Below are 288358 nucleotides of genomic sequence, written 5' to 3'. Positions count from 1 at the left end.
TGGCAGGCCCAACGACTTCTGTAGAGATGTAAGTCGCTGAGCTGCGGGATGCGAACGGCGGAAGTGAGCACACAGCGACCGTGCCCTCTGCAGAAGGCCATCTAGTCTGGGATAGTGGGCTAAAAATTGCTGGACAACCAGGTTCAACACGTGAGCCATACAAGGCACGTGTGTGACATTGCCCCGGCGAAGGGCCGCACCCAGGTTTGCAGCATTGTCGCACACGGCCTTCCCTGGTTTCAGGTCCAGTGGAGACAACCATTCATGAAATTGGTTCTCCAGAGCTGACCACAACTCCTCAGCTGTGTGACTCACATTTCCCAGACATTTCAATGTAAAAACCGCCTGATGACGTTGAGCCCTACTGCCAGCATAGTAAGGAGGTGTGCAGGATCCCTTCTGCGCAGTTAGAAAGCTTGTGGCATGACCAGACAGGCTTTGGGTGCAGGTGGAAGACCGAGAGGAGGTTGAGGAGGCAGAAGCAGTGGAGGAACTTTGACATAAAGAGGATTGACGCACAACTCGTGGGGACGGCAAGACTTGGACAGCAGCCCCTTGTCCTGCTGTCACCATAGTTACCCAGTGCCCAGTCAGCGACATGTAACGCCCCTGTCCATGCCTACTCGTCCAAGTGTCTGTGGTGAAATGCACCCTGTCACACACAGAGTTTCTCAAAGAAGCGGTGATGTTGTGTGCGACATGCTGGTGGAGCGCAGGCACACCTTTCTTTGAGAAGTAGTGCCGACTGGGCATCTGGTACTGGGGCACTGCGACGGACATAAGGTCTCGAAAATCCTCTGTGTCCACCAGGCGGAAAGGCAGCATTTCTGTAGCCAAGAGCTTGCAGATGGTGAAATTCAACCTCTTAGCTTTCTCATGGCTAGGAGGAAATGGTCTTTTACTTGTCCACATCTGAGGGACCGAGGGCTGGCTATTGTGCTTAGACGGGGTTGATAAGGGTGTCCCCGGCAAACTGCCGGTCTGTGAGGAAGATGCAGGCGGACATGTTAGGTTGCCTTCATCCAAAGGTGGTGCTATCGATGTCGGACAGCGCTCAACACCAGCTGGTGTTACCACCTCCAAAGAAAATGATGACCTGCCAATCACGCTGGCTGTTGCGGGTAAAGAGGTGGCAGGTCTGCGCCCCAAAACAGGTGTGACTGCTGTCCCCCCAGTCACAGAGGATGAAGAGGCCGCGGATGCACAAGATATGGCAGACGGTGGTTGGCCCGGCCGGCTAGGCCGCATTGTAGCACACTGAGCTTCCCACTGCAACTTATGCTTCATGTCCATGTGCCGGTTCATGCATGAAGTACTCAAACTATGTATTTTTTGGCCTCTACTTAGCTTTTGCTGACAAATGTTACAGATAACACGAGTTGGGTCATCTTTATCGATCTGAAAAAATGCCCAGGCTATGCAAGGCTTAGCACCCATGCGACCTGAAGAGCCACCACGACTTGTGGTGAGAGGCAGAGTTGTGTTTGAGGATGCAGTTGTTGACGTGCTTCCAGTACTACGTCTCTGTCCAGGAAGGCGCAACCTGACCTCGTCGTCACTAGCATCTTCCTCCACCTCCTCTGCTGACCTCATCTCTTGGCTGACTGTGGGTTGACAGTAAGTGGGATCTCCGACCTCATCATCATCACCCTGTGCGTTATCACACCCGTCGTCCTCAGAGCCAACCTGTTCCTGCCCTGACAAAAAACTAAAGTTGTCGCTCCAATCAGGTATTTGAGTCTTATCATCGTCTTCCTCATTGTCTCCACCAACAGGAGTTACAGTTTGGGAATGAGGGTCTACATTATGGTCAGAACCTTCTGCGTCTGGTCCTGGATCCGACTCATAAAGATTCTGGGCATCAGTGCAGATCATTTCCTCGTCTGGATTCACAGAAGCGCTGGAGTCGACCTCTGATTCCCAGGCTATAGTATGAGTAAACAGCTCTGCAGACTCAACCATCTGTTCTACCTCATACTCAGACGGGCAGCTGGAGATTTGGGAGCTGTGAGGAAGCAAGTGCGATTTGGGTGACACCTTTGAGGACTGGAGTATTTGTGATGTTGAAGTTGATGTGGAGGAGAGCCCACTTAAAGGAGCACTTGATATCCGTTGAAGCACCTGCTGTTTTTGTGCCTCATCTGGAATTTGTAGCGATTGGCGTGGCCGTAAGAAAGGGATCTTATCACATTGTCCGCTAAAAGAAGTAGACATTTTAGTTTGGCTGGAAGATGGTCTTTCTTCTGCAGATGTTACTGTTGCTTTAACACCTACCCCACGGACACAACCTTTTTTCCCCTTCCCAACACGCCTATTCCCCTTTCCACCAGCAGCAGGCCTTTTTCCACTCATTTTGGTGGTTAACTAATTCACAACTCTGGAGTTGTTTGCACAAAAAAACAATGGATGGTAACCGAGCAGAGCTGAGTGGCCAAACTGTGGTATTAGGCCAAAACTATTGGCTGGGTTAGATGCAGAAAAAAATTATTTTGAATTTGCAACCTGATGGAGGTCAGTATAGATGGACTAATAGAGAAAGTCCGACACACTACTAGAAGGCCAAATATTTTTTCAGAGGTAGATGCAGAAAAAAATATATTCAGTTTGCAACCTGATGGAGGTCAGTATAGATGGATTAATAGAACAAGACCCACACACAGCTAGAAGCCCAATATTTTTTCAGAGGTAGATGCAGAAAAAACTACATTCAGTTTGCAACCTGATGGAGGTCAGTATAGATGGACTAATAGAACAAGTCCCACACACTGCTAGAAGCCCAAATATTTTTTCAGAGGTACTGTAGATGCAGATAAAAATTAGTTTTAATTTGCAACCTGATGGAGGTCAGTATAGATGGACTAATAGAGAAAGTCCGACACACTACTAGAAGGCCAAATATTTTTTCAGAGCTAGATGCAGAAAAAAATTATATTCAGTTTGCAACCTGATGGAGGTCAGTATAGATGGACTAATAGAGAAAGTCCGACACACTACTAGAAGGCCAAATATTTTTTCAGAGGTAGATGCAGAAAAAAATATATTCAGTTTGCAACCTGATGGAGGTCAGTATAGATGGATTAATAGAACAAGACCCACACACAGCTAGAAGCCCAATATTTTTTCAGAGGTAGATGCAGAAAAAACTATATTCAGTTTGCAACCTGATGGAGGTCAGTATAGATGGACTAATAGAACAAGTCCCACACACTGCTAGAAGCCCAAATATTTTTTCAGAGGTACTGTAGATGCAGATAAAAATTAGTTTTAATTTGCAACCTGATGGAGGTCAGTATAGATGGACTAATAGAGAAAGTCCGACACACTACTAGAAGGCCAAATATTTTTTCAGAGGTAGATGCAGAAAAAAATATATTCAGTTTGCAACCTGATGGAGGTCAGTATAGATGGACTAATAGAATGATGCTATGCCCAAAAGATTTTACTTCACTAGGTGCAGTAAAAAAATTGGTATTCTATACACAGGTGGTATATCTTGCAACACAGATAGGCTACTCCACTGACTAACACACTCTGCAATAGGCCAAAAAGGATTAGCTTTGCTAGATTCAGCCAAATGCTGTGAAAAAAACTTGCACAGCACTGGCACAGACCTGCCTGGCAAAAACTGATAGGAACTCATGTAACCTAGTCCTGAAAAGGACTGCAATTACAATTAGTCTTTACTCCCACAACCGATCTATTTAAGAGCACAGACCTCCCTGATTAAAGTCGTAGGAAATGCTGTAACCTAGTCCTTAAAAGGACTGCAATCACAACTATTCCCTACTCCCAAGCTATCTGTATATTTGTGCGAAAATTGGCTTGAAATTAACAAGGTATAGCGCACACAGCAACAGCGGTACCGTCTAACACGCAGCTGCAGCAGTGAGAAAATGGTGGCGACGGGGAAAATGGCTTGGTCTTATAGGGCAAGGACATGTGACATACACTGCCAATGACACATGCCCTTGCTTGTGTGAAAAAAAGTACTTCGCTCCGTGTGTGCGCTGCTGATAGGCTGACAGATTGCACCTCCCCACTGTAAATGCGGGAAAGAGAAAAAAAAATGGAGATCTTCATTGTTCCTGCAGAGATCCATCCCCTGCCCCTCCCCCCACCCCGCTGTACACTCAAACTGCGTATTAACATTAATTTTCATCATTACTGAGAAAAAATCCAGTTATGATTTTGGTGCACGAACAGTTATCGAACATAACCTCGAACAGCCGAATTTTTCTCAAATTGTTCGTGTTCGCCGAACGGCTCGAACACCGCCCAAAACAGCTCGAATTTGAGATTGGCGAACAGTTCGAGTAGAACAACGCTCATCTCTAGTTACCAGCAGCTCCAGAATCCAGGTGGGCGAGTTCAAAGTGACGGTTCTCTCCCCAGGAGATAGAGACAGACAAAGTCAGGGATGGAGAGGGCTTACTTTTGTCTAGGGCGACCTCTCCGAGCGGTCCTAGACACTGGAGTTACCCGGCCTCTCCGGGCAGGAACGGATCAGGTGCTCCTTACTGCCACAATAGAAACAGCTCCCCTCGGCTCGGCGTGACTCTTGGCGAGATTTGACCATCTTGGTCTGGTCGATCTGCATGGGCTCGGGTGAGTGCGCCCGGGGAGTGACAGATGAGGAGACAGGTCTCTGGAAAGTAGGAGCAAGGCGGGGAAACCTTCTCTCATGGGTGGTCTCTTTGGTGCGTTCTTGGAACCGGATGTCAATCCGGGTAGCTAGTGACACCAGGTCATCCAGGGTGGTAGGAATGTCCTGGCCGACAAGCTCGTCTTTAATCCGACTGGAAAGACCCTCCCAGAAGACGGACACAAGGGCATCGTTATCCCAGGCAAGCTCAGAAGCGGGGGTGCGGAACCGTATGGCATATTGGCCCACGGTGAGACTCCCTTGGCGGAGACTTAGCAGAGAAGAGGCTGATGAGGTCTTTCGTCCCGGTTCATCGAAGACTCTCCGGAAAGCAGTGAGGAAAGATGGCAGGTCGGACACCAGGGGGTCCCCTCTCTCTCACAGGGGATTTAGCCAAGCCAGTGCCTCCCCAGTGAGATGGGACATGATGAATGCCACTTTGGCCCGGTGGAGATAAACTGATGTGCCAAGAGTTCAAAGTGCAGGGTGTACTGGTTTATGAAACCCCGAGCTAGCGCGGGGTCGCCTCAGAAACGGGGAGGTGCAGAAAGCCAGGGACCGGGACTGGATGCCATGGTATGGGTGGGCAGCGGAGCTGCCGGAGCGGGAGTCGTACGACTCGCAGCAGACGCAGGTGGAACATTCAATGTGTCCAGGCGGGAGTTGACACTCCACAGGTAGTTCAGGATGGTCTCCTGCTGGGATCTCTGACGGGACACCTCCTGGAATAGGTCAGAGAGCGAGGGGGTTTGGGTGCCACCGGGTTCCATGGCCCGAGCAAACTGTTACGGGTCCGGGTGGTGGAACCTCTGTGCCGCGGTGCAAGGAGGGACCCAGAGGGGCGTAACTAAGTATCAACCCGAACCGACCCTGATCGGACGGCGGCTAACGACTCCGTGACCAGGGAGGATCCGGGCAGAGGAACCAGGTGCTACTCTGGGGACGACCTTGTAAGAGAGCAGGTGGCTCCCACGGGTCAGATGGCCGGGACTGACCGGTATGACGGACGGACACAGCAAGCAGGCAGAAGTCTCTGGTATAGCTGACAGGTGGTCACGGTACGTGACAGCAGAGCAGGTAGTAGTCTCTAGGTTTACCAGGCGGGTGGTCACGGCAAGGGACGGCAGGAGCCTCCAGGTAGGCTATCAGGTGGTCACGGCAAGCGACGGCCAAGCAGGGTAAAGTCTCTAGGCTAGCAGGCAGGTGGTCACGGCAAGTGATGGCAGAGCCTCCAGGTAGGCTAGCAGGCAACAGACGGGTAACAGGTGAGCGCTCCCAGGTGAGCGGGTTAGCAAGCACGGCAGGTAGCAGGCAGGTGACAGGCAGGTGCTTCCTGGTAAGCAGGTGGACTTGCCCATAGACAGACTGGCGGATGACCGGAGACAGACTGTCGGGCTGGAGAGTAGACAAGCTGGCAGACAGGACTGGTAGTCAGGCTGGCAACGGGACCTGAGGGCTGAAGCAGAGGTAAGTATACTTGTGCAACAACTTTTGCTCGGGCACCTCCATTTTGGAGGAGGTGCCTTATATATGGGAGGTCCTCCGGCAATTGGCCGGGGACTCCTTAGGACGGCCGCTGAAGGAAGAGGAGTGCTGGAGGATGCCGCACGGGGAGCGGGGAGGTGAGAGGGACGGCGTCTCTGCCTGGCAGGAGGCAGAGACGCCGATGCTACATTAATAATATTCCTTTTCACATAAACTGTTTTTCTGCAGGTTACAGCACGAGCTGCAACCGGGTGTCCTTTTTCTTTATTAAAAAGGTGCAAAGGTAGCAGCATGAGGGACCCGTCCGCAAACCCTCAACGTAGGCCCTGGGCGTGGCTGCAGGGCATAGGTGATCCTGGTGCTGGACCACGTCTTCGGCCACGCCAAACGGGTTTTTCTTCTGAGGTCATTTGGTTACGCTTATAAAACCAATAGAGAGCACTTTAAGAAGTGCAGAACTATATACAAAATCAGTTTTTGGCTGTTCACAGTCCTCAGCCTGGAGTCTGTATACCTTGACGGGTAATTATGAAAACACACTTAAATCAAACATTATTTTAAACTCCTATACCCTTACGGGTGACTATTTACAGTTTAGTCCCACCTACTAGACTAGTAGTGGGGTCCCCGCCTGGGGTACTTTTGGTTTTTGCTGGACCCAGCCGGGTCATCAGCCATGTCCTGCGGGGGTGTGTCCTCTCCTTCCTCAATCACGCGGTACACCTTGAGGGCATACCACCCGCGTTCCCCGTGATGTCGAGTGTAGGTGACACGGTCACCGGGGTACAAGTTCCGGTCGGGGTGGCCCTGTTCTAGGTGGGGCTCAACATCCCGCCGATATACAAAAATGTCTCTGTCGAACTGGGGAAGCCATTTTACTCCGGGGATGTACGGCAGGGCCATGGGTATCAACGGAGTCACAACCCATGCTGGTGAGGCAGCCGCTCCGGCCTGTGCAGCGCATCAGGAGCATTAACCGGTGCTCCGGCGGGTTGTTGGTCGTTGGCCATGGTTGCACCCCCCTAGTGAACCGTAGCCTACCTTCTTTACTTGGATCGGGTAGGCCGTAGCTCCACAGGCGACGGTCTCCTTCCAGGACCTTGCGTCTCCCTCGCGGCTGACGTCAGAGCGTGCGCTTGACAACGGTCTCCTTCTAGGACCTGACGCATCCTGGTTCTGCATCAGAGCGCGAGGCGGGGTTAGGTAGGTTAGGAGCACCTGACGGAACCTCGCTCTCTTGTGTTCCTCACTAGACCGTCTTCACGCTGGGTCTTCTCCCTCCTGCCCTGCGCTTCCCCACTCTCAGTCCCACTCGGGTGCTCTGAGGTCCCTCCTGTCTAATTGGAGTTCCCAGACCCGCTTGACCCTCACGGAGCTTAGAACGAGGCTTTGGAAACTGACTATATAAGCCAGAAGCCTCCGGTTTTTCCAGCCGAGACTTGAAGTAACACGGCTGGTCCAGGGGCCTGTCCCCTTCTTGCGGCCTACGATCCCTCTGTCTTCTGACAGATTCGGGGCGTACGGGTGCCGTCCTGCACTCGCCGTACCCCCTGGGGTCCCTTCTACAAAATGGAGCCTACTCCTCTGCTCCCCTCTGGGGCCTCTAAGACTGGGCCCTACCTGTGGAGCAGAGCTCCTAAAGAGACTCTGCTCCCAGACTGTCTGTCCTCTCTCACTCCTCTGACTGACCTGTCCTGACCTGCCACCCTAAGATGGCTTCCCTTTTATACCTACTGTAAAAGTGCTCCCCTAAACTTCTTCCTCCACCCACACCCACTACTGGTTCCCCCTACCTTTGAGTTCTCCCCACTCCAGACAGGGACAGGGCTCAGCAGGAAAAACATTGCATCTTGCCCTTCCAGCTGGCCTGGAGTAGTGTAGTGTTGGATGCAGGTGTTGGGGTTCCGGGCAGCACTCCCTCCTCACCTGAGAGAAGGAGACACCACACCTCTGGGTGAGGTGCAGTACCTCTGTGGCGACTGAACCCTCAGGGGCGCCACACTTCCTCTTCCGGAGCCGGAGCGGTGCTCACCCAGAAATCTCCGTCCGGGAGAATGGTAACCTGCGGCTTCTCCATGCTTTTCTCCTCGTCCGAGTGCAACTATTCCATAGAAGACCGAGAACTGCTAGCCATCAAATTGGCACTGGAGGAGTGGCGTTACCTGCTAGAGGGGGCTCTGCACCCGGTGGTCATCTACACTGACCACAAAAACCTGGCATATCTACAAGATGCCCAAAGACTCAATCCGCGTCAGGTCCAGTGCTCTTTGTTCTTCGCCCGTTTTAACTTTACTCTACATTACCGCCCTGCGGACAAGAACGTTAAAGCCGACGCTTTGTCCTGATCCTTCCTGTCTTCTGATCAATAGGAGGAGCCTATGCATATCATCGATCCCTCCAAAGTGATGAATGTGGCTCCCTTGGACCTGTCTCGTCTCCCACCCGGTAAGACGTTTGTAGCAGTTCTTCACTGGGGTCATTCATCTAAACTAGCCGGCCATGCTGGCCAGAGGAAGACCTTCCTGCTCATTACCCAGCATTACTGGTGGCCTTCCCTGCGCAAGGATGTTGTAGACTTAGTCATGGCCTGTTCATCCTGTGCCCGCAACAAGGTTCCCAGACATCTTCCAGCTGGCCGTCTCCTGCCTCTTCCCGTACCTGATGCCCCGTGGCAACACATTGCTATGGACTTTATTACTGATCTCCCTGTTTCTGCCGGTTGTACTGTCATTTGGGTGGTCGCTGACCGCTTTTCTAAAATGGCCCACTTTATCCCTCTGCCTGGTCTCCCGTCTGCATCTGTGCTGGCTAAGGACTTCATCCATCACATCTTTTGTCTCCACGGCCTACCCCTCCACATTGTGTCTGATCGAGGGGTCCAGTTCACTTCGTGCTTCTGGAGAGCTACATGTAAGCTGCTTGATGTCACCCTGGATTTCTCCTCTGCTTATCATCCTCAGTCCAATGGCCAAGTGGAACGTGTCAACCAGATCCTTACCAGCTTCCTCCGGCACTTCGTCAATGCTCACCATACCGATAGGGTAGAGCTCCTACCATGGGCCGAGTTCTCCTATAACAACAATGAGAGCGAATCTTCTTCCAAGTCCCCGTTCTTTGTGGTCTACGCTCAACATCCCCGGATTTCGTTTCCCGTCTCCGCTTCAGTGGACAATCCTGCCGCGGATCTCTGGTCAGCGAATTTTCCACCATTTGGGAGGACACTAGATCCGCACTTCTTCAATCCTCCGAGCGGATGAAGAGACATGCCGACAAGAGACGTCTGGATTCACCTCAATTCCGTCCGGGAGACAAGGTTTGGCTCTCCTCCAAACATGTTCGTCTCAAAATACCCTCCTATAAGTTGGGTCCACGGTTCATCGGTCCATTTGAAGTCCTCAAGCAAATCAATCCAGTGGCCTACAAGTTAAAACTCCCGGCCACCTTACGGATTCCCAACTCCTTCCACATATCTCTCCTCAAACCGGTTGTTCTTAATTCTTTTTCCGACGATCCAGGTACCTCCCCAGCTCCGTTCTCCGCTGAGGACATCTATGAGGTAGAGAACATTCTGGCCACCAAGAGGGTAAGAGGAAAAACCTTTTTTCTGGTGGATTGGAAGGAGTTTGGCCCTGAGGAGAGAACTTGGGAACCCAGGGAAAACATCCACGCCCCGCTTCTTCTTAAAAAAAAAAATTTCAGGCCAAAAGAAGAGGGGGCGTAAAGGGGGGGGGGTACTGTAGCATCGGCATCTCTGCCCCCTGACATGCAGAGACGCCGTCCCCCTTACCGCCGCGCTCCTGGTCCGGTGTCTTCCAGCTCTCCTGCTGCTGCTGCTGCCGGCGCACGCAGCTTCCCGAGCACTGTGCTTAGGGCGCGTGTGCGCTCCCTCCCTCTTAAAGGGGCCGCGTGCGCCGTCCGAAGGAGTCCCCGGCCAATGGCCGGAGGACTTCTCATATAAAAGGCACCTCCTCCAAAATGGAGGTGCCCGTGCAAAGTTGTTGCTCTGTGTTCTAACTCTGCTTCAGCCCTCAGGTCCTGCTGCTAGTCTGACTACCAGTCCAGTCCGCCAGCCTGACTATCAGTCCAGTCCGCCAGCCTGACTACCAGTCCAGTCCGCCAGCCTGACTACCAGTCCAGTCCGCCAGCCTGACTACCAGTCCAGTCCGCCAGCCTGACTACCTGTCTCTGCCAGCCAAGTACACTCTCCAGCCCGACGGTCTTGCCTGCCTACCCGGAGAACGTACCAGTTACCTGCCGTGCCTACCAGCCAGCCTACCTGGAGGCTCCTGCCAGTTACCCGTGGTGTCTGTCAGTCTGTCTACCCAGATCACCCGTCAGCCTGCCTGTCGTGCTCATCTGCTGTACCGGTCAGTCCCTGCCTTCTGACCCGTGGGAGTCACCTGCTCTCATACAAGGTCGGTCCCAGAGTAGCACCTGGTCCCTCTGCTCGGTCCTTCCCTGGTTCACGGAGTCGATTGAGCTGCCGTGCTACCTTGGTCAGTCCGAGTTGATACCTAGTTACACCCCTCTGGTCCCTCCTTCCACCGCAGCACAGAGGTTCCACCACCCGGATCCGTAACAGTTACTTTCATCCTTGTGCTTATTTTTCTCAGAAATTCTCACAAGCAGAGTCCAACTATGATATAGACGATCGGGAACTCTTAGTTGTTAAGATAGCTTTTGAGGAATGGAGCCATTGGTTGGAGGGGGCTAAGCATACAGTATCGGTCTTTACTGATCACAAAAATTTACTGTATGTTGACGCTGCTAAGTGCATGAATAGTAGACAGGCCCGGAGGGCCCTTTTATTTTGCTCAGTTTGATTTCTCTGTGACATATCTCCCTGGTACTAAGAATGTTAAGGCTGATGCTTTATCACATAGTTTTGTTCCACACTTGAGAAATGAAAATCCAGTCAAAATTTTTAGTAAAGGGGTGGTGGTGGATGCTCTGGGGATTTATCTCAGACAGTGCATTATGGATGCTCAGGTGGTTGCACCAGAGGGCTTGCAACCCAGCAAGATTTTTGTGCCATCCTCGCTTCGAACTGATCTTTTTAACGAAGTGCATGACTCTGTGTTGGCTGGATATCCTGGTTCCTCTGCCACTTGGAGAGCTGTTTCCAGGCACTTTTGTGCCAGGTGCAAAGCCTCTTGCCAGGCCCCGGCAGGGTTTTGCTATGATCTGCAACATGTACTAAGAAAAGAAAGGGGAAAGCTGTCCCTACAGTAAGACTAAGCTGAATCCCTATAATGTAGCGGGCTGCCTGTTCCTAGCAAACAGACCCGCCTTAGTCCTCGGCTAGTCTGAACGAAGACCTATAGCATAAGGGGAGGGGTCCCTAAAAGAACTAAGGACTGGAACAAAAAATGGGACACCTCCTAAACAGAGAAGTTGTTGCAGAACACTAAAAGACAAACTGACAAAAAGGTACTAGAGGTCCCAGAAGGACCAAGTGAACTGACAGAGATAGGCACCGAAGCACCTGGCTAGAAAAACAGTCAAACAACACTGAAGTCCAGCAAAGCCAGAAAGGAGCAGCTGGAATATAAAGGCAGATGGTCACGTGACCACAAAGCACAAGATGAAAAAGAACAAACAGGAGGGTTCTAACAGTACCCCCTCTTTTATGAGGATCCTCCGGATCCTCCAGGCACAGGCCTATCCGGAACCCTCTTGTGGAAAGCTCTAACAAGCCTAGGAGCAGAGACATCATCCATCCTTACCCAGGAGTTATGTTCGGGACCGAAACCCTTCCAGGAGACGAGATACTGTAATCTCCCTCTATGCCATCTAGAATTCAAGATACGAGAAATTTCATATTCGCCGTCTTCCACTAGAGGAGGAACTGTGACAATGGCATCCCTATCTGATACATCAGCCTTTTTCAACAAGGAAACATGAAACACAGGATTAATCTTCCAGGAGGTAGGGACATCCAACCTAACCGCAGATGGGTTAACAACCTGAAGCACTTAAATTGACCCACAAACTTAGGACCCAGTTTTTTAGAGGGAATCCTCAACCGCAGGTTCTTTGAGGACAACCAAACCATGTCACCCACAGTAAACAAAACCTCCTTACGTTTCCTGTCAAAATACTTCTTGGACTTTTTGTTAGCCTCTTGAAGGTTGCAACATACATTAGTCCAAACTCTCTCCAAATCACCGGAAAAATTCTCCTCCTCTGGCACCGCCGACCCCAATTTGGAGAACGAACCAAAAGACGGATGTCTCCCAGTACAACAAAAAAAAGGAGAACACCCAGCAGAGGAGGATGTATGATTGTTAAGAGCAAATTCTGAGAGAGGCCACAAAACAACGCAAAAACTGTTCTACATCCTGGTTCTTTCTTTCAGTCTGTCCATTAGACTCAGGATGATACCCAGAAGAAAATGACAATTGGACTCCCAACCTGTCACAAAAGCACGCCAAAAGCGAGCCACAAACTGAGGTCCTCTATCAGAAACAATATCCGTGGGAACGCCATGAAGCTTGACAATCTCCTTAACAAACGCCTTAGCGAGTGTCTTGGCGCAGGGCAACTTAATGAATGAAACCAAATGACACATCTTACTAAAATGGTCCACAACCACCCAGATGACAGTAAAACCCTCGGACACAGGAAGGTCAGTAATAAAATCCATTGTGAGATGCGTCCAAGGCGCACTGGGAACCTCCAGAGGGCAAAGCAACCCCGCAGCAGGAGTATGTGAAGCCTTTGACCTAGCACACACCGTACATTGACGCACCCACTTGATGACTTCTTTCTGCCATCCAGGCCACCAAAAACTGCGACTGATAAGTCTCTTAGTCTCCGAAATTCCTGGATGACCTGCCAACCGAGACTCATGACACTCCACAAACAAATCTCTCTTAAAGGTTCTAGGCACGAACAACCTCCCATGGGGAGTGTTAGATGGAGCATCATCTTGAGCTTTCAGAATCCCATTCTCCAAAATGGAGTCCAATGCCGCCACCAAAACTCCTTTCTGTAAAATGCTCTCCTCCTCCTTGGCACCGACCGTAGGAGAGAAGCTGCGAGATAAAGCATCGGATTTAACATTCTTAGTACCAGGGATATAGGTAACAGAAAAATGAAACCGAGAAAAAAAAAGTGCCCACCTAGCTTGACGGGCATTCAAGCGCTTGGCAGCATCCAGATAGATCAAATTCTTATGATCTGTGAAAACCTGAATAGGAAATCTAGCGCCTTCCAAAAAATGATGCCAATGTTCAAACGCGAGTTTAATAGCCAGCAACTCCCGATTTCCAACATCATAATTCAGTTCGGTTTCCGAAATTTTTTTTCAAAAAGAAGTCACAAGGATGTACTCCATCCCTGTTCTCCTGAGACAAAACTGCTCCTACCCCTACCGATGAAGCATCGACCTCGACCAAAAAAGGCTTGGTCTCATCAGGCTGCATAAGGATAGGGGCAGAACTGAACCTCTCTTTGAGATACGTAAACGCTTCAATGGCCTCAGTAGTCCACTGGACCGTATTCGCACCTTTCCTGGTGAGATCGGTTAGAGGCTTAACAATTACAGAAAAATTCTTAATGAATTTCCTGTAATAATTGGCAAAACCCAAAAATCTCTGTATAGATTTCAAACCAATAGGCCTAGGCCATTCCTGCACAGCCTGAACCTTCAACGGGTCCATCTCAAAGCCCTCGCTGGAGACAATGTAGCCCAAAAAACAAATTTTCTGCACAGCGAACTCACATTTCTCCAGCTTAGCAAAGAGTGAATTATCACTCAATAACTGCAAAACTTCACGTATACTCTGCCAATGGGACTCTAGATCTGGTTAATAAATCAAAATGTCATCCAAATACACAACCACATTCTTACCAATCAAAGGTCTCAGGATGTAATTAATAAGGTTCTGGAAAAATGCAGGTGCATTGGTAAGACCAAAAGGCATCACCAGATTCTCAAAATGACCTACCGGAGCGTTAGAAGCAGTTTTCCATTCACCACCCTCCTTCACTCATAACAAATTGTATGCCCCCCGGAGATCAATTTTAGAGAACCACTAAACAAGTCAGGAATTAATGGCAATGGGTAGGAATTGCGTATGGTAATCTTATTTCTCGAAAATCCAGACATGGATGTAAAACCCCGTCCTTTTTTTTAACAAAGAAAAATCCAACTTAGAAGGTCTAATGACCAGCAGCCAGGCTAGTCTGTATGTACTCCTCCAAGGCCTTTCTTTCAGGGATAGTCAGATTAAACAAGCGACTCTTGGGAAGAGTAGCTCCCGGAACAAACTCAATGGCGCAATCATAATCCCTATGAGGAGGTAAAACTTGCGACTCCTCCTCCGAAAAAACCCTCCAAAAATTTTGAATAGGTACCGGTAATTCCCCTTCTTCCACAGCCGCAATGCGACCATTACAACATTTATCATAGCACTTCGGACTCCAAGTCTTAATCACATTAGTAGACCAGTCCAGTAAAGGATTGTGCAGTTTTAAACAAGGCAAACCTAGAACGACCGGAGAGGGTAAATTATCTAATACAACCAAGTCCAAAATTTCTTGGTGAACTCCATTGATAGTGAGGGGAAATGCAGCAACCTTGTGAGTAATACATTTCAAGGGAGTGTTATCAATTGCAATTACAGAAATAGGTGATGACAAAGGTTTGGATTTCAATTTAAGTTTTTCCAAAAACCCTTTACCAATCACATTAAGTGTTGAACCACAATCCACAAATACATGAAATTCAATCAAATCTTCCTGCAAAGTAGTACTCCCAGAAAGAAATACTCCTGCAGAGAGTAAACAAGCAATACGGGCGTACCTGACCTTTTTTTTTTTCTTTACTTAAACAAAGCTCACAATACTTAATCAAATGGTCAGCTTTACCACAATAAAGACACAATCCCTCGGCGAACCTCCGGTCTCTTTCCTGAGAGTGGAGTGACATCACCCCAACCTCCATCGGTTCTCCGCCGTCTGAGCAGATTTTCTGGGGAATAGGACCTGGCATTACAGGAGTCTTTACCTCATTCAGCCTGCACCTCAGCCTCCTATCCACACGAACAGCTAACTGCATGGCATCATGCAGAGTCTCAGGTGCGGGGAATGCAATTAGCAAATCCTTAACCCTTTCACTCAGACCAGCAAGAAATAAACATTTCAGAGCAGGATCATTCCATTTGACTTCTGAAGCCCATCTTCTAAAGTGTGTGCTATAATTTTCAACATCACCTGACCCCTGATTCAAACGCCTGAGTTCTGCCTCAGCGGATGAGATTCGATCAGGATCATCATATAATAGCCCCATAGCCGAAAAAAAATCTTCTACAGACCATAAGCATGGATCATTAGGTTGGAGAGAAAAGGCCCACCCCTGTGGTTCATTGCGCAAAAGTGACATAATAAAACCAATGCGCTGTGATTCATTCCCAGAGGACCTTGGTCTCAAACGAAAATATAACAAACAAGCATTTTTAAAGGAAAAAAAAATTTGCTGTTTACCATAAAAAACATCAGGCAGTCCTACATTGGGTTCCACAAAATGCGCTCCAGAACAGCTACTCACGTGTTGCTGGAGCTCGGCCACCTCCAGAGACAATCCCTGCAAGCGTTGAGCCAAATCCTGGATGGAAACCATACTGATCCCCGAATTACTTTCCTTTTAGTTTTTTGGGCTGGACTTACTGTTATGATCTGCAACATGTACTAAGCAAAGAAAGAGGAAAGCTGTCCCTACAGTAAGACTAAGCTGAATCCCTACGATGTAGCGGACTGCCTGCTCCTAGCGAACAGACCCGCCTTAGTCCTCGTCTAGTCTGAACGAAGACCTATAGCATAAGGGGAGGGGTCCCTAAAAGAACTAAGGACTGGAACAAAAAATGGGACACCTCCTAAACAGAGAAGTTGTTGCAGAACAGTAAAAGACAAACTGACAAAAAGGTATTCGAGGTCCCAGAAGGACCAAGCGAACTGACAGAGATAGGCACCAAAGCACCTGGCTAGAAAAACAGTCAAACAACACTGAAGTCCAGCAAAGCCAGAAAGGCGGAGCTGGAATATATAGGCAGATGGTCACTTGACCGCAAAACACAAGATGAAAAAGAACAAACAGGAGGGTTCTAACAGGTTTCTTTTGCTTAACAAAGTTCTGTCTCAACCTTGGACTCATTTGTTCAGGAATTTTGTCATGAATTTGCCTAATTCTGGTGGTAATACTTTAGTATGGGTGTTGGTGAACGGTTACAGCAAGATGGTTCACTTGGTTCCTCTACTAAAATTGCCTGCAGCTAAGAGTTTAGCTACATTTGTTTATCTCTCACATCGTTAAGTTAAATGATGTTCCTAAAAACATTATTTCCTATAGAGAGGTTCAGCTTATGGCTAGCTTTTGCTCCAGATTAGGAATTAAGCTTTCATTCTCTTCAGGTTATTATTCTGAGACTAATGGTCAGACGAAGAGAATGTACCAAGAATTAGAACAATATTTAAGATGTTTTGTTTCATCAAGAGGACTGGGTGGATTTTCTTCCTCTGGCTGAGTTCTCCCTCAATAACCGCACCTCTACTGCTACCGGTACCTCGCCTTTTTTTGTTGTGGGTGTTTTCATCCAGTTTTTGGAAATGTTTATGGTTTGCAGTCTGATGCCCTAGAGGAGGAGAGATATTCTTCTCATTTGATTAAGGTCTGGAGAGAAGTTGATAAAGGTCTTTGATAACTTGCGATCAGATCAAGAGAATTGCAAACCGCAGATGTAGGAGGGCCCCTGTCTTTGAGGTGGGAGATTTTGCTTGGCTATCCTCAAAAAATCTTTGTCTTAAAGTTCCATCAAGGAAATTTGCTCCTAAATTTCTTGGTTCGTATCAGGTAGTTAAGATCATTAATCCTGTGACAGTCAAGCTCCAACTCCCGATTGCGTGGAATATTAATAATTCATTCCATTCCTCTCTTCTTAAAAAGTTTGAGGGGATGTTGAATCCTCAGGACATCATTGAGGGTGACTTGGAGGAGGACAAGGAGTATGAGGTGGAATGAGTTTTGAGTTCCAGGTGTGTCAGATGTCGACTGCAGTATCTCGTCAAATGGAAGCGTCTCGGTCTGGAGGATAATTGATGGGTTGATGTGGAATATTTGCATGTGGATCTCCTAGTGAGGGAGTTCTGTCAGAGGTTGTGGATCTCAGTGGGTCCAGTAGCCCGTCATAGATGTGGGGGTACTGTCATGCGTCTGGGCTTGAACACTTGAGCCTGTGCTTTGTAGTCTGCTTTTCTGTCCGCTGAGCCACAGCAGATACACCTTTTCTTTGGGATTTTAGTTTCTGTTATCCTTGCTTCAGTCTTTTTAGGGTAACAGGTGTTTTTATTTACTCATTTGTTTGTCCTATTACTTTTCGGGTGCGGCTTTACTGTATATACTTTCCCCACTGGTATTTCTTGCTGGTGATAGTCTCAGCCAGTCAGTGTAAGACCAGCTAGGGTTGATCTCTCGGCTGTTTATGTTCTTTAACCTGCACGTATGTTCTGCTTCTTGTTAGGAAGTAGGCTGTATATTCTCTAACAGTATGTACTTAATCCTTTATTTTGTATTTCGTGGTTTGTTTTACTCATTCTGGGATCTTTTTCTATTTCAGCACACTTTCTCTTCTGTAGGTAATGTGCACTCTGCTCTGCCCTCCGTTTTTTTATGAGGAACGTGAAGCACTCAACGGCAGAGTCAGTTGTAGTTTTTTTTAGTGTGTTACCTATTTGCTCGATTTGCTACACTTTCATAATGCGACAGCACACAGTCAAGGCACCAGGTGCCAGAGGCAGCAAACCAATACCAAAACATCTTTGAACCTCCACCATATTTGACTGTAGGTACTGTGTTCTTTTCTTTGCAGGCCTCATTCTGGTTTCGGTAAACAGTAGAATGATGTGCTTTACCAAAAAGCTCTATCTTGGTCTCATCTGTCCACAAGATGCTTTCCAAGAAGGATTTTGGCTTATTCACGTACATTTTGGCAAATTGCAGTCTAGCTTTTTTATGTCTCTGTGTCATCAGTGGGGTCCTCCTGGGTCTCCTGCCATAGCGTTTCATTTCATTTAAATGTCGACGAATAGTTCGCGCTGACATTGATTCACACTGAGCTGGCAGGACAGCTTGAATTTCTTTGGAACTTGATTGGAGCTGCTTATCCACCATCCGTACTATCCTACGTTGCAACCTTTCATCAGTTATTCTCTGCCGTCCACGTCAAGGGAGATTAGCTACAGTGCCATGAGTTGTAAGCTTATTGATTATGTTGTGCACCATGGACAATGGAACATCAAGATCTCTGGAGATGGACTTTGTTTTGTTTTGACATTGTTGATATTGTTCAACAATTTTGGTTCTCAAGTCCTCAGACAGTTCTCTTCTCTTTCTGTTCCATGCTTAGCGTGGCACACACAGACACACAATGCAAAGATTAAGTCAAATTCTCCCATTTTAATCTGGTTTCAGGTGTGATTTTCATATTGCCCACACCTGTTACTTGCCACAGGTGAGTTTGAATGAGCATCTCATCCTTGAAACAAAGTTGTTTACCCACAATTTTGGAAAGGTGCCAACAATTTTGTTTGGCCCATTTTGTTTTTTTTGTGTGAAATAATGTCTAATATGCGTTTTCTTTCCCTCAGTTTTTTGTGTTGTTCCAATACACACAAAGGAAATAAACGTGTCTAACAAAACTTGTGTAATTGCAATAATTTTCTGGGAGAAATACTTAATTTTCTGGAACAATTTCAAGGGTGCCAACACTTTCGGCCATGACTGTACATGTTTAATCACGGATCGTTAGAAAAGGGAACGCCTCACTGCTGAACCATTCATTCTTTCTAAGGCTGCAAGAAAAAACCGAGTGCAGAGGTCGGCAGCCTCATAGGAAATGAATGGAGCACATTTCATGTATGCACACTGTTGCTTCATTCTAATGGGGATAAAAGTTCCCTGTTCTGCCAATCAGTGTGATTAGACTTCCACTGATCAATAAGTTATCATTTATCTTGTGGACAGATGATAATTTGTTTTCACCAGACAACTCCTTTAAGTGAATCTTTTGACTTAAACTTAAAGTGCTTGTCCAGCATCATTCATTGTTGCATCAGGAGGTGACATGAACTGATGACATCCCATCTACACATACCTGGGGATGCATGATTTCCAGGTGTCAGTCATGTGTCTTATCAGACAGGCTATGTGTTAGTGGCCATACTGGTAACATCATTATTTGAGTGCAAAATTTTGGGCCCCACTGTTATTTTTTGCTCAGGGCCCCACTTTGTCTAAAACTAGCCTTGGCAGGGTGGAGTGCGAGGCTCCTGATTCATTGCCTCTTAATGAATCAGGAGCATCTGACAAGCGCTGTGCACCTTGCCATAAATCTTACGCCAGCCTAGTATAATGTCGCCCATCATGGGCCCGTTCTTGGTATAATGTGCCCTATCCTGAGCCCCTTTCAGTAATAATGTCTCCTAACCTGGGCCCCTTCCTGGTGTAATGTCCCCCATCCTGGCCCCTTGCTGTAACAATGTCCCTCCAACCTTGTATAATGCCCCTATCCTATAGCAATGTCCCCCATCCTGGGTCCCTTCCTGGTATACTGTCTTCCCTCATCAAGGGCCCCTTCCTGGTATAATGTTCCCCATCCTGGTATGATGTCATACATTCCTATAACAATGTCCCCCATACTAGGCCCCTTCCTGGTATACTGTCCCCCATCGTGGGCCCTTTCCTGGTATAATGACCCCTATTCTGGTATGATGTCACCCATTTCTATAACAATGTCCCCCATCCTGGGCCCCTTCTTGGTATACTGTCCCCCATCCTGGGCCCCTTCCTGGTATAATGACCTCGATTCTGGTATAATGCCTCCCATCCTGGACCCTTTCCTTGTATAATGTCCCCCATCCTGGGCCTCTTTGTGGTACAATATAATGTCTGCTCTTTCCAAAACATAAAAAACACAATTCTTCTTATCTTCCTCCACTCCCATGATGTGCGTTGTCCTCTTCTATAGCCTGCAGCTGACATCGGCGTGTCAGTCATGGGCAGTGTATGATATCTCTGATTAGCCGGCGGCGTTTATTGCAGTGCAGGGAGCAGGATGGTCTCTGTGCCGCAATACACTTCAGCTGAATGTGTGTCTTCAAATGCACATCCAGCTGAAATAGGCACTGGTGTCGGCAGGCCCCTCTCCCGCACAGGCCAAGTGGCGGTCACACACTCTGCAACAATGATCATTATGCCCCTGCTGGGACTCCTACTGATCACAGCAATGTGGGTTTCCTGTTCACTGTTCTTAAACCACTGTAGTCAGAGATTGAATGTCTATGGGTCTGATGAAGACAATTTTTTTGGTGAAACTCCTTTTTTGTACCCAAAAATATTCCTTGAAAGTCATAGGAAACCTTGCGGTAACCTGGTATTCAGCTCACCCATAGACCGAGGATCTCCTCTGCATGGATGGTCTTGTAGTATAGCAAGGAACAATGAAGAGAAAAGGATCGTACATCCAGCACTTCTTTATTGCAAATCTATAAAAACTCCAGACATAGAGTAATCGCATACGCGTTTCAGACTGTTAAGTCCTTAGTCATTGCATACAAAATAATAATAAAATAACATAAAGTAACATAATAATAAATATATTCCTGTAACAAAAAAAGTATCAATCTTTGTCACCGTATCAAATAAGTGAAGCAAAATCAATTATGATTTTAATCACTTATCTGGCAGCAAATTTATGGTGTTACTTAAAGGAATTTTCCACCACTGGACAGCACCTTATTAATGGCCCTAGGAAGCTGCATACATTTTAAAAAAAATCTATACTTACCTCTTGGACCATCTCCGCTCTTCAGGTCTCAGTCCTGTGTCCTCGCTGGTCCTTTTACATAAGCAGTGTTACGCGACCACAGCAGCTTTCACATTTATATCAAGCGGGAGAAACACAGTTCTTTTAGGATGAAACTGTTAAGTCCGCTAACTGACTTAAGCACTTAATATTGTTTATGTCAGGAGACACATGAGAGCAGAGGATTTGTGCCAGTTTGAAAGGTATGTATGCATTCTTTTATTAAATTGATGCAGCACCCTGGACCTCTTAACCCTTTCACACTGAAGCCTATTTTCACATTCCTGACCATGCCAATTTTTTGAATTCTGACCACTGTCACTTTATGAGGTAATAACTCTGGAACTCTTCAACGGATCCCGGTGATTCTGAGATTGTTTTTTAATGACATATTGTTCTTCATGATAGTGGTAAAATGTATTTGCTATGACTTACATTTATGTGTGAAAATATCGGAAATTTGGCAAAAATTTTGAAAATTTTGCAACTTTCAAACTTTTTATTTTTATGCCCTTAAATCAGAAAGTCATGTCACACAAAATAGTTAATAAATAACATTTCACATATGTCTACTTTATATCACCACAATTTTTGAAACATATTTTTGGGGTTAGGAAGTTATAAGGGTTAAAAGTTGACCAGTAGTTTCTCATTTTTACAACAAAATTTACAAAACCATTTTTTTAGGCATCACATCACATTTAAAGTGAGTTTGAGGGGTCTATATGACAGAAAATACCCAAAAGTGTCACCATTCTAAAAACTGCACCCCTCAAGGTACTCAAAACCACATTCAAGAAGTTTATTAACCCTTCAGGTGCTTCACAGGAATTAATGGAACGTGGAAAGAAAAAATAAACATTTAACTTTTTTTCACAAAAATTTTACTTTAGACCCAATTGTTTTACTTTCACAAGGGTAACAGGAGAAAATGGACCTCAAAATTTGTTTTTCAATTTCTCCTGAGCACACTGATACCCAATATGTGGTGGAAAACCACTGTTTGGGAGCACTGCAGGGCTTGGAAGGGAATGAGCGCCATTTGACTTTTTGAATGTAAAATTTGCTGGCATAATTAGAGGACGCCATGTCACATGAGAGCCGCTGATGTGTCTAAATAGTGGAAACCCCCCACAAAGTGACACCTTTCTGGAAACTAGACCTCTCAGGGAACTTGTATAGATGTGTAGTGAACCCCCAGGTGCTTCACAGAAGTTTATAATGTTGAGCCATGAAAATAAAAAAAAATCCCATTTTTCCCACACAAATGTTTTTTAGCCCCATATTTTGCATTTTCAAAAGGAAAACAGAAGATAATTGCACCATGTAATTTATTGTGCAATTTCTCCTGAGTACACTGATACCCCATATATGGGGGAAAACTACTGTTTGCGCACACGGCAGGGAAGGAGCACCATTTGACTTTTTGAATGTAAAATTTGCTGGCATAATTAGCGGATGACATGTCGCATTTGGAGAGATACTGATGTGCCTAAACAGTGGAAACCCCCAACAAGTGACACCATTCTGGAAACTAGACTCCTCAGGGAACTTATCTAGATGTGTGGTGAGCAACTTTAACCCCCCGGTGCTTCACAGAAGTTTATAACGGTGAGCCATGAAAATAAAGAAATCACATGTTTCCACAAAAATGTTTTTTTTAGCCCCAACTTTGCATTTTCACAAGGGTAACAGGAAAAACTGCACCATATAATTAGTTGTGCAATTTCTTCTGAGTACGCAGATACCCAATTTGTGGAGGAAAACTACTATTTGGCAGGGCTTGAAAGTGAAGGAGTGCCATTTGACTTTTTGAATGCAAAATTTGCTGGAATAATTAGTGGGAGCCATGCCTCTTGTGCCTAATCAGTGGAAACCCCCAATAAGTGACACCATTTTGGAAACTAGACACCTCAGGGAACTTATCTACTTATCTAGATGTGTGGTGAGCACCTTGAGCCCCCAGGTGCTTCACAGAAATGTATAACGTTGCGTGTGAAAATAAAAAAAACAAATTTTTCCATTTTTTAGCCCCAAATTTTACATCTTTTCAAAGGGTAACAGGAGAAAATGAACCCCAAAATGTGTTGTGCAATTTCTCCTGAGTATGCAGATACCCCATATGTGGTCAAAACTACTTTTAGGCATAGTGCAAAGCTCAAAAGGGAAGAAGGGATATATTAAAGTTCAGATTTTACTGGACTGGTTTGAGGGTGCCATGTCACATTGGTAGAGCCCCTGAGGTGCCAGGTCAGCCGAACACCCCATAAGAGACCCCATTTTTTCAAACTACACCTCTCTATGAATTCATCTAGGGGATCATATTGACGTCACCGCATTTTATACCATTGGGCAGTGAGGAATAAATAATAATTTTTTTCCACCAAAATTTAGTTTTAGCCATAGATTTTCACACTGGGAAATGGGTAAAAATAGCACCAAAATTTGTCCCACAATTTCTGCTGAATGCAGAAATACCTGTAGTATTGGCGTCTCTGCCCCCTGACAGGCAGAGACGCCGTTCCTCTTACCGCCGCGCTCCCGGCCCGGCGTCCTCCGTCTCTACTGCTGCTGCTTCTGCCAGCGCGCGCAGCTTCCCGGGCACTGTGCTTAGGGCGCGTGCACACTCCCTCCCTCTTAAAGGGGCCGCGCGCACCGTCCTAAGGAGTCCCCGGCCAATGGCCGGAGAACCTCTCATATAACAGGCACCTCCTCCAAAATGGAGGTGCCCGTGCAAGGTTGTAGCTTTGTGTCCTAAACTCTGCTTCAGCCCTCAGATCCCGCTGCTAGTCTGACTACTAGTCCAGTTCGCCAGCCTGACTACCAGTCCAGTCCGCCAGCCTGACTGCCAGCCCAGTCCGCCAGCCTGACTACCAGTCCAGTCCGCCAGCCTGACTACCAGTCCAGTCCGCCAGCCTGACTACCAGTCCAGTCCGCCAGCCTGACTACCAGTCCAGTCCGCCAGCCTGACTACCAGTCCGCAAGCCTGTCTACCGGTCTCTGCCAGCCAAGTGTACTCTCCAGCCTGACGGTCTGCCTACGATCCAAATCCGCCAGTCTGTCTATGGGCCTGGCTTGCCTGCCTATCCGGAGAACGTACCAGTTACCTGCCATGCCTATCAGTCAGTCTACCTGGAGGCTCCTACCAGTCACATGCCGTGCCTACCCGGAGGCTCCTGCCAGTTACCCGTGGGAGTCACCTGCTCTCATACAAGGACAAGCCTAGAGTAGCACTTGGTCCCTCTGCTTGGTCCTTCCCTGGTTCACGGAGTAGATTGAGCCGCCGTACGACCTTGGTCAGTCCGAGCTGATACCTAGTTACGCCCCTTTGGTCCCTCCTTGCACTGCAGCACAGAGGTTCCACCAACTAGATCCGTAACAGTTTGCACGGGCCATGGAACCCGGTGGCCCCCAGACTCCTTCGCTTGCTGACCTGTAGGAGGATTCTGGTCAGAGATCCCAACAGGAAACCATCCTGATCTACCTGCGGTCTGTCAACTCTCGCCTGGACACGCTGTCTGTCCCTCCTGTGACCGCCTCGAGCTGAGCGACACCCGCTCCGGCGGCGCCGCTGCCTACCAATACCACGGCATCCAGACTAGGACCCCGGCTCTCTGCGCCTCCTCGTTTGGGGGTGACCCCGTCTTATGTCGGGTTTTTCTGAACCAGTGCACGCTGCACTTTGAACTTCTGGCACATCAGTTTCCCTCCGACCGGGCCAAGGTGGCGTTCATCATGTCTCACCTCACCGGGGAAGCATTGGCATGGCTAAACCCTCTTTGGGAGAGAGGGGATCCCCTGGTGCCCGATCTTCCGGCTTTCCTCACAGCCTTCCGGAGGGTCTTCGATGAGCCCGGACGAAGGATTTCTACTGCCTCCTCATTGCTCCGTCTCCGCCAAGGGAGTCTCACCATGGGCCAGTATGCCATACAGTTCCGTACCCTCGCTTCTGAGCTTGCCTGGGACAGTGAGGCCCTGGTGTCCATCTTCTGGGAGGGTATTTCCGGTCGGATTAAGGACGAGCTAGCCGGCCGGGACATTCCTACCACCCTGGATGACCTGGTGTCACTAGCTACCCCGATTGACATCCGTTTCCTAGAACGTGCTAAGGAGACTACCCGGGAGAGAAGATTTCCTTGTCTTGCTCCTGTTTTCCAGAAACCCGCCTCCCAACCAGCAACTGAACCCATGCAGATTGACCAGACCAAGATGGTCAAGTCTCGCCAAGAAACACGCCGAGCCGAGGGGAGCTGTTTCTAACTGTGGTAGTAAGGAGCACCTGATCCGTTCCTGCCCGGTGAAGCCGGGAAACTCCAGTGTCTAGGACCGCTCGGAGAGGTCGTCCTAGGCAAGAGTAAATCCTCTTCGTTCTTGAATTTATCCGTCTCTATTTCCTGTGGAGAGAACCGCTTCTTTGAAACCGCCCATCTGGATTCCGGAGCCGCTGGGAATCTCATTTCCCAGTCCCTTGTAGAGAAGTATCAGATTCCTACCAAACCTCTGGCTGAACCATTGGCTGTTGCTTCCGTGGATGGAAGACTCCTTCCGGTGACCATCTTGCTCATCACAGAGTCCGTAAACCTGCAGGTGGGAATGCTGCACTCAGAGAGGATCTCCTTCCATGTGCTTTCTGGACTCTCTCACTCCCTTTTGCTAGGTCTACCCTGGCTACAGAGACATGAACCCGTTCTGAATTGGCAATCCGGTGAGGTGCTCCATTGGGGGCAGGATTGCCATGAGTCCTGCCTGGTCCCGATTCGCCCGGCTCGACCTCCGTCTACTCCGGCTAATTTACCTGGTCTACCGGCACCTTACTGGTCCTATGCACATGTCTTTGACAAGAAGAAAGCAGAGACACTGCTACCTCATAGGCCATATGATTGCCCTATCGACCTGGTACCCGGTGCCACTGCACCCCGTGGGCGTATTTACCCGTTGTCGTTGGCCGAAACCCGGGCCATTTCGGAGTACATCGAAGAAAATCTGGCTAGGGGATTCATCCGGAAATCTACCTCCCCGGCTGGAGCCGGATTCTTCTTCGTAAAAAAGAAAGACGGTTCACTACGCACCTGTATCGATTATAGAGGACTCAACCAGATTACAATCAAAAACAAATACCCCCTGCCGCTCATCTCTGAGCTGTTCGACCGCCTTAAAGGCGCGAAGATCTTCACCAAGCTCAATCTTCGTGGGGCGTATAACTTGGTCCGGATCCGCCAAGGAGACGAGTGGAAAACGGCATTCAATACCCGGGACGGGCACTATGAATACAGTGTGATGCCCTTCGGTCTCTGTAATGCTCCAGCCGTGTTCCAAGAATTAGTTAATGACATCTTCCGTGACCTCTTATATTCTTGCGTGGTGGCGTACACCTGGACGACATCTTGGTCTTCTCTCCGGATCTTCCCACACACCGGAGGGATGTTCGTCAGGTCCTGCTTAGGCTCAGGCAGAATCACCTATGCGCAAAATTTGAGAAATGCCTCTTTGAGCAGACCTCTCTTCCGTTCCTGGGCTATATTATCTCTAAGACAGGTCTACAGATGGACCCCGAGAAGGTCTCTGCCTCCTTAAAGTGGCCCCGTCCGGAGGGGTTGAAGGCGATTCAGCGATTCCTGGGCTTCGCCAACTATTACCGTCTCTTCATCCCACATTTCTCTTCCCGGTCTGCTCCCATCTCTGCGCTCACCCGAAAGGGAGCAAATCCTAAGGAATGGCTGTCCGAAGCGGAGGTGGCCTTCCTCTCCTTAAAACAAGCCTTCTCTTCTGCCCCAGTGCTGCACCATCCGGATAGCAACAAACAGTTCTTTCTGGAGGTTGATGCTTCCTCTTCCGGAGCCGGAGCGGTGCTCACCCAGAAATCTCCGTCCGGGAGAATGGTAACCTGCGGCTTCTTCTCCAAACTCTTCTCCCCGTCCAAGCGCAGCTACTCCATAGGAGACCAAGAACTGCTAGCCATCAAATTGGCACTGGAGGAGTGGCGTTACCTGCTTGAGGGGGCTCTGCACCCGGTGGTCATCTACACTGACCACAAAAACCTGGCATATCTACAGAATGCCCAAAGACACAATCCGCGTCAGGCCCGGTGGTCTTTGTTCTTCGCCCGCTTCAACTTTACCCTACATTACTGCCCGGCGGACAAGAACGTTAAAGCCGATGCCTTGTCCCGATCCTTCCTATCTTCCGATCAAGAAGAGGAGCCTATGCATATCATCGATCCCTCCAAAGTAATGAATGTGGCCCCCTTGGACCTGTCTCGTCTCCCACCCGGTAAGACGTTTGTAGCGGTTCCAGATCGTAAGAAGGTTCTTCACTGGGGTCATTCATCTAAACTAGCCGGCCATGGTGGCCAGAAGAAGACCTTCCTGCTCATTACCTGGCATTACTGGTGGCCTACCCTGCGCAAGGATGTGGCAGACTTCGTCACAGCCTGTTCATCCTGTGCCCGCAACAAGGTTCCCAGACATCTTCCAGCCTGCCGCCTCCTGTACATGTTTCCCCATGGCAACACATTGCTATGGACTTTATTACTGATCTCCCTGTTTCTGCCGGTTGTACGGTCATTTGGGTGGTCGCCGACCGCTTTTCTAAAATGGCCCACTTTATCCCTCTGCCTGGTCTCCCGTCTGCATCTGTGCTGGCTAAGGACTTCATCCATCACATCTTTCGTCTCCACGGCCTACCCCTCCACATTGTGTCTAATGCGGGGTCCAGTTTACTTTGCGTTTCTGGAGAGCTACGTGTAAGCTGCTGGATGTCACCCTGGATTTCTCCTCTGCTTACCATCTGTAATCCAATGGCCAAGTGGAATGTATCAACCAGATCCTTACCAGCTTCCTCCGGCACTTCGTCAACGCTCACCATACCAATTGGGTAGAGCTCCTACGATGGGCCGAGTTCTCCTATAACAACCATGAGAGCGACTCTTCTTCCAAGTCCCCGTTCTTTGTGGTCTACGGTCAACATCCCTGGATTCCGTTTCCCGTCTCCGCTTCAGTGGACAACCCTGCCGCGGAGTCTCTGGTCAGCGAATTTTCCACCATTTGGGAGGACACTATGTCCGCACTTCTTCAATCCTCCGAGCGGATGAAGAAACATGCTGATAAGAGACGTCTGGATCCGCCTCAATTCCGTCCGGGAGACAAGGTTTGGCTCTCCTCCAAACATGTTCGTCTCAAAATACCCTCCTATAAGTTGGGTCCACGGTTCATCGGTCCATTTGAAGTCCTCAAGCAAATCAACCCAGTGGCCTACAAGTTAAAACTCCCGGCCACCTTACGGATTCCCAACTCCTTCCACGTATCTCTCCTCAAACCAGTTGTGCTTAATTCTTTTTCCGACAATCCAGGTACCTCCCCAGCTCCGGTCTCCGCTGAGGACGTCTATGAGGTAGGGAACATTCTGGCCACCAAGAGGGTAAGAGGAAAAACCTTTTTTTTGGTGGATTGGAAGGGGTTTGGCCCAGAGGAGAGAACTTGGGAACCCAGGGAGAACATTCACGCCCCGCTTCTCCTTAAAAAATGTATTTCCGGCCTAAAAAAGAGGGGCGTAAAGGGGGGGGGTACTGTAGTATCGGCGTCTCAGCCCCCTGACAGGCAGAGACGCCGTCCCTCTTACCGCCGCGCTCCCGGCCCGGCATCTTCCGGCTCTCCTGCTGCTGCTTCTGCCGGCGCGCGCAGCTTCCCGGGCACTGTGCTTAGGGCTAAGGAGTCCGCAGCCAATGGCCGGAGGACCTCTCATATAAAAAACACCTCCTCCAAAATGGAGGTGCCCGTGCAAGGTTGTAGCTTTGTGTCCTAAACTCTGCTTCAGCCCTCAGGTCCCGATGCTGGTCTGACTACTAGTCCAGTTCGCCAGCCTGACTACCAGTCCAGTCCGCCAGCCTGACTACCAGTCCAGTCCGCCAGCCTGACTACCAGTACAGTCCGCCAGCCTGTCTACCTGTCTCCGCCAGCCAAGTGTACTCTCCAGCCTGACGGTCTGCCTACGATCCAAACCCACCAGTCTGTCTATGGGCCTGGCTTGCCTGCCTACCCGGAGAACGTACCAGTTACCTGCCGTGCCTATCAGTCAGCCTACCTGGAGGCTCCTATCAGTCACCTGCCGTGCCTACCCGGAGGCTCCTGCCAGTTACCCGTGGGAGTCACCTGCTCTCATACAAGGACAGGCCCAGAGTAGCACCTGGTCCCTCTGCTCGGTCCTTCCCTGGTTCACGGAGTCGATTGAGCCGCCGTGCGACTTTGGTCAGTCCGAGTTGATACCTAGTTACGCCCCTTTGGTCCCTCCTTGCACCGCAGCACAGAGGTTCCACCATCCGGATCCGTAACAATACCCCATATATGGCTGTGCAGTACTGCTTAGCCATATGGCGAGACTCGGGAGGAATGGGGCGCTTTTTGCCTCCTGAAGCACAGATTTTCCTTGAATAGTTTGCGGACTCCATATACAGAGCCCCTACATGCTAGAAGAGCAGAATCCTCCTCAAGTGACCCCATTTTGGAAATTATACCCCTTTGTGAATTTATCTACAGTTGTAGTGACGATTTTGACTCAATGGGTGCTTTCCAGAAACAAACAGCAGTGTATGTTGCTAAGTGAAGATTGCAAACTGCCGTTGTAGTGACCAGTATGTTGTAGTGCCTGTACATTGTGCCTAGCTCATGCTTCTTGAAACATGCATCAGTAAATTAGGCGTGCTCTCCTGGCTACAGGAATGCCAAACATGTGGACGCTAACTGCAGTTTAGGCACACTGGGGCTCAGAAGGGAGGGGGCATTTGGATTTGGGAGCTCAGAATTCGCTGGATTTCTTTTGGTGGGAGAGGAGCCATTTTCTTTTCCAGGGCCTTTGTGCTACCAGTAACCTGGAAGCCCCCTATATTTTCATTAACAGATGACGGACCTGAGTGGGGACTTGCTTTTTTTTGTCAAAGGAGTTTAAGCTTTTATTTTGAACATTTTACATAACATTTGGGATTACATTTGTCCTGCGCTCTACGCTGAGCACTCGCATAGGGGTTTCCATCTAAATCTCTGAGTGACGTGATTCAGATGAAACCCCAGATGATCCATTCACTATAATGAGGCGGTAGAGTTACTCTGGACTCCGTCTGGCCTCTGTTCAGCGTTGTCCATCTTTTCAGAAGTGCACAAAACTGTGGCCGACGGCACTTTTATGCACACCTAGTAAAAAGACGGGAATCTTCCGCCAGGGGTTCTATCTGAACCATATATTTCAGAGATTTACACGGAAACCCCAGTGTAAGCGCTCAGTGCAGAGCAGGATAAATGTGCATCGAGCCTTACTGCGATCTTTGGGAGGCAGAATGAACAAATAAACAGAAGGTGAAGAATTAGTTTTATTTATTTTTTACGCCATTCTTCGTGTGGTATAAGTGATTAGGCAACTTTATTCTTCGGGTCGGTGCGATTACAGCGATACCAGATTTATATCTGGTTTTTATGATTGGCAGCTGCCACACACTAAAAGACGCTTTTTATTGTAAAAACTAGTTTTTGCATCGCCATATTTTGATACCTATAATTTTTCCATATTTCTGCTGACAGTCATATGTTGTTTTTTGTGGGACAAGTTGACATTTTTATTGGTAACATTTTTGGGCAAATTACATATTTTGTTCACTTTCTATTGTTCTAGAATGAATAAAAACTAGCAATTCAGGAATTGTTTTTTGGGGATTTTTTTCATGCCGTTCTGCATGTGGTAAAATTGATAAGGTTGCTTTAATCTTAGGATCAGTACAATTGCAGCGATACCACATTTATATAGTTTTTTATGTTTTGGCGCTTTTACACAATAAAAACTATTTTATAGAAAAAATAATTCTTTTTAGCTCGCTTTATTCTGAGAGCTGTAACTTTTTTATTTTTTCATTGACTGAGCAATATGGCAGCTTGTGTTTTCCAGGACAAGATGATTGTAGCGTCGGCGTCCCTGCCCCCTGCTAGGCAGGGACGCCGTTCCCCTCACCTCTCCGCTCCGTGCCTGGCGGCTTCCTCCCGCTCTGCTGGCAGCGCGCGCTGCTTCCCGGCCTCTGTGCTTAGGGCACGCGCGCGCTCCCCCTCTCTTAAAGGGGCCGCGCGCGCCGTCCTAAGGAGTCCCCGGCCAATGGCCGGAGGACCTCTCCATATATAAGGCACCTCCTCCAAAATGGAGGTGCCCGAGCAATGTTGTTGCAAAGCCTTCACTCTGCTTCAGCCCTCAGGTCCCGTTACCAGTTACCAGTCACCTGCCAGATTCCTGCCTGTTACCTGCCAGTCACCTGCCAGATTCCTGCTTGATACCTGCCTGATATCCGCTTACCTGCTTGCAAGCCTGCGGTCCGACGGTCTGCCTTCCGACACCTGTCAGTCTGTCTATGGACCAGCCTGCCCGCTCACCTGGGAGCGCTCACCTGCTACCTGCCTGCTAGCCTACCTGGAGGCTCTGCCGTCACTTGCCGTGACCACCTGCCAGTCCAGAGACTCTTGCCCGCTCACCTGCTACCTGCCTGCTAGCCTACCTGGAGGCTCTGCCGTCACTTGCCGTGACCACCTGCCAGTCCAGAGACTCTTGCCCGCTCACCTGGGAGCGCTCACCTGCTACCTGCCTGCTAGCCTACCTGGAGGCTCTGCCGTCACTTGCTGTGACCACCTGCCAGTCCAGAGACTCTTGCCCGCTCACCTGGGAGCGCTCACCTGCTACCTGCCTGCTAGCCTACCTGGAGGCTCTGCCGTCACTTGCTGTGACCACCTGCCTGTCCAGAGACTCTTGCCCGCTCACCTGGGAGCGCTCACCTGCTACTTGCCTGCTAGCCTACCTGGAGGCTCTGCCGTCACTTGCCGTGACCACCTGGCCGTCCAGAGACTCTTGACCGCTCACCTGGGAGCGTCCACCTTCTACCTGTCAGCTAGTCTACCCAGAGACTGTCCCTGTCACTTGCCGTGACTACCTGCCCCTCTACCCAGAGACTGTCCTTGTCACTTGCCGTGACTACCTGCCCTTCTACCCAGAGACTGTCCCTGTCACTTGCTGTGACTACCTGCCCTTCTACCCAGAGACTGTCCCTGTCACTTGCCGTGACTACCTGCCCTTCTACCCAGAGACTGTCCCGGTCCTTGCCGTGACTACCTGCCCGTCTTCCTTGGGAGCCACCCGCTTCCTTACAAGGACCGCCCCCTTGTATAGTTGCTCAGAGGTTCCGCCTCCCAGACCCGTTACAATGATGTTTTCAGCGGAACCATTTTTATTTATATTTGTCTTTTTGATTGTGTTTTATTCCACTTTTTGTTCGGTGATATGATGATAAAGCTGTAGCATCGGCGTCTCTGCCCCCTGCCAGGCAGAGACGCCATCCCTCTCACCTCCCCGCTCCCCGCGCGGTGTCCTCCTGCGCTCCTCTTCCTGCTGCTGCCGGCGCACGCAGCTTCCCGGGCACTGTGCTTAGGGCGCGCACGCTCTCCTTCTCTCTTAAAGGGGCCGTGCGCGCCGTCCTAAGGAGTCCCCGGCCAATAGCCGGAGGACCTCCCATATATAAGGCACCTCCTCCAAAATGGATGTGCCCGAGCAATAGTTGTTGCACAAGTATTCTTACCTCTGCTTCAGCCCTCAGGTCCAGTTGCCAGCCTGACTACTATTCCAGTCCACCAGCCTGACTACTCTCCAGCCCGACAGTCTGTCTTCCGTTCAACCCGCCAGTCTGTCTATGGGCAAGCCCGCCTGCTTACCAGGAAGCACCTGCCAGTTACCTGCCTGCTACCTGCTGTGCCTGCTAGCCTGCTCACCAGGGAGCACTCGCCTGTTACCTGCCTGTTACCTGCTAGCCTATCTGGAGGCTCTGCCGTCACTTGCCGTGACCATCTGCCTGTTAACCAAGAGACTTCAGCCTGCTTGGCCGCCACTTGCCGTGACCACCTGATAGCCTACCTGGAGGCTCCTGCCGTCACTTGCCGTGACCACCTGATAGCCTACCTGGAGGCTCCTGCCATCACTTGCCGTGACCACCAGTCTGCTAACCTAGAGACTTCAGCCTGCTCCGCCGTCACATGCCGTGACCACCTGTTAGCTAACCCAGAGACTTCTGCCTGCTTGCTGTGCCCACCCGCTATACCGGTCAGTCCCAGTCTTCTGACCCGTGGGAGCCACCTGCTCTCTTACAAGGTCGTCCCCAGAGTAGCACCTGGTCCCTCCTCTCGGTCCCTCCCTGGTCATGGAATCGTTAGCCGCCGTACGACCAGGGTCGGTCTGAGTTGATATTTAGTTACGCCCATCTGGGTCCCTCCTTGCACAACGGCACAGAGGTTCCACCACCCGGATCCGTAACAGTTTGCTCGGGCCATGAAACCCGGTGGCACCCAAGCTCCCTCGCTCTCTGACCTATACCAGGAGGTGTCCCGTCAGAGATCCCAACAGGAAACCATCCTGAACTACCTGCGGAGTGTCAACTCCCGCCTGGACACACTGCCTGTTCCTCCTGCGTCCACCTCGAGTCGTACGACTCCCACTCCGGCAGCGTCGCTGCCCACCAATACCATGGCATCCAGCCCCAGTCCTCGGCTTTCGGAACCTCCTCGTTTTGGTGGCAACCCCGCCTTGGCTCGAGGTTTCATAAACCAGTGCACCCTGCACTTTGAACTCTTGGCACATCAGTTCATCTCCGACCGGGCCAAAGTGGCATTTATCATGTCCCATCTCACTGGGGAGGCACTGGCATGGCTAAATCCCCTGGGGGAGAGAGGGGATCCCCTGGTGTCCGACCTGTCGTCTTTCCTCGCTGCTTTCCGGAAAGTCTTCGATGAACCAGAACGAAAAACCTCTTCAGCCTCCTCTCTGCTACGTCTCCGCCAAGAGAATATCACCGTGGGCCAATATGCCATACGGTTCCGTACCTTCGCTTCTGAGCTTGCCCGGGATAACGAGGCCCTGGTGTCCGTCTTCTGGGAGGGCCTTTCCGGTCGGATAAAGGACGAGCTAGCTGGTCGGGACATTCCTACCACCCTGGATGACCTGGTGTCACTAGCTACCCGGATTGACATCCGGTTCCAAGAACGCACCAAAGAGACTCCCCGTGCGCACTCGCCCAAACCCATGCAGATCGACCAGACCAAGATGGTCAAATCTCGCCAAGAGTTACGCCGAGCTGAGGGGAGCTGTTTCTATTGTGGCAGTAAGGAGCACCTGATCCGTTCCTGCCCGGAGAAGCCGGGAAACTCCAGTGTCTAGGACCGCTCGGAGAGGTCGTCCTAGGCAAAAGTAAGTCCTCTCCATCCCTGACTTTGTCTGTCTCTATCTCCTGGGGAGAGAAACGTCATTTTGAAATCGCTCACCTGGATTCTGGAGCTGCTGGAAACCTTATTTCCCAGTCCCTGGTAGAGAGATACCGAATTCCCACCAAACCTCTGGCAGAACCTTTGTCAGTCACCTCCGTGGATGGAAGACTCCTTCCGGTGACCATCCTGCTCGTCACTGAACCCATAACCCTGCAGGTGGGAATGCTGCACTCTGAGGAAATTTCCTTCCATGTGCTATCCGGACTCTCTCACTCCCTATTGCTAGGTCTACCCTGGCTCCAGATACATGAACCCGTGCTGAACTGGCAATCCAGTGAAGTACTCCGGTGGGGTCAGGAGTGCCATAGGACTTGCCTGGTTCCGGTTCGCCCGACTCGTCCACCACCTACCCCAGCTAATTTACCCGGTCTACCGGCTCCTTACTGGTCCTACGCGGATGTCTTCAGTAAAAAGGAAGCAGAGACATTGCCACCTCATAGGCCATATGATTGCCCGATCGACCTGGTACCTGGCGCCACTCCACCCCGTGGGCGTATTTACCCGTTGTCGGCGGCCGAAACCCGGGCCATGTCTGAGTACATTGAGGAGAATCTGGCTAGGGGATTCATCTGGAAGTCTACCTCCCCGGCTGGAGCCGGATTCTTCTTTGTCAAGAAGAAGGATGGCTCGCTACGCCCCTGTATTGATTATAGAGGACTCAATCTGATCACGGTAAAAAATAAATATCCCCTACCACTCATCTCCGAGTTGTTTGATCTCCTTAAGGGCGCCAGGATCTTTTCCAAGCTGGATCTACGTGGAGCGTATAACCTGGTCCAAATCCGTCAAAGAGACGAGTGGAAGACTGCATTCAATACCCGGGACGGTCACTATGAATACCGTGTGATGCCCTTCGGTCTCTGCAATGCTCCCGCTGTCTTCCAAGAATTGGTCAACAGCATCTTCCGTGATGTTCTTTTCTCCTGTGTGGTGGTATACCTGGACGATATCTTGGTCTTCTCTCCGGATCTTCCCACACACCGGAGGGATGTTCGTCAGGTCCTGCTTAGGCTCAGGCAGAACCACCTCTATGCTAAATACGAGAAGAGCCTCTTCGAGCAGACCTCTCTTCCATTCCTAGGCTACGTTATCTCCCAGACAGGCTTACGAATGGATCCTGAGAAGCTCCCTGCGGTCCAAAAGTGGCCCCGTCCGGGCGGGTTGAAGGCGATTCAGCGATTCCTGGGCTTCGCCAACTAAAATCGTCTCTTCATTCCGCACTTCTCTTCCCGGACTGCTCCCATATCTGCGCTCACCCGTAAGGGAGCAAATCCTAAGGTATGGTCGCCCGAAGCTGAGGAAGCCTTCTTCTCCTTAAAGCAAGCCTTCTCCTCCGCCCCGGTACTGCACCGTCCGGACTGCAGCAAACAATTCTACCTGGAGGTTGATGCTTCCACCTCCGGAGCCGGAGCGGTGCTCACCCAAAAGTCTTCATCCGGGAGAATGGTAACCTGCGGCTTCTTCTCCAAACTCTTCTCCGCGTCTGAGCGCAACTACTCCATTGGAGACAGAGAATTGTTAGCCGTTAAATTGGCACTGGAGGAATGGCGCTACCTGCTAGAAGGGGCTCTATACCCGGTGATCATCTATACGGATCACAAAAATCTGGCATATCTCCAAAATGCCCAAAGACTCAATCCGCGTCAGGCCCGGTGGTCTTTGTTCTTCGCCCGCTTCGACTTCGTCCTGCATTTCCGCCCGGCGGACAAGAATGTCAAAGCCGACGCCTTGTCCCGATCCTTCCTGTCCTCCAATCAAGAAGAGGAGCCTATGCACATCATCGACCCCTCCAAGGTGATGAAGGTGGCTCCCTTGGATCTAACTCGTCTTCCACCCGGTAAGACGTTTGTAGCAGTACCAGATCGTGAGAAGGTTCTTCGCTGGGGTCATTCATCTAAACTAGCCGGCCATGCTGGCCTAAAGAAGACCTTCCTGCTTATCACCCGGCATTACTGGTGGCCTACCCTGCGCAAGGATGTGGTAGACTTCGTCTCAGCCTGTTCGTCCTGTGCCCGCAACAAAGTTCCCAGACATCTCCCTGCCGGTCATCTCTTGCCTCTTCCCGTACCTGATGCCCCATGGCAACACATTGCTATGGACTTTATTATAGATCTCCCAGTCTCTGCCGGTTGTTCAGTCATTTGGGTGGTCGCTGACCGCTTTTCTAAAATGGCCCACTTCATCCCTTTGCCTGGTCTCCGGTCTGCATCAGAGCTAGCTAAGGACTTCTTCCTTCACATCTTCCGTCTCCATGGCCTACCCCTCCACATCGTGTCAGATCGAGGGGTTCAGTTCACCTCACATTTCTAGAGAGCTACATGTAAGCTGCTGGATGTCACCCTGGATTTCTCCTCTGCTTACCATCCACAGTCCAACGGTCAAGTGGAGCGGATCAACCAGATCCTTACCTGCTACCTCCGGCACTTTGTTAACGCTCACCATACTGATTGGGTGGATCTCTTGCCATGGGCCGAGTTCTCCTACAATAACCATGAGAGCGAATCATCTTCCAAGTCTCCGTTCTTTATAGTCTATGGTCAACATCCCCGGATTCCGTTTCCCGTCTCCACTTCTGTGGACAACCCTGCCGTGGAGTCTCTAGTCAGCGAGTTTTCCACCATTTGGGAGAGTGCTAGGTCCGCACTTCTTCGGTCCTCCGAGCAGATGAAGAGACATGCTGACAAGAGACATCTGGATCCGCCTCAATTCCGTCCGGGAGACAAGGTTTGGCTCTCCTCCAAACACGTTCGGCTCAAAATACCTTCCTACAAGTTGGGCCCTCGGTTCATCGGTCCTTTTGAAGTCCTTAAACAGATCAATCCAGTGGCCTACAAGCTAAAACTTACAGCCACCTTACGGATTCCCAACTCCTTCCACGTATCTCTCCTCAAACCTGTTGTCTTTAATTCTTTTTCCTACAATCCAGGTTCCTCCCCTGCTCCAGTTTCCGCTGAGGACATTTTTGAGGTAGAGAATATTCTGGCCACCAAAAGGGTAAGGGGGAAAACCTTTTTTCCGGTGGATTGGAAGGGGTTTGGCCCAGAGGAGAGAACTTGGGAACCCAGGGAGAACATCCATGCCCTGCTCCTCCTAAAATTTTTTTTGTCTGGCCTAAAAAAGAGGGGGCGTAAAGGGGGGGGGTACTGTAGCATCGGCGTCTCTGCACCCTGCCAGGCAGAGACGCCGTCCTTCTCACCTCCCCGCTCCCCGCGCGGCGTCCTCCCGCGCTCCTCTTCCTGCTGCTGCCGGCGCGCGCAGCTTCCCGGGCACTGTGCTTAGGCCGTCCTAAGGAGTCCCCGGCCAATAGCCGAAGGACCTCCCATATTTAAGGCACCTCCTCCAAAATGGAGGTGCCCGAGCAATAGTTGTTGCACAAGTATTCTTACCTCTGCTTCAGCCCTCAGGTCCAGTTGCCAGCCTGACTACTATTCCAGTCCGCCAGCCTGACTACTCTCCAGCCCGACAGTCTGACTTCCGTTCAACCCGCCAGTCTGTCTATGGGCAAGCCCGCCTGCTTACCAGGAAGCACCTGCCAGTTACCTGCCTGCTACCTACCGTGCCTGCTAGCCTGCTCACCTGGGAGCACTCACCTGTTACCTGCCTGTTACCTGCTAGCCTATCTGGAGGCTCTGCCATCACTTGCCGTGACCATCTGCCTGTTAACCATGAGACTTCAGCCTGCTTGGCCGTCACTTGCCGTGACCACCTGAATGCCTACCTGGAGGCTCCTGCCGTCACTTGCCGTGACCACCTGATAGCCTACCTGGAGGCTCCTGCCGTCACTTGCCGTGACCACCTGATAGCCTACCTGGAGGCTCCTGCCGTCACTTGCCGTGAGCACCAGTCTGCTAACCTAGAGACTTCAGCCTGCTCCGCAGTCACGTGCCGTGACCACCTGTTAGCTAACCCAGAGACTTCTGCCTGCTTGCTGTCCCCACCCGCTATACCGGTCAGTCCCAGTCTTCTGACCCGTGGGAGCCACCTGCTCTCTTACAAGGTCGTCCCCAGAGTAGCACCTGGTCCCTCCGCTCGGTCCCTCCCTGGTCACGGAGTCGTTAGCCGCCGTAAGTATCTGAGTTGATACTTAGTTACGCCCCTCTGGGTCCCTCCTTGCTCAATGGCACAGAGGTTCCACCACCCGGATCTGTAACAAAAGCATAGTTTTTTGCCTTGTTTTTCATTATTTTTTTTTACGGTGTTCACTGAAGGGGTTAACTAGTGGGACAGTTTTATAGGTCGAGTCGTTTCGGACGCGGCAATACCAAATATATGTACTGTTTTTGGTTTTTTTGGTTTTTTTACACATATAAATGTATTTATTGGATTAATATATAATATTTTTTTTTTGTTCTTTATTTTGTGATTTTTTTTATATTTTTATCATTTTTATTAACTTTCTTTTTACTGTTTCACATTGTCCCACTATGGGACATCAACTTTCCCTGCCCTGATCGTTGATCTAATACTCTGCTATGCATCTGCACTGCAGAGCATCAGATCAGCGTCTGACAGGCAGGAAGGAGGCGTCTCAGCTCCGGCTCTCTGAGCAGGCGCTGACAAGCCACCTTCCTGCTTGACCCTGAAGGATCCGTGGCCATCGCATCACGTTGTGCTGATGGGAGCAGACAGGGAGCTCACTCTGCGATGTCGCTGTCACTATTGACAGCGGCATCAAAGGGGTTAAACGCCCGCGATCGGTGCTGGCACCGATCGTGAGTGTTGCTGCGGGGTGTCAGCTTTCACATAGAGCTGACACCCGCACTGGATCGCGGTGCCGTATTTGCAGGAACGCAGCTCCCACGGCGCCGTATATATACGGCGCATGTCGGGAGTGGTTTAATAAGGGGTTGTAAGGTAACAGACAACCCCTTTATTACCTAGCAAACAAAACAAAAAATATGTAATCTGAGATATCAGACTTTAGATACTGAGCTAATCTTCAATTAAATAAGTTCTAAAGATGAAATTTTATTTTAGTAAATACAGATGTGCTCAAAAGTTTACATACCCCAGCAGAATTTTTGCTTTCTTGGCCTTGTTTCAGAGAATATGAATGATAACAAAAAAAAAAAATTCTCCACTCATGGATATTGGTTGGGTGAAGCCATTTATTGTCAAACTACTGTGTTTTCTCTTTTTAAATCTTAATGACAACCAAATGACCCTGATCAAAAGATCACATACCCTGGTGATTTTGGCCTGATAACATGCTCAGAGTTTGAGACAAATGGGTTTGAATGGCTACTAAAGGTAACATCCTCACCTGTGACCTGTTTGCTTGTAATCAGTGTGTGTGCATAAAAGCTAAGTGAATTTCTGGGATCCAGACAGACTCTTGCATCTTTCATCCAGCCACTAACGTTTCTGGATTGTGAGTCATGGGGAAAGCAAAAGAATTGTCAACGGATCTACGGGAAAAGGTAGTTGAACTGTATAACACAGGAAAGGGATACAAAAAGATATCCAATGAATTGATAATGCCAGTCAGCAGCGTTCAAACTGTGATTAACAAATGGAAAATCAGGGGCGCTGTAAAAACCAAACCACAGTCAGGTAGACCAACAAAGATTTCGGCCACAACTGCCAGTAAAATTGTTCGGGATGCAAACAAAAAACCACAAATAACATCAGCTGAAATTCAGGACTCTCTGAAAACTAGCGTTGTGGCTGTTTCAAGATGCACAATAAGGAGGCACTTGAAGAAAAATGGGCTGCATTGTCGAGTCGCCAGAAGAAAGCCATTACTGCGCAAATGCCACAAAGTATCTCGCCTACAATACGTCAAACAGCACAGAGACAATCCTCAAAACTTCTGGAACAAGGTAATTTGGAGTGATGAGACCAAAATTTAACTTTTTGGCTACAACCATAAACATTACATTTGGAGAGAGGTCAACAAGGCCTATGATGAAAGGCACACCATTCCTACAGTAAAGCACGGAGGTGGATTGCTGATGTTTTGGGGATGTGTGAGCTACAAAGGCACAGGAAACTTGGTAAAAGTTGAAGGAAAGATGAATGCAGCACATTATCAGCAAATACTGGAGGCAAATTTGCACTTATCAGCCCGGAAGCTGCACATGGGACCTACTTGGACATTCCAACATGACAACGATCCAAAACACAAGGCCAAGTCGACCTGTCATTGGCTACAGCAGAACAAAGTAAAGGTTCTGGAGTGGCCATCTCAGTCTCCTGACCTCAATATCATTGAGCCACTCTAGGGAGATCTTAAGCGTGCAGTTCATGCTAGACAGCCCAGGAATTTACAGGAACTGGAGGCTTTTTGCCAAGAAGAATGGGCAGCTTTACCATCTGAGAAAATAAAGAACCTCATCCACAACTACCACAAAAGACTTCAAGCTGTCATTGATGTTAGAGGGGGCAATACACGGTATTAAGATCTGGGGTATGTGAACTTTTGATCAGGGTCATTTGGATGTTTTTGGTTGTCATTAAGATTTAAAAAGAGAAAACACAGTAGTTTGACAATAAATGGCTTCACCCAACAAATAACCATGAGTGGAGAAAAAGTTTTTTTTGTTATCATTCATATTCTCTGAAACAAGGCCAAGAAAGCAAAAATTCTGCCGGGGTATGTAGACTTTTGAGCACAACTGTATATAGAATAAAATTACTTCTAATTTTTATGTAATTGTTCATAATCCACTCTTTATGTTTACTATAGTTGTATTTTGCCTTGACTAAAAATTAGACTATTAGGCTATGTGCCCATGATGCAGAAATGAAGCAGAAAATTTCTGCAGCGTTTCTGCATCTCCCTTGCCAGAAAAAACGCATGCGGATTTGGCATGAGTTTTTCCTGTGGAATACATGCGGATTCACATGCATTACTGCATGCGGACTGACAAGCACTTTCCAGGCGATAGCATCACTTGGAAAGTGCTTGACAACTAGGTCACACTATATAAATCCATGCAAACAGCATGGATTTATATAGTGTGACCGTAAAAAATAAAAAAATAAAGCTATACTTACCCCCTATGCCGCCGCGTGTGCTGTCGCGCTCGTCCTGGCTTCTTCCTGGTTGCCGGGCTATCGCGAGACAGCCTGCGGTCACATGACCGCGATGTCATCTCAGGTCCTGGAAGATAAGCGCTGCAGGGGCCGTCGGAAAGGTGAATATAAACTTTATTTATTATTTTATTCTTTTTTTTACAGGTACAATGGTACCCAGGTCTGGATGAGAGTCTTCTCTCCTCCAGAACTGGGTACCATCCGCACATTGAGACGCATAAAATCCGCGTGTACAAATGTACAGACACGGATTCTATGCGTCTCAATGCAAGTCGATGGCGGCGTTTCCGCAAAATTAATGAACATGCTGCGGATTTATGAGCGCTGCAGAAACGCTGCGGAAAAATCAGCAGCATGTGCATTGACATTGCGGAATGCCATTGGGGACCATGGGGTGCGGATTACCAAGCATTTTTGATGCGCTTCCGCTGCGGAAATTCCGCAGCGGAAACACATGAAAAACGCATCGTGGGCACCCAGCCTTACACATACTTACCATTACACAATTACTATATAAATGACAAAACAATGACTTTTCTTGGGATAGTGAAATTATTTTATTTTTGTTTCCTCCCCTGCCTAAGAGCTGTGGTATGTTCAGACCATGTTCCTGTATGGTGAGACACAGCAGTTACGCAATTACACAGTACACCGCAGGAACACATACTGTAAGATTATCTCAACTGTGATGTAGCAGACATCCCTTTAATGGTTCAGTGTGTTTGAATGACCATGTACCTTCCCCTTTAATTGACGGGTTACATGACCGTGACATCACACAGGTCCTTATGCACACAGAGGGTGTGGACACATGACTCTGACATCAGTTAAGGTCCTATCTGTGGATGTGTGCATGTGTGCTGCAGTATATATAAACCCTGTGTGTTCCTGTGTGGGTGTGTTCTGGTGTGTAGGAGTTCCTGTGTGTTGGGAGTTCCTGTGTGTTGGGAGCTCCTGTGTGGGCACCGTGTGTCAGGCATGAGGCTGTTCCCTGTGTATGTGGGGAACACCGCTCCTGTGAGGCCTGGTGGACTCCGGTGGAGGTGAAGCCTGGATCCCTGTGTGTGTGTGTGTGTGTGTGTGTGTGTGTGTGTGTGTGTGTGTGTGTGTGTGTGTGTGGGATGCCAGTAAGCCTCGGAGTGCCACACAAGCATCCTGGAGGGTGAAGCCTGGGTATGTGAAATATGCCAGTAAGCCTTAAGGGGTGGAGGGCTGGAGACCACGTGTGGTCAAGCCTTAGAGTCACAGTGGTGGCGGACTAAAAGCAGCTGAAATCCGATAAAGGTAATACTCTTTATGTTATGGACATTTTCATGGACATTGTTTTATTACCTTGCGGGAGGCTGTAATTAGAGCCAAGTGGGCGGTCTGCCACTTGGGCTCGTGGACATGTTGTATGGCATACGGTTTATGACGTGTAATAAACTGTGGATTGTGAAAAACGGCAAAGTAGTTGCTGGTGTGCAGTGATTGACGCAGCAAAGCGAGTATCCCCCAGGATAATGACAAGTGCTGCCTTACACAACATATTCAATTGTGGAACTTATTATTATTCCAAGATCTATTCAATAAAATGTACTTTGTTCATGGGACAACCCCTTTAAGGACTTTCCAGATACTTTTTATTAACGGTATATGTTATCCTTTCCAGCAATACATTACTCATAAACATAATAATAAACATCAATATATAAAACTGTATAAATAAAATAAACACATTCATATTCCAGGGTGTTACAATGTGGCCCTGACTCAGGGCCTGGGTTGGACTGGGGTGTCTGGGGCTCAAAGGAGAAATTAACTCTAGAGGCCCACCCTACAACTATATGCAAATACATGTTAGCCATTATCTCCATTGTGGTGGAGCATAAACTGTAAAATGCAGGTGTCTCCTACACATCTACTGTGCACAGACCATAACTGTAATGTACAATTACAGTAATTTGCATTAAAGGGATTCTTTGGTGAAAACAAGTTATCACTAATACACGTTATCTATAGGATAGGTAATAACCTATTCATTGGTGGAATCTGACCATTGGGAACAGCACTGATAGGAAGAATGGGGATCTTTTATCCCTGACTGGACACTTTTATCCCTATTTTAAAGTAGAGCGGCAGATTGGATGTCTGACCGCTGTTCTATTCATCCTCTTTGGGGCTACCAAAGAAAGCCAAGTGCAGCACTCAGCAGCCACTTAGGGGATGAATGGATCAGTGGTCAAGTCGAACATGCCGCTCAAGTCTAATGGAGATAAAAGTTACACATTCTGCCTATCAGTGTGGGTTCTAGCAGTCGGGCCCCCACTAATTAATAAGTTACTTGTCTTCACCAGAGAACCCTGTAAGTGCATCTTTGCCACTGTACAATAGTCAGAGGACAGGGAGGGGTTAAACCTCCAAGTATTTAATCTGTAATGGAAATAAATAATCTTCTCCTTATTCATATCAGAAAGAACAAGTGACCTCCATACAGTACAGTATACCAAGACCAATATACCAATAACACCACATACAAGAGAGAAGTATCGCTACATCATGACCAGACCAAATATTACCATTACATAGTGACCAAATAATACCACATACAAGGGACTAATACCAACACACAGTGACCAGACCGCATATTACCACTGCATAGTGACCGAATAATACCACATACAAGGGAGAAATACCACCACATAATGACAAGACCACATATTACCACCACAGTGACCTAATAGTACCACATACAAGGGATAAATACCAGCATACCATAACAAGACTGTATTACCACTACATAGTGACAGAATACCACATACAAGGTACAAATACTGCCACACCATGACCAGACCACATATTACCACCACATAGTGACCAAATAATGCCACAAACAAGGGAGAAATACCACTACACAATGACCAAACCACATATTACCACCACATAGTGACCGAATACTACAATACTGAACATTGTTAAAAACCACAATAATAACACTAATATCACAAGTGACATTATACACAGGAGCTCTGTAGACAGTATATTGTGTAAGTATACAGGTAATACAGTGATGACTGATGACATTATACTTAGGAGCTCTGTAGATAGTATATAGTGTAAGTGTACAGGTAATACTGTAATCACTGGTGACATTATACACAGGAGCTCTGTATATAGTGTAAGTGTACAGGTAATAAAGTGATCACCAGTGACTTTATACACAGGAGCTCCGTAAATGGTATATTTAGTAAATAGTATAAATAGTATATAGTGTACAGGTAATACAGTGATCACCAGTGACATCTCTAGTTGAAGTCATTCAGCTTCACTTTTCTTCTTCATCCGGCTCAGACCGCTATCACTTCTTCCTGCTAGGACTTGTCTTTGCAGGAAGTAACACCCAGACATCTGTAGCTGTGTAAGGGGGATGAACGCCACCACCTCTTTAAGAAGGGCTTTTCCCTGTTATTATTCTCACGTGCAGCAGTAGTTGTCCCCGTGTGAGTGTAATGTTGATGCTTTTATGTGTTCTCCCTGTATTGTACAGTGCAGTAGTTGCCTAGTTGCCTAGTTACAGCAGCATGGCAGAGCTGGCCGGGGGAGGAGTGTAGCAGGGAGGAGCAGAGGCAGTGAGCTTAACCCCTTAAGCCCCGCGGGTGGTTTGCACGTTAATGACCGGGCCAATTTTTACAATTCTGACCACTGTCACTTTATGAGGTAATTACTCTGGAACGCTTCAACGGATCCCCCTGATTCTGAGATTGTTTTTTCGTGACATATTGTACTTCATGATTGTGGAAAAATTTCTTCGATATCACTTGCGTTTATTTGTGAAAAAAATGGAAATTTGGCAAAAATTTTGAAAATTTTGCAATTTTCAAAATTTGAATTTTTAAGCCCTGAAATCAGAGAGATATGTCACACAAAAGAGTTAATAAATAACATTTCCCACATGTCTACTTTACATCAGCACAATTTTGGAACCAAAATTTTTTTTTGTGAGGGAGCTATAAGGGTTAAAAGTTGACCAGCGATTTCTCATTTTTCCAACAAAATTTACAAAACCATTTTTTTAGGGACCACATCACATCTGAAGTCACTTTGAGAGGTCTTTAAGACAGAAAATACCCAAAAGTGACACCATTCTAAAAACTGCACCCCTCAAGGTGCTCAAAACCACATTCAAGAACTTTATTAACCCTTCAGGTGCTTCATAGGAATTTTTTGAATGTGGAAGAAAAAAATGAACATTTAACTTTTTTCACAAAAATGTTACTTTAGACCCAATTTTTTTTATTTTCACAGGGGTAACAAGAAAAAATGGACCGCAAAATTTGTTGTGCAATTTCCCCTGGCCACGCAGATACCCAATATTTGGGGAAAAAACACTGTTTGGGCGCACTGTAGGGCTCGGAAGGGAAGGAGCGCCATTTGACTTTTTGATTGTAAAATTTGCTTGAATAATTAGCGGACACCATGTTGCGTTTAGAGAGCCCCTGTGTGCCCAAACATTGGAGCTCCCCCACAAGTGACCCCATTTTGGAAACTAGACCCTCCAAGGCACCTATCTAGATGCATAGTGAGCAGTTGCAACCCCCAGGTGCTTCACAAATTGATTCGTAAAAATGAAAAAGTGAAAAAAAAACACTTTTTCATTGTTACGAATCAATTTGTGAAGCACCTGGGGGTTCCAACTGCTCACTATGCATCTAGATAGGTGCCTTGGGGGGTCTAGTTTCCAAAATGGGGTCACTTGTGGGGGAGCTCCAATGTTTGGGCACACAGGGACTCTCTAAATGCAACATGGTATCCGCTAACAAATTGAATGGAAAATCGGCTCAAATTGTTAGCGGACACCACATTGCGTTTGGAGAGCCCCTCTGTGCCCAAACTTTGGAGCTCCCCCACAAGTGACCCCATTTTGGAAACTAGACCCCCCCAAGGCACCTTTCTAGATGCATAGTGAGCACTTGGAACCCCCAGGTGCTTCACAAATTGATTCGTAAAAATGAAAAAGTGAAAAAAAAAAACACTTTTTCATTTTTACGAATCAATTTGTGAAGCACCTAGGGGTTCCAAGTGCTCACTATGCATCTAGATAGGTGCCTTGGGGGGTCTAGTTTCCAAAATGGGGTCACTTGTGGGGGAGCTCCAATGTTTGGGCACACAGGGACTCTCTAAATGCAACATGGTATCCGCTAACAAATTGAAAGGAAAATCGGCTCAAATTGTTAGCGGACACCACATTGCGTTTGGAGAGCCCCTCTGTGCCCAAACTTTGGAGCTCCCCCACAAGTGACCCCATTTTGGAAACTAGACCCCCCAAGGCACCTTTCTAGATGCATAGTGAGCACTTGGAACCCCCAGGTGCTTCACAAATTGATTCGTAAAAATGAAAAAGTGAAAAAAAAAACACTTTTTCATTTTTACGAATCAATTTGTGAAGCACCTGGGGGTTCCAAGTGCTCACTATGCATCTAGATAGGTGCCTTGGGGGGTCTAGTTTCCAAAATGGCGTCACTTGTGGGGGAGCTCCAATGTTTGGGCACACAGGGACTCTCCAAATGCAACATGATATCCGCTAACAATTTGAGCCGACAAGTTGTTAGCGGATATCATGTTGCATTTGGAGAGTCCCTGCGTGCCCAAACATTGGAGCTCCCCCACAAGTGACCCCATTTTGGAAACTAGACCCCCCAAGGCACCTATCTAGATTCATAGTGAGCACTTGGAACCCCAGGTGCTTCACAAATTGATTCATAAAAATGAAAAAGTGTTTTTTTTTTTCACTTTTTCATTTTTACGAATCAATTTGTGAAGCACCTGGGGATTCCAAGTGCTCACTATGCATCTAGATAGGTGCCTTGGGGGGTCTAGTTTCCAAAATGGGGTCACTTGTGGGGGAGCTCCAATGTTTGGGCACACAGGGGCTCTCCAAACGCAACATGGCGTCCGCTAGCAATTTGAGCCGATTTTCCATTCAATTTGTTAGCGGACACCATGTCGCGTTTGGAGAGCCCGTGATGTGCCTAAACAGTGGAGCTCCCCCACAAATGTCCCCATTTTGGAAACTATACCCCTCAAGGATTTTATTGAGGTGTATAGTGAACATTTTGAACCCAGAGGTACGGCACAGAATTTGTTTACATTAGGTCATCATATTGAATAAGTTGTCATTATTCTTGAGCGCAAGTGCTCGCTACTTGTGTTTGCATCGGGTACTCAGGTATGCACCATGTACAGCGTGTGCTCGAGTGACATGCTCGAGTCCCTGCTCCGCATGTTTCACGGTTATTAGACACCCAAAAAAAAACATGCGGGGATCGCTCGTGCATGGCAGGCAATCCCCGTAAAGTTTTTTGGCCGCGAAGCATATGGGGCAGAGACTCGAGCATGTCACTCAAATACCCACGATACTCAATGCATACCAGAGCACCCGATGCAAACTCAAGTAGCGAGCACTTGCTCTCAACACTAGTCGCCATATCGTCATCTTTTTTTCTTACTTTTGAAAAAAATCCCTAGCACAACCCTAGCCCCAGCACAACCCTAGCCCCAGCACAACCCTAGCCCCAAACCCAGCCCTAACCCTAGCCCAATCCTAACCCAAGAGTTTATTTTTGACGCCGTTCCTTGTGCGGTATAAGTGATTAGACGACTTTATTCTTCGGGTCGGTGTGATTACAGCAATGCCAGAATCATATGCGGTTTTTATGACTGACAGCTGTCACACACTAAAAGACGCATTTTTTTGTAAAATCTAGTTTTTGCATCGCCATATTTTGAGAGCTATAATTTTTCCAGATTTTGGCAGACAGTCATGTGACGGCTCGTTTTTTGCGGGATGACTTGACGTTGTTATTGGTGCCATTTTCAGGCACGTGACATTTTTTGATCGCTTTCTATTCCGATTTTTGGGAGGCAGAATAAACAAAAACCAACAATTCAGGAATTGTTTTTTTTTTTTTTTTATTCTGTTCCGCGTATGGTAAAATTGATGAGGCAGCTTTATTCTTCGGGTCAGTACGTTTACAGCGGTACCACATTTGTATCATTTTTCTATGTTTTGGCGCTTATACACAATAAAAGCTATTTTATAGAAAAAAATATTTTTTAGTATCGCTTTATTCTGAGAGCTATAACTTTTTTATTTTTCGGCTGATGGAGCTGTATGGTGGCTTGTTTTTTGCGGGACGAGATGACGTTTTCAGCGGTATCATTTTTATTTATATGCGTCTTTTTGATCGCGTGTTATTCCACTTTTTGTTTGGCGGTATGGTGATAAAGCATTGTTTTTTGCTTCGTTTTTTTTTTTTTTTTTTTTTACCGTATTCACTGAAGGGGTTAACTAGTGGGACAGTTTTATAGGTCAGGTTTTTCCGGACGCGGCGATACCAAATATGTGTACTTTTATTGTTTTTTTTTTATTTTTTTTATAATAATATTTATTGATGGGTACATTATATTTTTATTTTTGGTGTATTATTTTTTTTATTTTTTTATAATATTTTTGCACTTTTTTTTTTTTCCACTTTCACACAGTTTATACACTTTATTACTTTGTCCCACTCTGGGACTTTCACTTTTTTTTTTCTGATCGCCTGCATGGCACAGGAATGGAGCACCATCCCTATGCCATGAAGGCTGTCAGAAATGCACAGTGTGAAGATTGCTTGGAGATGCACTGCGCATGTCCAAGCAATCTTCCTGCTCTCTGGTGACCCGGATGTTGTCATGACGACATCGGGTCGTCATGGCAACACCCGGGAAGCCTTTGCAGACTGCGCTGGAAGCCGGAAGAGGAGGTGAGTATCGCCGATCACCTCCCCTTGCCCCCGCAATGCCGCGATCGACTTCGATCGACTTCGATCGCAGCATCGCGGGGGTTAATGTGCTGGGAGCGGTGCAGGACCGCTCCCTGCACATAGTACCGGGTGTCAGCTGTGACAATCAGCTGACACCCGGCGGTGATCGCGCCCGCACAGCCTGTGTGCGCGCGTGATCGCGATGACGTACTAATACGGGTCTGGCTCTTAAGTCCCAGGGCACAGACGCGTATTAGTACGTCAGATGTTATTAAGGGGTTAAAGACAGGAAGTCAAGGAGCAGTGTCCGGGCGGCCATGCCCAGGACAAGGTGTCAGAGAAGAGCTCCAGAGAAAGGGAGCTTGTGTGAAGACGGGGGTGTCCCCGCAAAGAAGAAGTTGAGGCAGTGGGGGTCGTAAGCCCACAAGTGAGGACCTGCTCGTGACAGGTCGGGACTGAGGACAGGTCGAAGCAGTCGGGCCGTAAGCCCATTAGTAAGGACCAGTGATGGTGTAAATGCACTCAGAGAAGAGGCCAGTACACGAGACATCAAGGGTCCATGTGAGTACCAGAGAGTCCAGCAGCCAGAGACCTGAGCCAGGGTTAGAAGGTGCGCGGATCTGAGGACAGAGACTAGGCACTAAGCAGAGTCCGGCAGCCATAGACCCAGGCTAGGGTTAGAAGGTGCGCGGGAGAGAGAGAGTGCCGACAGCCCTCAGCAGGAGCTGAGGACAGAACAGAAGCTCTGGAAAAGGGATGTACATATATATATCTATATCCGAGTAGCACAGCGAGAGAGAACAGGGACTGTGGAAAAGGGATAGGAGCCTTATCCGAGTAGCACAGCTTCCCTAGGACAAGCGGCAACCAGGACAGAGGGTGTGCTGAAGTTGAAAGTCTGCCTGCTGTGATAAACTGAGTCGGAAAGTAGAGAAATGGCTTATTATCCCTGCATAAGACCTTGGCCTGAGAATATCTGCTGCACCTGCCTGTACACTACAATCTGTCAGTAAAGTTGGTTTTATTTAAAAGCACTGACTCTGTCCGTTTATTCATGTGCGGGGTGCCGGGGTGCTCACTGAAGGTTGCTCAGTAGACTCGCCCACGACTACCAGCCCGTGCCACCTCATTACAGCTGATCGCTTCCTGACTTCTACACTGCACCAAATGGAAAAAAAAAGTGACATAGCGCACAGTAAAAGGACCTCCCTTTTGTTTGCACATGCACATGTTGCATTTATGTGACAAAATCAAATAAATTTATTTCAGCCGTTACAAACAAAGATCATAATATTAAAACATACAGTATATCAACTGCAATACTGCATTTGTAGTATACCTTATTTCATGTACAAGCTGCAACCTACAATATGTGGGCTGCACTACAGGACTGCTAAAAATCTGAATGAGAAGGCATAGCTCAGATGCAAACAATAAACTAAGATTAAAAAGTTCTGCAGCTTCCAAACATTTTGTTGACCATCACAATAGAAATACTGATAGTTTTAAAATAATTGGTATAGAATGAGTATTCAGACCTGTTCGTGGGGGAGATCACAAAAGGAAACTAATAAATAGGGAATCCTGGTGGATATATGTATTGAAAACGAGAGTACCGCTAGGTATGATTATGAGGCAAGACATAATCCATCACTATGAATAATTATTACAAGAATGAAGATAGGATTAAATATATTGGGATTATATTCTTGTGTGTGTGCATATATATATATATATATATATATATATGTAATTGTTTTTAAGTAGGAAAGAGGGAAGAAAAAAAGGATTTTTTTTTAAAGAATTTTGGAAGGTTTTTTTTTTTTTTTTTTTTTTTATCGCATGTGCATTTAAACAAGTTTGTCTACCTAGGGGTTAAATAACCTTCCCGATTGCTCAATGGGTGTGGTATATGTGATTTCCCCAGAATGCATGCTGTATATAAACTTGGGATCCCAGTTAGTAATTCTGTATGCAATGAATAAGGACATCAGTCAGAGATGCATCTCAATTATTAATATTTGTGGATTTTAATGGACTTTAAATAAAGAAAAATATTTCATTGGACCCTTTTCTGGATTTACACATTTTCTTCATGGTGGCTCTCTTTTGTTTCCCCCATGGAAAACAATATCCTGAAGAGTAAAATATATTACAGCTGTAATAATGTCCTCTAATTGGCCCCTTCAGTAATTATGTCACTAATAATCTATGTTCCATATTCTGGCCCCCATACAGTATTTATTTCTCTCATCCAGGCCCCTTCCAGTAATAATGTACTCCGACCTGGCCCCTTTCTGTAATGTACCCATCCTGGACCCTTCCTGTAATAATGCCCCCCCAACCTGGGCCCCTTTTATTTTATAATGTCCTCCATCCTGGGCCCCTTTATTTTATAATGTTCCCCATCCTGGGTCCCATTTATTTAATAATGCTCCCCATCCTGGGCCCTTCCTGTAATAATGTCCCCCATCCTGGATTCCTTTTATTTAATAATGTTTCCCATCCTAGGCACCTTCCTGTAATAATGTCCCTCATCCTGGCCCCTTCCTGTAATACTATCACTCATTCGTGGTTCCTTTATATAATATGGTCCCTCATCATGGGCTCGCACGGCGAGTGGAGTTGAGTTCTTGGAGTTGTGCTCATCCTTCATCTTCCTCCAAAGAGTGAAGTTGATAACAAAAACTTCTATTTTTGGCTCATTTGACCACATGACCTTCTCCGATGCCTCCTTTGGATCAGCTAGATGGGCATTGGCAAACTTCAAACTGGCCTGGACATGTGCTGGCATGAGCAGGGGGACCTTGCGTGCCCTGCAGGATTTTAATCCATGACAGTGTAGTGTGTTACTAACTGTAATTTTTTAGACGGTGGTCCCAGCTCTCTTCAGGTCATTGTAGTTCTGGGATGATCCCTGACCTTTCTCAGAATTATCCTTAACCCGTGAGGCGAGATTTTGCATGGAGCCCCAAACCGAGGAAGATTGACAGTCATCTTGTGTTACTTCCATTTTCTAATAATTGTGCCAACAGTTGTTGCCTTCTCAACAAGCTGCTTGCCTATTGTCCTGTAGCGAATCCCAGCCTTGTGCAGGTCTACAATTTTCTCTAGTGTCCTTAGACAGCTCTTTGGTCTTGGCCATGGTGGAGAGGATGGAGTGTGATTGATTGAGTGTGTGGACAGGTGTCTTTTATACAGGTAACGAGTTCAAACAGGTGTAATAATACAGGTAATGAGTGCAGAGTAGTAGGGCTTCTTAAAGAAAAACTAACAGGTCTGTGAGAGCCAGAACTCTTGCTTGTTGGTAGGTGATCAAATACTTATTTCATGCAATAAAATGCAATTTAATTATGTAAAAATCATACAATGAGATTTTCTGTTTTTTATTTTTAGATTCTGTCTCTCACAGGTGAAGTGTACCTGCGATAAAAATGACAGACCTCTCCATTACTTGTAAGTGGGAAAACTTGCAAAATCGGCAGAGTATCAAATACCGTATTTTGCGGATTTTAAGACGCACCCCAAATTTGGAAAATAGGAAAAAATGTTTTTTTTATATAAAATGGTGCACCTTATGATCCGTTTTACCTGGGGGGGCCCGCAGCATCGACCCACTCCTGCCGCCGCCACCGCCCAAGTCATCCTGAATTAACGACCCTTCTGAGAGGACGGGGTCCACAGCATCACCCGACTCCTGCTGCAGCCGCCGCCAACCTCCTGTATCTGTGACCCCGCACCACCAACGCCACACTCCAGGTAAAGACGCATGGTACTTATTTTCCCAATTGTAGTTGCACTGGTGGTAAAATAAAAAAGAGCATTACAACCTGATCATTTTTCTAACATTGCTGAACTGCTCATAAAGCCTATTCTTTATGTAGCATGGACAATATACAGTTGAAACCAGAAGTTTACATACGCTATATAAAAAGACACATATGCATGTGTAGCGCCCCGAGGGTTCGGCCACTACAGGGGTATTGCACCTCTGCCAGAGGTGTGATATTCCACTCCCAGGTAAGAATGGAGTGTGGACCAGGGCTCGGTAGGCTGCATGCATCACACACACCCCATTTCCGGGGGACATCTCAAGGGTGCTCCCATTAGTACAGTAATGCTGGCACGACAGAACATGTCCCTGGCTGGAGTGGGGATGGGGGAGGAAAACCCAGTGATGTAGGAGCAGGAGGGGACGGTTTCTGGGCATAGGTAGGAGCCCATTGGTTGCAAGTCACCTGGGCTCATACACAGAGAGGGAGGTATATAAGGTGGGCACCATCTTAGTTCTGAGTCAGTTCAGTCAGTAGAGAAGAAGGAGAGTTCAGTGAGAGAAGGAGTTCAGCCAGAGAGGGCTGACAGGGAGCTGTGGCTCAGTCTGGGCCCAGCTCCACGAGGCAGGCCTAGGGTGAAGGCCGAAGCCAGAAGGAAGGAACAGAAACAGAAAGGAACAGGAACAGAAAGGAACAGCAAAGAAACAGAAGTACCCAAAGTGGAGAGAGGCCCAGAGACACGAAGGTAGAAGGAACCCTAAGGACCCAGGAGATTACGGGTGACGGGTTGGCAGAACAGGGTACCGGATCCCAAGTTGGTGGAGGCGACTAATCCTCAGCCAAGAACCGGAGGTCGTGGCCATCTCTTGGTGCGACCCCTCACTACACCTACTAGAAAGGCACACCACATAGGGTCAGGGAGGTGAGCACGAAGCGCTCCCAAGAGAAGGCCCGCGGGAGCTGGACAGACGTAGTGTCACTGGTGAGGCACGGCCAGAGAAAGGAATAGAAGGGAGACCTGTGCCACACTCTGGAATTGCCTGGGGGTTGACCGAGCCCCGCACCTGGTGGACGCAGCACGGCTTGGGCAGTCATTGACGGCGGAGTGACTGGGAATATAAAGAACTGTGAGTAAAGAACTTGAACTGCAACCCCACGTCTCTGTGCTTCATCGCCGCACCAGCACTACTAGTGCTGGGACGCCCGTGCACCACCACTCCCATCATCCACATTCCCTGCCCTGAGGCCATACTCTTCCCGTGGGGGGTTATCCCATCTTTAGCTGCACACACCGGCCTCAGCGGACTGCCTTGCAGCGGCGGTACACCCTGACCGCAATCCACGGGTGGCATAGTCGGACATTAAACCACAAAAACCCTATAAAGACTGCCATTTGGTTTGACCACCCTGAGCCACGGGACCGGGTCGCCGCCACGGTAACTACAACCCCCAGCATCCCACAAAAGGGCCCGGTTCCGGGTTCCCCACGCGGCCCAGGGGGCGCGTCACATGTTTTTCTCAATATCTGACATGAAATCAGAATACACCTTTCCCGTTTTAGGTCAGTTAGGATTACCATAATTTTTAATATTTGCCAAATGCCAGAATAATGAGAGAGAGAGAATGTTTTAAGACATTTTTATTACTTACTGCAAAGTCAAAAGTTTACATACATTTCATCACTATTTGGTACCATTGTCCTTACACTGAATGACTTGGGTCAAACGTTTGGGATATCCTTCCACAAGCTTCTCACAATAGTTGGTCAGAATTTGGGCTCATTCCTCCTGACAAAACTGGTGTAACTGATCCAGGTTTGTAGGTCGCCTTGCTCGCACCGGCCTTTTCAGCTTTGCCCATAAATTTTCAATAGGGTTGAGATCAGGGCTTTGTGATGGCCACTCCAAAACATTGACTTTGTTATCCTTAAGCTACTTTGTTACCATTTTGGCAGTATGCTTCGGGTCATTGTCCATTTGGAAGACCCATTTCCTCCCAAGCTTTAATTTCCTGGCTGATGTCTTGAGATGTTGCTTCAGTATTGCCACATAATCTTCTTTTCTCATGATGTCATCTATTTTGTGAAGTGCACCAGTCCCTCCTGCAGCAAAACAACCCCACAACATGATGCTGCCACCCCTGTGTTTCACAGTTGGGATGGTGTTCTTAGGCTTCCAAGCTTCTTCCTTTTTCCTCCAAACGTAATAATGGTCATTATGCCCAAAAAGTAAAATTTTAGTTTCATCAGACCACAGGACATGTCCCCAAAAGTTAAGGTCTTTGTTGCTGTGTGCAAACATTAATCTGGCTTTTTTATGTTTCTTTTGGAGTAATGGCTTCTTCCTGGCAGAGTGGCCTTTCAGCCCATGATGATACAGTACACTGTGGATATTGACCCAATCTTACTAGCTTCCACCATCATCTTCACAAGGTCTTTTGCTTTTGTCCTTGTGTTGATATGCACATGTCGGACCAAAGCACGTTCATCTCTGGGACACAGAACCCTTCTCCTTCCTGAGCGGTATTATGGCTGGACATTCGCATTTTGTTTGTACTTGCGTATAATTGTTTGTACAGATGAACGAGGCACCTTCAGGTATCTTCAAATTATACTCAAGGATGAGCCAGACTTGTGCAAGTCCACAATTCTCTTCCTGATATCTTGTAAGTAATAAAAATGCCTTAAAACGTCCTCTCTCTCTCATTATTCTGGCATTTGGCAAATATTAAAAATGATGGTAATCCTAATTAACTTAAAACAGGAAAGGTTTATTCTGATTTCATGTCAGATATTGAGAAAAAACATGCATATGTGTCTTTTGATATAGTGTATGTAACCTTCTGGTTTCAACTGTACATAGAGGAAATGGTTATCAATCTACCATGACACTGAAACACTCTGTAATGTTAAAGGGATATTCCCATCTCCAAGATCCTATCCCAATATGTAGTAGGTGTAATAAAAATAATATTAGCAAATATCTCCAATTATAAATGTAGAATAGTATTTTTGATTCGCGATCTCTCTTACCTCATGTGCAGGCATTGCAGGACCTTAGGTATCCATGGTTATGTCCACTGATATAGTGACAGTTAGTTAGCTAGTTGCTAGTAGTCGTAACCATGGATACCTAAGGTCCTGCAATGCCTGCCCATGAGGTAAGAGAGATAGCGAATCAAAAATACTATACTACATTTATAATTGGAGATATTTGCTAATATTATTATTATTACACCTACTACATATTGGGATAGGATCTTGGAGATGGGAATACCCCTTTAACTATAGTAAAACTTCATTCTAGACTGCATTTCCCCTAACAAATACAATCCGGCCATGTTCCTGCAGAAATTTCTACAACTAAAATGTAGTTCCTTACATCTGAACCACGTTTGTTTCATCAGCATGAGAATCACAATTTTTTTCAACAAATCTACTATGTGACATTATACTTTAATAGTTAAAGGGGGTTTCGTGGCTCTAGATGCATTTCTGCAGTCAGACAATATAACTGCAGATTGCCAAATTGTAAATTGTGAAAGTGTGCGATGAATCTCGTCTATCAGAATGTCATCCTCTTTCCTCAATGTTCTATTGAAAGAAACGGTTGGGAATCTAGTTGCCACATGACTGCAGATATGCAAAACGCAAATTTGCGATCATGCGGCTGCCCACTCATGCGGGGAATACAGGGGTGTCATAACAGTGTACGCATTGCACACTGCCACAATTCGGTAATCTGCAGTCTCATAGAGTGACTGCAGAAATTTGTCCAGAACGCAGGAAACCCCTTTAAAACTCTATTGTATTCTTAACACACCTTTAAAAAGGAGATACAACAACAACAAAAACATGATTTTTCAAATGTCAGCAGCTGCACCTTTGGGATTTTACCAGATCATGTTTCATTACTACTTGTTTGAAAAACCATTTTTTTTTTCGTTATTCTTATTGCATCTTCCTCATATTCTCAATATTCTAGCATACCATTCTTTATGAATAGCACTAAACGGAGAGGTCTAATTTTATGATATAGTGCTTATAAAAATATCCAATTATTCCACTGTAAATAGATTACTTGAATGCAACAGCACAGGCAATGAGGAGACAGTGGTACTTAACCAACACTATTTATTCAACTAACACGAAAAATTTAATTATAAGTGTGTGTATATATATATATATATATATATATATATATATATATATATATATATATATATATATATATATATATATATATATATATATAGTACAGACCAAAAGTTTGGACACACCTTCTCATTTAAAGATTTTTCTGCATTTTCATGACTTTGAAAATTGTACATTCACACTGAAGGCATCAAAACTATGAATTAACACATGTGGAATTATATACTTAACAAAAAAGTGTGAAACCACTGAAAATATGTCTTATATTCTAGGTTCTTCAAAGTAGCCACCTTTTGCTTTGATGACTGCTTTGCACACTCTTGGCATTCTCTTGATGAGCTTCAAGAGGTAGTCACTGGAAATGGTTTTCACTTCACAGGTGTGCCCTGTCAGGTTTAATAAGTGGGATTTCTTGCCTTATAAATGGGGTTGGGACCATCAGTTGTGTTGTGCAGAAGTCAGGTGGATACACAGCTGATAATCCTACTGAATAGACTGTTAGAATTTGTATTATGGCAAGAAAAAAGCAGCTAAGTAAAGAAAAACGAGTGGCCATCATTACTTTAAGAATTGAAGGTCAGTCAGTGCGAAAAATTGGGCAAACTTTGAAAGTGTCCCCAAGTGCAGTTGCAAAAACCATCAAGCGCTACAAAGAAACTGGCTCACATGAGGACCGCCCCAGGAAAGGAAGACCAAGAGTCACCTCTGCTTCTGAGGATAAGTTTATCCGAGTCACCAGCCTCAGAAATCGCAGGTTAACAGCAGCTCAGATTAGAGACCAGGTCAATGCCACACCGAGTTCTAGCAGCAGACACATCTCTACAACAACTGTTAAGAGGAGACTTTGTGTAGCAGGCCTTCATGGTAAAATAGCTGCTAGGAAACCACTGCTAAGGACAGGCAACAAGCAGAAGAGACTTGTTTGGGCTAAAGAACACAAGGAATGGACATTAGACCAGTGGAAATCTGTGCTTTGGTCTGATGAGTCCAAATTTGAGATCTTTGCTTCCAAGCACCGTGTCTTTGTGCGACGCAGAAAAGGTGAACGGATGGACTCTACATGCCTGGTTCCCACCATGAAGCATGGAGGAGGAGGTGTGATTGTGTGGTGGTGCTTTGCTGGTGACACTGTTGGGGATTTATTCAAAATTGAAGGCATACTGAACCAGCATGGCTACCACAGCATCTTGCAGCGGCATGCTATTCCATCCGGTTTGCGTTTAGTTGGACCATCATTTATTTTTCAACAGGATAATGACCCCAAACACACCTCCAGGCTGTGTAAGGGCTATTTGACCAAGCAGGAGAGTGATGGGGTGCTACGCCAGATGACCTGGCCTCCACAGTCACCAGACCTGAACCCAATCGAGATGGTTTGGGGTGAGCTGGACCGCAGAGTGAAGGCAAAAGGGCCAACAAGTGCTAAGCAACTCTGGGAACTCCTTCAAGATTGTTGGAAGACCATTTCCAGTGACTACCTCTTGAATTTCATCAAGAGAATGCCAAGAGTGTGCAAAGCAGTTGTGGCACCCCAGGGGTCTGGTTGCCACAGTAATAGAAATATTACGTCTGAGAGCAAGTGGGAGGTTTCTCTGGTCAGGAGCCCTTAAGCATGCAACATCTCCTGCCCAGACCTGGGAGGGGAGGAATCTGCCCTTATAAACTGGGTCTGGGGCAGGATCAGTCAGTCAGACCCTGGAGACAGTTCCAGACGCAGGGAGAGTTACAGCAGGAGCTCTTTAGGAGCTAGGAGCAGAAGACCAGGGGCTGGAAGCTAAGCAGAGATATAGCTCGCCCTGGCAGAAGAATCTGATAACCGGACACCGGAGTCCGAGGCTGTGGGGACTGATATCCACCCAGCAGCAGAAACCAGCTGGCAGGGGATTCCAGGTCCTCTGGCCATAGAAGCCCGGAGGCTCAGTCACAAGGAAGGGACCAGCACCGCCATCCAGGAGCGGAGGCTAACAGAAGGCCCCAAGTCACCAGCCATACGGGTGAGCACCACACGGTATACTCAGGGACGTGGGCTACTTCTACCCGGTTACAGCAAGGTAGCCAGAAAGAGTGCAGATAGACGGGGAGGCCTACAACTCCACCTGGCCAGGGGAACTCCCGTTTGCTCGCAGACTGACCAGGCCCCTTATTCTAGCCAGTACTCCCGGGAGGGTCTGCCTTAATATCACCAGTAAAGACCCTGAACTGCACTGCAAAGACTCTGAGTCATTCCTGCTCATCGCCGCACCAGCACTACTAGTGCTGGGACGCCCGCGCACCATCACTCCCATCATCCACATTCCCTGCCCTGAGGCCATACTCCTCCCGTGGGGAGTTATCCCATCTTTTGCTGCGCACACCACACCAGCCTCAGCGGACTGCCTCGCAGCGGCGGTACACCCTGACTGCAATCCACGGGTGGCGTAGTCGGACAATTAACCTAAAACCTCTAAAAGACTGCCATCGGCCTGACCAACCTGAGCCACGGGACCGGGTCGCCGCCACGGAGACTACAACCCCCAGAGACCCGGCTCCGGGTAACCCACACATGTCCACACTAGGCCCAGGGGGCGAGTCACAGTCATCAAAGCAAAAGGTGGCTACTTTGAAGAACCTAGAATATAAGACATATTTTCAGTTGTTTCACACTATTTTGTTAAGTATATAATTCCACCTGTGTTAATTCATAGTTTTGATTCAGTGTGAATGTACAATTTTCATAGCTATGAAAATACAGAAAAATCTTTAAATGAGAAGGTGTGTCCAAACTTTTGGTCTGTACTGTATATCTATAATATAATCATAGATGTGTCCCTCTGTCCGAAGCCTTTATAGACTGCGCAAGCTAGACGCACCTGCGCAGTCTGGCTCCAGACAGAAGAATGCATCAAACAGTTGCAGGTAAGAGGAGTTTATGGCGCCGGAGATCGCGGTATGCGTAGACACTGAACGCATACCGCGATTTACGGCACCCTACCTGCTACCGCAAGACCGGACACATCGCCCAGAATTGTCCTTTAAACGAGAAAACCCTGGGTCTGAGGACCGACACCCAGGAGTAAACTCACCAGGCTCATCAGACTGGTACAACAGGTTCGTCGGAGGAAGACCTTTCCTGTCCATTGTACTGGATGGGATCCCGATGCACGCCCTGCTGGACACAGGATCTCAGGTAACCATCATGCCTGACGTCCTCTACAAGAGGTTCTGATCCATGGACGACCTACGTCCACCAGCTCCAAATCATTCTGTATATGCCTCAAATGGACTCCCCCTTAACCTACTCGGGATTAAGAATGTGACTGTAAAGGTGGTGAGAGTGGAGCTGAAGGACCAGGGGCTAATTGTAGTAGAGACTAATCCTGATGACACCAATCCGTATATGGTACTTGGCACTAACATTGTTGGTAACTGTTTGGGAGAGGTTGTGTTCTTGCTCCAACAGATAGCCGACACTGCCAGACCAAGACAGAGGAGGGCGCTGCAGAAGGAAATCCGAGTCCTGATGTATCAACAGCAAGTAAGGTTAACAGACGGTGAAATCGGTAACGTGTGGGTAACGGACCCAATACCCATTGTCATCCCCCCAATGAGTGAAATGCTCATCTGGTGTAGAGCTGCTATAGGTCTTAGAGGACAGAGCTACCAGGCGGTAGTAGAACCCCTTTGCTCTGAGCACAGACCCACGCTCTTAACCGCCAGGGGAGTGGTAGATGTACGTAATGGGAGGGTGCCCGTCCGTCTTCTCAACTTAGGGGAAGATGAGGTCAGACTGCCATGTTATGCCACTGTTGCCAAATTACATGCTGTAAATAACAACTGCATTCACGAGGCGGAGTCCTTAACTTCACCAGACAAAGTGGAGGATAATGACCCTGCAACCCAGGTGGAGGATTGGTGTCAACAGCTTCATGTTGGGACAGACACCACTCCTGCCCATCAAAAACAGGGTGTACACCGGGTGGTTCAAGAATACTCGCAGGTGTTCAGTAAACATCCACTTGACTTCGGGAGGGTTAAGGGGGTTCAACATCATATCCCCACAGACGACCATCCCCCAATCAAAGAACGTTACAGGCCTATACCACCAGCACACTACGAGAAGGCTAAGGAAATGCTGCAGGACATGAGGAAGGCGGGAGTAATAAGGGACAGTTGTAGTCCCTGGGCAGCTCCCCTAGTGCTAGTTAGGAAAAAGGATGGGAGCATGAGAATGTGTGTAGATTACCGTCAAGTAAATCGCATTACACATAAAGATGCATACCCTTTACCTCGCATAGAGGAGTCCCTAGCTGCCTTAAAGTCTGCAAATTACTTTTCCACCCTTGACCTCACTAGTGGGTACTGGCAAGTAGCTGTGGCTGAGGGGGATCGGGAGAAGACGGCCTTCACCACCCCGATGGGACTCTGTGAGTTCAACAGTATGCCGTTTGGACTCTGCAATGCCCCCGGAACATTCCAGAGATTGATGGAGTGCTGCCTGGGACACCGCAACTTCGAGACTGTGTTACTTTACCTGGACGACGTAATAGTGTACTCCAGAACATACGAGGACCACTTGAACCACCTGGCAGAGGTATTTGAGTCACTGTCCCGGTACGGGATGAAGTTGAAGCCCTCAAAGTGCCACCTGCTCAAGAGAAAGGTACAGTACCTGGGGCACACTGTCAGTCCGGAAGGGGTAGCACCAGACCCGGAGAAAGTCACTGCCATCCAGAAGTGGCCGGAGCCGAAGAACCTCAAGGAGGTGCGTCAGTTCTTGGGACTAGTAGGATACTACCGGAGGTTTGTAAAAGACTACACCAAGAAAGCAGCTCCTCTGCAAGACCTCCTGGTAGGGCAGTCCCCCAAAGACAGAAATCCCCCATTCCACTGGGGTAAGGAGCAAGCCGAGTCATTTCAGGAGATGAAGGAGATCCTCACAGGTGATGAGATCCTAGCCTACCCTGACTACAGCCAACCGTTCCTGCTGTATACAGATGCCAGCAATGAAGGGCTGGGCGCTGTTCTAAGTCAGAAGCAGAATGGCCAAGAGAAGGTAATCGCATACGCAAGCAAGAAGCTCCGCCCGACTGAGAGGAACCCAGAGAACTATAGCAGCTTTAAGTTGGAGTTCCTGGCCTTGGTCTGGGCCATCACTGAAAGGTTTAAGCACTATCTGGCCTCCAGCAAGTTCACTGCCTTTACTGATAACAACCCCTGGACCCATCTTGAAACAGCTAAGTTGGGGGCACTGGAACAACGACGGATGGCTCTGCTGTCAAACTACCAATTTACAATTAAATACCGGGCGGGCCGCAAGAGCGCCAACGCCGATGCCCTGTCTAGGATGCCTCACCAGTCAGACACAGAAGAAGAAGTGGATGACCTGGAAGAGCTAGAGCTACCTGCCTTTCACCGGAGTGGGATGATCCACGAGCAACGAGCCTCCAGGAAGCAGCGTGAAAAGACGTTAAACCCCCTGCCTCACCACAGCTGGAAAGAGACCCAAGACAGTGACCCGGTTGTCAGCCGTATCAAGGAGCTGATAACCCAAGAGGGTGCCTCCCTGGAGAAGGAAGCGTCTCTGCAAGCAAAGCAGCTGTGGAACGAGAGAAGCCGGCTGTTTATCTATCGTGAGAAGCTGTGCCGGAGGTACGTCAATCCAAGAACCCATGAGATGGTATGGCAGATAGTGGTCCCGAAGACAGACATCCAGATGGTATTAGAAGCTTACCACGATCAGGCGGGGCACTTTAGCTGGAAAAAGCTAGAGACCCTGCTGAAATGTCGATTCTACTGGGTAGGAATGCGTAGCTCCATTGAGAGGTGGTGCCGAGACTGTGGACCCTGTGGCCTAAGAAGAAAAGACTTCAGCAGCCTGAAGGCACCCCTGCAACCCATCAAGACGACTCAACCTCTGGAGATCGTGGCCCTGGACCATGTCAAGCTGTCCCCCAGCAGGTCAGGGTATTCCTATGCTCTGACCATGGTGGATCACTACTCACGTTTCCTGGTGGTCGCCCCCGTCAAAGACCTGACGGCAAAGACAGCAGCAAAGACGTTCCAAGCATATTTCTGTAGACCCCATGGTTACCCTGAGCAGGTGCTGACGGACCAAGGCCCGGCCTTTGAGGCTGAGTTGTTCAAGGAGTTCTGCCATTTGTGCGGGTGTAAAAAGATCAGAACTACACCGTACCATCCACAAACCAACGGTCTCTGTGAAAAGATGAACAACATCATCATCGACCTGCTAAAGACCATACCACTTGAGGAGAGAAATCAGTGGCCAGACCTACTACCTGACCTAGTGGATCTGTATAATAATATACCAGTAAGTTCCACCAATTGCACTCCGGCATATCTCATGCAGGCAAGGCCAGGAAAGCTGCCCATGGATCTGGAGTTTGGTGTTGTTGAGCCTGAAGCTGATATGACCACTGAGGACTGGGACACGACCAGACAGGAGCAGTACAGAAGAGTACAAGCCTGTGTCGAGGACAGTCTCACTCGGGTGAGAGAAAAGCAGGAGACTCAATACAACAAAAACGCACCCGCAGAACCCTTCACACCTGGTGAAACAGTACTGAAAAGGAAAAGATGTAACCACAAACTTGATGACCAGTGGGAAAAAGAACCCTACACTGTGTTACCGTCAAGATTTGACAACAAGACGACCTGCAAAATCAGTTGAGACGGAGGAAGAACGTCTACAACAGTGTCCAGGGACACCTAAAGTTATGTCCAAATCTACTGAAACCCCAAGATGAAGTGCCTCTCACAATCCAGGAAGAACCTGAAGAAGCAGTGATACACACTGACCTAGGAGACTTCCCAGCAGATTGGCCTCAAATAGGAGGTGCAGTAATCATCCCAGTACTCCAATTCTACGAACAGCCAGAAAACCCTCCACAACAAGTTGAACCTGTAAGCGCTGCAGAAGAGCCAGCTCAAGAAGTATCCCCGGATGAAGGATCCCCGGTAGGAGGAGAGCAAGAGGGCCCAGCCAATGGAGAACTTGCCAGTCCAAGAGAAAGGTTAAGGCAGTTTTCCAACTTAGTCACACATAGAACTGGTAGGGTAACTGACAATGCAGACTCTGATACCCCACAGACCACCGAACTACGCAGATCCATACGTAGCACGAGAGGTAAACCCCCTGCTAGGTACACTCAGTAGATGGTCAAAATTTCTGAAAGTGTAGATAGTTACCCCTGGGGTATTAAAATTGTAATGTACAGTATTAATTGTGTACTTTCTCATATGTATATTACTTTGTGTTTTGCCTGTTTACTTCCTTAATTATCTAAGAACTCCGTGGCTGAGGACTATGTGCTGTTATGATCTGCTACAAGCACTAAGGAAAGAAAGGAGATCTGTCCCTACAATAGAACTAAGCTAGATCCCTACGATGTAACGGGGAACCTGATCCTGCGATCAGACCCGCTAAAGTCCTCGGCTAGTCTGAACGAAGACCTATAAATGCAAGGGAGGGATCCCTACAAGAACTAGGGACTGGGATAAAGTTGGACACCTCCTAGCAGAAATTGTAGCAGTAAAAGACAAACACACAACATAGAACATAAAGGTCCGAAGACCTAGCTAAACTGACTGAGAAAGGAAACTAAGCACCAGGCTAACTTAAGAGTAGAAATTACAATGAAGTCCAGCAAGGCCAGGAGGGCGGAGCAGGATTAAATAGGCAGAAAAGGTCATGTGACCAGCAAGATAGGAAAAACCTAACAGGAGAGTTCTAACAGTACCTCCTCTTCTATGAGGATCCTCCGGATCCCCTAGGCCCAGGCTTATCAGGAAACCTCTTGTGAAACGCTCTGACAAGTCTGGAAGCAGAAACATCATCCGCCCTCACCCATGAGTTATCCTCGGGTCCGAAACCCTTCCAAGCGACGGGATACTGCAAACTCCCTCTATACCGTCTAGAATTTAAGATGCGGGAAATTTCGTATTCCCCGTCCTCCACCACCGGAGGAACAGTGGCAGAGGCGTCTCCATCCGACACATAAGCTCTTTTCAACAGAGAAACATGAAACACCGGATTAATCTTCCAGGAGGTAGGAACCTCCAACCTAACAGCAGATTGGTTAACTACCTGAAGCACCTTAAAGGGCCCTACAAACTTGGGACCCAATTTTTTAGAAGGAATCCTCAACCGCAGATTCTTAGAGGACAACCAAACCATGTCACCAATAGCAAACAAAACCTCTTGCCGTTTCCTATCAAAGTACCTCTTAGATTTTTTGTTAGCCTCCTGAAGATTACCACGCACATCCGTCCAAACTCTCTCCAAATCACCGGAAAAACTCTCCTCCTCAGGCACAGAAGATACCAATTTGGAGAATGACCCAAAAGACGGATGTCTCCCAGAACAACAAAAAAAAGGCGAACAACCAGCAGAAGAGGATGTATGGTTGTTAAGAGCAAACTCAGCAAGTGGCAGAAACTCAGACCACCCCTCCTGATTTTCTGCCACAAAACAACGCAAGAACTGCTCAACATCCTGATTCTTCCTTTCTGTCTGGCCATTAGACTCAGGATGATATCCGGATGAAAACAACAAATGAACTCCCAACCTGTCACAAAAAGCACGCCAAAAACGAGCCACAAACTGAGGTCCCCTATCTGAAACAATGTCAGTAGGAACGCCATGTAGTCTGACAATTTCCTTGACAAAGGCCTTAGCGAGTGTCTTAGCGCAGGGCAGTTTGATGAAAGGAACCAAGTGACACATCTTGCTAAAACGGTCCACGACCACCCAGATGACTGTGAAACCCTCAGAGGGGGGAAGGTCAGTAATAAAGTCCATAGCCACATGTGTCCAAGGTGCACTAGGAACCTCCAGAGGGCAAAGCAACCCCGCTGCAGGAGTATGTGAAGACTTAGATCTAGCACACACCGTACATTGACGCACCCACTTAATGACTTCCTTCTGCCATCCAGGCCACCAAAAACTGCGACCCACAAGACTCTTGGTCTCAGAAATTCCTGGATGACCTGCCAACCGAGACTCATGACACTCAACAAACAAATCTCTCCTAAAGGTCCTAGGCACAAACAACCTCCCATGGGGAGTGTTAGATGAGGCATTCTCCTGTGCTTTAAGAATCTCATCTTCCAAAACGGAGTCCAATGCAGCAATCACAACACCTTCTTGTAAAATGCTCCCCTCCTCCTCAGCACCGACCATGGGAGAAAAGCTGCGAGACAAAGCATCAGCTTTAACATTCTTGGTACCCGGGATGTAAGTAACGGAAAAATTAAACCGCGAAAAAAAAAGTGCCCACCTAGCCTGATGGGCATTCAAGCGCTTAGCAGCATCAAGATAGATCAGATTTTTATGATCAGTGAAAACCTGAATGGGAAATTCAGCACCTTCCAAGAGATGACGCCAGTGTTCAAATACGAGTTTAATAGCCAGCAATTCCCGATTACCAATATCGTAATTAAGTTCAGTCTCAGAAAATTTTTTTGAAAAAAAAGCACAGGGATGTACTCCATCCTTGTTTTTCTGAGACAACACCGCACCGACCCCCACCGAAGAAGCATCAACCTCAACTAAAAACGGCTTAGTCACATCAGGCTGCATAAGGATGGGAGCAGAGCTGAACCTCTCCTTTAGAAACACAAAAGCTTCAATGGCCTCAGTAGTCCACTGAACCGCATTAGCACCTTTCCTGGTGAGATCGGTCAGTGGTTTGACAATAGAAAATTTTTTAATGAATTTTCTGTAATAATTGGTGAAACCCAAAAACCTCTATCGATTTCAAACCAATAGGCCTAGGCCATTCCTGAACTGCCTGAACCTTCACAGGGTCCATCTCAAAGCCCTCGCTGGAGATAATGTAGCCCAAAAAACTAATTCTCTGTACAGCGAACTCACATTTCTCCAGCTTAGCAAAAAGCGAATTGTCAATTAATAACTGTAATACCTCACGTACGCTCCGCCAATGAGACTCCAGATCCGGTGAATAAATCAAAATGTCATCCAAATACACAACCACATTTTTGCCGATCAAAGGTCTAAGGATGTCATTAATAACATTCTGAAAAAATGCTGGAGCATTGGTAAGACCAAAAGGCATAACCAGGTTCTCAAAATGACCCATAGGAGTGTTAAAAGCAGTCTTCCATTCATCACCCTCCTTCATGCGCAACAAATTGTATGCCCCCCGGAGATCAATTTTAGAGAACCACTTGGCCCCCACTAACTGGTTAAACAAATCAGGAATCAATGGCAGTGGGTAAGGATTGCGTACAGTAATTTTATTAATCTCACGAAAATCCAGACAAGGACATAAACCGCCGTCCTTTTTTTTAACAAAAAAAAATCCAACAGCCACAGGAGACTTGGAAGGCCTAATGTGACCGGCTGCCAAGCTTGTCTGTATGTATTCCTCCAAAGCCTTTCTCTCCGGAATAGTAAGATTAAATAAACGACTTTTAGGAAGAGTCGCTCCAGGGACAAATTCAATGGTACAATCATAGTCTCTATGGGGAGGCAAAATTTGTGACTCCTCCTCAGAAAAAACTCTCCAGAAATCCTGAATAGGTACAGGTAATTCCCCTTTTTCCACCGCAGCAATACGTCCGTTACAACACTTGTCATAACACTTAGGAATCCAGGACTTAATTTCATTGGTAGACCAATCCAGTACAGGATTGTGCAATTTTAACCAGGGTAACCCCAAAATTACTGGAGAAGGCAAATTATTTAATACCACCAAATCCAAATTTTCTTGGTGAATACCATTAATAGTGAGGGGAAATTCACAGACCTTGTGAGTAACACTCTTCAAGGGGGAGCCATTGACAGAAACCACAGCAATAGGGGATGACAAAGGTTTGGGTTTTAATTTAAGTTTTCCCAAGAATCCCCCATCAATCACATTCAGAGTAGAACCACAATCCACAAATATCCGAAATTCAATTAATTCTTTCTGAGCAGCAGTAGTAGCAGAAAGAAATACCCCCTTAGTATTTAAACAGGCAATACGGGCGTAACTGACCTTTTTTTTTTCTTTGTTCATACGAAGCACACAGTTCTTAATAAAATGGTCAGATTTCCCGCAATAAAAGCACAAACCTTCAGAAGATCTGCGGTCTTTTTCCTGAGAGCGGGGTGCCTTCGCCCCAATCTCCATTGGCTCTCCAATGTCAGTACAGACCCTCTCAAGACTCGGAGCTGACATGGCAGAGGATTTACTCTCATTAACCCTTGCACGCAGTCTCCTGTCCACCTGTATAGCTAATTGCATTGCCTCCTGCAAGTTTCCAGGTGAGGGATAAGCAATCAGCAAATCCTTAACCCTTTCACCTAGCCCCGCAAGAAACAAACTTTTCAAAGCTGAATCGTTCCACCCCACCTGGGCAGACCACCGATGGAAGTGAGAACAATATTTTTCCACATTACCTGATCCCTGCCTCAAACGTCTCAATTCAGTCTCAGCTGATGAGACATGATCAGGATCATCATACAACAAACCCAAAGCAGAAAAAAAACTATCCACTGATCTAAAGCATGGATCACTAGGTTGGAGAGAAAAGGCCCATCCCTGAGGTTCTTTGCGCAAAAGTGACATTATGAACCCTATGCGCTGTGATTCATCACCAGAGGATCTGGGTCTCAAACAAAAATACAACAAACAAGCATTTTTAAAAGAAAAAAATTCTTGTTGATCACCAAAAAATAAATCAGGCAAACGTACCTTTGGCTCCACAAAATGTGCTCCAGAACAGCTACTCACGTGTTGTTGGAGCTCGGCCACCTCCAGAGAGAGTCCCTGCAGGCGTTGAGCGAAATCCTGAACCGACACCATGATGGAAACGGGAAGTCTTTCCTTAGAGATATTTTTGGGCTGGACTTACTGTTATAATCTGCTACAAGCACTAAGGAAAGAAAGGAGATCTGTCCCTACAATAGAACTAAGCTAGATCCCTACGATGTAACGGGGAACCTGATCCTGCGATCAGACCGCTAAAGTCCTCGGCTAGTCTGAACGAAGACCTATAGATGCAAAGGAGGGATGCCTACAAGAACTAGGGACTGGGATAAAGTTGGACACCTCCTAGCAGAAATTGTAGCAGTAAAAGACAAACACACAACATAGAACATAAAGGTCCGAAGACCTAGCTAAACTGACTGAGAAAGGAAACTAAGCACCAGGCTAACTTAAGAGTAGAAATTACAATGAAGTCCAGCAAGGCCAGGAGGGCGGAGCAGGATTAAATAGGCAAAAAAGGTCATGTGACCAGCAAGATAGAAAAAACCTAACAGGAGAGTTCTAACATGTGCAGCCCAAAAACTGCTTTTGTATATAATTGCACTCCCTGGAGTGCCCCTTTTAGGTGACCTCAGAAGGAAAACCTGTCAGGAGTGGCTCTATTGGAGGTCCAACACGGGATCTTCATGCCCTGCAGCCACCCCAGGGCCTACGTTGAGGGTTTGGGACAGGTCCCTCAAAAACCACCAAGTACTCTACCCTGTGAGATGGACATCCTTGCTGGGAACCTCACCATAGGAGACTCAAATTCTGAGGACACTCTGTAGTTGTTTATATTGTTATGTAACGTTTAAGCTTGATGCCTCCCATAAAGGGAAGATAGTTTTTGCATTGTTCATGTTTCCTATTGTTTTATAAAATGTACTTCAGCCCAGGAGTGCTGAGCTTAACTAGGGGGGGATGTGACCCCCAGCTGCGCTTGGTATCACAGATCCTGGAAGAGTGCATTGATGGATTCCTCCACAAGAGGCCCCCATAACCATTCACACATCTTCACCTTCCACCTCAGACCAGCAGAGGGAGCCCATTAGGGATAGATAAATAGGGAAGGTGGAGCCAGGCAGCAGTTAGTCTAGTCTATTCTGGTTTAGCAGTGAGTCCAGTACAGTCTGAGAAGAGTTACCTCAGTGGACAAAAGCCTGTTCCAGCTCCTGCAATTGCTATCCTGCAGTGGAGCTTATCCAGACCAAGACTCAGTGTAGCTCAGAGAAGTGAGCTTTAGGTGTGCCAGCGCCATAAGATCGGTGAAGCGCGGCAAGCTGCCGTTAGTGTGAGTAGCCTAGTGAGGGCCCAAGTAGGCCGAAGGTGAGTGGAGAGTTAGTACATAGGGGGCAGAGGAGCTTACCCAGCTCACCCCGAATCATTTACCGGACACCGGGTCTGAAGCTTACCGGGATCTCTATGACCCAGTAAGCTATAACCGGAATCCCTGGAGAACTACAAGTCCCAGGATCGCTAAAGTGCTGATACGTAACAGAGCCGGGAGACACATAGGCCCCGCAAGCTGAGGAGTGTGTACTCCAAGAGAAGGCCCTACCACAAGGTCAGCCAGCGCAGGACAGAGACAAAGTTAGGCCTAGCTCCAGGCAGGTCAGAAACTTACTACGCAGAGGCAAGAAACAGGAGGCCCTACACTTGCTCATTGGGGAGGATCCTGACATGCACCCTTCACCCTACAGTGCTCCGGGACGTGCCTGAATTTCCATCAGTAAAAGGTACTGAAGTGACTATCGTGTCTGTCCCTGTTCTTGTTCTGACCTGGCTGGGTCCCCTCTCTCCTGCATCCCCCTTCCAAACGCTGCCCTGTGGCCTAGCTCCACCTGTGGGGAGCTATACCATCCAGCTGCCTTATCATCGGCCTCAGTGGACTGCGCAGCGCTGGTGATCCTCACCAGAAGCCACACGTGGCGTCACGAACTCTAATAAACTTAACAAATAATCCACCCTTTTTAAAGAGTGACCCCAGGGTACGGGCCCGGGAGCCCACCACCGCGACATCCCCAAGGCCAGGCTAAAGGCCCGGGTACCAAGTAATCCCTATCCCCCTGGGCGAGTGAAATGCATAGAGGCCTTGTCTGCTATCGAAGACAGAATCTGCTCTCGCTCTACTGGCTTCCACACACGTTTACGTTCCAGACCGGGAAATTTTTCCAGGAACATAGAGGATGCGTCAAGCTTCTTCTGACCTGACACAGACGGAGTGCCTTCTCGCGCGCCACTGACAACACCACATCCACATCCCTTAACAACAGGCTTTTTTGGCATTTTGGGTTTTGTTGACAGATTTTCAGATGTTGATGGCACAAGCCAAGATAGCTGTCTCAGCCAAAATAGTGGGTAAAATGGCCTGGTGCGTGCTTGGTAGCAGGCAGTAGGAAATGTTTGGACTACTGCTTTGCGTAGTGCACTAAACGCCTTTTTAAGTGGACTAATGTGGACAGAAGGCAGGCTGTCACCCCAAAAACAGCGGGGAAAATGGTCTGGGGCGCGCTTTGTAGCAGGCAGTAGGAAATGTTTGGACTACTGCTTTGCGTTGGGCACTAACCACCTTCTTAAGTGGACTAATGTGGACAGCAGAAGCCAGGCTCTGACCCCTAAAACAGTGGGGAAAATAGACCGGTGCTTTTAAAAAAAAAGGCAGCACGGAGGAGGCCAGCTGCCAATCCCCAAAGATCATGGCTTCTGACTTCCCGCAGTTGACTTTGGCCCCTGAAGCCCGGCCGAACCTCTCACATATCTGGACGAGGGCGTCAACTGAACCACGATCAGCGCAGAAGACAGTGATGTCGTCCATGTTGAGCGAGCACTTGACCTCATGTCGTCCCGGACCCGGTTCGGTGATCCCTCTGATTTCTCCATTCTGACGGATAGCTGTCACGGTTCCACCCCTCACTGTGTCTAGGATGCAGTTATTGACAGCTCAGCCGTTCAATCTTGTACAGGGGCGTGCTGGAGCTGTCAGTACTGTGATTGACAGCTCGACCATCCAATCTGGTACAGGGGCATGCAATAGCTGTCAGAGTGGTGATTGACAGCTCGGCTGTCCAACCTGAGACTGGGAGGCACTGGCTTTCTTCAGGTGTTCATTATTCCAGTTGAATGCATGGCTACTTAACTGAGCTGTTTCCCCCAGATCTCTGCCAGTCGTACATTCAGCTAGTGTGTGGTCTGTTCTCTGTGCTTTGAGTTCTGTTTATTGATCTTCTGTTGCCTGACCTTGGACCTTGTTCTGACCATCCGTCTGTTTAACCCCTTCTGCTCTGATCTGCTTTCCTCCTGGTATTCTGATCTACGGAATGTTACCTGACTACGCCTTTGCCTCTTCCCTCTGTTTAGGATCGTGACCATTCCTTCCCTCAATGACGGAGGCATTCTACCCTCCACCACCTTCTCCTCGTACAGGTCCAACAGGTCCGGGCAGATGAGGTCTCCCAGCGCTACATAGAGCTGGAAGCCCATCACTGCTCTGGGTCCTGCCGGTTCTTAAGGATTTAGCGGCAGAGAGCAATTCGCCCACCATCAAAGGTTTGTCCAAGGCTTCCGTGCCTGCAGGATCAAGATGTTTAGTGATACCTGACAGGAACTTATCAGCAGCATCGGGGTCGGTAGTCTTGTGTGAGTAGAGTCCCTCATCATGTCCTCCTTCCCAAGTTGCATGTTTCCGCTCTCGTCTCGCAGCTCATTCAGGGGCGTGTGGCTGGCGTGGAGTTTCCTAAAAAAGAACGAGTTACATTTCTCACCCTTCTCCAGGTGCTCCACCTTGGAACGGAAGACGATTTGCTTGGATTCGTCCTCAAAGTGCCTTTTTAGGCTCCTCTTGGTCTCCTCCAGCTCCTCCCTCACGTCCCAGCTGCAGTGAAGAAGGTCCTGCAGTGACCGCAGCTTGCACTGCAACCCTCTGAAGTCCCTCCTCTTTTCACACGCCTTTTGTCGACTCTTGGCCTGAAAGAAACTCCAGTTTAACATACTCCCATCAATCAGAGACTGTTTGCAAGCTACCCTTGTAGGACCGCCACGTTGCATAGGCTGCTCTCAGCTCTTCCAAGACTTCAGCCTGAGCCAGCAGAGCACAATTCAGCTTCCAGGAGCCAGGGCGAGACGGAAAACCATCGCCGAGGACACTTTGTAAGTGAATGGCCCCTGTGGTCAGAGAAGAAGCAAGGGACCATCGAGTGCCTACTTTGCCTGACTGCCTGAGAGGTGAACACAAAGTCAATCCTAGAGCGGAGTGAGCCATTGGGTCGGCTCCACGAATAGTTTGCGGAGCCTCTCCCCATGGAGCCCACCACATCCTGAAGAGAAGCCTAGGACACCATCACGATGAGCAGCTTGGACGTGATGTCCAACTTGGCAGACGTGCCGGAACTACAACCATCCTCCTCGATGGGGCAGTTGAAATCCCCGGCCATCACTAAGGTCCTGATGGTGACAAGCTGAAGAAGCAGGCTCTGGAAAAGCTCCAAAAGCTCATTCTTAAGTGGGCACGCATACAGGTTGATGAACCTGACAGGTTCCCCTGCCCAGTTGCCATCTACGACAAGAGACCTGCCGCAGACGAGCTCCTGGACGGATTCAAGCGTGAATGTGCCCCCCTGATCAGAATTGCGACCCCCTAGGACTTTCAGTCACCCCCACCGAACCAGTAGGACGGACCGTGGGACCACTCCCTGGCCAGATGTTTGAAAGACCTAGAGGAGGGAAGGGAACATTCCTGCAACATATAAACATCACACAACTTAGCAGTAAGAAAGGCACAAACAGTCTGACGTCTGTACTTGTCCTTGATGCTCCTAACATTAATGGAAAATAAGTTAATATTTGCCATCATGAAGGGAAAAAGGAAAAAGTTAGTGCAGGCGATACACCTTAGTTACCACTCCGGTCGGGTGGTCCCTCGTCAGTGTTGGCTGTTGGTGATGGGATTCCCAGCAGGTCTTTTTCCTCCATTTGATCGAGCAGCGTGGCCTTGATCTCGGCAACCACCTGTTCCTCCTCTTCTAGCTCGGCCACCAGGTTCTCGACCATGCTCTCCATCTCCTCTGGCTCAGGAAAGGTGTCCTCCTCTTCGCCTACGAAGTCCAGATTCTTCTTTTTGGAGGTTTCCGCAGCAGGGCTGTCCTCCACTTTCCTCTTTCCCCAGGTTGGACCTGGGGAGACAAGAAGGGGAAAATCCTCCGCGGTGTAGATAGCGTCTGGTGGAGGAAAGGTTAATTCCACCGCTAACAGGGTCTGGGGAGGGAGAGTGGCTGCCGGGGCATGGGAAAGGACACCTGCTGAGGAGTAGGGAAAGGAGGAGGAGTTGGAATCCTCAGCAGGGGTGGCAGGGGTGGGGGGGGGATTGGACAGGGGTGGCGGGGGGAGGGATCAGGACAGGGGCGACAGAACTCTTACCCTCCTATGACTTATTATTTGATTTATTTATTGACTTATTTATTATTATATAAACAAATTCCCCGAAAGGTCTTTGTCTCACTGATTCTTCTCCGAGTCTTTGTCCTCTTCTGGTTCCTGTAGAGCTTCTTCCTCCGACCGATATCAGCCTTCTTTCTCCGATGTCTGCTGGGCTCCGAAGCTCTTCTCCTTTCAAGTTCGATCGATCTCGTCAAGTGTAGATTGTAGCTCTTGTGTTCTTATAAGAACAGATTTTTTTTTCAAAAGCCTGAATTTGTGTACTAAACCCGAGTGCGCTCAAAAAAGTGACAAGTGCCACAAAAAAAGTGCCCTTGGATGCTGGTCAACATGAAACTCTCTCCAAAAGGAGAAGGGTCCCTCAAACCATTCCCCGTCCCTCCGAGCCAGAAGGCTACAGCAAGGAACAGGGACAAATAGGCACCTCCAGCCGAAGCCAGAGATGACCCAATCTTACCCCCAGGACCTGCCCGAGTTCTCACCCGAGCAAGGCACTGGGAGCCAAAGACTGTGCTCCCCTCCTGGAAGAGGGAAGCCAACAATGCTCTCCTCCAGAAAGCAGGGGGGAGCAGAGCCTGATGGCCACATACTCTCCCCCTAGACCTGCCAAGAGAGGAACCCGTTAGGGAACCGCATCCCGACAAAATCCTAGTAGGACGTGGACACACATGAAAAAGTGGACACACAGTGACAAAAAGAATTAATAAATAGTGAAGGTTTCAACCTTCGCCCGGGAATTTAAAAATTCCCCATCCTAAGGCCAGAAGGCTCGGAATTAGGGTGTGTGCGAAGAAAGAACTATTGAAGTGCTAGTGCAAATGTGCCAGAAACATAAGTGGGATTCCCAATCCCAGTGAGTTAAGGCACCCCAGGGTCACCTCTCCTGGGGCACTTCACACTTCGGGCTTTCGATCTTCCCCGGCCCAATGGCGTAGATCCTGGGGAGGCCATGCTTTCCACCAGATGACTATATGAGATATCCGGTGTACTAACAAGCGCCAAAACCCCAGTGTGCATTGCATCAATCTACTAGGGCGGGCCAAGGCCAATCCGCCTTTTCAAAAGATACTACACTTGATCTTAGCCAAAAGGCCGAGAAGCGATAACTCGATTTGGTTTCGGCCTAGCGCTGGCTCGTGGCCTCTAGGAAACACCCTTTACAGAGGCACAATGACTCCCCTTAGGAAGACATGTTGTTAAACACTAGACCTATTAATCTTTTAGCAGCAGTGATGCTGACGACGGATGTAAAGGTTTGCATCTATATCTATTAGACTGGGTATATAGGATCTCAGAGACAGAAGCCCCTAGTAAAGAAACATTTTCAAACTGCTTTTAAACACTGGACCTACTAAATGCCACAAATTTGCTGCTTGTTGCAGCTGTACCCCATACGTTTTAGATCTGCATAACTCCACCTATTTTAACACACCCTTCACCCCCTCTGCTGTTCCCACGCACCTCAACACCAAGGGAAGGGGCGAGAACCAATTAAGGAACAAACAAGCAGCTGTCTTTCCTTAACACTAGTGGTGCTGATTACCTACCTGCTACCTACCTGCTGCAGGTTGTTCAGCAGACTGAACATGGCTGCTGCCACACAGCCAAATAAAGGTCAGGGGCACATTGTGACACGCGCAGTGTTCCATTCATGCATTTGACGCGCCCCCTAGGCAGTGGGGTACTCGGTGCCGGGCCTGTCGTTGCTAGGGGAGATGTCACAGTGGCGGTGACCCGGTCCGTGACCCAGGGCGGTCAATCAAAAGGGTTATTTACAGGGGGATTTATAGTTCTTATATACAGTTAGTGACGCCACCTGTGCTATGCGGCTAAAGGGAGCCGTCGCTGCGGAGCAGGTCCTCTGGAGCTGTTGTTAATGCAGCAGAGTTGGTTTAGCTCTCCAGGGCAGTGTAGATGTTAAAGGTGTTGCGGTGTAGTGCAGGGGGTGATGGCACAGCAATAATTTCACAGAGACAGTGGGGTGCAGTCCTCAGAGTTTACTCACAGTTGATAAGTTCCTCAGGTTACACTTTCCGGATTGCGACCTCCCATGTTGCGCTGCGTTCACCGGGCAGGGGTTCAGCAAACTCCCAGGTGTTTCAAGAGTGCCTGACAGGACCCCCTTCTATATGCCCTTCTCAGCAGTCTTCCTGCACTGGCCCTCACCCTTCTTGCCCTGCGCCTCGCCAAACAATGTCCCAAGCCTGTATCCTTGGATCTTTCTGGGCAACCTGGATTTCCCTGGATCCTGTGTGGTTACCTTTTTGGCAACTTGAGTGCGGTTGTGGCAACTGCACCCTGAAAGTACAGAAGCCTCCAGTTTCCAGTTGAACTTTGTAATTCTCACTGATTAGGGGCCGGTCCCCTCTGCGGCTCGATCCCTCCACCGCCTGGCAGATTCGGGTGTATGGGTGGCCTCCAGCACTGCCCGTACCCCTGGGATCCCTTTCACATTCCTGGAGCCTTTCTCCTGCTCCTCTCTCCTTCCTCCTCATCTTCTCAGTCTTGGGCCTCTCTGCTAGGCCCTCCTCCCGAGCAGAGCTCCTACAGAGCTCCTGCTCCTCTCACTGTCTTCCTCTGACTGACCTGTCTTTCCAAGATGGTTCCCTCTTTTATATCACTTCTTACAAGTGCTCCCCTGATCTACGTCCTCCACCCACAGCCACTACATGGTTCTCCCTACTTTGGTTCCCCCCACTCCAACCAGGGTCAGGGCTCAGCAGGAAGCACGACACATCTTGCCCCTCCAGCTGGTCTGGAATAGTGTAGTGTTGGATGCCAGTGTTAGGGTCCCGGGCAGCACTCTATCCTTACCTGAGAGTGAGATACCACACCTCTGGGTGAGATGCAGTACCTCTGTGGAGACTGAACCCGCAGGGGCGCCACACATTCCATCTACTGCAAGCAGTCTGCCTGGCTGACTGAAAACCAATAGGATGCTCAAACAGGCAGACATAGGCAGCACTTTAAAACAACACCACAAACCAAACTTTATTTTTTTTCATAATCCTCATACAGAAAAATAAAAAAGTCAGTGCTCCACCAGAGGGAGACAACATTTCACTAATGAAATCATAGCAGCCCTAAAAACAAATTTAAAGCACATGGTTCTTATCAACACCTACCTGATGGGTCAGGTGAATTAAAACAGCAGCAGTTGATGACAAGGCCACTGGCTAAGTAGGTGGTGTGTGTGCAACAATATACCAAAGGACAAATACACTGTTGCAGCTTATCACACCACCTGTAGGTGGAAAAACACACAAAAAACCTTGTCTGAAATGACTATTTGTCCAAAGGGAAGGAAAGAAGCGATAGATAGATAGATAGATAGATAGATAGATAGATAGATTGCATTGCACTGCATTGCAATACAATAGATAACATTGGTAAAAGCAATGCACACATGCTAAATGTAGCAGAGATGGACAAATTAAGCCGAAATGAGTTTGTCACCTGGCTTCTGCAACTCTTAACGTGAAATACCAAATGAGGGAAAAAAGAGCAAAGACAAAAAAATCACCCAAAAATAGACAACCAATCCAAATAAATGAGATACATCGATTTAAATTCGTTCTGACTTTGGAGACTTGATTAGGAAAGGGGCGCACCAGTCGTGGAGGTACTGCAATACCAGGTCAATGCGTGGAGTGGACAGAGCAAGCTCTTTTTCTATCTCCCTGTTCTAAAAATCCTTTTAATATATGGTCCCCAGATAGGGGACGTATCAGATATTAAACTGATAAGAACAGATACTACACTTGATCTTAGCCAAAAGGCAGAAAAGCGATAACCCGAATTGGATTCGATCTAGTGCTGGCCCGTGGCCTCCAGAAAACACCCTTTACAGGTGCACAAAGACTCTCCTTTGTAATGTCTCCATTTGTAACATCTTGTATATTTTTCATAAACACTGCCTCCCTTTTAGATTAAATATAAAATTTAATAGTCCTGTTTCTTTTGTTCTGTAATCGTTCCCTCCCCCGAAGCCATATACACTACCAGAAAGCAGGCGTCAGACCAGGCCTGTATTATAGTTCAAACTGGCCGGTGGTGGCAGCGAATAATATTAATTGGGCTATCGTGAAGCTGGCAGTAACCGCACGGGGTCGTATACACATATTCCATGCATTGGAATGCGGAGGTGTGACGCCGTACGCTTTCTGCTCGCTTGCCTATAACTACGTAGTGAGTAGTCTGGATCGTGTGAGCACGGATCCCTGACGAAATCCTGACAGAGTGACGGCAACGGTGAGGTATTGTGTGATCTCCCTTTTGTTGTCACTGATGGTCCTGACAGTCAGTTTTTTACATCAATATTTGTAAGCAAAAACCAGGAGTGGGTGATAAATACAGAAGTGGTGATGGGTTTCTATTATACTTTTCCTCTGATTGTTCAACTCCAGGTTTTGGCTTACAAATATTCAGGTAAAATACTGACCAAATACTGAACATGTGAACGTAGCCTAATAGGAACATTCAGAAATGTCAGTAAAGAAACTAATCCCTGAAAGTCAGACTTTGCAACGCATCCAACGTTATGCACATGGGACAGGAAGGCACCAGGAAGTGGGTAGAGGAGGCCCACTCAGTCACTGACGTGGCACCACACTTGCCCACAACCCTGACAGGCTGAGAGGCTCCGCTCACTAGCTCCAGTGAAGCAGAGCCTAGTCAGCCTGGGAGAGCTGCCACCAGTTTCTATTTGATATAACGGAGTATATCGGGCTAGAAACCAGCCCGGTAGCTTGTTCATTGGACTGAACAACAGGCGTAAGGTTCGTGGATCGAGATAAAAGAACAGCCCAAGATAAAATTATATATTTAATCGCCATAAGGGCACACCAAACAATACGCTATATACATAAGGGTTATACATATACAGTGGTCAGAGTTACAAGCACAAAAGCATGGGTACAAAAGGTATAAAGCAGTTATTACAAGTCAGTTACCGGTTTAGATGGATGATCTGGCTTTCGGGGGAAGGGCTGTCACATGGGAGGTTTGTGGGCCTTCTCTTGGTTGATAGACTTGTCCCACATGTCTTGATGTCACAACCTCTCCAAGAACAAAGATTCTGGGCTGCTGGAACAGTTAAACTCTCTGGATCCTGCCCTCCCCTGCTTCTAAGCTGGACTCAACTCTCCTCCCCCTGGCCTCTCTTTCAGCTAAACACCTAGACAAAATATCACATGAGGGGCCTAATAAATAGAGACAACCAGCAGACCCACAGCCCCCCTAAAAAATAACTTTTATTAATAATCTCTAAAAAGGACCTAAAAGTCCATAGACAAACAACAATAATACTCTAAATGATAGGACATATAGAATCAGGTAATACACCGACCGGGAGGGAATACAAATTAAAGCTGTCCCTGTTATGTCCCTAAATCCTGTCCCTACCTGACAGCGGAGGTTGGCACCCTAATTTGTACTTCGTGGCGCCCCCGCTCAACGTCGGTATCCCTAATGTCCCTACAAGGACCCTTGTCTTAAATTAAACAAAACCACAATAGTGAGAAAGGGTAGAAAAAGTGAACGTATAAGTACAGAAACCGATAATAAGTCAGTGATTATAGATGGCCAAATTCATTTGGTCGGGTAAACATAAATGCTCTAGGGTAGAGGAGCACAGTGCTTGTTTTTCCATAGCCAAATCAAATCAAATAGCAGCCAGAGCAGTCAAATATGAACACATGCTCCACTTTGATAATCCAGCTATATACCTCAAAGGGGGCTCCAAAAACAGAATCCCACCCAGGTAAATGTCTCCCCATACATCAAATGGGATTTAAGTATTGGTATTTGAAAAAGCATAATATCTATATCAGAGTATCGAAAAAGCATAATATCTATATCAGAGTATCGGGTCCAAACTCTATCTGTCATAGATGTACATAATAGTAGACAGAAAGAAAGACACTTATCATTATTAGTCCCTATACCTTTTCAAATAACTAGAATGTAGTAATCAGAATATAAATATCCATTAGTAAGTAAACAATAGCACTTAGCCTTGATGGTCCCTAGTCCCAACAGTCAAATAATAGATTATCGAAAGAGAGACACTCATCATTGTTAGTCCCTATTCAAAAGACTAGAAAATGGCAATCAGAATATACATTTTCATTAATAAATAAACAGTAACACTAAACCTAAATGGTCCCCAATTCCAGCAGGTCAGAAAGTAGATATCATTAATAAGTAAAAAAATGACACTTATCCTTAGTAGTCCCAACGCGTTTCCCCCTAGTTTCCACCAGGGTTCATCAGGGGATCTGGGGAGGACTTCAATCCCTCACCCCAGATTGCCAGACAATGCTGCATGTGTAGAGAATTCCTGCCCATATACCTCCCTTATAAACTCAGCTCAGCCCCACAATTAGTAATAATCGCAAAAACCTGTGTACTGCTGTCATCGTACACATGTCCGGCGTCCACCGCCAAATGCAGGTCCGTGGACCGCACATGAAACGCACGCACCCGGAAGTGACGATATGCTAATGACGCCCACCGGAAATGACGTCACCAGACTGCATCAGAATATCTGAAGCGCATCTGGAGCGCACGCACCCGGAAGTAACGGTGCCTAACTAGCGTCCACCAGGATATGATGTCATCCAAATGTGGCGGTACATGGTTAGGAGGCAGGGTCTGCACCCATCCCCATAAACGTTTGTCAGTGGTTGTCATGGTAGCCAGCAATGCAGACGCCGGCCAGACGGGCACACCTCCCACCAACATACCCCATATACTTAGAGTGCCATAGACGGACAGGTCGGCACCAGGGCTAAGATGTCCAGAAGTTATTCAGCGCAAAATAAATATATACGCTGTACATCGGGGGACAAAAGCATTCCGTATATAATAAACAGGAAGGTTGGAGTCTGACTATTATATAATTAAAGTGTTATCCACATATTACAATGTTATTTATCATCCACAGAGTATTTAACGCTGTTAGAATAGGAGAAAAATAAGTCCCAGAAATATAAATACATATTTAACCACAATGGGTATATACATATGGTGATCATTAGACCAATACCATATATGCTGGTTCTATTCGGCCCCTAATATCACATTCTTGGAATCAGATAAAACTCGAGAAGCTCAACTGTTCATTAATGCCCCCAGGGGCCATTGACTCCATCCAAAAGATCCAACGGGCCTCCCGTTGGAGTATTTTTTTATTCCATTCACCCTGCCTGATTGACCGTGCCACAACCTCCAAAACCCTAAACGAAATGCATGTCACATCACCCCCATGTTTAGATATTACATGTCTGGCGAGTGGTGTATCTCTGCCATGCCTAACGTCTCCAAGGTGCTCGCCTATCCGGACGCGTAATTCACGTTTCGTTTTCCCGATATAATCCATTGGACACGTACACGTGCATAGGTACACCACTCCTGACGTTTTGCAGTTGGCGAAATCTTTCATCTCGTATGTGCGTTTGGTCACTGCACTCACAAAACTCTTTGAAGGTGTGACAAATTTACAGAAGGAGCAGTGACCACATCTGAACGTACCCTTAGACCTACTTCTCAACCATGTGACCTCCTTTATCTGAGGCGTAAAGTGACTGTGTACAACTGGATCCTTCACGGATCTCCCCCTCCTATATGTAACCGAGGGTGTTTTTGAGACCAAGCCCGCCACATCCGGATCTGCTCGTAGGATCCCCCAGTACTTTTCAAGAATGCCCATTACTTTTCTTGACTGATCATCATAGGTACCTATCAGTCGTGTGATGGACTCAGAGTTGCATCTGTCTCTTGGAGTAAGGAGGGACGATCTATCTGTCGTCCTTGCCTGTTGATATGCCTTATCTATTACTCCTTCAGGATAACCCCTAGTTCTAAGCCTATGAGATAGATTACATGACTCAGATTGAAAGTCATTCCACGAGGAACAGTTCCTCCGCACCCTAAGGAACTGTCCCTTAGGAATGCCTCTTTTTAGAGGCGGAGGATGGAAGCTCCCCCACTCTAGAAGGCTATTGGTCGCAGAAGGTTTACGATACAGTGAAGTTTTTAAAGTGCCATCACCATTTCTTGAGATTTTTAAATCAAGGAAGGAGATCTCGTCCACTCCCACCTCGCATGTGAAGGATAGTCCAAAAGGGTTTACATTCAGATGTGTCACGAACGTCCGAAAAGATGCCTCATCCCCTGCCCACAGGACGAGGATGTCGTCAATATATCTGCCCCAGAAAAGTATCCGTGGGGCCCAGACGACATCCTCGTCTCTGAACACGACAGTATCCTCCCACCAACCCAGGAGCAGATTAGCGTACGTAGGGGCACAAGGGCTCCCCATCGCTGTGCCCCTGAGTTGGTGGTAGTATCTCCCATTATATAGAAAAAAATTATGTCGTAGTACAAAATCCAAAAGTTCCAGGAGAAATTTATTGTGTGGCCTCAGGTGTGTCCCTCTACTTTTCAAATAGTATTCAACGGCTGTTAAGCCCACTTCGTGTCGAATGCTGCTATACAAAGCCTCAACATCAATTGAGGCCAAAATCGTATTGGAATCAATGGACACACCTTCTAGTTTGTTCAAAAGGTCCATAGTATCCCTCAGATATGATGGGAGGGCCAGGACAAATGGTCTCAAGACCTTATCCAAATACACACTCGAATTTTGGCACAGGGCATCAATCCCTGCAACAATAGGTCTTCCTTTGAGGGGGCTGATGCCCTTGTGTATCTTGGGAAGTGCATAGAAGGTCGCTGTTACAGGCCATTTCGGAATGAGAAAATCATATTCATTTTTCGAGAGCAGATTCATTGTCAGTGCACATGACAGAATCTTAGATAGTCCCACCATATATTCACTGCTGGGATCCTTCCGTAAGACTTCGTATGTGGACACATCTGATAGGAGACCCTGACACATTTCAATGTACTGGGTGTCGTCCAAGACAACAATGTTGCCGCCCTTATCAGAGGGCTTCAGCACTACTGCATTATTAGCACCCAGGGATTCCAATGCCCTTTTTTCCCCCACAGACAAATTAGAACGTGCTGGTTTATATCTTGGGTTAATATTGCGGATCTCTTCAGAAACCAATTTAAGGAAGATATCGATGCCCCCTATGTCGCCGACTGGGGGCATCCTAGTACTCCTAGGTTTCAGATCAGAGAAGGGTCCGAGGCCAGGACTCCTCTGTCCCTCATCTGATAATGTTAACACGTCCGGGAGATCATCCAGGGATATGCCCAAATGTTGGCACTTCAATCTGTCATTATGCAGAAAAAACTTTCTCCATTTTAATTTTCTGGTAAAGAGGTTAATATCTTTTATCCAAGAAAAAGGGTCAAATCTCGTTGTTGGGACAAATGTGAGGCCTTTCCGGAGGACAGACCTCTCACAATCAGACAAAACATAAGAAGATATATTAATTATCTGGTTTTCACTATCCTCTGGAAAATCATTAGTCCTATAACCCACTACCTGTGTGTTTGGGGCCCAGTGCGTTCCCGCAGTTTGTAAGAAAGGAGGCCCCTTGTTTCTAAAAAAGACGATGAGGAAGAGGAGGACTGTGCAGGTGGGGATATAAGACTGCCCCCTCTTTGTTCCAAAATTTGTCCCTGCCATCTCCTTTGATAGCCCCTCCTCCCTCGTCCCCTACCTCTATGGTTAGCCTTACCACTGAGGTGCCTTAATCCCCCTTCAGCGTCTGAGGACTCAGGGTCGGAGGAGGAGATATCTACAGGGAAATTAGCCCCCTCACTTAGGCCTGGATAGGCACGCTTTTCACGAAAGTCTGTACAGTCCCTCAAAAACCTCTTATGTTTTCTATCTTTGATATTCAGTTGAAAGCGTTCAACCGCAGTTTTTAGATTATCCTCCTTGTTAGAAAAATCAGGGTTAGTCCTATGTTTCAATACTTCCTCAGTTAGCTCTCTCAGTCTACTAGAAGTTCTTTCCAATGTTATTTTTTCCTCATTCAATAGAATCTGCATAAACCTAACGGAGGAAGCTGTAGACTCCTCCTCCCACCTAGACAACAGACCCGGAGTTCTACACCTTTGTGCTGGTGCAATGTGTATTCTCAGGCCTCTTGGGACTATTTTTTGTTTAATATAACTCTCAAGGGATTGTACCTCCCACCAAGATTTAATGTTGTCTTTAAACGCACTCAGAAGCTCAATAAACACTGCTTTTAGGGTAGGAGTTGCTGAGGAGCTATTCTCCAATTTAGCTTCAGAAAAAACCTCTCGAGCATCATCCATCCATTTATTAGTATCAAAAGGGCCTGATAAGAAACCAGCCATACTAGAAAATCAATTAAACACCTAGACAAAATATCACATGAGGGGCCTAATAAATAGAGACAACCAGCAGACCCACAGCCCCCCTAAAAGATAACTTTTATTAATAATCTCTAAAAAGGACCTAAAAGTCCATAGACAAACAACAATAATACTCTAAATGATAGGACATATAGAATCAGGTAATACACCGACCGGGAGGGAATACAAATTAAAGCTGTCCCTGTTATGTCCCTAAATCCTGTCCCTACCTGACAGCGGAGGTTGGCACCCTAATTTGTACTTCGTGGCGCCCCGCTCAACGTCGGTATCCCTAATGTCCCTACAAGGACCCTTGTCTTAAATTAAACAAAACCACAATAGTGAGAAAGGGTAGAAAAAGTGAACGTATAAGTACAGAAACCGATAATAAGTCAATGATTATAGATGGCCAAATTCATTTGGTCGGGTAAACATAAATGCTCTAGGGTAGAGGAGCACAGTGCTTGTTTTTCCATAGCCAAATCAAATCAAATAGCAGCCAGAGCAGTCAAATATGAACACATGCTCCACTTTGATAATCCAGCTATATACCTCAAAGGGGGCTCCAAAAACAGAATCCCACCCAGGTAAATGTCTTCCCATACATCAAATGGGATTTAAGTATTGGTATTTGAAAAAGCATAATATCTATATCAGAGTATCGAAAAAGCATAATATCTATATCAGAGTATCGGGTCCAAACTCTATCTGTCATAGATGTACATAATAGTAGACAGAAAGAAAGACACTTATCATTATTAGTCCCTATACCTTTTCAAATAACTAGAATGTAGTAATCAGAATATAAATATCCATTAGTAAGTAAACAATAGCACTTAGCCTTGATGGTCCCTAGTCCCAACAGTCAAATAATAGATTATCGAAAGAGAGACACTCATCATTGTTAGTCCCTATTCAAAAGACTAGAAAATGGCAATCAGAATATACATTTTCATTAATAAATAAACAGTAACACTAAACCTAAATGGTCCCCAATTCCAGCAGGTCAGAAAGTAGATATCATTAATAAGTAAAAAAATGACACTTATCCTTAGTAGTCCCAACGCGTTTCCCCCTAGTTTCCACCAGGGTTCATCAGGGGATCTGGGGAGGACTTCAATCCCTCACCCCAGATTGCCAGACAATGCTGCATGTGTAGAGAATTCCTGCCCATATACCTCCCTTATAAACTCAGCTCAGTCCCACAATTAGTAATAATCGCAAAAACCTGTGTACTGCTGTCATCGTACACATGTCCGGCGTCCACCGCCAAATGCAGGTCCGTGGACCGCACATGAAACGCACGCACCCGGAAGTGACGATATGCTAATGACGCCCACCGGAAATGACGTCACCAGACTGCATCAGAATATCTGAAGCGCATCTGGAGCGCACGCACCCAGAAGTAACGGTGCCTAACTAGCGTCCACCAGGATATGATGTCATCCAAATGTGGCGGTACATGGTTAGGAGGCAGGGTCTGCACCCATCCCCATAAACGTTTGTCAGTGGTTGTCATGGTAGCCAGCAATGCAGACGCCGGCCAGACGGGCACACCTCCCACCAACATACCCCATATACTTAGAGTGCCATAGACGGACAGGTCGGCACCAGGGCTAAGATGTCCAGAAGTTATTCAGCGCAAAATAAATATATACGCTGTACATCGGGGGACAAAAGCATTCAGTATATAATAAACAGGAAGGTTGGAGTCTGACTATTATATAATTAAAGTGTTATCCACATATTACAATGTTATTTATCATCCACAGAGTATTTAACGCTGTTAGAATAGGAGAAAAATAAGTCCCAGAAATATAAATACATATTTAACCACAATGGGTATATACATATGGTGATCATTAGACCAATACCATATATGCTGGTTCTATTCGGCCCCTAATATCACATTCTTGGAATCAGATAAAACTCGAGAAGCTCAACTGTTCATTAATGCCCCCAGGGGCCATTGACTCCATCCAAAAGATCCAACGGGCCTCCCGTTGGAGTATTTTTTTATTCCAGTCACCCTGCCTGATTGACCGTGCCACAACCTCCAAAACCCTAAACGAAATGCATCTCACATCACCCCCATGTTTAGATATTACATGTCTGGCGAGTGGTGTATCTCTGCCATGCCTAACGTCTCCAAGGTGCTCGCCTATCCGGACGCGTAATTCACGTTTCGTTTTCCCGATATAATCCATTGGACACGTACACGTGCAGAGGTACACCACTCCTGACGTTTTGCAGTTGGCGAAATCTTTCATCTCGTATGTGCGTTTGGTCACTGCACTCACAAAACTCTTTGAAGGTGTGACAAATTTACAGAAGGAGCAGTGACCACATCTGAACGTACCCTTAGACCTACTTCTCAACCATGTGACCTCCTTTATCTGAGGCGTAAAGTGACTGTGTACAACTGTATCCTTCACGGATCTCCCCCTCCTATATGTAACCGAGGGTGTTTTTGAGACCAAGCCCGCCACATCCGGATCTGCTCGTAGGATCCCCCAGTACTTTTCAAGAATGCCCATTACTTTTCTTGACTGATCATCATAGGTACCTATCAGTCGTGTGATGGACTCAGAGTTGCATCTGTCTCTTGGAGTAAGGAGGGACGATCTATCTGTCGTCCTTGCCTGTTGATATGCCTTATCTATTACTCCTTCAGGATAACCCCTAGTTCTAAGCCTATGAGATAGATTACATGACTCAGATTGAAAGTCATTCCACGAGGAACAGTTCCTCCGCACCCTAAGGAACTGTCCCTTAGGAATGCCTCTTTTTAGAGGCGGAGGATGGAAGCTCCCCCACTCTAGAAGGCTATTGGTCGCAGAAGGTTTACGATACAGTGAAGTTTTTAAAGTGCCATCACCATTTCTTGAGATTTTTAAATCAAGGAAGGAGATCTCGTCCACTCCCACCTCGCATGTGAAGGATAGTCCAAAAGGGTTTACATTCAGATGTGTCACGAACGTCCGAAAAGATGCCTCATCCCCTGCCCACAGGACGAGGATGTCGTCAATATATCTGCCCCAGAAAAGTATCCGTGGGGCCCAGACGACATCCTCGTCTCTGAACACGACAGTATCCTCCCACCAACCCAGGAGCAGGTAGGGACAGGATTTAGGGACATAACAGGGACAGCTTTAATTTGTATTCCCTCCCGGTCGGTGTATTACCTGATTCTATATGTCCTATCATTTAGAGTATTATTGTTGTTTGTTTATGGACTTTTAGGTCCTTTTTAGAGATTATTAATAAAAGTTATTTTTTAGGGAGGCTGTGGGTCTGCTGGTTGTCTCTCTTTCAGCTACAATTCTAAAAACTAAAACGGGCTATATGTCCTTACTGGACTGTCTCAGGGAGCTGATTCCGGTGTCATCGGACCCAGCCAGGCCCCTGCTACACATGGAGACCAAACACAATGGCCCTAGGGGCTTCTGAAAAGCTGTGCTGCATATATCCCTATTATAGCTAGCTGGGCGGTGGAGAAAGGGCTGATGAGATTCTCCATTCCTTTCAGTTTTCAAAAATCTGGTTGGTTTATCACTCGGGTGTATCGTTTTCCCATAACTACTACTGAATTATGTTTCTTGAACAAAGAAGAACATGCTGTCGGGCTACATCCTGTGTAGCTGGCAGCTGCTGTGGGGGATCTCACTCCTCGTTTCTCAGTCCCCTCCTTTGCAAGCTGCAGTGTATTCAAGAGAGTCGGATTACCCTGTGCATTGAAGATCTCTCTAGAACCTGCTAAACAGGTCACAGTGATTGACATGGGTTTCTCTTGAATATCTATACACACCTCAACTTAGCTAAAGACTCCTGTGCACATTAGATTTAAGTCGACTCAACTCGCTGATACTGACTGGTTCAACCAACAGTCTAATGTGTATGGTGCCATCGGCCAACTGATAGTCAAGAGAGATGTCGATCACGTATGTCCAACTTTTGACTGCCGGTCGCATTTTTCTCCCTGAGATAAGCCACCGGCCAACATGTCATTTGGTGATTTTCTCATAGAGAACGTAGGAGGGCTCAGTTGAAAGAACGCTCCTCTGTATGGGACAGTTGCCTGACAGCATCGTTCGGCTGACAGCCATCTAATGTGTTTGGCCAGCTTAAGAGTGCCAACCAGATCTATTAGTAGTAAAGAAATTGAGACGTAATTGAGCTGCTAGGAAATTGGCATGGGATTACAAATCATACCTATCCACCTAGTTCTGGATATGCACTGATTACAAGTTTATGGTAGGACCTATAACAGGTTTGATGCTGAATGTACCACTTTCCACTGAACTAGAGTGCAAATAGGCAACTGTGATTTCTAGCACACATGCTGATCCTCATCGCCTGTAAAATGTATCCACTTTTTATTTGAGCCAGCATTTCACCTACAGCTCTGGCAAAAATTAAGAGACCACTGCAAAATTTTAATTCTGTCTGATTTTTCTCTTAATAGGTATATTTTTGAGTAAAATGTACATTGTTGTTTTATTCTATTCTATAAACTACTGACAACATGTCTCCGAAATTCAAAGCTAAAAATTTAGTATTTATTTGCAGCAAATGAGAAATCGTCAAAATAATAAAAAAGAAACAGTGCTTTCAGACCTCAATTAATGCAAAGAAAACAAGTTGTTATTCATTTAGAAACAACAATACTCATGTTTTAACTCAAGAAGAGTTCAGAAATCAATATTTGGTGGAATAACCATGATTTTTAATCACAGCTTTCATGCGTCTTGGCATGCTTTCCACCAGTCTTTCACATTGCTTTTGGGTGACCTTATGCCACTACTGGCACAGAAATTTAAGCAGTTCTTCTTTGTTTGATGGCTTGTGACTATCCATCTTCCTCTTGATTACATTCCAGAGGTTTTCAATGGGGTTCAGGTCTGGAGATTGGGCTGGCCATGACAGGGTCTTGATGTGGTGCTCCTTCATCCACACATTGATTGACCAAGCTGTGTGGCATGGGGCATTGTCCTGCTGGAAAAAAAAGTCCTCAGAGTTGGGGAACATTGCCTGAGCAGAAGGATGCAAGTGTTTTTCAAGGATAACCTTGTATGCGGCTTGATTCATATGTCCTTCGCAAAGATTAACCTGCCCAATTGCAGCCATGCTGAAGCATCCCCAGATCATCACCGATCGTCCACCAAATTTCACAGTGGGTGCAACACACTGTGGCTTGTATCCCTCTCCAGGTCTCCGTCTAACCATTAGACGACCAGGTGTTGGGCAAAGCTGAAAATTAGACTCATCAGAGAAAATTACCTTACTCCAGTCCTTTATGGTCCAATCCTTATGGTCTTTGGCAAACTTCAGCCTGGCTCTCCTTTGCTTCTCATTGATGAAAGGCTTTTTTTCTAGCTTTATATGACTTGAGGCCTGCCTCTAGGAGACTGTTACGAACTATTCTTGCCGTGCACTTCACCCCAGCTGCCATTTCTTTTGTAGGTCACTTGATGTCATCCTGCGGTTGCTGAGTGACATTCGAATAAGATGACTGTCATGCCGGTCAGTGGAGAGTCGCTTTCGCCCTCTGCCGGTCTGTAGTTTTGTTGTCCCCAATGTCTGCTGCTTGACCTTGTTGTAATGGACTGCCGCCTTCGAAATTTTAAGGATGGAGGCAACATGACCCTCACTGTATCCCTCTGCTAGTAAAGCCAGAATTGAGCCCTTCTTTTCCTCACTCAAGACTTTTCTTTTCAACTCCTTTGGCATGGTTAAAAGTTATTTTTTCATTCAAATTACTTTTGGGCTATTCCTAGCACTTGTTTTGCCATCCAGCTTGTCCTATTGCAAGAGGATTGTGAAGACCACAGCAGTGTTTTTTATACTTTCCCTCGTGACATAAGATTTGGTTCAGGTGATCACCTAATCAGAAGCACATTAAGTAGAATGAGGTGGACTTTGGTTGGAATTCAACTGACACTGGAATGGAATGGCTGTTAGACATGCAGAGATGGGGATTTTTATAAAACTGTGCAGTGGTCTCTTAATTTTTGCCAGAGCTGTATATTATCAACTTTGTGACATTTTAGAAGTGATTCACAGGAAACATCCTTTAAAACAGCAAAACTCCAGTTTGAGTTTTAATGAGAAAATAATGATATAATTATATGCTTCACAAACACTATAAACAAAAGCGGGATACATGTAAAAAGCCAAGTACAATATGCTTGTGCCATTAAAACACAGCCACCAGTTCATTTTTAGACAATGCTGTAAAATGTTTTCTTTAAACATAATGCTAGAAGACAAAATATGTAAGCCAGGCAAGATAGTATTAAATACTGCAGTTGTGGGTCATGTTATATTGTATATTTTTGTCTGACTGATACAATTAGAAGAATACTATATGCATAGTGTAATGTGTGTCCTCCTTTAAAAAATGAAAAACAGTACATTTGGTGATTTTTAAAGGGCATCTGTCAATAAGATTCACCCACTAGCTTGACTACATTACCAATGAGCTGTCAGTCAAGCAGAGATAGGAGGTTCTGAAATACACCCAGGAAGTTAAAGCTTTGGGAAGTGTTTTCATGTGCCCAGAGCACTTAAGCCTCATTGGAGTATACATTTAAACAGCGATATTTAATTCAGGGAGCAACTTATTGCATCTGTAATGGCGTAAATGACATTATCTTTTAAAGAACAACATGACTATATAAACAGTTTGGGGTGAATTATTATGACAGATTCCCTTTAATGGTATAGCTCGGGTTAGTGGCCATTTATGCCACATCAAACACAGATATATTAAATTTATTATATATGGACAAAATAAAAAGTCAGCAGCTCAATACCCAGATCATAGAGTGTTCTAATATTTCGGGGAGACATATATAAATGACTTCAAACCAAATCTATAATGTAATCCTGGGAGCGTACCTCTGTCCGAAACCTTTATAGACTGTGCAAGCACGACGTACCTGCGCAGTCTGGACCCCACAGAGAAACGCATCCACATCCTAAACGAGGATGAGGATTGTGGCCCAGGAGATCGCAGTATGCGTCAGCACTGAACGCATACCGCGATCTCCGGCACAACAACTTACCTATCCCGGATTGCTGTGGGGTTTCTTCGGGCCGGAGGCTGGGAGATGAATCCGCAGTGTGTCTTCAACAAAATGGCGTCGGAAAGTGTGGACTGCGCAGGCGCTGATTCCTGCGCCACAATCCCGCAGCAGCACATGACAGAATGGGGGCACAGGATGGCAGCAGCACGTCTCAGAATGGGGGGCAGGATTGGAGCAGCACATTTCAGAATGGGGGTGCAGGATGGCAGCAGCACATGACAGGATGGGGGCACAGGATGGGAGCAGCACATTACAGAAAGGGGGTGCAGGATAGCAGCAGCACATGACAGGATGGGGGCAGCAAATGACAGGATGGGGGCACAGGATGGGAGCACCACATGACAGAATGGAGGTGCAGGATGAGAGCAGCACATGACAGGATGGGAGCAGCACATGACAGGATGGGGGCGCAGGATGGGAGCAGCACATGACAGGATGGGAGCAGCACATGACAGGATGGGGGCGCAGGATGGGAGCATCACATGGCAGGATGGGAGCACAGGATGGTAGCAGCACATGACAGAATGGGGGCGCAGGATGGGAGCAGTACATGACAGGATGGGAGCGCAGGATGGTAGCAACACATGACAGAATGGGGGCGCAGGATAGGAGCAGCACATGACAGGATGGGGGCGCAGGATGGGAGCAGTACATGACAGGATGGGGGCGCAGGATGGTAGCAGCACATTACAGAATGCGGGCGCAGGATGGGAGCAGCACATGACAGGATGGGAGCAGCACATGACAGGATGGGGGCGCAGGATGGGAGCAGCACATGACAGGATGGGAGCAGCACATGACAGGATGGGGGCGCAGGATGGGAGCAGCACATGACAGGATGGGAGCAGCACATGACAGGATGGGGGCGCAGGATGGGAGCAGCACATGACAGGATGGGAGCAGCACATGACAGGATGGGGGCGCAGGATGGGAGCATCACATGGCAGGATGGGAGCACAGGATGGTAGCAGCACATGACAGAATGGGGGCGCAGGATGGGAGCAGTACATGATAGGATGGGAGCGCAGGATGGTAGCAACACATGACAGAATGGGGGCGCAGGATAGGAGCAGCACATGACAGAATGGGGGCGCAGGATAGGAGCACCACATGACAGGATGGGGGCGCAGGATGGGAGCACCACATGACAGGATGGGGGCGCATGATGGGAGCAGCACATGACAGGATGGGAGCAGCACATGACAGGATGGGGGCGCAGGATGGGAGCAGGACATAACAGGATGGGGGCGCAGGATGGGAGCAGTACATGACAGGATGGGGGCGCAGGATGGTAGCAGCACATGACAGGATGGGGGCGCAGGATGGCAGCAGTCCATGACAGGATGGGGGCGCAGGATGGGAGAAGCACATGACAGGATGGGAGCAGCACATGACAGGATGGGGGCGCAGGATGGGAGCATCACATGGCAGGATGGGAGGGATGGGGGCGCAGGATGGGAGCAGCACATGACAGGATGGGAGCAGCACATGACAGGATGGGGGCGCAGGATGGGAGCAGGACATAACAGGATGGGGGCGCAGGATGGGAGCAGTACATGACAGGATGGGGGCGCAGGATGGTAGCAGCACATGACAGGATGGGGGCGCAGGATGGCAGCAGTCCATGACAGGATGGGGGCGCAGGATGGGAGCAGCACATGACAGGATGGGAGCAGCACATGACAGGATGGGGGCGCAGGATGGGAGCATCACATGGCAGGATGGGAGCACAGGATGGTAGCAACACATGACAGAATGGGGGCGCAGGATAGGAGCAGCACATGACAGAATGGGGGCGCAGGATGGGAGCACCACATGACAGGATGGGGGCGCAGGATGGGAGCACCACATGACAGGATGGGGGCGCAGGATGGGAGCAGTACATGACAGGATGGGAGCGCAGGATGGTAGCAACACATGACAGAATGGGGGCGCAGGATAGGAGCAGCACATGACAGAATGGGGGCGCAGGATGGGAGCAGCACATTACAGAATGCGGGCGCAGGATGGGAGCAGCACATGACAGGATGGGAGCAGCACATGACAGGATGGGGGCGCAGGATGGGAGCAGCACATGACAGGATGGGAGCAGCACATGACAGGATGGGGGCGCAGGATGGGAGCAGCACATGACAGGATGGGAGCAGCACATGACAGGATGGGGGCGCAGGATGGGAGCAGCACATGACAGGATGGGAGCAGCACATGACAGGATGGGGGCGCAGGATGGGAGCATCACATGGCAGGATGGGAGCACAGGATGGTAGCAGCACATGACAGAATGGGGGCGCAGGATGGGAGCAGTACATGATAGGATGGGAGCGCAGGATGGTAGCAACACATGACAGAATGGGGGCGCAGGATAGGAGCAGCACATGACAGAATGGGGGCGCAGGATAGGAGCACCACATGACAGGATGGGGGCGCAGGATGGGAGCACCACATGACAGGATGGGGGCGCATGATGGGAGCAGCACATGACAGGATGGGAGCAGCACATGACAGGATGGGGGCGCAGGATGGGAGCAGCACATGACAGGATGGGAGCAGCACATGACAGGATGGGGGCGCAGGATGGGAGCAGCACATGACAGGATGGGAGCAGCACATGACAGGATGGGGGCGCAGGATGGGAGCAGCACATGACAGGATGGGAGCAGCACATGACAGGATGGGGGCGCAGGATGGGAGCATCACATGGCAGGATGGGAGCACAGGATGGTAGCAGCACATGACAGAATGGGGGCGCAGGATGGGAGCAGTACATGATAGGATGGGAGCGCAGGATGGTAGCAACACATGACAGAATGGGGGCGCAGGATAGGAGCAGCACATGACAGAATGGGGGCGCAGGATAGGAGCACCACATGACAGGATGGGGGCGCAGGATGGGAGCACCACATGACAGGATGGGGGCGCATGATGGGAGCAGCACATGACAGGATGGGAGCAGCACATGACAGGATGGGGGCGCAGGATGGGAGCAGGACATAACAGGATGGGGGCGCAGGATGGGAGCAGTACATGACAGGATGGGGGCGCAGGATGGTAGCAGCACATGACAGGATGGGGGCGCAGGATGGCAGCAGTCCATGACAGGATGGGGGCGCAGGATGGGAGAAGCACATGACAGGATGGGAGCAGCACATGACAGGATGGGGGCGCAGGATGGGAGCATCACATGGCAGGATGGGAGGGATGGGGGCGCAGGATGGGAGCAGCACATGACAGGATGGGAGCAGCACATGACAGGATGGGGGCGCAGGATGGGAGCAGGACATAACAGGATGGGGGCGCAGGATGGGAGCAGTACATGACAGGATGGGGGCGCAGGATGGTAGCAGCACATGACAGGATGGGGGCGCAGGATGGCAGCAGTCCATGACAGGATGGGGGCGCAGGATGGGAGCAGCACATGACAGGATGGGAGCAGCACATGACAGGATGGGGGCGCAGGATGGGAGCATCACATGGCAGGATGGGAGCACAGGATGGTAGCAACACATGACAGAATGGGGGCGCAGGATAGGAGCAGCACATGACAGAATGGGGGCGCAGGATGGGAGCACCACATGACAGGATGGGGGCGCAGGATGGGAGCACCACATGACAGGATGGGGGCGCAGGATGGGAGCAGTACATGACAGGATGGGAGCGCAGGATGGTAGCAACACATGACAGAATGGGGGCGCAGGATAGGAGCAGCACATGACAGAATGGGGGCGCAGGATGGGAGCACCACATGACAGGATGGGGGCGCAGGATGGGAGCACCACATGACAGGATGGGGGCGCAGGATGGGAGCACCACATAACAGGATGGGGGCGCAGGATGGGAGGAGCACTTGACAGGATGGGGGTGCAGAATTGGAGCAGCACATACCAGGATGGGGTCAGCACATACAGATTGGGGGTGCAGGATGGGAGCACCACATGACAGGATGGGGGTGCAGGATGGGAGCGCAGGATGGTAGCAGCACATGACAGAATGGGGGTGCAGGATGGCAGCAGCACATGACAGAATGGGGGCGCAGGATGGGAGCAGCACATGACAGGATGGGGGTGCAGGATGGGAGCACCACATGACAGGATGGGGGCGCAGGATGGGAGGAGCACTTGACAGGATGGGGGTGCAGAATTGGAGCAGCACATACCAGGATGGGGTCAGCACATACAGATTGGGGGCACAGGATGGGAGCACCATATGACAGGATCGGGGTGCAGGATCGGAGCACCACATGACAGGATGGGGGTGCAGGATGGGAGCAGCATTTGACAGGATGGGGGCGCAGGATGGGAGCACCACATGACAGGAGGGGGCGCAGGATGGCCTCAGCACATACCGGGCGTAGAACGGGTTCAATAGCTAGCAATGTATATAACCCTAACCCAAACTACCAAACAAGAATACAACTTGTGCTATGTGTAATAGATTGCCAAATACTATCAATCTTTATGATGTACTGTATATGCACATATATTCAGGTGCATGGTATATGGGCCCTCTGCAGTCCAATTTCTCATCATAATGCATAATTTCATCTGCTTTGGCAGTAATAGTGGGCCTTCCTACCTCTTGAGCCCCTGTGAAGCCGCACAGATTGCACCAATAATATGTCTGCCCCTGTTCTGGTGTATGCTTATATTCAGCAAGCATATACTGTAGTCACCTTTAAACATTATTTTATTTTTATATAGATATCTACATCAAAAGGTTATTACTTTAGAAATCTATTATGTTACTAATCTTGTACTAATCCTGAGACTATAATATAAAGTACAGATACTTTTACAATTCTGTGGGCTTCAGAACTAAAATCTTACAGCATTTCCTATTTCATCACAGAGCATTTCTCTGTCAGAGCTTTACCTAAAAATTTGTATTGCAAAAAGTGTCAAAGGACAACCCAATGTAGGAAACTGCCACCGATCTGCAAGAACAGTGGGGGTCTGACTGCTGGAACCCACGCAGATTGGCAGTGCTGAGCAAAGCATTTGACTTTATTCAGTAGTGGAATGAATGGAGAAGCAATCAGGTGTCCGAACTGCTGAACCATCTTGTAACAGGCAAAAAAGTTCTGTCAGTGATAAAAGTTCCCTGATCTGTTAATCACTGAAGGTCCCAGCGGTTGGACACCCACCAATCAGCACGTTATCACCTATTCTGGAGGTAGGCGATACATTTTAATTTTAACAAGACAAACCCTTTAAAAGAGCTCAACTAAAACCCCAAATACACTTTAAATACCTGATGGCTGAATGATTGTATCGACTGACTGTTCACCTGGCAGCTCTCTCGTCTTACATAGGAGCGCTCGCTCTGCAGATCGCTCTTGTGTTCTCTATGAGAGAGCTGCTGGAAGACAACTCAGGCGGCAGCTAGTGAGCGAGTATGTTCTGTTAACCCTTTCGCCGAGTATGATCGGACGAGCACCGAGTAATGTCTATTTCCTTCACATTCCTCACATGTATTAAAGCTGTCAAACAGTCGCAAATCATGCACACGGGAGTGATTCAAACATAACACCGAGCAGCTGTAACTGCTCGCCCGAGCATACGCGGCAAAAGAGTTAACAAAACATACTCGCTCATCACTAGTGGCAGCTAATTTCTTAAAGAACAAAAGCATCAGCAGTCCAAAATCGGATGTCTCGGAGCCTTATCGAGGGTCCCCATAGACATTAGACTGTTGGCCAAACCCATCAATATCGTTAGTATAATGTAGATGGGGGCCTTTAGATGTTTGAGTCTCTCAAAACACTAGTTGACTGAACAGCTCTATACTACAGGGTGATTTACTCTCTAGTTTACATGGAAAAGCTGCTGTACCTTCTAAAAGAGACGAGTGACCATACTGAAATTTGGATTGTACATACTTTGTTTCATGAGAAGTGAGAGTGCAATGAACTTCAGTGACAGCGACGAGAAACATCCGCCCCGCCGGCCGGCTCCACTATAAGAGACTTTACTGCACGCCTTTCTGCGCGTAGTTTGTGTACGGTGCTTGCATTTCACTCCTGCCGAATTCCTTCCTCATTTGGTTAACAATGTACAGATACAGTTTGGAGGAGTGTGTTTTCGTTGTAAAAACATGTTGGAAAACGGAGTTATTAAGCCCCGGAGCATTTTTCGTTTTTGCATTTTCGTTTTTGCTCCCCTTGTTCCCAGAGCCATAGCGTTTTTATTTTTTGGTCAATATGGCCATGTGAGGGCTTATTTTTTGCGGGACGAGTTGTGCTTTTCAACGCCATTACTAGTTTTAGCATATCCTGTACGGGAAAACGGGAAAAAAATTCCAAGTGCGGTAAAATTGCAAAAAAAGTGCAATACCACAGTTGTTTTTTATTTATTTATTTTACCATGTTCACTGAATGCTAAAACTGACCTGCCCTTCTTATTCTACAGGTCATTACGAGTTCATAGACACCAAACATGTATAGGTTCTTTTATATCTAAGTGGTGAAAAAAAATTCCAAAATTTGGTAAAAAATAAAAATAAAAAAATAGCGCCATTTTCTAAGACCCGTAGCGTCTCCATTTTTCGTGATCTGGGGCTGGTTGATGGCTTATTTTTTGCGTGCCAGGCTGACGTTTTTATTGATAACATTTGGGGTAGATCCGATGTTTTGATCGCCCGTTATTGCATTTTATTGCAATTTTGCGGCGACCAAAAAACGTAATTCCGGCGTTTAGAATTTTTTTCTCGCTACGCCGTTTACCGATCGGAATAATTCTTTTTTTATATTGATAAATTGGGCGATTCTGAACGCGGCGATACCAAATATGTGTATGTGGGGTTTTTTTTTATATATATTTTATTTTGAATGGGGCGAAAGGGGGGTGATTTAAACTTTTATATTTTTTTATTTTTTTTTATATTTTTAAAAACTTTTTTTTTTTGCTTTTTGCATGCTTCTATAGTCTCCATAGGAGACTAGAAGCAGCAACTATCCGATCACCTCTGCTACATACAGGGGACGAGCAGATCCCCTGCATGCAGCAGAAATGGTCCTGTGCTATGAGCGCCGACCACTAGGTGGCGCTCATAGCGACAAGATCATGACAACCACAGGCGTCTGCTGCAGACCCTGGGTTGTCATGCACGCCCATCGGCGACCCGCGATCACGTGACGGGGTCGCCGGTGGGCGGGGCTTATGACGCGCTACCCGGAAGCGCGCGTTAAATGCTGCTGTCGGAGATTGACAGCAGCATTTAACTGGTTAACAGCCGCGGGTGGATCGCGATTCCACCCGCGGCTGTTGCGGGCACATGTCAGCTGTAAGAATCAGCTGACATGTGCTCCGTTCAGTGAGGGCTCAGCGCAGCAGCCCTCACTGAACGGAGGGTACGCAAATATGCGTACTAATACGTCCCCGGTAAGTAAGGGGTTAAGGGGGTGCCAAAGTGAGTTTCTAAAGAAGTTTGGAGGTCGAAATCCAACATCTAAACTGTGTATTCTGTCATTGGTGAATAAGCTGGAATGTACAGGAACATCACTGGATAGGCATGATGGAGAATATCCATCATGAGGAAACATTTCAACATGTGAAACAGTGACTTCTGGCATCTCCACATAAATCGTTGCACAGGCTTTCCCAGGAGACAGGCATGTTGTATTCCACATGTCAACGAGCGGCCAAGAAAAGTCGTGTTCCCCCTCCACCCGTACAGAGTCACTGTCGTTCAGAAAAATGGCTCGATCAAATGAAAATAATTTGTTATTGCCGGATATTTTACTTTTGGGCTATTTGAAGGATCGGGTGTACAGTAACAAGCCACAAACATTACAGGCACTCCGAGAGAACATACAACGAGAAATTCAGGCTGTGACCCCAGACGTCCTGCGGAATATATTCAACAATATGGAATGGCGCTTGCAGGCGTGCTTGGATGCGAACGGTGGACATTTTCAACACCTGCTTTAAAACATCAGTTTCTCATGAACCAAGGTTTGTACAGTCCAAATATCGGCACCGATAACAGCTGATCGGCGGGAGTGCCGCGTGCAGGACCCCGGCCGATCATACATTGATGCCCTATTCTATGGATAGGGCAACAATGTCAAAGTAGTGAACAACTTCTTTAAAGAAAGAGTGAACAATTGTTTACTTCTCTGTTGATATACATCTCCACATGACAGTGCCAAAGTTGCAAGGTTTTGGAGAACCTGAACAAGCCTGTCAAGCCACCTAATAAGAAAAAAAAAAGCTTAGAATGCTATGAAATTAGAAATTAATATACACTTTAACAATCCCATGACAATGCTTTCCTAGTATCCCTCTGGTCTTGGTTCTTTTGGGTCAGATAACGTGATCACTGCAGTCAGTCACTTGCTATAGCTGTTGAAACCACAAAGGTCACTGCTGTGGACAGTGATTGACTGCAGTGGTAACATGATATATGACCCAGAAGCACAGAGAATGGAAAGCATCAGGGACTGGGGAAGTGGGCATTGGTATTTGTTGTTTTTTTTGTATTCTATATGGCTGTAAACATATTTAGGTGGCTGAAAAAAAAACATTTAATTGGCCAATTTATGGCCAATGCAAACATGAATGTTACATTATATTACAAGAGTACCAATATTGATATCATATTTAAAACATGTAGTGCAGGCAGATAAAATAAATACGGTAGATTGCCTTTACTTTGGGCTAAATGATTTAACACATAGAACAATCCAAGCCAAGGTTTCAATCCAAGGTCATCAATATTTAGTCTTCAGTATTGATAAAGCAATGCCACATTTAATCAAGTTATCATTAAAATAGATTTTCTCCTTACTCAAATATTATCTTTATATCTAGAAATGTATTCACTGTGGGCACTTTATTTCAACAGAAATAAATATACATAATGCAAGTGCAGAAAAAAAACTGCTTTTCCACAAAAAATATCATATTTCTTAACTGACAGGTGTAATAATGTCTAAACAACTATGTGGTTATATAACACAAGATAAATATCATAATTTCTAAAAAAAAAATTATGTGCAAATACAGATACATTTGTTGGGTAATCCCAAAAACTGAATTACAATTAAACACTTTACGCGTTTATCGCCAACACACAGCAAAGATGGATATTTTAAATATACAGAATAGTCCATCCTCTCTGGACACTAAGCACTTCAATGATTTCACTGGATCTTAAAGAAATGATTGGCAGCATATGATCAACACTGAACCATCCGCTCGAGTTATCTTCATCCTCCTCCACTCTGTACAGATGACAGATGCTCTTTAACTATTCATGGCACTTGCATATTCCATTCTTACTTCCTACTGACCATTTGGAAAACTAACATCCTAATTCTAATGAATGCTGGCAAAGAAACCTAATGAATTAGGAATGTTGCGCAACCATTCACCCCAAAATTGTAGCTATCATATGTGTTCATTTTATCAGACCATTCCCTACTAATAGATCAACAAACATATCCTTTGGGAAGTGTTTTGTCATATAGAATCTCATTTGATGACTATTTGTGATACCAAATTCAATAGAGAATATTTTAGAATAAAATATGTTAATTAAGGAAGCTTACACAGAATATCAGGAAGCTCAATTGACATTAGTCACTATATATGCCACTTTAGGCTCATTGTCAGCCATAGGCTATACAAAGTCGTAAGATAGTGCTAAATACAGTATATGGATAGCTTATCTGTCATGCTCACCAGCTATATGTACAGGCCTACATAAACAAAGTGCAGTCACCTGGATTTAAAGGGGCTGTTCAGGATTAGAAAAATAGATTTACATTTTTTTGGGAAATAGCACCACTCCGGTATTGTAATCAAGTCAGTGACATATGAGCTAAGTGGCAGCCGGAGCTCCTACCTCACTGACATGACTTATGATGAGCTCAGGGGACTGGAGGCGCATCAGAAACACTCACTCCTGTGATAAAACAGGCAGGGTAATGTTTTACCTTGCAGAAAGCAGTAGCTGCGAGCCACTGCTATGTGGTCTGTATAACCACTTATTCTTCCTCTTCTGGCCAGGAGATGTTGTAAGATCAGACCATATCTCTGTATGGTCAGACACTGCCATTGCACAGCATATAACAGGGGCACATTTATAAGATTATTTCCGCACAGGAAAATTTTTTTTTTTAACACATTCAATAGTGGAAGTAATTTTTATTCCAAGATAAGTTGATTAAAATGTACGTTGTTGATGGGACAACCACTTTTAGTTTTACATTTTTATACAACTATTAGGGTTTGCTCACACTAGCGTATAAATCGGACGAGTGCAATGCGAGAAAAAAAATCGGATTTCAGTCGAAATAAATAAATGAGGCAGTGCAGATCTGTATATTTTTTCTCAGCTGTATTCGTCATGAGAAAAAAATCACAGTATGCGATTTCACTCCGAAATCTGATGGGTGTGAGAAATAAATCAGATGCCATACCATCAGTATGGCATCCGATTTTTACGGATTTATTACAATTATGTAGCATGGGAAACAAAGTAGTGAAAGATTAATAGCTGCAGGGTAAAAAAGCGGATTGCATACTGTCCGTTTGCAATCCGTTTTTTTTATCCAGCAGCTATCAATCTTTTACAGGATGACAAGTGACGAAAAAATCGTACCACTTATCTGGATGAGGATGGGACCGATTTTTAGTGTGATCGAACCCTTAATTGAATACACAGATGGGATGAAGGCTATAGACAATCTATAGTATTTTAACCCTCTAAGGACCAGGACATTTTTATTTTTTTGTGGTTTCCTTTTTTCCTTCCCTTGTTCAAAGCTCCATATTTTTTTATTTTTCCATCAACATAGCAATTTAAGTCCTTGCTTTTTGCAGGACGATGTTGGAGCTTTGAATGAAATGGTGAAAAAAACAAAAATGCAATTCTGCCATTGTTTTTTAGGTTTTATTTTTATGGCATTCCTTTTGTGGTAAAAATGACCTGGCAATTTGATTCTCCAAGGCGAGTATGATTACTTACAAGGATTTTTTTTATATTGTAGCGGTTAAAAAAGTGTTTTTGTGTCAGAATGTTTTGAGATCTGCAATTTTTTTTAATTTTCTGTCCATAGAGCTGAGGGAGGGCTTGCTTTTTGCAAGCTAAGCTGACATTTTATTGCTCTAATTTTGGGTTACTTATGACATTTTGATCGCTTTGTAATGTATATATAGATTTTTTTAAATGTGGCGACCAAAAAATGGAAATTCTGGTGTTTCAATTTTCTTTTCGCCTTTTAATGTACAGTTTAAATAATTTTATATTTTATTAGATTGGGCTTTTTTGGACATGATGGTACCAAAATGTATTTATTTATTTTTTTATTATTGAATGGGGAAAAGGGGGTGATTTTTATATTTATCTTTTTTAAACAGTTTAGCTATGATGCCCAGCTGGCGGGACGTCACAGGAGGGCTAACATGGCAGTTCTGGTGCCTGCAGCAGGCTTCCATGGTAACCCATTGCTCCCGCATGATAGTGTCATGGGCTCTGGTTGGTAATGAGAACCAGTGCATAGTAAGGATGTAATTTAAATGCCGCTGTCAAAGATTGATAGTGGTATTTAAATTGTTAGGCTATGTGCCCACGTAGCAGATTTGATGCAGAGCGTTTTTGCCTCTCTCTGGCAGAAAAAAACGCATGCAGATTTACATGCGTTTTTTCTGCCAGAGAGAAGCGTTTTCGCATGCGTTTTTTCAAGCAGTTTTCCAAGCGATTTTAGCATCACTTGGAAAAGTGCTTGACAAGTTGGTCACACTATATAAATCCATGCAACCGGCATGGATTTATATAGTGTGACCAAGTAATAGTTAAAAAAAAGAATAAGAATGGTAAAAAAAAAAAAAAAAAAAAGATTATACTCACCTTCCGGTGTCTTCCCGGTGTCATCTCTGCTGTGTCCGGTCTCTTGCATTGCTTGCGATGGTGTGAAGGACCTGCGGTGATGTCATTGAGTCATCTGATGGGTCACATGACTCAGTGACGTCATGGCAGGTCCTTCACAACAACGCGAACATTGCAAGAGACCGGACGGCGTGGACAAAACACCGGGAGGACATTGGAAGGTAAGTATAAACTTTATTTTTTATTTTAAATTCTTTTTTTTTTTTTACAGTTTCTATGGTACCCAGGTCTGGATGAGACTCTCCTCTCCTCCAGACTTGGGTACCATCCGCACATTAGAACACGCCAATTACGCAAGTACAGATGCAGTCTTGCAGAATTGGCGCGTTCTAATGCAAGTCAATGGCGGCGATTACGCTGCGTGTCCGCAAAATTAATGGACATGCTGCGCATTTTTGAGCGCAGCATAAACGCTGCGGAAAAATACGCAGCATGGGCATTGAAAGTGCGGAATTGCATTGGAGACCATGGGGGAAGGTTTACCAAGCATTTCCCAAGTGTTTACGCTGCAGAAATTCCGCAGCGTAAACGCTTGAAAAACGCATCGTGGGCACGCAGCCTTAAGCTTGCTCCGATCGCTACAGTTACAGGCAGATGTAAGCTATATAATACAGTTGGCATTTGCCATTTTCTGGACTCAAGCCAAATTTCTGCAATCACTGTGTCTGGGGTTTGATGAATTGTAACAGTGCTCAATGCGCACACTGTCATGATTCCCTAGAAGTAAGCAATTATGGTTATTTTCCTATAGTTATTGTATAGTTAGAAGGCTCCATTGCAAGTTTTGTCATTTTTACGGTGAAAAAGCGCTACAGTTAATGAGGGTCTTTCTGGTGCCGTTTGTATCCATCTCGTTTTGTGCACGTTTGAACCTAAAATAATACAGTAAGCTGAATTTAAGCTGCTCCATGGCTCCCAACTGTGTTTTCAGTCTTTATTACATTTTGCTATATCCATCCCAATGAACACTGCATAATAAAGGATATCACAACTGCTAACTACAAATATTGAACACAGGAATATACCATATACTACAGAAATCATGGCCGAGGTGATTTTCCCACATGATTGTCCATGCCATAGAGGCAGACTGAATCCTTTTAAAGACAGGACCTATGACTGGACATGGAGCACCTGCAGGACTCCCCCTCCAGAGTAACCGCATTGACCGTAAACAAGGTGTGAGGATTATCATTGTACGAAATCAGGTAGGAAACAAGCCTCAAAACAATATAGGCCTCATTTATCAAAACGGTCTAATAGTAAGACTGTCTTTGATGCCTAAAACAATCAGAGCTCAGCTTTCATTTCTTACACTGCTGTGGAAAATTGAAAGCTGTTCTACAATTGGTTGCTATGGGCAACAAAGACAGTCTTACTTGATCTCTTGTCCGGAAGGTTTGTTCAGGATTTTTCTTGTTTTTTGCTGCGTTTTTTCACTGTCCTTTTGTCTCTTTATGCATGTACATAAAGTTAAGTGAAAAAAGAATCTCATTCTATTTCATAATGTTTTGGCACAAAAAATGCTGAAACAACTGACATCTGAGTTTTTGGTGCGTTTTCTCACCACCCATTACTTCCAATAGATGAAAACCGCTGAAAAAATGCTGAAAGAAGTGACATGCTGTATTCTGCAAAAAAGCATGCAAACCACAAAATACTGATGAAACAAAAATTAATCTGTGTGCATGAGATTTCGGGAATCTCTTAGACTTTGCTTGTACTGTAAAACGCAGCAGAAAATTTGCATAAAAAAAAACGCAGAAAAAACGCCTAGTGTGAACATAGCCTTATACAGCTTTGTTAAATGAGCCGTATATTTTATCTGTGTGACAATACCAGCCATAAACAATGTGGGCTCTTTTAAAATATTTTCGAATTCAGGAGGAATTTTTAAGGTTGGATTTTAAGGACCTGATCATCCGTTCTTTTTTTCTCACGTGGTATTTGTTTGTTTTTTACCTGAACTTCTTCAAATAGGGTTCATGAATTTTGTACAAAGTCAAAAAGGGTCTTTAATTTTAGGCCCATCAGTATAATTTTTTAAGTCCCGTTTCTTTTTTTATCTTGTGGTATTTGCTGATGTTTTTTGAGCATAATTCATAAAAAAAAAGCGCACGGGGTTCATAAATTTTTCTCAAAATTAGTATTTTTTTTTTCAATTGTGATGATTTTTTAGAGCAAAAAGTTTAACTTTTCACAAAATGTTGCAAAAAATGCGCAAACATTCCTCGCGTTCTGGAGGGATGAGGTGGAGGACTAGAGTGCATTTGTAATAACATTTTTTAAACTATTTGAAAAGTCACAAATGAAGAATCAGCCTAATACACCTACAAAGCGTAAACGCTGTGGCGATAAAAAAGAAAAAAAAAATAGAAGATGTAAATGGAAAGATTCATTTGTTGCAAACAAATAGAAGATGCAAAACACTAAAAAAAAATCAGGTGGAATTGCAATAATGAAATGAGATTAATGTCTGTTTTTGTGCTTTGCTGCGCAAAACAATCTGTCGCAAAAAAATATGACTCCAGGGAAGGAACTGGAGCACATTTGTGCCATATTTATCATTATGGTGCAGCATTTCATTAATATTAAGTGGTGAAGTCAGGACACATTCACACATTCAGCATTGGGTCAGTATTTTACATCAGTATTTGTAAGCCAGAACCAGGAGTGGGTGATAAATCCAGAAGTGGTGACGTGTTTCTATTATACTTTTCCTCTGATTGTTCCACTCCTGGTTTTGGCTTACAGATACGGAGGTAAAATACTGACCAAATGCTGATAGTGTGAACGTGGCCTTAAAGGGAGTACATTAAAAATTAAGCCCAAATAACTAGATATTTGATAAATGTTGGCCACTTTGTATTCTGCTGAGAATTTTTTATAAAACGCACTAGGGGAGAGGGCAATATATAGGTATTATTTGAACACTGGAATAATAACAGTGATAATACCCACCACTACCATTCCTACATATCATCACTATTTAGGATTGCACTGATATCAGAGAAAAACTCATCTCCAAGCAGCTGTTTGTTTAGTTTTATTCATAGATACATGAAATTAATATTGTAGCTCCCGAAATCTGCCTGTATCCATTCTGTAATATTTCAATAAAACACATTTATCACAAATCACATCCTCAATATCATCCGCCCAAGTTGCAAATCTTTACCAAGTGTTAAAAAATATTCAATGAAATGTGTTACTTCAATTAGCAATACTTTGCTGTTGGAATTCAATCAAAACATGAAAAGCTTATTTGAAGTGGTGATGTCTCCTTATTGGGTTAGTAATTGTCCAATGTAACTGTGCAACTTTGCCAGTATTAGGGCTCATGCAGACATCCGTGCAAAACGGTCCGAGCTCTCCCGACCCAAGCATGACAGCCTCATAGAAATACATGAAGCTGACCCACGGCCAGTCCATGCCTTGCGGTCCGAGGTTGGCACGGACGTCTGAATGAGCTCTTACCCGCCATTTAGATTCTAGTCTATATGATGCGTAATCAAATATTACACACTTGTCTATATGTTTGTGTATATATGTGTGTGTGTGTATATATATATTTATATATAGTATACACATATATATTGTTTTGTTTTCTTGTGTATATATATATATATATATATATATATATATATATATATATATATATATATATATACACATACATACATACACACACACACATATGTATTCATTTGAATGACAATGTGTGTTTTTTATTAAAGCTAACATTTTAAGAAAATAACCCTTTCCTCCCTGAGAGCCACAAATGTGAACATACACACAGTTTGTGATAATGTTGTGCTTTAAATGTGAACCCTTGACTCTTGCACTTGTGTCGATCATGTGCTGTTGTCCATCCATATCTATAGGTTACCTTGGCATTAAATAACCAAAGAAAAACGTCTTTTTGGAGCAATTTGATTACGTAGCATTTTTGCAGAAATATTGATATATTAATATGGTTCAAGGTTACTGTTGTTTCATTTAGCCACGTGACTTCCCACCATCATGTACTGCAGAAAGCCACAGATGAATAATACTTTGTGAACAGAACATACTTTGCAATGGTTTGTCGTTCCCTGTATGTACATGACTTTGCAGGCGATTCTTCATTAGGGTAGTGGTGCCCCCAACATGCTGCGGTAAGAGGAGGGTATATGATTTCAAAAAGAAATTGAAAGCTGCATTTATGAAAGAAGCAATTGCATGGCATGTTTGGCTTGGCGCATCATCCTTGCTGAGCCTAGATGTGTGGAGTCAGCTTACTTTCAACCATATCCATTTCCCGAGAGTCCAAACCATACATTACTGCCAGTGCCCATAAGTTCAAGCATTTTGTAGTCTTTGTCATAAACGCATCTTCGTTATCTCTATATGGATTGCAGAAGCGGCTTATTTTTCAATAAATATGTGGTTAAATGATTCATTTTTGGTTTCTTTATTTTCAATGAAAACGTTTTTATTCATCGTCTTCGCGGTTGGCATATATTCCTGCTTCCCAACGTAGTGCCAGCGCACTCTTCCTGCGACTTACTCGGACAGCCTCAAGGACCTGCAATGAGAGGAATTAGATAGTTCGTTTTTGGTGCTATATACTGTGCACTTCATCATGGATGGCTGGTTATTGAAAACAATTCACAATGATATTTTTTACTATTCAGAAAAGATATTTGTACAGCAGTGAGCACTGAGTGAAATATATGAATAGCCGCAACAGAGACCAGTTATCTTATCATCACAATTCAGGTCCCAACCTTGTGACAAATACTCAAGTATGTTCCTGAGGAGTACTACCCAAATGTGGGGAGCTAATGAATGGAATCTGTCATCAGTACAGGACTCTTTACATTAGGACATCATTCACATGCCTAAACTAGACGTTACTTACGCCAGAAATCTTACTCAAGTCGGGGACTGGAGTAACATTTCTGGTGTAGCACATGGAGGTGCATGCCATTAGTCAGACGCCCATTAATGAATCTGGAACGTCTGACTCCTATATGCCCCTTGTCAAACCACCGAAAAAAAAAATCACTGGTCTTGATGAATTCAGTCTACAGTCTTCAATGGAAAGAGTTACATGTGCCGGGTCTCCTCTACCTAGAGAAGGAGACCCGGCACATATGTAACTCTAGGGCACTGATTGGTAGAGAAGAATACCCCTATTCTCCAGATATCTGAGAGTCCTGGAAGGCGAGTCTGCATCTTATGGACATTTATGGCATATACTGATGATATGCCATAAACCTCTCAAAAGGCAATACCCCTAAATTTTACTGCAGCCGCTGGAAGTCATTCAATATAACAATGTGGCCCTCGGACAATAAAAGATTGTACACCCTTGTATCAGATGAAGTGGCACAGACACAGTAGCCATGCAGTTGGAAACTGCCGCTGTGTCACGGCCACCGCAGTGCTACCAGTTTCCGGTAGGATACCGTCACACGCCACGACTAGAGACCTCAGTGATGTCTGTGCCTCACGTGAGCACAACACACAGCTGCCCTGAAGGATTATGATGGATCCTATTGGCTGTTCCTTTCATAAAAAGGTTGCAGGATATACCCCACTCACACCCTTTCTGAAGAAGCCATAAAGCCAAACGAGCGTCAGGGTAACTGGTGGTAATTATAGGAAATTTATAGATGCTGCTGTGTTTTTTTTGCAATATTCACATTGATTATTGGTATAACATATGCCTTTTTTGTACAGATTTAAACAACAAGCTATAAGTCTATTAGATATTTCCTAATTGAGGGTGTAATCAGTGCATGTACTTTGTGCAACTGTCCACTAGGGGGAGATCTCATACTGTTTTCTAACATATGGTATTATGATCTTTTTTATTCCGTGAATGAGACTTACAGTCATTGCTTCTGATTTTCGGATCTATTAAATGTACAAATCTAACGAAATATTCATGAAAATGGACGTTATATCCATTTGAGTAGTTATCCAATCTTCACTTCTGTATATTTTATTACAAATTTTCTCCCCATTTGGTAATCAATAATATAGAAGTCATTCAATATAATTTTATCTTATTTGAAGAGAAATATATGTATATACATATGGTTTGATCCTTTATCCTTAAATGAACCTCTATTTATATATTACTCCATCTGGGTTATACATCTACCCATATTGACCATTATTTTGTTGTTGTTTTTTAAAAAGATCCTTTGCGTGTTTGTTGTTCGATATTAGTATTCCATATACAGGGTGGGCCATTTATATGGATACACCTAAATTAAATGGGAATGGTTGGTGATATCAACTTCCTGTTTGTGGCACATTAGTATATGGGAGGGGGAAAACTTTTCCAGATGGGTGGTGACCATGGCGGCCATTTTGAAGTCGGCCATTTTGGATCCAACTTTATTTTTTTCAATGGGAAGAGTGTCATGTGACACATCAAACTTATTGAGAATTGCATAAGAAAAACAATGGTGTGCTTGGTTTTAACGTAACTTTATTCTTTCATGAGTTTTTTTACAAGTTTATGACCACTTATAAAATGTGTTCAAAGTGCTCCCCCTTGTGTTGGATTGTCAATGCAACCCTCTTCTCCCACTCTTGACACACTGATAGCAACACCACAGAAGAAATGCTAGCACAGGCGTCCAGTATCCGTTGTTTTAGATTTCTATTGTAAATTACTGAGCATTTTTTAAGCGGAAAACACCTGAAGAATGGTCTGCTCACTTCTTTTAATCCCTTGGCATCCTTGGAAACCTGAAAATGTTTTTTTTTTTTTACAAAGCAATAAATATTCATTCTTTTGAGTGTTTTCGAGGCGTTTTTCAGGCGGTTTTTGGATCAGACTCACTCCAAATCCGCCTTGTAAAAATGTTGTGTGAAGAGACTGGAGTATATATTTCTATAATTGATTAAACTAGGCTTGAAAGGCTCAATAAAGTTACCCAGCTTCTACCTGTTTATCTCAAGCCATAGCAGGATGCTTTATGACTTCCTATATTAGAAATAATCGTCCAACATATTCATTGATTTTTCTCTAGGATACATGGAGTTTAATTTGTCTCCAATAATCAGCAGCTCTTGTATATCAACAATTCCAGTTTACATATCAACACCACTGATGGATACTATCCTCTTTATTTGTACTGATTATAGTTAAATTACAAATAGGTTAATTGAAGGTATCAACAATACAGCAGTGACTGTGCAGAAAATTCCCAATGTTAGCCATACACGTTACCGCTATTATTGATGCTATTATAAACCTATGTGACACGGAATTAAATGGGTACTCCACTTTCAAAGTTCAAATAGTATTACAAATAATAAACTGTCCATACTTGCTTAATGCAGGTTTAGTGCCATCTCTCCTCTGCTCCTTGAATGTCTTTGCTGATGTGTGCAGTGGTAGCTTCATGACTACAGCATGTGACCGCTGCAACCAGTCACAGGCTCCAGCCATCATGGCTGTTGATGTGACGTCACCACTGCATACAAGTCCACAAAGAACAGCAGGGAGCAGCACTGGACTAGCAATGGGTAAGTAAGACTGGTTTTGTTATTTGCATATACAGTACAGACCAAAAGTTTGGACACACCTTCTCATTTAAAGATTTTTCTGTATTTTCACGACTATGAAAATTGTACATTCACACTGAAGGCATCAAAACTATGAATTAAAACATGTGGAATTATATACTTAACAAAAAAGTGTGAAACAGCTGAAAATATGTCATATATTCTAGGTTCTTCAAAGTAGCCACCTTTTGCTTTGATGACTGCTTTGCACACTCTTGGCATTCTCTTGATTAGCTTCAAGAGGTAGTCACCGGAAATGGTTTTCACTTCACAGGTGTGCCCTGTCAAGTTTAATAAGTGGGATTTCTTTACTTATAAATGGGGTTGGGACCATCAGTTGTGTTGTGCAGAAGTCTGGTTTATACACAGCTGATAGTCCTACTGAATAGACTGTTAGAATTTGTATTATGGCAAGAAAAAAGCAGCTAAGTAAAGAAAAATGAGTGGCCATCATTACTTTAAGAAATGAAGGTCACGCAGTCCGAAAAATTGGGCAAACTTTGAAAGTGTCCCCAAGTGCAGTTGCAAAAACCATCAAGCGCTACAAAGAAACTGGCTCACATGAGGACCACCCCAGGAAAGGAAGACCAAGAGTCACCTCTGCTTCTGAGGATAAATTTATCCGAGTCACCAGCCTCAGAAATCGCAGGTTAACAGCAGCTCAGATTAGAGACCAGGTCAATGCCACACAGAGTTCTAGCAGCAGACACATCTCTTCAACAACTGTTAAGAGGAGACTTTGTGCAGCAGGCCTTCATGGTAAAATAGCTGCTAGGAAACCACTGCTAAGGACAGGCAACAAGCAGAAGAGACTTGTTTGGGCTAAAGAACACAAGGAATGGACATTAGACCAGTGGAAATCTTTGCTTTTGTCTGATGAGTCCAAATTTGAGATCTTTGGTTCCAACCTCCGTGTCTTTGTGCGACGCAGAAAAGGTGAACGGATGGACTCTACATGCCTGGTTCCCACCGTGAAGCATGGAGGAGGAGGTGTGATGGTGTGGGGGTGCTTTGCTGGTGACACTGTTGGGGATTTATTCAAAATTGAAGGCATACTGAACCAGCATGGCTACCACAGCATCTTGCAGCGGCATGCTATTCCATCCGGTGTGCGTTTAGTTGGACCATCATTTAATTTTCAACAGGACAATGACCCCAAACACACCTTCAGGCTGTGTAAGGGCCATGTGACCAAGAAGGAGAATGATGGGGTTCTACGCCAGATGACCTGGCCTCCACAGTCACCAGACCTGAACCCAATTGAGATGGTTTGGGGTGAGCTGGACCGCAGAGTGAAGGCAAAAGGGCCAACAAGTGCTAAGCATCTCTGGGAACTCCTTCAAGATTGTTGAAAGACCATTTCCGGTGACTACCTCTTGAAGCGCATCAAGAGAATGCTGAGAGTGTGCAAAGCAGTCATCAAAGCAAAAGGTGGCTACTTTGAAGAACCTAGAATATAAGACATATTTTCAGCTGTTTCACACTTTTTTGTAAAGTATATAATTCCACATGTGTTAATTCATAGTTTTGATGCCTTCAGTGTGAATGTACAATTTTCATAGTAATGAGAATATAGAAAAATCTTTAAATGAGAAGGTGTGTCCAAACTTTTGGTCTGTACTGTAGATCAAGTATTTTGAAAGTGGGACACCCTTTTAGATGGCTTTCTGCGGCCTTGAGGTACAAGTCTGCAGTCACTCTATGTAATGTGCCCTGTGAGGATACTCCGGTGCCTGCACAGGCAGTCATGTGACCTCATGTTTGCGATTTGCATACTCCTGGCCACAATCCAACTAGATGTATCCAGCCACACTTAATTAACTTGTATTGATCGAGACCATGCATGACTAGTCGGCATGTGACTGAATGATTGCAAACTGCATACTGGCAGTCACCCGCCCGCCTTCTCCTAGCACTGGAGAATCCTGACAGAGTACAGTGCTGTAAGGATTCACAAGTCTGCAGTCACATAGAGTGACTGTAGACTTGTACTCTACGGCTGGACAACCCCTTAAAGACTGCACGCACATTACTTAATTAGTTCTTATGAAGCCATTGAAACTGTTCCTACAGACCTGTGCATAGTATGATAAATGACAAAGACAGATCACAAAAATAATAACAAGGGAACCATGCACTAAAGAACATGCATGGAACTGTGAGAATACAGGTAGGTCACAGGTACCTCAGTAGTAACTCTGTAAGACAGTAATTTACAGGTGTACTGGTGAAAGAGAAGGAAAAGAAGAGAATTAGTACACTGGACACTGACAGACAAGAGGTACAGTAAAAGAAGCACATGGTATTTCAGATGAAAGACAATTAGTTAGTACAGACAGTTGTATAACAGGTTTCTGCATCGATAACTGTTGTAGAGTTGGTGTGAATCAATTTGCACGTGCCATTCCACCGGCCACAGCAGCTGTCTGTAGTCGCAGCATGGAAACAGGAGTACTGTCCCTTACCTGTCAGTATTCACCGCTCTTTTTTTGATTATCCAGCTGGCGTGATGTCGTATGAGGATTAGGCTGCGCCAGGCTGCCTAATCAAGAGAGAAGCTGCAGATGCGAGGAGGTAAAAGGTGATACTTCCACTCCTATGTAACGGCCACAGACCACTGATTGAGTTGGACGTGCGAATCAATTGGCACCAACTCTACTGGTGATTTTATATTCTAAATACATGAAGGGTCACCCTTTTAAACAACGTTATCTACTATTAATGCCCCCATATAGTTAATACAGCCTGCCCGTTTTCGTGGGACCAGCCGACTATCTGTGTATGGTGGGTTTACGACTTGATGTCGGAAGAGAGAAGGTTGAGCAGTTTGAATTCAAATATCAACCATTTATTTTACTGCAGATAAGCTGCCAGAACCCATGAACACACTGCAGAGCCAAGCTATCATAATTATAGGGGATTCAGGAGAGACAGCTGTTGGGTGACGGCTAGATAAGGTGTATGGGCACTTTTAAAGTCAGATTATTAATGCATAGCATAATGCAAGTCCTTATCGTTCAACATATGAACTCAATGCTATTCAGAATGGGACTTCTAAAAAAGTCTACAAAAATGAGTGGATCGTTTCATCAGGTTTGTGACGCACAAAGCATACAACACTTGGAAAACTTATATTATCTTTTGAGTCAATGTAAAATAAGGAATTCTAATCTAAATACTCATGCATATGGCAAATCCATGGATACTGATGCTGTATAACACCACACAGAATAATGACCGTCTACCATCATATCTATGAACTGCACCTTTTGTACAAAGCTTATAGTAATATAAAGGTGTTAGTGAAAACGTGGGGATAACTATAAGATCAATATCTACTGAATATAGCTCTATATATTTCTTCTCTGTATTCCATTATGTATTGTTAAGGTGCATTGGTATAAGAACATTATCATGGTGATGGTGGGCAACTAAAGCACAACTGTCCTTCGGGTGGGAAGAAAGAAGTAGATGAGAAACGGAGAGCTAAGAAGTGAAAAGATGAGAGTCCAGGAGTGTTAAAGCAGAAAGCTTTAATTGGCCTGAATGCAATGTTAGCATGGACAATAAGATGGCCTCATGTTACTGAGCGGTGAGGCAACATAACACAAAGTCTATAACTGCACATAGAAGCAGGTCTGTGACGATGGACTGAGAAACGTAAAACAGTTATAACAAGAGACACATAAAGCTGTTAGAAGAGAGGTGGACTGAGAAAAATCCCAGCCCATGACACTAATGTCACAGGGATTTTACTAACCATTATAAAGCAAGCAAGCTTTATTATTTCTTTATTCCTTTATTTTAACACTGTGAAAAAGGGAGGTGATTTTAACTTTTATATTTTTAAATATATTTTAATCATTTTTTTTAAATTTTTTACCTTATTTTCTAGTCATCTTAGTGGATTTAACCTGCTTTTGTTTGATGGCTCATACTATATATTGCAATACCACAGTACTGCAGTATCTAATATAGATCACGGTCTCCTTTGCGGCTCAGCCTATAGATAAGCTTCAGAAAAGTACCAAGATGGCAGCAAGAGCTGTCACGACAACCCACTGATCCCTCGCGAAGGCGGCACGAGCTTTCATGGGTGTCGGTAAGTGTGCATATCGGAGATCACGTTATGTAAATGCCGCCATCAGTGATTAACAGAAGCATTTAAATAGTTAAACAGTAGAGACCGCCGCTAGTGACGGTCGCTGCTGTTAGAGTCATATTCCCACTATGTATTATAGCTGGTACCTGCCCTGAATGGACTTGGCACAGCCTCGGAGCACGCTCCATACATACGCATCCTGGCCGTGACGTACATTTAGGCTATGTGCCCACGATGCAGAAATGCTCCGGATTTTTCCTGAGCGTTTCTGCATCTCCCTGGCAGAAAAAACGCATGCGGATTGTACATGCAGATTTTACATGCGTTTTTTCAGCCAGGGACAAGCGTTTGTCACGCGTTTTGCACATGCGATTTTGCATGCGGGTTGTCAAGCGGTTTTCCAAGCGATTTTAGGATCACTAGGAAAAGTGCTTGACAACTTGGTCACACTATATAAATCCATGTAACCGGCATGGATTTTATATAGTGTGACCAAGTTAGTTAAAAAAAAATAATAAAAATGGTAAAAAAACAAAAACATTATACTCACCTTCCGATGGCCCCCGGTCTCCTTCTCCGATGCATCCGGCCTCCCCGGTGTCTCGTGGTGGTGTAAAAGGACCTTCCATGACGTCATTTAGTCATGTGACAGGTCACGCGACCGCTGACGTTGGCGGTCGCGTGACCTGTCACATGACTAAATAACGTCATGGAAGGTCCTTTTAGACCATCGCGAGCTGCCGGGGAGCCAGGACGCATCGGAGAAGGAGACCGGGGGCCATCGGAAGGTGAGTATAATGTTTATTTTTTATTTAAAATTTTTTTTTTATAGGTACTATGGTACCCTGGTTCGGAGGAGAGTCTCCTCTTCTCCAGACCCGGTTACCATCCGCACATTGAATCGCTTAATATCCGCATGTGCACATGTAGTCATGCGGATATTAAGTGATTCAATGCAAGTCAATGGCGCCAAAAACACAGCGATTACGCAAAATAATTGGTAGTGCTGCGGATTTTTACGCAATGATAATCCGCAGCGGAAATTTCCGCAGCATGTGCACAGCATTGTGGATTATCATTGTGGAACATGGCAGACCTTCTACCAAGCGTTTTTTAAGCGTTTCTGCAGCGGAATTGCCGCTGCGGAAACGCTTAAAAAACGCATAGTGGGCACACGACCTTACAGGGTGTGCAAAGGGGTTAAGCCGTGATTTGATCAATGGACCCTTAGGCACTGTTGGAGCATACAGCTGAAGGCTTATGCTGGGTGACTATCTTGAATGGAGAGAAGAATGCACTGTGTGAACGGTTTTAGTTCAGTCTGTACTGAATGACCTCTCAGTTTTCTTTGTGTCAAGTTCTACTTATTCCTCCATGTTGTGGTGATGAAGTTAATGGTTGCTGCATGTCCCTAGTAATCCAGTCATTCTCACACAATGTCTGAATGCTGATAAATTTACTGGAAATTTCAAGAGGTACTGACCTAATTCCCAAATAGTCACTCCATCCCAGCAGTAGATGAAGACTTATACATGAATGCTGAAAGGTATCACAGCATTATTTTGTCTATTGGTTTTGCAGGATGACATAAGATTATGCAAATATTAGTAAGTGTTATAGACATCTGCAGAAAAGATGTACAAAAGCATGAAGATAAGGAAAACTTACACTAGAATCATCCATTCGGTCACGTCTCTTACTTTTATGGCTCTCATAATCATCCAGGAGTGTTTGCATGAGATTCTTGGGACGTTGAGATCCAGTAGGATCTTCTAGTTGAGGATCACTTTGTACTGGGAAACATTCTGCTTTTGGTGAAGATGGAGATTTTACTTTCTCTATTTTACCTGGAAAGATAAAAGTACAACATTCTCATCAGGAGTGTTATATGAGCTGAGCTGCAATACCTCACACAACCTATATGGCAAGGTTTTGGGAAAAAAAGTAGCCATCATTTTCTGATCCTGTGCAATCCCTTTAAATGAAAACACAAGTAATCTGGAATATTTCTGTTTGTACCATTCCCTTTTTTATTGGCTGTGTGGGCAAATTCAGAGACTGATTTCCTTAATTTATTTCTAGGAATTACTTTATAAACTTGGAATATGTACATAACTACATTTATAAAAATTCACCACTAGATGTCACCCTACTCACACAGAAAGAACTACTCCCTACTCCAGTGTTAATTTGTTGGAGGGTAGATAGTATCACCGAGGATGCTTATATCCTCTAAACAGGGCAGCAGTTTCCTTGTCCTAGGGGGACACAGTCAGATTATATTCCCTGAGGCTTAAAGTGGTTGTCCCCTTTCAAAAAACCTTTCCTGATATATACAGCTGTGGGTAAAAGTTTTGACACAAATTTGGGTTTTCACAGTTTTCTGCTTCAGTATTTTTAGACAAATGTTTCTATGGTTAGGGGAGTAAAATTATTAATATTATTATTTTATACATTTTTTTACACTTTTATTGAAACATGCATTACATTTATGCAAAGAATCAACATTTACAGTGTTAACCCTTATTTTTCAATACTTCTGCAATTCGCCCTGGCATGATGGATATTAGCTTCTGATGGCAACTAGTGTTGAGCGAGTAGGTTTCATTAACCCTTTCGGTGAGCCGTGACACTTGCAGCTGCGGTGACAGTCAAAGAAATGCCGAGCACGCCAAAATACTCGGCGAGCACCTACTTGCTCAACACTAATGGCAACACATTCTTCTCTAATCCGTGCTTGGAGTTTATCACAATTTTTGTGTTTTTAGTTGTCCACCTGGTTTTTGAGGATTGATAAAGGGTCTCAATGTGATCGAGATCTCAGGAGTTTCCTGGTCATTGACCAGTGGACTTTTTTCTTCTCTGGAAATCAGTCTTCCAGATGTCCTAAACAGTCAGAGAAAATAACTTTACCCCCATTCTCTGCAGTCTGATCCCTGTTCTTACTACAGAATCATCAGTGTGTAGGAAGTACGGGGATTTGGACCGCAGTAGGCTGGAAGAAAATTGTTCGGAGAAGAAAAGGTGAGCTCTACCATGAGTCCTGTGATATGCCAACAGTAAATTTGTATTGAGACCAACACGTATTGAGACTAACACTAACATGAGACTATTCATGTGTGCGGTTGCTTTTCATCTATTCACAATTTTTCCTAAGAACACTGCCATGAATAAAGAATGGGATCTAAACATCCTCCAAGAAAATCTTCTTTCAATGATCCAGGAGCAATTTTGTGATAAACAATGCTTTTTCTCTAGCATGATGGTGCACCATGTGACAAGGCAAAAAAAATGATAATTGAGTGGTTCAGTGAGAAAAACATTGAAATTTTGGTTCCCCAGATCTTAGTCCCATTGAGAACCTGTGGTCAATCCTCAAAAAGCGGATGATGAAAGCCAAGCACAGATTAGGCAAGAATGGGCGGTCATCAGTCAGGATTTGGCCCAGAAGCTGCTATCCACCATGTCAGGGGTTATTGCAGATGTCTTGAAAACAAGGGTCAACACTGTAATATTGAATCTTTGCATAAACTTGAAGTATTTGTCAATAAAAGTATGAAATGCTGATAACTGTACTTCAGTAAGCATAGAAACATCTGACTAAAGATCTACAAACACTGTAGCAGCAACCTTTGTGAAAACCAAAATATGTGTCAGTCTAAAAACTTATGGCCACAACTGTAGAATTTGTAGTTTAAGTAGATAATAGTTTTTTGTTTATTAGATTACTGTGGTCCTGAGAGTCACAGTTTTTATTCTAGCACACTGACTGTTCGAATTCGATGTACAATGGTTCTGTGAAATCTATCATGGCTCCAAGTTTATAAAATAACAGGATTTATAGGTTACCAGCTTTCTAATGTCAAGCAGACATCTATGGAGTAGTTTTGTCATGTATTACATGTATATCAATGCTTTGTTAACGCTGAATCTTTAGATGATAACTAGGATATTTGAAATAGATACCAACACAGGGAAGAACTAAAGTTTTTCTTGAAATGTTAGAATTTCATATTTAGAGAAAAAACATGGTAGGCTAAAAGGTTCTCTGTTGGATGCTGGAGAACACTTACAATACATATCCTCTGGGAAATGGAGTATTACCCTTCATAAATAGCAAGATATTCCAAACACTGCTAGTAAAGTGATTAATCATTTGTAGTAAAGCCAGTTATTATTTACTACAGCCAAGGTATTCCTTGCAATAATGAAGCTGCCAGTATTAACAAACAATAATCCTAGATTAACCGCACGCATAGAGAACATACTTGGCACTAGAAGACTGGCTTCACATTTTGTTGATGGCTGTTTTTCCCCCTTCACATTAGTTCAATGAGAGCTTATCCGCTAGAGCTTTGTAGAAAAGCCTCTATTGAGAGGAGATTTAGCTGACAATACTTATGTACATAACATGCATTTGTTTTGTGCACTTTTTCCCAGTGAGCTAATTGGTTTGTAATTTCCAACAAATGGCATGGACCCAGCCAGAAGATGACATAAAAAACAGGAGGTCCAACTCTTTTATGGGAAACATCAGAATATATACTGTGTAACTATATTTTCTAGTCTATTGGATTATGTATTACAGTAGTATTCTACCCTTGAAGAACTGCTTTAAAGCAGGATTTTTCTAAGTAAACTACAGGCAGTGTCATGTTGGGGCTGCTGCACTGATTAAAATGATACCTGAGGTGAAGTCTTATGGTTCTTGTGTAATAAGTGTTTGCAGTTTTGAGTTAATGATATGCTCATGCTCCGGTGCAGGACTGTAGGCAGGGTCTTATCCTGGTGCTCTAGGCCAGATCAGCAAGATAACACCTGCCCACAGGCCCGCCCCGAAGCACAAGTTTGTTCCTCATCATAGAGACAGCCAGAGAGAGAGACAGGGGCAGGCCTGTAGGCAGGGTCTTATCCTGGTGCTGTAGGCAAGATCAGCAAGAAAAGACCTGCCTACAGGCCCACCCCTGACTCTCTCTCTGGCAGTCTCTATGATGGTGGTCGATGCTTCAGCTGATCGTTTGGCAGTCAGCCATCTCAGCCGACTCTCCCACACACAGGAGCCCTTGCCGGTGGCTTATCTCTAGAACAATGCGATTGGCAGTCTGAAATCGGATATGCATTATCGACATCTCTCCTAACCGGTGGCTTATCTCCAGAAAAATGCGATTGGTTTGTTGTCGTTGTCTGGTTTGACAACAAACCAGCATTTAACCCATTCGTGGATGTCATCTTTCCAGTAAGGGCAGAATACTTTCATTGCCCTGACAACTTTTTAGGTGCAATATTTTGCGTGAAACTATTTATCTGCAGATCTTTCCAATTCTTGTTTAAAAATAAATCTGTGGCTCAAAACTACTAAAGGTTGGAAATCATTTGGCATAATGGAGACTTAGGAACAACAAACATATGTCGTATGTATTTCTCAAAAGGGACTCAACCCTCTTGTCTAAATCAGATGCACTGGTTATTTATATAACTTGATGGCAGCTTGATACAAACATTACTCCATTTCAATAAGTTATCACTAAATCTATGTTAAAGGATAGTGAATGTGGAGTCACTAGTAAAGGTTGAAGGCAGAGGTTTGGGCAAGGTTTTCATGCATGCTTACCTGGTGCTGTTTTGTAGGATGCAGTTCTTGTTGACACTACAGGTGCGTTTCTGCTGGATGGACTTGGTGGACCTTGCAAGCTTTGTCTCTGTCTCTGTTTTTTCAATTCCTGTTCTCTTTCTTCTGCAGCTCTTATCTCCTCTTCAATCATTGATAGTGTTCTCTGCTTCTTTGATCTCAGTTTAAAAGGTCCAACTGTTCTCTCAGGTTCTTGTGTTGCCAAGATGGATGCAGTGCTTCTTAGTTCAGCAGCTTGGGAGTACTTGCTGAAGTAACTTTCATGCTTATTTTCTTCGACTGGATCTTCATCCATTACAGATGGAATAGATAAAGGTTCAAGAGCTTTACCTCGATGGGTTTCGTGTTGCTCTGGAATCTTTGGTGTCACTGTAACTCCTCTGGTCTCTTGCACAGGTGAAGAAACCTGAGGTGGCTCGAATATGGTATCATTCTTCCTCTCAGGACTTAGAGATCTTGTAGTATCACTTACTATGACTTTTTGTTCTTCTGGTTTCTCTTTGGTTTCATCACTTTTCTCTGTGAAATTGTCTTGCTTTCCATAGTCTGTACATCCAGCTTTTTCAGCAAGAACTTGCTGAATTACATTATGAACAAATATACCAGCTTGATATTCTAGCTGATCATCAGAAAGAACCGAATCATTTAGCATTGAGGATGGAGAATAAAATCCTTGATCGCTAAATGATTTGGATACCCCTTCCACTGAGTAATCAGAAGGGGTGTCCTTAAGGGGTGTTTGGGGTTGTGAATATTCTCCCAGTGAATGGTCATGAAGGGTATTAATAGTTTCATTTGATGCACCGCTGTCACTGATATTGTCCATACTAAAATCATTTGAAAGTGTTTCCATGACTGTAGTGTCCTGAGATTTTAAAGACAAGTCATCTAAACCGGAGTCCAGCTCCTCTGGCAGAGAAGACACAGTAACTGATTTTATGAAACGGTCAGAAATATCAATATCATCATCTTTTTCTAATGTAAATGTCCCGGTGTCACTTTCAAAATCAGGATCTTCTCTTGAGGTTTTCCTAGATTGCTCTGCTGAGGATTGGTCCTCAGAAATGCAGTCCACCTTTTCCACTTTCACAAATGAAATCTCATCAGGTCTGACCATTTCAACACTTGAACTTGATGGGCTAGTCACTATGACAGACGATTGGGACTTATTAGTTTGGTTCACCTTATAAAATGGCTTTACTGAAAAAAGATTGGATGAAACTGATCTTTTTGCTGGTCCTTTGACGTTGGTCTGGTTTGTATTTTCCATACTCAAAAACTGTTTCCTTGCAGCAGAGAAATCTATTTGCTCAGTAACAATGTCTTCTTTATTAACAGACGTTTGCTCTGTAGGTACAAATGTTATAGGAGTACTTTTAAAAGCTGGTGGAGATGTTCCTTGCTGCTGTTTTTGTTTCCTCTCTTTATACTTCAAATGTGATTCCAGATGCTCACAATCTATTTGTTCCTCTATAGTTTTTTCTTGAGGTGGGTTCCACCACTTGGTTGCAATACCTGGATTCTTTTTCACAGCCTGACTTTTGATCAGTTCAAGTCTTTCCTTTTCTAACTCAATTACTTCCTCTGAAGGCCTCACTTTTCTAACCCTGAAGTGTTCCTTTTCATTCAGATCTTCAAATAATTTTGATGGCTTTTTTTCCTCATGGAATGCTCGAAGCTCAAACTTTGCTTCTTTTTTAATAACCTTTGGTAGACTATCGCCATCCCTGGATGACCTTCGTGAACTGTTTGAAGAATTTGGGCTTGCTGGGTATGTAAATACTTCAGTATGATCATATTTCAACTCCCCTTTAGAATAACCATTGATTTTAATAGGTTCCATGCTCTCCATGGTTTCACTTAATTCCACAACTGGCAGGGGCTTGCGGTCCACTACTATTATATCCATTTCAGGAGCAGCATAATCATTTGTAACACTGACATAGGGACCTGAGCCATCAACAATTATTGTAGTTGTAGAAGCTGAAGATTCAGGAAGAGAAAGTGATCCATTAAAAGGGTTATCGGATCCAGTATCACAGCAATTAGCTTCCAGAACTTCATCTAGATATCGTATTTCTTTCGCGACATCACTGTCTAATGATTCATGTCTGTCCTTAAGTCCATTCTGGTTTGCTAGGGTAGGAAGTAGTACATTTTGATTGTCTATTGCAAGATCTGATGTAACCAACACAACTCCTTTAGGCTCTGAGGCCTGGACCTCCAACTCCATATTTTCACTGCTGGTTAGGATAATATCTATAGGTGTGGGATAATTGGCACTGTTTTGATCAGTATCCTTCTTCAGCTTAATTTCATCCTCTGGGATCGATGGTCTCTAAATAAAAGAAACAGATATATAATATCTAACGAACAATTAGTATGTTAAACCTTCTCATGAAATATAACAACACTAAGACAAAATGGACACTTCATTATGAATGCAAAGGCCAAGTAAATTTTTGTTATACCAATTATCTCCGTTAGCCATTAGGTTATTGCCTCTTTTACTAATCTACCAAGCGTGCTACAATGCTGTACCATCCTATGTCTCTGCCGTAATATCCTTCTACCAATTCATTTGTGCTCTTGACTCAGCCAATGAACTACAACACTAATATTCCAAAATTACATCCTCTCACTTCCATCGCCAAGGCATCTTGCGTGCTGCACTCATTTCTTGACTTATTGCCTCATTAAAACATTAAAATTGCTTCAAACATTCACAGCTTAAAGCCACGGCCCCACTATCAGTATTTGGTCAGTATTCGGTCAGTATTTTTTTTCAGGAGTGGGAGCCAAAACCAGGTGAGGAACAATCAGAGAAAAGATATAATAGAAACAAGTCACCAATTCTGGATTTATCACCCACTCCTGGTTTTGGCTCCCACTCCTAAGAAAAAATACTGACTGAATACTGATAGTGGGGCCATGGCCTTAGAGGGGTTCTTCCCTTTCAATTAAATTTCTCCCCTGCCTGCACTTTGCTACAACTCCTGGCAAAAATTATGGAATCACCGGGCTCGGAGGATGTTCATTCAGTTGTTTAATGTTGTTGAAAAAAAGCAGATCACAGACATGGCACAAAACTAAAGTCTTTTCAAATGGCAACTTTAGGGCTTTAAGAAACACTAAAAGAAATCAAGAAAAAAAATGTGGTATGGAGTAAGGGTAATTTTTTCAGACCAAGCAGAGGGAAAAAATTATGGAATCACCCTGTAAATTAAAAAAGACAAATCACATTATAGTCACCTTCTCTGTCTCCACAGGGGAGAGGCTCCGCTGCTGTTCCCGTTGTCTGGCATGGCTGTGGCGCTGATGTCACCTTGACAGTGCAGCATTCAATTAGTGAGCTCAGCGTCTCTAGCAGGGAATTCCCGTGTAGATGGAAGGCCCTGTTCAGAGCAGCTTAGATCACTTCACCGATTGGCTGCTGCACTTTCGACATGGCGTCTGCGCCGCTGCCAATGCCAGACACTGGAAACAGTGGCAGAGACCTGCCGGTAGACCCAGGGAAGACTGCAAACTGCAGCCAGGGGAGAAATTTAACTATAGGGGAATAATCCCTTTAAAAATATCTTAAACTAATTCTGACCAGGGAATCTCTGCCACATTACTTTATAATAGCTAATAATTTGTTGCATTATCTGAGAGTTGTAAAACGTAGAGACTAAGTCACTAATTCCCAGCGATGTGTCACTTATTGGGCTGCTTGCTGAAGTTTTTAAATACTATATTATCAACAGGAGATTATTACTAGAGGACTAGTAAACCTGCTGTCTTGTAGTACCCGATATTCATGAGCTCTGTATAAACCTGCCCTGTAAACTTATTGGCAGTTTTCTGTCTATGTACAGTGTAAAGAGAGCTGTTAATGTTGTGGGCGGGATTATACAGAGCTTGAGAGGACTAGCAGAGCTGCAGCAGAAAAAACACTGATTGTATGAAAAGCAAGCAGCTTAGTGAGTGACACACTGCTGGAATCAGAATCTCTGTCTCTACATTATTCCTATTTTTATGTCTAGGCCTCCCCTTAATTATTATGCTCTGCAGAATATATTGGTACATATTAAGTTACATCCTAGAAATGTACAAAAATTGCATATCTATACCATAAGCCTATGGCGCAGACACTGTTTTACTATTCATTGCACAATGCATAATCTAAAAATGTGCATTATTTCAGTAGTTTTGGATACATAGGTGATAAATAAACAATCAGGACAGGATGCTGGTAAATTCTTCACATGCCTTAGCTGTCCCCAGACAGCAACGAATGACCTTCCATATGAGATTGGTTCTACAAGTCACTTCACAGACTGTTTTTGTTTTGTCTGCTGCCAATTCAAGAAACAACTTGGAACTTCTTAAAATTCCAACTTTAGATCTATTTCAATGCTAGATTCACTATCATTCACATATGTATAATATTGCATTCTGTTACATCTGAATTTTTAGCAACGGTTACATCTACTTCTCAGTGGTTAGACCTCTGCTTTTCATCACTGTTTTGGAGTAGATTTTCATCATTCTATCCCTTTTTACTATTAGTATTTCATCATATGCAAAAAAAAAAGCAAATCTAATTCAGCTCACTGCATGGTTATAAACGGACAGCACATGAATTGTACACGGAGGGCATCTGTGTGCTGTCCATCTGTTTTCACAGATCAATAAATGGGTTATTTTCATCCATATCGTGGCTCCAAAATGGACATCTCTGATTTTTTTTCGAGGGTCCCAGACTATAATGGGTACATGTTAAGTCCATGAAAATCATGCTTAAAACCAATATGTGAAAACCGGATGTCTAAATGAGGCCTTAGGGTAACCGTCAAATATGATTATAAGTATAGGAAGTAGATTAGATGTGAAACAGAGACACAAGATTCAGGTCAAATGTCAGGATCTTTCCAAGAGCCACAGGGCACTTTAAATGTGGTCAAAATAAAGCAGCATTTATCTTCCTAATATGTTACATAACGCCCAGACGGTGATGTTTGGGGGTATTGGTTTTCTACCGCCATGATTGTTACTACATAATTCTGCTACAGAGCTCTAAATTATTATTATTATTATTGTTATTATAAATTCTCTGCATAGACAGAGTGAAATGATAACATTCTGGCTGCTGGTTCATTACATATTTCTGACTGAGCATAATACAGTATGCAGAAAGCTTTTTCTAGTAATGACTGCGGGCAGCTACAATGGTATCAGTCTATGTTTTTGCAGGGAATTTGGAGCTGTGTGTCAGAAAAACTGGACTCAAACTTCAGGAAAGATGTAAGATAGCAATCAGCATACAATCGGACCTAAAAGCTACATTCTCGTGAAAGGTAGAGACATACCTCCCAACTTTTGAAGAACAGAAAGAGAGACAAATTATGCATTGTGGCAAGTTTTGGCCACACCCCAATCCCTGCCTATTTACCATTTCTTTCTCTCCTGACAGGAGGAGTTGTCAGAGGGGCGCTAGCAGTGAGGGACATTCAGCAGACACCCGAGACACCCGCAGGTTGTAGACCCAAATCCAGGACTGGCCACTGTATCCAGGAACAGTTGGGACTAGAGAGGAGCGGACCGATTACTGGTCTCCGTTCCAGCGTTCAGGTCAGTAGTCCCTGGCACTGATGGAAGACCCGGGAATCTCTAACCTTCCGGTGTTCCCGGCGCGGCTTTTTATCATCCGGGGCAGCGCGACGTCATCTGTGCGTCCTGCTCATCTCTAGTTGTGGATTATATTTTGTTCCCTCATTCACAGTCGGAGCCGCCAGAACTTTCTCATCTTCATGTAGCTTCACTATATGACATCCGGCTTTTTAGTGCCTGTCAGGTCGTGTTCACACGTAGCATAAATACTGTGTTTTTTGTTTTCTGCAGATGTCTGCATCAAACTACACAGTAAGGCTATGTGCCCACGATGCAGAAATGCTCCGGATTTTTTCCTGAGCGTTTCTGCATCTCCCTGACAGAAAAAACACATGCGGATTGTACATGCGGATTGTACATGCGGATTGTACATGCGGATTGTACATGTGGATTGTACATGCGGATTGTACATGCGGATTGTACATGCGGATTGTACATGCGTTTTTCCTGCCAGGGACAAGCAGAAGTGAAGCGTTCTTCACATGCATTTCCACATGCGGGTTGTCAAGCACTTTCCAAGCGATTTTAGCATCACTTGGAAAAGTGCTTGACAACTTGGTCACACTATATAAATCCATGCAACCGACATGGATTTATATAGTGTGACCGAAAGAATGGTAAAAAAATAAAAAAATAAATCTATACTTACCTTCTGATGGCCCCCGCAGTCTTGCTTCGCTCTATCCCGGCAGATCGTGGTACACTGAAGGACCTGCCGACGTCAGCGTCGCGTGGCCCATCACATGACTGACGTCAGCGTAGGTCCTCCAGTCTATCGCGATCTGCCAGCATGAGAGGAGGAGCGCAGCGGGGGGCCATCAGAAGGTAAGTATATATTTATTTTTTTATTTTATTCTTTTAAATTACAGTTTTCTATGGTACCCGGGTCCGGAGGAGAGTCTCCTCTTCTCTAGACCGGGGTACCATCCGCACATTGAACGCATGTATTCCGCATGTGCTTATCTAGTGAAGTAGAATCCATGCGTTCTAATGCAAGTCACTGGCGGGAAAACGCAGCACTTCTGCAAAATAATTGGTAGTGCTGCGTTTTTTTCCGCAATGATAATCCGCATGTGCTGTGCACATGCTGCGGAAATTTCCGCTGCGGATTATCATTGGGGAGCATGGCAGACCTTCTACCAAGCGTTTTTTAAGCGTTTCTGCCGCTGCGGAAACGCTTAAAAAACGCATCGTGGGCACACAGCCTAACAACCTACTTTGGTTATTGCTGCATTTTTTTTATACCGTTTCCCTCTTATTTGATATGTTTTTAGTGCAGATGTGAAGCCACATTTTTAATGTGTTTTTATAATACAGAAAAGCTTTGATTCTGCACTTAAAAAAGCAACTGCTGTTTTTTACATGCGTTTTTTTAGGCTCCACATAGAAGTCTCTAGCACCAAAACAGCACAGTTCAGCAATGTCTTTAGATGCTCAGTGAGCGCAGTTCTCATGAAATCACATCCACTTTTCTTGGACAGTTAAAATACAACAGAAAAAGCAGAAAATACGCAGCATTTATGCTACATGTGAACACGGCCGAAATGTCCAAGCAGAGTGGATGTGATTCCATGAAATCTCCGCCCTGTGTGCGTCTAAAGACACTGCTGAACTGTGCGGTTTTGGTGCTTTTTTTTTAGGCTTCTATGTGGAACTTGAAAAAAATGTAAGGAAAAAAAGTAGCTGCATTCTTAAGCGCACAATCAAAGCTTTTCTGTATTATTAAAAAAAGAGATAAAAACACAAATTCACATCTGTACTTAAACGCATCAAATAATGGGGAGAATGCTCCCTCTATTAAATGGGTTTAATAGAGAAAAAATATCAATTACGCCATTTACCGATCCCCATAAATAATCTGATCGCTGTGTTGTGAAGGTCGTTACAATTAGTGCGACACTAAATATGTCCAAGTTATTTGCTGATTTGTGATGTTTATTATTAAAAAAAAAACACATTAAAAATGACATTATTGTAATTGGTTTTCATTCTTTTATTCTCCCTCAAGAATACAAAAACATAGAAATACACTGCTGTGTACAATGTAGCCTTATAATCTGCCTGTGGAGTCAAAGCCTGCAATACAGGTCAAGTACACAAAATTCTCCTGGTGACATCACCAGAGCACATGGTTCAGTAGCTTTAGCTCCTGCCTGTAATGTTGAAGTTTGTAGGTTCAAGTCCCAGGGTGGATCACAAAAAAGAAATAATGACATTGTATTAGAAGCCGGATCAAAGCCCTGGTGTGCCAGGACGGCGAAACTCAAATCGGGACAGTCCCGCTGAATCCAGGATGGTTGGGAGCTTCACTTTAACAAAAAATGCATTTGGACTGGTAGGGTATGTGCACATATTGAGTATTGGCAGCAGATATTTCAGCACCATGAAAAACCCTGTGAAAAATACATGAGTTTATTTTAAATTATTTTATCGCTTTTTTTATGTTCGCTTTTGATGCATTATCCCCTCACTCATTTTAATGGGTGAAAAATGCTGCAAAAATGCTGAAAGAATTTACATGTTGCGGATTTGAAAAAAAAACGCTTAAAGGATTCAAATCCACAAGGAAAAAATAAGCAACATGGTCACGAGTATCAGAAATCTTTCACTTTTTTTTTTGGTACTGCAAACTGCAATGTTTTTTGCCCTTGCAAAATGAAAAATTATTAAAAAAAAAAGCTGCAAAAACGCAGTACTGTTTTTTTGTGAACAGGGTACACATCCTGCAGTTATTCAGAATGTGGTCTGTACATGGGAAAGTTTTTAAATATTGCAAATCAGACATTTTAGCATTCAATGTTTTATTTATATCCTCTTGCTGTCTACTGTTTTGTGGTATTGTGCAGCCTTTGTTTAGTTACGGATGAATATTCCTTCTTCCCAGAATAGAAAATAGGTTCAGCTGACACACTGAGTGATGAGTGATGCTCCAATTGTAGTGTATGCATACAGAATATCTGGTGTCTGCTAATTGCTTTATAGAAGGACACAGCATCATAGGGCTGCAGAGGAGAAAACAGTCTGAGACAAGTTATTCACAACAAGAAATATTAATGGAATTGGCTTTAAAAAGTAAGCGTAAAGTAGACACTTTTACACGGCGGTACACAAAAGGATCTGATAAAAGACCCCTGTACAGGGTTTAAAAGGTACCTATCATTTCAAAAAAAAAATTCAAGTGCTGGGACCCCCACCGATCTCTAAAAGAAGGGGCAGAATTCTCAGCTGATCATTGTGTCCCTTTGTTTTTGTCTGTCTCTCCTCTGTGAGCCAAGTGAGCGGTCTATGGACCCATAGGAAGTTGTTGAGTTTATACCCTATTTGCTGTAAGTCTACAGACCTCTCTCAGCACCACAAGAAAAGACGAATAGAGCCAAGCGGGTGCTGCAGTTCCCGGATCACCAAGAATTGACACTTCTGACATGTCACTATGCCACAAGGAAAGTTTCTTGAAATAATAGATACATTTTAGGTCTAAGGGGTAACGTTTCTCGTTGTGGAGAGTGACATACCGGCTCTGGCATGCCAATGTAAGGAAGCTTATTCACCTTGCAATACTCTTCTGGGAAATGTAATATGCAAATTATGCAAATATGCAAACTTCAGAGAGGAAGAGGACTTGAATTCTATAGCGCCACCTGTTGGAAGCAGCAATCCGACAAGTCATTATCGACCCTTTAACATGTCTTGCAATATGACTTAGGAAAAAAGCCAAATCAGAATCTCAATTTGCAGACACGGTGCTTCTAGGTATTGCCCCTCATCAGTGCAAAGTTTAAGAACGGATTTGGCTAGATGAGAGGCTCTGGACTGAAGTCTAAGGGGTAACATTTCTCCTTATGGAGAGTAATATATCGGCTCTGACATGCTAAGGTGAGGCGGCATATTCGCCGTACAATGCTCCTCTGGGAAATTTAATAGGCAAATTGCCTCTTCAGAGAGGAAGAGGACTTGAACTCTATAGTGCCACCTGTTCAAACAATGGCGCTATAGAGTTCAAGTCCTCTTCCTCTCTGAAGAGGCAATTAGATACATTTTAAGCATTTGAGAAATAATCTATTTTACTTTCTTGCCAACTAAGTAGAAACCTACAGTAACAATCAACTCCAAAGACATACTGATAGGGAATTTCGATTGTGATCCCAAATGGGGACAGTGCCGATAATGTCGATAAAGCGCTGCGGAATAGGATGGCGCTATATGAGCAAAGCATCATAATAACAACAGGTATTGCAGGGGAATATGGGTGGTACATCTACAGGGAAATGTGGTATTAAAAGATTCTGATTTATTACAGTGGCCATTTTTGAAATTCTAACAACAGGATGTACAGGCATATTGGTTGTCACATTCAAATTAGTTTCCTGACATATACCTCATGAGTTACTGAAAAGCTAATTTATAGGTGAGAACCAGTAACCAGTGGCGTAACTGGAAGCTTGTGGGCCCTAATGCAAAATCTCAAACAGGGCCCCCAACTATTAGAGATCTTTAATAGTAATAGTCATTTCATAAAGAAAAAAGGGATCTTTTCGGCCGCTTTTGGCTCCAGGACCGAGTGCGATTGCAACCCCTGCACCTATCGTAGTTATGCCCCTGGTGAGAACCAATATGACTTCACTTCCCACAAAACAGAAAAAAGGCAATATCTATGGAACTAAAGTGAGACAATTTGGCTGCTGATGTTAATTTGAATGTACTAATATATGGCTATTTTAACAATTAATAACCATGTATGTCATGAATGATATGACTGATCCCTAAGGTGAAACATGAGCAGCGCTATGAAGACTAATGGCAGAGATGCAGCTGCAGAGCAAAGGCACACTTGGCTACAACCGAGATGTTGGCTTCCTGTCACATTAGAGCAAATACTGTCTGGGAACTTTGCCTTGTTTGCATCATTTCCGAAGTATATCAGCTCTAATGTAACTGATATTTATACTGTCTGCAACGTGCAGCTTGGGCCGTAAAATAAGAAGTCCGTGCATAGTAGGCTGGAGACATAACCTGCACGTGTCACGTAGCAGATATTCAGTACCAACAGGACACCAGTTATTACTCACAGTAGCCCCATGCACCTTGGATTTTATGGTCTAAGGAAAAGATGTTAAATTCAAATACACAGAGGGCCAAAATTAAATGCTTGGACAATGTCGCGGGTCAACCATGAAATTTATTTAAAAAATTTGGCTACAATTGAGGAAGTCTTTCCTTATCATCAAATATAAAAATGCACCTTTTCATATGGAAACAAACTTAAAGGAGTTGTCTCACGAACAAAGTTAATTTTAATTAATGGATTTTAGAATAAAATATTGGAATAATGTAATATGTTATGTAGGAGCAGTAAAAAGCAAATATGTAATAACAAAGGATAAAAAAACTTGAATAATACAGATAATTAAGTATTATGCCAACGAAAGTGAATTCCTCCACAGTACCCTCCACATGCACAGTACGATAAACCTACTGTACCCACCTCGACCCCACCTCCAGCAAAGTATGGTGCTGTCACGGGTGTGTCGCCACGAAGATAGTCACGATTAAACAGCCTGACTTCTCGCAGCTGACTTTTTGGTGCTTTGTGTTTTTCGGCAGTGAGGGAGTTAATTCTCTCTCTCTCTGTGCTAGACGAGGTCCAGCCTCGCCCAGCTGCAATCAATGCTGCTGTAGTGAGACTCCTTCAAATGCCTGCTGGTCTGTTAGGGAAGTGTCGGTGAAAGCATTTCATGCAGACTAACAGAGCGGATCGTGGTATTTGGAGTTTCAGAGATAAGTGCATTTGGAGTGTTTTTTCCCTTCCTCGCTTTATCATTTATCTCCTTTCCCGTTGGTGTTCCCTCTGTTGTAGTTGTGTAGTTTTTGTATGCAAGGTGGTTTTGGTTTTTCCCTTGTACTGTCTCGTTCGTCTAAGTACTGTGTGTGGGCATATTATTACTTGTCCCCTTTTGTTGTGATCGGGGTCCTTCTCAGGACTAGATTACTTAGGTGCAGGGATCCTCAGGAGGTAGGGGTTACGGCCTGGACCTCTGTACCTTTAACAGTACCTCCAGGTTGAGGGATTAGTCAGGGCCCCAGCTTAGGGTCATCTTAGGCCCCCTACCTCCAGTATACAGAGACAGCGTGACAGGTGCCCCCAATCACAGTATGATTACCCAACTGTGATCACCACACAGTATAATGGCTCCACATAGTGCTCCACAGTATAATGGGCCCTGCATTGCCTTCCATACAGTATAATGGACCCTACATAGTGCTCCATACAGTATAATGGCCCACATAGTGCTCCATACAGTATAATGGCCCCATATATTGCTCCACACAGTATAATGGCCCCACATAGTCCTCCATACAGTATAATGGCCCCACATAGTCCTCCATACAGTATAATGGGCCCCAACATAGTGCTCCATACAGTATAAAGGGCCCCAACATAGTGCTCCATACAGTATAAAGGGCCCCAACATAGTGCTCCATATAGTATAATGGGCCCCAACATAGCACTCCATACAGTATAATGGGCCCCAACATAGTGCTTCATACAGTATAACGGCCCCACAGTCCTCCATACAGTATAATGGGCCCACATAGTCCTCCATACAGTATAATGGGCCCACATAGTCCTCCATACAGTATAATGGGCCCACATAGTCCTCCATACAGTATAATGGGCCCACATAGTCCTCCATACAGAATAATGGGCCCCACATAGTCCTCCATACAGAATAATGGGCCCCACATAGTCCTCTATAGAGTATAATGGACCCCACATAGTCCTCCATAGAGTATAATGGGCCCACATAGTCCTCCATACAGTATAACGGGGCCCTGCATTGTCCTATATACAGAATAATGGGCCTCGCATGCATGAAAAAAAAAATACTCCTCGTTCTCTTGCTGCTCCAGTTTCAGCAGTGAGCGCCCTGAAGCTCTTCACCGCTCGGCACAGCGGGCGCGTTGTAACGTGGGATAATGATGGCCGAGGGAGTGTCAGCTGATGCTCCTTCCTCCATCATTGCTTTCAAGTGTATCGGCATTCAGGATGTCAATACAGTTGAAAATGCGGTGCTGGGCAGAGGGGGCGGTGGGGCCTGGCATCGTGGGCCAAATATACTCACCCTGCTAGCAAGAGTTTGACAAATGTGGTCTAAGGGTTTGTTCAAACGACTTTATTTTTAGTCTGAGTTCTGTCTGTGACAAAAACGGACAGTACTCGGGCCAATGTTATTCAATGGGTCAGTGCAGATGAGCGATTTGCTTTCACTAACTGAATCTGCGTGTAAAAAAAAATTTGCAGCATGCGCTAGTTTTTTTTTCTGTAAATCGGATGAGACTCACCCATTCAAGTCTATGGGTGCACAAAAAAAAATTGTATGCCAAACGAAGCCACAGAATAGCATCCCATTTTTACAGATATGTTGCAATTTTCTAACATAGGAAACTGTAAATTGTCCTGTAAATGATTAATAGTTGATGCTTTAAAAGAACAGATTGTATATGGACAGTACACTGATGACAAGTGAGAAAAAAATCATCCTACTTTTCTGGATGAAACTTTATATGCTCAAGAACCTACTCTTGATCTCATTATTTTGCACAATTTTTTGGGGGACACATCTTCGTATTTTCTGCAGCAGTTATTTGTGATTGCTCTCACAAGCATATGGTTGAGCTGATATATTGTGAGAGATGGCATGGGGTACACAACAGTCAATGTCCAGATGTCACTGGACCCCTGGGAAACCAGAGAAATAAAGAACAGCATTCAATTCCCTTTTATATCCTAAGGGAATTGCCCAAAATTCTATGCTCCAAACCTTCCCAGCATATAAGATGTACCGTTTCATATAATAAGGCACAGAAAAAAGCACATACTATTATAATTAAGTAGCAAAGTGTGTAGTTTTTACTTTATTATTTCTGGGGGTACATTTTTCCCAGGAAGTCATCAGGTTAAAAGTGACCAGTAATTGCTTTTTACTGTATTTAATTCCTGCTGCTCCCCTGAGTTAATTTTTTTATTTTGTTTGTTTTTTTAAATATTTCATACGGTCCTGGAGATATTGGCCTTTTCAGTTGGTAAAAAACATAAAAATTTGCACTAAGTATGTGGTGCTCACATGATTCTCTGCCTGTAGGCTGTTCTGCACGATTACCCTGGGAGCCATACCCATTTAAAAAGGACCATTAAAAGAAACAAAATAAAGAATAGGAATACTCAGGGGAGCCGTGGGAATAACATATGAGCAAAAACTGGTCTCTTTTTACTTGGTGACAGGTCCTCTTTAAACATAATAGTATCTAAAAATATCAAGAGCCTATATAGATTATAATATATAGGTAGTATGGGTGGATATACCCAGAGGCACCGGTTACGCTAAATATTAGTGGGTGACATAATTTAACATCTAATTTGTTGAGAGTGAGATGTGTATAAGAACTCCTTTCTAGCAAGTATTGTATTTCAATATTGTAATCTACCTGTACCTGTAAACCATGGGAATTGTGGTTTTTCCATACAATCTACTAGAGAGTAGGAAAACTTGTTTTTAGGATACTGATGTGCCCCTTGTCTACAGGGCCCCTGTGTACTGACTGCAAATGCAGTATTTTGTCCTTTGGTAGTACATGAGCATTTCAGATTATGGAAAGAAATATTAGAAGTAAATATAACATAAGTTTAATGTCTCATTGCCTGTAGGTGTCACTGTTTCTTCTACTAAAAGTTAAAACTTTTTCATTTGGTCAATGAAGTACTTCTGTTACTGAAAAAATCTGAGCTATTTATTTCAGGGACAAACGCTAATTGTTAGCTATTAGAAAAATAGCTTAAATAGATAAATTACTTAGCTTACCTTTTTTTAGTGCCAATATGGACAAACACTAATATTTGGATACTGTCAATATATATGAGATTTTGGCTTTGGCTATTATCCTAAGTCATGTGACAAGGCTCGTTAGAGAGTTGATAGTGACTTTTAGGATCGCTAGTTCCAGTAGGTGGCACTAGAGTTCTAGTCCTCTTCCTCTCTGAAGAGACAATTTGCATATTTCCCAGAGGAGTATTGTGGCTTAAACGTCTCCTCATCTTGGCATGTCAGGCTTGACATGTCACTCTCCGCAATGAGAAAAGTTACCCCTTGTATCCCGGTCAGACGCCTCTCACCCAGCCAAACTAGATCTCACATTGCACGGATGAGGGGCAATAACCCGAAACACAGTGTCTGCAAATTCAGATTTTGGTTTTGGCTATTATCCTAAGTCATGTGCCAAGGCTCGTTAGAGAGTCAATATTGACTTTTAGGATTGCTACTTTCTGTAGGAGACACTAGAGTCCTAGTCCTCTTCCTCTCTGAAGAGGCAGCTTGCACATATATAGTATATTAACATATACAGAGTAAAAATTAATTTTGAAGAAGTCACCATTGCTCCTTTTTGAGGCTGAGCCAGGTTTGGTTAAAGTCGGTTTCAGAGGTTAGTTGTGTTATAATTAGATCCTGTTCACACTTGTATTTTGCATCATGTGGAAGGTCGATTTGTTATACAGTGGCACTAAGACCTATAATGATTATAATGGTGTCCATTTGGTTTCCATTATGGTGACTTTTAGTTTCCCCCAAAAAATAGAACAACATGCTCTAATGTTTCAGAAGTTTACAGTAGATGATGAGACACAAGGAAAATGTCACAATGTGTCAGTGCCATATTGTTGGGAATATACTGTAGATAGCCACTCTCTAGTTAAAGGGAACCTGTCATGTGATCCTTGCCGCCCGATCCACAGGCAATGAATCAGACACTGGGAATGTCATTGCAGGGAGATATGTTTTACTCTGAAACACTGCGAGGGTTCAGAGAAAACATACTTTGAAAAGCCTTTTGGAGACTATGAGTTTTGGATGACTAATAGGATGTAGGTCCTTAGTGGCTTATCCCTGCCATGCTCCCTTTGGCAGACAGGTCTGTGTGTGTGCATAAGAAGAGACCTGTCAGTCAAGGAGATCAGGGAAGGCTGAAACCGGGGATACACCGTGGACTAGTCATCCAAGATGCATAGCCCTGTTTTTAAAGTATGTTTTATCTGAAAGCTGCGAGTAAAACATCCACGGCTTCACTAATTCATGCAGCCCGTGATTCGAGTAGCATGAATATCATGACAGGACCCCTTTAAAATTGTATTAGTTTCCTCAGTTATGTTTGTGGGTTCAGGTCAGTGGCATGGGAATTAGAAGTCATATATGCTAGGTACTGGCGGATAAGGGAGGGGGACCCACAAGCCAATCTAAAGCCTTGATCACGTAATGTTAATGGTATCTATTTCACACATATGCCGAGAAAGGCTCTGGACATATACCCATGACAGAGTCCTACATTGTATCTGCACACAGTAAGAAATTATATATAGAAAAACATATATGCCACAATATACGTTTTGCATTAAATAGGACAGTCTGCTACACTATAATATACTCTAACTTTTGTAGTATAGCAATATATACCAACCAGATGGAGGCCAATAGAACATACTTTTGACCTCCATTAAGTTAAGGGTACCTTATGGACACAGTGTTTATTTTGAAAGTTTTTCCCAGTGTACAAGGTAAACGAAGACCCCTGGCACTTATCTGACCTCTAATATGGGCATACAGGTGATAGATATGTGAATCTATACTTACCTGTATGGCCCATATTAGCGGTCTTGTTGCAGTGAAATGTCTTTTCATTCTTTCAAGTTTCTGACGCTTGCAGGCTGGGGGAAGGGAAAGAATCCCTGCCTCCTATGTGAATTATAATCCCCCCCCCCCCTCCCCTGCATGTCACCGTGCCCTGTGACGTGCAGTTTCGTTGGCCATATCCCGCGCCTGCACAATTTACCTTGTACGCAAAGCGCACTTAATATTCCTGTCTATATTCAGGTATGTTGTGCGCAGGCGAGTCACTGTGACTTCCGCTCCAGTGACCGATGATGTGCGCAACACTAAGGTTCGCTCCCCACTTCCTCCCAGCATCGTCATCGTTAGGGACCATATTGTATATATGCATACACGTGCATATGTGTGTGTATATATATATATATACACACACACATATACAGTGGGGGGAAAAAAGTATTTAGTCAGCCACCAATTGTGCAAGTTCTCCCACTTAAATAGATGAGCGAGGCCTGTAATTGACATCTTAGGTAGACCTCAACTATGAGAGACAAAATGAGAAAACAAATCCTGAAAATCACATTGTCTGATTCGGAAAGATTTTTTTTTTAAATTTTGGTGGAAAATAAGTATTTGGTCACTTACAAACAAGCAAGATTTCTGGCTCTCACAGACCTGTAACTTCTTTAAGAGGCTCCTCTATCCTCCACTCATTACCTGTAGTACTGGCATCTGTTTGAACTTGTTATTAGTATAAAAGACACCTGTCCGCAACCTCAAACAGTCACACTCCAAACTCCACTATGGTGAAGACCAAAGAGCTGTCGAAGGACACCAGAAACAAAATTGTAGCCCTGCGCCAGGCTGGGAAGACTGAATCTGCAATAGGCAAGCAGCTTGGTGTGAAGAAATCAACTGTGGGAGCAATAATTAGAAAATGGAAGACATACAAGACCACTGATAATCTACCTCGAGCTGGGGCTCCACACAAGATCTCAACCCGTGGGGTCAAAATGATCTCAAGAACGGTGAGCAAAAATCCCGGAACCACACGGGGGGACCTAGTGAATGATCTGCAGAGAGCTGGGACCAACATTACACAGGCTACCATAAGTAACACACTACGCCGCCAGGGACTCAAACCCTGCAGTGCCAGGGGTCTGGTTGCAACAGTAATAGGAATATTACGTCTGAGAGCAAGTGGGAGGTTTCTCTGTCAGGAGCCCTAAGCATGCAACACCGCCCGCCCAGACCTGGGAGGGGAGAAATCTGCCCTTATAAACTGGGTCTGGGGCGGGATTAGGACAGTCAGAGCCTGGAGACAGTTCCAGACACAGGGAAAGTGTCAGCAAGGAGCTCTGTAGGAGCAGGAGCGAGTGCCAGGGGCTGGAAGCTAGATAGCTCGCCCTGGCTGAAGACATTAAGACCGGACACGGAGTCCGAGGCTGTGGGGACATCCAGGTCCAGCAGCAGAATCCAACCAGCACGAGATTCCATGTCCTCTGGCCAGAGAAGCCCGGAGGCACGGTCACAAGCAAGGGACCAGCACCGCCATCGTGAAGCGGAGGCTAACAGAAGGCCCCAAGTCACCGGCCGTACGGGTGAGCACCACACGGTATACTCAGGGACGTGGGCTACTTCTACCCGCACACAGCAAGGTAGCCAGGAAAGAGTACAGATAGACGGGGAGGCCTACAACTCCACCTGGCCAGGGGAGATCCTGCTAGCTCTCAGACTGACCAGGCCTCTACTGCTAGCCAGTACTCCCGGGAGGGTCTGCTTTATAACATCAGTAAAGACCCTGAACTGCACTGCACGGACTCTGAGTTATTCCTGCTGCGCTCGTGCACCATCACTCCCATCATCCACACTAACGGCCCTGAGGCTATACTCCTCCCGTGGGGAGTCATCCCATTCTTAGCTGCACACACAACACCGGCCTCAGCGGTCTGCCTTGCAGCGGCGGTCCCCACTGACCGCAATGCACGGGTGGCGTAGTCGGACTATTATCTCACTAATAAGACTGCCACTGAATTGACCACCCTGGGCACGGACCGGGTCAGCGCCACGGAGACTACAACCCCCAGCGATCCGGCTCCGGGTATTCCCTGCACAACACAGGCCCAGGGGGCGCGTCACCAGACGTGTCCCCCTGCTTAAGCCATTACAAGTCCGGGCCCGTCTGAAGTTGCCAGAGAGCATTTGGATGATCCAGAAGAGTATTGGGAGAATGTCATATGGTCAGATGAAACCAAAGTAGAACTGTTTGGTAGAAACACAAATCATCGTGTTTGGAGGAGAAAGAATGCCGAGTTGCATCCAAAGAACACCATACCTACTGTGAAGCATGGGGGTGACAACATCATGCTTTTGGGCTGTTTCTCTACCAAGGGACCAGTACGACTGATCCGTGTACATGAAAGAATGAATGGGGCCATATATCGTGAGATTTTGAGTGAAAACCTCCTTCCATCAGCAAGGGCATTGAAGATGAAACGTGGCTGGGTCTTTAAGCATGACAATGATCCCAAGCACACCGCCAGGGCAACGAAGGAGTGGCTTCGTAAGAAGCATTTCAAGGTCATGGAGTGGCCTAGCCAGTCTCCAGATCTAAACCCTATAGAAAACCTTTGGAGGGAGTTGAAAGTCTTTGTTGCCCAGCAACAGCCCCAAAACATCACTGATCTAGAGGAGATCTGCATGGAGGAATGGGCCAACATACCAGCAACAGTGTGTGCCAACCTTGTGAAGACTTACAGAAAACGTTTGACCTCTGTCATTGCCAACAAAGGATATATAACACAGTATTGAGATGAACTTTTGTAGGTGACCAAATACTTATTTTCCACCAAAATTTAAAAAAAAAATCTTTCCAAATCAGACTGATTTTCAGGATTTGCTTTCTCATTTTGACTCTCATAGTTGAGGTCTACCTACGATGTCAATTACAGGCCTCTCTCATCTTTTTAAGTGGGAGAACTTGCACAACTGGTGACTGACTAAATACTTTTTTTCCCCACTGTATATGTACATACAACCCCTGGCAAAAATTATGGAATCATCGGGCTCGGAGGGTGTTCATTCAGTTGTTTAATGTTGTTGAAAAAAAGCAGATCACAGACATGGCACAAAACTAAAGTCATTTCAAATGGCAACTTTAGGGCTTTAAGAAACAGTAAAAGAAATCAAGATAAAAAATGTGGTACTCAGTAAGGGTAATTTTTTTCAGACCAAGCAGATGGAAAAAAAATATAGAATCACTCAATTCTGAGGAAAAAATTATGGAATCACCCTGTAAATTTTCATTTCCAAAACTAACACCTGCATCAAATTAGATCTGCTCGTTAGTCTGCATCTAAAAAGGAGTGATCACACCTTGGAGAGCTGTTGCACCAAGTGGACTGACATGAATCATGGCTCCAACACGAGAGATGTCAATTGAAACAAAGGGGAGGACTATCAAACTCTTAAAAGAAGGTAAATCATCACGCAATGTTGCAAAAGATGTTGGTTGTTCACAGTCAGCTGTGTCTAAAATCTGGACCAAATACAAACAACATTGGAAGGTTGCTAAAGGCAAACATACTGGTAGACCAAGGAAGACATCAAAGCGTCAAGACCGGAAACTTAAAGCAATATGTCTCCAAAACAGGAAATGCACAACAAAAACAAATGAGGATCTGCTCTTTTTCAACAACATTAAACAACTGAACGAACATCCTCTGAGCTCGGTGATTCCATAATTTTTGCCAGGGGGTGTGTGTATGTATATGTATATAAATATGTAGATAGATAGATAGATAGATAGATAGATAGAGATATATATATATATATATATATAGATATATATACATACACCAGCCTCAGAAATCGCAGGTTAACAGCAGTTCAGATTAGAGACCAGGTCAATGCCACATAGTTCTAGCAGCAGACACATCTCTACAACAACTGTTAAGAGGAGACTTTGTGCAGCAGGCCTTCATGGTAAAATAGCTGCTAGAAAACCACTGCTAAGGACAGGCAACAAGCACTCAAATAGCACATCCTAGATCTGAATAAATGAAATATTCTCATTGAAAACTTTGTTCTGTACAAAGTTGAATGAGCTGTCAACAAACAAAATCACACAAAAATAATCAATGGAAATCAAATTTATTAACCAATGGAGGCCTGGATTTGGAGTCACCCCCCCAACACCGTGCAGGACGCTTGGCATTTGCCACAGAACACCAGGATTCGCAAAGTCGCCACTGGCGCCCTGTGCTCTTCACAGATGAAAGCAGGTTCACACTGAGCACATGTGACAGATGTGACAAGAGTCTGGAGTCGCAGTGGAGAGTGATCTGCTGCCTGCAACATCCTTCAGCATGACCGGTTTGGCAGTGGGTTAATAATGGTGTGGGGTGGCATTTCTTTGGAGGGCCGCACAGCCCTCCATTTGCTCGCCAGAGGTAGCCTGACCGCCATTAGGTACCGAGATGAGATCCTCAGACCCCTTGTGAGATCATATGCTGGTGCGGTTGGCCCTGGGTTCCTCCTAATACAGGACAATGCCAGACCTCATGTGGCTGGGGTGTGTCAGCAGTTCCTGCAAGATGAAGGCATTGAAGCTATGGACTGGCCCGCCGGTTCCCCAGACCTGAATCCGATTGAGCACATCTGGGACATCAAGTCTCGCCCCATCCACCAACGTCACGTTGCACCACAGGCTGTCCAGGAGTTGGCGGATGCTTTAGTCCAGGTCTGGGAGGAGATCCCACAGGAGACCATCCGCAACCTCATCAGGTGCATGCCCAGGCGTTGTAGGGAGGTCATACAGGCACGTGGAGGCCACACACAATACTGAGCCTCATTTTGCCTTGTTTTAAGGACATTACATCAAAGTTGGATCAGCCTGTAGTGTGTTTTTCCACTTTAATTTTAGGGGTGGCTCCAAATCCAGGCCTCCATTGGTTAATAAATTTGATTTCCATTGATGATTTTTGTGTGATTTTGTTGTCAGCACATTCAACTTTGTGCAGAACAAAGTATTCAATGAGAATATCTCATTCATTTAGATCTAGGATGTGTTATTTGAGTGTTCCCTTTATTTTTTTGAGCAGTATATATATATATATATATATATATATACACACACACATACACACTTTAAATTGTCCGGTCTAAAACAACAAGTCTGCAGTCACTCTATGAGACTGTAGACTTGTGAATCCTCACAGTGCACCCACTGTGCGCTGTGAGGATTTTGCGGTGTCAGCGCATACTCAAGGCCAGAATCCAAGTAAACGTTTTCTGGCGTGCTCAATGCAAGTGTATTGCATGAGGCCGAAAACAGACTAGTCAGATTCTGGCCGGGATTATGTATATCACATACTTGTGGTGACGCGACTGCTGTTCCCAGCACTGACAATGAAGAATCCTTACAGTGCATGCGTTGTGAGAATTTACAAGTTTACAGTCATATAGCGTAAATGCATACATGTCGTTTTAAACTGGACAACCCCTTTATAGGTGACATCTAATATACCCATACTGCCTGTTGTCACTTTTGCATATATGTCTACCACAACAATTTATCTCAGTTAGTGAACAAAACATGATTCTCACATTTTGTAAACAGATGAATGTTCTATCCATTTTATTAGTTATAGGATCTCTTTAAAATAGCAGATTTGGCATTTTGAGAAGAGACAAACATTTGTAGGGTTCTTATGTCCACTGAAATCTTCATTGTAGATTTGATATAATTTTATACTGCATTTTATGCATCCCTGTGGAACATGTATATGCTGCATATTACACATTCCAGTACACACGAGTCATTAAGGATCCATTAACATTCCCTGGCTTGGGACCTCACATCAGCCTACTTTATTCTTAATTGCTTTTTAATGAGCTATGAGAGCCAGACCACATGTAGAATGGGGACTGTGCATTCAAATAAGCAGTAATACAAGTCTTATGTATGGGTACATTTTACTAAGTACTAACAATAACTTTCCAAGATCCCTATTGTTAAATTCTGTATGAACAGATGTAAAGATCATAATTTATCAGAAATAATTGTGCATCTGATGTTATGTAGGCCATAGTCGAGACACATTAGGGAAAGAAACAAGTCAATGAAAAATTCTAAAAAAAAATACTACTGCCCCCGGAAGAAGCAAGTGAGGCGAAACGTGCGTCGGAGTGGAGGGACACATAGCCTGTCCTATCCGTAGCAGCAGTGATTTCCCTATTGAAGGTAACCATATCATCTATATTGAGCATAACATTACTGATAGGGGCAATAGAGCTGTTGGGATAATATTCTTATGTTTACACCTTGGCCAACTTAGACTTCAGTGAGAGGGTTTTTGTATTCATGTGCACTGGCATTATAGTATTCCCCAGTTTTTCATATGCTTTGCTATTTGGTCTATATTGATGGTTTTGCATACAGGCAATTCTAAGTGTCCCTCAATTAGAGGTACTCCATGTTTTATATAGTTTTTTTTAATTACGATACATTTTATATATCTATTTTCAATAAGCTTTGATATTTTAACATATTTCATAGATCTCTTCTTATCTCTCTAGGATTATAAAAGTATTTCAGGGAGTTGGTTTGTGTGCTGTAGCAAAGTGCTATTTATTATGAGAGTTTCACTTCTCTATGACAAGTTCAACATTAATGACTAATAAAAGAAAGGGGTAAAAAAAAATATTAGTGTGAAAAGGCCAAGTGTAATGATACTGTGCTGGTGTAAAGAATGATCAGCTCTGGCGTTGCATGGCTGTTGTACTATCCTGACTAAAAAGCCAAGAGACAGCGATATATTTCTTAGCTTAGCGTCACCTCCCTGTCACATGGTTCTAACGCTGGTGCCAAAACGTCACCATCACCAATGCTATTGTCTGATCGTATCTGCACCTAATAGTATCCTCAGTCAGTGCTTCCCCAGTCACAGGTAAAGGTCTCATTCAAATGTGTGTTGTTTTTTTTTTCCTATGTGAAAAAATAGACGAGTTTCAGTGTTTTGAAAACCAGATGTCTGAATGAGATCTATGAGTCACTGGTGTATCATATGGTAGTGGTCATAATAGTCAGCCCTGGGTACAAATTTGTTAGTGGTGGGACCATTGCATGGGCAAAACTCCACCCAGCGGTGGCAGGTCAATTGTGAAACATAATTGTTATGGAGGAGGAGAGAGGAGTGTCAGTAGGATGTGGACCACTGTACCCGAATTGTTTCTTGCAGTCATATACTGTGGTTTCAGTTGGCTTATTACCATCCCAATACTTAAATTAATTGGCTGCTAACAAACAGGCAATCCCTACATGTGTCACAGCTGTGTAACAGCCACGACACATGCAGCCGTGGCGGCTGAAACTGAAATGCCGAGCACGCCGAAACTACTCTGCGAGTACCCGAGCGTGCTCGTTTAAAGGGTTAAACGAGCGTGCTCGGTCATCACTATTGGCTGCAACACGATTGCAGGCACATTGCATTTTTTTGCTGCAGTAGAATTGCAACGTTTTTGAAGTGATTTTTGAAAATCGCTACAAAACAATGTATCAAAAAAAAATGCAGACTCTGGCATTCATTTGCTAGTTAGACTTATTTGGACATTCATGTTTCAATAAGCAGAAGATGATCATGTGTTATATGATCCACCCAAAGACTGACCTGGCAAATTGAATTGATATTTCACACAAGTCAGATTCATGAAGGTCTCACCCATGGGACTGCACAGATCCTGGGAACAGATGTTCTGGGTCCCTATTCTTCACATGTATGCTTAGTCACACTGATCATCACAGTCTACGGGAGATACAGAAACATTTAGACCTTATCTTAGTACAGTATGGTGTTCTCAAATCTACAGCAATACATGACGAACTCAACACTGCTACACCAATGTAATGAGCCACAGAACCGCCAAGACTTTAGAAGTCAATACAAGGTAAAAATAATCCGGTCTATAACTATCACATTAAGGGGGTTTATCAAAGCAGATTAATGACCGGCACAAAGAAGAAAACTGTGCACAAAGCAGACTAAGATCCTCAGTCTTGAAGTATCTTGACCACCAGTAGTTTATCTCTTTTTTTATAGTCTTGGACCATTCGGATATATGGAAGTATCCCCCAGTGATATCACTCAGCTGCTGTTTCACTGTACTATGAAGTGATGTAAGTGTGACTAAGCCCCGGACAGATGTCTGCCGAGAGCCGAGCACAGAGGATATAACTGCCGCACAACGCTCATTTTCACTTTCTGTATCTGGAAATTGAACAAAATGTTGTCTTAAACCTTGTGTGGTCGTCTATAAACATAAGACGGATGATTTTCTATAGATCATCGTAAAAACTAAACTAAGCAGGCACTTCTCTACGTAAGAAGTTGTTGACCATTAGAAAAGAAACAATGTTCTAAAAAAACAAAGAATGGCAACAACAAAAGAACACTAATAACAACAAGCACACATACTGGTAATGACATCTAAAGTCTTCTCAGACATAGCGTGGAAGCTAACGAAAGTACACACACCCTCAGCTACTATACGGTTACTGAAGAACTCGTCTCATCTTAAGACACATGCCGAGAAACCATCCTCTACACATAAAATAAAGGGTGATGGAAGCCAGTGTCAGAAAAGTGAGACTTACCCCCAGATCTTGGACTATATCCACTTTCTAGGCAGCCCCAATGCTCCTCTCCCACAAAAGCCTCTTCTCTCCACTTCCAAATCAAAATTCCATCCCTGCTTTCTTGCAAGGAATGATGTCACACGAATGGGGGCTGGGATACACAAAAAGAGGGCAGCCCTGCCTTCAAGTCAGTTTATACAATGAGACCCTTCTAAAACTACTAAAAAAAAAGCAGTGTGTATGAGGGGCGGGGAAGGCAAAGGAAATCCAGGCCTCAGCTTTACATACACAAGCATGTTGTTCAAAGCTAGGTGACAGCGTCTGTCTATGTTATACCCTCTCCTGTGCTAAGCTATGGGAGCTTTCTGCAGATTTCAATTACAGATGTGAACTATAATGTGGAAATACCTAAGGCGCAGTCTAAAATATATATCCAAGAGGCAGAAGGGTGGAGGAAAGGAAGTTCAGCAAAATATTCTATTGTGATCGAGACTTTAGGAAGGATGTAGACCGTGCTTACTTATGCCTTTATCTAGATCTCGGTCATATCTATCTATCCTTCCATCCATCTTTAGGAACATTGCATAAATAACAGAAAATCATTGTTTGCACTTATAAAGTTGCAGTTGTCATATCACTGCGTACAACTAAGCAAATAACAAGAAATCCACAGTATTCTCTAGAGCTAATACAGATGCATCCTGTATGTTTGCATAGTAATAAATGACGGCCCAGAGCCTGTACCTGAACTTGCTCCTATAAAGAAGTATGTTAATGAGGTTGTCCACTACTAAACAGAATGCCCCCATTGATGTAAACAGTGGAAATTAGATTTTTTGTAAGTATCTTGCACTGTCAATCTTGCCTGTGAGCGGCGCTATCACTGGCTGCTCACAGGCATCACGTGACTCCGGCTGCAGCCGGCTCTGACATTCGCTGATGTCACGTCAAGTTCCGGCTGCAGCCAGGTGTGACCCAGTGACTCGCTCCCCCCAATTGATGGGCTGTCGGTGGCGTTTCACCGCCCAGCATCCACCGCACTTTCCATCGTCTCTGCATTCTTTGGGAAAGCGCGCGCTGGATGCTGGGTTGTAACACACGGGGAAACCCCGCCCACAGCCCATCAATCGGGGGGAGCGCGTCATTGGGTCACGGCCAGCTGCAGCCGGAACTTGCAGTGGATGTCAGAGCCGGGGGTCACGTGATGCTTGTGAGCGGTCAGCGATAGCGCCACACACAGGCAAGATTGACAGTGCAAGGTACTTACAAAAAAATCTTATTTCCACTGTTTACATCAATGGGGGCATTCTGTATAATAGTGAACAACCTCTTTAATACTTGAAGTGGCAGCAGATTGTTTGGCTACCAGATGTATTTTTCCCTCTGCTTATTTTAAAGGGAATATGTCGCCAGGTTTTTGCCATGTAATCTGAGAGCAGCATGATGTAAGGGCAAAGACCCTGATTCCAGCAATGTGTCACTTACTGGGCTGCTTAGTGTAATTTTGATAAAATCACTGTTTTATCAGCAGGAAATTATCTCTAGAGGACTAGTAAACCTGCTACCAGGTGGCCCTCCATAATCATGTGCTCTGTATAACCACACCTCCACCACTAATTGTAATCTTTGTGCCCATTTACAATGTAGACAGAAAGCGGTCAATCAGTGATGTGTACTGGTTATACGTGGCTCAGCATTCAGATAAATTCAAATCTGCAGCAGATCAAAACTACAGTGTTACACGCACGCCACTAGGTTCAGATAGGGCGAGACGGGTTTCATGAATTTGTTGGAATCCTGGGGGAACCATTACTCAGGATGACCATAGGCTGCAGCTTCTCTCAGGCACACGATAGATTCAGTTGCTGACCAGACACATCTGACAAGAGTCTTTTTCAACAGTTTAACAGTGGAATTTAATCTGAAGCATGGCCAGTGCAAGTCAGGGATATTACAGCAACAATCTTCATTACAGTACAGTCTCATAAAGCAGGCACAGTAACGTCAGACTCTTCAGTAGCATTATTCAGCACAGATTAGATCTCTTAGCATCACACTTTAATGCTTACACAACCACAGGCTTTTCCTTTGCAAGGACACAATAGTACACAGCATTCTTTATCCTGCATGGAGATGGAGGGTTTGATGAGGGAGATGATCCCTGTGACACAATTCATTCCAGTCCTTATCTTCCTGCCCGATAATACTCTGCACTGTTAGCTCAGGGAGTTTATCTGACCTGTGTTTAGTTTCTCTCCTGATCTGAATCCTATTCAGTTGCCTTCTGTCAGATCCAGATAACACACTACCTTTCTCTTTGGCTTCAGCCAGACTACAATAACAAGTTCCCCACAATCCCCCTGGGGCTGTGCTTAAACCCTCCCTGTCTCCTGTGACTGTGTTAATCCCTCTAGTTGCTGGATGCTTTGGAAGCAGCAGCACTACTTCTGCATGTCACAACAGGAAGCAACCCAGTAAATGACAACACTGAAATCAGTGTCTCTGTCCCTACACTATGCTACTCTCAGATGGAGTAGCAAAAAACTGGTGACAGATTTTCTTTAAAGAAAATAATTAAAATGGGGCAAGCACCAACCCTATCCTATTTTTTTTCTGCATATTCCAACATTTTAATGCAATCCACCAACAGTATAATGTATGGCAAACTTTCAACTATATTACAGGCGTACACAATAAATGTCTTCATAGGGCTCCGTTAGCCAGACAAAGTTCACAACAATTGGTTAGTATGTGGAGGAATATCATAGTAGACCATGCTAATCCATGCAATGGCATCCAGTAAAGAAACCTATGAATTAGGAATTGTATAATTATATACATTCCAATGCAGTTTATGGATGTCTCTGCTAAATGCATCCATTTAACATAAAGGTCATTAAGGAATCTTACATGGAGGTTATAAATGTGATGTGATCAAAGCCAATAGAATCTTTTCTTTGGAAAACATTGGATTTTGATGAATTTTTGCTGCGGTTTTTCCGTGTGTATTTTTTTGTGCGCAAAAATATTACTGTAGTAGCAAAATAAAGAGATTTCGAAAATCGTTTATTTTCTTTGCGTTTTTTGAGCTGTGATGTTGTTGTTTTTTTAAACTGCAGCATGTCAATTCTTTCAGCGTTTTTGCAGTTTTTCACAAATGCATAAAAAAATGCAATGAAAACGCATCAAAAATGCATCAAACACCTGTGTACTTTAGCTGCATTTTTCCTGCCAAGAGATGCATTTTTAGTGTAGAATAAAACAATGCTGCGTAAAGGTTCTCTGCAAAAGGTGAAAGCATATATTTAGTAGGGTGCTAAAACTTTTATTCCTCCCTGAGAAACCAAGCAGAGTGAAACTTCCTTAGTGCTTTGTATACCATAATCACTACTACAATCTGTATGCCAACATCTCCTACAGAGATACACAATGAAGCACTGAGAAAACAAATAAAACACACCTCTGTCTACCAGAACCTGGCATTCTCCAATACAATAACATTCATCAATCCAGACTATACAGATACTTGATCAACAGACCTGAATTTTTAGCACATCTTGTTCACTGTGACTGCTTCAGGTATACAGAACACATGGCACTGAGCCTTGTTAACCCCTTAACAAAAAACAATAGTTTTGCATGCACTGAAGCTTTGCTTTATGTTCCAGACAATTTGGTAGTATTTTTTTTTTCTTTCTGCGGAGACATGATACAATACTACTACATCTTGTTTTTACGCCTCATTAGTCAACTGATCAAAGTGGCCTACTATTACATAAGAGCTACTGAATCTAGCGCAGCTCGGATAGTATTATCAGCTGTCAAATGTCAGAAAGATTTCAATCCAGCTATAGATAACCAGATATGTAAAAGAAACTTTATGTAATTAATAAAAAATAGAATTAATAAGAAGAATGATAAAAATAGAAAACGTTGAACAAGCCTAAGAGTAATAAACACGTTGAAATGCTTTTAATGATTGCAAATTGTGGTGTTTACCTGTTCTGTATTTCTAACAAAGAAGGAAACATATCCCAAGGAAGCCTTTTATTGGCCAAATATTTTTTTCTCCTAGGGTTCAATGTTATATTATATTAAAAAAGTATGAAGTTGATGATATATATGACTCCTTCAAAGAGTTATCCACTACCCTTACAGCCCCTTCAAAAATAATATATTTCCCAATGTAAAATACAAATAACAGATACCTCCCGCACTGGTGACATTCCGGCAGTGTCAGTGTCGGGTCTCCCATGGCTTGAGTGACATTGTTATTCCAGGTGATTGAAGAAGCCAATCAGCGGTAGAAGCCCATTAGCGGCTGCTGATTGGTTGCAGGGCTCACCAATTTCACACAAGCCCCGGGAGACCTCGTGCCGACATAGTTGGAACAGTACCGGAGCGGGAAGGGAGTATAAAGTGTTTTTATTTTACACTGGGAAATATAGTATTTAAAAGGAATCTGTCAGTAGGATCAACCCTCCTAAGCTGTCTATATGGGCATGTGGGTCATAGGAAGCTGAAGAAAAGGATACAAGACATCAGATCGCAGATATCAAAGTATCATTCTCTTCAGCTTCCCATGACCTACATGCCCATGTAGGTGGCTTAGGAGAGTTGATCCTATTGACAGATTCCCTTTAGGAAGGGGTTGTAAGAATAGTGGCTGACAATTTAAGGATTACAACAATTGTTGAGAAATGCAAATTTCCTACTAATTTCCTACACTTGAGTCTTAATAACTAGAAGAATGCAACCAATGTATGCGCTCTCTGATAAACACGTTTCCTGTCCCAAGACTTGTAAAATTACAGTGTAGTTCCAGAAGGACTAAGTTGTATTGTGCTCTTATGTGTGGCAAAATAATGTAAGAACTTCAGGGTAGTAATTTTATTTAGAATGTATGACAGAACTACCTTGACCTAGGACGACAAGGTCACGTTTGGTGGTCAGTGTCAGGCAGCTGCTGCAAAGGCAAATGAAAAAATGGGATGCATTAAAAGAGGCATAGATGCTCATGAGGAGAACATAATTTTACCTCTATACAAGTCACTAGTGCGACCACACTTAGAATATGGTGTACAGTTCTGGTCTGCATGAAATGATCTCGATGGTCCAGATGGATGGAGTGGAGGATGGCTGGTTGATGGACACCCCATGCAAACACGGCTACGGTGCTAACAAGGAGGAGGTGGAGTAATGTTTTGGGCTGGTATCATGGGGAGAGAGATTGTCGGCCCTTTTAGGATCCCTGAAGGGGTAAAGATGAACTCCATAATGTATGTTGAGTTTCTCAAACAGCACTTCCTGCCATGGTTCAAGAAGAAGAACCGTGCATTCCGCAGCAAGATCATTTTCATGCCTGATAATGCCCAGTCTCATGCTGCACATAACACATCTGCATCTCTGGCTGCTATGGGCATAAAAGGGGACAAACTTATGGTGTGGCACCCATGCTCCCCTGACCTCAACCCCATTGAGAACCTCTGGAGCATCATCAAAAGGAGTATCTATGATGGCGGGAGGCAGTTCACATCTAAGCAACAGCTCTGGGAGGGTATTCTGTCCTCATGCAAAACAATTGAAGCAGAAACCATCCAAAACCTGACAAATTCAATGGACGAGAGAGTTCAGAAGCTCCTTTCGAACAAGGGGTCCTATGTGCAAATGTAACATCACCTAGAATAAAGTTTTGAGTTGAAAACGGTTTGATTTCAGTTTGTAATAACCTGCTAATGCTTATAATTTCAAAAATGTCCATTTTTTTGTTCTTTATTAAAATGAAAAGGTTGAAAACTCTGCTGTGCATAATAATTTGGAACATGCATTTTGAGTGCAGTTTGAGTTTTTTATTTTTTTTTAAATATACTGTTATCATAGGCAGTTTGTACAAAAACCTTTCAATTGTACTCTAATAGTTATTTGACTGGAAAATTACAATGACTGCAATTCATATAGGTAATTTAGGAAAATCTGAGAAAATATTATTTGCATAATAATTTGGAACACAGTGTATGTACAAGTATATGAGGGGAAAGTACAAAGACCTTTCTACTGATCTTTTTACTCTGAGGCCTGAGACGGGGACAAGGGGGCATCTTCTACGCTTGGAGGAAAGAAGGTTTAATCATAATCACAGACGGGGATTCTTTACTGTAAGAGCAGTGAGACTATGGAACTCTCTGCCGCATGATGTTGTAATGAGTGATTCACTACTAAAATTTAAGAAGGGCATGGATGCCTTTCTTGAAAAGTATAATATTACAGGTTATATATACACACTAGATTCCTTGATAGGGCGTTGATCCAGGGAACTAGTCTGATTGCTGTATGGAGTCAGGAAGGAATTTTTTTCCCCAATGTGGAGCTTAGTGTTTGCCACATGGTTTTTTTTGCCTTCCTCTGGATCAACATGTTAGGCTATGGGTTGAACTAGATTGACTTAGTTTTCCTTCAACCTTAAAAACTATGTTACTATGTTACATGGCTAATAGTATATGACTGTAATATGTAGATAAATGTTAGTCTTACTATTATGAAAATATGGGTGTTGTATTATGTGGGCATTTGATAGCAGTGTCATTTGCATAGCACAGTGGTTGCAGTATGTTAAGGAGATTATATTACTTGACAACTGTAAGCCTGTGAGGCTACTGAGGTTAAGTCGGGAGACCCATGGCCAGCATGTACATCACTGATGTCTGAAATGGGCTCAAAGGTGCCTGCACACATTAAACTAATGTCGGATGAACCTACCAACATTGATGTGTTCGGCTGGCAGTCTGATGCGTATGGCGACGTAAGGTGACTGATCATCGGGAGAGATGTTGATCGCGCATGTCCAATTTTCCAGTTCTCCCAGAGATAAGCTGCCGGCCGAAGTGTCAGTCAGCAGCTTTATTACAGAGAACACAGGAGCGCTCAGCCGAACAAGCGCTCCTGTGTATGGGAGAGTCAGCCAAGCTGGCTGACGGCTGAATGGTCACCTGAAGCATCGTTCAATTGACAGCCATCTAATGTGCATGGCCAGCTTAAGGCATTATCACTTGCAAGTTGTATGGAATTCCCATAGGTTATGTCACTTTTGTCTCAGAACTGAATGCCAATATGTGAAATTACTGTTTGTACAAACCATATGATCATAATAGGGTGACATTTGGAATCAACGCCTTAGAAATGTGGTGCTGGAGAAGGATACTATCAATACCGTGGATGGCAAGAAGAACAAACAAATCAATTTTGGAACAAATCAAGCCAGACATGTCACTCGAAGCAAGGATCTCCAAGCTACAACTTGCCTACTTTGGACACATCATACGAAGAGAGCAATAACTGGAGAAGAACATCATGGTCGTAAGAATAGAAGGAAGAAGGCGAAGAGGAAGCCCAGCAACCCGATGGTTTGGTACAATCAAGATAAAGGCGGAGAAGACCCTGGTAGACCTATCTAGGCTTACATAAGATTGATCTTCCTACAAAGTGTTCATCCATCAAGTCATCATTGCTTGGAATCGAGCTGAAGGCTGTTAATAATAATAATAATAATAATAATAATAATAATAAAACTACAAGCATCATGCATGGTACAGTTGGCATGTTTGACGCTTCTCTAGAGTGTATTGGGGCTTTTAATCACTGTCCACTTTTTCTTATAGAGAGAGGTGTTACAATATCAATATTTCCTAAAGTGTATGTTAATGGGTGTTGTCTTTTTGAGACAAACCCTTTAAGGCCACAAATATGATGATTCAGGGATTAAAGATGACATGTGGCTGCATTAGTTAAGGACATTAAAGCAGTTATGCACTGAACTGTTTGACTACAAAGCTTTCTATCAGACATAAGGAGGGAGAGCTGCTGGAATCTACTGACAGAAAGTAGTTTTACAGATACTTAAAATACATGAAAGTCAGTTTCAAATAGGTTAATGGTTAAATATGGAGCATATGTTTTACTGTATCAACATGCATGTGACACTAACTAGTATTTTACTGCTCTCAATTTCTAACATACTCAATGGAGCTGTATTTACCATACACAGTAGCTGAAAGGTGTCTAGGTCAGCATAGATGAAGAATGAGCACCAGTCACTTGTTTTCTCTTCAAGAGAATAATTACAAAGATAGAGAGTAATAATGCATAAAAGTAATAAAAGTAAACTTGTGCAACAGTTAGGCTGCGTGCACACGATGCGTTTTTCATGCGTTTCCGCTGCGGAATATCCGCAGCGGAAACGCATCAAAAACGCATGGTAATCCACACCCCATGGTCCCCAATGGCATTCCGCAATGTCAATGCACATGCTGCGGATTTTTCCGCAGCGTTTCTGCAGCGCTCATAAATCCGCAGCATGTTCATTAATTTTGCGGAAGCACAGCCATTGACTTGCATTGAGACGCATAGAATCCGTGTCTGTACATTTGTACAAGCGGATTTTATGCGTCTCTATGTGCGGATGGTACCCAGTTCTGGAGGAGAGGAGACTCTCATCCAGACCTGGGTACCATTGTATCTGTAAAAAAAAGAATAAAATAACAAAGTTTATATTCACCTGTCCGGCGGCCCCTGCAGCGATTCTCCTTCCAGGACCTGAGATGACGTCGCGGTCATGTGACCGCAGGCTGTCTCGCGAGATGCCGGCAACCCGGAAGAAGCCAGGACGAGCGCTGCAGCACACGCCGGGGCATCGGGGGTGGGTATAGCTTTATTTTTTTTATTTTTACGGTCACACTGTATAAATCCATGCTGTTTGCATGGATTTATAGTGTGACTTAGTTGTCAAGCACTTTCCAAGTGATGCTATCGCCTGGAAAGTGCTTGTCAGTCCGCATGTGGAAACACATGCGTTAACGCATGTGGATACGCATGTGAATCCGCATGTAATCCGCATGTATTCTGCAGGAAAATCCGCACCCCATGGTCCCCAATGGCATTCGGCAATGTCAATGCACATGCTGCGGATTTTTACGCAGCGTTTCTGCAGCGCTCATAAGTCCGCAGCATGTTCATTAATTTTGCGAAAGCGCCGCCATTGACTTGCTTTTGACGCATAGAATCCGTGTCTGTACATTTGTACACGCGGATTTTATGCGTCTCTATGTGCAGATGGTACCCAGTTCTGGAGGAGAGAAGACTCTCATCCAGACCTGGGTACCATTGTACCTGTAAAAAAAGAATAAAATAACAAATAAAGTTTATATTCACCTGTCCAACGGCTTCTCTCTGAATGCCGGCAGCGCTGAAGGACCTTCGGTGACGTCACAGTCATGTGACCGCAGGCCCTTCACCGCTGTGTCTCGTGATATGCCGGCAGCCGGGAACCAGACAGGAACGAGCGCTGCAGCCACGCCGGGGCCTCGGGGGTGAGTATAGCTTTATTTTTTTTATTTTTACGGTCACACTATATAAATCCATGCTGTTTGCATGGATTTATACAGTGTGACCTAGTTGTCAAGCACTTTCCAAGTGATGCTATCACCTGGAAAGCGCTTGTCAATCTGCATGCGGAAACGCATGTGAATCCGCATGTATTCTGCAGGAAAAACGCATGCACAATCTGCATGCGTTTTTTCTGCCAGGGAGATGCAGAAATGCTGCAGAAATTTTCTGCTTCATTTCTGCATCGTGGGCACATAGCCTTATGCTCTTAGTCCACTATACAGGAGAATGTAAAAATATATGACAATGTAATATTTATTAAATAAACAGGGGTAGCATATTGCATAATGTTCTGCTAATCCTTGGGAAAATGGTGAAACCCCATTCCTTACATTTTTACTTTGTCCTTTCAAAAGCACATAAAGTATAACTGATGTACAAAAATTATATACGTTTTTTCAGGGCTTAGGTAATCTTTCCTGGAACCCAAGGCAGTGGCTAAGGAATGAGCCATCAAACTCAGTCTGAGCATATACAATGATTTATGTAAAGAAGCATGCCCACCAAAGTTTTTATCCTCTGTGGGCTTACAATTGCTCATTTTGCACTTCTACCCACTTAATTCTTCTCTTTTCTCTGCTCTATGTAGAAACAGGAAGTCTCTTTTCCCTTCAAAAATTATTCCCCTCTTCAACTCCTGACCCAGCTGCTCCGCTCCCCCCCCCCCCCTCCCCATCAGGACTTTTGCAGTGACTTATGAGTCATACAGCGAGGATTGACCTCCTGTTTCTACATAGTGTTTAGAAGGATTCAGCTAGCCAGTCCGTTTTGTTAATCACACGATGTCATAGACCTAATGGAAAAGACAAGAATTATCTGGGTAGAAAGGCAAATTGAGAAATTGTAAAGTACACAGTGCAATATAATATGATGACTGCGATATATTAAGAGGATAAAAACTTTGATGATTTTTTATAAGCAACTTTGTAATATACCTTATCAGTGAAATCTGCTTCTTTCAATTCCTGAACTGCTCATTCATTATCAAAATTCTCAAATCTCAGTTAAAATCTGACTTTAGTTAAGACAGATTATCCCATTACTGAGATAGGAGATGGCAGTTTCCACTGACGTTTTTTTAATTTTACTCTTTAAATTCACAAACTCCCTTACAATCATAGGTGCCCATAAACCTTCAATAGTTGTCGGTCAAGTGCTCATTTAGCAGACAGAAATTACTACCACCCCCTTATTTGAACTGGATTTATACTATGAGATTTCTGGGCCACTAATATAATGTTAGTCCTAGCAGACTGACAAATCTTGTAGGACACTATGAAAATGTAACTGCAAGGTCTTGAAGATTGGGTGACATGTTTATTTCTTTAGAGTATTCTAATAGTTGCTATTAATAGTTGTTATCCAACTTCCTACAACATAAAGGCACATCCGAATTACAGACTAAACACAAAATCATGAACTCATTTTGAATTTATATAATTGGAAATGCTCTTTAAAGGGAATTTATCATCAAATGTATGTACAACTTCATCTTTGTCCCACAAAAAAAAAGCAATCATACAGTTCTGTCAGGGAAGAAATAAAAAAGCTATAGCTCTCAGAAAATAGCAATGTAAAAAACACATTTTTTTCTATAAAAGTTTTGTTGTGCAAAAGCGACAAAAAATAAAAAAAATTATTTAAATGTGGTAGCGTTGTAATTGTACTGCCCTGAAGAATAAAGCAGTCTTATCAATTTTACATGGTGAATAACATAACCCCCCCCTCCAACACCAACCCCCCCCCCTCCAACACCAAAAAAATAAACAGTTCTTGAATTGCACATTTTTGCTCATTCTGACTCCCAAAAGTCAGAATAGACAGTGATCAAAAAATGTTACCTTATATTCCTAAAAATGGTACCAATAAAAACGTCAACTCATCCCACAAAAAACAAGCTCTCACATGACTCTGTCAGCAGAAATATAGAAAAATTATACCTCTCAAAATATGTTGATGCAAAAAGTTTTTTTTTTCAAGAGTTTTTTAGTGTGTAATAGTAGCCAAATATAAAAAGAAAAACAATAAAAATCTGGTATCACTGTAATCACACTAACTCATAGAATATATCGCACAAGGAACGGTGAAAAAAATAAATAAAACCAATTCTTGACCTGCTATCCATTTGTTCATTCTGTCTCCCAAAGATCATAGTAAGGCTCAGCTTGCATTTATCCTTCACTCAACACTGAGCGCTTACACAGGGATTTCAGTGTAAATCTCTGAAATACATGACTCAGACGGAACCCCCAGTAGAGGATTCCCTATAATTAGGCAGATGGAGAAACTTTGGACACCATCCGACCTGTGATCCAGCAGTGTCCGTTGGCCACAGTCTTATGCATATCTGAAAAGGACACCACTGTGTGAGTGAAGGGGTTAATAAATTGTGATATGGGAAAAAAACATTGCCAAAAAAAATAAATTATGCATTGAGCACAAAACCGGATCTAGTTTTTGATAATTTTCTGATGACACCTTCCCTTTATAATAATATATCCACTCAATTTCTATGTACTCCTATTTAGAAAGAATAGTCTCAACATTTTCATTATATTCCTCTGAAGTTAAAACTTAACAAAAAATTAGCGCTTTTTTGCAGGAATAAAAGTTCTATAAATGTAACATTATAAGAAAAGCATAAGCCTTGGCAGCGTGCCAGCCTCTGGATTGGTGGAATTATAAATTGTAAGAGAACAGACTATTACATCCTCTAAGCAAATTGATAAGTGTCATCTAAATTCTCAAGATCACAAGCAAACTTAATGTTAGTTATCACAGAAGGCAGCAGAATAGAATAAAAAGAAATTGCTATTTGAGCAGTTAGAAACTGCATCTGTATCAATGGGGAAGAATTATTTGATATGGAGCGAATTGTATCAATTTTGTGACACCTGTAAGGCGGCGGTGTTCACACCATGCAGTAATTGAGGCAGTGACCCAAGCAAGTCCAACATAAACAGCTTTATTCAGCAACTCACGGGTAAACAGAAAGTCCTCCGGTTCGCAGCCGGGTTAACACGAGTCCTTAAACAACGGTTGCCGTGGGCAACGGCCGCGCCGGAGAGCTCAGAGCCTGAGGGGTGCCGAACCTTCCCAGGCGTGGGTTCAGCTACTCACAGGCCCGCCAAACTTTTCTGCTATACTTCTAGCAGGTCCCAACACTGAACACCACTAATCCTTAATGCAGGGTTTTTAAAGGACCTGTGGCAAGAGCCACTGGAAAACCTGGGTTGGAGGGAGGAGGCCGCCCCACTGCCTTCCTGTAACCTCCTCCAAGAAATGAAGGCCCTGCCGGGTTTTACTAATCTGCCTTAGCCAGATAGCCTGACCAGGTCAATGCTCACCTTCATTCCTGCATTGCAGCTGCAGCTGTGTCTGTGACTGCAATGCACTCCAATGGGTTTAATAGGTCTCTGTACACATTCTGGGGGATATATAACGTCCCTCGTATACCATCCCGGTAACTGCCTCACACACCTTAGGCAATTCCAGGATAATGGTACCCATGTCACTCTCAAAGTTATACTTGATCTATGGTCAAATCCAAAGCACAGTAGGTCATGACAACCACGGTCTTGGACCTGAAAGGGAATATGTCAGTAGTATTTCACACCCAAAGCTATTTACATGTGCATGTAGCTTTTTCAAAGACAAGTCCAACAATACCTTTACCTAAACAGTCCTTTCTTCCTTTACTGAGAAATCAGCATTTGAACTTCGTTACAAATAAGACTGAATAACTATTTGTAGATTTGAAGTGTCTGTCACTCCCGCTCTATTCCTCATCCAGCGTTATCTCCTCCTGCTTCACTGACGACTCTTTTACCTGAAGTCAACCAACAAAGAGGCTGTCAGTCAAGCAGAAGGAGATGGCGCTGGGAGGGGAATGATAGGGGCTTCATATCTACCATAGTCCTTCAGCCCCTTGTATATTAGTTCAAACACTGATTTCTCAATAACGGAGGAATGGATTAGCCATGTAAAGGTATTGCTGGACTTGTCTTTGACAGAGGTACTTAACAATGTAAATAGTTTGGGGAGACGTGAAATCCTGCTGGTAGTTTCCTTTTAATTAGTTAGCAGGCTGCCAGAGATGTCATTAAGAAGACCTCTATAAATGTTAAGATTGGAAGAAAAACTTAGCAAAGTAAAGTAGGTTAGATTTAGAGGGAAGGAGGAAGTTGTTTTCCCCTACCTAAAGCTAATTTTTCATTTTCTACCTGGATTGACCCTTTAACCCCTTTCTGACATGGGACGCATCCATACGTCCCTGTGGCCTGGTACTTACAGACATGGGACGTATGGATACTTCCCGGCGATTTTGCGCACACAGAGGCTGTGCGCGCACAATCGCAGCCCGGTGTCAGCTGATTCTCACAGCTGACATCCGGCACTCAGTGCGGGGTCCCGATTGTTGCCATGGTGACCCGATGTCAACCAATGACGACATCTGGGTCACCAGGCACTAGCAAGATTGTTAGATCATGTGCAGTGCATGATTTAACCATCTTGTATCTGCAGGGCTTACAGCTACAGTGGTGGCCAAAAGTATTGGCACCCCTGCAATTCGGTCAGATAATACTCAGTTTCTTCCTGAAAATGATTGCAATCACAAATTCTTTGGTCTTATTATCTTCATTTAATTTGCTTGCAAGGAAAAAACACAGAAGAGAATGAAGCAAAAATCAAATCATTGATCATTTCACACAAAACCCCAAAAATGGGCCAGACAAAAGTATTGGCTCCCTCAGCCTAATACTTGGTTGCACAACATTTAGCCTAAATAACTGAACAACCGCTTCCGGTAACCATCAATGAGTTTCTTACAATGCTCTGCTGGAATTGTAGACCATTCTTCTTTGGCAAACTGCTCCAGGTCCCTGATATTTGAAGGGTGCCTTCTCCAAACTGCCATTTTGAGATCTCTCCACAGGTGTTCTATGGGATTCAGGTCTGGACTCATTGCTGGCCACCTTAGAAGTCTCCAGTGCTTTCTCTCAAACCATTTTATAGTGCTTTTGGAAGTGTGTTTTGGGTCATTGTCCAGCTGGAAGACCCATGACCTCTGAGGGAGACCCAGCTTTCTCACACTGGGCCCTACATTATGCTGCAAAATTTGTTGGTAGTCTTCAGACTTCATAATGCCATGCACACGGTCAAGCAGTCCAGTGCCAGAGGCAGCAAAGCAACCCCAAAACATCAGGGAACCTCCGCGATGTTTGACTGTAGGGACCGTGTTCTTTTCTTTGAATGCCTCTTTTTTTTTCCTGTACACTCTATGTTGATGCTTTTTCCCAAAAAGCTCTACTTTTGTCTCATCTGACCAGAGAACATTCTTCCAAAACGTTTTAGGCTTTCTCAGGTAAGTTTTGGCAAACTCCAGCCTGGCTTTTTTATGTCTCGGGGTAAGAAGTGGGGTCTTCCTGGGTATCCTACCATACAGTCCCTTTTCATTCAGATGCCGACGGATAGTACGGGTTGACACTGTTGCACCCTCGGACTGCAGGGCAGCTTGAACTTGTTTGGATGTTAGTCAAGGTTCTTTATCCACCATCCGCACAATCTTGCGTTGAAATCTCTCATCAATTTTTCTTTTCCGTCCACATCTAGGGAGGTTAGCCACAGTGCCATGGGCTTTAAACTTCTTGATGACACTGCACACGGAAGACACAGGAACATTCAGGTCTTTGGAGATGGACTTGTAGCCTTGAGACTGCTCATGCTTCCTCACAGTTTGGTTTCCAAGTCCTCAGACAGTTCTTTGGTCTTCTTTCTTTTCTCCATGCTCAATGTGGTACACACAAGGACACAGGACAGAGGTTGAGTCAACTTTAATTCATGTTAACTGGCTGCAAGTGTGATTTAGTTATTGCCAACACCTGTTAGGTGCCACAGGTAAGTTACAGGTGCTGTTAATTACACGAATTAGAGAAGCATCACATGATTTTTCAAACAGTGCCAATACTTTTGTCCACCCCCTCTTTTAGGTTTGGTGTGGAATTATATCCAATTTGGCTCTAGGACAATTCTTTTTGTGTTTTTTTCATTGAAGACGAATTAAATGAAGATAATTATACCAAAGAATTTGTGATTGCAATCATTTTCAGGAAGAAACTGAGTATTATCTGACAGAATTGCAGGGGTGCCAATACTTTTGGCCACCACTGTATAAGGCATAGCAGTGATCCTGCACTGCTATGCCTTATAGCAGAGATCAGACTGCAGAAAGTGGAACTAAGCAAAAAAAAAAAAAAAAAAGTTGTAAAAAAATATATATATATATATATATATATATATATATATATATATATATATATATATATATATATTTTTTTTTTTTTTTAAAAAAATACCAAAAATAATTAAAAAAAAAAAAATTATATATTTTTTTATTTTGTGCCCATAAATAAAAATTATGAAAAAAAACCAATAAAAAGTACACATATTTGGTATCGCCGCATGCAGAGCGACCCGACCTACAAAACTGTCCCACTAGTTAACCTCTTTAGTGAACACGGTTTAAAAAAAAAAAGAGGTAAAAAACGATGCTTTATCATCATACCACCTAACAAAAAGTGGAATAAAACACGATCAAAAATAAAAATGTAAATAAAAATGGTACCGCTGAAAACGTTATCTTGTCCCGCAAAAAAACAAGACGCCATATAGGTCGATCAGCCAAAAAATAAAAAAGTTATAGCTCTCAGAATAAAGTGATGCAAAATTTTTTTTTTTTTATAAAATTGTTTTTATTGTGTAAAAGCGCCAAAACATAAAAAAAGATACACGTGGTACCGCTGTAGTCGTACTGACCGGAGGAATAAAGCAGCCTTATCAATATTACCACACGCGGAACGGCATAAAAAAAAAAAAAAAACATTTCCAGGAATTGTTTGTTTTTTTATTCTGCCTCCCAAAAATAGAATAGAAAGCGATCAAAAAATGTCACGTGCCCGAAAATGGTACCAATAAAAACATCAACCAGTCCCGCAAAAAAACAAGACCTTACATGACTCTGTTGGCCGAAATATGGAAAAATTGTAGCTCTCAAAATATGGCGATGCAAAAACTAGTTTTAGTTAAAAAAAAAAAGCGTCTTTTAGTGTGTGACAGCAGCCAAACCTAAAAACCCCAATATAAATCTGGTATCGCTGTAAATCGCACCGACCCAAAGAATAAAGTCGTCTATTCACTTATACCGCACGAGGAATGGTGTAAAAAATATATAAAACCAATGCTTTACCAGCTGCTGATTTGTTCATTCTGTCTCCCAAAGATCGCAGTAAGGCTCGTGTAAATCTCTGAAATACAGGATTCAGAGAGAACCCCCGGCAGAAGATTCCCTGTAATGAGGCAGATGGAGGCACCGTGGACGCTGTCTGGCCTGTGATGCCATGGTGTCCGTATTTTTATTAGGCATGCATAAAAGTAAGTAAGAGTAACTTTGCTGCCTCATTATAGTGAATGGATCCCTTGGGGTTTCATCTGAATTACGTCACTCAGAGATTTAAATGGAAACCCTGATATCAGTGATCAGTGTAGAGCGCCGGATAAATGGGAACAGTTTACATAAAATTTTGGATCACAATAAAAGCTTTGACTCAGTCCACAAAAAAAGCGAATCCCCACTCAGGTCCGTCATCTGTTAACGGAAATATAGGGGCTTCCACGTTACTAGTCGCACAAAGGCTCTGGAAAAGTGAAATGGCCCTTGCCCCCCCAAAAGAAATTCAGCAAATTCTGTGCTCCTAAATCCAAATGCCCTCCCTACCTTCTGAGCCCCACAGTGTGCCTAAACCGCAGTTAGCGTCTACATGTTTGTCATTTCTGTAGCAATGAGAGCCTGCCTAATTTACGGGTGCATGTCTCCAGAAGCACGAGCTGGGCATATCGTACTGGTCACTACAATGGCAGTTTTCAACTTTCACTCAGCAACATCCACTGCTGCTCGTTTCTGGCAGACACCTATGTAGTTAAAATCCTTACCACACCTGTAGATAAATTCCCAAAGGGGTACAATTTACAAAATGGGGTCACTTGAGGCAGGATCCTGCTCTTCTAGCACTTAGGGTCTCTGTATATGGAGTCCGCATACTAGTCTAGGAAAATCACCAAGAGGCAAAAAGCGCTTCATCCATCCCGAGTCTCGCTGTGTGGCTAAGCAGTACTGCACAGCCACATATGGTCTATTTCCACATTCAGCAGAATTTGTGTGGCAAATTTTGATGCCATTTTTACCCATTTTCCAGTGTGGAAATATAAAATCTGTGGCTAAAACAGAACTTTGGTTGTAGAAATGTAATTATTCTTTCTTCAACGCCCAATGGTGTAAAATTCTGTGAGGCACATGTGGTGTCAATATGCTCACTGCACCCCTAGATGAAATCATTAAGAGGTGTAGTTTGTAAAATGGGGTTACTTATGGGGAGTTCTGTCACCTTGTGGGCTCTGCCAATGTAACATGGCACCGTCAAACCAGTCCAGCAAAATATGAACTCCAATATGGTGGCCCTTCTTCCCTTCTGAGCTTTGCACTGTGCCTCAAAAGTAGTTTTCGACCACATATGGGGTATCGGCGTACTCCGGAGAAATTGCACAACAAATTTTGGGGTCCATTTTCTCCTGTCTGTGAAGCACCTGTGGGGGATCAAGGTGCTCACCACACATCTAGATAAATTTATTGAGGGGTCTAGTTACCAAAATGGGGTCACTTTTTTTTTTTTTTTTTACTGTTTAGGCACATTAAGGGCTCTTCAAATGCCACATGACACCCGCAGACCATTCCATCAAAGTCTGCATTCCAAACCGCCAGTCCTCCTTTTCTGAGCTCTGCCGTGTGCCCAAACAGTGGTTTTCCACCACATGTGAGGTATCTGCGAACTGAGGAGAAATTGCACAACAAATTTTGGGTTACATTTTCTCCTGTTACCCTTGTGAAAATACAAAAATTGGTGCTAAAAGTGCAAAATGGCGTCCGCTAATTATTCCAGTAAATTTTGCATTGGAAAAGTCAAATGGTGCTCCTTTCCTTTGCCCCCAAACAGTAGATTTCCTCCACAAATTGGGTATTGGCATACTCAGGAGAAATAGCAAAACAGATTGTACAGTGCAATTTCTCCTGTTACCCTTATGAAAATGCAAAGTTAGGGGCTAAAAATAATCTTTGTGGAAAATATGTGAAATTTTTATTTTCACGGCTCAATGTTATAAACTTCTATGAAGCACCTGGGGGTTCAAGGTACTCACCACAAATCTAGATAAAGTTCCCTGAGGGGTCTAGTTTCCAAAATGGTGTCACTTGTGGGGGGTTTCCACTGTTTAGGCACATTAGGGGCTCCCCAAACGCAACATGGTGTCCGCTAATTATTCCAGCAAATTTTGCATTCAAAAAGTCAAACGCGCTCCATTCCTTCTGAGCCCTGCTGTGCATCCAAATAGTAGTTTTCCCCCACATATGGGGTATTGGCATGCTCAGGAGAAGGTGCACAAGAAATTTTGGGGACTTTTTTTCCTGGTACCCTTGCAAAAATAAAAAAATTGGGTCTAAAGTAAAATTTTTGTGAAACAAATTTAAATGTTCATTTTTTTCTTCCACATTCCAAAAATTCCTGTGAAGCACCTGAAGGGTTAATAAACCTCTTGGATGTGGTTTTGAGTACTTTGAGGGGTGCAGTTTTTAGAAAGGTGTCACTTTTGGGTATTATTTGTCATATAGACCCCTCAAAGTCACTTCAAATGTGATGTGGTCCCTAAAAAAATGGTTTTGTAAATTTTGTTGGAAAAATTTTGGGTCAACTTTTAACCCTTATAACTTCCTAACAAAAAAAAATGTTTAAAAAATTGTGCAGATATAAGGTAGACATGTGGGAACTGTTATTTATTAACTATTTTGTGTGACATATCTCTTATTTAAGGGCATAAGAATGCAAAGTTTGGAAATTGCAACATTTTCGCCAAATTTATCCTTTTTTTCACAAATAAACCCAAGTCACATTGAAGAAATTTTACCACAATCATGAAGTACAATATGTCTCGAAAAAACAATCTCAGAATCAGTGGGATTCGTTGAAGCGTTCCAGAGCTATTACCTCATAAATTCATGATGGTGTAAACAGCCTACGGGGTAAAGGGGTTAAAGTGTAGCTACAGAATGAAGAAAATATGAGATCATTTCTCCAAACGGCCTTTAATCAACAAATGTTAAATACATTCTGCTGAATCTACATAAACTGTATTCTGCTTCTTTAGGGTTTTATACAGTTTGGATTAGACATCACAGTGACAACTGGTTATTGTCCATGCTGCATTGCATTCATAATGTTAGGAAATTAGATATAGTTACATATGGAGTCCGTGGCTGTAACTTCATGGAGTCCACATGCTGTATAGATCCTCCCTTATAAGGCTCTATATTAATGAAGCATGTAATAAAACTGCACAATACTTTACTTGTAACTGGCTGGTAATTGGCCAATATAATGATATTGCTGGAAATGATCCTGAGAGCTGAGAAGTGACTCGGATATACTGTATAACTGTCAGGGAAAGGTGTAATTTATTGCAGTTTCACGTTTATCTATAAGCATGTTGTAGACTCAAACTTGCAGTTTGCTAAAATCGAAAACTTAAAGAGTTTGTCCAGGATGGAATGAAAAGTCAGCAATCACTCTCTGTGACTGTAGACTGACGAATCATCAGTGTGCGATACACACACAGTCATAATTCCTCTGTATTCCCCCATGGTGAACAGTCACATGACCATATGTATGCAATTTGTATACCTGCAGGCATATGTCAACTAATTTCACTCAGTTTCTCTCAATAGAAGAGAAATGAGAGAAGCCAGAGGAGGTTGATTTGGCAAATTGATACATTAGGTCAAGTGACAACCCACTTGTAGGGGAATCGTGACAGTGATGTATCACTTAGCAGGCTGTCTACCAATGCACAGTATACACAGAAAGCTGTCAATCAGTGGGGTGGGCAGGGTTATAGTACTCAGCATTCAGAAAACTGCTAAATTTGAAACACATAAAACAGTTTTCAATCAAAACTGCATCGACCAGTAAAGTAAGTGATACATCGCTGGAATCAGGGTCTCTGCCCCTACATCATGCTGCTCTCTGATTATATAACAAGAACCTGGTGACAGATTCTCTTTAAGGGATATGGAGATTTTTAAGCTTTCTGTATATTAAAAAATTTAAAGTACAGATTTATTTTTGCAACCTTGCTTGTAATGTGCACTTTTACTTTTGCAGAGGTCATTGGTATTAAACATGTACTTTTCAATTTTCAGACTGTACATATGCATTCTTGTCAATGTCCATCTGCAACATCTACTTATTTTTCTATCCTTGTTCAACTTGGATGCCTCCTTATCCCTGGACAGTAGTGGACACCTCTGTATGTAATGCTAAAGTTTCTTTCACAGTGTGGAAAATAAGTATTTGATACAGTGCGAATTTTGCAAGTTTTCCCACCTACAAAGAATGGAGAAGTCTGTAATGTTTATCCTAGGTACACGTCACCTGTGAGAGACAGAATCTAAAAATATAAACCAGAAAATCACATTGTATGATTTTTACATAATTAAATAGCATTTTATTGCATGAAATAAGTATTTGATCACCCACCAACCAGCAAGACTTCTAATTCTCACAGACCTGTTAGTTTTTCTTCAAGAAGCGCTCCTACGCTGCACTCATTACCTATTTCATTACCTATACACCTGTTTGAACTCATTACCTGTATAAAAGACACCTTTCCACACACTCAATCACACTCCAACCTCTCCACCATGGCCAAGACAAAAGAGCTGTCTAAGGACACCAGGGACAAAATTGTAGTCCTGCAAAAGGCTAGGATGGGCTACAAGACAAAAGACAAGAAGCTTGTTGAGAAGGCAACAACTGTTAGCACAATTATTAGAAAATGGAAGAAACACAGGATGACTGTCAATCTTCCTCGGGCTAGGGCTCCATTCAAGATCTCGCCTTGCGGCGTAAGGATGATTCTGAGAAAGGTCAGGAATCAGCCCAAAACTACACGGGAGGACCCGGTCAATGACCTGAAGAGAGCTTGGAACACAGTCTCAAACATTACTGAGTAACACACTACGCCATCATGGATTAAAATCATGCAGGGCACGCAAGGTCCCCCTGCTCACACCAGCACATATCGAGGCCCGTTTGAAGTTCGTCAATGGCCATATGGATGATTCAGGGGAGGCATGTGAGAAGGTCATGTTGTCAGATAAGACCAAAATAGAACTTTTTGGTATCAACTCCACTTGCCATGTTTGGAGGAAGAAGAAGGATGAGTACAACCAAAAGAACCCCGTCCAAACTATGAAGCATGATGGGGGAAACATCATACTTTAAGGGTGCTTTTCTGCAAAGGGGACAGGACGAATGCACCATATCACGAGATTTTGGCCAACAACCTATTTCTCTCAGTAAGAACATTGAAGATGAGTCATGGCTTGGTCTTCCAGCATGACAATGACCCAAAACACACAGCCAGGGCAACTAAGGAGTGGCTCAGTAAGAAGCATTTAAAGGTCCTGGAGTGGCCTATCCATTTCTCCAGACCTGAACCCAATAGACAATCATTGGAGGGAGGTGAAACTCAATATTGCCCATCGACAGCCTCAACACCTGAAAGATGTCGAGTAGACCTGTATGGAGGAGTGAGTCAAAATCCCTGCTCCAGTGTGTGCAAACTTGGTCAAGAACTACAGGAAACGTCTGACCTCTGTAATTGCAAACAAAGGTTTCTGTACCAAATATTAAGCTCTGTTTTTCTACTGTATCAAATACTTATTTCATGCAATAAAATGCAAATTAATTATGTAAAAATCATACAATGTGATTTTCTGGATTCAGTCTCTCACAATTGAAGTGTACCCAAGATAAAAATTACAAAACTCTCCATTCTTTGTAGGTGGGAAAACTTGCAAAATCGTCAGTGTATCAAATACTTATTTTCCCCACTGAATATTGTTTCCTTTGCCAAAGCCAGGAATGGATTCAAAAAGAAAGAAAAGTAGAGAGGAAAAACTTTGATGTCTTAAAATGTGAATAATAATTAAGAATTCATTTTAAGCAATAGTCGTCATTTGCAGCATTAGTGAGGTGTTAACTGTATATCTTAATCAATTTAATGGCACAGTTAATTGCCCTTAATGTCCCTCTACTGTGAGTGATGACACTTTACATCTTTCTAAAGTTTGATTTTAGCTGAAAATGCCAAAATTAACTTGATGCAAAACCACTTCCGGCTCAATCTAAAAAATCCACTTGAAGTCTAACCCTGGGGTTATCCTTTTCCAACCAAGCAAACTAATGAATAATAATAACAGGCAGAAACAAAATTTACCCCAAAGGACAAAGACTAGCAATAGGAGTTTTTATAGACCTTTATTAATACCCTCACTCATTCTTCAGCAGAAATCCAGGCCATCAGGAAATGTGCACACAAATGCAATTATTGTTTGCTTGAATGGCTGAAGGCTAATGTGTCTGCCACTACCCTTAGCCTACAAGCATTATTACATGGAATGACATATGCCTAGTAATTTATAAATTGTAATTTATAAATCGTACTGGTTAAGAACAGTGAAATTAAAGTCTGCAATGAAATGTAGTACCAAGGTTCATTCTAGTATAGGTTTCCTACTGTTCATCATTTGTATGCCATTTCTTCTATGCACTGAGGAATCATAACAGCAAGCAAGTATTTAATCTGTATTACAAAAATAGGGCTGTGGAGTCGAAATCGTGGAGTCAGAAGAGCTAGAGTTGAGGTTGGAGATGTAGTCGGTGGAAATGTACAGACGCCGACTCTTGGTTTAAAAAAAAAGAAGAAATATAATATATGTGCGTGTATATATATATATATATATATCACACACTAGATTGGCTCACTCGGCTGCACATAGAGGTAGACACAGGAACGCTGTCTCTTTAAATCTTATGTGGTTTATTAAGAACACTGCATAAACCACAGTAATGTTAGTAAATAAACATTGCCTTCCCAGCCTAACAGGAAGAACAAAACATAACATATGGCACAGTCCTTGTTGCTAGGGGAATCTTCCCGCTTCAGGAACAAACACAAGGTTTAGCTTTCCTTCACATGACAATACAGCTCCAGAGCTTGTGCCTCCAGGCCCACCCCACACCAAGTGCTCAAAAAAGCCTGGAATTGATCCTCTGAACTCCTCCCTCTCTACAGGTGTTTAATCACCCTAGCACTAAACATGGCTGATTAACCCCTCTCATCACTTTGTGTGCTGGAACATTTTTCCTATTTTTATATTACTGGAGCTAACAATCTCAGTGCTACATATCTCCCCTTCAGTACTTTGCAAGTGACTTTGTCATAATATACAGTACAGACCAAAAGTTTGGACACACCTTCTCATTTAAAGATTTTTCTGTATTTTCATGACTTTGAAAATTGTACATTCACACTGACGACATCAAAACTATGAATTAACACATGTGGAATTATATACTTAACAAAAAAGTGTGAAACAACTGAAAATATGTCTTATATTCTAGGTTCTTCAAAGTAGCCACCTTTTGCTTTGATGACTGCTTTGCACACTCTTGGCATTCTCTTGATGAGCTTCAAGAGGTAGTCACCGGAAATGGTTTTCACTTCACAGGTGTGCCCTGTCAGGTTTAATAAGTGGGATTTCTTGCCTTATAAATGGGGTTGGGACCATCAGTTGTGTTGTGCAGAAGTCAGGTTGATACACAGCTGATAGTCCTACTGAATAGACTGTTAGAATTTGTATTATGGCAATAAAAACGCAGCTAAGTAAAGAAAAACGAGTGGCCATCATTACTTTAAGAAATGAAGGTCAGTCAGTCCGAAAAATTGGGCACACTTTGAATGTGTCCCCAAGTGCACTTGCAAAAACCATCAAGCGCTACAAAGAAACTGGCTCACTTGAGGACCGCCCCAGGAAAAGAGGACCAAGAGTCACCTCTGCTTCTGAGGATAAGATTATCTGAGTCACCAGCCTCAGAAATCGCATGTTAACAGCAGCTCAGATTAGAGACCAGGTCAATGCCACACAGAGTTCTAGCAGCAGACACATCTCTACAACAACGGTTAAGAGGAGACTTTGTGCAGCAGGCCTTCATGGTAAAATAGCTGCTAGGAAACCACTGCTAAGGACAGGCAACAAGCAGAAGAGACTTGTTTGGGCTAAAGAACACAAGGAATGGACATTAGACCAGTGGAAATCTGTGCTTTGGTCTGATGAGTCCAAATTTGAGATCTTTGGTTCCAACCACCGTGTCTTTGTGCGACGCAGAAAAGGTGAACGGATGGACTCTACATGCCTGGTTTCCACCGTGAAGCATGGAGGAACAGGTGTGATGGTGTGGGGGTGCTTTGCTGGTGACACTGTTGGGGATTTATTCAAAATTGAAGGCATACTGAACCAGCATGGCTACCACAGCATCTTGCAGCAGCATGCTATTCCATCCGGTTTGCATTTAGTTGGACCATCATTTATTTTTCAACAGGACAATGACCCCAAACAAACCTCCAGGCTGTGTAAGGGCTATTTGACCAAGAAGGAGAGTGATGGGGTGCTACGCCAAATGACCTGGCCTCCACAGTCACCAGACCTGAACCCAATTGAGATGGTTTAGGGTGAGCTGGACCGCAGAGTGAAGGCAAAAGGGCCAACAAGTGCTAAGCATCTCTGGGAACTCCTTCAAGATTGTTGGAAGACCATTTCCGGTGACTACCTCTTGAAGCTCATCAAGAGAATGCCAAGAGTGTGCAAAGCAGTCATCAAAGCAAAAGGTGGCTACTTTGAAGAACCTAGATTATAAGACATATTTTCAGTTGTTTCACATTTTTTTGTTAACTATATAATTCCACATGTGTTAATTCATAGTTTTGATGCCTTCAGTGTGAATGTACAATTTTCAAAGTCATGAAAATACAGAAAAATCTTTAAATGAGAAGGTGTGTCCAAACTTTTGGTCCATACTGTATATATCACATGACTAATGTATTTACATTATTAGGAATTTAGACAAGTTTAGATATGTTAATATAAATACATTTTATGTTCTTCAACATCCTATTTATCAAAAAGACAGAACTAACCAGGGTGTTTTAGTGGTGATAGAAAATCAATTATCACCTTTCCTGTGTTTTATATAGCCTCATTATTTACATGATGGTGAGAAAAAGTATGATACCATTAAACTACATTTTTCTTTACTAATTTTTGCCCAGTTATGAAGGAGCTGGAGCCTTAAAAAATAAAGGAGTCAGGAAATTTAAATTACCAACTCCTGAACCCTGTACAAAAATGCAACCAAACACATTAGAGGCAGAATACAGAGAGAATACAGGCTACTGTTAGATGCATAGGTCAACAATGACAGGTGGGGTTCACAATCCTCCTCCCCCTACCACTGCTTCCTCTGCTATTGGACTAGTAAGGCTAGGGCTACATTACAAATTCTGTTAGGAAAATTGGGGAACACCTGTACTGTCAGTCATGCTTCAAAGCTATTCTGCTTTGGTTACTCCATGTATACCATTCAAGTCTTTCTATATATTTCAAATAGTTTACGTTGTCCTTACAAATGCACGTAAGAGAGACTGAACTTTCTAAACAAAGAATCATTTGTCTTTTTGAGATACCAAAGGGATGAGCTATATGAACTCCGCTCCTTCTCTTCTAGACTGCAATTCCCCCGCCAATATTAAAATTGAAACACTGTAAACAAAGTATATGTTTTTACTTATAGGATTTTATTTTTGGCTGATTCTTACAATGTCTTGATGATAATCACAATTTCCTCCAAAACTATGTTTCTGGAGGGTAGAAGAACCCAACTAAGCATTGGAAGAGTGCTCGTGTGACCGAAGATTCTGTTGGACTAATTAACAATATTTGTATTATAGTTTTGTAGTGAAATTTCAATAATCCAGTATTTATTGGAAGAAGCATGATGGCTGTCTGAAGAAAGCTTTCTACAACTATGTGATGACAGAAGGAAAAAATCAGTATAGTAACTGTCTGTCCATCTATTCCATGCCAAAAGGATAGATATTTAGATATCTAAAATGTCGGGTGCTGCATTAAACAAACCTTGCTCTGATACATCTAATGCTGATTAATTAATAATTGCTATTTTTAGAAGACGCAATTTACATGACTTTACATTGCACAATTCATTATGCATCTGACCATGCACTGAGTGTGCCTGATGATAACCAAGTTAGCGTCCTGTTATAGAGGAATTCAATCTGTCTTCCTGATAGAGGTTCCTGGCTTGTTTTGATTCCTTCCTCTTCATATCTGGAAACAGAGCAGTCTCTGTATCTGTGCCAATCAATGAGCTACAAGCCACCGAGCCAAATATAAACACATACATTCATGGAGCATGCAGGGTATGGAATGCTGCACCAAAACGGCCCACTGAGTAGGCCCTATCTAACTAGGGGTGACATCTCTGACTGATGAGGGAGTTCTCAAAGTATCGACAGATCTAAGACAGAAAATATAAATGATTATTTATTTTGCTTACTTATATAGAGCGCCATTAGTTCCATGGCGCTTTACAAACATCAACATCACTGTCACCATTGGAGCTCATAATCTATGTTCCTTATCAGTATGTCTTTACACAAGTGTTCATTACACTCCACCATGAGGCAGCAGTAGGCCTCAAGAAGATGGATGGTCACACATTAGGATTCATCAATTTTCCTTCCTACTGGTGGTTAGGTACTGGTTGTACATTTTCCACAGCTTCCTTAAAAATAGCACACCATACGGTCATGTCATGATGGATAAACCTGCAAGAGTTGGAGGGTTGGGACCTTACATCTCAATCATGGGCTAGAGATCAGGAACCAGAGGTTCTTTGTTTTAATTTGTGATAAAACACTGGTAACACAATATATTTTAAGCTGAGATTCCATGCTTTGGTATGTCATAATTGTTAGTTCTGCCAGCAAAGAAAACGTGTTGTGCATCTGAAAACGAAGGGCCTTACAAAAAAAAAAAAAAAGAACCAAAATCTGTCACCCTGCTTGGTGTCATGACCTACAAGCTGAACATCTGGTCTAAGAGACTCAAAACATTTCCTGTAAAAAGACCTTGCATGATTAGTGCTAATGTTGAATGGATAAAATAAAATGAAAGTCACAAATAATGTAATAAAATCATGCAATTCTCATGTGATAAAAAGGTCGAATTCAACAGTTTACTGTATTTCAATACTTAATGGATACACCCCACCACTTTTAGCATGTGAGTGCAACAATATGACTTAAAACAAAATAAAAGCTCAATATGCTTGTTGTTTTAAAATGTCAAACATTCAAATTGTACTTCCTTAAAAGTAGCTTTGAAAAATTGACCATCCTATTAGTAAGTGTATCTGTACTCTCTGCAAACTCCAATTCATTTTATTTGAATCTTTCTGCAGGATTTCACCCCCAAGCCATTTATATTTGCAAATAGCGCTTTCAAAAGACTAGTCCAGCAAAAACATAACATTACCAGTCCGCTCCTCCGTTACTGAGAAATCAACGTTTGTCACTCAAGCTCTATTCCTGCCTCCTCCTCCTTGACTAACAGCTCCTTTGGTTGAAGTCACAAAGCTTAGAGGCTGTCAGTCAAGCAGAAGTAGGCAGCAATAGAGCTGGAGTGACAGAGGCTCCAAATCTACCATTGTCCTTCAGCCTCATTTCCATATAAATTCAAACACAAATTTCTCAGTCATGGGGAACAGACTGGCCATGTAAAGGTATCGCTGGACTTGTCTTTGAAAGTTTGGAAGAGCTATATGCATATATGTAAATAATTTGAGGTGAGTTTACACCCTTTCTGTATCAGCTGCCCCCATCATCTTCTAGGCTGGAATCACAAATGCTGGGTTAGATGTAGTTTTTGGTGCTGTAGCCAAAACCTCGCCAAAGTGGCCAGGGTTGCCAAATTCCTGAACAGTTCATAAAATACAACACTTTATTCCATTGTCCATTAAGAAAAAAAATGTGTTCTTGATTTTTTTGGAAGCTGGAGAAACTTGCACATTATTGTTACTACTATGACTAGAATCATAGTCTATAAGTTCATATATGAAATGCAGCTAATGTCATAAGAATTATGGGCTGTAGACATGTACAGTATCACTTAACACCTTCATGAGTGATTATGGTTTTGTAATGTGCTCATACAAAATGATGACTGTCCGTGATTTTCTGAGGGGCTTACCATTAAAAAATATATATATAGTGGGCAGCACGATGGCTCAGTGATTAGCACTGTAGCTTTGCAGCGTTGGGGTCCTTGGTTCAAATCCCACCAAGGACAACATTCTTAAAGTAATGATGGCCACTCGTTTTTCTTTACTTAGAATTTGTATTATGGCAATAAAAAAAATCAGCTAACAGTCTATTCAGTAGGACTATCAGCTGTGTATCCACCAGACTTCTGCACAACACAACTGATGGTCCCAACCCCATTTATAAGGCAAGAAATCCCACTTATTAAACCTGACAGGGCACACCTGTGAAGTGAAAACCATTTCCGGTGACTACCTCTTGAAGCTCATCAAGAGAATGCCAAGAGTGTGCAAAGCAGTCATCAAAGCAAAAGGTGGCTACTTTGAAGAACCTAGAATATAAGACATATTTTCAGTTGTTTCACACTTTTTTGTTAAGTATATAATTCCACATGTGTTAATTCATAGTTTTAATGCCTTCAGCATAAATGTACAATTTTCAAAGTCATGAAAATACAGAAAAATCTTTGAATGAGAAGGTGTGTCCAAACTTTTGGTCTGTACTGTAAGTGAGCAAAATAAATAAATAAGTTGGCTACCCAATGAAAGGATTAGGTCTTTGGAATGTCTGATATGTTTCCTTCAAGTTGGATCCATGTATAGTTTTGGTTAAAAATAAACTGCATGTATGGATCCAACCTCATGCCATTATACATAGAGAAATCCTACATAGCTGTGGCCATTGATATTAATAAAGGTCAAAGCAGAAAAGATCTGGGTCCATCATTTTCATCAAGCTAGATAATTATTTGTTTGTCTTTCAAGTGTCAAGTCGTGTAAATGCTTTCTACATATACAACCATCAACAATATTACTAAAGGGTTAAAAACAAGGTATAAAGGAGAGCGGTTTCCTTTTGGATATTATCCCAGTTTAGAAAAAAAAACACAAGAAACAATGCCAACATTGCCTAAAGTAGGCTTAAATTTTCCCAAATCAATTGGATTTTCAGCTAATACGGTAAGTTGTAGGGATTCTGGTCTGAGTATTTACATGTAGTATATTGGAATAGAAAATCATCCTACTGTAGGAAAATGTATCTCTGCTATTAATAGAGTTTTCTCCTGTTCATATTTTGCCAAACATTCTTACGGCTATAATGATGACTGATCTGATTAACCCCTTTCAGACATGCCACTTAATACGTCCCTGTGCCCTGGGACTTATGGACCAGGTAGGTATTATTACGGCTAAGTGCTCGCACACGCACAGAGGCTGTTCATTCTCAGCGAGTGGGCCCCGGAGCTGCACTCAGCGAGCGGTGTCCTGTCACTCACTGAGCTCAGCGCAGCTCTGGGGCTCCTCTGCGTGAGCGGTCAGGTGGATTTCGGTGGGGGACATCTTCGGACAGGTGAGTATAAGGATTTTTTTATTATATTCTTATTTTTACACCAGGATACGGTGGGAACAGAATACTACTCTCATCATTGTCCCTGGCTCGTGCTGATCACAGTGCAAGCAGGGGACAATGAGGACAGTGTTCAGCACCCAGTGCTTGGGAACAGCGCTAACTGTACACTGATTCCCAGGCGCCGGCACGTGTCACACGGATGACACACGAATGTCATCCGTGTGGGATGTTTTGCGGCCCATGCAGCGAGAAAAAACGGACATGTCAACGTGTTTTGCCCACAGACACACGGTTCGTGGAAACACACTGACATTTGCGGGTCTGCGTGTGTGTATGTCTCTGGTACGTGTAGAAACTGTCACCACACGTACTGGACACAATGAAGTGTGAGAGAGGCCTGACTCTGCTGCCTCATTATAGTGAATGGATCCCTCGGGGGTTTCATCTGAATTACGTAGGAGCTGTGTATCTGGAGTCTGCATACTATTCTAGATTTCGACCACATGTGGGGTATCTGCGTGCTCAGGAGAAATTGCACAACAAATTTTAGGGTCCACTTTCTCCGGTTACCCTTGTAAAAAATTTTTTTTTGGGCTAAAATAATATTTTTGTGGAAAAAATTTGATTTTTTTATTTTGACAAGTCAACATTATAACTTTCTGTGAAGCACCTGGGGGTTCAAGGTGCTCACCACACATCTAGATAAATTCATTGGGGAATCTAGTTTTCAAAAAGGGGGCACTTGTTTGGCATTTCCACTGTTTAGGCACATATCAGGGGCTCTGCAAATGCGACATGACGCCCGCAGACCATTCCATCAAAGTGTGCATTCCAAAAATCACTCCTTCCTTTCCTAGCCCTGATGTAAAACAGTAGTTTTCTCCCACATATGGGGTATCAGCATACTAGAAGAAATTGCACAACAACTTTGAGAGTCCAATTTCTCCAGTTACCCTTGTAAAAATAAAAAAAAATGGGGCTAAAAGATAATTTTTGTGGAAAAAAAAGTGTTTTTTTATTTTCACGGCTCTACATTATAAACTTTTTTGAAACACTTGGGGGTTAAACGTGCTCACCACACATCTAGATAAGTTCCTTAAGGGGTCTAATTTCCAAAATGGGGACACTTGTGGGGGGTTTCCACTGTTTAGGCATATCAGGGGCTTTCCAAACATGACATGGCGTCTGCTAATTATTCAAGCAAATTTTACATTCAAAAAGTTAAATGGTGCTCCTTCCCTTCCGAGCCCTGCCATGCGCCAAAACAGTGGTTTTCCCCAACATATGGAGAATTGGCTTACTCAGGAGAAATTGCACAAGAAATTGTATGGTGCAATTTCTCCTGTTACCCTTATGAAAATGCAAAATTGGGGGCTGAAAAACATTTTTGTGGGAAAATGTGAATTTTATTTTTACGGCTCAATGTTATAAACTTCTATGAAGCACCTGGTGGTTCAAGGTGCTCACCACACATCTAGATAAGTTCCCTGAGGGGGTCTAGTTTCCAAAATGGTGTCACTTGTGGGGAGTTTCCACTGTTTAGGCACATCAGGGGCTCCCCAAACGTGACATGGTGTCCGCTAATTATTTAAGCAAATTTTACATTCAAAAAGTCAAATGACGCTCCTTCCCTTCCTAGCCCTGCCGTGCGCCCAAACAGTGGTTTTCCCCCACATACGTGGCATCGGCGTGCTCAGGAGAAATTGCACAACAAATTTTGGTGTCCATTTTTTCCTGTTACCCTTGCAAAAATAAAAAAAATTGGGTATAAAGTAACATTTTTATGAAAAAAAAGTTAAAATGTTCATTGTTTACTTCCACATTCCAAAAACTCCTGTGAAGCACCTGAAGGGTTAATAAACTTCTTGAATGTGGTTTTGAGCACCTTGAGGGTGCAGTTTTTAGAATGGTGTCCACTTTTGGGTATTTTCTGTCATAAAGGCCCCTCAAAGTCACTTCAAATGTGATGTGGTCCCTAAAAAAATGGTTTTGTAAATTTTGTTGGAAAAAACAGAAATCGCTGGTCAACTTTTAACCCTTATAACTGCCTAACAAAAAAAAAAATATTGGTTCCAAAATTGTAGTGATGTAAAGCAGACATGTGGGAAATGTGTTTTATTAACTATTTTGTGTGACATATCTCTCTGATTTAAAGGCATGAAAATTCAAAGTTTGAAAATTGCTAAATTTTCGCCAAATTTCCGATTTTTTTCACAAATAAACGCAAGTGATATCGAATAAATTTTACCACAATCATGAAGTACAATATGTCACGAAAAAAACAATCTTAAAATCAGTGGGATCTGTTGAAGCGTTCCAGAGTTATTACCTCAAAGAGACACTTGTCAGAATTTAAAAAAAATGGCCTGGTCATTAACGTGCAAACAGACGTTGGGGGTAAAGGGGTTAAATGGATCTGATCATTATAACTTCATGCATAAAAATCAATACAAACCGACATTCCTTATTGATCCATACAAAATAAATACAATAATACTCTATATGACATTATTCTTGAGGCATAAATTTTACATACCTACATAAATTAACTTTTAGACATATTCAGCATATATACATCCAAGGATAATTATGTGCCATTATTAGAAGGCATGAAGCCCAATCTTCATAAACTGTCGCAGTCATTAGCTCACAGCTCGGTGACATTTGAAGAACAAGCTGATTTAACGACTTGAATGGTAAAATGTAATGCTATTTATGTTTTGAGCTTGTTCTTCCTGCATGAAGAACTAAGTAATTCATTGAAACGGACATTCCAATGGCTCGTTGTACATGTTTTTGATGTGGACTATAACTAAGTTGCTGTTCTTGGTAAACTATGTTTCTTTCCAATGTTTTATTATCTCTTCTCAGGAAATATTGAGCAGAACAACACGCTTCACATTTTAATCATTGGACACAGTTGTCAAATCAGCTGATGTAAACTGGTGATCAAAAACTAAGCAGAGCAAAAGTAAAGAGGCATTCAAGTAAGTTGTACTCTGATGAAACAATGATCTCCACTTATCTGCCTCTTTATAAAATCCTTTATTACAAATCAAATCAGACTGAAAAGATTCACCAGATGTTCTCTTGAAACACAGGGTATATGAAATGCAGAAAAGTAATACTCACTTGTACAGAGGAAATAAAAAGTCTGCACATCCCTGATAAAATGTCAGGGTTTTGTCATATTAAAAAAATCATACCAATCATTTCAGAACTTTTTCCACCTCTAATTTCTCCAATAATAAAAACTAAATTTAAACAATGTGGTCGCATAAATATTCTCAAACTTAAACGAATACTTTGTTAAAGTCCCCTATAAATTTATGACAGCATTCAGTGGTTTTGGGTAGGAGTCTATTAGCATGGCACACTTAGAATTGGCCCCATCTTCTATAAAGTGGAGATGTGCATGCATAAACTTAATGTATTTGTCAATAAAAGTTAAAAAAAAATATGAAATGCTTATAAGGCAGTGTGCCCACTATGCGTTTTCTAAGCGTTTCCGCAGCGATAAAAAAAAGCTTGGTAGAAGGTCTGCCATGTTCCCCAATGATAATCCACATGTGCTGTGCACATGCTGCGGAAATTTCCGCTGCGGATTATCATTGCGGAAAAAAACGCAGCACTACCAATTATTTTGCGGAAGCCATTGACTTGCATTGTAATGCTTGGATTCCGCATCACTGAATATGTAGATGCGCATTCCACGTGTTTCAATGTGCGGATGGTACCTGGGTCTGGAGGAGAGAAGACTCTCCTCTGGACCCGGGTACAATAGTACCTGTAAAAAAAAGAATAAAATAAAAAATAAATATTATATTTACCTTCTGATGGCCCGCGGTGTGCTTGTCTTCGCTTGCCGGCAGATCGCGGTGGACTGAAGGACCTGTGCTGACGTCATTTAGTCATGTGACGGCAGGTCCTTCAGTGTAGTGTACCGCGAGCTGCCGGCAAGCCAGGACGGATCGAATAAAGACTGCGGGGGCCATCGGAAGGTAAGTATAGATTTATTTTTTTATTTTTTACCATTCTTTACGGTCACACTATATAAATCCATGCCGTTTGCATGGATTTATATAGTGTGACCAAGTTGTCAAGCACTTTCCAAGTGATGCTAAAATCGCTTGGAAAGCGCTTGTCAACCTGCATGCGGAAATGCATGTGAAGAACGCTTCACATCCTCATGTCCCTGGCAGGAAAAACGCATGTACAATCCGCATGCGTTTTTTCTGCCAGGGAGATGCAGAAACGCTCAGGAAAAAATCCGGAGCATTTCTGCATCGTGGGCACATAGCCTAATTGTACTTAGGCAACAATAGAAACATCTAACTAAAAAGGTGTAAAATCAGTAAAACAGAAACTTTATAAAAAACAAAATTTGTGTCACTCTCAAAAGTTTTTGCCACAACTGTACTTTTTAACTTATTAGATATAAAGTTTAATTAGCTTGTTCCTTGCTATTCTAAACGTACCCACAACCTCAAAGAAGGAACACATAACCTGGTTGAGTTACCTTGTGTTTAGTAGACTGAAAAAAAAGAGTATCTATCAGGTGTTCGGAAAAGTTCGGTGTGTGTGTGAACTAGTGTGTCACACAGGGCAGGTGTCTCATTGTGACATGCAGAAGTAGTGCTGTTGCTTTAAAAGCATTCAGCAACTATTAGAAGTAACACAAGCACATGAGACAGGAAGTGTTGTGCTCCAGAAGCATCCAGCAACTAGAGGGGTTAACACAGTCACAGTAGAAGGGGAGTGTTTTAGCGGAGCCCCAGTGGGATTTAGGGGAAGATGTTTACTGTCTGTCTGGAGCCAAAGAGAAAGGTGTTGTGTGCGTTCTGCATCTGACAGAAGCGCCCCTGCAAGTGAAAAGGATTCAAGTCAGGAGTGAAGCTAATCACAGGTCAGGTAGAGTTCCTGAACTAGCAATGCAGAGTATTGTCAAGCAGAAAGATGAGGACTGGAAGAAATGGTGTCACAGGGATCATCTCCCTCAGCAAACCCCCCCCCCCCTCCTTCATCTCACTGTGCTGTAAAGAATGCCGTGTTCATTAATGTGCCTTTGCATTAGAACTGTGCTGTCCTGTACTACTGGGAAGACTGTGAACTGCTGTGCTGCTAAGGAAACTGTACTGTTTGTCACTGGAGCCTGTTGCTAATAAGACTTAAACTTGCACTGGCTGCGCAGCTTCTTATTAAATGCTACTGTTCTACCATTTATGAGGACTCTTGCCAAGTGAGTCTGGTCAGCAAGTGAAACAACCTACGTGTCTGTGCCTGAGGGTCAATACCCCTGTGTGCCTGAGAGAAGCTGCAGCACATGGTCTATGGTCGCCCTGAGTAAAGGTTCCCCGAGGATTCCAAAGAATTCATGTAACCTGTCTCGCCCTATCTGAACCTAACGGCGAGCGCGTAACATCATTAATCTATAAAATGGTGAGTGGTGTCACAAGAAGTGAGGTGTGGCTGTGTGAACTGGCTGTAGTGTGCAAGTAGCTCATTGTCAGCCTATTGTGATAGGTGAGAAGATGAATTTGTGTGAGAAGGACAGCCAATCTGAGTCATGTGGGCAGCCAGTGGGTGGTGTTTGTGACATCCCCCTATGCCATGGATAGTGGATAACCTGCAATTTTTGGAAAAGCCCTTTTCAAGTTTTTCAAGACAAAAAAGCTCAGCCAATGCCAGCATTTTAGTTCCTGAAGCATCTTTTTGGTAGTTTCTTGAGCATTTTTTTCAACTTTTTTTACTGCCATCATATTTTCTTCACATTTTTTCAATGTTTTTGTAGCGTCTTTTTTACTAGCAGTGACTTCCCGGTGCCTGTGCAATAGAGCACTGCTGCACTGTGCTCAGCCAAATGGGCCCGGGAAGAAGCAAAGCGCGCTCCCTGTGAGCAACGCTTAGCACATGCGCCGGGAGGTGAGGGAAAAAAGCGCACGTCACAGGGCCCTGTGACGTGCGGGGAAATATGGTAAACGTGGACATAAGCGGGGAATTGATGGAATAATAAGCAGATGGGCAGGGATACCTTGGCGTCCGGGGTACGCCAAGCCTGTGAATAACCAAGAAGATAAAAGTACATTTCTCTGCTTTCAGACCTCTACCATGGGCCAAACAGGTATGTATAGATTTACTTTTCTATACCCTGTATGCCCATAGTAGAGGTCTGAAAACTCCAAAGTGGTGACAGATCCCCTTTAAGCTCAGTTTTTATTATCCCACAAAGACTGACACTTTACCGTTAATTCCATCCACAATGTCATTAGTAAAGAATTCTAAACAATTGGGGCTAATACTGATTTTTGTGGTCCTCTATTGCTGACATTAGCCTATTTAGAGAATGTATCATTTAGGACTTTTTGTTTCCTTTAACTAGTTGTATACCGTGATACAGTGTCCCCTAGTCCCTGCTTCTGAAACTTTAGTAAAAAGTTCTTGTGTGTCTTTGAAAAGTCCAAATATATCACGTTAGTACAAACCCTTTAAGTTAAGTAGAGGTATGCATCAGGTAAGTATGTATAGCCTACCTTCAACTCATACAATTGTTGAAGATATATGGAGGATCAACCAGCTTCTAATGAGCTGCAATGTTCCCTAAGTTGGCATACACTTTTATTGGCTGTCAGCCGAAACAGCTATTCCTCCCTCTACCACATAAACATTATGCTCGGCTCAGCAGTGAATACCTGTGTTCAGAATCCTTTTCAACAAATGGATTTGTCATGTTGAAATCCAAAGCTTCATCCTTCTTTCCTCTAATGTTTATTGTCAGGAGAGAATAAGAACACCGCCATACACATCAGATTGTCAGCCGGTCCGGCCAAAATTGGCAGGTTCAGCCAACACTAATCTAAAGCATATGGCCACCTTTATACCTGGAATCAGGGGTGGATTAAGAGTAGCAAGGGCCCCGGGCAGTTTAGAAGGTGCGACCCCCCCCCACCACACACCTGATGTATCACGTGACACATCACATGATCCCCTGTGATAGATCATGTGATAGTTCACGTGAAATTAATTTGGCACAATATTAATAATAATTTTTTTTAGGCTGTGTGCCCACTATGCGTTTTTTTAAGCGTTTCCGTAGCAGCAATTCAGCTGCAGAAACGCTTAAACGCTTGTAGAAGGTCTTCCATATTCCCCAATGATAATCCGCATGTGCTGTGCACATGCTGCGGAAATTTCCGCTGCGGATTATCATTGCGGAAAAATCCGCAGCACAGCCAATTATTTTGCGGAAGAGCGGCGCTTTTGCCGCCATTGACTTGCATTGGAACACATGGAATCCACATCACTGCATCTGTACATGCAGAATCCATGCGTTTCAATGTGCGGATGGTACCCGTGTTTGGAGAAGAGGAGACTCTCCTCCGGGCCCGGGTACCATAGTACCTGTAAAAAAAGAATAAAATAAAAAATAAATATTATACTTACCTTCTGATGGCCCCCGGTGTCTTTATCCGATGCGTCCTGGCTTGCCGGCAGCTCGAGATGGTCTGAAAAGGACCTGCCGTGACGTTATTTAGTCATGTGACGGGTCACGCGACCGCTGACGTCGGCAGGCCACCAGAAGGTAATTATATACAGTGGTGGCCAAAAGTATTGGCACCCCTGCAATTCTGTCAGATAATACTCAGTTTCTTCCTCAAAATGATTGCAATCACAAATTCTTTGGTATTATTCTCTTCATTTAATTTGTCTTCAATGAAAAAACACAAAAAGAATTGTCCTAAAGCCAAATTGGATACAATTCCACACCAAACCTAAAAAAGGGGGTGGACAAAAGTATTGGCACTGTTTGAAAAATCATGTGATGCTTCTCTAATTCGTGTAATTAACAGCACCTGTAACTTACCTGTGGCACCTAACAGGTGTTGGCAATAACTAAATCACACTTGCAGCCAGTTAACATGGATTAAAGTTGACTCAACCTCTGTCCGGTGTCCTTGTGTGTAACACATTGAGCATGGAGAAAAGAAAGAAGACCAAAGAACTGTCTGAGGACTTGAGAAACCAAATTGTGAGGAAGCATGAGCAATCTCAAGGCTACAAGTCCATCTCCAAAGACCTGAATGTTCCTGTGTCTTCCGTGCGCAGTGTCATCAAGAAGTTTAAAGCCCATGGCACTGTGGCTAACCTCCCTAGATGTGGACGGAAAAGAAAAATTGACGAGAGATTTCAACGCAAGATTGTGCGGATGGTGGATAAAGAACCTCGACTAACATCCAAACAAGTTCAAGCTGCCCTGCAGTCCGAGGGTACAACGGTGTCAACCCGTACTATCCGTCGGCGTCTGAATTAAAAGGGACTGTATGGTAGGATAACCAGGAAGACCCCACTTCTTACCCCAGGACATAAAAAAGCCAGGCTGGAGTTTGCCAAAACTTACCTGAGAGCCTAAAACGTTTTGGAAGAATGTTCTCTGGTCAGATGAGACAAAAGTAGAGCTTTTTGGGAAAAAGCATCAACATAGAGTGTACAGGAAAAAAAAAAGAGGCATTCAAAGAAAAGAACACGGTCCCTACAGTCAAACATGGCGGAGGTTCCCTGATGTTTTGGGGTTGCTTTGCTGCCTCTGGCACTGGACTGCTTGACCGTGTGCATGGCATTATGAAGTCTGAAGACTACCAACAAATTTTGCAGCATAATGTAGGGCCCAGTGTGAGAAAGCTGGGTCACACTCAGAGGTCATGGGTCTTCCAGCAGGACAATGACCCAAAACACACTTCCAAAAGCACTATAAAATGGTTTGAGAGAAAGCACTGGAGACTTCTAAGGTGGCCAGCAATGAGTCCAGACCTGAATCGAACACCTGTGGAGAGATCTCAAAATGGCAGTTTGGAGAAGGCACCCTTCAAATATCAGGGACCTGGAGCAGTTTGCCAAAGAAGAATGGTCTACAATTCCAGCAGAGCATTGTAAGAAACTCATTGATGGTTACCGGAAGCGGTTGTTCGCAGTTATTTTGGCTAAAGGTTGTGCGACCAAGTATTAGGCTGAGGGTGCCAATACTTTTGTCTGGCCCATTTTTGGAGTTTTGTGTTAAATGATCAATGATTTGATTTTTGCTTCATTCTCTTTTGTGTTTTTTCCTTGCAAGCAAATTAAATGAAGATAATAATACCAAAGAATTTGTGATTGCAATCACTTTCAGGAAGAAACTGAGTATTATCTGACAGAATTGCAGGGGTGCCAATACTTTTGGCCACCACTGTATTTATTTTTTACCATTCTTTTACAATCACACTATATAAATCCATGCCGGTTGCATGGATTTATATAGTGTGACCAAGTTGTCAAGCACTTTCCAAGTGATGCTAAAATCGCTTGGAAAGCGCTTGTCAACCCGCATGCGGATATGCATGTGAAGAACGCTTCACATCCGCAAGTCCCTGGCAGGAAAAACGCATGTACAATCCACATGTACAATCCGCATGTACAATCCGCATGCGTTTTTTCTGCCAGGGAGAGGCAGAAACGCTTAAAAAAAATCCTGTGCATTTCTGCATCGTGGGCACATAGCCTTACATTAATTGTATGACTCAATATGGAGCACACGTAGCCATCTATACACAGCAGGAGGCTGCACGTAGCCATCTATACACAGCAGGAGGCCGCACGTAGCCATCTATACACAGCAGGAGGCCGCACGGCGCCATCTATACACAGCGGGAGGCCGCACGGCGCCATCTATACACAGCGGGTGGCCGCACGGCGCCATCTATACACAGCGGGAGGCCGCACGGCGCCATCTATACACAGCGGGAGGCCGCACGTAGCCATCTATACACAGCGGGAGGCCGCACGTAGCCATCTATACACAGCGGGAGGCCGCACGTAGCCATCTATACACAGCGGGAGGCCGCACGGTGCCATCTATACACAGAGGGAGGCCACACGTAGCCATCTATACACAGCGGGAAGCTGCACGGAGCCATCTATACACAGCGGGAGGCCGCACGGAGCCATCTATACACAGCGGGAGGCTGCAATTAGCCATCTATACACAGCGGGAGGCCGCACGGCGCCATCTATACACAGCGGGAGGCCGCAGGGTGCCATCTATACACAGCGGGAGGACGCACGTAGCCATCTATACACAGCAGGAGGCCGCACGGCGCCATCTATACACAGCAGGAGGCCACACGGCGCCATCTATACAAAGCGGGAGGCCGCACGGTGCCATCTATACACAGCGGGAGGCCGCACGGCGCCATCTATACACAGCGGGAGGCTGCACGGCGCCATCTATACACAGCGGGAGGCTGCACGGCGCCATCTATACACAGCGGGAGGCCGCACGGCACCATCTATACACAGCGGGAGGCCGCACGGCACCATCTATACACAGCAGGAGGCCACACGGCGCCACCTATACACAGCGGGAGGCCGCACGGCGCCATCTATACACAGCGGGAGGCCGCACGGGCCCCCCCCAGAGACAGCAGGAGGCCGCACGGCGCCATCTATACCCAGCAGGAGGCAGCACGCAGTGACACACGCAGTCACGCACACACACAAACATATACAGACATATACATACATGCATAAACACATTTGAAACACAAAAATACATATAAACAGACATCACACAATGATATCTGCCTACACACACACACATATACACACACACACACACTCACTCACACACTCCCTCACACACCATCCCCCGGCTCGGCTGCAGTCCTCCTGCTTTTTTCCGGTGCAGCACTGCAGGCCGGGTGCACACTGCGTGACGTCACAGCTAGGAGACACGGCCGCGCAGAGGGCCGTGTCTCCTAGCAGTGACGCGGCCGGGCCAGCACAGGGAAGTTAACTGCTGCAGTGCTGGCCCGGCCGAAAAAGAAGCAGCGGCCGTGCGCTTCTGCTGGGGGAGCGGTCCAGGGACCCCCCCCTGCCACTGTTTGCCGGTATGTGCCGAGGTGCCACACATATAATGGGGGCAATCTGGCCATAGACACCCCAGAGCCCCGGGCCACCTGGAGGTTCGGGGTCCCGGGCGGTAGCCCGGATTGCCCTCATTATAATCCGCCTATGCCTGGAATTAACCTATACAGATAAGTGGCTGCCCAATCATATAGGTATAGCTAGAGAACTATTTAAAACAAATAATATCTTTTTACTAAACTGTAGCTGTGTTTACTGAGTAATTCCACCTTAAATCCAAAAATGTATTTATTATGCTTATTTATATAGCACCATCATATTCCACAACACTTTACAGATATTATAATCACTGTCCCCATTGGGGCTCTCAATCTAAATTCCCTCTTAGTATGTCTTTGGAGTGTGGGAGGAAACCTGAAGAAATCCATGCAAACACAGGGAGAACATACAAACTCCTTGCAGATGTTGTCCATGGTGGGATTCGAACCCAGGACTCCAACGCTGCAAAGCAACAGTGCTAACCACTGAGCCACCATAACATAAAACATATGTGCTGAAATAATCACTTTGTTATGGATATGGGTATCCGATTTTATCTAGAAAATCCTATAGCTACTGAAGACACATATGTTCCATCCACTTGCAGAAAATGAGTTAAATGGCTGAATTAGGGAAGACAGATTTAGGTTGTCGGAGCTTAATGGTCACCTGAGCTGGCTTTGGACAGTCTGATGACATAGACAGTTAGTGGGATTATCACCTTTCACTTTGTTGCGACTGGCAAAGATTACAAAGGGATGGTATACAGCATGTAACCCGCCTACCATCCAGCTACATAAACAATACAACACAGTAGAAATTAGGTATCTCACCAGCACTTCTTGATCCATGGACAGGCATACTACTTGACAAGGAGCTGTGTACCTGAACATTGTTCGCAAAGTTCTAGTGGAAGACCATGATGGATCCAAGTACCAAGCAGATATGCATTCTCTTTTTCTACAGCTCTCTCAATACAACAGCTGCAATAGTGACATCTTCCACTAAGTCAAAGACAATTTTACAGCTTACAGGAAGGAAACTTCCATGTGAACTGATGCTAGAGTGAGACTGTGAAAGTCATGGAGGATAAGGAGCTTTCACTCAGGAGGAGCTTAGATCAAACTCAATTACCATAACCCCATGAACTTGCCCACCTCTTTCTTGTGCAGGCTCTAATTCTAGCGATGCTAATGCCCAGGTCTTTGTTTCCTGGTGTTCCTGTATTATCTAATTCACCACCATAAGTGTAACTATAAGATATTATAAGGCCGTGTTCCTATGTTACTTATGTAAATACTGCTTTTTTTTCTGCTGCGAATTTATTTTGTATAGAAAATCTGCTGTGTTTAACCGTCCAAGCAAAGTGGATGCGATTTTACGAAAACTCCTACCCACTGTGTGTCTAAAGACTCGGTTTGAACTTTACAGTTTTTGTTGTGTTTTTTCTCTATAGGCTTCAATGAGGAGCCCGAAAAAAACACATGTAAAAAAAATGAAAATGTGTTTTTAAGTGCAGAATCAAAGCTCTTCTCTACTTAAAACTCAGCATAGAAAACGTCGCTTCAAATCTGCACCAAAAACACATCAAATAAGAGGGGAAAGACAAAAAAATGCAATAATGCATTGCAGCTAAAAGCCAACAGAAAAAAGGCAGCATTTATGTTATGTGTTGACACGGTCTAAGACTGAGGTATAGGGAAAAGTAGATTGATAAATACAGTCCTGCTCATTGTTATTGGCACCCATGAAGTTTAAGTACATAATGTGGAATATCTCCTGAAAAAAATGAATCAAGTGGAACAGGTTTTTTTTGTATAGAGCCCTCGTGCTAAAAACAAAAGAGCAAATAATAAACAATAATTTAAAACCAAAAACAATGGAAGGAAAAAATAGAAAAACCTAAAGCTTGCGGTGTCACTGGTATTGGCACCCTTCACATTAATTTAATATGGAAACACATTTTGACTCACCTGTCATAAATCACAAAAGAGATTCACCTGTGATTAATTGTCGGTGCCCATGTGACATGAATTAGCCAATGAATGATGACTTCAGTGTTTTAAAAAGCCATATGTTAGGCCCTGTTCTTTTGTCACAATGGTGAAGCCAAAGGAGCTGTCTGAGGACATCATAACTACTGTTATTAGCAAACACAAGACTTTCAAAGGGTATAAGGCCATCTCCAAAGACCTTGGTATCCCAGTATCAACAATGTGCAATGTTAAGAAGTTTGCCAAGCGTGGAACCATCAAAAACCTCCCTGGACGTGGGGGAAAGAGGAAAATTGACAAGAGAGGTCTTCAAAGGTTGGTGCGAATGGGGGAAAAAAACACCATGTCAAACATCCAAAGACCTGAAGGCCAATCTGGAACAGTCTGGGGCCATGGTTCCAACAAGAACCATAGGCGGCACACTAAACCAAGCAGAGCTTTATGAGCGAAGGCCAAGGAGGAAACCGTTGATGAAGAAAAGACATAAAAAGGAACGACTGATCTTTGCCAAAGAGTACCTTGACAAACCACAATCCTTTTGGGAAAATGTTCTGTGGACAGATGAAACAAAAATAGAGCTTTTTGGCAAATGCAAAGCAACAGTTTGTTTACACACGGCACAATGAAGCTTATAAGGAAAATAACACCTTACCAACAGTTAAGCAGGGTGGCGGATCCATAATGCTGTGGGGTTGCTTTGCTGCATCCGATACTGGAGGCCTTGACCGTATCACAGGAATCATGAAATCAGAGAATTATCAAGAGATTTTAGAGCGAAATGCCCTACACAGTGTAAGAAAACTTGGTTTGAGTCGAAGATCATGGGTGCTCCAGCAAGACAATGACCCAATGCACACATCCAAAAGTACATAGGAATGGTTGAAAAAGAAAAAATGGACTGTTTTAAAATGGTCAGCAATGAGTCCTGATCTCAGTCCAACTGAAAATCTTTGGGGTGAGCTGAAATCTGTCATTGGGAAAAAGAACCCTGCAAACATTCAAGACCTTGAACAATCTGCAAATGAAGAGTGGGAGAAAATTTCAGCTGAGAAGTGCAAAAAGTTCATAGATGGCTACAAGAAACGTTTGAAGCCTGTCATCAATGCCAAAGGGTGTGCAACCAAGTATTAATTAGGGATGTCTTTATAGCTGCACATGCTGATTATTCTGTTTCTTCTCTGAAATTGCAACATGGAAGTTAAAAAACAATGTTTTATTGTTGTATTACTTTAGACCACTAATTAAAAAATCCTGAGGATATAACTTTAGTACATTTCCATTTATTTCTGAAGAGATTGTACAGTCCATGAAAAAAATTAAGGGGTGCCAATAATGGTGAGCAGCACTGTAGATTGATTGATAGATAGACTAACATTTCAAAATGTTTTTCTTCCATCCCAAGCGGTCTTAAATCCTGCAAGTTTGGCACAAAGTTTATATTCAGTTGAACCATAGCTTGCACCTCCTATAGTATATACTGTGTTTTTAATAATTTGTATTTCCGAATCCAAATGTCAACCTGCGTATAAACAATAAATGAAGAATCAAATTAATTCTATTGGCAATACCATATTTGCGTATTTAAATTCCTATAGAAGCATTGCATGGCCTATAAGTCCCCTCACACTGAATTATCATTCTCCACAAAAATATTAAAATTTGAGAGTCCTCATTGGTTGATACCTTGTAATGGCTAACTGAAAATATGATAACAAATTGCAAGCTTTCAAGACTAATCAGGTCTCTTCATCTATGCCTGATGAAAAGACTTGACTAGTCTTGAAAGCTTGCAATTTGTTAACATCTTTTCAGTTAGCCATTACAAGGTAACAAATTGCAAGCTTTCAAGACTAGTCAAGTCTTTTCATCAGGCATAGATGAAGAGACCTGATTAGTCTTGAAAGCTTGCACTTTGTTATCATATTTTCAGTTAGCCATTACAAGGTATCAACCAATGAGGACTCTCAAATTTTAATATTTTTCTACTGGCTAACATAGTACAAAGATATATATATTTCCTATATTCTCCACAAATGGAGATGTAACCCTTAGACCCCAGACAGAGGCCTCTCATACAGAGAAATCAGATCTCATGTTTCGCACTGAGGAGGGGCAACACCCCGAAACACTGTCTGCAAATTGAGATTCTGGTTTGGCTTTTAATTTAATTCATATGGCAATGCCTACATAATGGGTCGATATTGACTTTTAGGATTGCTACTTCCAACAGGTGATGCTAGAGTTCAAGTCTTCTTATGCTCTGAAGAGGAAATTTGCATTTCCCGAAAGAAAGTACAAACAAATCCTCAGTTATTAAATTGAGGTCTAGCGTAATAGTTGTAGACAACTAGTAAAGTGGCTTTTGACTGCATTCCTAAGCAGGTCCATTAATACAGGAATGTCATCCCCATAGCAGCATTAGACTCTTTAGCATTTGTGTCCCTTTCAAGTCTCATTTATCAATGTGCTAAATCCTCCCAGAATTTCAGCTTGAACAGTGCAGGGTGTAGTAGGTTGTCCCTTGTTATCTCCTGATGCTAAATACCTTTTGTACCTGAATTCTTCTTTATTACAAAGACCATAAGGAAATGACTTGTGCTAGCTTTCGGTGCACACGTGTCTATGGTATTTAGAGCGTAACCTTTTGAACTGCAGCACATCTGCCATTGCACTTATCAGTCACATAGACATATAATTTAGGGATAACGGGATCACGTTGAAATGCAGGATTGCCTGCTGGACTGACAGCTTGGATAACGTTGTACACTACAACTTGTAGTGCATCCGTGAAGAACAATAACCAAGCTCAAAGATTTGTCTGCACAAATAAGGCTTCTGATGCATACAAATACTAAAATCTGGCAGTTGTTTGAGGCAAATGGCTTGTTATGTGACTATAAAAATCAGTGACCCATGAAATGCTCTCAAAATTTACTCTATTACTACTCAGAATGTTGGTAAATGGTACCAGAAAGCCATTGTCATGGTTGTGTATGGCAAATTAACCCCTTCATGACCAGGCTATTTTTTGTGGGTGTCTTTTTTTTTTTTTTTTTCCTCCCCTTCTTTCAATAGCCATAACTTTTTATTTTTCCGTCCACATAGCCGTATGAGATGAGGGATTATTTTTTGCAGGATGAGTTGTACTTTTGGATAACACATTCACTTTATCATGTGTGAGGCAGTGACGAGGATCGTATACGAGAGACGTTATATCTCCCCCAGAATGTGTACAGAGACCTATTAAATCCATTGGAGTGCATTGCTCTCATAGACACAGATGCGGCTGCAATGCAGGAATGAAGGTGAGCAATGACCTGGTCAGGCTATCGGGCTAAGGCAGAATAGTAAAACCCGGCAGGGCCTTCATTTCTTGGAAGAGGTTACAGGAAGGCAGTGGGGCGGCCTCCTCCCTCCAACCCGGGTTTTCCAGTGGCTCTTGCCACAGGTCCTTTAAAAACCCTGCATTAAGGATTAGTGTTGTTCAGTGTTGGGACCTGCTAGGAGCATAGCAGGAAAGCTCGGCGGCCCTGTGAGTAGCAGAACCAATGCCTGGGAAGGCTCTGCACCCGTCAGGCTCTGAGCGGCTGCTGCCCTCGGCAAACGTTGTTGTGGACTTGTGTTAACCCGGCTGCGAACCGGAGGACTTTTCTGTTTACCCGTGAGTTGCTGAATAAAAGCTGTTAATGTTGGACTTGCTTGGGTCACTACCTCAGTTACTGCACGGTGTGAACACCGCCGCCTTACACATGTGACGCACTAGAAAGCAGGAAAAAGATTCCAAATGCATTGAAACTGCAAAAAAAAGTGAAATTCCACAATACGTTTTTATTTTTTTTATTTCATTTACCATGTTCACAATATGGTAAAACTTACCAGGCAATATGATTCCCGAGGTCAGTAGGACTACGCAGATATCAAACGTGTATAGGTTTTTTTTTATGGTTCAAATTTCTCGTTATGCCTTTGCCGATCAGATTAATTTATTTTATATTTTGATAGATCAGACTTTTCTGCAAGCAGCGATACCAAATATGAGCTGACTTGAGAGGGATAGGCGATATGCATATCTTGTCCATAAGGGCACAGACAGACAGCCGTATAACGCATGGGATGATCGCATCGCACTGCATGGACTGGCCGGCACCTCTCCTGACCTGAGCATGACAGTGTGATGTATTTCTATGCGGCTGTCAAGCTCAGGTGAGGAGAGCAGACAGCCAGTACTAGGTTTGCGATGCGATCCTCCTCCTCCGAGTTATACGGCCGTCTGTCTGTACTCTAATTGTCGCAATCACTCACCAACAGTATCATCCCTGCTCCAGTCACTACACATCACCCTCTCTCTGTGGCCATACTGTCCCCTATGTTTAGAATTTTGCATGCCCTGATCTGGGTCTGTCTGGCTATGCTTACTAGTTCTCGTTTCGGCACTATGAACTGGAATCTTCGATCTGACAACTGTCGCTAACAGAGATTACCTGTTGAAAAAGTGTGAAAATCTTAAAATTCCTTTAATTATACACTTCAATTCAGCCATAGCTCAAATTTGTTGTAACCTTAGGTGTACATATCTAATCCAGTTTGGCCATATAAAAAAAAAAAGAAAAGCATTAAAAGAAAGCAACCAAGCGGCTACAAGCCAAATGTGTTTATATCAATTATGGGCATCCAGAAAAGTGGCACCAGACACTCAAGTTATTTTTTATATAACCAGAAGCTAAAAGCTAAACCACTGGGTCACCAGGGACTAAATTTATATAAATTATATATTGGCTAATAAGTCACCAAAGCATGTTCCAAACCAAGAACTACCTAAAGAATGCATACTATGTATCAAGAACTCTACAGAGGCTGTATCGTACACGCCTAGTCTAGGGATGTGATCTCATATGACTAATTGTAGGGTTATAGGGCGGCATTAAACTAATGAGAACGAGGAAATACAATATCACATGATATACTACGTGTTATTGATTACATAATTTCCTGCACCATTATTAAGAACAAAAACCACTGTGTTCCTAGGAGGCAGAGAGTACATATAACTAATTCTGATGGTGCCATATGGAGTACTCTGCTGTCCAAAGAGTAATACTAATTTCTGAAAATTTCCTGCACTATATTACCCTTTTTATAGAACCATACATAGGACCCTTTTAGGGATAAATATTCTCTCATGACCTAATGGTTTCAATGTTCTCTGTGGGCAATACTTGTATTTTGTTATACAAGTACATATAATTGAGTGGTTAGGTACAATTTTCTTTATTTTTAATAATGTCTAATTGTATATGCAAATTGCCTCTTCAGAGATGAAAAGGACTAGAACTCTAGTGCCATAAGCACATTTCTATTAACTATACTGAATTCAATAGAGGGTTGTATTCAATAAATTGAAAGATTATGAAAACAAGGTCAGTTTAAGCTTGGCAGATTAAACATTATCCAAAATAAACTACAGTAGTATAGCTACCAAAAAAGTACTAATGTACTCACTTTAGTGAGTTATTGACACTGCATATTTTCGCAGTGCAAAAAAATGCAGCGTTTTACAATTCAGCAGAATGGATGGAATATATAGAAAACTCAACAAACGCTCATAACTAGTCTAAAGGGTGTTGACTATGCAAGCAACATGTAAGGATGTGAAACCAGGTTCAAAGTACATTAACAAACCTTGTGGCTAACAATATAAGAGAAAGGCAGCAGGTGCCACTTTCACCTTTGTTAGTGTGGTTTACTGCCAGGTTTCTGTTGACAGTGCTAACAAGTGCTAATAAGAGGGTCATCTGTGTAAGCAAAGGATTTCACTCAGTAGTGGGTCTCTAGAATTTACCATGTTAATAATCTGGAGAACCAAAGTATTTGTTGGAACTAGTGATGATCGAGCATGCTCGCTACTGTTAGAAAAAACTAACAGGAGGGTTCTATTTTGCTGGTCACATGACTTTTTGCCTATTTAATCCAGCTGCGCTCTCCTGGCCTTGCTGGACTTCAGTGTTACATTTACTCTTAAGCTAGCCAGGTGCCTTGTACCTTACTCTGTAGTTTGCTTGGTCTTTTGACCACTAGTACTTCTGTTTGTTTGTTTGTCTTTGCTCTGTTACAATTTCTGCTAGGAGGTGTCCAACTATATCCCAGTCCTTAATTCTTGTAGGGACCCCTCCCTTATATCTATAGGTCTGCGTTCAGACTAGCTGAGGACTTAGGCGGGTCTGTTCACAAGGAACAGGTCCTCCGCTGCATCGTAGGGAATCAGCTTAGTCCTATTGTAGGGACAGTTTTCCTATCTTTCCTTAGTGTTTGTAGCAGTTCATAACAGTAAGTCCAGCCAAAAAATAAAACACTCTAAGGAAAGAAATCCTGATTTCAGCATAGTGTCGGTTCAGGAGTTGGCTCAACGCCTGCAGGGACTGTCTTTGGACGTGGCCGAGCTCCAGCAACACGTGAGTAGCTGTCCTGGAGCGCATTTTGTCGAACCGAAGGTAGGACTGCCAGATTTTTTTTATGGTAAACGGCAAGATTTTTTTTCCTTTAAAAACGCTTGTTTATTATATTTTCGTTTAAGACCCAGATCCTCGGGGAATGAATCACAGCGCATTGGGTTTATAATGTCACTTTTGCGCAAAGAACCACAGGGATGGGCCTTTTCTCTACAACCTATTGATCCGTATTTTAGATCTGTGTTTTTTTCGGCTATGGGGTTGTTGTATGATGATCCTGATCGAGTCTCATCTGCTGAAACTGAATTAAGACGTTTGAAGCAGGGATAAGGTGATGTGGAAAATTATTGTACATACTTCAGAAGATGGTCGGCTGAAGTGGAATGGAATGACTCAGCATTAAAATGTTTGTTTCTTGATGGTCTAGGTGAAAGGGTTAAGGATCTGCCGATTGCCTTCCCAAAACCTGGAACCTTGCAGGAGGCAATGCAATTAGCCATACGTGTGGACAGGAGACTGCGTGCTAGGAGTAATGAAGAGAAATCTACTGCTATGGCAGCTCCTAGTTTTCAGAGGGTCTGTTCGGAGGGTGGAGAACCAATGGAGATTGGGGCGATGTCACCCCACTCTCAGGAAAAAGACCGCAGGTTTGCTAAAGGATTGTGTTTTTATTGCGGTAAATCTGACCACTTTATTAAGAACTGTGTGCTTCTTTTGAACAAAGAAAAAAAAAAGGTCAGTTACGCCCGCATAGCTTGTTTAAACTCAAAAGGAGTACCGGTATTTCTTTCTGGAAGCACCTCATTCCAGGAGGAGTTGATTGAATTTCGGGTATTTGTGGATTGTGGTTCTACACTCAATGTGATTGATGAGGGTTTTTTGGAAAAATTTAAATTGGAATCCAAACTCTTGTCATCTCCTATTTCTGTGGTTGCTGTTGATGGCTCTCCCTTGAAAGGTATTACTCACAAGGTTTTTGAATTTCCCCTCACCATTAATGGTATCCACCAAGAGAATTTGGATTTGGCGGTATTAAATAATTTGCCTGCTCCAGTGGTTTTGGGGTTACCTTGGTTAAAATTGCACAATCCTGTGCTGGACAGGTCTACCAATGAAATTAAGTCTTGGAGTCCTAAGTGTTATGATAGATGTTGCAACGGTCACATTGCTGCTGTGGAAAGAGGGGAATTACCTGTACCTATTCAGGATTTTTGGAAAGTTTTTTCTGAGGAGGAGTCGCAAGTTTTGCCTCCTCATAGGGACTATGATTGTACTATTGAGTTTGTCCCTGGAGCAACTCTTCCCAAGAGTCGCTTATTTAATCTTACTATCCCTGAGAGAAAGGCCTTGGAGGAATACATACAGACAAGCTTGGCCGCCGGTCACATTAGACCTTCTAAGTCACCTGTGGCTGTTGGATTCTTTTTTGTAAGAAAAAAGGACGGCGGTTTACGTCCATGTCTGGACTTTCGCTAAATTAATAAAATTACAGTACGCAATTCCTACCCACTGCCATTAATTCCTGACTTGTTCAACCAGTTAGTGGGGGCCAAGTGGTTCTCTAAAATTGATCTCCGGGGGGCATACAATTTGTTACGTATGAAGGAAGGTGATGAGTGGAAAACTGCTTTTAACACACCAGTGGGTCATTTTGAGAATCTGGTTATGCCCTTTGGTCTTACAAACGCACCAGCGTTTTTTCAGAACCTTATTAATGACATCCTGAGACCGTTGATCTGTAAGAATGTGGTGGTGTATTTGGATGACATTTTGATTTTTGCGCCGGATCTGGAGTCTCATTGGCAGAGCGTACGTGAGGTATTGCAGTAGTTAAGCGACAATTCACTTTTTGCTAAGCTGGAGAAATGTGAGTTCGCTGTGCAGAGAATAAGTTATTTGGGCTACATTATCTCCAGCGAGGGCTTTGAGATGGACCCGGTGAAGGTTCAGGCGGTTCAGGAATGGCCTAGGCCTATTGGTTTGAAACCAATACAGAGATTTTTGGGTTTCGCCAATTATTACAGAAAATTCATTAAGAATTTTTCTATAATTGTTAAGCCGCTGACTGATCTCACCAGGAAAGGTGCGAATACGGTCCAGTGGACTACTGAGGCCATTGTAGCTTTTGTGTATCTCAAGGAGAGGTTCAGTTCTGCCCTCATCCTTATGCAGCCTGATGAGACCAAGCCTTTTTTGGTCGAGGTTGATGCTTCTTCGGTGGGGGTCGGTGCTGTTTTGTCTCAGGAAAACAAGGATGGAGTACATCCCTGTGCTTTTTTTTCAAAAAATTTTTCTGAGACCGAACTTAATTACGATGTCTGTAATCAGGAATTGCTGGCGATTAAACTCGCATTTGAATATTGGCGTCATCTCTTGGAAGGTGCTAAATTTCCCATTCAGGTTTTCACTGATCATAAGAATCTGATCTATCTTGATGCTGCCAAGCGCTTGAATGCCCGTCAAGCTAGGTGGGCACTTTTTTTTTCGCGGTTTAATTTTTCTGTTACTTACATTCCGGGTACCAAGAATGTAAAAGCTGATGCTTTATCTCGCAGTTTTTTTCCCATGGTTGGTATCGAGGAGGAGGAGAGCATTTTACAGGAAGGTGTTGTGATAGCAGCATTGGACTCCGTTTTGGAAGATTGGATTCTGAAAGCTCAAGAAATGAAATGATCTCGATGGTCCAGATAGATGGAGTGGAGGATGGCTGGTTGATGGACACCCCATGCAAACACGGCTACGGTGCTAACAAGGAGGAGGTGGAGTAATGTTTTGGGCTGGAATCATGGGGAGAGAGATTGTCGGCCCTTTTAGGATCCCTGAAGCGGTAAAGATGAACTCCATAATGTATGTTGAGTTTCTCAAACAGCACTTCCTGCCATGGTTCAAGAAGAAGAACTGTGCATTCCGCAGCAAGATCATTTTCATGCATGATAATGCCCCGTCTCATGCTGCACATAACACATCTGCATCTCTGGCTGCTATGGGCATAAAAGGGGACAAACCTATGGTGTGACACCCATGCTCCCCTGACCTCAACTCCATTGAGAACCTCTGGAGCGTCATCAAAAGGAGTGTCTATGATGGCGGGAGGCAGTTCACATCTAAGCAACAGCTCTGGGAGGGTATTCTGTCCTCATGCAAAACAATTGGAAGCAGAAACCATCCAAAACCTGACAAATTCAATGGACGAGAGAGTTCAGAAGCTCCTTTCGAACAAGCGGTCCTATGTGCAAATGTAACATCACCTAGAATAAAGTTTTGAGTTGAAAACTGTTTGATTTCAGTTTTTAATAACCTGCTAATGCTTATAATTTCAAAAATGACCATTTTTTTGTTTTTAATTAAAATGAAAAGGTTGAAAACTCTGCTGAGCATAATAATTTGGAACATGCATTTTGAGTGCAGTTTGAGTTTTTTATTTTTTTAAAAATATACTGTTATCATAGGCAGTTTGTACAAAAACCTTTCAATTGTACTCTAATAGTTATTTGACTGGAAAATTACAATGACTGCAATTCATATAGGTAATTTGGGGAAATCTGAGAAAATTGTATTTGCATAATAATTTGGAACACAGTGTAAAACTGTGTTTTCTCCGTCACATGGATCACATACACGTTTTCTGAAAATACTGCCATTTCTGGCCTCCATTAAAAATTTATTTCAGTCTGTCAGCGAAGTTTTTGACACCGGTTTGCTGTTCAAAATAGTTACCTACAGGCCAGCTATTTAAAACTGCGGTTTGTCCATCACACGGATCACATATAAGTTTGCTCGAAATTCAGCCATTTGTAGTGAGCGTGGCAGATATTGTTCTCCATTAATATGGGCAAGGCACGTGGCAAGGGACGGGGAACTGGGCAAGCTGAGATTGTGCTACAACAAACACCCACATCTTCTCGCTCGACCGTCCTGTCCCAATTAATATGGGGCCGCAAAGCACCACTATTGAACACAGAGCAGTGTCAAAAGGTTATTGGTTGGATAGCAGATAAAGCTTCCAGTCACTTAGCCACCACCACCACCACCCTGTCTTCCACATGGTCAAGTCTCAGTAGCCATGAGTCTGGACCGCATATTCCTCAACCTGAATCTTCTTTCTCTCACCATGCCGAGTGCCCAGAGACAACTGATCCCACACTTGGACACTCCGAAGAGCTGTTCACTTTTCCATTTATAGATTCGGGCCTCTCGCCCGATCCACTTGAAGAGGGGCAAGAGGAGATCGCATGTAGCATTGCCCAAATATTTGAGCAGCCACGGTCACACAAAGACGACGGTGGTTAAGTGTCACAAGAGGTGGACGATGATGAGACATAATTGAGAGAAAGTAAGGAGGAGGATCAGGGTGCGGAAGTGGAGGACGAGGTGGTGGATGATATAGTAATGGATCCAACTTGGCAGGAGGACATGCAGAGCGATGACAGGAGCACACAGGGGTTGGGAGGCAGAGCACCTCAACAGGCAGGAGGAAGCAGTGCAGTGGCCGCAGACAGAAGGCAGGCAACCGTTCCCCGTAACACCAACACGAATGAAGTTGCCACTACAACTGTTAGGTCTTCCCGAGTCTGGTTGATTTTTAAAGACTCTGCCGATAACCCCAAAAAAGCCATTTGCGCCACCTGCCAGGCCAGCATCAGCAGGGGTGGCAAAACTACCAGCCTGACCACCACCAGCATGCTCAGGCACATGGCAGCAAAGCACCCAACTTTATGGGCCGAACCCCAGGGTCCAGGAACAGTGTCAGCTGGTGGCACCACTGCTTCTTCCGCTGTTGTGCATGCAAGCCAATCCCCTGTCCATGGTGCATGCGAAGATGCCTCCTGCCCTGCACCTGTCGTTGCACACTTTCAATTAGCAGCATCAGGGAGCATGTCCACGTCCTTGTCCCAGCGCAGCGTTCAGTTGTCCATACCCCAGTCCTTGGAACGCAAGCGCAAATACGCAGCCAACGCCCCACAGGCCACTCTACTAAATTCCCACATTTCGCAACTGCTTGCGCTTGAAATGTTGCCTTTTAGGCTCGTGGTGACAGAAGCATTCCGCAACCTGATGGCGCCGGCCGTCCTTCAGTACTTGGTCCCCAGCCGCCACTATTTCTCCCAGTGTGCCGTCCTCGCATTACGTAAGCACTTGTCCCAAAACATTAGCCGTGCCTTCAACAATGCAGTTACAGGGAAAGTCCACGTAACCACGGACACGTGAACAAGTGCTTGAGGGCAGGGACGGTACATCTCGCTGACGGCACACTGGGTTAACATAGTGGAAGCCGGGATCCTGTCGGACCTTGGGACGGAACACGTCCTCCAGACGCCAAGGATTGCGGGCCCTAGGTCAATAAGGGTTTCCCCCCACAGTCTACAGCACCTGCACCTCATCCTCATCAGCCTCCATCTCCGAAATGACCACATCAGTCACAAGCTGGGAGCACTGCAGCACTGCCTCGGCCAAGCGGCAACAGGGCTGTGCTGAAGCTAATATGCTTAGGTGACAAACCGCACAATGCTGAAGAGCTGTGGACAGCTCTAAAAGAGCAGGCAGATCTGTGGCTCACACCGCTGAACCTACAGCCAGGCATGGTCGTGTGTGACAATGGCCGGAACCTGGTGGCAGCTCTGAGGCGAGGCGAGCTCACACACGTACCATGCCTGGCCCATGTGCTTAACCTCGTGGTTCAGCGGTTTCTCAAATCCTACCCGGAGCTGCCAGATCTGCTTGTTAAAGTATGCCGCCTGTGTGCCCATTTTAGAAAGTCAGCTACAGCTTCCGCCACCCTTGCCATGTTTCAGCAGCGTTTGCAGCTTCCGGCTCACAGACTGGTGTGCGATATCCCCACGTGTTGGAACTCTACACTGCAGATGTGGGGAAGGATTTGTGAGCAGAAGAGGGCAGTGGTTGAGTACCAGCATGAACAAGGCCGTCGGTATTCAGTTCAGACTCCACACATAAGACCTCAGGAGTGGACATGGATGTCAGACATATGTACCATCCTCCAAAACTTTGAGGACTCCACCAAGATGGTGAGCGGCGATGATGCCATAATTAGCGTCACCATCCCGCTTCTCTGTCTTCTGAAACGCTCTCTGCTCACAATCAAAGAGGATGCATTGCAGGTGGAGCACAATGAGATGGAGCAAGGAACTATACAGGGTGATTACACACAGCCCAGCCTCATCTCATCCCAACGTGGATTGGGTGACAATGAGGAAGGAGGAGGAGGAGGAAGAACAGGAGCTAGTTTCATGTGCTATAGATGGTACTACCTGCACAACTGTCATACCGTCTGTTCATCGTGGATGGCCTGAGGACAGAGAGGAGCAGGAGGAAGAGGAGGAAAGCATGGTCAGTCGTCCTCTTGGTGAGGACACGGAAGTCTTGCCTGTTAGTAGTCTGGCACGCATGGCTGAGTTTGTTACGCTGCCTTTCCCATGACCCTCGCGTTCTCAAAATTTTGGGTGACTGTCATTACTGGTTGGTGACACTTCTAGACCCACGCAACAAGGAGAACTTTATCTCTCTTATTCCTGAAGCGGACAGGTCTACAAAAATGGGGCAGTACCAGAAGGCCCTTGTTGCGGAACTATTAAAAAATTCCCATCTGAAAACGATGGCGGCAAAGGTCACAGTTTGTTGGACAACCAAGGACTATAGGCGAGAGAGGCAACTTCAATCCAGCAGAGGCAGGGGAACTGTCAAAGTTGTGGGAGAATTTTTTCAGCCCCTCCCATCATACAGGCCCTGTGGCGCGGGGTACTCTCACAAAGAGTGCAAACTTTGGGAAGATGGTGAGGGAGTAGCTTGCCGAACGTACCAACGTCCTCCGTGATTCCTCTGTGCCTTATAATTATTGGGTATCCAAGTTGGATACGTGGAATGAACTGGATCTCTACGCCTTGGACGTCCTGGGCTGCCCTGCCGCTAGCATTTTATCAGAGCGGGTTTTTTATGCCGCTGGTGGAATTATAACTGATAAGCGCATCCGCCTGTCAACTGACAATGCTGACAGGCTGACTCTTATAAAAATGAACAAGGGCTGGATTCGGCCAGACTTCTCAACACCACCGAATTATACCAACGTAAAACTCAAATCCAGTGTCATTTTTTGGGAAGTGTATTCCAATGCACCTCTTCACACCCACACATGGGTATACGTTTCCTAATTTTGGCTATGTGCTCTTGTCCTCCTCCTCCTCATCCTCCACCACCATATCACAAGGGTCACCGTGGTCTGAGATGCAACACCCACGTATTTTTTTAAAGGGTGTTTATGATGCCCGTAAAAAAAAAAAATTATACAGTATGTTCATGTATATGCCCCAGGGGTAAATGTTTGTCAGCCCATACACTTAGTGCATGAGCATTACAAGTATAGGAGACCCGCTCCTTTCTAATGGGAACATATTTTTATGAGGCCCTCCTTCACGTCTCTTCCAAGGGGCATTGGAGTGCCTCTCAATTTTTGGCAGCCCTTGCATTCACTGCATAGGCCAACAGTATGGGAGACCCACTTCCTAATAATGGGAACATTTTTTCATGAGGCCCTCTACGTCTCTTCCAAGGGGCATTGGAGTGCCTCCCAATTTTTGGCAGCCCTTGCATTCACTGCATAGGCCAACACTATGGGAGACCCACTTTCTAATAATGGGAACATTGTTTTCAAGAGGCCCTCTGACCTCCACGTCTCTTCCAAGGGGCATTGGAGTGCCTCCACATTTTTGATAACCCTTGCATTCACTGCATAGGCAAACACAATGGGAGACCTACTTCCTAATAATGGGAACATTGTTTTCAGGAGGTCCTCCTCTAAGTCTCTTCAAAGGGGTATTGGGGTGCGTCCAAATTTTGGGCAGCCCTGCCACTCACTGCATATGCAATAACAGTATAGTAGACCCACTCTTTAGTAATGGGAACAACAAAGCATAGCCGGCTGATGACTCTCTAAGAATAGTGAGGGCTGACTGCTGGCCCTTTAAGAATAGTAAAGGCCGCCTGATGGCCCTATAAAAATAGGCTTTGTGACTTTCAGAGTCCTTCATAAATGAAACAGGATGTGTCTGATCATGTCTCACACAACACATGGCCAAATTAGTTTGTAAAATGTAAAAATGACATTTCCCGGTGAATGCATTTGTCACGGTTGAAAGCAATGCAAAAGTGCAAAAACGCATGAAAAACGCTACGTGTGAACATAGCCCAAGGTGAGGAGGAATATTTTTGTTTTTGGTTATTTATTTTGCCTTATATACAAGTCATTACCCTGGAAAGGATGTTCCTTAACATATTTCCCAGGAAAATCCATTTTGGTTCAGTTTTAGTATGTTTTATTGTGAGTCCGTAAAAGTGGCGTAATAACTCTGACAACATTGTTGACAGCAGTGAACTGGGAGTCAGAAATGTTTCCAGGGGTCTTCCCCCATGCTGTTCCCATGCAATTTGAGCACACTTCCCATTGATTTGGGCAATTTTTAGGCCCTCTGCAGACCGCTGGGGGGAGCAGTCTGAAAAATGCTCAAGTTTCCCATAGACTTACAGTACAGACCAAAAGTTTGGACACACCTTCTCATTTAAAGATTTTTCTGTATTTTCATGACTATTAATATTGTACATTCACACTGAAGGCATCAAAACTATGAATTAACACATGTGGAATTATATACTTAACAAAAAAATGTGAAACAACTGAAAATATGTCTTATATTCTAGGTTCTGCAAAGTAGCCACCTTTTGCTTTGATGACTGCTTTGCACACTCTTGGCATTCTCTTGATGAGCTTCAAGAGGTAGTCACCGGAAATGGTCTTCCAACAATCTTGAAGGAGTTCCCAGAGATGCTTAGCACTTGTTGGCCCTTTTGCCTTCACTCTGCGGTCCAGCTCACCCCAAACCATCTCGATTGGGTTCAGGTCTGGTGACTGTGGAGGCCAGGTCATCTGGCGTAGCACCCCATCACTCTCACTCTTGGTCAAATAGCCCTTACACAGCCTGGAGGTGTGTTTGGGGTCAGTGTCCAGTTGAAAAATAAATGATGGTCCAACTAAACGCAAACCGGATGGAATAGCATGCCGCTGCAAGATTCTGTGGTAGCCATGCTGGTTCAGTATGCCTTCAATTTTGAATAAATCCCCAACAGTGTCACCAGCAAAGCACCCCCACACCATCACACCTCCCCCTCCATGCTTCACGGTGGGAACCAGGCATGTAGAGTCAATCCGTTCACCTTTTCTGGTTCGCACAAAGACTTGGTGGTTGGAACTAAAGATCTCAAATTTGGACTCATCAGACCAAAGCACAGATTTCCACTGGTCTATTGTCCATTCCTTGTGTTCTTTAGCCCAAACAAGTCTCTTCTGCTTGTTGCCTGTCCTTAGCAGTGGTTTCCTAGCAGCTATTTTACCATGAAGGCCTGCTGCACAAAGTCTCCTCTTAACAGTTGTTGTAGAGATGTGTTTTTGCTAGAACTCTGTGTGGTATTGACCTGGTCTCTAATCTGAGCTGCTGTTAACCTGCGATTTCTGAAGCTGGTGACTCGGATAAACTTATCCTCAGAAGCAGAGGTGACTCTTGGTCTTCCTTTCCTGGGTCGGTCCTCATGTGAGCCAGTTTCTTTGTAGCGCTTGATGGTTTTTGCAACTGCACTTGGGGACACTTTCAAAGTTTTCCCAATTTTTCGCACTGACTGACCTTCATTTCTTAAAGTAATGATGGCCACTCGTTTTTCTTTACTTAGCTGCTTTTTCCTTGCCATAATACAAATTCTAACAGTCTATTCAGTAGGACTATCAGCTGTGTATCCACCAGACTTCAGCACAACACAACTGATGGTCCCAACCCCATTTATAAGGCAAGAAATCCCATTTATTAAACCTGACAGGGAACACCTGTGAAGTGAAAACCATTTCCAGTGACTACCACTTGAAGCTCATCAGGAGAATGCCAAGAGTGTGCAAAGCAGTTATCAAAGCAAAAGGTGGCTACTTTGAAGAACCTAGAATATAAGACTTATTTTCAGTTGTTTCACACTTTTTTTGTTAAGTATATAATTCCACATGTGTTAATTCATAGTTTTGATGCCTTCAGTGTGAATGTACAATTTTCATTGTCATGAAAATACAGAAAAATCTTTAAATGAGAAGGTGTGTCCAAACTTTTGGTCTGTACTGTACATTGGGCTCGTTGCTCGGGTCGAGCACACAAGTATTCCAATGTGCTTGACCCGAGCAACGAGCACCCGAGCATTTTAGTGCTCGCCAATCACTAGTTGGAACATATGCATATTTATTAATAAATCAGAGTTAAGCAACGATTGATGTAATAGCCACTTGTTATTGTTATGTCAATTGTGGGATGGGCAATTTTTGTATGGTTCATACTCTGATTCCCAAAAGAGATTGACATGACTTTCTTCGTTCATAAATCAGCACTTATTGATCTAAAGGTATATCACCAAAAGCTGTTAGCAGCAGAATGACTTAAATTCAACCGATCTAAAGGTGGGTTTACACTACGCGATTGCGGTAGTTAAATGACCAGCAATTGGTTGGTCATTTAACAGTTTAAACAGGCTGAGCACACTTCAAGAGTGCACAGAATGATCAGTAATAGATTGTTCTGTGTGCATAGATTGTTATAATTTTTGGCAGCACTTGTTCTGTTTACACAGGACGATGTGCTACCCAAGAATGAAAATTTTTAATTAGGCTTACAAATAATTTCACCTGATTAATGAGCGTTTTTCACATTCACAGGGTGATTCACAGCCGGTTTACACTGTGTGATTTTCAGGAAATGATCGTTACTATGAGCTCTTGTTCATGATAATTGTCCAGTTTAAATGTACCCATAGTCTCTTGACATGATCAAGGACATACATTGACAGTAACTAAATTTTGGTAATTTTTTAGGCCCTCAAATTCCCCATAGATTGGTGGAAGTCCAGGTCCTGATATCCTCATCGATTGCAGAGCTCAGAATGCAGACGTGCTCAGCTCCTGGCAAACACATGCACAGTGTAGTGCACAGATTCCTTAGAAAGTCTATAGACCACCACCAGGAGTTCAAAAAACCACATAGAAGCACATAGCTCTGGATGTAGAAGAGGACAGCTCCTGACCACTCCATAGCTCCATAGACCACCAAAGATCACTCTAAAGACCCCTCAGAAGGGTGCAGCTCCTGCCTGAGAGCATGTACACTCCAGAGTATGGATTCAATAAAAAAAATCATTAGCCTTCTATTGGGTCTGTACTCCGCTCTGAGCATGTGCTAAGGCAGGTGGGGTCTCAGGACCTGGAACCTTACTGATCTGCAGGGAATTTACCAAATGTATTTACTTTTCATTTTATGCTTGTGTCAAAAGACTAAATTCCTCCCATACATATTAGAGAGCTGTCAGATCAACGATTGTTTGGCCAAGGAGACTACCCGGGGGAGAAGATTTCCGCGTCTCGCTCCAACATTCCAAAGTCCAGCCTCGCAACCAGCAATTCCCCGGGCGTGTTCGCTTGAGCCTATGCAAATTGACCAAACCAAGATGGTAAAGTCTGGCCTGGAGACGCGCCGAGCCAAGGGGAGTCGCTTCTACTGTGGCAGTATAGAGCATCCGATCCATTCCTGCCCGGTGAGGCCGAGAAACTCCAATGTCTAGGACCGCTCGGAGAGGTCGTCCTAGGCAAGAGTAAATCCTCTCCGTCCTTAACTCTGTCTGTTTCTATTTCCAGTGGTCAGACCCGCTTCTTTGAGACTGCCCATCTGGATTCCAGAGCCGCTGGGAATCATTCAACAGGCTGTTGTGGAGCGGTATCAGATTCCTACCGTACGTCTGGCTGAACAGTTGGCGGTTGCCTCCGTGGATGGGAGGCTTATTCCGGAAACCATCTTGCTCGTCACTGAGCCTGTAACCCTTCAGGTGGGAATGCTGCACTCGGAGAAGATCTCCTTTCATGTGCTGTCCGGTCTCTCTCACCCCCTCTTCCTTGGTCTACCCTGGTTACAAAGACATGAGCCCGTCCTAAATTGGAGATCTGGTGAAGTGCTCCGTTGGGGTCAGGAATGCCATGAGTCCTGTCTGGTTCCGATTCGTCCTGCTCGACCCCCATCTACTCCAGCTAATCTACCTGATCTGCCGGCACCCTACTGGTCCTATGCGGACGTCTTTGACAAAAAGGAAGCGGAGACACTACCACCTCATAGGCCGTATGATTGCCCTATCGACCTGGTACCTGGTGCTTCTCCTCCCCGCAGGCGAATCTACCCCTTGTCGCTGGCTGAGACCCGGGCCATGTCTGAGTACATAGAAGAGAATCTTGCTAGGGGATTTATCCAGAAATCCACGTCTCCGGCTGGAGCAGGATTCTTCTTCGTCAAGAAGAAAGACGGCTCTCTACGTCCCTGTATTGAATACAGGGGCCTTAACCAGATTACCATCAAAAATAAGTACCCCCTGCCTCTCATCTCGGAGCCGTTTGACCACCTTAAAGGCGCGAAGATCTTCACCAAGCTCTATCTTGGTGGGGCGTACAATTTGGTCCAGATTCGCCAGGGAGACGAGTGGAAGACGGCATTCAACACCCGGGACTACGAATACCGCGTGATGCCCTTCCGTCTCTGTAAGGCTCCAGCTGTCTTCCAGGAGCTGGTTAACGACATCTTCCGTGATTTCCTGTATTCTTGCGTGGTGGTGTACCTGGACGATATCTTGGTTTTCTCTCCGTATCTGCCCTCACACCGGAGGGATGTTCGTCAGGTTCTGCTGAGGCTCCGGAAGAATCGCCTATATGCTAAATTCGAGAAATGCCTCTTTGAGCAGACCTCCCTACCGTTCCTGGGCTATATTATCTCCGAGACTGGTCTGCGGATGGATCCTAAGAAGGTGTCTGACGTCTTAAAGTGGCCCCGACCGGAGGGGTTGAAGTTGATTCAGCGATTCCTGGGCTTCGCAAACTATTACCGCTTCTTCATTCCTCATTTCCCCTAACAGACTGCTCCCATCTACGTGCTCACTCGTAAAGGAGCAAATCCCAGGGAATGGACTTCCGAAACGGAGAAGGCCTTCATCTCCCTTAAACAAGCCTTCTCTTCTGCTCCAGTGCTACACCGTCCGGATTGCAACAAGCAGTTCTTCCTGCAGGTTGATGCCTCCTCCTCCGGAGCGGTGCTCACCCAGAAATCCTCATCCGGGAGAATGGTAACCTGCGGCTTCTTCTCCAAGCTCTTTTCCTCGTTCGAGCGCAACTACTCCATAGGAGATTGTGAGCTGCTGGCCATCAAATTAGAGCTGGAGGAATGGCGCTACTTGCTGGAGGGGGCTCTGCTCCCGGTGGTCATCAACACTGACCACAAAAACCTCACCTATTTGCAGAACGCCCAAAGACTAAATCCACGTCAGGCCAGGTGGTCTCTATTCTTTGCCCGATTCGGCTTCACTCTGCATTACCGCCCAGCGGACAAGAACATTAAAGCTGACGCTCTATCCCGCTCATTCCTGTCTTCCGACTAAGAGGAGGAGCCTCTACATATCATTGACCCCTTCAAAGTGATGACTGTTGTTCCGTTGGACCAGTCTCATCTTCCACCTGGTAAGACCTTTGTAGCGGTTCCGGATCGAAAGAAGGTTCAACTCTGGTTCAGCCAAACTAGCCGGTCATGCTGGCCAGAGGAAGACTTTTCTGCTCGTTGCCTGACATTACTGGTGGCTTTCCCTGCGCAAGTATGTTGCGGACTTTGTCCTCTTGTTCCCGTAACAAGGTTCCCAGGCACCTTCCAGCCAGCCGTCTCCTTCCTCTTCTTGGCAACACATTGCAATGGACTTCATCACGGATCTCCCGGCTTCTGCCGATTGTACTGTCATTTGGGTGGTCGCTGACGGCTTTTCTAAAATGGCCCACTTCATCCCTCTGCCTGGTCTTCCGTCGGCATCTGTGCTGGCTAAGGACTTCATCCATCACATCTTCCATCTTCGCGGCCTACCCCTCCACATTGTGTCTGATCGCGGTGTCCAGTTCACTTCGCGCTTCTGGAGAGCTACGTGCAAGCTGCTGGATGTCTCTTTGGATTTCTCTTCTGCTTATCATCCTCAGTCCAATGGTCAAGTGGAACGTATCAACCAGATCCTTACCATCTTTCTTCTGCACTTTGTCAACGCTCACCATAACGATTCGGTTGAGCTCCTGCCCTGGGCAGAGTTCTCCCATAACAACCATGAGAGTGAGTCTTCTTCTAAATACCCGTTTTTTGTGGTCTACGGTCGACACCCCCAGATTCCATTTCCTGTCTCCTCTTCAGTGGACAATCCTGCCGCGGAGTCTCGTCAGCGAATTTTCGGCTATTTGGGAAGACACTAGATCTGCACTTCTTCAGTCCTCCGAGCGGATGAAGAGACATGCTGATAAGAGACATCTGGATCTGCCTCAATTCCGTCCGGGAGACAAGGTCTGGCTTTCCTCCAAATATGTCCATCTCAAGATACCTTCTTATAAGTTGGGTCCGCGGTTCATCGGTCCGTTCGAGGTTCTGAATCAAATCAATCCCGTGGCTTACAAGCTGAAACTCTCGGTCACCTTACGGATTCCCAACTCCTTTCATGTATCTCTCCTCAAACCAGTTGTCCTTAATTCCTTCTCTGACGATCCAGGTACCACCCCAGCTCCGGTCTCCGCTGAGGACGTCTTTGAGGTAGAAAACATTTTGGCCACCAAGAGGGTAAGAGGAAAGACTTTCTTTCTTTCTTGTGGATTGGAAGGGGTTTGGCCCGGAGGAGAGGTCTTGGGAGCCCTGGGAGAACATTCATGCCCCTCATCTTCTTAAAAAATTTCTTGCGGGCCTAAAGAAGAGGGGGTGTAAAGGGGGGGGGGGTACTGTAGCATCAGCGTCTCTACCTCCTGCCGGGCAGAGACGCCGTTCCCCTCACCGCTGCGGTCCCGGTCCGGCGTCTTCCCGCTCCCCTCCTGCCGCTGCTGTGGCGCACACCGCGCGCAGCTTCCCGGACATTGTGCTTAGGGCGCACGCGCTCCCTCCCTCTTAAAGGGGCCGCGTGCGCCGTCCTAAAGAGTCCCCGGCCAATGCCCGGAGGACTTCCCCTTAATAAGGCACCTCCAAAATGGAGGTGCCTGTGCAAGGTTATTGTTCCGTGTGCTAACACTTGCTTCAGCCCTCAGGTCCCGCTGCCTGTCAGTCCTGCCCGCCAGTCTGTCTAATAGTTCTGCCTGCCAGTTACCTGCCATGCCCTCCAGTCTGTCTACCTGGAGCACCTGCCAGTTACCTGCCGTGCCCGCCAGCCTGCCAACCCGGAGCACCTGCCAAGTAACCTGTCGTGCCCGCCAGCTTCCCTACCCGGAGCACCTGCCAAGTGACCTGTCGTGCCCGACTGCTTGCCTACCCGGAGCGCCTGTCTGGCTATCAGCCGTACCTGCCTGCTTATCTACCCGCACCACCCGCCAGCCTGCCTGTCGTGCTCATCAGCTGTACCGGTCAGCTCCTGTCATCTGACCCGTGGGAGTCGCCGGCTATCACACAAGGTCGGTCCCAGAGTGGCACCTGGTTCACCTGTCCAGTACCTCCCTGGTTCACGGAGTCGACTAAGCCGTCGTGTGACCTGGGTCAGGCCGAGTAGGCACTTAGCCACGTCCCTCCTTGCACCGAAGCACAGAGGTTCCACCACCCGGACCCATAACATTGATATTCTAATTTAGTGAGATGCACCTGTATGTATGTATGTATGTATGTATGTATATATATATATATATATATATATATATATATATATATATATATATATATATATATATACACACACACACACATATATTTATATATATATATATATATATATATATATATATATATATATATATATATATATATATATATATATATATATATATATAATTGTAATTACTGTATGGTCCAGGGTATGTTTTGGCCGACCAGGTACCTCCCCCCTCAGCTGACTGGTCACATGACTGTGACATCACACAGGTCCTTTTGCACACAGAAGGTCTGAACACATGACTGTGACATCAGCTAAGGTCCTGTCTGTGTATGTGTGTGTGTGCTACAGGATATATAAACCCTGGTAGTCTTGAGACAGTGTGTTAGGCGTGAGGCCTGTTCCCATGTGGGACACAGTGATACTGTGAAGCCTGGCAGTCTGAAAGGTCGAGGCTGGATCCTGTGTGTAGATGCCAGTGGCCTTGGAGGGAAAGCCAGCTTGGAAGGCAAGAGTCCTGGAAGGCGAAGACTGGATGTGTGTGTGAAACATTCCAGTAGTCTTTGAGGGAACGAGGGCTGGAGACCCCATCCTGGGAAAGCCTTAAAGCCACAGTGGTGGCAAACCAAACGGACTGAAGCAGCCAAAACCCGGCAAAGGTAAAAACACTGCTTAATGTGGACATTTTTGCTATTACCTTGCTGAAGGCTGTAACTGGGGCCAAGTGGGCCTGTCTGCTACTTGAGAGACTCCCTGATGCTGCTATGTGTGTAAACATGCCGGTGATATACTAAGATGGACTGTGTGAAAAGCGGTTTATGATAAACAAACTGCAGCATTGTGAAATACTGGAAAGACATTGCATGTGTGCTTTAATTGACCCGGTGCAGCGAGTGTCCCCCCCAGTATGATGACTAGCGCTGCCTTACAATATATACACACACACACACACACACACACACACACACGTATTGTAATGATGTGCGCCCCTGTATGCTGTCCCCTTCTCATATTGCAACGACTTCCAGCATGTTCCTGCTCCTGCCTCCTTCCTTCCTCGTGCACGCCGCACTCTGTCCCGGCGGCGTTGCTAGGGTGCGCGCTCCCATGTTCTTAAAGGGGCACTGCACACATAGTAAAAGAGGCATTTAGTCTATTAGTCTATGTATGTGCACCTGCAAGGTGTCTCCCAGCCAATAAGCTGGGAGACATCTTGTATATAAGGCACCCTCCCCAATAGGGAGGTGCCTGAGCAACCACTATAGTTTAGTAGGTGGTAGTGTGAGAAACTGTATGTTGCCATATAAAAGGTCCTCGTCCCTTGCCCGTTACAGTTATCCCGTGTTCCAGTCTTGTCCGTATCCTGTAACCACAACTGTGACACCTGTCTGTCACCCTGGGGGCTGAGTACCCAGGCCTGAGCCCTAAACTTCAAACAGCGTCTGTAGTACCTGTACCCCTAGGCAGCATTGGCGGTACCTGCCTGTCACCTGAGACCAGCGAGTCTGAACCCTGTCCCATGTGGCCGTCCTGTCTGAACTTGTCCCAAGTGGCCTTTCCACCCTGTAGCATCGTCCCGCCCCCCTTTGGGGTCAGCAACTACTGACGGATGCGCCCTGGAGTGGTACCTGGCAGCTACCTGCCGCACAAGCCTGACCTCATCACTAGAGGCTCCAGCGAAGACCTATGTAGCTGCTTAGTCATGCCCCTCGAGGGTAAATCCGGCCATGGCACTGTGGGTCCACGAACCACGTGTGCCACCTCAGAGAGTGACGCATATAATATAGATATACAAAACACATTTACATGTGTGTGTGTATATATATATATATATATATATATATATATATATATATATATATATATATATATATATATATATATATATATATATAAATACACACACATTATATATATATATATATATATATATATATATATAAATACACACACATTATATATATATATATATATATATATATATATATATATATATATATATATATATATATATATATATATATATATATATATATATATATACACACACACACACACACATGTATGAATTGATATATATATATATATACAGTACAGACCAAAAGTTTGGACACACCTTCTCATTTAAAGATTTTTCTGTATTTTCATGACTATGAAAATTGTACATTCACACAGAAGGCATCAAAACTATGAATTAACACATGTGGAATTATATACTTAACAAAAAAGTGTGAAACAACTGAAAATATGTCTTGTATTCTAGGTTCTTCAAAGTAGCCACCTTTTGCTTTGATGACTGCTTTGCACACACTCGAGATTCTCTTGATGAGCTTCAAGAGGTAGTCACCGGAAATGGTTTTCACTTCACAGGTGTGCCCTGTCAGGTTTAATAAGTGGGATTTCTTACCTTATAAATGGGGTTGGGACCATCAGTTGTGTTGTGCAAAAGTCAGGTGGATACACAGCTGATAGTCCTACTGAATAGACTGTTAGAATTTGTATTATGGCAAGAAAAAAGAAGCTATGTAAAGAAAAACGAGTGGCCTTCATTACTTTAAGAAATGAAGGTCAGTCAGTCCAAAAAATTGGGAAAACTTTGAAAGTGTCCCCAAGTGCAGTTGCAAAAACCATCAAGCGCTACAAAGAAACTGACTCACATGAGGACCGCCCCAAGAAAGGAAGACCAAGAGTCACCTCTGCTTCTGATGATAAGTTTATCCGAGTCACCAGCCTCAGAAATCGCAGGTTAACAGCAGCTCAGATTAGAGACCAGGTCAATGCCAAACAGAGTTCTAGCAGCAGACACATCTCTTCAACAACTGTTAAGAGGAGACTTTGTGCAGCAGGCTTTCATGGTAAAATAGCTGCAAGGAAACCACTACTAAGGACAGGCAACAAGCAGAAGAGACTTGTTTGGGCTAAAGAACACAAGGAATGGACATAAGACCAGTGGAAATCTGAGCTTTGGTCTGATGAGTCCAAATTTGAGATCTTTGGTTCCAACCACCGTGTCTTTGTGCGACGCAGAAAAGGTGAACGGATGGACTCTACATGCCTGGTTTCCACCGTGAAGCATGGAGGAGGAGGTGTGATGGTGTGGGGGTGCTTTGCTGGTGACACTGTTGGGGATTTATTCAAAATTGAAGGCATACTGAACCAGCATGGCTACCACAGCATCTTGCAGCGGCATTCTATTCCGTCCGGTTTGCGTTTAGTTGGACCATCATTTATTTTTCAACAGGACAATGACCCCAAACACATCTCCAGGCTGTGTAAGGGCTATTTGACCAAGAAAGAAAGTGATGGAGTGCTACGCCAGATGACCTGGCCTCCACAGTCACCAGACCTGAACCCAATCGAGATGGTTTGGACCGCAGAGTGAAGGCAAAAGGGCCAACAAGTGCTAAGCATCTCTGGGAACTCCTTCAAGATTGTTGGAAGACCATTTCCGGTGACTACCTTATGAAGCTCATCAAGAGAATGCCAAAAGTGTGCAAAGCAGTCATCAAAGCAAAAGGTGGCTACTTTGAAGAACCTAGAATATAAGACATATTTTCAGTTGTTTCACACTTTTTTGCTAAGTATATAATTCCACATGTGTTAATTCATAGTTTTGATGCCTTCAGTGTGAATGTACAATTTTCATAGTCATGAAAATACAGAAAAATCTTTAAATGAGAAGGTGTGTCCAAACTTTTGGTCTGTACTGTATATAAACAATGTTTAGCTACGCTTTAAAATCTCTGTTTAGCTACATGAGTTATAATAATTACACAATTCCAGTTTTACTCGATATCTCACAGATGTTTCAAACAATGCACAGAATCAATGTCTGACGTGTGTTTAATTTAAAAAAAAAATGACATAAGGAGTAGAATCTCATCACTAACAGTTGGCATTGAGGATGAATACCAAAAAGTGTCCTATTAACTATATAAATGATATATTAACATCATCAAATCAATATTATCGGTTATGGTCAGTGTCTAGATCATTTAGTTCTATTTACTTTGTAAATGAGTTAAAGATTCTGTGTAATGTGACTATAAGGAGTAACTTTACGGATGACATTTCTTAATATAGTCTTGAAAGTGGCAATTTCAATCTATGTAAAACAAATACCCATTATCACAGTGATAATCTTTGTTTAACTGACCAGTAATTGCTTCTTCATTTACTGCTATGTAATTGTTGGCACACTGGACAGATGCTAGCTGCATGTTTTTGTTTACCACTAACCCCTGACACAGGGAAAATGACTGGCTATCCTGTTAAATGACTTGTTCCCTTCTCCCTAACAAGTGTGGGAAGTAACTAAGACATATATTTGACCAGCAGCTGCATGCAAGTGGCAGTCTTTAAGCAAACATTCCTTGGAAGGAATGCCTGAGGTCATGTAGGGCAGGTTCATATGTTGAAAGGAGTCAAGATTCCTTATTCATTTCTCCCTCTGAAAACATCAATAACATTTCACATGATAAAGCTGACCTTGTACAGTTCATGTGACAATGGTTTAAAATAATAATAATGATGATTAGCCTAACTTAGTGACAGGCTACATGATCGTGTTTTATAGCCTTTTTAGTGTTTTTTAAAAGATTCTCTGAACCCTTCAGAATTTTTCATATTTTTGCATAAATTTGACCTAAAACAGCATCAGATTTTCACACAAGTCCTAAAAGTAGATAAACAGAAACAAATCAAAGAAGGGAGTCAAACATATTAGTCAATATCACAGGTCTGTGAGTAGCAAAATTACGTAAATCTTTAGGATTAGCAGATAATTTGAAGGGGAAATTGGACTCTGGTGTTTTCAATCAATGGGATGTCAGTGGGTAACCGGTTTTAATTAAAGAACAGGGATCTACAGTATCAAAGTCTGATCTTCACAAAACATGTCTGTGGAAGTGTATCATCGCTCTAACAAATGAGATTTTTGAGGACCTCAAAAGAAGAGTTGCTGATGCTCATAAATCTGAAAAAAGTTTAAAAAAAAATCTCGAAAGATTTTGGACTACACCAATTCACAGTCAGACAGCTTGTGTATGAATGGAGAATAGGCAGGACCATTAGGCTATGTGCCCACGATGCAGAAATGAAGCAGAAATTTTCCTGAGCATTTCTTCTTCTCCCTTGCCAGAAAAAAGCATGCGGTTTTTAGGTGCGTTTTTGATGCGTTTTTCCATGCGTTTTCAAAGCGTTTTTCAAGCGTTTTTGAACACAAATAAAGTTAGTGAAAAAAAAATAGCACATCTCCGAAAGTAATTTCCTAGTTCAACCCCTCTTTGCCGTTTTGAATTTTTCAATAGACAGGATGCCACATTAACTGCAGCCCCTCTCTGGTACTAGTGGCAGAATTTCCGGTAAGAGTGGTGATGACATTTTCCACACATACCGGAGACCCACACACAGACCCATTCCAAAGCATGCTCGGTCACGCATATCTGTAGTAACGTGGATATGTGGACGTGAGAAATTGGCCTTACAGCGTATGCAGGAGCTTTCAGTGAACGAACCCACATACGCTGTCCAATAATCTTAATAAATATTTTTTTAAAAAAAAAATAAAAATTACGTGGGCTCCCGCATAATTTTAATAACTGCAGAGGGAAAGCAGATGGTTGAGGGCTGATGTTATAGTCTGGGAAGTAGCCAATAACCATGGCCCCTTTCCTTGCTATTAATACCAGGCCGCAGCAGTTAGCTTAGCCTTTACTAGCCATTGTATGGGGGGACCCCTCCCCAAAAAAATGAAGTGGTGTCCCCCTATAAATTGAAGTCAGCAAAAGCTAGCCGCTTTGCCTTTTCTGGCTACTATACAGGGAGACCCCCCCCAAAAAAATGACATAGGGTCCCTCTATAAATTGTAGCAAGCAAAGGCTAGGCAGACAGCTGTGACCTGATATTAATAGCCTAAAAAGGAGCCATGGTTATAGGCCACCTAGCTGCCATGAAGCCCAGGTTAGTAATGAGGGGCGTCTATTGGATACCCCCATTACTAACCTACAAAGAGTTAAACAAAAAAACAAAAAAAAACAATACACTACACCCAGAAAAAAATAATTTATTTGAAATAAAACACACCATTTTATTTCATTCTTAGTTTACTAAAAAAAAAATAATTACCTGTCCACGTTCCTGCACTGATCTCCCATGCACAGTTGTCACATCTGGAGATGTGACAGCTGTGCATGTCTTCTGTAAGCTCACACTGCCGGGAACACATCCGCTCCCGGCAGCGTGAGCCCCTGACTGAGGTCACCGGAGTTCAGCTAGCGCAGCTCCGGTGAGCTCATTTACGGCCCTGCTGTACAGTGAGAATTTCTCATGGTCAGCGGGGCCGTAAAGGAGCTCACTGGAGCTGCACTAGCTGAACTCCGGTGACCTCGCTGACGCAATGACGGGCCAGTCATTGTAGCGGCGGCGGTTTAAAGTGGTCACATTTTATGTCGCTGCTCTAAACTGGAGGAGATCATCGTGGGACACTCATGGACTACTACGGAGGGGTAATGATACGGTTGTGTTTTTTTATTTTATTTTTTATTACAGGAGATCGATGGCTTCAGGGAATTAGGTGTCTAGGTGAGTATAGGTGTATTATTTTTTTTTTTATTTTAGGTGGCGATCGGCGGGGACAGGTAAAGTATTAACTACTTTATTTTTTACTTCTTTTTTTCTAGGTAACCACTGGCCACCAATGAATTTAATTTCTTCGGAAAAAAAAATGTAAACAAATTAAATAGGGTGACATTAAATGAATATATAATCTTGGGGGCAATAAATGAAATAAAAATATGTGGACAATAAATAAATAAATATGGGGGCCAAAAAAAATATATATGTGGCCAATAAAAAAATAAATAATATAGGGTGGCAATAAATAAATCTATGGGGGAAATAATTAAAAATATACGGGGGCAATAAATAAATGGGGGCAATAAATAAAAATATACGGGGACAATTAATAAATAAATAGGGGCAATAATTAAATTTTTGGGGCACATTTTACAGCAGGAGCAGGCTGATGGGAACTACTACTCCCATCGAGCTGCTCATGCTGGCACTAGTTAATTGGGGACAGACATAGGGCGATGGGAGGAGTAGTCTCACATCGGCCTATGTCTGCCTGCTGACACCCACACAAACACCCAACACAGGCACACACACACACTTACCACACTAATCATGAATCCCACGTTGAGATTCATGCGCTTGTACCACCCCAGTTCACCAGCCATGATCCAGGAAGACGGGAATAAAATGGAATTCTTGTCTTCCTGGATTATGGGATGCTCATGGGATGGAAGGAACGCCCCCACATGAGGTCACTTCCCATTTGCTGCGGTTTTGTGCTAGAAATTCGCAGCAAATGTTCTTCAAATCCACAAGCATTTTTACATGTCTATGCCGCGCTTCCGCAAAATGAATGGACATGCTCCAGATTTTTCCGCAATGATAATCCGCAGCGGAAATTTCCGCAGCACGTGCACAGCACATGCGGATCATCATTGGGGACCATGGGAGATGTATTACCAAGCATTTTTTAAGCGTTTTTACTGTGGAAATTCCGTGGTGAAAACGCTTGAAAAACGCATCGTTGGCACGCAGCCTTAGGCTATGTGCTCACGATGCAGAAATGCTCTGGATTTTTCCTGAGTGTTTCTGCATCTCCCTGGCAGAAAAAACGCATGCGGATTGTACATGCAGATTGTACATGCGGATTGTACATGCGGATTGTACATGCGGATTGTACATGCATTTTTTTTCTGCCATGGACAAGCGTTTGTCAAGCATTTTTAGCATGCAATTTCGCATGCTTTTGTCAAGCGCTTTCCAAGCGATTTTAGCATCACTTGGAAAAGTGCTTGAAAGTTGGTCACACAATATAAATCCATGCAACCAGCATGGATTTATATTGTGTGACCAACAATGTTTAAAAAAAAAAAAAGAATTTGAAAGCAAAAAATAAAAAATAACCTTATACTCACCTTCTGATGGCCCCCTGCTCTGCTTCCGGAGTCACTGCTGGCTCCGTGGCGGGTACCGGTAATGTAAAAGGACCTTCCATGACGTCAGCGGTCATGTGACAGGTCATGGAAGGTCCTTTTACATTACCGGTACCCGCCACGGAGCCAGCAGTGATGCCGGGAGCAGAGCGGGGGGCCATCAGAAGGCGAGTATAAGGTTATTTTTTATTTGAATTATTTTTTAACTTACAGGTACTATGGTACCTGGGTCAGGAGGAGAGTCTCCTCTTCTTTAGACCCGTGTACCATCCGCGCATTAATCGCATAAGATCCGCATGACTACATGTAGTCATGCAGATCTTATGCGATCCAATGCAAGTCAATGGCGGCGATTTTGCAGCAAAATCGCACTAGAATTGGTCTTGTTGTGGGTTTTACAGCAATGCGAATTCACAGCGGAAATTTCCACATGATGTGCACAACACATGCGGATTTGCATTGCAGTAAATGGCAGACCCATTACAAGTGATTTTAATGGTTTTCTCAGCGAAAATATGCCGCAAAAATCGCATTTAAAATCGCTTTGTGTGCACATAGCCTAATTACCCTTTCCAGCAGTGGTTGATCAATAAAGATCAGTCCAAGAACAGGGCATATAACAGTCTTCGAGGCCACAAAGGAACTCAAGGTAACCTCTAAGAAACTAAAGGCCTTTCTCATTAACATTAGGAAGACATTGAATAACAATAGTGCGCATTGCAGGATTGCATGAAGAAAGTCAATGATCTCCAAAAATAACATTGCAGTCCATTTGCTGCTTTCTAAAGAGGACCTGGATAAGCAGGAAGGCAATTGGAACAAAGACCAAACCACAGCTTTTTTGTTTAAATGAGAAGCACCATGTTTGACAAGGCCACGTGCATACATTGAGTATTTGGTGAGTTTTTTTACCTCAATATTTGTAAGCCAAATACAGGAGTGCAACAGTCAGAAAAAGTATAATAGAAACACATCACCACTTCTGTATTCATCACCCACTCCTGGTTCTGGCTTACAAATACTGAGGTAAAATACTCAACGTGTACACATGGCCTCTGGGTATGAAATCCTGATACCATCTGTGAAACACTGTGGTGGTAGCATCATGATTTAGGCCTGTTTTGTATGTGGATTCACCAGGAGGGGCTCGATCATTACCTGCTTATGAGGGAGACAGTCATCTATGCCATAGTATGCAGCATATTATATGTAGTACTCCTTTTGCACTTTGCAGTCACTTTTTGCATACTTATTGTTGCACTTTATTGGATATTTGCATATAGTGTTATATATAGTTTTCATTATCAATCCAAATAACTTTATGAATTACTATTTTATGAACTTTTTTCCCTAAATATCTATCTCAATTAGTGGTGATGCTGTGATATTGCAGAATGGAATTTATATATTAGGAACATTTACTATATTTAGGGAAGTCATCTTCCTCCTATTCTACTATCATATACAGTACAGACCAAAAGTTTTAAAAGACCAAAAGAATTAACACATGTGGAATTATATACTTAACAAAAAAGTGTGAAACAACTGAAAATATGTCTTATATTCTAGGTTCTTCAAAGTAGCCACCTTTTGCTTTGATGACTGCTTTGCACACTCTTGGCATTCTCTTGATGAGCTTCAAGAGGTAGTCACCGGAAATGGTCTTCCAACAATCTTGAAGGAGTTCCCAGAGATGCTTAGCACTTGTTGGCCCTTTTGCCTTCACTCTGCGGTCCAGCTCACCCCAAACCATCTCAATTGGGTTCAGGTCTGGTGACTGTGGAGGCCAGGTCATCTGGCGTAGCACCCCATCACTCTCCTGCTTGGTCAAATAGCCCTTACACAGCCTGGAGGTGTGTTTGGGGTCATTGTCCTGTTGAAAAATAAATGATGGTCCAACTAAACGCAAACCGGATGGAATAGCATGCCGCTGCAAATGCTGTGGTAGCCATGCTGGTTCAGTATGCCTTTAATTTTGAATAAATCCCCAACAGTGTCACCAGCAAAGCACCCCCACACCATCACACCTCCTCCTCCATGCTTCACGGTGGGAACCAGGCATGTAGAGTCCATCCGTTCACCTTTTCTGCGTCGCACAAAGACACAGTGGTTGGAAGCAAAGATCTCAAATTTGGACTCATCAGACCAAAGCACAGATTTCCACTGGTCTAATGTCCATTCCTTGTGTTCTTTAGCCCAAACTTGTCTCTTCTGCTTGTTGCCTGTTATTAGCAATGGTTTCCTAGCAGCTATTTTACCATGAAGGCCTGCTGCACAAAGTCTCCTCTTAACAGTTGTTGTAGAGATGTGTCTGCTGCTAGAACTCTGTGTGGCATTGACCTGGTCTCTAATCTGAGCTGCTGTTAACCTGCGATTTCTGAGGCCCGTGACTCGGATAAACTTCTCCTCTTTACTTAGAATTTGTATTATGGCAAGAAAAAAGCAGCTAACAGTCTATTCAATAGGACTATCAGCTGTGTATCCACCAGACTTCTGCACAACACAACTGATGGTCCCAACCCCATTTATAAGGCAAGAAATCCCACTTATTAAACCTGACAGGGCACACCTGTGAAGTGAAAACCATTTCCGGTGACTACCTCTTGAAGCTCATCAAGAGAATGCCAAGAGTGTGCAAAGCAGTCATCAAAGCAAAAGGTGCCTACTTTGAAGAACCTAGAATATAAGACATATTTTCAGCTGTTTCACGCTTTTTTTGTTAAGTATATAATTCCACATGTGATAATTCATAGTTTTGATGCCTTCAGTGTGAATGTACAATTTTCAGTCATGAAAATACAGAAAAATCTTGAAATGAGAAGGTGTGTCCAAACTTTTGGTCTGTACTGTATCTATTTTTAATTTTTTTGTAACACTATATCAATCTTGGAGGCATTTTTTATTATGAATCATTGTATTAATGTTAACATAACCTCTCATTTCTTTGTTGATACAGTGGTGGCCAAAAGTATTGACACCCCTGCAATTCTGTCAGATAATACTCAGTTTCTTCCTGAAAATGATTGCAATCACAAATTATTTGGTATTATCTTCATTTAATTTGCTAGCAAGGAAAAACACAAAAGAGAATGAAGCAAAAATCAAATCATTGATTATTTCACACAAAACTCCAAAAATGGGCCAGACAAAAGTATTGGCACCTTAAGCCTAATACTTGGTTGCACAACCTTTAGCCAAAATAACTGCGAACAACCGCTTCCGGTAAGCATCAATGAGTTTCTTACAATGCTCTGCTGGAATTGTAGACCATTCTTCTTTGGCAAACTGCTCAAGGTCCCTCATATTTGAAGGGTGCCTTCTCCAAAGTGCCATTTTGAGATCTCTCCTCAGTGTTCTATGGGATTCAGGTCTGGACTCATTGCTGGCCACCTTAGAAGTCTCCAGTGCTTTCTCTCAAACCATTTTATAGTGCTTTTGGAAGTGTGTTTTGGGTCATTGTCCTGCTGGAAGACCCATGACCTCTGAGGGAGACCCAGCTTTCTCACACTGGGCCCTACATTATGCTGCAAAATTTGTTGGTAGTCTTCAGACTTCATAATGCCATGCACACGGTCAAGCAGTCCAGTGCCAGAGGCAGCAAAGCAAGCCCAAAACATCAGGGAACCTCCGCCATGTTTGACTGTAGGGACCGTGTTCTTTTCTTTGAATGCCTCTTTTTTTTTCCTGTACACTCTATGTTGATGCTTTTTCCCAAAAAGCTCTACTTTTGTCTCATCTGACTAGAGAACATTCTTCCAAAACGTTTTAGGCTTTCTCAGGTAAGTTTTGGCAAACTCCAGCCTGTCTTTTTTATGTCTCGGGGTAAGAATTGGGGTATTCCTGGGTACCCTACCATACAGTCCCTTTTCATTCGGACGCCGACGGATAGTACGGGTTGACACCGTTGTGCCCTCGGACTGCAGGGCAGTTTGAACTTGTTTGGATGTTAGTCGAGGTTCTTTATCCACCATCCGCACAATCTTGCGTTGAAATCTCTCGTCAATTTTTCTCTTCCGTCCACATCTAGGGAGGTTAGCCACAGTGCCATGGGCTTTAAACTTCTTGATGACACTGCGCACGGAAGACACAGGAACATTCAGGTCTTTGGAGATGGACTTGTAGCCTTGAGATTGCTCATGCTTCCTCACAATTTGGTTTCTCAAGTCCTCAGACAGTTCTTTGGTCTTCTTTCTTTTCTCCATGCTCAATGTGGTACACACAAGGACACAGGACAGAGGTTGAGTCAACTTTAATCCATGTTAACTGGCTGCAAGTGTGATTTAGTTATTGCCAACACCTGTTAGGTGCCACAGGTAAGTTACAGGTGCTGTTAATTACACCAATTAGAGAAGCATCACATGATTTTTCAAACAGTGCCAATACTTTTGTCCACCCCCTTTTTTAGGTTTGGTGTGGAATTGTATCCAATTTGGCTTTAGGACAATTTTTTTTGTGTTTTTTCATTGAAGACAAATTAAATGAATATAATAATACCAAAGAATTTGTGATTGCAATCATTTTCAGGAAGAAACTGAGTATTATCTGACAGAATTGCAGGGGTGCCAATACTTTTGGCCACCACTATGTATATATCAATGTTTTAAATGCTTTTATATGTTAATAATAAAGTTATGTCTTTGAATTATTTATGGTATGTGTAGTCTTTTTAATACATTTAATAATTGTATATTTGACTACAACCAGTATACTTGGTTTACCTTTGGCTCAGTGGTTTCAGCCAAATTCTGTAGGTTTTGATTTTGGCCTGTTTTGCTGCATCTTGGCCAGGGCGACTTGTCATCATTATTAAAACACTGAATTTTTAATTATAACCAGAAAATTCTAAAGAAAAAAATGTCAAGACATCTCTTCATGAGCTGAATCTCAAGAGAACGTAGGTCATGGAGCATGACGACGACCCAAAGCACACAAGTCGTTCTACCAAAGAATGGTTAAAAAGAAAAAGTCGGAAAGTTGGAATGGCCAAATCAAAGTCATGATCTTAATCTGAAAAAAATGTTGTGGATAGACCTGAAACAAGCAGTTAATAGGAGAAAACTCACCAACAAAATAGGGCTAAAATAGGACTAATCAATAGTTATAATTAATGAAATCATTTATATTCAAGTCTTACTGAACAAACGGTCACACCAGATATTGAAAATCTAAAATTGTTGAATTGTTTTTACTTTTATGACTTTTGTGTAAAAACCTGATGTAGCTTTAAGTCAAATTTATTTAAGAAATATGGAAAATTCTGAAGGGTTCACAAACTTTCAAGCACCACTGTACATTTGGCTCTTGCTTGCTCAAAGAAGGTAGAATATATTACACCAATATAGAATTTTCAGAAATTTTAGTCCAACCAAAGGTAACAGCATCAAATACACTTTTTCTTGAACAAGGCCTTACAACTGCAATAATAAGTCATTCTACTACTCAAACATGGGGACTATGATCTTCTTTTAGCAAGAATAGCCTTTGTATTACTAGTATGAATAACCTATGAGGTCTATGACTTTCTACTATATGAAAAGGCCTGTCGATTCTGCACATCTTTTCTTTATCTGACCCTAAAGGAGTTGCCCTGCCTTAGGGAACAGGACCAGTCATGCGCCCAAAACTCCTGGCACCGAAGAATCTTCACAGCGTGCTGTGCCTGCCATGTGCAGATTCACAAGTCTGCAGTCAAATAGAGTGACTGCAGACTTGTAGCCTAAAAAAATTTATATTCCAGATAAATCCATATACTGTAGACAAAAGCATAGAAAACTCCAAAGTAAAACTGTACAGAATGTAGCCTGAAAAAACACAAGTCAAATATGTTATAATCCTTTTTCAAAGGGCCATTTAATGCTATAGCTTATATACTTAGCGTTCGTGAAACAAATATTTTTGGCATAAGATAAAACAATTAATATGTCATATGACTTAAAGATTTACTTCGGATTTAGTTCCTTAACATTCCCAAGATTGTCTCCAGCTACGCTGGCTGAAATTAACGTAAAGACATGATACAGCAAATAGTTAGAGATTTTATTTGAATGTGTGTTTGGTGGGTAAAACCAGGGGAATATTCCTGACACAGAATTGTTTTTAGGTGCCCATTTTATATCTTTGGCAGCTATGTCCTTTAGATGGATTAAGGATACTTCAGCCGAACAATGCTCTGCAGCCATCTTAGCCGTCTCTCCCATACGTAGGAACACTCATTTCAGCATCTCTATGAGAATGCCACCAGCTAACATGTTGGCCACCATTTTATCTCCAAGAGAACAATGTGATCGGCAGTCTGAAATCGGACATGCCCAATCAACATGTCACCCGACGAAAAGCCGCCACCTATATACATTAGACTGTTGCCAGAACTTGTAGCTATTGTCCAGCTCAGATGACATTTGTCTAATGTGTATGGGGGTTTAAGTCTTCATATACTGTCATCTGTGTCCATGCTTGCTACCTACATCCTCTTCCTTTCCATTTGGATCATTATACAATGTGTAAGTGTAACCATTTTGAATGCTTTTACTTGCTGGGCAATTGAACCACCAGGCATACAGGAAATAAGTATTGAGCACATCACAAATTTTCTAAGTAAATATATTTCTAAAGATGCTATTGACAGGTAATTCTCACTAGATGTCAGTAACAAACCATCCAATCCACAGAGGTAAAGAAATTAAACCAAATTAAACCATATATGTCCATACATTAAGTTATGTGTAATAATGATAAATTGCACAGAGAAAAACTATTGAACACATGAAGAAAGAAATGTGCAAAAAGCCATGGAACATCATGACACCAGCTGAAAATGATCAGTAATTAGAAAGCAATCCTGCCCTTAGTGAAAAATAATATCAGCTGGTTCAACTGATGGCCTATAAAAAAGTGTCATTACCAAAGTGCCACATAAGAAACATCTCATGATGGGCGAAACCAGTGAGCTGTCTCAAGACCTTTGCAACCTTAGTGTTGCAAAACATACTGATGGCATTGGTTACAGAAGAATTTCTAAACTACTTAAGGTTCCAGTGAGCACTGTTGGGAACATAATCCAGAAGTGGAAAGAACATAATTTCACCATAAACCTGTAACGAGGAGGTGTTCCCTGCAATATTTCAGACAGAGGAGTGAAAATAATTATCAGAAGAGTTGTCCAAGAGCAAAGGTCCACCTGTGGAGAGCCACAGAAAGACCTGGAATCAGCAGGTACAATTGTTTAAAAGAAAACTATGAGTAATGCACTGAACAACAATTGCCTGCAAGACTGCACTGCTGAGCAAAAAACATGTTCAAGCGTGTTTAAAGTTTGCTCAACAACATTTAAACTCTGTGAAATACTGGGAGAATATAGGCTGGTCAGATGAGACTAAAATTGAACTCTTTGGCTGCCATAATATACATCATGGTTGGAAGTCAAAAAGTACTGCATAACACCGCAAAAACACCATACCAACAGTCAAGTTTGGAGGGGGAACATCATGGTGTGCGGCTGTTTTTCACCATACGGCACTGGCAAACTTCATATAAAGGAAAGATAAATAGACAAATGTACCAAGACATTCTTGATAAAAATCTGCTGCCATCTACCAGGATGATGAAGATGAAATCAGGGTGGACATTTCAGCAAGACAATGATCCCAAACACATAGTTTAGGAAACTCTCAATTGTTTTCAGAATAAGAAAATAAAGCTGCTAGAATGGCCCAGCCAATCACAAGACCTGAATCCAATAGAAAATTTATGGAAGGAAGTAAAGTTCAAATTTCATAGAAGGAGCCCACAGAACATTTAGGATTTGAAGAGTGTTTGTGTGGAAGAATGGGCCAAAATCACAACTGAGCAATGCATGCGACTAGTTTATCCATACAGAAGACATCTCGAAGTTGTCATCACCAACAAAGGTTTTTTTATGAAGTATTAAATTACATTTCAGTAAGTGTGTTCAATACTTTTTCCATGTGTCATTATTACACATAATTCATGGAGATCTATGGTTTGATTTCTTTGCCTGTGTGGATTGGATGAGTTTTAACCGGCATCTGGTGAGAATTTATCAATAGCACTTTTAGAAATATATTTACTTAGAAAATTGGTGATGTGTTCAATACTTATCGTATTTCATCCGCTGTATTTGTATCAATCACTGCTCTTTGCTTACAGTGCTGGATGAGGACATCTCATTCACATTATTTTTGCTCACATTTAGTTTCTGAAAACCCATATTAAACTAGTGATGATAGGGAATATACTGTATTTGTATAACTCAATGGTATAGCTCACTGTTGCTTTAATGCAACATACTTCATTGGTAAAAATGTTTATTTTGCCTGCAAAAACCAAAGTGATTCTGATTATCAAATTATAGAATTTATCAAAATTCACAAATATCGCATTTTATGCCTTTGGTATGAAGAGGTAGCTCAATTTCTAAATTTATCTTTGAAATTGGGCTACTAACAATTAACCAAAATCCTAACTAATGACAAGTTGTAGCAGCCCGAGGAACACAAGAGCAAAGTGTTAATGTGGCTTTGACTTGATGGATATGTAAGGGTGTGATAGATCATTGTAAATGCAGTACACACTTGGGAACGACTGCAGAATAGCGTCTGTGAAATTATTCTATGACGATGATAGAATATTAGTGTGGTAACATTTATAATAATTAAATGAACGTGTTCACACTATCTTCAGAAGTCAGAAGGATAAGTGAAGCTTTGAAACCAAAGGAACTTGATAACACTGCTGTTTGCAGAAGAAATGTCCTTGATAGACGTGTCCTGGATATACTCACTCGAGAGATGATGGCACACTTTTATGTCATTTAGTCAGTTTCTTAAATGACAAGAGATATGTGCTAATGAGGCTTCTTCAACTCCAGAATATAAACTAGTCAGAAGAGATGCACAATGATCTTTAGCAGTTTTGGTATGTTATGATATGAAATTTGAAAAGGTGTATCCACAAAGTGTTGGAGTAGTGCTGCTTGATCTCCTGTTCATCACGTGCGGCAGTGTTCTCAAGGGTCACGTCCAGTACTACTGGCATCACCGCTTACTGAAGAGTCATAATGAAAGTCTGGCATGTAACTGCTGAGGGTATGCATTGTCTGCAGAGGTCAAGTGCTGGCAGCTTATGAACAAAGACAGTCAGAACATCTCCCCTGGATTGGCGGAGATATTGAAGAAGTGATGAATATTAATTTTATTTGATATATTTGCATTTTACATAATAAGACGAGATACATATACAGTCTTTTCACTGAAATTCCAGCCTTCTAAATCAGATCTTGATTGAGAATTTGGGCAGCTGAGTGCCCACATGCCTACTTTTCCCGCTACAATAGTAGATACATAATGGTCCTATTTGTCTACCCTTTTATATACATTACTTCAACTTTGATATACAGAAAGGTTTTTAATATAGACAGTGTAGGTACCGTCTCAATTTAGGGTCACGTTGTCGCTGGTGGGACGGCTTGTATACTTTTTTTGATCAAAAATAGTTCACTAAGTACCCTATATTTAATATGCAACTTTGCTTTACATTTATATATAATGATGGTAGGGTATGAGATATATTTTTTGTCTTTTGTAGGTTTTGCTTCTTTTTGCTAGTGTGAACATGCTCCTATTTCTTGCATGTGTACCATCTTAGACCTCAGTTCACATTGCTTGGTTTTTAGATACATAATGGGCAGTCTCATAACCCATCTTCAAGAGTGAACTGCTCCTCAGCCTACTACAAAGGGGTGGTGTACTCTTGATTAACAATTTGGACCAGCGGTATCGCTGCACCACTGGCCCGAACTGTGCACTTTATAATGCTGAAAACACAGACAACATTGCCACTGCCAAATCCAAGAAGTGCAGGGGCACAGCTAGCTGGAGCTAGCGATCTGGCCAGCTTCAGGCCCTGATTACAAAGCTCTATAGAAAAGTGTTTGTAAGCTCTGGTCTCCTTACAAAACTGCAGTGGTGGACGGTATTTTAGGCAACGATCAGTACACTTTGGAATTTGAAGGAGTTTTCCAGGCTGAAATTAAAAGTCTGCAGTCATTCTATGTGACTGCAGACTGCCGAATCATGACAGTGTGCGATGTTCACATGTTACCATTTCCCTGTATTACCAGTGCAAGTGGGCAGTCATGTGACCATATGCATATAATTTGCATACTTGCCGACCAGTCTCATTCATCATCTCTCATTCCTCTTCTATTGCAAGAAGCTAGATAAAGCTAGTAACCACACACAATCACACCGCGCCCAGCCAGTCACTCGGAGCATACAGGTGATTCATAACAGTGTGTACATCGCACACTGCCAAGATTCAGCAGTGTGCAGTCACAGAGTGAATGCAGACTTTTCATTTCAGCATAGAAATCCCCTTTAAAATCTGTTATTGAGAACGGAAAGGATTTTTAATAACAAGTAAAATGCTAAATTGTTTGTTTTACTAGATGAATGTGTCATCACAAAGTGTCAGCATATTGATAAGCTTCAGTAGATTTTGGATTATTCAAATGAATATGTAATACATGGCCCTATTAATTCCATTTGTAGAGTGTTTGTCCTGATGAGACAGTCCATTTAATTAATATTCTACTTGAGGTGAGATTACATGGAAGTTCAATTGGTAGCTATACAGATCAATGGCTTGCATCATTGTGGAGCAAAGTGTTTAAAGGGGTTACCCAGGGCTATTTTCATGGGGCTAAGAATTAACAAATAGGTAGTTGCTGACTACCAGACTGTTCTGCCCGGCACAGGCTCAGAGCGATCATAGACCTCTCCTGCCGTCGCTTCTGCTGCTCACTTCGACAGAGCAGCTCCACCTCTTCCGCTCTGCTATATCATTGGGGCATGACTGCTGAATGTTGATTGACAGCAGGTTTCCTGCAAGGAGCTGCTGACAATCATCATTACATTGGCAGTCACGCCTTGTCAACACAGCAGAGCGGAAGAGAAGCAGTTGCTCTGTCGAAGGGATATCACCGCAAAGCCACAGAATCGCCGACAGGAGCAGTCTGACCTCTCTGAGCTGGCAGAGATCGGTGCTAGAAACAACAGGTAGGTAGTTAGCATCTACATGTCTGTTAGTTCTTAGGCACATAACAGATAAATAAAATATTCCCGGACAAACCCTATAATCACTTGGTGCGCAGGTGACCCCCAGATTCTAACAACTTCTTTGGCAGATAAAAAAATGGAAGCCTTAAACAGCTTACCAAAGACAGAAATATAACTCTATAACTTGCACAAGACTCATTTAGGCAACAAAGATTCCAGTGTCTTAGCCGAGAATTGCTTTAATATCTAAATTTGAGTGTATTTTAGGTGTGGCACTCTCAGGTATGGAAATATTTTGGTTTTATTATCAATAACGGTCAGGAGTACAAGCATTTCTGGAATATCTGAAGTCTGGTGATAAATGAAGTGCAGAAGTAGATTTGGTGGAGGGCAGCTGAAGTCCATTCTACAGTGAAGGAAATGGCCTCTATGAATGTTTTGTTTAGCAAAGTGTAAGCGAGCCAGAAAGGAAGAGATTCCTTCTGTATCTAAAGCAAAACACCAAACAAATTCTGCTGTCTGCAGACGCACAGTACTACCTGCGGAGCCCACTTGTGTCCCGGCACGTAATACATCAAAGTGGTGGAACAGTTAATGCCTACTCCTTCTAGTCTATCAGAATGCTATTTTTGGTCGAATTCCTTATTTGGTTCAGTTCACAGACCATGGTAAGTGTTCAGTAATATGACGTGTCATATAAAATGATCTCTATGGAGACATTTGATATGTTTTTTTTCTTTTTAGCTTTGCTCATATAAGTGCAATCAGTGTCATATGTCAGTATGACACTATGGGGGTATTCACACACAGCAGAGACATTTCTACAAAAGTCTCATTCATCTGAATACAGTAAATGGATTTTCAGATGCAGTAATTTCTAGAATAAATCTGCAGCATGTGAAAAAATACCATGATATTATTTCAATCAATTATAATTTGGCTCCCTGAGTATATTTTCCAATGTATGCATAAAAATAAAATGAGATTGGTTGAAACACTGCTCTGTACTAATATTCTGAATGTCACTTTCGCTAAAACCTAATAATTGTTTTTAAAGACACTCATTCACCAGGTCCTTGCTATCTCATCTGAGAGGAGCAAAGACCCTGATTCCAGTGATATAACACTCACTGGGCTGCTTGCTGTGGTTTTTATCAAACACTTTTATCAACATACACCTGCAGCAATATAGTCCCTGATGCACGAGAGCTTTGCCTGTTCCTGCACATAGCACTGATTGGCAGCTTTCTGCCTATGCACAGTGTAGACAGACAGCTCTCAATCAATGAGGTATTAGACAGATCTCATCTTTGAGACGATTAGCAAAGCTGCAGCTGATAAAAGATTGATTTTAGAAAAACTACAGCAATCAGGCTAGTAAGTGACAAATTCCTGGAATCAGGGTCTCTACTCCTACATTATGCTCCTCTCACATAGTGCACCAAATATCTGGTGACAGATTCCCTTTAACCACAGTATCCTATTAATTATCTACACTCCTCAACATTGAAATCTCAACACTAAGATGGAAAGTTCATAGAGTGATGGAAATGACAGGAAAGATAGACATGTTAATGATATGCAAATGATGAAAATCTGGAAACAACATTTTCAAAACTTCTCGATTTATTCAATATTGACTACGATCTCCATGCACAGAAATACACACGGTTATTAATGGTTGTCTGAGGAATAATGTACGGATCCCTCTAGTCTTCATTCCAGGTACACTAACAGCTCGGCGATATATTGATTTGGTGGTGGAACGGCTATTTCTCCAACGTGTCCTGGGAGCCATATTTAGACACAACAACCCCAGGCTGCATGTTGCATAGTGAGCAGACTGCTTGGCCTAAACATGCTATCATGGTCTGCAACATCTCAGGACTTATGTCTAGGAAAGCATTGGTCGGCAAATGCAAAAGGAGCTGCCAGCAGCTGATCTTGATGATTTGCGTGCCCAAGTGTATTCAGCCTGGTAGAACAGTACTCAGACAACCATTAATAACCTTACTGATAACATGCCAAGGCGTATAAGTCTGGGTATTTCTGCATGTGGCACTGATACTCAATACTGAATAAATCAAAAATGTTTCCATTTTTTCCATCATTTACAGGTCATTAACTTGTCTATCCATCCTGGGATTTCCATAAATCCACAATTTTCCTTCTTGGCGTTGCAGTTTCAATGTTGATGAGTGTATGTAAACTGTTAACAAGCCAACCTGCAGGTAAAAGTATGCTCAGAGTTGTTTTAGATTGGGCTCTCAAGACCTATTTCCATTACAGATATATCACTTGTTATTTTAAACTTCCTTCTGTGCTTTCAGACATGTGTTTATACTACTTGATCGGATATGGCAGAACACCAATTTCCACAGGATACAAATGATGACAGATTTTAACCATAGCAACAGAAATAATGTCCACTATCTTGTGATATTTGGTACGTTTTTCTGGTTTAAGAGACTAGTAATAGATTATAAATATCAGAAAAACAAGTAAAGTATATAATAAGATATCGTAAGGCCCTATTCAGATGTCAGTGTTTGTTGTCTGTGTGCAGTCAGGTTTTTCTACTGGCAGCACACTGACACATTATACAATATGGGGTAATTAACATGTTCGTGGTTTTTTTTTTGAAGACTGATGCTCCACATAAGAAAAGAAAGCATGTCTTAGGCCACGGCCCCACTATCAGTATTCGGTCAGTATTCGGTCAGTATTTTTTCTCAGGAGTGGGAGCCAAAACCAGGTGAGGAACAATCAGAGAAAAGGTATAATAGAAACAAGTCACCAATTCTGCATTTATCACCCACTCCTGGTTTTGGCTCCCACTCCTGAGAAAAAATACTGACCGAATACTGATAGTGGGGCCGTGGCCTTACTCTGATCCATTTTGAGGAATAAAGTCAACCATTGCAATAAACTGGTTAGTGTCAAAAACAGACATGAAATCAAATTGATGTCATCTGCATGCTGTCCATTTTCACTGATTGACTGCAAGGAGACATTTGGGAAGCGTTAATCTTTTTTTTTTTGTGTATGAAAAAAAACGGATGACACATGGATAGTAAAAACGGACAAAAGGGTAAGGTTTCATTTCTGCACTGCTGACCACAGAAGGTGTTTCATAAGCAAGTTTAGCCAATGATTTGGTTAAAAGATTTATAGGCATGCAAGGATTGAGTGCACTAAACATGCATATTTTCCAGAAAATACTAAAACATAATAGTTGAAGAGTAACTAAACGCATCTATTTTTTTTTTTTTAAATCCATACGGGACCAACTGATTTTTCATTTTTTTCTTTATTTTTTTCTGTCCCTTCTTCAAAGAGTTCACAGAAAGAATAGGATAAACGATATAAGGGTATCCAAAAATATAGCAACAGAGAAATTGGCCCTTTAAAAACTAGTATACCTGTATCATTAAAAACAACCAAGCACAACCACAAAACTGTACATGAGGATAGCTTCAAAAAACAGACAAGGCGCCTACAATATCCCTGTAAGACCTGAATACTTAGTTGCCACTACCTGAGCCACTGAGGTCGTCACTCTAAATCTACGTAATGGCACCCCCGCTCAATGTAGGCTAAGCCCTATTATTCCCGAATAAGGCACCTAAAGGTTAGAAAAGACAAAATAGCAAATTTCATAGCCTATTGATAATGCTCTGGGAGCAACAGATAGGACAGCATAAGTATATAATCATACATAGAATATACCTCCATAATATAAAAAGGAGTACAGTTTTACAAAACCATGTTACCACCTCGACGCATTTCCCTGGTGAGATGTCAGCTTCATCAAGATGCCAGGGAGTAAGTCTTCAGTCCTATATAGGATGAGCTCTACATCGCCCCTCTGCATCATCCTGTATATTATATTGTCCGGAGATCAATAAGTTAATATACTGTAGTATATCAACACAGCAAAGGTTTAGTAAGAAGGACTAAATAAGAATAAAGCTATACCCTGACTACTAAGTTAGAAACGGAGGACAATTTGCCTACCTTGAGAAGAGAACAAAGCATCCACACAGATATCATGGCACTTTTCTCTCTCACAATGCCTTGCTTTTAATAAAGACAATATAATACCAAGTATGAATTCATGGTGCTCAGACTGACATTACGGAACAACCAGCAGGACCGGTTACAGAGCGCTCAGTGGGATAGCATGATATGTAGGACAGACAGCTGTAAAGTTCCAGTTAGCTTTAACAAGGAAGCAGTTTAAGTTGGTTTAATCAAGGTTTAAAACTCAAGGACTTTTCTAATAGAGGACGACTCGACACACCTAAAATACCAAATAACCTCTGGCCACTGAGTTATTCACAGTGACATCCAAAAGAAAGATATGGGAGGCAAAAAACTTTTGTTACTGAAACATTATGGGGGTAATTTTAAATTAGGGGCCCTTCACATTGCGTTTATCACCTTATGTTGGTTGTTCCATCAGAATTGCTTTCTGATGGAGACATAGGCCCTGATTCATTAATATTAGTGTTTCGTACATCAGACCTAATTAGGGACGTGCGCCAAATTAATTTAAGAGTCATACAACACTTAATGAATTTGGTGCATGTTATCAATGGCGTGTATCTACGTGTACCTTGCCAGAAGTGTTATTGCAGTCAGGGGCTTGAGTAACATTTCTAGAGAAAGAAATGGCTCTACTTTTGAAAAATTTGGTGGACGGACGTAGTCACATCACACTCTGCCCCAGCTCCTCCCCAACTCCGGGGCAGCAGACTACATCTTTGTATTTAAAAAGCCTGCTTCTCCCAGCCCGCGTGCCAGCACCAGTGAAAAAAAGAATAAAAAAGTGAAAATAAAAGAAAAAATCCTAATACTCACCTGTCCGGCGGCCCCCGGTGTCCTCCTTTGCAATGTTGTCCCATCGGCGGCTCGCTGTACACTGCTGGGCGCGGGCTCGTGCCCCGCAGTGTACTTACAGGACCTGCGGTGACGTCACGTGACCATCAGGTGATCAGTGCCGGCAGCAATCAGCTGATGGTCACGTGACCATCAGCTGATTGCTGAAGCCGGTAATCAGCTGATCGTTCTCATGACCGATCAGCTGATGCTTAGCGTGGGAATATTCACAAGAATGTCCCTACGCTCTCTAGCTCACCGGGGCTCATCAGCTGATTTTCAGCTGATAAACCCCAGTGGCCCCTGCAGGACTGTATACTGACATGGGGTGATTTTACACCCCTGTCAGTATACAGTGCTGTATTCTACAGCAGGGACATCAGTGATAGCTGATGTCCCTGCTGTAGAAGTGACACAGATCTTCGTGGGACACTTGCTGCTGATCGTGGACTATGTCGTTGACGGCAGACAAGTGAGGAAAATTGTTGTTTGGTTTTTTTATGTTTTTTTCAGGAGATCGAGGGCTTCGCGGTGGCGTGTAATAAAAAAAATTGTAGAACCTTTTTTGTTCTATTTCAATATTTTATTCTGACTGTCTTTTATTGAAAAAGCGCAACCATTTAAACACGCGGTTAGTAATGGGGGCATGTTATAGATGCCCTCAATTACTAACATGGGCTTCACGTCAGCCGCCAATACAAGGCTGACGTGAACCCCAACCCCATTACCCCCTGCCACCGCTACAGGGCAGTGAGGAAGAGCGAGGCTAAGCGACAGATTTGGAGCATCTTATGGATTAATCTTATGGATTAATAGCTGCGGAGGGGGCTAGTATCCATGGCCCCTTCCATGTCTATTAATAACAGCCCGCAGCTGTCTAGTTTAGCCTTTGCTGGTTAGATTTTATAGGGGGACCCCACGTCATTTTTTTTCTGGGGTCCCCCTGTAATCTAGCCAGTAAAGGCTAAACAAACAGCTGTGGGCTGTTATTAATAGCCATGGAACATTGTTGGCTAATGGCCCCTTCTGTGGCTACTAATATCAGCCCCCAGCGGTCGGCTTTCCCTCTGCTGGTTATAAAAATGACGCGGGAGCCCACACCATTTTTTAAAAAAATTTTAGGCTCTGTGCCCATAATTCAGACGTAGCAACGCTTTGGACGCAAATTTTTTCTGTGTCAAAAACGTTGCAATCTATTGATCGCAGGTAAATCCACATGTGTTCACTGAACCATGCAGATTTATCACATTCAATACTTTCTAGTGGTCAAATTTCTGTTGTGGAGACTAGCGACTCCGCAAGAGAAATTGACATGCTGCGGTCCTGAAAGAAATGCTGCATGTCAGTGTCCACGGGTGATTCGCAGCCTCTGATGCACGTATAGTGGACATAGGATTTCTAGGGACCCCATCTACTATGTTTTAACATCTGGAAGCTGCGGGTTTGACGCTGTATAAACACGCAGCGTCAAACCTGCAGCAGCTCCTGATCGTGGCCACGTACCCAAACTCACCCGCAGCATGTCAATTTCTGTAGCGGACACACCAGTCTCTGCTGTAGATTTTGACCAATTGCAGTGTCAATATATGTGGTGGATTCACATGTACCGACAACAAAAGTGCGGCATAGAACACTGCGTTTTGGACGCAACATAAAAGTGCTGCTGAGTGCTGATCGGGGGATGTAGTGGCTAACGAACCAGCTGTGAGATGTTATTTAATGGCCAGGGAAATGTTTACCTAGTGGCACCTTCTCAGACCCAACTTTATTTGGCTCCAAAAGTCATACATTGATTCTCAAGAACGCTTCAAATAACGCATGTAAAAACGCGTCAAAAAAGCATGTAAATCCAAATGTGTTTTTTTCTTCCAGGGAGAGGCAAAAACGCTCAGGAATTTCTGCTTCAATTCCTGAAAGTGTGCACATACCCTTACATAGGGAATTAGGGACATACATACAGCTTACTAGAGTGCTGTAAAACAGGCCTTAAAGGTACTGGCCCTACTTTATATTGGGAAAACCTGGTGACAGGTTCCCTTTAACCCTGCTTGTCTTATTGTACAGTCCCTGACAGAAGTTATGTCGCTTATCCATGTTATGTAAATAAAAGCTTATAACCTGATGTTAAATTCATCCATTGGTTTTATAAATTACTCTTTTGAAAGCTGAAACCCTCCCAAATTTGGTTTGGGCTAAGAAAATAATTTGGCATTAATGCTGAAATATTGATCATTTCATGAACACAGAATGGTCAGATTTTGGCAAGACAAAAGTTTTGTCGCCTGGTGATATAATGCACCCAATTCCTAGTTTACATCCTCACAAGTGCTCAGTAAATGATCGGTTAATTAGTGGGTGTGTATAAAAAGAAACCCAGCACCCCAGACCTTCACTTGAACTGCAACTTGAGCTCTGACAACATGCCAAAAATCCACCCTGCGACGAAAGCCTTGATTATCAAGAGGCTGAAGACCAGATCCACTGCAGAGGTGGCTGGCACCTTTAATGTGTCTTAGCTTCAAGTACAAAGAATTAAAAAAAGATTTGAAGAGACTGGAGACTGTTTGACAAGCCCAAGTCCAGCAGACCCCGCAAGACAACTGCTCAGGAGGAACGTTTGTTGGTTAGAAAATCCAAAGCAAGCCCCTCTTCCACTGCAGCAGAGCTCCAACAGGCCTGGTCACCTCAAGTCCCTGTGTCAACTAGAACAGTTTGTAGGATTCTGTCTCGAAATGGCCTCCATGGTCGAATCAGTGCCCAGAAGCCAGCACTAAACAAAAGGCAAATAAAAAGCATTTGCAAAGTCCCACAGCCTGCTAAACAGATGGACGCTGGAAAAGTGGCAGAAGGTAGATTTCTCTGATGTATCTTCAGTAGAATTACACCACAGCCGCTGCAAATACTGCAGGAGACCTACTGGAGCCTGTATGGATCCAAAATACACTCAGAAAACAGGTGGTGGAAAGATCATGGTCTGGGGTTACATTCAGTATGGGGGTGTGCAAAACATTTGCAAGGTGGAAGGCAATATCAATAACCTAAAATATCAAGAAGTATTAGCTACCTCTTACATTCCAAATCATAAAAGGGTCAAATTCTGCAGCAGGATGGTGCTCCATCTCATACATCCATCTCTACAACAAAGTTCCTCCAGGCAAAAAATCAAGGTGCTCAAGGACTGGCCAGCCCAGTCACCAGACATGAACATCATTGAGCATGTTTGGGGTAGGATGAAAGAGGAAGCTTGGAAGACAAAACCAAAGAATCTAGATGAACTCTGGGAGGCATGTAAGACTGCATTCTCTGCTATTCCTGATGACTTCATTAATAAATTGTATGAATCATTGTTGAACCGCATGGATGCAGTCCTTCAAGCTCATGGAAGTCACACAAAATATTAAATATGACTAATAACAGCACAACTTCATTCACCAATGTTATGCAACATATATTTGTATTTTAAGATAATTATTTGTTTGAACATCACATTACTTTCTGTGGGTGACAAAACTTTTGTCTTGCCAAAATCTGACCATTCTGTGTTCAGTAAATGATCAATATTTCAGCATTGATGCCAAATTATTTTCTTAACCCAAACCAAATTTGGGAGGGTTTCAGCTTTCAAAAGACTAATTTATAAAACCAATGGATGAATTTAACGTCAGGTTATAAGCTTTTATTTACATAACATGGATAAGCGACATAACTTCTGTCAGGGACTGTACTCTATGGCTCTGCCAGTAGTTCTACAAATCCCGCTTGAATCCCATTCTTCTTCTGGGATTCCTATTGAACTCCTTGAATTATTATTATTATTTATTATTATAGCACCATTCATTCCATGGCGCTTTACATGTGAAAGGGATATACATAGCACAAACAATTACAATAAATTTTGAACAATACAAGTTGGTGACTGGTACAGGAGGAGCGAGGACCCAGCCCGCGAGGGCTCACAGTCTGAATAGGAAAAACACAATGGCCACAATTTATCTTTGTTGTTTTTCCAATTTTCTGGAGTAATTTTGTCTTTTTTTAGTAGCTTTATTGTTTGTACCGTATTCTCTATATGTTTTGCAACATTTTTTAAGTTGTCTTTCTTTTTTTATTTGTTCTCGACAACTTTGCTTATCCAGATGTTTTAGACAGATTAATGAAATGGGACTTTTCCAAATGTCACATTTTTTTGTGCATCTCACACCGGTCTCTGCCAGGAGTAAGGTTTCTGGTGGATGTTTGATTTTGGTGCAATTGATTCCTAATGTGTGACATTTTAAAAGGTTTCTGCTACTTGTTACGCTATAAGGTCACCAGAATATTTAACCCTTTCATGACTTTGCAATTTTCCGTTTTTCCGCTTTTGTTTTTTCCTCCTCTTATTCCAAGAGCTATAACTTTTTTTACTTTCCTGTTCCCATAGCCGTAGAAGGGCTTGTTTTTTGCGGGCTGAGTTATACTTTTGAATGACACCATCCATTTTATCACGTGATGCACTGGAAAGCGGGAAAAAAGATTACAAGTACGTTGAAACTGCAAAAAAAGTACAATTCCACAATTTTTTTTTAAATTTACCATATATTTACCATTATATGGTAAAACTGACCTGCCATTATGATTCTCCAGTTCAGTACAAGTACGCAGATACAAAACATGTACATTATATGTTTTTTTTATTTAAGTGGTGAAAAAAAAATACGAAATTTAAGAAAAAATTTTTTTGCCTGTGTGCATTTTCCGAGACCCGTAACGTTTTCATTTTTTCGCGATCTGGGCCTGTGTGATGGCTTGTTTGATGCACCCTGAGCTGACATTTTTATTGATACCATTTTGGGGTAGATAAGATGATTTTTTTCGCCTCTTATTGCATTTTATTGCAATGTTGCGGCGGCCAAAAAAGTGTAATTCAGGGGGTTTGATTTTCTTCTTATTATGCCGTTTACTATTCGGATTAATTTATTTTAGATTTTGATAGATTGTACTTTTACAAATGCAGAGATAACAAATATGTGTTGGCTTTTTTTGTAATGGAGCTGAGGAGAGTGATTTGAACTTATGTTTTTAACTTTTTTTTTTCTTTATTTTTTTTTTTTATTAATAGTCCCCTTAGGAAACTTAAAGCTGAATACAGAAATCAGGATCTCCTATGAACGCGGGCCACGAGCCATTATTCACGGGAATATCGGAATGACAAGCATGAGTGGCTGTTATGACAACTAGTGTTGAGCGAGCATGCTCGACACTGCTTGGTACTCGCCCGAGCATCTCACTACTCGGGATGTTCGGCGAGCACCGAGCATTTCCGGGTTACTTGGGCGGGAGCTCGGGTCTCTGCCCTGCATGTTTGGCGCTCTTTACAGAGCCAATGAACATGCAGGCATTGCAAGCCTGTCACTGTAATGCCGCAGCCATGTTGTTTGTGGGCATTACAGTGATTGGCTGGCCGCACAGCGTCACCTCGAGTATTTAAAACCGGGCGCCGCCATCTTGGACACAGTCGCTCGGGATCAGACAGTGTAGGGAGAGTGCTGCTGAGCTAGGGAGAGATTTATAGTGCGAAATAGGTAGTGTAGGGTCTCTAAAGCCTGCAAAATCAAACAAACAGTCCCTCTTAGGATTAATATCCATCCCAGATATCAGGCAGGTAGGCTGTATAGGAGACGCAGTGGTTATACCAACAAACACTGCATTATAGTCCGGTGTGCTGCTGCTCAAATTGCTAGACTTAGCCCCAGGTCTCAGGGGCCAGGAAAAATACTTTTTTTTTTCATCTAAATCCTTTTTTTTTTTTTTCCCTCAGTCAGACTGTACAAATACCCGTCTTATTAACCTTTTGGTATTTCCCCCCCCCCCCCCCCCCAAAAAAAAAAAATTAGTGTGTCTGTGAGTGTTCAGACACAAATATATCTGTTTAAAAGAGTCTGGTTTCGGACAGATAACTAGAACTGTGGTTTTGCAGTTCCACGGTTCAAATCTCTGTATTATCCACTTTTTTGCCTTTTTTCCATAAAAAAAACAGTTTGAGTGTCTCGCTGACTGTTCAGACACAAATATATCTATTTAAAAAAGTCTGGTATATGCCAGGAAATTAGAACTGTGGTTTTCCTCTTCCACGGTTCAAATCTGGGTGTTATCCACCTTTTTGCCTTTTTTACATGAAAAAAACAGTTTGAGTGTCTCGCTGACTGTTCAGACACAAATATATCTGTTTAACCACTTCGCGCCAGAGCCTGTTTTTCCTTCGTGACCAGGCCAATTTTTTCAATTCTGACCACTGTCACTTTATGAAATAATTACTCTGGAATGCTTCAACGGATTCCCCTGATTCTGAGATTGTTTTTTGTGACATATTGTACTTCATGATAGTGGTAAAATTTCTTCGATATCACTTGCGTTTATTTGTGAAAAAATCGGAAATTTGGCGAAAATTTTGAAAATTTTGCGATTTTCAAACTTTGAATTTTTATGCCCTTAAATCAGAGAGATATGTCACACAAAATAGTTAATAAATAACATTTCCCACATGTCTGCCTTACATCAGCACAATTTTGGAACCAAAATTTTTTTGTTAGGAAGCTATAAGGGTTAAAAGTTGACCAGCGATTTCTCATTTTTCCAACAAAATTCACAAAAACATTTTTTTAGGGACCACATCTTATTTGAAGTGACTTTAAGGGGCCTTTATGACCGAAAATACCCAAAAGTGACACCATTCTAAAAACTGCACACCTCAAGGTGCTCAAAACCACATTCAAGAAGTTTTTTAACCCTTCAGGTGTTTCACAGGAATTTTTGGAATGTGGAAGAAAACAATGAACATTTAACTTTTTTCACAAAAATGTTAATTTAGACCCAATTTTTTATTTTCACAAGGGTAACAGGAAAAAATGCGCTATACAATTTGTAGTGCAATTTCTCATGAGCGCGCTGATACCCTATATGTGAGGGAAAACCACTGTTTGGGCGCACTGCAGGGTTCAGAAGGGAAGGAGCGCCATTAGACTTTTTGAATTAGCGGACGCCATGTTGCGTTTCGAGAGCTCCTGATGTGCCTAAACAGTGGAAACCCCCCACAAGTGACACCATTTTGGAAACTAGACCCCTTAGGGAACTTATCTAGATGTGTGGTGAGCACCTTGAACCCCCAGGTGCTTCACAGAAGTTTATAATATTGAGCTGTAAAAATAAAATTTTCAAATTTTTCCCACAAAAACGTTTTTCATCCCTTAATTTTGCATTATCATAAAGGTAATAGAAGAAATTATACCATGAAATTTGTTGTGCAATTTCTCCTGAACACGCTGATACCCCATATGTGGAGGAAAACCACTGTTTGGCCTCACGGCAGGGTTTGGAAGGGAAGGAGCGCCATTAGACTTTTTGAATGCAAAATTTGTTTGAATAATTAGCGGATGCCATGTCGCATTTGGGGAGCCCATAATGTGCCTAAACAGTGGAAACCCCCCACAAGTGACACCATTTTGGAAACTAGACCCCTTAGGGAACTTATCTAGATGTGTGGTAAGCACCTTGCACCCCCAGGTGCTTCATAGAAGTTTATAATATTCTTAAATCGTACCCCGAGTTGCCAGATCTGCTCGTCAAAGTACGCCGCCTATCAGCTCATTTTCGGAAGTCGGCTACACCTTCCGCCGCCCTTGCTGTGTTGCAGCAGCGTTTGCAGCTTCCGGCACACCGACTGGTGTGTGATGTCCCAACACGTTGGAACTCTACCCTCCACATGTTGCAAAGGATTTGTGAGCAGAAGAGAGCAGTTGTGGAGTACCAGCTGCAACAAGGCCGTCGATATTCAGGTCAGACTCCACACATAAGACCTCAGGAGTGGACCTGGATGTCTGACATATGTACCATCCTGACAAACTTTGAGGAGTCCACCAAGATGGTGAGTGGCAATGAAGCCATCATTAGCGTCAGCATCCCACTTGTCTGTCTTTTGCAACGCTCTCTGCAGAGAATTAAAGAGGATGCATTGCAGCCAGAGTATGATGAGATGGATCAAGAAACCGTAGCGGGCGATTACACACAGCCCAGCCTCATCTCATCCCAACGTGCATTGGGGGACAAAGAGGGAAAGGAGGAGGAGGAGGAGGAAGAACAGGAGCTGGTATCATGCGCTGTAGATGGTAGTACCTGTACAACTGTCATACCGTCGGTTCAGCGTGGGTGGCCTGAGGACAGGGGGGAGGAGGGGGAGGGGGAGGAGGAGGAGAGCATGGTCAGTCGTCATCTTGGTGAGGACACGGAAGTCTTGCCCATTACCAGTCTGGCACGCATGGCTGACTTTATATTACGCTGCCTTAACCGTGACCCTCGCGTTGTTAAAATGTTGGGTGACAGTCATTACTGGTTGGTGGCACTTTTAGACCCCCGCTACAAGGAGAACTTTCACTCTCTTATTCCTGAGGTGGAGAGGTCTACAAAAATGGGGCAGTACCAGAAGTCCCTTGCTGCAGAACGGTTAAAAAAATTCCCATCTGAACACGCTAGCGGCAGAGGTCACAGTTCGTTGCCCAACCAAGGCGTACAGGCGAGAGAGACGCAACTCCAATCCAGCAGAAGCAGGGGAGCACTGTCAACGTTCTGGGACAGTTTTCTGAGACCTGCCCAGCTTACAGGCCCTGAGGCGCGGGGTACTTTCACAAGGAGTGGAAAGTTTCAAAAGATGGTGAGGGAGTACCTTGCCGACCGTACAAGCGTCCTCCGTGATTCCTCTGGACACTTGGAATGAACTCGCTCTGTACGCCTTGGAGGTCCTGGCCTGCCCTGCCGCTAGCGTGTTATCGGAGCGTGTTTTTAGTGCCGCTGGGGGAATTATAACGGATAAGCGCACTTGCCTGTCAACTGACAATGCTGACAAGCTGACCCTTATCAAAATGAACAAGGTCTGGATTGGGCCAGACTTCTCATCACCACCAAATGACAGCAGAGTAACATAAAGTCAAATCCACTGTGTTATTTCGGGAGGTGTATTCCCATGCACCGCTTCACACCCACACATGGGTATACGCTTCCTCATTTCGGCTGTTTTTTGCTCTTCTCCTTATCCTCAGCCTCCACCACCACTATACCACCAGGGTGACCATGGTCCGTGTTGCCAGCATTGCAAGTTCCTCCGTCCTAATTTTTGGCAGCTTTTGCTTGGAAGGCATAGGCAAAGACCATGGGAGACTCACTCCCAATAATTGGAATAATGTTTTTAATATGCTGTACTGCATGGCTCTTGTAAGGGGAATTGCAAGTTACTCCGTCCTAATTTTTGGCAGCTTTTGCTTGGAAGGCATAGGCAAAGACTATGGGAGACTCACCCCCCAATAATGGGAATAATGTATTTAATATGCTGTACTGCATGGCTCTTGTAAGGGGCATTGCAAGTTCCTCCGTCTTAATTTTTGGCAGCTTTTGCTTCGAAGGCATAGGCAAAGACTATGAGAGACTCACTCCCCAATAATGGGAATAATGTTTTTAATATGCTGTACTGCATGGCTCTTGTAAGGGGCATTAAAATCATCTTGTTAAGCTACTGTGACCTCCACGTCTCTTCCAAGGGGAATTGATATCGTCTTTTTATTCCACTGGGACCTCCACGTCTCTTCCAAGGGGCATTATAACAGTCTTGTTAAACCACTCTGAACTCCACGTCTCTTCCAAGGGGCATTAAAACCGTCTTGTTAAGCTACTGTGACCTCCATGTCTCTTTCAAGGGGCATTAAAACAGTCTTGTTAAACCACTCTGAACTCCACAGCTCTTCCAAGGGGCATTGAAATGTTGTTTTTAATTACTTCTAACCTCTTCTCCTTTACCATCACCTCATCCATCATTCATCACCTGAAGCTTTGTTTTAACGGGAGTCATAGAACTGGGATAGTAGCAGGAAAACATCCAGCAATCCTCGGAGGAGGTAGGATATGCGCCAAAACGCTGACCACATCAGGCCTAGCCGCTACTACAAACATGCGCTTGCATTCCAAGGAACAGAAAGCTAAGGAGATGGATGGTCTCATGATCATGAATAATTTACTCGTTGTGTAGGAGGCCGACCACTGCTGCTGTCTACCTTCTGAACTTTGTGTTGAAGCCTGATTGACCCAGGACCCGCAATCCTCTATGTCTGGAGGACGTGTTGCATCCCAGTGTCCAACTTTGTCCCGGCTTCCACAATATTAACCCAGTGTGAAGGAGTCAGTGAGATGGACCATCCCTGGCCACATTCACTTGTCCACGTGTTTGTGGTTAGGCTGTCCTTCCCACTAAATGCACTGGGGAGGGCACAGGTAATGTTTTGGTATGCGCGCTTGTGTATAAGGCGCACCGGGACAAATAGGGGCGGCTGGGGACCGTTTATGGACACCCGGCCGCCGACGCAGCCATGACATGGTGGCCGGCGTCTGCCTCCACAAGCCTAAAAGGCCTCATTTCAAGTGCAAGCAAGCTAGCAGTATGGTATTGCAGCCTGGGGGTGGGTGGGTGGCAGGCTGCACACTTACGCTTGCGTTCCAAGAAAACAAAGCAGATGCTAACTTCTATCATCATCATCATGCTCCTCACCTTGGCACTCTCAACTCCCCTGATGGAGAAGCCAGGGCCCACCTGAGGAGTCTGGTTGGCTCATCCAATGCTGCCCTAAAGCAGGCCAGGCTAAGAAAAGTGTGGGGAAGGTTACCGGGACAAATAGTGGCGGCTGGGGACTGAGTATGGAGACCTCGCTGCAGAAGCAGCCATGAGGTAGTGGCCAGCTTCGGCCTCCTCCAAACAAAAAGGCCCCATTTCAAGTGCATGCTAGCAGTATAGTATTGCAGCCTTAGGGTGGGTGGGTGGTTGGCTGCATATTTGCGCTTGCATTGCAAGGAATGGGGGAGGTACAATTGAACACTGCCCTGGGACAAGGACTTGCACGGGGATAGTTGCAAGTCTGCATCTTCTGATGCGGTAAGGATCACTTCTGATGGGCACACTTTTAGCAGTGACCTGGGTGTCAGAGATGCTTCCAGGGGTCTTCCCCATGCTCTTCCCATGTCTTTTCAGCACTGTATGCATGTGTCACACAGCACATGGCCAGATAAGATTGTAAAATGTTAAAATGACATTTCCCGGTGATTGCATTTGTCACGGTTGAAAGCAATACAAAAGTGCAAAAACGCATAAAAAATGCTACTTGTGAACATAGCCCAAGGTGTGGAGGAGAATTTTTGTTTATGGTTATTTATTTTACCTTATACACAAGTCTTTACCCTGGAAAGGATGTTCCTTAACATATTTCACAGGAAAACAGTTTCAGTTTCGTTTTTTGAACGTTTTATTGTGAGCCCGTAAAAGTGGCTTAATACCTCTGACCACATTGTTGACAGCAGTGACCAGGGGGTCAGAAATGCTTCCTGGGGCGATCCCCATGCTGTCACCATGTCATTTAAGCACTGTCACTATCGTTTTGGGCACTTTTTAGGCTTTCTACAGACTGCCAGGTGTGCCGCCGCAAAAATGCTCGGGTCTCCCATAGACTAACATTGGGCTCGTTGCTTGGTCCGAGCTTCGAGCACCCGAGCATTTTAGTGACCGCTCAACACTAATGACAACCCATTGGCGCCCCGCAATCACTTAAAAGGTTTGCTTATGGACGGAATTAATGACGCACTTCCTGCTGGCAAGTGTTGAATTCCGCTGTCAGAGATTGCTAGCGGGATTTAACTGGTTAACAGCCGCGGGTGAAGCATCGCTCCACCAGCAGCTGTGAAAGGCACATGATGACTCATTAGATCAATCATCATGTGCAGGGAAAGATGTGGGCTCGGTGTGCAAGTTCACATCAAAGGCAGGGACACAACCTTTGATGTAAAAGGGTAAAAAGAGCATTTTTTTGTATTTTGCGCTAAATTCCTTCACTATTTATTTGAATTTGCCCCATAACAAGTTAGCAAACACCAAAAGACAAAAAAAGAAAAGTGAAAAAAATCACAAATGGTGAATCAGGTCCAAAGTGAATGGCACATTAAAGGAAAAATACACAGTTCAATTGAAAGTTTGGGCTGGATGCAAACGTCATATCAAATCCAGACTGATGACATGAACTGAAGAAAAGCCCAGCATCCTAAAGGGACCATAAACTTCTCAAATTATTTGTACTTAGTGCACAACTGCCCATAGCCATCTATATATATATATATATATATGTGTAGCTATACATAGCTACAGTGCCTACAAGTAGTATTCAACCCCCTGCAGATTTAGCTGGTTGACACATGCGGAATTAACTTGGCATTGTGACATTTGTACTGTAGATCAGCCTGGAAGTGGGAAATGCACTGCAGCAAATATTGTTTTTTTTTTTTTGTTTGTTTTTTTAAAACGTTAAAAGTTAATTCAGAGTGTCATTTATTATTCAACCCCTCAAACCACAAGAATTCTGTTTGGTCCCCCTAAAGTATTAAGAAGTAGTTCAGGCACCAAGAATAATGAGCTTCACATGTGTGGATTAAAGATCTCTTTTGGCAGCCTTTTCTGACTATTTAAGACCCTCCCCAAACTTGTGAACAGCACTCAGACATGGTCAACATGGGAAAGACAAAGGAGCATTCCAAGGCCATCAGAGACAAGATCGTGGAGGGTCACAATGCTGGCAAGGGGTACAAAACCCTTTCCAAGGAGTTGGGCCTACCTGTCTCCACTGTTGGGAGCATCATCCGTAAGTGGAAGGTGTAACATACCTGGCGGCGTCCTTGCATGGTGGTCCATCTCCCACTGTGCAAGAGGGCGCACTTGATCTCCTGTCCAGAATGTCTCTCTGGCTTCCCTCCATGCTGTCTGTTTGTGTCTGTTTCTGCTGCTTAAGGGCGGCGCCCGATCACTTCCTGCCTTTTGTACCTGCTGTGGGTCACACCCCTTGTGCGTCCTCAGCCTATTGCTGTCTGTCACTTGGTATATAGCTCAGCAGCTTCCTTCTATCCCTGCCTGAGCATAGTGTTTCCTTCAGTGTGTGCTTGCACTCTGAAGGTGCCAGGTCCCGTCTCTTGTCTCCTGCTTTTTGTATCAGTTCCCGTGTCTGAACTGAGTCCTGTTTGTCTCCTGCTTTGCGGTATCAGCTCCCGTGTCTGAACTGAGTCCTTTCTGTGTTCTCTTGTCTGTCCTGTCTGAACACGCTCCTAGCCTGTTCCTCCTGCCTTCTAGGGGCCGATTACCTAGACCCGTTCCTGTATCTTGTCTGACCTGTCTGTACTCGCTCCTAGCCTGTTCCTCTCGCCTTCTAGTGGCCGATTTCCTAGACCCGCTCCTGTGTCTGGTCTGTCCTGTCTGAACACGCTCCTTGCCTGTTCGTTCCGCCTTCTAGTGGCCGATTTCCTAGACCCGCTCCTGTGTCTGGTCTGTCCTGTCTGAACACGCTCCTTGCCTGTTCGTTCCGCCTCTCTGGGGGCCGTATTCCCAGACCCGCTCCTGTATCCCTCTGCAGTGTCGGTCTCCTCCGTACACTCAGTTCCAGTCTGAACTCTCTCCTGTCCTTTACCTGTTTTGCCTCTATGTCCGTTCCCTTCCTTTTTCTGCAGAGTCTGAACTCGTACCTAACTCCTGCTTGTTGTCTCTGCAAGTACTGTGTGAGTATCTGGCTCTGTCTTTCCCTTCCTGTCTGTTCCGTGTGAACAGAGCCCTGTCCTCCCTGCTCAGCCTTGTCTGCACTCTAGCTGTGCTTGCCTGTAACCCTCTGCCTGTATTGTTCCTGAGTCCCGGTGTGTACTGGGTCCTATCCCGCCTGTGTTCCTACCTGCTAGTGCCTCCCTGTCTGCACTCTAGCTGTGCTTGTCTTTACCCCCCTGCCTGCATACCCGCCTGCCTGCATACCAGTCGTGCCTGCCTATACCCACCAGTCTGTGTGCCAGCCTACCAGCCTGTTCCTGTATTCCCCTGTGTGGGTCAACAGCCGTGTCCGGGGTCTGTCCTGGAGTAGCACCTGGTCCCTCTGCTCGGTTCCTCCTTGGTGCACTGGCGTCGTATGCCGTCGTGCGACCCTGGTCGGATCGGGTGAATACCTAGTCACGCCCCTCCAGGCATTCACTCTCCGGCACGGTCCAGTGGAATCACTACCAATCACACGCACACGCCGCTTAGCCCGGGCGTGTGCATAACAGAAGGCTTATGGAACTACTGTTAGCCTTCCACGGCCTGGACAGCCTTTGAAAGTGTCCTCCCGTGCCGAGGCCAGGCTTGTCCGAAGAGTCAAGGCTAACCCAAGGACAACAAGGAAGGAGCTCCGGGAAGATCTCATGGCAGTGGGGACATTGGTTTCAGTCAATACCATAAGTAACGTACTCCACCGCAATGGTCTCCGTTCCAGACGAGCCCGTAAGGTACCTTTACTTTCAAAGCGTCATGTCAAGGCTCGTCTACAGTTTGCTCATGATCACTTGGAGGACTCTGAGACAGACTGGTTCAAGGTTCTATGGTCTGATGAGACCAAGATCGAGATCTTTGGTGCCAACCACACACGTGACCTTTGGAGACTGGATGGCACTGCATACGACCCCAAGAATACCATCCCTACAGTCAAGCATGGTGGTGGCAGCATCATGCTGTGGGGCTGTTTCTCAGCCAAGGGGCCTGGCCATCTGGTCCGCATCCATGGGAAGATGGATAGCACGGCCTACCTGGAGATTTTGGCCAAGAACCTCCGCTCCTCCATCAAGGATCTTAAGATGGGTCGTAATTTCATCTTCCAACAAGACAACGACCCAAAGCACACAGCCAAGAAAACCAAGGCATGGTTCAAGAGGGAAAAAGTCAAGGTGTTGGAGTGGCCTAGTCAGTCTCCTGACCTTAACCCAATTGAAAACTTGTGGAAGGAGCTCAAGAATAAAGTCCACATAAGACACCCAAAAAACCTAGATAACTTGGAGAAGATCTGCATGGAGGAGTGGGCCAAGATAACTCCACAGACCTGTGCCGGCCTGATCAGGTCTTATAAAAGACGATTATTAGCTGTAATTGCAAACAAGGGTTATTCCACAAAATATTAAACATAAGGGTTGTATAATAATTGACCCACACTTTTATGTTTAAAATTTAATAAAATTCAACTGAGCAACATAACTTTTTGGTTTGTAAGATTTATGCTTCTGTTCATAAATCCTACTCTCGTTTGCAGTTTGAAGGCTCTAACTTATTTGCATCTTATCAAACCAGCTAAATCTGCAGGGGGTTGAATACTACTTGTAGGCACTGTATATATATACACACACATACATATATACATACATACATACATACACACACAGTACAGACCAAAAGTTTGGACACACCTCATGTAAAGATTTTTCAGTATTTTCGTGACTTTGAAAATTGTACATTCACACTGAAGGCATCAAAACTATGAATTAACACATGTGGAATTATATAAGTAACAAAAAAGTGTGAAACAACTGAAAATAGGTCTTATATTCTTGCTTCTTCAAAGTAGCCACCTTTTGCTTTGATGACTGTGTGGCGCCCCTGAGGGTTCAGTCGCCACAGAGGTACTGCACCTCACCCAGAGGTGTGGTGTCTCCCTTCTCTCAGGTAAGATGGGAGTGCTGCATGGAACCCCAACACACCTGCATCCAACACTACACTACTCCAGGCTGGCTGGAGGGGCAAGACGCAATGTATGTTTCTGATGAGCCCTGACCCTGGCTGGAGTGGGGGGAACCCAAAGGTAGGGGGAAACCAGTAGTGAGTGTGGGTGGAGGAAGTAGTTAGAGGGAGCACTTTGGTAGGAGTATAAAATAGGGAAGCCATCTTAGGCAGGAGAGATTAGTTAAGTGGTCAGCAATAGGGAGTAGTTCAGAAGAACAGCTCGGGACTGTTCGGAGGAACAGTCGGGGAGCAGAGTCTCATTAGGAGATCTGCTCCACAGTTAGAGCCAGGTCAGAGGGCCCCAGAGGGGAGCAGGGAGTAGGCTCCATTCTACAGAAAGGATCCCAGGAGGTACGGCGCGTGCAGGACGGCACCCGTACGCCCCGCATCTGTCAGAAGACAGAGGGATCGCTACGGCATTCTAATCCCCCAGGAGGGTCAAGAAGGTCCCGGATCCGACGTACTGGAAGGACTTCAGAGCACCCGAATGGGATTGAGAGTGGGCAGCGCAGAGCAGGAGGGAGAAGGACCAGAGTAAAGACGGTCAAAATAGGAACACGAGAAAGTGGGGTTCTGCCAGGTACTCCCAAGCTGTCTGAGGAAGGACTGAAGCCCTGCCCGGTGAACGTAGCGCGACGAGGGAGCCCTTTACCTGTAAAGTGCACCTGTGAAGTGTCTAAAGAACTGTGAGTAAAATCTTGGATGACTGCACTGCACTGCCTCAGTCCATTCTTCATCGGCACTATCGTTCCCCCTGCACTACAACGCTCAGCGCGACCCACTCTCTTCTACTACACTGCCCTGAGGCCTGCTCCACCTGTGGGGGGCTGTTCCATCACAAGCTGCCCCAACATCTGCCTCAGAGGACTGTTGCAGCGCTGGTGATCCTCACAAGACACCACAGGTGGCGTCACGAACTTTCCCAAATCCCCCATATATTCATATTCCCCCTTTTCACTGACCGCCCTGGGTCACGGGCCGGGCCAGACACCATGATATCCCCCGGCAAGCGGAGGCCCGGCTGCAGAGTACCCCACGGCTCTGGGGGCGCGTCAACTGCTTTGCACACTCTTGGCATTCTCTTGATGACCTTCAAGAGGTAGTCACCGGAAATGGTTTTCACTTCACAGGTGTGCCCTGTCAGGTTTAATAAGTGGGATTTCTTGCCTTATAAATGGGGTTGGGACCATCAGTTGTGTTGTGCAGAAGTCAGGTGGATACACAGCTGATAGTCCTACTGAATAGTGTCCCCAAGTGCAGTTGCAAAAACCATCAAGCGCTACAAAGAAACTGGCTCACATGAGGACCGCCTGAGGAAAGGAAGACCAAGAGTCACCTCTGCTTCTGAGGATAAGTTTATCCGAGTCACCAGCCTCAGAAATCACAGGTTAACAGCAGCTCAGATTAGAGACCAGGTCAATGCCACACAGAGTTCTAGCAGCAGACACATCTCTACAACAACTGTTAAGAGGAGACTTTGTGCAGCAGGCCTTCATGGTAAAATAGCTGCTAGGAAACCACTGCTAAGGACAGGCAACAAGCAGAAGAGACTTGTTTGGGCTAAAGAACACAAGGAATGGACATTAGACCAGTGGAAATCTGTGCTTTGGTCTGATGAGTCCAAATTTGAGATCTTTGGTTCCAACCACCGTGTCTTTGTGTTACGCAGAAAAGGTGAACAGATGGACTCTACATGCCTGGTTCCCACCGTGAAGCATGGAGGAGGAGGTGTGATGGTGTGGGGGTGCTTTGCTGGTGACACTGTTGGGGATTTATTCAAAATTGAAGGCATACTGAACCAGCATGGCTACCACAGCATCTTGCAGCGGCATGCTATTCCATCCGGTTTGCGTTTAGTTGGACCATCATTTATTTTTCAACAGGACAATGACCCCAAACACACCTCCAGGCTGTGTAAGGGCTATTTGACCAAGAACGAGAGTGATGGGGTGCTACGCCTCCACAGTCACCAGACCTGAACCCAATCGAGATGCTTTGGGGTGAGCCGGACCGCAGAGTGAAGGCAAAAGGGCCAACAAGTGCTAAGCATCTCTGGGAACTCCTTCAAGATTGTTGGAAGACCATTTCCGGTGACTACCTCTTGAAGCTCATCAAGAGAATGCCAAGAGTGTGCAAAGCAGTCATCAAAGCAAAAGGTGGCTACTTTGAAGAACCTAGAATATAAGACATATTTTCAGTTGTTTCACACTTTTTTTGTTAAATATATAATTCCACATGTGTTAATTCATAGTTTTGATGCCTTCAGTGTGAATTTACAATTTTCATAGTCATGAAAATACAGAAAAATCTTTAAATGAGAAGGTGTGTCTAAACTTTTGGTCTGTACTGTATATATATATATATATATATATATATATATATATATATATATATATATATATATATATATATATATATATATATATATATATATATATATATTATACACATACATATATATATATAAAATTATTAATAGCCATATACAGTGGTAGCCAAAAGTATTGGCACCCCTGCAATTGTGTCAGATAATACTCAGTTTCTTCCAGAAAATGATTGCAATCACAAATTCTTTGGTATTATTATCTTCATTTAATTTGCTTGCAAGGAAAAAACACAAAAGAGAATGAAGCAAAAATCAAATCATTGATCATTTCACACAAAACTCCAAAATTGGGCCAGACAAAAGTATTGGCACCCTCAGCCTAATACTTGGTTGCACAACCTTTAGCCAAAATAACTGCGAACAACCGCTTCTGGTAACCATCAATGAGTTTCTTACAATGCTCTGCTGGAATTGTAGACCATTCTTCTTTGGCAAACTGCTCCAGGTCCCTGATATTTGAAGGGTGCCTTCTCCAAACTGCCATTTTGAGATCTCTCCACAGGTGTTCTATGGGATTGAGGTCTGGATTCATTGCTGGTCACCTTAGAAGTCTCCAGTGCTTTCTCTCAAACCATTTTATAGTGCTTTTGGAAGTGTGTTTTGGGTCATTGTCCTGCTGGAAGACCCATGACCTCTGAGGGAGACCCAGCTTTCTCACACTGGGCCCTACATTATGCTGTAAAATTTGTTGGTAGTCTTCAGACTTCATAATGCCATGCACACGGTCAAGCAGTCCAGTGCCAGAGGCAGCAAAGCAACCCCAAAACATCAGGGAACCTCCGCCATGTTTGACTGTAGGGACCGTGTTCTTTTCTTTGAATGCCTCTTTTTTTTTTTCCTGTACACTCTATGTTGATGCTTTTTCCCAAAAAGCTCTACTTGTGTCTCATCTGACCAGAGAACATTCTTCCAAAACGTGTTCGGCTTTCTCAGGCCTGGCTTTTTTATGTCTCGGGGTAAGAAGTGGGGTCTTCCTGGGTATCCTACCATACAGTCCATTTTCATTCAGACGCCGACGGATAGTACGGGTTGACACTGTTGTACCCTCGGACTGCAGGGCATGTTGAACTTGTTTGGATGTTAGTCGAGGTTCTTTATCCACCATCCGCACAATCTTGCGTTGAAATATCTCGTCAATTTTTCTTTTCCGTCCACATCTAGGGAGGTTAGCCACAGTGCCATGGGCTTTAAACTTCTTGATGACACTGCGCACGGAAGACACAGGAACATTCAGGTCTTTGGAGATGGACTTGTAGCCTTGAGATTGCTCATGCTTCCTCACAATTTGGTTTCTCAAGTCCTCAGACAGTTCTTTAGTCTTCTTTCTTTTCTCCATGCTCAATGTGGTACACACAAGGACACAGGACAGAGGTTGAGTCAACTTTAATCCATGTTAACTGGCTGCAAGTGTGATTTAGTTATTGCCAACACCTGTTAGGTGCCACAGGTAAGTTACAGGTGCTGTTAATTACAAGAATTAGAGAAGCATCACATGATTTTTCAAACAGTGCCAATACTTTTGTCCAACCCCTTTTTTAGGTTTGGTGTGGAATTATATTCAATTTGGCTTTAGGACAATTCTTTTTGTGTTTTTTCATTGAAGACAAATTAAATGAAGATAATACCAAAGAATTTGTGATTGCAATCATTTTCAGGAAGAAACTGAGTATTATCTGACAGAATTGCAGGGGTGCCAATACTTTTGGCCACCACTGTATGTTAATGTCACTTTGACATTACTAAGATTGAGTTTGTGTTTGGAGGTTGAAAGGGGTAGGACACAGTCCTCAGAGTTTTACACACATCTTTGTAGGGCAATTGGCGTACTCGCCAGGAATTGATTCACTGAGAATTTCATTTTTGGGCAAAATTTGGCGAATCTCAAAAGATTTAGTCATCTGTAATTACTACATACTTGTTCTAGTTACCATATGTTATATGGGAAACAAACTAGAAAGGCTACTGATATGCTTTACGGTTAGATTGTTTGCAATCCCATGGAGTAACCAACAAGAGAACAAATTTGGTAAATTCAGCTATTTTTGTGGTTTCTGCAAATCCGTATGTTTTCATGGAGAAAGCTGCAAGATATGCATGATCTGTTTTTGCGGTCTTCTCTGTTCGTAATGCTTTTGAATGTATCAAAAGGACCTAATTTTTCCCACAAGGCAGGGTCCCAAGACTTAAACACTCACCTATTAGACATTAATGGCACATCTTATGTACTTAAAGGGGTTTTCCCATGAACAAAGTTCATTTTAATCAATAGATCTTGGAATAATAATAATCTTCACAATTGGTTACGTTTAAAAAATGTTCCTGTGCTGAGCTAATCTTATAAATGTGCCCCTGCTATGTACTGTGTAATGGCTGTGTCTGACAGTACAGGGACATAGTCTGATCATACCACAGCTCCTGGGCAGGGGAGAAAGCAAAAAAGTATACAGATATTATAGTGCGGGACCGCAAATAATTCTTTGCGGTAAAACATTGTTTAAAAACAGGCAGAGAAATGCATAATGTCACAAAAAGAATCCACTGTGATCCCCTGTTGTCAGTATACTCTTTTGCTTCCCCTCCTGCCCAGGAGATGTGGTATGATCAGACCATGTTCCTGTACAGTCAGACACAGCCATTACACAGTACACGGCAGGGGAACATTTATAAGATTATCTCAGCACAGGAACATTTTATTTAAACACGTCCAATTGTGGAAATTATTATTCCGAGATCTATTGATTAAAATCAACTTTAAAATTAACTTTGTTAGTGGGAAAACCCCTTTAAGTTTAAATGGGTAATTTGACATGAGCCGTTCAATTAGTCACCATTCAATAGTTAAATATAAGACTTTCTAATGCATTGTGTAAATTTATCTAATCATTAAGATCATGATTCTAAAGATGATCGGTATTAATTTATGGATATCCTAATCTTTTTGACACATTTATTTATGTTTGTCAGAAAAAAATCGAAATATTCTTATTTCAATGAATTGTTTTTCCTCATAAGCACATCACTCGATAAAGAATGGGAGACTATCTTTACCTTTATGGCTGATGTCCCTAATGTTAGCCAGCTGGGTTGGATTTTTTCTGTGCTAAATTGAAAACGTAATCATGCAGACCTAAACAAATCCATTTGCCATTTCCTCCCTGTATAAAGTCCTGTACTGACGAATTCTTGTGAACTGGAGACAAGTGACTTACAGCGGCTGAAGGCTCCACTGTACCTCTAGGAACAATTCTCACCCTGTTATCCAGGAAGGAAGGATCATGTGCAATGTTTAGATGTAACACCAAATTGAACAAAAGGCATGGTCATTTGTATTCAACAAGGAGTTCCTCTCATTAAAAAGCTTAAGAGGCGGGAAACACAAGGAATTTCCAGGTGGAGACATACTTTAAGAAATAAAGAAAGATCCGGGGTTCCAAACATTTGTACTTGCCCACCAGACTACGAGAGGATCATCCAGTAAGCGTCTTCTAAAAGAAGGCCACCAAGATCCAACACAAGACAACTCCATTTGAAGCAGACTTTGGTGCTGCTTAATTGTCTTTAGGGTTTATTTTTAAAGGGAACCTGTCATGTGACCCCTGTTGCCTGAACTACGTGCAGTATGAATCAAAGTCTGGCTGCGTTATTGCAGTCTTGTATGTTTTACTATAAAATGCTGCAGTGTTTCAGGGAAAACATACTTTGAAAAGCTGTTCAGGAACTGATTACACACAAATAAGAAGAGATTTGTCAGTTTAGGGTAGAAGCCACATGGGATCGGCTTCCGACTAGTCAGACAACTTTTTAAGCTATGTTTTTACTGAAACAGCATTGAAGAATCACATGACAGGTTCCCTTTAAGGCAAAACATTTACTAGAAATACCCATAGAATCCTATACTGCAGATATATATCTACACAGGACAAAAAAAGTCTGCATGGAGGCTCCGTATTTCGTACTCTTGCCTGTTAGCAGTTGGGTTTTTATTGGACTATGGGAATCATGTACATGATGTTCTCACTGTGTTTAGATGAGTTTCCTCCCGGTTTCTCCTTTATTCTTTCACAATTAGAAATTATACTAACAGCTCAATTGGCTTTCTATCAAAATGGTCCTGCTGTGTATATGTATTCCCTAGGAACATTAGATTTTGAGCTTCATGGGGAATATAGACAGTAGCCCCAATTCATCAAGACTGGTGATTTTACATGCCGATCTTGATTAAGTGCATGTTGGGGTTAGAAACTACTGAATCATTAAAGGGTTTATCCGGGACTATTTTGTTTTTTACTATGGGCTTAAAAATTAACAGGCAGGTAATTTCTAACTACCTGCGCATTCTACCCAGCGTCAGCACAAAGTGGACATTGACCGCCACTGCCGGTGATTCAGCTGCTCAGCATCAACAGAGCAGCTCTTCCTCCTCCGGGCTGCTCTGTTGATGGGGTCTGATTGTCAACTTCACGCTGATTAGCCGCCAGCTCCCCGCAGTCAAACATGCTGCTCTGTGGACGTGACATCAGAGGAAGCCACTGAATTGCCGGCAGGCGTGGTCTGTGACTGCTTTGTGCCAGCAGAGATCGGTGACTAGCAAAAAAGGCAGGTAGGTAGCAACTACTTGCCTGTTAGTTTTTAGGCCAATAAAAAAAATTGTCTTGGATAAACGCTAAGTTGTGCACGCCTCTTAATAAATCAGGAGAGTCTGACAAGTGGCGTTGACTCCATGCACCTTGCCACAAATCTTAGTTTAGCTTAGGACTGGAGTAAGATTTCTGGAGTAAGGAACACCACAGCTCGTCATTAAGAAGACAAGCTGTAGCGTATGACCTCAGCGCCTAATCCCACAAAAGCTGTGCCCAATTTGGCAGATGTGGGAGAAACTGGCATGCAAATGGCAAAAGTCCCAAAACTCCAAGTTGTGCTAAATGTTGTGACTTTTCAAAGCAATTTACGCCAGATAAATTGGTGCTATATACTGTAAGCTATAGAAAAAAAAATTCTGTAAAGACGTGAAGCTCCATCTCTGGAAACACTTGGAGAAAAAAACGAATGGAGATAATACTATAAACAGGTGAATGATCTTTCCTCAGCAGGCCTATACCTGGACTTACTCTTATTTTAATAGTATGACGACATTCAATCAAACTATTTTTTTTTCAGATCTTCAATGAGAGTGAAAACAAATTTCTATATTTACTGGTTTTAGAAATCAACTTTTTACAGGTCTATTACCTATAAAGCACTCAATGATTGTAGAATTAGTGCGAATAAAAGACAGAACTGCGGATGAGTCAGCTTCCAGCCAAAAATGGCAAAAGTTAGGGATGGATGCATGAACATTTCCAAGTCACTGAAGTCTTTAAGAGAAAATAGTTAAGTCAACCGCTAAAAAATAGAAACAGTACAACACAGTTATTAATTTGTATCTTGCCATCCTCAAAAAGAATAACGTGTGACACAAATATATTCTGTAATAAATAATGCATATGACATAAAATTACCCAGCTTCACTACGCTATATGAAGAATATGCCATAAAGTGGCTCAAATGTTAAGAATAAGTCACAAATATTTGTTCGGTTGGAGTCTGACCCCTGACATTAATGGGCAATGTTGACCCAGGGCACATTTTCATTCACCAAGGAACCCCTACTAACCAAATATTAATGGCCTTCTTATATTTAAGTACCAGAAAAATTAACATGGATTACTTTGAAGAAGTGGGTAAATACTTTTACTGGTATTGTATCAAGGTATTGACAATTCCATTTCAGAAAAGTCCTTCCAAAAAATTTCTCAACAATAATATCCAAGAATAAAAATGTACCATGAGCATAGAAGTACTTTTGGCACTGGTAATACTGAGATATTTTAGGCATTTTCCTAAATAAAATGTGCGATAAGATAAGCATAAATCCGTCTGATCTGAATTTTACCATGTGTCCTTTTTGTAGTTATCATTCAGAGTTGCTTTAAATATAGATTCATCTTCAAGGTTAAAGTCATATCTCATGTGCTATATTCTGCTATCATCCATCCACTCTGAGTATTTTACGTATTGTTGATTATACAGTTTAGGATCATAGCAGCAAAGTTCAGAAAAGAGAAATACATTTCACACTTTTATATATAATAAAGCAAAATGCTGTTCCTTATACTTTAGATTATAAAGCATTGATAAGGACAACTTTTTTGTATTGTGTTGGAAGGAGTTCTCCAACAAGAGTTTTTTGTATTGTGTTGGTAGTGTTATGAACTGCTACAAACACTAAGGAAAGATAGGAAAACTGTCCCTACAATAGGACTAAGCTGATTCCCTACGATGCAGCGGGGGACCTGTTCCTTGTGAACAGACCCGCCAAAGTCCTCGGCTAGTCTGAACGCAGACCTATAGATATAAGGGAGGGGTCCCTACAAGAACTAAGGACTGGGATATAACTGGACACCTCCTAGCAGAAACTGTAGCAGAGCAAAGACAAACAAACAAACAGAAGTACTAGTGGTCAAAAGACCAAGCAAACTACAGAGTAAGGTACAAGGCACCTGGCTAGCTTAAGAGTAAATGTAACACTGAAGTCCAGCAAGGCCAGGAGGGCGGAGCTGGATTAAATAGGAAAAAAGTAATGTGACCAGCAAAATAGAAAAAACTAACAGGAGGGTTCTAACAGTACCCCCTCTTCTATGAGGATCCTCCGGATCCTCCAGGCCCAGGTCTATCAGGAAACCTCCTGTGAAACGCTCCGACAAGTCTAGGGGCAGAGACATCATCCGCCCTTACCCAGGAGTTATCCTCGGGACCGAAACCTTTCCAAGCGACGAGATACTGCAATCTCCCTCTATGCCATCTAGAATTAAGAATGCGAGAAATTTCATATTCACCGTCTTCCTCCACCGGAGGAACAGAGACAGTGGCGTCCCTATCAGAAACATCAGCTTTTTTCAATAAGGAAACATGAAACACCGGATTAATCTTCCAGGAGGTAGGAACCTCCAACCTAACAGCAGATTGGTTACCTACCTGAAGCACCTTAAACGGACCCACAAACTTCGGGCCCAATTTCTTAGAAGGAATCCTCAACCGCAGATTCCTAGAGGACAACCAAATCATGTCATGAACAGTAAACAAAACCTCTTGACGTTTCCTGTCAAAGTACCTCTTGGATTTTTTGTTAGCCTCTTGAAGGTTACGATGTACATCAGTCCAAACTCTCTCCAAATCGCCGGAAAAATTCTCCGACTCCGGCACAGCCGATACCAATTTGGAGAATGACCCAAACGACGGATGTCTCCCAGTACAACAAAAAAAAGGAGAACACCCAGCAGAAGAGGATGTATGGTTGTTAAGAGCAAATTCAGCCAGTGGCAGAAACTCAGACCACCCCTCTTGATGGTCAGCCACAAAACAACGCAAAAACTGTGCAACATCCTGGTTCTTTCTTTCTGTCAGTCCATTAGACTCAGGATGATAACCAGATGAAGATGACAAATGGACTCCCAACCTGTCACAAAAGGCACGCCAAAAACGAGCCACGAACTGAGGTCCCCTATCGGAAACAATGTCGGTAGGAACACCATGGAGCCTGACAATTTCTTTAACAAAAGCCTTAGCGAGTGTCTTGGCGCAGGGCAGTTTGATGAAGGGAACCAAGTGACACATCTTGCTAAAACGGTCCACGACCACCCAGATAACAGTGAAACCCTCAGAGGCAGGAAGGTCAGTAATAAAATCCATAGCAAGATGCGTCTAAGGAGCACTAGGAACCTCCAGAGGGCAAAGCAACCCTGCAGAAGGAGCATGTGAAGCCTTTGATCTAGCACGCACAGTACATTGACGCACCCACTTAATGACTTCCTTCTGCCACCCAGGCCACCAAAAACTGCGACCTACAAGTCTCTTAGTCTCAGAAATTCCTGGATGACCTGCCAACCGAGACTCATGACACTCCACAAACAAATCTCTTCTAAAGTTCCTAGGCACAAACAACCTCCCATGAGGAGTGTTAGATGGGGCATCCTCCTGGGCTTTCAGAACCCCATCTTCCAAAACGGAGTCCAATGCTGCTATCACAACACCTTCCTGTAAAATGCTCTCCTCCTCCTCGGTACCAACCATGGGAGAAAAACTGCGAGATAAAGCATCAGCTTTTACATTCTTGGTACCCGGAATGTAAGTAACAGAAAAATTAAAGCGCAAAAAAAAAAGTGCCCACCTAGCTTGACGGGCATTCAAGCGCTTGGCAGCATCAAGATAGATCAGATTCTTATGATCAGTAAAAACCTGAATGGTAAATTTAGCACCTTACAAGAGATGACGCCAATGTTCAAATGCGAGTTTAATCGCCAGCAATTCCCGATTACCGACATCGTAATTAAGTTCGGTCTCAGAAAATTTTTTTGAAAAAAAAAGCACATGGATGTACTCCATCCTTGTTTTCCTGAGACAAAACAGCACCGACCCCCACCGAAGAAGCATCAACCTCGACCAAGAAAGGCTTGGTCTCATCAGGCTGTATAAGGATGGGGGCAGAACTGAACCTCTCCTTGAGATACACAAAAGCTTCAATGGCCTCAGTAGTCCACTGGACCGTATTCGCACGTTTCCTGGTGAGATCGGTCAGCGGCTTAACAATTATTGAAAAATTCTTAATGAATTTTCTGTAATAATTGGCGAAACCCAAAAATCTCTGGATTGGTTTCAAACCAATAGGCCTAGGCCATTCCTGAACCGCCTGAACCTTCACCGGGTCCATCTCAAAGCCCTCGCTGGAGATAATGTAGCCCAAAAAACTAATTCTCTGCACAGCGAACTCACAGTTCTCCAGCTTATCAAAAAGTGAATTGTCGCTTAAAAACTGCAATACCTCACGTACGCTCTGCCAATGAGACTCCAGATCCGGCGCAAAAATCAAAAGGTCATCCAAATACACCACCACATTCTTACCGATCAACGGTCTTAGGATGTCATTAATAAGGTTCTGAAAAAACACTGGTGCATTGGTAAGACCAAAGGGCATAACCAGATTCTCAAAATGACCCACTGGAGTGTTAAAAGCAGTTTTCCACTCATCACCTTCCTTCATACGTAACATATTGTATGCCCCCCGGAGATAAATCTTAGAGAACCACTTGGCCCCCACTAACTGGTTGAACAAGTCAGGAATTAATGGCAGTGGGTAGGAATTGCGTACTGTAATTTTATTAATTTCGCAAAAGTCCAGACATGGACGTAAACCGCCGTCCTTTTTTCTTACAAAAAAGAATCCAACAGCCACAGGTGACTTAGAAGGTCTAATGTGAACGGCAGCCAAGCTTGTCTGTATGTATTCCTCCAAGGCCTTTCTATCAGGGATAGTAAGATTAAATAAGCGACTCTTGGGAAGAGTTGCTCCAGGGACAAACTCAATAGTACAATCATAGTCCCTATGAGGAGGCAAAACTTGCGACTCCTCCTCAGAAAAAACCTTCCAAAAATCCTGAATAGGTACAGGTAATTCCCCTCTTTCCACAGCAGCAATGCGACCGTTGCAACATCTATCATAACACTTAGGACTCCAAGACTTAATTTCATTGGTAGACCAGTCCAGCACAGGATTGTGCAATTTTAACCAAGGTAACCCCAAAACCACTGGAGCAGGCAAATTATTTAATATCGCCAAATCCAAATTCTCTTGGTGGATACCATTAATGGTGAGGGGAAATTCAAAAACCTTGTGAGTAATACCTTTCAAGGGAGAGCCATCAACAGCAACCACAGAAATAGGAGATGACAAGAGTTTGGATTCCAATTTAAATTTTTCCAAAAAACCCTCATCAATCACATTGAGTGTAGAACCACAATCCACAAATACCCGAAATTCAATCAACTCCTCCTGGAATGAGGTGCTTCCAGAAAGAAATACTCCTTTTGTGTTTAAACAAGCTATGCGGGCGTAACTGACCTCTTTTTTTTTTTCTTTGTTCAAACGAAGAACACAGTTCTTAATAAAGTGGTCAGATTTACCGCAATAAAAACACAATCCTTTAGCAAACCTGCGGTCTTTTTCCTGAGAGTGGGGTGACATCGCCCCAATCTCCATCGGTTCTCCACCCTCCGAACAGACCCTCTGAAAACTAGGAGCTGCCATAGCAGTAGATTTCTCTTCATTACTCCTAGCACGCAGTCTCCTGTCCACACGTATGGCTAATTGCATTGCCTCCTGCAAGGTTCCAGGTTTTGGGAAGGCAATCAGCAGATCCTTAACCCTTTCACCTAGACCATCAAGAAACAAACATTTTAACGCTGAGTCATTCCATTCCACTTCAGCCAACCATCTTCTGAAGTATGTACAATAATTTTCCACATCACCTGATCCCTGCTTCAAACGTCTTAATTCAGTTTCAGCAAATGAGACTCGATCAGGATCATCATACAACAACCCCATAGCAGAAAAAAAATCTTCCACAGATCTAAAACACGGATCATTAGGTTGCAGAGAAAAGGCCCATCCCTGTGGTTCTTTGCGCAAAAGTGACATTATAAACCCAATGCGCTGTGATTCATTCCCTGAGGATCTGGGTCTTAAACGAAAATATAATAAACAAGCGTTTTTAAAGGAAAAAAAATCTTGCCGTTTACCATAAAAAAAATCTGGCAGTCCTACCTTCGGTTCGACAAAATGCGCTCCAGGACAGCTACTCACGTGTTGCTGGAGCTCGGCCACCTCCAAAGACAGTTCCTGCAGGCGTTGAGCCAACTCCTGAACCGACACCATGCTGAAATCAGGATTTCTTTCCTTAGAGTGTTTTATTTTTTGGCTGGACTTACTGTTATGAACTGCTACAAACACTAAGGAAAGATAGGAAAACTGTCCCTACAATAGGACTAAGCTGAATCCCTACGAAGCAGCGGGGGACCTGTTCCTTGTGAACAGACCCGCCAAAGTCCTCGGCTAGTCTGAACGCAGACCTATAGATATAAGGGAGGGGTCCCTACAAGAACTAAGGACTGGGATATAGTTGGACACCTCCTAGCAGAAACTGTAGCAGAGCAAAGACAAACAAACAGAAGTACTAGTGGTCAAAAGACCAAGCAAACTACAGAGAAAGGTACAAGGCACCTGGCTAGCTTAAGAGTAAATGTAACACTGAAGTCCAGCAAGGCAAGGAGGGCAGAGTTGGATTAAATAGGCAAAAAGTCATGTGACCAGCAAAATAGAAAAAACTAACAGGAGGGTTCTAACAGGTAGGAGTTCTCCAAGAGTTTTTTGAATTGTGTTGGTAGGAGTTCTCCAAGAGTGTTTTGTATTGTGTTGGTAGGTGTTCTCCAATAGTTTTTTGTATTGTGTTGGTAGGAGTTCTCCAAGAGTTTTTTGTATTGTGTTGGTAGGGGTTCTCCAAGAGTTTAGGAAATAAAACTTATTGTAGGAAATTATATAGCACATATTACTCACCTGTTAAAACGCCCACCTCTCTGGTGTCTCCCGGCGGTTTTTCTTCAGTTTTCTGGAACGGTAATGTGCCGTACAGTCAGTCGGTCAGAGGGCATTTACAATTGAAGCTTGTGTGTGACTGCACATATGGCACCATATTAAGTGATTAGAATTGCTTTAACTCATTCTTTACATCTGCCCTGCATGCACAGAGAAAGTCGGAAGGAGTTATAAGGAGCTGAATCATACATGTTTCATACATGTAGAATGTGGCCATATTACACAGCTGATGTTCACCAGCACTGCTGGGATTAGAGCGAACCTTTTAATTGCAGTCAATATCAATGTCAATATCTAAGTGGATAGACTGGGGGCCCCTCTTCCACCTCACTAATCACCCGGCAATGCAATTGCATGGGGTGTCCATAAGCTGACGTGACAGCCATTGATCTAATTAAGACCCCCTTGAATGCCGTGATACTATTTATACTGTTTCCAATTCAGAAGCATTTCAGAGTATTGCAATGAGGTGATCCCATGCACAAAATACTCAATTTAACTAAAAAATTTTTTTTTTAAAAAATCTATAAAAAAAGATGCAGAAATAAAAAAAATTCCCATTCACCATATGAACAGTAATAAGTAAACATAATTAGTAATAAATATTCAAGAATTACAGTTTATTGGTCAACCTCAAATGCCAAAAATATAGAATAAAAAGGTATAAAAAATAAAAAAAAGCTCCAGATTCTTCTGCCAAAAACAATCACTCAAACAGCTCCAAAATAATGAGTCTGACAATATGGTGACGCAACAAAATGTATATAAAAAAAAGTTTTGGGAAAAGTAGTACAACATGTAAAGAAATTAGACATTGCTGTAATTATACTGAGCAGCAGAATAAAGTTTACATGTATTTACTGCACAATGAATGCTGGAAAAACTGATTCCAAAAAAACAATAATGGAATTGTTTTTTTTCCATTCCATCTCACTAAGAAGTTATTCCCCGTTTTTCAAGACATTGAATTTTAATTTTAAGGTGCCATTAAAATACTCTTCTCATAAAGAAAAGAAGCCATCATACTTTACAATCAGATAAGGCTCTGAATCTTCCCTGCCTCTTCCTGATCTCGTTGGGTAGGGGCTGTACTGCATGACTTCATGAAGACTGTGTTAACTAATAAATACTTTTCTGGCCTTTAATGGAAATCTGTCCCTCCCAAACTCAAATTAAACCACTTATACATTAATGTAGGGGACTTAACACCTATAAAAATCATACTTGTCCTACAGATTTCACTTATTTTGCTCTATATACGAAATTTTTTTTTTTTTTTTTTTACATATTTCAATGAGGGGACCTCAGTGCACCCTTGGTGTGGCCAAGGGCTCAGTGACTCATTCCACCTCTTCAATTACGATTCACTGCACCTCCCCTTGCTTTGGTGTACTGTCTGAATTGAATCTTCAGTCCAGATGCATTCTCATCAGGGGTGGATTAAGAGTAGCAAGGGCACCGGGCAGTTTAGAAGGCGCGGCCCCCCCCCCCCCCCACACACACACACACCTGATTTATCACGTGACATGTAACATAATCCCCTGTGATAGATCGTGTGATAGTTCACGTGAAATTAATCTGGCACAATATTAATTATAATATATTTTTTTAGGCTGTGTGCCCACTATGCGTTTTTTAAGCGTTTCGGCAGCGGCAATTCCGCTGCAGAAACGCTTAAAAAACGCTTGGTAGAAGGTCTGCCATGTTCCCCAATGATAATCCGCATGTGCTGTGTACATGCTGCGGAAATTTCCGCTGCGGATTATCACTGGATTATCATTGCGGAAAAATCCAATTATTTTGCGGAAGCGCGGCGTTTTCGCCGCCATTGACTTGCATTAGAACACATGGAATCCGCATCCCTGCATCTGTAAATGCGGAATCCATGCGTTTCAATGTGCGGATGGTACCCGGGTGTGGAGGACAGGAGACTCTCCTCCGGACCTGGGTACCATAGACACTTTAAAAAAAGAATAAAATAAAAAATAAATATTATACTTACCTTCTGATGGCCCCCGGTGTCTTTATCCGATGCGTCCGGGCTTGCCGGCAGCTCGCGATGGTCTGAAAAGGACCTGCCGTGACGTCATTTAGTCATGTGATGGGTCACGCGACCGCTGACGTCGGCAGGCCATCAGAAGGTAAGTATATATTTTTTCTTTTTTACCATTCTTTTACGGTCACACTATATAAATCCATGCTGGTTGCATGGATTTATATAGTGTAACCAAGTTGTAAAGCACTTTCCAAGTGATGCTAAAATCGCTTGGAAAGCGCTTGTCAACCCGCATGCGGAAATGCAAGTGAAGAACGCTTCACATCCGCATGTCCCTGGCAGGAAAACGCATGTACAATCCGCATGCGTTTTTTCTGCCAGGGAGATGCAGAAACGCTCAAAAAAAATCCGGAACATTTCTGTATCGTGGGCACATAGCCTTACATTAATTGTATGACTCAATATTGAGCACACGTAGCCATCTATACACAGCGGGAGGCCGCACGGCGCCATCTATACACAGCAGGGGGGCGCTCGGCGCCATCTATACACAGCAGGGGGCCGCACGGCGCCATCTATACACAGCAGGGGGCCGCACGGCGCCATCCATACACAGCCGGGGGCCACACGGCGCCATCTATACACAGCAGGGGGCCGCACGGCGCCATCTATACACAGCGGGAGGCCGCACGGCGCCATCTATACATAGTGGGAGGCCGCACGGCGCCCGCCCCCCCCCCCAGAGACAGCAGGAGGCCGCACGGCGCCAACTATACTCAGCAGGAGGCCGCACGCAGTCACGCATGCAGTCACGCACACACACAAACATATACAGACATATACATACACGCATGAACACATTTGAAACACAAAAATACATATAAACAGACATCACACAATGATATCTGCCCACACACACACACACACACTCACACTCACCATCCCCCGGCTCCATTTCTCCTGCCTGCTCTGACTTCTCCGTTGCAGCAGTGCAGGCCGGGCGCGCACTGCGTGACGTCACAGCTAGGAGACAAGGCCGCGCACAGGGCCGTGTCTCCTAGCAGTGACGCGGCCGGGCCAGCACAGGGAAGTTAACTGCTGCAGTGCTGGCCCGGCCGATGAAGAAGTAGCAGCGGCCCCTGCTGAAGGAGCGGTCCGGCCCCCCCCCTCCCGCCACTGCTACCGGTATGTGCCGTGGCGGCCCACACATATAATGAGGGCAATCCGGCATTAGACACCCCGCCCGGAGCCGCGGGCCCTCTGCAGGCTCGGGGCCCCGTGCGGTAGCCCGGATTGCCCTCATTATAATCCGCCTATGATTCTCATTACCCTCTCCTGTCTGCAGCGGCTGCTCACTTCACACAGGATCAATCAGTAACGGGAAGCCAATTTGTACAGGAAAGAAAGATGAGTATGCCTGCACTGACACTGCAGGAGCCAAGTGCACATACACAGTGTCTGTGCAGACACGCTCTTATACCTCTCTCCTACCAACATCAGCCTCTTGCTATTGTGTGATCCTGTGTGCTGCCATTGGTCACTACAAACAGGAAAAGTGGATGAGAGAATGCCTCCATAAACACTTTGCGTCTTCTTGGCTCCTGATTCAATTAACTCATCGCTCCAAAGCACGGCTGTCAACATAAGAGGAGATGTGACCACGCCAAAGGTGCATGTAGGACCCTTCAGTTACATATTTATTAAAACAGTTTTATATAAAACAAAATTAGTGAAATCTATCTTACAAGTATGATTTTTATAGGGGCAAAGTCCCCCTATATGAATGTACAAGTGGTTTAATTTGAATTTTCGGGGTGCCAGATTCCCTTTAACTCCCATAAATTGGAGCAGACAAAAAGTGCGCACATATCCTGGTGCTCTGTAGAGAAGCAGGAAGCCTGTATTGTATAAAAAAAAATGCTATAAAATTGAAAATTAAACATGTTTCCCTTTTACATACTTAAATTTAACATGATGCCAAAATCCATATCATGAGATATTCCCTGTCAGTCAGTGGACGGTTAAATTGAAATGACCAGTTTTCAGCTTTGCAACATTACTATGGGACATCTGATGATAAAACCATCATTGGGATGATTAAAAGTAAAAATAAAGTACATCTGATGTGAGATGGATGGGGAATTCCACTAGGGAATTTATCTTCAGCTGTTTGACTAACAGTAAAATGGGAAGTTCTGCAATTCTTTGAAATTTAGGTTCAAGAACTAAAGTTTCATTTTCAGAACGGATATAGACAGAATATATAGTATAATGTAATTAATGTCAGGATGTGGCTTTTCAAAGCTCATATGGATTGGAAATGCCACCAGTCCATATTGACATTCAAATTTATGATGATATCACTTGATTTAAAGGGAACCTAACAGCTGATACCTGCTGCCCAATCTGTGGGCAGCATATAGCAGGCACTGGCTATATGATCTCAGCCATGAATGTTTGACTCTGAAATTCTACTGTATTACAGAGAAAAAAAATAACTTTTAAAGCTCCCGGGGACCGAGACTGCATTGTACTAGTCGGACAGGCAGGCCCCCGGTGGCTTCTCACCGGCTGCTGCCCTGGAGTGACAGGTGTCTTCTTATAAATGCACATAGGCAGTGTTTCAGACTCAAACATACATGGCTGAGATACTACAGCCAGTGCCTGATCCATGCTGCCCGTGGATTGGGGGAGCATAGATCAGCTATCAGGTTCACTTTAACCCTTTTACAGACTTTATTCCTTATCTCAATCAGCAATGACAAGCCTCAACTGTTAATTTGCTTCAGGCCATGGCCCCACTATCAGTATTCGGTCAGTATTTTTTCTCAGGAGTGGGAGCCAAAACCAGGAGAGGAACAATCAGAGAAAAGGTATAATAGAAACAAGTCACCAATTCTGCATTTATCACTCACTCCTGAGAAATAATACTGACCGAATACGGATAGTGGGGCCTAATGCTGATTCTAACCAAGGATTTTTTTTAGACTTTGGATTCCCCATAAAACAGCAATGTAAGGTTTAGCAAACAAGCCAGCATCTTTCCCAGCAGATGATGGCTGATTTAAGCCATCATGTGTCTCTAACAGCCGCAGGTGGAGTGGAGCTCCTCCTATGGCTGTTAACCTGTTAAATTCTGCTGTCAATCTCTGACAGCGGCAATTAACATGCATTGGCAGGGGGGCGTGTCATTCCATTTTTCCCATTGGCGCGCCTGTAATGTAATCGCTGGACAACGATGGGTTGTCATGACAGTCAGAGGTCTGCTGAAGACCCTGTGCCTGTCATTCCGATCCTCCTGTGAAAGCCTGGCACTCATGAGAGATCGTGATTTTCGATATACATAGCAGTGATGATGCACTGCTACGTATAGCACAAGTGATCGGATGATCACAGCTTCAAGTCCCTTAAATGGGACTGTTAAATACAGTAAAAAGTGGACTTTTTTAAACAAAAAATATGAAAAAAAAAACAAAAAAAACACAAAGGTTCAAATTCCCCCCCCTTTTGCCCCATAAAAAAAAACAATTAAAAATAATACACATATTTAGTATCGCTGCGTTCATAAAGGTCCAATGTATCAAAATATAAAATAAATTAATCAGATCGGTATACGACATAGCGAGAAAAAAAGTCAAAAAGACAAAATTAAGTTTTTTTGCCAGCCGCAATATTGCAATAAAATGCAATAACAGGCGATCAAAACACTGTATCCACTCCAAAATGGTATCAATAAAAACGTCAGCTCAGGGCGTAAAAAATATGCCTTCACACAGGCCATATCCCAAAAAAAAAAAAAACGTTATGGGTCTCAGAATATGGCAACAAAAGCAAAAACATTTTTCTACCACTTAAATAAAAAAAAAAAACCTATACGTGGTTGGCATCTGCATACTTGGTACTGACCTGGAGAATCATATTGCCAGGTTAAATTTACCATATGCTGAACATGGTAAATAAACAAAAAAAACAATTGTGAAATTGCACTTTTTTTTGCAATTTCAGCGCACTTGGATTTTTTTTTCCAGTACCTTATGTTGCAGAATGAAAAAGTACAACTCGTTCCACAACAAAACAAGCCTTCATACGGCTATACTGATGGAAAAATAAAACAGTTATGGTATTGGAAGAAGGGGAGGAACATACTAAAACAAAAAAAAATGGAAAAAGGCCATGTTATAAAGGGGTTAATGTTGATCTAAGGAATGTTCCGCCATGCTGAATGCTCTTGTGCACCCAAATTATCAAGATCTGTTGCTGGCAGTTCCCTTTGAAATTGTCCACCAATGACGTCCGAGATGTGCTCAATTGCAGGCTGCAGTGCTCACAGTAGCATGAGCAACATGACCTGGCGTTGTGGTGTTTAAAAAATGGCTCCTGGGACACTACAGTAACGACAGTACCACTGGTTCCAAAAGCAAATCAATATACTGATGAGCTGTTAGTTTACCTGGAATAAAGACTAGAGGGGTCGGGCTAATGTACATTATACTACCCCACTACCGGAAGTACGACCGTGTGATGTTCCCTCATAAAAGCCTCTTCATGGCACTGCCCACATGGTCTCAAAATTAATCTCTGGCTATAACTGCATCTAAGAAAAAATAGGTTATATCTTCATTCCAGCCTCCTTTGCGGTCTTGTTCTGCATCATGATAGCCTTTAAAGAACAGTGTCGTGAGGTCAATGGAAGATCTGTAGTTGGACGTCTGGCTCATAGCCCAAATGTCATGCAGACGCTTTCTGATGGTTTGTGCAGATAATGTTTAACACCTTTAGCTATGTTCACACACGTTGGGTTTTGCAGCGTATTTTGCTGCAGATTTTTATGCAAATTTTCAGCTGTGTCTTGCAGTACCAGCAAAGTGTATGAGAAAGCAGAATTCTCTGTTCACATATCTTGTTTTTTGTTTTGCTGCATATTTTGTGACTTGGTTGTGTTTTTGGAAAAAAACACAACGTGTGTGAATGCTTAGCATGCGACATCCAATTTCACTTGCAGTACAAAATGGATCAATCATAGAACCATTTCTCCAAAGTGTCCGAATAGTCATATTTCAACACGACCATGCCAGGCCGCATATTGCTAGTGCTACTATGAATGGCCAACATGGCCGGTGCTACTGTGGTCTGCAACATCTCCAGACTTCTCTCATTGTGCACATGTGGGACATCATTTGTCGGGAATTGCACAGAGAACTGCCAGCAGTTAAACTTGATGATTTATGTGCCTTAGTGCAATCAGTGGGACATAACATTCCTGAAACAATGATAAATAACATCATTAATAGCAGCCAAAGCATATGAGTGAATATTTCTGCGCAGGGTACTCATACTCAATACTGAATAAATCGAGATGTTTTGAAAATTATGTTTGCATTTTTTCATCATTTGCATATCATTAACTTATCTATTGATCTTGTGATTTCCAGAATTCCATGATTTTTCCTTTTTGGTTTTGCAATTTCAATTTTGAAGAGTACATTTATATATCTATAACATAGTTATGACATCTAAAAACCTATACAAAGTTTTCTCAGCTAAGCCATATTATCAAACGCCATAAAAACGAACACATAGAAGGCGAGAGTGCCAAGAGTGTGCAAAGCAGTCATCAAAGCAAAAGGTGGCTACTTTGAAGAACCTAGAATATAAGACATATTTTCAGTTGTTTCACACTTTTTTGTTAAGTATATAATTCCACATGTGTTAATTCATAGTTTTGATGCCTTCAGTGTGAATGTACAATTTTCATAGTCATGAAAATACAGAAAAATCTTTAAATGAGAAGGCGTGTCCAAACTTTTGGTCTGTACTGTATATAAGGAACATCAGTCCGTATCATATCGGAATTAAAGTTTGACATTTTCAGATATCTGTTTTCATTTAGTGACCAAATTTCAAAAGCTCAATATAATCATATTTCCCATAGTGGCATGTTCACATGTTGAAGCGCTGGCACTAGACCCGGAAAGGGAGAGTACCTGCTCTGCTTGTTATTTTAGGTATTTTAGCTTTTCCTGGAAGTGGAAAACCCTGTTAAGGAAGGTCTGTCACCTTTTCTGATTAGAAAACATGTATGGTATATCCTCCATGGAATTGCAGTGGTATAATTTCTTATTACAGACATAAATATAGTCTGATACTGTGTTCACATTACATTGATGACCCACACACCACGGGGAAGAAATTTATCATCCAGTTGTCAAGTGATTTAAATTGGAGGAATGAATTGGAGGAACAAACAACACCCAAAACTCCCAAAAACAAACTGTTCTGATAACTCTAGTTTACTTTCACTTGAGGTAAGTGCGTACACTCTTCTTATGGGTTACTTCTGCACTGGAGATAATTACCATTTTGATACTCTCGTTTCCTTGTGATTACCAGTGAAGTGGCAGCTTTCCAGCACTAACTTCCAAAGCAGAATAGAAACACACCATGTCATCATAAAATAACCTGACCGTTTCCTTTATGAGGACCCCAAAGGTCATTATAGCTGCTTTTTCTAAGGTTGTACCTTAAAAAGTAAGTGTCGAATCTTTAAAAGGGGTATTTCCATCTCAAAGATCTCATCCCAATATGTTGTAGGTGTAATAATAATGATATTAGCAAATACCTCCAATTATAAATGTAATACAGTTCTTCTGATTAATTATGTTGCTTACCCCATGTGCAAGGCACTGCAGTAGCTTAGGTTTCCATGGTTACGACCACTCATTTATTGACAGATAGTTGTTAGTGGTCGTAACCATGGATTAACTAAGCTACTGTAATGCCTTGCATATGGGGTAAGCGGCTTAGCAAATCAGAAGAACTACATTTCTAATTGGAGGTATTTGCTAATATTATTATACCTACTACATATTGGGATAGGATCTTGGAGATGGGAATACGTTTTTAACACAACCTTAATGTATTATAGTAGACAATTAGAAGTAAATTGAGAATACTGTTTACTTGTCTATAGTGAAACTGTTGTGGCGCCCCTGAGGGTTCGGTCGCCACAGAGGTACTGCACCTCACCCAGAGGTGTGGTGTCTCCCTTCTCTCAGGTAAGGAGGGAGTGCTGCACGGAACCCCAACACCTACATCCAACACTACACTACCCCAGGTCAGCAGGAGGGGCAAGACGCAAAGTAGTTTCCTGCTGAGCCCTGACCCTGGCTGGGGTGGGGGAGAACCCAAAGTTAGGGGGAACCAGTAGTGGGTGTGGGTGGAGGAAGTAGTTTATGGGAGCACTCATATAGTAGATATATAAAAAGGTAGACATCTTAACAGTAGTAGGTGGTTGAGTAGGGACAGTTCAGAGGAACAGTCTGGGAGCAGAGTCTCTGTAGGAGCTCTGCTCCACTACAAGGGCCCAGGACTGAGGCCCAGGAGGGGAGCAGGGAGTAAGCTCCGTTCTGCAGAAGGGATCCTAGGGGAGTACGGCGAGTGCAGGCGGCACCCGTACACCCCGAACCTGCCAAGTGTCAGGAGGATCTAGGCCGCAAGAAGGGGACTGGCCCCTGGCCCAGTCGTGCAGCTTGAAGCCTCGGCTGGAAAAACCGGAAGCTTCTGACTTCTACTGCCAGAAGCCAAACCCTCGCTCCAATCCAAGTAAGGTCAAGCACGTCTGTGCAACTCCGAGGGACAGGGGGGACCTCACAGCACCCGAACAGGATTCACAGTGGGAAGCGCAGGGCAGGAGGGAGTAAGACCCAGCGTGAAGTCGGTCTAGAGAGGTACATAAAGTGGGGTTCTGCCAGGTACACCTGAACTGCCTGAGGAAGGACTGAACCCCTGCCCGGTGAACGCAGTGCGACGCGGGAGGCTTGCACCAGTACAGTGCACCTGTGGACTGTCTAAGAACATTGAGTAAATCTTGGATGACTGCACTAAGCTGCCTCCGCTCCTTTCTTTCGCCGGTGCCATTTCCCTCCCAGCACTACAACGCCCAGCGCACCTCCAATCGTTTACACTACCCTGAGGCCTGCTCCACCTGTGGGGAGCCATTCCATCTCAAGCTGCCCTAAACACCTGCCTCAGAGGACTGTCGCAGCGCTGGTGATCCTCACCAGACACCACAGGTGGCGTCATGACAAATCCCCTATAAATATCCCCCTTTTTGCACTGACCGCCCTGGGTCACGGACCAGGCCAGCCACTTGATCTCCCCCAAGAGCAGCCATAAGGCCCGGCTGCCGAGTACCCCACGGCCCTGGGGGCGAGTCACTGTCTATTTAGAAAAATATCTGAAATCTTATCATAAAGTACTGATATAGACTGGGAATAGACAATGTGCAACAAGTTATTTCTTTTATTTACAAGGCAAGGGGAAGATAAATATCAAAAGGAAAAGACTTTGGCATGTAACGTATGGAGTGTCTAACCTCGACCTAGCCAAATTGTGGCTCGCGGGCCATATCACAATCTTTGGTTGTCCGTTTGGCCCGTTGATAGGGACAGCCAAATGGACTCAAATGAAGTGCTGAAGCATTGCTATGGCAATTCCACCAGGACACAGTGGGCCGTTCAGGTGCACACACTACTTTGCACACTGTGTACTCCTATCGGTGGGTGATCCTCTCAGCAAGCAGGCATGTCCGACAGTGCTCGACAGTATGTGCGCCTGATAGCTGCTCCCAGCGGCGCAGCCTGCTCCGCACACCATGACAATAAACGCCAGTGCTGCTGAGCAGCACATAGTGGTCTCTGCAAGCTGTCAGTAAGCACCCTTAGTAACAGACGATTGTATTAGTTTAGCTCAGGCCATTAGACGTCAGAAACCTAGAACTGGTAAATATCTGTGCAGAAGTCTGGCGGCATTTAAAAGAGGCAGTCCAGCAGTGGACAATCCCTTTAAAAGGGTTTTCCACTAACACATTCTTTCTGTACAATGGATTATGCTACATGAAAATGGCAAATTAAGAAGTTACTCACTTTCCACTGCTCCAGCTATGCATCTGTAGTTGCAGCGGTGACAATGCCACTATGACTAATAGTTCAGCTTATTGGTTTGGCCCCATGCTGCAGTCACAATTTCTCATGTGGCCCTTTAGAAAAATTAATTGTTCACTCCTGGTCTAACCTGTAATCATTCCATGGGCAATCAATGAGAAAAAAACCCTCAGTGTGGCTACATGTAGACTCAGAGACACACGAGGGGCAGTATGACAATTAGCAGGCTATGGTTGCTGTGTTACAGATCCATACGACGCTCATCTATAATATCAGCACGTGCAGGCTAAGGTTATGGCCACACAGAGGTTTTGTAGCGCAACTGTAGCATTGGAAATGAAGAGTTGCATGCAGAATACATGTAGGAGAAATGCAACCTGCAACAATAGATCAAAAAAGTGAAAAATAAAAAAATTCACTCATACTGTATATGCAGCTCTGACAAAAGCCTAATCGTTGGGATAACGAAGCGGATAGGATGGCTGGGGAGCGCTCTTAAAACCTGCAGGCATAACCGTTCCAAACAAACTCTTTAGCATAGGTAGTTTTCCTTTGAGTTTATTTGAGGCGATACTAAGGGTCTCTTACTTCTAATGCCAAGAATTGCACATACGAATTCTGACATACTGGGATTATTTGATCATGACATTTTTCAGTCCATCAAACCATACCTGTCCAGGAGAAAAGGAAAAACCTATTGAAACACTTCTTTTGCATTGGTACCCTGTGCTGCCCCCGCCTTTATCATGGGGGTCTGCTGCATCCTGCTAGTGCATTTCTAATATGATTTGGAGTTGGAAAGGCTGTATCTTTTTCTTTGATGCTTTAACATTTTTTAGCCATTTTTAATTTTAATGTTAGGACTTGCAAGTATGAAGACTCTTGAAGTGGGTTGCAAGCTTATGTATTTTGGCCAAAATATCAACCAATATCTCATTTAATGTATTTTATGTTATACACTGTTTCCCATTTTTATGCAGGATGCATAAAGGGCCCTTTAGTGCTGGTTGGGTGTACTGGGGCGTCTGTCCTTGTGGGGTACACGTATATAGTGCTGGGCAGCCCGCCTGATCTAATAGTATGGGTGTCATCAATAGACTGTAAGCCAGCACTGTGCATCACATGTATCTGTGTGACTGGCGTCCTATGCAAGCCTCAGCTGTGTGCATTTTAAATACTAGCAGCCACCCCTTCCATAAATTGGTAGGTTTGTGAGTGGTTGTTTTCATCAGTATCTTGCACCTGTGGGGCCCCCGCCTTTATCTTGGGGGTCGGCTGCATCCTGCTAGTGCATTTATAATCTGACTTGTTATTGGTAAGGCTGTATCTTTTTCTGTGATGTTTTTTGCATTTGCACCCTAAAAATATCAAGTGATTGCTATTTTGTGCTGGAATTGTAGATTATGAGATAATGTAGATGTCCACCATCGGAACTCAAAGTTCTAGATCACTTTTCAAAGTCATTGATGGTCAATTGACAATTTGTGTTTGTACTCTACAGACACTGTGCCCATGACATGTGGTTTTCTGCGTGAATACAGACCTCCCAATACAACATGTATTAGTCAAGTGCTTTCATTCTGACTGGCTTGGAACTCTACCCTCAGATGATACACTATAGAAGCAGATGTCTGCATAGGTTATAGGAGCAGTGAGAATTCCTAAGTGATGTTGCAGATGAGTACTGGTGTTTTGCTGGGAAGTGGAGGGTGGAATTTCCTTTAAAAGTTGGAACCATGACAGATAGCCTGCCATGCTCTCCCTGGAATGTGTTAGTTTAGGGACTTATTGTAACAAGTTCTATTTCATGTATGTCCTCCACAGGATATGATTTTATCTGTTGGGAATGAATTATATTTTTTTAAAATGGGAACAATCTCATTATCCGTCTCAGGAAAAGGATATGCCATAAATTGTTTACATCTGTGTACAGTGCTGGACTGAAGTTACACTTCAAACACAAAGGATCTGCTCTACTGCCACTGACCCTAGAATTATAAGTTTTACTGCCAGTATAACTAATGGCTAAGTAACGTTTCCCATGATTAGTATAAAATAAGAAACTAATGAATAGTTAAGGAAGAAATTCACACCATCAATAGCCAACTCGCAGTGCTTCTCATTTCAAAAGAGATGGTTTCCCACAGAGCACATTTTGTGGATTTATGAGCGTTAAAGGGGTAGTCCTATTACAGATAGTCATAGCATATCTACTGTGCAAGGGAAAATATAAATATTAGGATATAAGAATGACATCTACATGGTTAACTTTGTAAAAAGAACCATAAAAAAAACTTGAACTTTTATTGCAGTCTTGTGCTATGGGAATATAGTAGGAATTAGAGCCAGAGAGGTTATCTCTTGGCAGTCCTGGAAACCTGAGCTATTCACTGGATATATGAAAAGATGACTTGGACATTTGAAAGGTGTTCACATGGTAGGGGTCAGACAAGTATGAGTGTGTACCATCATTCTCCTAACCTCCGGGAAACAGAAGAGCATCTAGAGATTGAGGCCTTTAGGTATTTTCTGTTATATAATAATAATAATAATAATAATAATAATAATAATAATAATAATCATAATCATCATCATCTTTATTTATATAGCGCCAACATATTGAGCAGCGCTTAACAATTCACAGGTTCATATACAACAGTCAAGTAACATAGCTAAAGATAATACAATAATTAAAGCAAAAATAATGACGACCCTGCTCGTAAGAGCTTACAATCTACAATGAGGTGGGGGTGACACAAAGTACAGGGGCTTATTTACAAGGATGGTCCAGCCATCTTGAGGGGATGAGGGATAGATAAAGGCTGCATGAGCTCATCACCAGCCAGTATCTGTAGTGCTTTTGGGTTCGGAGGAGACTTATGTTTAGAGAAATAAGGAATGGGCTATAAGAAAATAAAAGGACTTTGATTAGGGAAAGTTATAGGCCGCCCTAAACAAGTGTGTTTTTAGGGAGCGCCTAAAACTGTGTAAGTTCAATCCAAAGAATAGGTGCAGCTCGGGAGAAGTCTTGAAGCCGGGAGTGGGAGGTACGGATTAGTGCGGATGTTAGTCGAAAGTCGCTTGCGGAGCATAGAGAACGGGTAGGCCGATAAACAGAAATGAGAGAAGAGATGTAGTGGGGTGCCACACTGTGGAGAGCTTTGTGGGTGAGAACAAGCAATTTAAATTGGATCCTATAATTCATGGGCAGCCAGTGCAATGACTGGCACAGAGCGGAGGAGTCTGAATAACGGTTAGCCAAATAGATGACCCTGGCCGCAGCATTAAGGATGGACTGGAGGGTGAGAAAGTCGAGTGAGGGGGAGGCCAATTAATAGAGAGTTACAGTAGTCAAGGCGGGAGTGGATCAGGGCAACAGTGAGGGTTTTTGTTGTTTCCAAGGTGAGATAGGGGCGGATTCTAGAGATGTTCTTCAGGTGCAAGCGACAAGAGCGGGCAAGAGATTGTATATGGAAGGTGAAGGAAAGATTGGTGTCAAACACAATGCCCAGACAGCGCACCTGCTGGCTCGGTGTTATTGTGGTGCCACACACGGAGAGAGAGATGTCAGATTTAGAGAGGTGAGTAGACGGCGGGAGCAGAAGAAGTTCAGTTTTGGAAAGGTTGAGTTTCAGGTAGAGGGCGGACATGATGTTAGAAACTGTGGCCAGACAGTCACTGGTGTTCTGTAGTACAGCAGGGGTAAGGTCAGGGTATGAGGTGTATAGTTGTGTGTCATCAGCATAAAGATGGTACTGCAAACCAAATTTGCTGATGGTCTGTCCAATTGGGGCTGTGTAGAGAGAGAAGAGGGCCAAGGACTGAACCCTGAGGAACCCCAATAGTGAGAGGAAGAGGGGAAGAAGTGGAGCCAGCTAACAATACACTGAAAGAGCGGTCAGATAGGTAGGAGGAGAACCAGGAGAGAGCAGTGTCCTTTATGCCGATTGAGTGGATCATAGAGAGTAGGAGGTGGTGGTCAACGGTGTCAAAGGCTGCAGAGAGGTCAAGAAGAATGAGCAGAGAGTGGTCACCATTACGTTTTGCTGTCAAAAGGTCATTGGTTACTTTGATGAGTGCAGTTTCTGTAGAATGTAGGGGGCGGAAGACGGACTGTGATGGGTCTAGAAGAGAGTGAGTGCAGAGGTAACTGGTAAGGCGGGAGTAGACCAGGCGCTCCAAGAGTTTAGAGATGAAGGGAAGATTGGAGACTGGTCTGTAGTTATTTGTGCAGGAAAGGTCAAGAGAGGGCTTTTTTAATAATGGAGTAATGATGGAGTGTTTGAAGGAGGAGGGGAAGATACCAGAAGAGAGGGAGAGGTTGAAGATTTTAGTTAGGTGAGTAGTGACGACTGAGGAAAGAGACTGGAGTAGATGTGAGGGGATGGGGTCAGTGGTGCATGTAGTGGGATGAGAAGAAGAGGGGAGCCTGGAGACTTCGTCTTCTGTGACTGGGTCAAATGTGGAGAGTGATCCAGAGGGGATGTTATTTCTCCTTCATATGTTATAACTGGTTGGCTTATATGTATGTTGCCTTAATTTGTTTCTTTTTACACAATTTTATTGTGAGTGTTGTACTTTTATATTAACACTTTCACGACATATGACGTACACCGACACTGACTTTAATGCGGGTTCGCAAGCCAAGACCGCATCTTTCCTGGCTGATGATGGTTGATTTAATCAGCCTTCATCTGCCTCTAAAAATCAGGAGTGAGCTTCGCCCACGGTGGTTAACCTAATAAATACCACTGTTAGAGATTTAACATGCTCCGGCGGGAGGGGGGGGGGGGGTTGTCATTCCATACACCTGTGATTCTTAAGACATCCGTGCTAGTCATGACACTTTTCATGTGAAAGCTAGCGTATAGCTGGCATTCATAGGAGATCTATAGGAGATCTATAGGAGATGTATTGTACAAGCGATCAGATGATTGCAGCTTTAAGTCCCCTAAGGAGACTAACAAATACAGTTAAGAGTGAAAAAAAATGTTATGAAAAAAATGCATATGTTCAAATCACCCCACTTTTGCCCCATTAAAAATAAAACAAAACAAAAAAAATACACTTTTGGTATCACTGCATTTGTAAAAGTCCAATCTATCAAAATATAAAGTAAATTAATTTGATCGGTAAACGGTATAACAAGAAAAAATATCAATAAGCTGGAGTTACGTTTTTGGCCACCACAACATTGCAATAAAATGCAATAAGAGGCGATCAAAACATCTTATCTACCCCAGAATGGTATCATTATAAATGTTAGCTTAGGGTGCAAAAAATAAGCCCTCACACAGCCCCATATCCCGAAAATGTAAAACATGAAGGGTCTCGGAAAATGGCGACACATCCACCTAAATAAAAATAAACTATACATGTTGGGTATCTGTGTAATTGTAATGACCTGAAGAATCGCATTGCTGCATCAGTTTTACCATATAGTGAACATGGTAAATAAAAAACCCAAAAAACAATTGTGGAATTGCACTTTTTTTGCAATTTCAACTTTGAATTTTTTCCCACTTTCCATCTCATCACAATATAAAATAAATGATGTCATTCAAAAGTACAACTCATCCCGCAAAAAACAAGCTCTCATATGCTTATGTGGACAGGAAAAAGTGAAACGAAAAAAAAATGGAAATTGGCCACAGCGTGAAGAGGTTAAAGCCTAAAACTTTAATAAGTTTGGACCTTGCATGCTTTAAAGAATCCTAAGCCCTTTTGAAAATGTTTGTTCTTTTGACTATATGACTCATCACCCCATTTTTTTTTGAGTATCTCGGGTATGTGCACTGTGTTGGGGTGTCATTTATGCTCCATTTACAGCTTGAGTGAAAGGTGAGTGCAAGATTGAGTGAGTGGAAATAGATTAACCCGTTGCAGTCACACCCCTGTCATGTGCTGAGAAGTGTGTATGTGACATACAGTATATGTAAAAAAAATTGCATACAGATGCAGGTCTCTTAGTAGTATACGGATAGAGATTCACATGCACCAATACTTCTTCATTACCACTGGCACAAGACAGAGCCTCATTCTCAAGATAGATGGGCGTGTGTCCATCTCTGGAACCTGCACTTATTACACATTTATGACATCCTACAGATATCCAGCAAATGTTTGGGATGGGAATACCCCGACATATTGTGTATTTGTAATGTTGCAGCACGACTATTATTTTGAGGAGTTTAAGCAGATATATACTCTTGCAACACAAAGGATAAACCACTCAAGTCCACAGCCACAATTGACAATTTTGCCTCATTGTTAAGCTGTCAAATCAACAACTGTACGTGCAACTTCTAAATATTCATATCCAAGGGTATATATAAGATTTTAACAGAATTACCATTTATGACATGACCCCCAGCAATCTTAAGAACCAAAAGGTTTGTTGTAGTCTTCAAATACTTCAAAACAGGTCATGCCAACCAAACAGAATGGATCTAAAGAATTTCTAATGCCATCATTAATATCAATAAAGCAAGACCATATATGAGAAATCACCTTTCAATTTTGGGAAATGGTACTGGGCCCCCTTATTTTCAAGGATGTGGGCGTCCAAGCTGAAGATACTTATTTATTCTCATGACAAGGACAGGGTACTGGGAGTCCTTATTTTCAAGGATGTTGGAGTCCAAGCTGAAGATCCCCATTTATTCTCAGGACAGGGATAGGGTACTGGAACTTCTTATTTTCAAGGATGTGAAAGTCCTAACTAAAGATCTCCATTTTATTCTCATGATAAGGACAGGGTTGTGGGACTCAACATTTTCAAGGATGTTGGGTTCCTAGCTGAAGATTCCAATTTAATACTCATGACATTTGTGATCAAATAATTTAAGGGTGCTTTGCATACACTTTTACAATCTTTTTTATAGTGTTTCTAGAGCAACACCTTAATCCTTCATCTTGTTGTTTTATATATAAGGAAATGACAATTAGAATTCAACTAAAAAAAATAGTGGTGGTTCATTGTAATAAGTGATGATTTTGTAATTAGAGCTGTTATTTGTGAATACACTAAACCAGTTTATAGCACAATAGAAAAATATTTCACAGAATCAAATTTCCATGCCCGAAAGTTATGCCTTAATACTAAGCAATGTTTCCCAGGGAAATTTCTGTATTTTATTAAAAGTTTTGTGAAAAATGTTAACTGTCTCTTGGTTCTAAGTATACTAAAACTAGCGTGGGAACATTATTCAAGAAAAAATAGGCATTTCCTCCACAGTTTGTCAAGTGCACATTACTGCCATGAAGAGTTCATGCTTTATACAGAATAAAACAAGTTACTAATAGACACACAAGATATTTCTAAAAAAAAAAAAATATTTCAGTATTTTCTGGATGGTACAATAATAAATTATCTAAAGTAAGATCTGTGCTATTTCCTTTTTTAATGGGCCGCATTGATTAAAAATAATTCAAAGAAAATTAATCTCCTTGCCCTTAGTAATAAACCAACCCCTCATTCCAATCCTACTTTTTGTTAACAAGGGGTTGTATGGGATTCGAAAAATATGGCTGCTTTCTTCAAAAACAGTATCTTATCTGTCCGTAGACTGTGTGTAGTATCGCAGCTCTTCTTCAATCACTGCAATATAGCTGAGCTTCCATATCAAACACTGACCATGGGCAAGGTAGACATGATTTCTTGTAGGCCTCAAAGAACATAGTCATGATATTCCAAAATGTATATATTTTTTATTACAAATGCCTAATATTCTAATATGTGACCCAATTATATTTAGTGCACATTCCCATACACTGGCCCAAAATAATTCAATAAAAATTCAAGGCACCACTCCAACATTTTTTTTTATTTCACTGCTGGCGTGGTATCACTAATGCATGTTCCCTACTTTCATTTTAAGTTAGCAGCTATGATGGTAGACACTATACCACTGAGGATTTTAGTAACTTTACAAGTATAAAATTGTTTTTGTTAGTTGCAAGAAAAAGAAGCAGGATTCCTATGCACCCATTTTCCCTGCAGCAAGAAAATAATACAGTTGTCCAGGCCTTGAACACAAATACTGCAGTTACTCTATGAGACTGCGGACTGTGGAATCATGTCAGTGTGCATGCTGTTACGATTCCCTGGTATTGCTGCTGTGAGTAGGCGATCACATGACCACATGTATCCGATTTGCATACTTGTGGTCACATATTGACCAGATGCATTTGGCTTCTCAATAGAATTGAATTGAGGGAGGTTGGGCAAGTCTAGTAGACATGTGACCGCAAGAATGTAAATCGCATACATGTGGATACGTGACCACCCACTCAAACTGGGAACATCGGGAGTCGGTAAGCCAAACCTCCAACTCCTCAATTTCCATGACTCTGACTCCACGACTCCGACTCCCTCATACATGGCTCATGTTTAAGTGATAAATTTACTGTAGCACAGATTCATCTCAGCTAAAAGTCTAGACCCTTAGATCAGGAATAGGACAGACATTTATAGGACATTTCATAACTTTCCCAAATTCTTATGAAAAAACATTCCCCACAAACTGCATTGAACTACTGTACCCAACTTATTATATATTTTAGGAGTCGATCCATTTTATACCGACTCCGACTCCACCAAAATGGACACTGACTCAATGACTCCGACTCCGCAGCCCTGCGGGGAATCGTGACAGCAATAGAGTAATTGCAGACTTTTCTTCCAAGTTTGAACAACCCCTATAAAGAGATTGTCTGGGATTTCTAAAACTTGGGCTAAGGCACTGTTCAAGTGTACATTCAGACATTCCGTTTGTCAGTTCAGTTTAAGAAACAGAAAAATTTAATAAATGATCCGCTGAATCAGCTATACCAACAGCATGCAATACTTTTTTCTGTTATAAAAAACAGACCCCAAACAGACCTAAAAATAATCAATGGGGTCTTCCTGCTTTCAATTGCAAAACTGATGTAATGGGTCATTTATTCCATTTGTATGCTCCTAAAACGAAACAGACAAACGGAATGACAGAGTGACACATGAATAAAGAATTTTGCCATCAACTATGTAATAATAATAAAATGAGCATTACTAACTTATTCAAACACCCTAAGCTCTAGCTCCAGCTCTTTGTTGGTCTCCACCAGTCTTACAGTGGTGACAAACAAGAGCCACCAGACCTTGGTGAATCTTGCATGTACAACATATTACCTCAAAGGTTGATTGACTGCAATGGTCATATGTGATATAATCGCTTCAGGACCTATGGGGACCAATGAAGCAGCAATGGTTGAAGAGATCAGTAATGCTTATTAGGAGAAAAGACCATTTTTGACCATACATCTAATATATCCCATTTATGTTCTGGCACACAGAAGGATTTCCATCCGTGCCATCCGTTCTCCCTAATAAGAAATATGGAGAGGTTGAACTTTAACTCTAATTCCTATTAACGAAGTTGGTATTTGAGTCATGGATGGTAGAAACTACTCTGTAAACACAGAGTAGCACCAATGTACTGGCGAGTGGTGGTCAACCTAAGAATAAAAAAAAGAGTTAAAAGCACCACTCCAACATTTATTTTTTATTGCAGCACTGGAGCGGTGCAACCATCTAAGTTCCCTCCTCCTAGTATTATACTTGGCAGCTGTCATCTTCATCTTGTTTTGGCACCGCTCCGGTCAGTCTTCTGAATGTTGTGACCTGCAGGATCGCTCCAGTGTTTGCTGGGTAATCCGGAAGTCACAACTCAATGTAAGTCTATGAGAACCAGAACAAAGCCAGAACAAGCCTTACATTGACAGCTTGTGACCGGTACCTCTAACTTCTGGTCAGTCAGAAGTTGCGGTCACAAGATGGTGGTGCGGTGGAGATGCACCCGGAAGAGCTGAAGACTTTGGCTGGTAAATATAATACTAGGGTCAGGGAACTTGCATTAGTGGCACCACTTCAGCGGTGAAATAAAAATAAAAGGCTGGAGTGGTGCTTTAAAAGAGGTTGAGGATTTAGGAATGTGCCTGGAAATGCCACAAGTCATCTTGGGATAATAGCAGCAGTATATCTTGGGTAGTACTAGTATGGAGAATATTATAAATGAGTGATAATCAAAACTTTGACACAAACCATAAGAAAGTTTTGAGCTTGCTCCATGGCAGAATAATTTACTAAAGGCCGTGAAGACTCTTGAGTATTGAGACATAATAACATCAAGATAACATACATCTCATCAAGATTTGTGAAATGTAAGCTGACAACTTCTAATGTAAATCAGAAGTCTGCAGTTCTATGCAAAGTCAATATCCCAAGTAAACCCTTAGGCAAGCAAATATGCTTTAGTAAGGCTGTTATATGCTGAGAATACTGTAAAGGCGCAACTGTTTTTGAAGCCCTTGAGGCGTCTTGATCCAATCATTTCTCTTTCGAATATTATCAAAGTAGATCGGCTTCAAAATAATTTAGCCAAGCAAAATCATTTCCAGTTGCTGAAGGGTTAAACACCGTCTTATCCCAGCTATACGCACATCATTAAATTACGAAGCCCAATGTGTTGTCAAGTGTGAGACACTAATAGAACGGATTACTGCCTCTTTCCAAGCTGAAGCCGCAATAACTAGGCAGGTTCTAAAAATATGTCCTTCAATCACCCTCTGTAGACTTGTATATTTCCTTAGGAGACAGGAGAACGGTATAGCTTCCACCACTGAGCATCCCTGACACGGCACTGCTGGACTCTGCAGCCTGCAATGATCCTGTAATAGTACTGCCAAACTTACAGAGGGAACAAGAAAAATCAACATCAATTTAATATTCATCTCTGGAAGTCTCATAAGCTAAAAATTAAACAATCAGTTCTTACAGAGAAACTTGAAATAAGTTTGACATGTGTTATACACCTTCCACGTATCCTAAAGGCGTCACACAAATTATCCAAAATATTTAGATCAGTGAAAAATAACAGCAATATTTTCTCTCATACTGGATGTGATTTTCCGAATTGTTAAATTAGGATTCGGAAATATCCCCCCATCCCCCAGTGGCATTGCATCCCAAAACTACCCGACCTCAGCAGTCTAGTTTTAGTACTAGAAGCTGCAGATGCTCTGCAATGTGATTGCTGCATTCTGCTAAAACTACTGTACCTTAGTCCTTGACGTCTATGCCGGCTCCAGATAGACGTTCTGTATCACTTGGTCTCTTAAAACATGACAAGGCTTTCCTGTTTCGGAGATGAGAAAGAACTCCAGAACTGCAGTAGCAGCAGGCAGCACTCCACTTAATGTTGTTGCAACTCCTCCAGCCACAGTTATTTAGTTGCTGCCTATCATCAGTGGGTGTGGATGTTGCTCTGGACAGTGTGGGCATATGCAGCAGCACTGTGACTGCTATGACATTGAGCCTCCCTGTGTCTTCACTACCTCCCTGCTGCTCTCACTGACTAATAAATAAATGAATGGGCTGGTTAGAGGTTTCACACTCATTCCAGTGCAATCAGGCTGTGGGATCCAAACTAGAAGGAGTGGATGTACACAGTGGGATGAGATCCAAGGCAGCTCACATTACACCAAGCTTGCCAGTAGAAGCCTTGCTGCATTGTGAGCTATTATTTCACAGACAACTATTAAACAAGGAAGGGCAAAACAAGGACTGTTAGCATTCAGTCTGCTGCTGTGTTAACCTCATAAAGACGGCCTGTCTGCTCCCCTGACATTACTGCTTTACATTCCCTATGATAGAACAATTCTTTTCTTATAACCATTACTCTGCATGTATGAATATAAATACATTGACAACTGGGTGTGACCAGTAGGGGGTGCGTCTGCGCACACGCTCACACTATCCAATCACTGCTGACAGTATCACACTGTGTAGGGACACACCCCTTTTAAAGGGGAATGATAACGACTAGTTGTCAATTTGTATATACTAGTGAAGAACAATTACAAGAGGAACAATGTCGTTCTAAGAAATGATGCTCCAGAAGTCTTCATTTTAATTGCCACCGATGAAGGGAAATGATATAACTGATATGATTATTAAGCTGAGCTCTATGTACTTTTAAAGGGAATCTGTCACCACATTTGAGTGATCTGAACTATTAATATAGGCATACAGGTTATAGACTGCTAAAAATAGTCATACCTGTAGGTCTCATATCAGATGCCTGGTTGTGTAAAAATCATCTTTTATCGCTATATGTTAATTAGATCTTCCAGGCTATGGGGCGTTCGCTGTCCAGAAGATAATACTGCCTCCTTGCTTTATTATATTACATTGCTCCTCCGCTCTCTTCACTGTGTGCCTGTTACATCAGGCACGGCCGGAAATCCTGCGCCTGCGCATTCAGCTTGCCGTCTCTCCTCTGCACTGTTCCGCAATTCTATGGGCACTGACTTCAATTTTGTTCTGCGCAGGCGCCGGAGAATCACTGTAACTTCTGCTCCCAGTGTTATCCGGCGCACAGAAATGGTGCACACCCGACTTCCTTCATCCCGCCCAGCATAGTAAGCATGTAATTTCCGATGCCCCAGTATAATAAAGTCGTGCCAGGCAGCTCTCTTAATTGTGAGAGAGAGCTGAAATTGTGAGAGAAATGCAGTATGATGAAGATAGGAGGCAGTGTTATCTTCCGGGCAGTATACACCCCATAGCCCTGGAAGATCTAATTAACATACAGCGATAAAATATGATTTTTACAGAACAAAGCATCCATGAGGCATGACTAGTTTCAGCTGTCTACAACCTATATGCCCATATTAATAGCTTACTGGGAATCTTTCACCACATTTGACCTATCTAAACTGTTAATATTGGCATATAGGTTATAGACTGCTGAAAAAAGTCCTCCCTGTATGTCTCATATCAGATGCCTTGTTGAAAAATCATTTTTTAACATTTTGTTTAAATGATCTCTTCCAGGCTCTCGAGAGGAAGCTACCTGGAAGATAACTCTGCATCCAGGGCTTATTTTAAATAAAAGGGAGAGATACCAGTGTGAGACAAGTAACTAACACAGAACAGTAGAAATTATTATTATTATTATAGTGCCATTTATTACATGCT

The 288358-nt window shown here is 43.8% G+C and overlaps 1 protein-coding gene, 1 non-coding gene and 1 pseudogene across 6 annotated transcripts; all 3 read right to left on the bottom strand.

The window, feature by feature from the left end:
* Positions 1-75259: 75259 nt before the first annotated feature.
* Positions 75260-75348, bottom strand: LOC141174735 (U2 spliceosomal RNA; annotated as a pseudogene).
* Positions 75349-77844: 2496 nt separating this feature from the next.
* Positions 77845-78035, bottom strand: LOC141174630 (U2 spliceosomal RNA). Its single transcript, XR_012252927.1, has one exon. It is a non-coding gene; the product is annotated as a U2 spliceosomal RNA (small nuclear RNA).
* A 29130-nt stretch (positions 78036-107165) lies between these two features.
* Positions 107166-286754, bottom strand: LOC141198439 (PALM2-AKAP2 fusion protein-like). 5 transcript variants are annotated; one of them, XM_073663072.1, is made up of 6 exons: positions 145787-146127; positions 144804-144938; positions 120809-123164; positions 116866-117044; positions 113281-113319; positions 107166-108090 (listed from the first exon to the last, which is right to left on the bottom strand). In XM_073663072.1, exons 3-6 carry the CDS (start codon positions 123057-123059, stop codon positions 107998-108000), a joined length of 2562 nt encoding a protein of 853 aa, XP_073519173.1. In that variant the 5' UTR covers positions 123060-123164; positions 144804-144938; positions 145787-146127; the 3' UTR covers positions 107166-107997. The 5 variants fall into 5 exon arrangements, with proteins under 5 accessions (XP_073519173.1, XP_073519260.1, XP_073519217.1 ...); XM_073663159.1 differs by having other exon boundaries at positions 144855-144938; XM_073663116.1 differs by lacking the exons at positions 144804-144938; positions 145787-146127 and adding an exon at positions 286438-286754.
* Positions 286755-288358: the final 1604 nt, after the last annotated feature.

The sequence above is a fragment of the Phyllobates terribilis genome, unplaced genomic scaffold (genome assembly GCF_046119375.1).
Source record: "Phyllobates terribilis strain yellow unplaced genomic scaffold, ASM4611937v1 Scaffold_1__5_contigs__length_1240528914, whole genome shotgun sequence".
Classification (NCBI taxonomy): domain Eukaryota; kingdom Metazoa; phylum Chordata; class Amphibia; order Anura; family Dendrobatidae; genus Phyllobates; species Phyllobates terribilis.
This window is presented reverse-complemented; position numbering and strand designations above follow the sequence as displayed.

Coding starts and splice junctions, on each gene's coding strand:
- LOC141198439 (XM_073662968.1), bottom strand. CDS start 234,111: ATGATATCTGTGTGGATGCTTTGTTCTCTTCTCAAG. Junction 123,165..234,075: donor TGCTTTGTTCTCTTCTCAAG/GTAGGCAAATTG, acceptor TCTTTTATTTAG/AGACCATCGATCCCAGAGGA. Junction 113,320..116,865: donor ACCGAATGGATGATTCTAGT/GTAAGTTTTCCT, acceptor CTCTTTCACCAG/TACACCTGTAAATTACTGTC.